Source organism: Larus michahellis, chromosome 4 (assembly GCF_964199755.1).
Source record: "Larus michahellis chromosome 4, bLarMic1.1, whole genome shotgun sequence".
NCBI lineage: Eukaryota > Metazoa > Chordata > Aves > Charadriiformes > Laridae > Larus > Larus michahellis.
Window position 1 is genome coordinate 73,204,490 of NC_133899.1, and position 232,047 is coordinate 73,436,536.

The window sequence follows — 232,047 nt, forward strand, 5'->3', positions numbered from 1 at the left end:
AAGTAGCTGAATGGGCAGCCTCGTGTGCCCCACAACTGGCAAAAAAACCCCATCTTCTATGCGGTGTTTTGCGCCCTGTGTCTTAGAGGCACAAACACGTTCTGCCCAGCCAGGACGCCCGCGGCCTTCCCTCACAAAGCCTCCCCAATTACCTTCACGCAAAATGGCCGTCGCCCCTCCAGGCAGCCCTCAGGGCTTCAAAATGTCACTGTGGCCAACAGCCTGGGGTCAGCAGAGCTTGTCTGGCTTCAACAGGTTGTGTCTGGTTTGGGTGGGTTTTTGCCCAGTTTCAATGGGGTTTCGTCTGGTTTCAATGTGGTTTTGACTGCTTTCAACTAGTTTCCTCTGCACGTGGCCCTTGGAGAGCTGGGGGGGAGGAATGCTGACTGAAGCTGTCATCACAAGGCAGGGGGTGCCAAAAATGTCTAGTTGCATCCCAGGACAGCAGTACTGGCCTGGTCCCAAACTACAACTATTTTTGGTCCCGCAGACCCACCTCAGTTTTCCTGGAAGGGAAAGTGCGGGTGAAGGAGGTGCTGCGGGGCCTGAGCCTCATCCAGCGCGGCAGTTCTTCCCTTTACGTTTTGTGTGTTTGGGCGGGGGGTTTTAAAAAGTTAAGGGTTGGCGATGATGTTTATGTCTATAAAATATCTGCCTATCTGTGAATGGAGGGGCCGCCTTGTGGAGGGGAGAGTCACCTCCGAGAGCAAAGGGAGAAGCCATCTGTGAGTCCTAGCTCTCACACCTCCCATCTCCTCGACGTCTCTTCCCAATGTACTAACAGAGCCGGGGAAGCCTGTTGTCCTTATCAATTGACATCATGGACTTGTAAAACACTCCGTTTCTCAGAGGGCTTGCTCCACCAGGGCACGGTGGCACCACGACAGCATGGCGTTAGTGGGTCTTCATCAATGTGTGTGAGCAAGTAGCTGAAAGGGGTAAGGTGCAGTTCCGGCTCCCCAAAGCTCATTTTCCATCATGCTAGCATTTGCCTTGTCCATTATGAGGGTAGCGTGTGTTTTCTGTGAATGGTGGCAGAGAGGTCAGTTTTATAATGAGTAGGTGTGAATCACGCATGAGGTAATTTTTTTATATTCACATATATTCATTCTGATAGTTAGCGGCCATACTGTGTTTAAGAAGAGAAACAGGTATGTTACGGTTAAAGCGAGAACTGATTTATTTATTTACAATGAGGGAAGAAAAAACAGCTGAAAAGATAGTTTAGTGATAGGGTACTTCTTGCGGGCACCTCATAAAGCACATGAAAACTGAAGGGTAGCACAGGTTGCTGTGTTAATTTCATATACCAAAGGAAGGGGAAAACAATACATTTCTTTGAATTCATTATGACTCGGCAGTCTAGGATAAAGCAACTCAGCAACTCCACTTTGAATAATGTATCTTCACATCTTTCACACGCTCATCTGACATACAAAGTAAAGCTCAATACAGCTGTACTTACATCTTATTGCAAATCAATGACCAACTCGGCAGACCTGCTCCCATTAAAACAAAATTGGTATTACAAAGAGACATGAATATTGAGGGTGCTGCTGCAGAAAGCAGCATCTCTTTCAGGAGAGAAACAGTGAGGCAAGCTAGAAATGGGCTCAGATCTTGGGGTACAAGAGTAAGGTCTTAGTGGGAGCCTGTCTCTGCATAGAACATCTCCAAGTTGTTTGGACAAATGGGAAAATGTAGTAGGTAAAGCTATGTGCTTATCTTTCTGTGTGCCTCCTTTTTAGAGTAAGGACTGAATTTTGCCTGCAGATCAGAGGGAGTCCACATCTTTCACTTCATACTGGTATTGTGTTCAGGAACTTTAAAGTAGGATATAGGCTGCTTGAGGTTCCTCTGTTTTTTTTATTGCTTTAAATACAGAAAGATAGGCTAAAATGTTTGCTTCTGAAGAAAAAGTGGCCATCAGATTTAATAACTGCAAACAGGCTAACACATCCTGGCCTTTGTGCTTTGTCCAGGCACTCACACAGTAGAAACTTGCCAGCTGCTCAGGTGCTTGGTTTCATAATGCCCATTGCATAAAAGGCTCGACACAGTGTCAGCTTTCTTTTTGTTCCTATGTCTTTCCTACCAGTTGACCAAGCTTTGGCTCCTGTGCTTTCTGTAGGCATTACTGGTTCTCCCAAAGACTGAGTCACAGCATGCTTTACACTAAGAGCCATCCTTGCTCACGTTACCCTTCAGTATATGATGGCACATCCTTATTTCACAAAACCTCTGTGAACAGAAGCCCTCCCCAAGCTGTGGGCCCAGTGGGTTGCTTCCATTAGAAGGAGATTGTTGGCTGCCAGCTCAGACACATGACCATCGCCTTCTGCCTGAATAAGTTAGTAGAGCTGCAGCAATTATGATGCACGTGATCTTAATGTGTCGCAAACACATGGTAAAAACACAGCAGCATGAAATGTCTTTGCTGGTCCACAGAGTTCTGCAGTTAGGTCTCTGAGTGTAGAGCCTGGTTTTGTTTTCTTTTTCATGCAACCAGATTTATTTAGTAAAATGTACAAAAAATGTTTATCCTCAAAACTATCAACATGAAATGGAACATTGTTTCTTTTTTTCATTATTTCAGCTGGTGCTGAGTCCAGAAAGATCGCTAGACTGTATTTGTTCCACATTTATTTTAGCTGTCTCCTTTTTCTTTCACTGTATCTGTTTTTTGTTTTGTTTTGTTTTGTTTGTCATACCACTTGCATGTTCTAGCAGTGAGTACCTGCAATGACTACAGCAAATGGAGATTTCACAATATAAAGTGTATGTAGATGCAGTTCTCATTGTATTGTCCATTGTCAATGACATTCTGTAGGAAAGACATTGCGCTGGAAACTCTGAGCAGGGAGATAATAGAAAAGAATGGTCTTCCCTATAATGGATAAGTGAGAGCATAATGTTAAATGGCATTCTCAGGACAAGCAACTAGGTTGTTAAAGGGATGATGGTGCTATAATCTTTAGGAAGCACCAGAGGCAGTATCTGGAGAGGGTATTAATAGTTTGAGCGTAGACCAGCTACTACAATAAAATAGTTAACTACCTATGCTTACTTTCTGTAAGCGTAAAGCTTGTCTTCACAACAAAGTAGTGTTAAACTGTGCTGCTGTTGACACATCCTATATCCTGAGCAAATGTGCGCTGGATGTAAGGGATAGATCTCAACTCAGAAGGGCCAGGATTATGTTTGCACTGTCACACATCTGATTTTCAAGGGCTTTATGACCGCTATCTCAATTCTGGAAAGGTTTGGGACATCACAGGCACTGTTTTTGTCTTACAGAGTTCCTGTCAATATATTTCTAAATCTTGATTTTGTGTAATTATTTTTTAAAACTACAACTGTCCAGGTGATACTACCTTTACCATATAAGTTGGTAATGCTAGGGTGCTACTACCTCAAAGTAGAAACATTTCATGCCTAGAAGGAGGATCTCAATGCACTACTGAACAGTTAGGGGAAATGAGGAGGTCGTGTGGCTTGCCCGATGTCACACAGTATACTGAACCAGGGGCAAAACACTGAAATCCCAGTCCTTTGTCCCTGGGACTTGTGTGCAAATCTGAAGACCTCCGTACCATTTTTATACCTGTGATTACAGGCAAATCAGAAAAAAACCCTAGCCTGCTTTGGGTGGCAGTAGTCAATTGCTGGCAGGGAAACTCTGAGAAATTTTAGGCATGGATTGTGACCTGAAGCTTGATAGTGTTTTACTAAGTGGGTTGTTGCTAGTGTTGCAAATGTCAGTATCTTAACTTTGTGATGGCTGCTGCCTGGGGCACTTCCAGAGGCAGCCACTTCTGATGGATTCCTCTTATCATTCGAGTCAGCCACTTCCTCAACATAAAGGGGTATGCAAATAAAAAGAAAAAAAATCAGCCTGCTCAGTCACCATCACTCGCTCAACCAATGCTGAGCATGTTTCCTCCCTGTGCACCACTAACTCCTCAGGCATAGCTGCTACCACCTCCTGAAGGTGGTGGGGACTGGTGGACGCCACTGCGCAGGTGCCAGGGGGAGCATTTGCTAGCCTTTGCTGTGACTCAGCAGCTCTGCCACACCTTGGAGAACAAGCTTGACTTCCCAAGCTGTTGTATAGCCTGCCAAGCCAGCTCATCCCGTGGCTCTACAATTGCTAGATGTGACACTGGAGGAGGGGAGGCAAGACTCTACCCTTCCAGCAGCATTTCACCACTAGCTGCTTCTGCTCCATAGCCATAATGTCATACCATTGAAGCATGTGGAGCATGTGGGGTGTGCTTCTGCTTCCTGTCCCTACCAATGTGTTGTCTTCCCTTTGCCCCTCCAGGACAGGGGGGGACCTAGCTGAGGGACCCTATGAAGAGTTATTTGTTTCCAGTTTGCCCAGCTTGCAGACTTGAAGCAGAGAAGAACCAGTGCCCGCAAGGCAGTAGGAGAACCTTCTTACTGGTCTGGAGCTGAACCTCCCCCCTGGGACATCTGGCTGTTTGATCACCTCAAGCATAAAATGAAGCCATAGTCTAAACCGGTTTTAATCTGATTGTAGTTAACTCTTCTGAGCACTGACAAGTTACACTTAGGAAACAGACCTAGAAAGAGTGGGGCAATTGGGTGCCTTGCACCAAAGGGTTAACATCTGTGTTAACACTAAATGAATATTTGCAGAGTAAGGTCAGCCGAGACACAAACACCTCTGATTTAACCATAGCCCTTACAACATCCTTTATCCCCCTCATAGTTCAGGAGAGAATAAAGCCCTTTAAAGAATTTTAATGACTTAATGTTTAGCCCAACATCTTATTAAAATTGTGAAAACTAAGTAGCTTTAAGAAGAGGGAAGGCGCATTTCTGAACAATGACTTCATGGTTATGCTCCTGAGGGCAAACGTGGATGTTTGGCTGTACCAAACCCACAAATTAATCCATTTAGTTGAAACAAAATGTTCAAATTCAGTTTTATAATCTCATTCCCAGCACTGAGCCTATTAGTATTTCTAAGGCAAAGCTGCTGGGGAGTAGGATGGGACCTCCATACCTACCGTGGCCCTGCTAGATAGAGCATAGACATGGGAGGAAACTTTGGCACCAACCCATTTGATTTTCACCTGATCCTTGAGTGCTTGTGGGAGCGCTTATACTGGTTGTCCTCCTCTGTCCTCACATATTTTCTCCCACCTGCCCAGCACTAGCAATCATGACATGTCACCTGGGAGCAAAAAGCAAACAGAATTTGTTAGCTCTGGTGATCTGCCAGCGAGGCGCACAGTGTAGGCACAACGTACGGATTGATGGGCTGTGTGAGCCTGCTGGGTGACCAGAGGAGTGGGGTGGCCCCACAGGACAGTCTGGGCTAACCAGCCCCATCCCTCTAGCCAGGATGGTTCTCACATTTTTTCAGAGGATGCTGGAGGCTGGCAAAGTGTGCCGGTGGTATGGGTAAAGCACTGAGCAAATCCCTAATAAGCTTAACTGGGCTCACTAGCATGAGCTCTGTGCTGCTCCTGCTGGAGGAGGTACTGGTGGGAGGGTAGGAAAGGGCAGTTTTGGGGAGCGAGGGAGCAGCAGTAATACCTAATTGTAAAAAGGTTGGTAAGGTGTGTGGAGGGAAGGTAAAAAGGAAATAACCTACAGGGGTTCTACATTCCTTAGGTCTGGGGTGTGACTGGACAAGATTGTTGCTTGCATGAGGTTAGTGGGAATGTACGCCCTCTCTCTGGGAGGTTTTGCAAATGGAAAAGTTGGACATTGCTGAAGGACCAGTGAAGTTGGCAGCTGAGATTTATCGAGAGGATAAGTGAGTTCGAGGCAGATTCTGGTTAACAGTCCAAGTGCCATGAAGCCATCAAGAGGAATTTATTGCACATGGTGGTAGGGAAATTTGAACTTTCTCATAGATGAGCAGCACATGGGGAAGTAGAAGGTGCTGGCCTTCTCTTCCAAAAAAGCATTGCAGTAATCAAGAGGGATGCTTTGACAGGAAAGAGTGAAGAGATTCACAAGTGCATCAGGAGAAACATATCCCTGTTTTAGCATCGAATTCTTACAGTGAGCCCTGTAGGAGAGGAAAGTCTGCCTTGCAAGGAAGCAAATAAAAAGTTTGTTAACTGTGAAGAATACAGGAAAAACTACTGAGCTCTACAAAAGGACTGTGTCTCCATAGAGGCAAGAAACCTCCATAGTGGGAGCTAAAGGGCTGCTCAAACTTGTGTTTGCCCCGCTTCTCCAACTGCATTCAGATGGACAGCAATTATGTTGCCATTGATAAAGGCACGCATGTATAAGCGTGCCTTATTCACCTGTAGAAAATCCTCAGAGGACCAGAGACCGTGATGTCCTTTATCTGATAAGTTTAAGGGATGCATGATGTGTTAGGAACAGCGAATTTGACTGTAGTAGAGAGCTGTGAGGAATCTTCGGTCAGGTTTGACTCTGTCCTATTGCTACATGTGTAGCATATGGTCCTTTTAAATGGTTTGAAGCTCTTTGAGGTGTCTTTGTGTTTCCATGATGTTATATGCACATATGTATATGTGGTCCTTCTTGCGTGGTTATTTAGCTGAGTACCTCTTATGACTTCTTCCTATCCGTTTTCTAAAAGAGCAGAGGAAACAGTGATGGGCAGAGCATGGTCAAAAGCTGTTTGTGCAGCACAAGACAACTTGACATAGTTTGCTGGAGGCTTCTTGTACTTTATTACGTTGTAAAATGGGTACAGAAATGGAAGCCTGATGATCCCGTACATTGCTCCCTGGTGCTGCCACTGACTCCATGTGTGTGTTATAGAGTGGTTTCCCTTGAGCAATGACCTGTGGTTTTTTTTGTCCAGATAAAAGGGTTGGATGTTTACAGTTTATCTTCCCTTGAAACATAACACTGTTAATTAGAAATCATGGTGAACAGGCGAAGACCTGGTTACATCCCTTATTAACATCAGAACTAAATTATACTCTAATAATAAAACAGGTTTTACTGTAAGCAGAAGAAATAATGAAGTATAGTTTCCAACAAACATTTGAGGCTGAGCCCTAAGTCTAGGGATAAAGGTGAGCAGAACTTAATTAACTATCCATTAAACACTCACCAGACAAAACACACTTGCAGCACCCAGAGCAGACACAGAGAAGTTGCCTTCCATGACTGGACTACAGCAGCGCTCATCTTTCTCTAGTCCTACTGGCCTGACAGGAGGTTGGCAGCACATTCCCACCCCAGGAGAGCTTGTAATCTGGTGGTTATAGGTACAGTTGAGAGGTGCAGGTTGAAATTCCCATGGGCAAAGAAGGGAATGGGGGCTTGATATCCTGCAGCCTCATTATATGGGCTAAGCCCTAGACTGTTGTATATAAGGAGTACCCATCTCTATTTCTTTTTCCCACTGCTGTGCTTCAAAAGAAAACATGGCTAAAGACTGTGCGCTGTGAAGAGTCCAGTATCCTGGAAGCATGTCTAGGACTGGGGATGCTGACCAAACTGAACTCCTGGGGACCCAGGCCAAGCAATACAGAGTTTCTGCATCGTGATTTGGATGTGAGCTGCTTGACCCTCTCAGAGCCCTCCCAGGGATTTTTGATACCTTAAAGATTACAGAGCAGCTGAGCAGGAGGATTGCAGGATTGCAACTTTAGACTGGAGTGTTTTAATCCCATTTCAAGTAGTTAAATGCTTTGGATGTAAGTATCACGGAAGAGAAAAAGGGGAAGAAATCTGCTAAACAAATAATTGAATACAGATTCAGGGAGTGTTCATTTTTCTTTTGCTTCTTTAGATGTGCAGTGGGTACTGGTTTTGTTATGTAGTTACCTATTAAAAAAAAAGTAACACTGAGTTCAGCAGCAGTGCTAATTACCAGCACAACCACATGACTACTCTGGGCTAATGATAGTCCTAAACCCATGTTATCTTTTAATAGCTAAGCTGATTAAACTAGCACAGAGGAAAAACAAGTTAGAGAAATTACCTTCATGGTACTTCTCCAAGGAAAATTAAGGTGGTTTCCAAGCGTGCAAAGTGCATATATCATGTGTCATTTCCCAACCAGCCAAGATATAGCTGCCTAGTAACTACTGAGTTCACATTTCTGTGAAACTGTAGCGCAGGACTGAAAGATGACGGAAATAGGCTGGATCAGCCAGGCAAACTTGTGAACACAGGGACTAGTTATCTAATCAGGTGCATGTCATAAGCAGCAGTTGCAATTTATTTTTGCTTTAAGCCTTCCTCTCCCTTCTCTTTCTTGCTCTTCAATTCCATCATGGAAGAGGACGTGTCATCCCCCAAATTGGTCAAGGTGGAAACTTGCATGGAGTTTGAGTGCCGCAACCTTGAAACACAGAGCCAAACTCTGGGTTTACCCCCTTGTTCCACTGGGTTGGAAGGAACAGAAGAAAGAGACGTTTCCTTCTTTGGAGGCCAGAAAGGACTGCTATGATCAGCCAGCCCATCTTTTGGTAGCTCGGGTGATTAAATGAGCACAGGAAAAATAAGGTGGAGAAATTACCTTCATGATACTTCTAGGAAAATGAAGATGCTCTGTTTATCTCAGCCCCCTTCTCTTCCTCTCCCTCCTAACGTGCTGCCCACATAGTATGGTACATGTATGCAAACATGAGGAGTGCCAGTCAAAGGGATTAGGCTCATAAAAAGTGCAAGTGATTGCCATTAACTGCACAGGTAGTTCCCACCTCTGAATAGGAAATGTCTGGCAGAGACCTCATGACCCGTTCGGGCAATGCTATTTAACGCCTTTTAAGTTAGGAAAGAGGCACAGGCACACAAAGGATGCCATATTCTGGTTGAATAGAGCTTTAGCTAACCTTTGGATGGATTAGGACAGGTACCAGAATGCGAGGGGTAGTTTTCCAGCCAGACCCTTCATTTGAAATATTTCCAAAGTTTCTCATTAATACCTAGACTGCTTTTAAAAATCTGTGGAAGTTAAGAAATATTCTGTTTTCTGAGGAAATTATACAAAGTAATCACAGTCCATTATTTTTTTTTTTTTTTACTTGAAAGATCTTTTGTGTTGCAATGAGTCAAGTATCTCTCATCCTTTGGTAACAATGTGGTGTCAGGAGCAATTAGTATGTGCTGGAGGGTGCTTTTATGTCAATCAGAATTTGTCTTCAAATTTATTATTGTTTCTGAGTAAATTGGAGACTATAAATATTTACTGAATGACCTTGACCTGGCCAGAGAAACCCACCTAACAGTCTATCTTATCTCGCTCTCTTCTCATCTCTCCTGACCTCTGCCCCCACAGCATGGTACACGTACGCAAACATGAGGAATGCCAGTTAAAGGGATTAGGTTCCTAAAAAGTGTACGTGATTGCAATTAACTGTTCATGTAGTTCCAACATCTGAGATAGGTAATGCCTTGCAGTGACCTCATGACCTGCTTGGGTGATGCTATTTAAACCTTTTTATATAAAGAGAGACACAGGCACACCAAGGGCCACAACCTCACAAGTATTTGCAAGTGTCTCTGCAAGTCCTTCCAAGTCTTCCAAGGACTCACAAAGGCATCAACAGGAGTTAGTACTTAGCCTTGAGAATCTAGGCCTAAATAATGTGCTTAAGGCTGCTGAGAAAAGCCTGGAGTGAAGTTCATATCTGTCCAAGCCTTGCACATGGGTAATAAGAGAATTTCTGCTTATCTTGGGTTTGTAGGTTTTTTTAATTTCACTGTTTTTTTTCCATTAGCCTCTCCTCTTATGTGACTGATTGTATGTATATGCAGGTAAAAACACATTTTTATTTTTTTTTAATTAGACAATTGTAATTAGTAGCGGTATATGGTGTGTTAGAGGAGCCATGTGTACTTGAAGGATTTCTGTCAGGCTTCCAAGGCTCAGTTTCATTCCTTGCTGTATTACTTGGCTTTGTTTGTGCATTGATGTAGTGTCGATTTTCAGATCCTCCCCCCCCCAGGCAGAAAGAGGTGACCTACTTTTCATCCCTGGACATCTGCTAACTGTAGCCTGTCCCTCCCTCTGTCCTTTAACCCTTTCTTCCCTCCCCCCTTCTCTACAGAGCATCTGCCAGTCATCCAGCCCTCCAGGGAGCTGTGGCTGTCCTGCAGACTGCTTTAGGGTGGGGGGGGAGGCCCTCCGCAGAAATGGGTAGATAATCCAGGAGGCACTGCTGAAGTGGGGGTGTGCACAACATCAAAGAAGGTTGCGGTTCTGCCTCTTTGTCACCCCAGTAGCATCCCCAAAGCTGGTCGGTCCCAGGTACCAGCTGGAAAGTCCCAGAGGCACATAGCCTGCCCCTCACATGCGGGTGACCCAGCCAGGCCACTGTACAAGTTTCCCGGGGGATCTGGATCCAGCCTGTCAGCAGCCATGGGTTCCTCCCAGGCCCGGCTCAGCAGGGAGCAGTGGTGGGGCCAGGGTGATGAAGTGGGAGTCCCGGGGCATGTCTGGCTTCCCACTGCGTTTCGAGACCACCACAGGGAGCCCCTTGCTGCTTCCTCCTTCCCTCATCAGGGCTGCTGCCTGTTCGGAGAGGTGGTGGGGGAGCAGGAGGGGGCCACAGGGCTGGCTGCAGGCTAGGAATGAGGGATGGACTCTCTTTCCCTGGTTCAGATAAGCCCCCAGACCCTGAGACAGTCTCCGCCCGAACGGAGGTTCCTGGGCTCAGCGTTGAGAGAGACTTTTGCTTCCCCACGAACTTCTTAGGCACCCTTTCCCCATGCTGAACAGGGATGCTGTGTTTGCTCAGCAGCAGCCTGCTCAGCAGCACCCATGAGGTAAAAATTAAATATTCATCCTGCTTCTCAAGAATAGAATAGAATAGTTCAGCTGGATGAGACCTACAGTGATCATCTAGTCCAACTGCCTGACCGCTTCAGGGCTGACCAAAAGTTAAACCATGTTATGAAGTCGCTCCATTCAGAATTTTCCCTTTTACGGAAGCACTGCTTCCTCCCAGAGGCCCCTTCTGCTATCACCGCTCTTATGAAGCAGCCCTTGAGTGTCTGCCTTGCAATCCGCATCAACACCAGTTTGCCCTGCCCCTGCTAGCCCTCTCTGCCCTGTGTTAGAAACCCGCAGCAGGAGGCAGCAGAGGTATTTGCTCGTGTTGCAGCTTTTTCAGGCAGTGCCAATTATGTGCCTTGGCTCTGGATGTGGTGGTAGTCTGTAAGGTTGTCCAGGCTCTGGTCTTGCTGCTCCACGGCGTTTGCAGTTTTGCAGGTCAAGAGCGTAGTGTCGCATGGTGATTCATGGTGGTGGAGAGCAGACTCTAACCTGTGGTACCCAGGTCCTTTGTCTGGTTTTGCAATGCAAATATTCTATTTTGGTTCATTTATGCACTGGCTTTATTGACTATACAATGTCTTCCTTCTGACAAACAGCAGGTGGCATGTTCGGATCAAGAATGTAAATGCTCTGTCAGACTCTGGGGGACAGGGGAAGGTGCACAGAGTTTGGGAAAGAAATAATGCAGTAGAGATGCCCTTTCACTAATTTTTTCATCATAACTTCAAGCTGCCACTGAAAAGGTCAATTCTGTCAGGGCAGTCCTGCCTCCTCTTGCTCCTCTTGTTGCCTCCCCTCCAACAGGAGGGGAAGGGTAGCGTTTCCCCTTGCAGCAGTGGGAATTTGCCTGTGCAGTGCGGATGCACTGCTGTTGCTTTCTAGAGCTTTAGTGGGGTTTGATGGTGAAAGCCCACACAAAGTACAGAAGGAAATAACAATAGGGGTCAGGAGTAGACACTGGGCTCTCATTAGTTATGTGTTCTCATTTAAGCAATCAATTGGATTCTGCATCCCCATATGTCTTGTGTAGGGTGTGAGTTCACAGACATTTCAAGCTCCTGATTTCCCATGCAAGGAGAAGGAAGTCTCCAGTTATTTCATCAATTAGAAAAAGAAAGGCAACTCAAAGGAAACCCCTGGACAGCAGAAGCAAAGCAGCTCCAGAAATTTGATCTCATTTTTGTTGAGATAAACTCTGGGCTTACTCAACTGCATAATAAACAGCACAGTCTAGAACAGGCTTTGCTTAGACAGACTGTTTGCAAGCACCCAGCCCTGAGTCTGGCTCTCTCCAGCTCTGCCAGCTCTGGCAGCAGCCTTTGGTCCCCACAGAATCATACTCCTGTCCCTCAGGCCTGATCTGCCCCGTGCATGAAGACTTCACAAAGGACAGGAGGCTCAGCACAGACATTTAAGCCTGTGGCATGGAGCAAAACTCAAAAAAGGGATAGTAGAATAAAAGTACCATTTCTTCCTAGGAGTCTGGCTTGGGGTATATGCAGGAGTTGATTTCAGTTGAACAGTGTCAAGCAGAGTTAGTTAAGTCCCTAGGACTTCCAAGCACTCACATCTAAGCATAGGTAGAAATTATAAATAAATACCCAGAAAGATACCATATATGTAGAGATATTAGATATATAACCTCAAAAAAGGGCCAGTATAGAAGTGAGGGACAAGGAACCAAAACGGATAGATATGTGTATAGACAGATAGATATCTATTTTCAATAACACTGAAGGATCAGATGTCAGAACTGTTTAAACACCAAGCCCTAGTCAAGAGACACACCATTGCCGGGTGTCTTTCTGTTAGAAGTGAATGGCAAAACATGGGCTGTTCCAGGCCAAAGGACCAGGCTGAGCATGGGCAGGTCGGGCGCTGGCATATTTCCTGTTAGAGACAAGCAAAACCAACTGTCTACACGAGACATTATTTCCACCTGCTGTCAAACAGCACACAGTCTGCAAACAAAAGTAGCTCCAAGTGTTTGCACTTACCCTGTGGTTGGTGAGAAGACTAGAGGAAAAGACAGACATGCTGATGATTCCCTTTCCTGTGTTGCTTCTTCCTGGCCATGCTAACTCCTCCCCACGCCCCTGCCCCATGCAGGTGTCTCTGCAAACAAGGGATATAAGGACAGACCCTTTTTTTCCCAAATATCTTTTAATCCTTCTGGGCATTTGCCTTTTCCTGATTCTCATCTCTGGATTTCCATACCTTCTATGTTTCCCTCCGAAGAAGGAAATGCAGGAAATAGATGATAAACTTAGTTCTAAAAACCTGCGTCAGTCTCATGGTATTAAAGCCAAAGTCAGGCACCAAATAAACTGCTGCCATACCTACACTGATAAAGCTGCCTAGCAGAGATGCTGCTTCCACCGGCAAAAAAGGGGGTTTTACTGTTAAAGATTTTTCAGCAACGACAGCAAAATGTTTATTTCCATGTAATTATTTCCATGGTAAGGCTTTATTCTATAATAAAAATCTCACTTTGAGAAAAGCTACTCCCACCATCAGTGTTTATCAAACCTAGTGCAAGGGGAGGGGATACACGGGGTAATTCCCTCTCGAAAAGGGCAGCTCTGGAGATGTGTTTCCTTTGGGAAATGAAGTTCGGTGAGCAACTCTTCACAGCAGATGACTGTGCCACCTTGTGGCTTTGGTTAGTGCTAAACTCTAAAGTATTTATATATTTTGACATGGACGACTCCCTGCAAATGCCAGATCTAGTGAAATAGCAAGAAAAAATGCCCAGCGGTACTGCGAGAAAGGCAGTAGGAGTCAAGAGTCAGCTCTAATAAGTTAACATCTGTTGTTCCTACCATCCCATATTAGTCTGTCCATATGCCCAACCCAACCCACCAGCCTAAAGGGAGGGGCAAAGACTTTAAATCAGTAGTTGTCTGCTACACTGGAGGCAGGGCAGTTTATTCTTGGTACTCCTTAACCTGAAATCTTCAAGGTCAGATAATCTTTGACCGCTGCAGTTGTTTTTTAATAGAAGTTGCCTGAAACTCTTGCACCTTAACAATGGAGGCACCATCACAAATCATCTCTGTGCTGCTTTTGCTAAAGCAGGTGCATCCTTGGTGCCCAACCTGCCTGCACCAGCTGGATCCTGCTGCATCTGGGGAGGGCACAGATGGAGACCTCTGTAAGGAAAAGGCCAGCATCTGTTTTCAGTGGCCTTGAGCTTAAAGTGGAGGGTCCCTGGGACCAGACTCGGGGCATGGATAGAGGCAGCCTGCCCTATCTCCATGTCAGTTGAAGGGAGGAAAGGCCAGCAGAAACACAGAAGTGATGCAACCTGTGAAGTAAGGTCACAGATCCAGATCAATCACAAAATGAAGGAAAGCCACCAGGTCTCCTGGTTTGCAGTGCTACCAAATTGTACTGAACGCTCAAAGACCAATCTCTTCTCTCTGAAATGTGGCACTGGCTTGTCCTAAGTTGTGTTGACACACATAAGACTGGCAGGAGGAATTAACCTGCCATTAATTCCTTTTGTTGTTGTTTTTTAGGTAACTAAGCAGCCAGACAGTGAGCCAGAGGGCTTTGCTGCCCTTTGCAACTTTGATTGCAGAGAGTAAGAGCAGCAAAAAGGAAAAGCTGAAATGAAAACAACAAAAAAAACCCCTACTCCTACACTTCCCTAAGAGGAGGAGGAAATTCTTCATCTTAATTAGCTAACTGTAGGGAGAAAAAAACCCCATAACATCAACAGATGCCACCAGGTGTCACAGCCAGTCAAAAGAGCAGCTGTGCACTGACCTATGAATGTATCTATCCCACTGCAGCTGAGGCTTTAAAGGGTGATATATTTCGAACAAGACCTGTCTTGTGATGTTTAAAGATTTACAGAATTTACTGATAAAATTTCCACTTTCAAGTAAGACTCCCACTGACACACGTTGATGTCTAGGAGCTTCACGCAATTAGTTTCCTCCCACTGTCCTTCTCCAGACTGAAAGCCACACTGGAAGTTTTATCGAAGATCACTTGGAACCACTTGTGGGGTTTAAATCCCACTAGTGGACAGCCTCTGTGGTGATCACAAGTTTACCCCTGCTGCTTGTGCCAATACGAAATGGTCCTTCTAACAAGGCTGATGCAGCCTTTAAGCAAAAGGAGAAATTATCTTTTTTCTGCATCAGGACCCACCCTGGAGATTGGATTCTGTTCCTGGTATTCCTCTTTTACCTGATCTTGGGTAAATCACCGAACCTCTGTATACCTGTACGTGGCACAGACCAGCCCTACACCTGCTGAACTACCACATTTGGTCCATGGGAGGTTGGTTGTAGATTTCTGGCCTAGATAGGTTTTGCCCTTTTGGCCCCTGTAACTCGATTTTTGTTAAAAAAAAAATTGTTCTTTCCCACTCACATATTTCATCCCCCTCCACAGCCTTTTAAGTAACTTTTATATCTCTGAACATGGCTACGATGCTAGAGATTTTTGAAATCCAAATACAGATTCTCAGCTCTGTAACTCCAAATATTGCTGACACCCAGAGACTTTACAAACATGTCATTTGTTGTTAGAACTATTAACTTGTGAGAGGATAAAAGCTATTTTTACTGTAGAATAATGTTAATTTGTGAGTGTTCTTTCAAAGATGAAGAAGAAATCACTCTCCTGAGAAGCTCACTATCTAAATACATGCAACTTGCTGACGCTATTATCTAAAATGTCAAATGCTTGTAAGCAGATTTAAGTATTTTTGCTGCATGATTCCAGTCCTTGAAATGGGAGAAGTTATATCTGTTTTAGAAGAACAATTCTGCTATAACTGCAGGCTTTGATCTCAGATGGATGTTATTTGTGTGTCTTGGGAGATTGTCTGCTCTCTCCAGCCTGTTAACTTAGCTGACTGGTCTTTGAGGAACCTAGCTTATGGGCACCCAGGAACTGGTTTGGACTGGAAAGGACCTTAAAGATCATCTAGTTCCAACTCCCGTGCCATGGCCAGGGACACCTACCACTCGACTAGGTTACTCAAAGCTCCGTCCAACCTGACCTTGAACACTTTGAGGGATGGGGCTTCCACAGCTTCTCTGGGCAACCACTTCCAGTGTCTCACCACCCCCAGAGTAAAGAATTTCTTCCTAATACCTAATCTAAACCTACCCTCTTGCAATTTAAAGCTATCATTACACTCTCTGATAAAGAGTCCCTCCCCTTCTTTCCTGTAGGCCCCCTTTAGGTACTGGAAGGCTGATATAAGGTCTCCCTGGAGTCTTCTGTTCTCCAAACTGAACAATCCCAACTCTCTCAGCCTGTCTTCATAGGAGAGGTGCTCCAGCCCTCTGATCATCTTTGTAGCCCTCAGAGCAGAGCAGAGGGGGAGAATCACCTCCCTTGACCTGCTGGCGATGCTTCTTTTGATGCAGCCCAAGATGCAGTTGGCTTTCTGGGCTGCGAGCACACATTGCTGGGTCATGTTGAACTTCTCATCAACCAACATCTCCAAATCCTTCTCCTCAGGGCTTCTCTCAATCCATTCTCCATCCAGCCTGTATTTGTGCTTGGAATTGCCCTGACCCATGTGCAGGACATTGCACTTGGCTTTGTTGAACTTCATGAGGTTCACACAGGCCCATGTCTTAAGCCTGTCCAGGTCCCTCTGGATGGCATCTCTTCCTTCCAGTGTGTTGACTGCACCACACAGCATGGTGTTGTCAGAAAACTTGCTGAGGGTGCACTCAATCCCACTGTCCATGTCACTGACAAAGACGTTAAGCAGCACTGGTCCCAGTACCAACCCCTGAGGAACGCCACTCATCACTAGTCACCACTTGGACATTGAGCTGTTGACTGCAACTCTTTGAGTGCAATTATCCAGCCGATTCCTTATCCATCGAGTGGTCCATCTGTTAAACCCATGTCTCTCCAATTTAGAGACAAGGATGTCATGCAGGGCAGCATCAAAGGCCTTGCACAAGTGCCTTAGCATGGTTTACAGAGGGATCTGCTCCATGATCTTGCTAGACACAGAGGTAAGACTGACTGGCTCATCCTTTTTTCCTTTTTTAAAAATAGGGTTATGTTTCCCCTTTTCCAGTCAGTGGGAACTTAACCAGACGGCCGAGACTTCTTAAATATGATGGATAGTGGCTTAGCAGCTTCATCTGCCAGTTCCCTCAGGACCTGTGGATGTATCTCATCAGGTCCCATGGACTTGCACACCTTCAGGTTTCTCAGATGGTCTTGAACCTGATCCTCTCCTACAGTGGGCAGTTCCTCATTCTCCTGGTCCCTGCCTTTGCCTTCTGCAACTTGGGTGGTGTGGCTAGAGCCGTTGCTGGTGAAGACTGAGACAAAAAAGTCATTGAGTAACTCAACTCTCTCTATATCCCAGGTAACCAGGTCTCCCATTTTCTTCTGGAGAGGGCCTGCATTTTCCCTAGTGGAAAACAAAATTTTCCCTTTATCACTGACATACCTGTAGAAGCCTTTCGTGTTGCCCTTGGCGTCCCTGGCTAGATTTAATTCTATCAGGGCTTTAGCTTTCCTAACCTGATCCCTGTCTGCTTGGACAATTTCTCTGTGTTCCTCCCAGGCTACCTGTCCTTACTTCCACCCTCTGCAGGCTTCCTTTTTGTGTTTGAGATTGTCCAGGAGCTCCTTGTTCATCCATGCAGGCCTCCTGGCACTTTTGCCTGACTTCCTCTTTGTTGGGATGCATCGCTCCTGAGCTTGGAGGAGGTGATCCTTGAATATTAACCAGCTTTCTTCGGCCCCTCTTCTCTCCAGGGCTTCATCCCATGGTACTCTACCAAGCAGATCCCTGAAGCGGCCAAAGTCTGTTCTCCTGAAGTCCAGGGTCGTGAGCTTGCCACACACCCTTCTTGCTTCCCTGAGGATCTCAAGCTCCACCATTTCTTTGTCACTGCAGCCAAGGCTGCCCTTGAGCGTAACATTCCCCACCAGCCCCTCCCTGTTGGTGAGAGCAAGGTCCAGCATAGCACCTCTCCTCGTTGGCTCCTCTATCACTTGGAGAAGGAAGTTATCATTGATGCATTCCAGGAACCTCTGGGATTGCTTATGCCCTGCTGTGTTGTCCCTCCAACAGATATCAGGGTGGTTGAAGTCCACCATGGGGACCAGGGCTTGTGACTGTGAGGCTGCTCCTACTGTCTGTCTATAGAGGGCCTCATCTGCTCAGTCTTCCTTTTTGATTGATGTCTTTTCCCTAGGCTTTGTTCTACAGTCAGTTCTCCCTTACTCCACAGTTTAAAACTATCAACCAGAACTAAGTATTCTCATAAATACTTGATCTATTTTCCATGAAATCAGAGACACGCTGAGGCCTTTGGAAAACAGGTGATGTTATTACTGAGATCTCAGTGTTACCCTGTCAAAGCTTACCAGCCGCACTGAGTTTCAGTGCCACTTCACTTACATTTATGTAGACATCACAGATAGACACTGGCTTTGTAACAAAGACAGAAAGGGGACCAATAAGGCAAGAGGCCAGTTGTTATATACAATTTAAGCTGACTGTAACTAAACTGCTTTGCTTAAATGAGACAAATAGTTGGTAACACTGAGGATTTCAGTTTTTCTAGACAAGCAAGGTACTGATTTTTTGGAAGGTGGATGTTTCGGTGTTTCTGTTCATGCATGTGGAAGGGAAGTATGAATTGTCTGATCTCTTACATGGCAGAATATCAGCACTGCAGAGAAAATACCACAGAATAATCCTGTTCTCGTTATAAATCTTAAGAAATAGAATTCAACAGAGTTCAAAGTGGTTGACATAAAAATGTGGGAGAAAACATACGGCTCCAATTAAAAAATATTAAAAAATCACTAATCCGTATTCAAAAGAAGTAATTCAAAGTGTTTGAAACAACTTTGAATGACACAGAACATATGAAGGCAGTGAAAATTCCTTTTAGAATGACTGTCACTTATTTTTCTTTAGCCAGAGGAAAAATAACCTTTTAGCAAAATTGTAAGAAAAGATGCTGGCCCTTTGACACCTGCCCTCTCCCTTGTTTTGTGAGCAAGCTGGAAAGCTATCCTATGCCTCTTCAAGTCTTTTTTTCCCAACCTTAACTGCAATCATAATTGTTACTGAAGTTACGGCGATGAAATCCAATCTTCTGTTGTGAGACTGAGAAGCTTTTGTCCTTACACCTGTTGCTGTCTTTACAATGCCTGACCTCTGAGAAGCAATTCTGGAGCAAGACTGAAGATAGTGGTCCCAGTGATTCTAAGCATTTCCTCGTTGGCTGCATCTCTAGAAATCCAGCAGGAACAGGAAATAAACTGGACCCTTCAAGTGCTTAATTCACAAAACCCAGCCTTAGTTGTAGGTGGAAAAAAGATATCATCTTATAAAAAAGACAAAATGCTTGTGCCAGTGAACACTATCTCTCACAAAGCCCAAGTTAGGACAGCGGGCTCCAGAACGCATATATTCCTCAATCTCTTTCATCACCAATTCCTGATTTTTCAGGTCTGATCCCCCAAGCAGGTCTATAAGTAAAGAGAAGTGGGTTCCATTCTGTCTAGCTTTCATTTGAAGAGTGCTGCCTGATCCTGTACAGATACAGCAGGACGCTCTCTACATTTTGGATTCCCAAACTTTGAACTTTCCCTAACTCTGTTTAATTCTAGCTGGGGGGTTAATGCTGTATGGGAACAAACATGGAAAACATTGTTGTCCACGAACTGGGTAAAAGTATGTGACAAACAGGTCCTCTGAACTCTCCCTTAACTTTATATTTCAGTATTTCCTGTATACACCTGCCAGAATGGCAGAGAAGAGGGGTAAGAATGAGGGCTAGAGCCCATGAGATGCTCACCTCTCTGCCAGGATCTCCTGTCAGTCTTCCAGGAAGGGACAGGACCAGAGTTCAGTTTGAGAAACGTAAAACACCTGGGCTTCAGTTTATTACTGGCTCCTGTAGCATATCAGGAATTAAAAAGAATGTTTGAACTGAATGTGAGCTGTTTTCTTCAGTTCTCAACATCTAGATTAGGTTAGCGTAGGGCTAGGGAACCTAAAGCTGGGAGAGACCAGTTGCTTGCCACTATCATTCAGCACAATTCCTGGCCCCAGGATCCTGCTGAATCAAACAGTAGGTTCATTATTTTAATCCCTAAACTTGCTCCCTCCCCTGTAATTATAGGCAAAGGATAGACACCTGCTGTGCAAGAGAAGCTGAGGGCACAGTGTCGCCTATATGAGCATTTCTCCCAACTCTAGCTCCAGGGAATCTAGCAACTGAACTCTTGTCGCACTATTGTTCCTAATACATGGGCTTTTTGAACTATAACCCACAATAGAAAAGAGAAACTAAGGATACCAACCCTTCCTAATGTTAGCTGCAGGCTATGTATAATGTGGGAACTGACCGTAACTTCTGGAGCCCAAGATTTTGAAATTCTGTGTTGAATGCTTCTTAGTTTTAGTGACTGCCTACAGTAAAATGAATGTAAGCACTAAGTCTATTTCCCTACGACATAGGAGGAATTCAGATCTCTATGAGAGAGAGATAGTATCTAAGAATTAAGCCCTAACCAAACCTGTAACGATAGCCTAATGAACTAAATTAAAACACAAGAGAAAGCATTGGCCCTGTTTGCATGAGCCCTTCTCATACCCTTCTAGGCCATACAAAGTTCAATAACAAACCTCACTCCCTAAGTAATAGATTGTTAAAGCTGTTGCTGTCCTTTAAATCAGATTTATTGCCAAAGTAGTTCTCCCTTCAGGAAATTGTAACAGAAGGCATTAGCCTCAATTCGGGCAAGCCCAGATCCTGTCTTTGGGGGCTGTCCAGAATGTATGTAAGCTGTTGGTGTCTTCCCATCCCAAAAGCCAACTCTAGCCTCAAGCCTATTATTCATGTTAATTATGGACAGGAGACCAATCACTAATTGTAAGAGGAAATTCAAGATCTTATCCTGCCCCTGCCATTCCTCTTCCACTCTCGCGTTCCATGAGAAATCCATCAAAAACCTAATCTGGGCAGACTCAAGTAAATTGCTTGTCCTAACCTTCACTGTGGTTATGATTTTAGCCAGCTGAGCTGGCAGTACCCCTCGCAGTCACTATCCTCATCTCATTTCTGCAATATATTCAGAGTCCAGCAATTATCCTGGCTCATCAAGCCTTCATTTCCCAAACGATAGCTTTGTCTCCAGTCTAAATTATAGGCAGGGGCCCTTTCATACTGCCTGAAACCACAACAGCATTGGGTCCTGTGCACTCTAACCCTCTTCCTATCTGTGCTTTCTGGGCAGATTCCAGCAGCCACCTGGACTCTTTGGAGAAACGTTGTGGTACGTAGTGCTCTGTGCTGTGGGCAGCCTGCTGGGGTCAGTTGCTCTTGTGGAAGGCATAGAGCATGTACGCTTGATCACCTTCCCTCCACCCTGCTCTCCACAGCAGTGTGCACCACCATTCCTTGGCCTCTCACTTACAGGACAACCCAGAGCATTGGTGAGTGAAAGGCAAACATACCTGGGGAATGCCTGTCCTAAAAAGCGTTAGTTTCGCATGAAGCGCTTTCCTCTCCCCATAACTCTACTTGGGCTTTTTGGCAGCATGTGGCCACAGCTACCTCATGCTTAATTACCTTCCACACTGCTCTGTTTAGCAGCATTTCACTCCTAGTGTCTTGGGGGCTGGCATAAAGCAGGGAAGGAGATCCAGATAGCTGCATAGTTTGGGATCAGGCTTTTCTTCAGCACAGCTGCGGGTCACCCACGCTCTGGCAGAATGCATTTTGACCACTTTAGCCACTTCCTAGCGTCTCCAGATGCAATTTGTTATCCACTTGAATCGACAGTGATGCACTGAATCAGCCAAACACCTTGATCTGCCTTGCCATGGACAGTAACAGCTGGGGCAATTTCATGAAAGATCAGGACCAGTAGATTTAGAATTAAGCATCCTTCCCTGTGAGTGCAGGTTTGGTCCTGGGAACACAAACAGATTCCATTGGGACAAATGATGCAACAGAGCTGTATTTCCCAATTAATGCATTAAGGAATCTGTCGGCTGTGGGAGTGTAAGGCTACAAAGATCCAGTCAGACAGCTGAGCAAGCTTTTCTGGAGCAAAAAGAAAATACTGTCTCCTCCAGTTTCAAGAGAGACCCTGAAACACCTGGGATTAAGGCATCAGAGGAGCAGGAATGATAGGTATGATGCAGAAATCTGTATTCCTTGTGTGTGATACATGTATCAAACACCTCCCTGCAACCAGCTTCTGTGTCGTCAGGGTCCGCTCTGAGAGATGAAGACCTCGTGCATCTTCTCAGGCAAAAAGTGCAGCTACAGCCAGGAGTTCTGGAAAGAAGAGTGGGGTCACTCTGCTTCATGGCATACGAAATCCTAAAAAGCTTTCTGTTCTTCTGGGTAATTTGGTCCAACTTTTCTAACTCAATAGGATGGTGGATGGCCTGGCTCAATAGGATGGCCTGTTCCAAGCTGTGCGCAGCACCAGAAGTCCAGATCCTTTAGTATTTTTCCTCGAACTACAAATGTATCTTAATCATAGTGATGGAAAAAAATCAATAGGGTTACACAGTCATCACATGCCTGGTCCAGGATCCATTTATATGAAATATTATTGGCAAGGGTAATGTGGCGAAGAGGAAAATTTTGTCGACATTTTCTGGTTCAGGACAATACAAAACCTGAAAGAACTTTGCAGGAAATAGAAGCATGTCTCTGAGTGTGTATGCCACATTCTTTTCTACCCTGGAAAAATCCAAAGAAATGGAATTGGACATCACCAGGACTGCTGATGACTGCTCAGAAAGACTTCCTTCATTCTGAGTCCCATCTAACCAGCACGCAGGAGCAAGGGTATGTCGATTAAAGATTATTTTGACTTTTAGGCTAAGATGGTACATTTCAGAAATCTGAGACCACTCTTGTTGCCTGCAGAAATCAAGACCAAACTAGGCTCAATGGAACTAGTTTTCAAGTATGTTCACCATAAAAAAAAGAAGCCATTAGTTAAAAAATATACTTTAACATCCTACAGTGTCAATTTAAAAGATACCACACAATTAAAAAAAAATAAATACAGATCTGCTCTAGTCTAGTCAAAACAGAGATTACTCCTATGGAGCGTAACATTTTTGATAAGGTCATGATGCTAACAAGCTTTTGGTAAGTTTTATAGCTAGCTAACAATTGCAATTCTAAAGGCAATCAGTTTTCCAATGAACCTCTTCACCTCCTTGCTCTTCCTGTTATTGTACATTTTAAAATTAAAAAGGAGACAGCAACACTATCTTAAACAGTATCTAAACCAATTGTGATACTGGCTGGTTGTTTCTACTGTAGATGATGAAACAGCTTCGTTCATAAAAAGGGCTGCTAATAAAATCTTTTAAAAGTATTTATTATAAAACAAAATCCACATAATCTATAGTACAAATGCAGAGTCTGTTATCTGTACAGATATTTATATAAAATACCAGTTACTTCAAACAAGACTTTGGTTTTGTTAACATAAAGAAACATTGCAGTTTCATGACCAGAAAATTGTCATAATGGTCTGAAGTGACGAAAGACTCAAAGAATTTTTTCTTAAGACAGTTTTAACCAAGTTCATTTGTATGCTAGAAGGCCATGCTTGGAAAAATAATTGGTAAAGTCTTTCTGTAACACAACAATGATTTTATGGCTCTTATGAAAAGTACTGTAGTGACAATCTGAAAATAGCGTCAATTTAATCCCCAAATACGTAAGTGCCAGTTACTGGCTTTTTTTTTCAAATGCTATGTATTTTTGACAGGTATCAATATTTCTGTTGAAAAAATATATGAATCTGTAAATCAAAGTTCACGTGAAATAATGCATTTGAGAGAAATTCCAATATATTACAAATTCAAGACATGCATACTCCAAAAAATTAAGTTGTCACCTTTCAGTTAGTTCCACAACTTAGGATGTATGTATTTTAACTGGTGAGAACCCTAACAATGATACAAAGCTTTGTTAAAACCAGTGGAGTACGATCTACATATGATTCTGGGGGCACTTGTGATTTAAGGCTTTACTTTCTTCCCCAGTTAATATGCTGAACTGTTAAAATACGCAAGGCACTGCAGTATTGCGTTTGGTTGTCTTTTGTAGTAACAAATGCTACGAAATGATACACATATAAAGCTGTAATTATTAGGCTGTTTGCAGAATACACATTTTAATATAAATATAAAAAAGATTGTGTGGGGGTTTTATCATAAAAATTCTTGGTACTCTTTGTATATTCATGTACATTTACAATAGCAGCAATTGCGATACAATTAGGTGTAAGGAAGAAAGTGGTCTGGGTTAAGAGTTTTGTTTATGATGCCTTCCAAATTTCATGTACAACAGCAAAGCAGTCCTCCCATTTTCAACAGCTTTTGTTTTACCTCCGTAGGCTGATGAATTCCAATTACAACTATCGTGTTTGTAGTTGCAACCAAAATACTTTCGTACTTATTTACACACTGCGGGATCTTCGTACAAATCGAACTGGAACATCGCTCCCTTCGTCAAACAAAGCTACCCTGGGCATGTTGCCACAGGAGTAGCGTCATTCTTATGTAGAGAAAGGTGCATCAGTGGGAGTACTTGTTTTTCAAAGATGTGAATGTCGGTGAATTAGTCTGTCACTCGCTGTAGCTGTCAAACTCGCTTTTCTCCTCTGGCAAGTCCTTCTAAGCACATTCTCTGCACGTATTTTGTCAATATGAAATGACCCATTTAGGAATTGCCATTGTGGTCTTCCATCCACCAGGATTCTGCGTTGGCTGGAGAGACCCCAGCCCCCGACTCCAGAGGTGGGCTGCGAGGGCCGTGGCTCATGCTGGGAACAGCCAGGATGTGGCAGCTTGCTGTCACGGGGGGCTGGGAGCACTCTCAGTATGTCAGGACATGGCATTCTGAAGGATTTTGTTGTGGAATGTAGAAGCCATTTGTATCAGGCTGGTTTCCATCATTCCTATCAGCAGGCTTAACATTGATTTAAAAACAATTTTTCCTTTTTTCCCTCCAGGGAGTATGATCTTATGGGAGAAGGCCCACAACACAGTTGGCCAACCTCAAAATAAACAAATTAAAGAAAAACACCCTTTAAAAAAACTGGAGTAAGTGTTCTCAGCAAGGCGAGCTACAGGACATGACAGGATTGAAAACATCTACGTATATTAATATTTAACATGTGGTAAATACCTTAAGCTGTTTAGCTAAACTTACAATAGCTGAAGAAAGGGGTTTTTAAATTTAATGAACAGAAAGTGTTGCAATACCTAAGGGAATAGCAGCAGAACCAGCAGATACCGCTCAGAATTTAGGATTCAGCCTTCCCTGAATCTCCTACAGACAAGCCAAATTTACGGTGAGGACTGCACTCATAATTCATAAAGGACTCATAATAAAAACATAGAAACAAATGGATCTGATCCGTAAACGACTATCACCTTTGACTGCGGCTTATTTAAGGCTCTGTCCAAACATGGACGTTTATAAAATGTCCTTCAGCACTGTCACAGCAAATACGTTACTTCTAATTCAGGGCTCCATGCCAGGCACTCTTGTGTGTTATTAATTATTGGGAACACGCTTGCCTTCTGTTTTCATTTCCTGACATTAATGGATATCACTTGTAGTACAATTATAAGCACAGCTACTCATTTGGACTGACTCAACATATACCCCAATGAAATAACTGACATCAGAAAAGATCTGCTTCCGAAAATGCTTGAAGCAAACGGGACACACAACTTTTGTGAAGTTTGACTGGCCCCACTTGTAAAGCAGTACAACGTGCTCGAGACGTTCTGGTGAAGGGTAGCAGCACAGGAGCTCTCCCGAGAAAAGGCATCTGACCCTACAGGCAATGGAGCAATGTCCTCGTGACTGGCACATCAGCCCAGCGTGACCAGCCCTTACGGAGTGCTCCTGCTTCCAAACCCTTTTTCACTGCTGAGCGCAGAGCTTCAGAATTTCAAGAGCCCCAGAATCCAAGAGGCACCAGTTGGCATAAAAATGGGGAGAACACGACGAGTCCTAGATCTAGCGTATGACCTGGATATCAGACGGAAAATAGATCTAGGATAAATGGGCCTGGAGATTTCCAGAAGGTCCATCCTAGGTGTGTAGAACAGGTGTTGAGGGAAGACATCATTTTATTGTTACTTTGAAAAGAATCAGAACTTTTATGGAAGTGCTTGTACCCTTTGCAAACCAGAGAGATCAAGGTTTATTACTGAAAATCAAACCCATTATTTGAAAAGAAAAACAAATTGTTTCCGCTCATTTTCACCTTCCTCTTTAGAATATGCTGATAACAGCACAGTCTCATTTTTAGACATGGGGTATTTTGTACTATGACACTACCCTAAAGAAAACATTATCTGTCATACATACAGATTTACCTTAATCTTAGGCTAAATGCAATCTGTCCAGACAGAGAAAAACTGAACCAGTAAGACAGCTGGGATAATGCTAGCGAAATTTCCTCAAAATCAGCCAGCAATAATTACCTCCGCTGCAAATTTCAGGGTGCAGTGGGTTTTGACCAGTCTAGCTGAAGTAAAGTCAATCTGTAATTTACACAAAACTTTTGCTTGAAATTAAATACTTCACTGTCAAAGATCATGACTTGTCCATTTACCTTCCAGCCTCAACCTGTCCTGCAGATAGGACAAATCCTACAAAAGAGAAGACAACCCAAGTAGCTGCTTTCATGACGGCACTGGAAGGCAGGTAAGCTGCTCTCTGCTAGGACATCTGTGCTTTAAATGTAACGAAGAATCGATCAAATCATTTGCCCATTACGAGCTGCTCTCCAGGCACAGTTCTACATCACACCCTGAGCTGTTTCAAGTGCTAATATGCAGTCACAACGGGCTTGGAAAATAGTGGTTGAAAACACCGATTCAAGTACTCACAAGCTCACACAGGCAGTCCAGTCACATGCATCTCCCTCGGGTTCTCAGGGGAGAACTCTTATTACATTTCAGTCAGCTTTCTCACAGAAAACTTTTGCACTATTAAAACTATGCCTAAACCTCACCAAAACACAACTTTCCCCCCCCATATTTCCTACTCCACCCTGAACTGCCACAGCTTGTCATATGCGCTCACCAACTCCCTGCAACACTTTCTCTCATCCTGATCTAGAAGAAAATAGCACCTGTTTTCTATGGTTTAGCCTGAAAGTTCACAGGAGGGAAACAACTAAGAGCACACTGAGGATATTTCTGGAGACAAGTAGCTCCTGTCACTCATATTTTCTTTCTGGTCTTTTCTAGCACCGGGAGTGCAGTAATCCTTTTAAAGTATATAGCCTACAGCAATCAAAAGTAGTATTTAGTATTTAAATGTTAAGACGCTAAATTTGTATACAAATACTTTTTAGAAGAGGCTTTTAAAGTCAGTATTATGGAGCAGTGTGGGGCTTAGATTCTGATCACCAAACTTCAAGTGCCTCAGAGGAGGCAGTTTCTCAGCAACATCAGCAGCAAGAGGCTATGAATGGCCAACCGAAATCAAAATGTACATGCTTAATTCACCCCATTCAGCAAGTGCTTCCTTCCTCCTGAATACCCAGGCTCCAAAAGAATTTGACTCTTAAGACAGTTTAGCTCTCAGCAAGAATGCTAATTTTCTTGGACCCAACTCCAAACTTTGTAATAGGATACAAGTCTTCAGATGAAGTGGTTAGGATTGTTTTAGTTGCGGCTCTTTAAAAAGATCAGTGGTTTAATGAAAAAAAAAAAAATCAATGTAATTTTGCATCCAGTGTCATCACAGGAATACAGGTAAATAACGTAGTATGTCTCCAAGCTAGAACTGTAACAAAACTAAACTAATGAATTCATTATAAATGGTGAATAGTTATCATGCACAAAATTACATATGATACGAAATGGACTACCAACTGCTGTAATGCGGAACAAGTACTCCTTTATATGATCGACGCGGTACATAAAATATCCTGCGGATCTATATTCCTAATTTAGTTCACTGAAACTTGATCACATGAGAATTGCTTTGTTTCACCAAATCATTAACACTTGTTCAGAGATCTGCCAAGTCACTCTAAGAGTAACAAACTATGACCTTGTCATACCTCTCGGCATACTGCAGAATTACTAATGTTGATAGGGGATGGGGAAAGAACCCATTCTTAAACTCCAATGCTGTATTCTCCAATTTTGTATTTTTCTCCATGAAAAATGGTGGGCATCTTCTTTGTGCTCAATCTCTCAAGTGAAAATTTAGACACGAAGGTAGTAAAAGCTCCTTTAGGAGTTTTAGTAACACACTAGGGACAGCACAAATCCTACCCTTGAACTATAGAGACAGGAAGAACAGATCTGGACTAATAAATCTGAAAACACAAAGTGGATGAGAACACTGGTCCCAGTCCCTCCACCAGCACAACAAAGACCTCTGTCCTGGAGTTGTAGGGTTCCTCTGATGTGCTCTCAAATAACTTGATAAAAAGACCCCAAAGCAAGTACAATTTAAGTTCAAACAAGAAAAAAGTTTTCATTATTGCCAACAATATTAAGGCTGTCAAAGACCCAAAACATCTGTTATTCAGCAGCTGCAGAAACAGGTGCGAGTATGCATATTCAGAACTTCCCTCAGACGTCCCAAGTAGGCACTCACATTATCATCACCAGAGCTGAATTTATAAAGTGCCATACAATACCCAGTCCCTTTTGTCACAGCAAAAGAGCAATCAAAGCAAAAATTTATCTTCTGCATTTTGAAAGGAACTGATCCTAGCCCCCCACTCCCAAAGGGGTTTTCTTGGTAGGAGTTTGGAATATGAGCACTTTGCTGATCATAACATCCTCAGGTTACAGCAGTTTGTGTAAGAGTTTATCTCTTTTATTTCAACATGATTAGAAAGATTTGTTTCCTCTCCTTCCTCCCCTGTGCTTTTTCTGTCTATTTCTAAACCTGAACTGATTTTGTGGCAAATTTTAATGAGATATGACTAAACTGTTCCAATGGCAGATGTTTTTGTTTTGAGCTATGCAGATACCATTTTCTACAAACACCGCTTAAAAACCAAACAACTTTCCTCATTTAAATGAATACAAGTGACCATATCATTCCCCTTTGGAAAATTAACATTAGAGATGAAGCAATTCTCTGATCAAGTCAACACAGGCAAACATCTCAGACACCTGGCACAGTGAATTAATGAACTTTTGGGAAAAAGAGAAGCAGCACTGCATTTTGAGAAGCAGCCGACTACTACAGCCTCTTCTCAGGCAGTCATGAAAGTCTCACAAGGAAGGATGAAGTAGCTTGATTTCATCACAATTAAAATGGTGAGTCTGACCAAATCTGCAGTTTGTCAGGCGTTTCTCTTAGCTTAAATACCACTTTAAACCTGCCCCTTGCTCTCACCCACAGGTCAATACATCTGCTTCTGCTACCATTCAGCCAGTCAAGGGTGGAACTGATTGGAGCTAAAGCAAGTTTTTTAGGGCTGGGTATCTTTTTTAGCTTGAATCAGTTCCAGAGTTGGCCATGTGCAGAGTGGCACTGACATGAGGCAGGGCATGATGCCTGTGGGCCTAGTTAAGGTGGAAGGTTTGGCCAAAAGAAGTGTTCTTCCAGTTCGATGCTAAGGATTGAAATCCAGGCCTCAGCACACGAGTTCTGCTGTGAAGCATTCAGCTCACTTGCAAAAAGGAGCGTTTGAGGGTTGTGATCTCTGCATGGTTTCTCCCAGTGGTGGTGAAGGGATGAGATACTGACAATTTTATTGAAATGTTTTTCTTCTCTGCGAATAAACTTACGTCTTTCTTTAGACTCCTCCTCCCACAAGCCACTTCTCTTTCTTGTCTCACATTAAGCATTACATACACTTTCCATGTAAAAAGTGACTCAAAAATGCAAAAAGGCTCAACATTCCCTCCCCAAATCCTTTGGAGATTGAGTCATTTTCATGACTTCAAAAAGGCAAATATGGCACAAAAGAATGGAAATTAAGTTAAAAAAATCGATTTTATAAATATTTTTCCTCTGTACAATTTTTCACAGCCCCATCCCTCCAACCCATTTTTATTCACATTTCTTTTTTTTTTAATTCCCACCCCGGTTTATTTTTAAATCATAAAATATATATTTTAAATCTGTTCATATTTTAAAATATTTACAGGAAAAGTTCCTTCTGTTGAGGTCATGAGGAGTCTGTACAAGGAGAGGGTGGAGGGGGATAGAGGTGAAAATAGCTTCGTTCCGTGGCAGGAGATGGAGGGCAGCTTTCTTCTGCCGACATGTACTGACTGCGAGGTGTGGGCGGAGGGGGATAAGGGTCTGAGTCTGAATTTAAATCTATATAGTATTTGTTGGCCTTCCATCGACTAGTAGTATAGTCACTGTCACAAACATCTGTGCTGCATGGGGTTGTGGGTGGAGCTATCCCTCGTATAAGGTATGGCCTAAAAAAACAAAAACAAACAAGCACAGGCATTAGTTGCAATCTGGGGAAAAAAGAAAGAAAAAGAGATTGAAAATGAACAAGTTTTCATAGGAACCCAGCAAGAAGTACCCGAACTGTGTTAAATTTGAAGGGCACAACTACCCTCAGCCATTAGTGCATTCTTCCAGGCCCTGACCAGCCAGGAGACCACCGTGACTGTTTAGCCCAGTTCCTAACAAATAGGTTGGTTCATCAAAGAGTTTTAAGATAAGCTTGAGGAACTGAACAGAAAACACCAACCTTCTCTATACAGGATGCTAAGTGACTGTTACGTAGCAGTATAACCTATATATATTGCATTACTACTCAGCAACACTGCATTGAAAGGTGCTAAATCAATGTTTAACATCAAAACTGGCATCCCCTCCATTTCAACGGTCATTTATTAAGACAGGGAAAGGTTTTCCAACAAGGTAAAGCCTGAACAAGAACATTTTGCTTAAGATTCAAAACTAAAGGACAGTTAAACAGAAGATTTATCAAACTTTTTTATTTGAGCTGTACCTGTAAGATCTTGTCGTTGAAGGAATGTTTGAGGAATAAAACATCTCTGCATTATACAGGGAGCGATCGGTAGCTGGGGAAGGAGGTGGGTTCAAGATCTAGGAAGAGGAGGAAAAAACAGCACGAAAGTTTGGGTTAATTATACAACTCTACTTGTTTTGAAAATATTATTTATACCTTCACCCTGTCACTCATCCTTATTTTAGTTTCCTCTCCTTGCTGCTTGGGTGGGTTTAAGCATTTTTTAAGATCACCGAAGTTCATTAGGAGACTTTACTCTGGGCTTCAAAGTTCTCAAAGCACAGAACTTTTCTTCCTTGCCACATCCGTTGTTATGCTGGAAGGCTCGGGTAAAGCTGGAAATTAGACCCAGTTTTGCTGAATGTCAGTGCGCTTCCTTGGACACAAGGACTGATACGATCCTCAACAGATGCTAATGGGAAATACAAGTCTATTCCACTCCCAGACCCTAAACATAGTCCCAGTCAATAGTAGGGTCAGGAGACCAACTTCCTTTACTATAACTAATACAATTCCTCCTTCCCTGAATACTTCCTTTTTACTGCCATTCTGTAAACATAACATTTTGGCACAGTTCACAATGCGAAGGGCCTAAGAGCTAACAAATAGTTATAGTCTGCACTAGCCTCTGCATGCTTAGACACAGTTGCTGGCAACCCTCACACTAGGAAAACAGTTTATTATGCTTCATAATTCTTTCGGATTCCCTAGCAGGAAGCCGAACCCCTGATATGGCCAGCAGGACTTTGGCCTAAAAATGAGGAGAGCGCTTCATCCCTTCCAAGGTGGAAAATTACAGCATTGCTGTTGATGGTAGGGCCTTGCTACTGATGTGAGCATCTGGTACACGGCCTGTCCTGGGCATTCTGCCAAGCCATGGCCTGCCACAGTGACCATGATAGCATCCTGCCTCTGCTCTTCTCTCATAATAATACTGTGAAATCACTGGAGTGGAGATCATTGTTTTGGTCTTCACTGTGCAGCGTCTAGCAAAACGATTCCCTGGCCATTGAGTTGAGCTTGTTGTTACTAATATTGACAAGCCCTGTATCCAGATTCACGTGAGGGCAGACAAGCTTGAACACCACGCATTGCCAGCTGTGGGGAATGATGAGTAATTGCCCCAAGAGTATCTCCCAGAAATCCTCTTCCTTTGAGGAGCACTCCGTACTACTTCTGGATTCTCCCCTACTGGCACCCTGAGCTGCGACACCACCACTTCACATTCAGATTAAATACAGCAGAGTGTCAGCCAGGCTCTCAGACGTATAAACTGACATAACTCCAGTGACATCAATTCTTTCCTAGTCTCTATTCACTGTACCATCTCTTAGTACCCCTAAGATGTGTTAAACAAAACAAAACAAAAAAGCCAAGACAACTAGATGCCCAGATCTCTTCTTTTTATTATTTACCTAAAGCTGGGTAATTAGCTACTAGGTAGAATTGACCAAAATATTTGGATTAAGCAGTAACTTCAGTTACTTTCAGTTCCTTCTAAGAATTCCGCATGCCTTTCCTGAAGGAAAAGCTGGTATCATCCCTGCAGGCCCTGCTGACATAGCCTGGAGTGGAAAGTGTGAAAGAAGAATTCCCAGTAACAGCCAGATTAGATTAAACCAGGAGTCCAACAGAAGAGTTGATCTTCAGGCCAACATAGATCCCATAGAATGGCACAGGCAGATCAGCTTTTGGGCTTCTTTCCTCTTTCCAGATTTATTTAAGTAACATTTTTTTTAATATAAATTCAGCTAAGTTTTTTCTGTTCATCCCTTTCTAGTTTGGCACTGACACATCAATCATCAATCAGGTACTAGCATGAAATTGTTCAGCATGTTACAGAGACACCGGTGAAGCATGAGACAAGCAAAATTAGGAGGGCTGCCAAGTTCCAAGTATCTGCTATCTGTGACTAGCTGCTTGATGGCTTCATTGAGAAGGTAACGCAAGCTTGCGTGAACAGAAGACTGAATGTATGTATTGCTCAGAAGCACTAAGGAAAAAAACCATCATATGACAAAATACTGGCAAACTGTAACCTCTGTATGTCTCTCTTACATATTCTTAGAGAAACATACTATACATATTTGAATTCATGAAACACTGATACGGGGACTAAAAACCTGTCACTTCCAACAGCTGAAAGCCAGAAATGGAGCTAAAATACAGCTGAAAAAAACCAAGCAAGGAAAGCTCTGCTGGTACCAATGTTTTCTCCCAGTGCATGCAGTTGGTTTTCTGAATCAACAATCGACGCTTTATCTGAACAGCAAGCCAAGCTTGTTCCTTATGGGTTTGCATTCCAGTCCTGTCAGATCTTGTTTGTCTTTTTATTCCCTGTGTGCCTGCAGCATTACGCAGTGCAAAATGTCACTGGGCCACTGACATCAGAGTTTACAAAGAACAAAGAGCTACCATCTCCAAGGGAGTGAAGAAAGAAGAAGTGCCAAGGAACAACCCCGTTGAGTATTATTCTAATAACAAAACATTTTGGACACTATATAGCATTGTGTAATCCTGATGGACTACAACAAAGCCTTTTCGTGAACTTCAGTGGGTGTCAGACTGTAACACCCAAGAAAAGATGTTATTAACATTCTACTTAGTAGCACCAGTTTTCATCTTCCTTTTCTTCAGAAGTGGGAGATACCTAACTCACAGGTATATTTTCAAGACATACCTGTGGGTAGAAAGTGGCTTTAGTGCTTGATGAGCTACTCGAAGAGGCTCCAGTAACATGGTTTCTGTCATATAAGGGGGCACCACTGCTTCCTCCCATGAGACTCATGGAGCTAATCATGGACTTTCCACAAGAGATGCCTGCAGTGAGACAGAGAGGAAAACAACATTAAGTAAACCACAATTTTATCTACCAATGCAAAACAGGAAACAAATCCACAGCTTGGCAAACCCATGCAATGCTACTGGTTGTCACTTTGGGAACAGTGTTTTATGTAAAAACTTCAGGATCACAAGGAACAACACATTTTGTGAAGAAAACATCTCACCCCCAGACCACCTATAGTCTTACTGCAGCACTGAACTCCTCACAACCTGCTCCCACACTCTGCTGAGAAAGGAATCTCTAGAACAGCTGACCGAAACTTTTCACCCAAATCATCAACTAAGAAATTTTCCAATTAACCAAACTCAGGCATTTGCAAAAAAACCCATTATACATTGCCCACGAAAAACAAGCTAGAGACCTCCAAAGTTTTCATTTCCATCCAAAGAAATTCAATTGTAAGTACATGAACAACAGCAAAAATTAATTTACTGAATAAATTTGCTGAAAAAAATCACTGCTTAAACTGAAAATCAGCAGAGGCAAAAGGAAGGAAACCTGAGTGACCGGAAAAGGGAAGACAACATTCTCCAATCTGTTTTACTTCAATGTACACTTAAATCAGACAATACATTTCCAGCTTTTTCCTGTCAGACTATTCAGTGCTGATGCAAGAGTTTAGTTTGGGAAGTTTCAGAAATTTTTCGGACGCAGGAAATATTTATTATAAGCAGAGTGACTCTATTTATGATCATCATTCATGACTATTTATCTTTTTTGGAAATGCCACGACACTAGGAATCTATGTCTTTTCTTTAGAATTAAAATCAATGGTAATATTTTCAGCTGTTGTAACTTGTCACGGCAATATGGATTAGAAAAAACTAACAAATACGAATGAGAATCAAAATGAAATCTTAAGTTTAGCACCTAAAGACATACAGACAAAAAACACTGATACTTGCTTTAATTAAAAAAGTCCAATTTAAAACACCACTGCAAAGATTTCACCTGCAATGATTTAATCCTCAAATTTTATTTCCTACCACAAAAATCTCTTGATAACCATAAAAACATAATTTAAGCAGGAACAGCTGACCATAGTCACTGAAGTGCGAGAAAGGCTAAACCTAACTTGCATCTAGCTATCTTCAAAGCCATGGCTAGAAGAAAACAACAATTAGCTCATCTCAAAAACTTATTTAATATGAAGAAGTGCTACATCTTTTCATTTGTTTTACCATCTATCTGATTTTCATCTGGAATGAAAAGCAGACTCCAAGCACTCCAAACTATGGATTTCTTGTATTCTGACCCTGCCTGGCAGGTTATCAGGTGAACATTTACTTTCCAGCTTCCTGAATAACATGAAGAGATATTCTTTCTTCTCAGGGCTTTGTAGTTAAGAATTTGTTACTTCCTCTATGAAAAGTATATTTTACATTTGTAAAATAATTTGAGGTACATCATTTAAGTGTTTACTTTGATGTGTATATGAGGTTTCTGGGTTCTTATCTATTAGCTGAATGTCTGAAGCTTTTATGTATACTTCAAGTCCTCCTTCGATCTCAGCATCATAGCTGCGTGCACTTCTCTGAATGGATGCTTTGAGTCCTTTGCGACGTAGAGAAGCTTTGCTGTTTTACAGATGAACGACTGAGACACAGAGAGAATAAATACTTGTCCAAAAGCGAACAGGAAAGCTGTCTCAGAGACGGGCTAAACCAACGGGGATGTCTTCATTACACTTGAGGCAACGAGCAGCCATTCTACAAAAACACACCCAAACTGCTTGTGTTCCTCCACGTTTGCTGGTGTAACTTTGGGGAGGGACATTTATCTCCTGCTTTTTTGTATTATAGTAACCTAATCTGCTTCACCTTCTTTCCTCTGCATCTTTCCACTGTGGAATAACCCAATCTATCCGCAGCAGACAGGACAAAACCGTGTAAAGACCTTTAATGGGCAGGACAGAAACAAGGATATCTGAGTACAAGAAACAAAGAACAACTCAACAGGGCTCTCACCAGAACACTGAACGGCACATGCTTTTTTAGTTTTCAATATTGCACATGGTTCACGACTCTTCATAGTGTTTTGCAGGCCTTAGGTGAGAAGTACTATGCAAAACCCAGGCTCTATTACATACACCAGAATGAACTATTTAAAGAGGATATTTCACTGGCAAAATACTGTAGATTTTCTATCAAAAAGATAGATACCTATGCAGATGCAGCCTAGCACGAAAATTGCATTTGAAAATCTGGCAAGATGCCTAATGAAATGCATCTAATAGTTTTTGCATATCTAATCCAAATGACAGATTCGTACCAAAACCACCGAGCAGATCAACAACATCCAATTTCTGCTCTTTGAGAACTCCGCATCTAGCACTCTTAATAACCTTTAAAACCCCAAATCCAGACAATGTAATGGTACTGATTAGATGCAAGGTCCTTACCATCCTTACCAGTAAAAGTGCCATGTTGAGAACTTCCTGGAGCAATAAAATTAAGAGGGACGTGAGGGGTGCCACTGACATACTCGTGTGGAAAAGGACTGTTGGGCCCAGCGTAGCGCTGACACACCACTCGTTGGCAAACAAAGTACATTCCTCCCATGACAAAAAGTGACAGTATTATACCAATGACAGGACCGATGGCACTACTGTGTGGCTGTGACTCATCTGAGGCTGGCTTTGTTTTTTCTGGAAAAAGAGGAGGAAAAAAAAAAAAGAGGTCATTAGAGACAGGGCAATATATGTTTTGCTGGCCTGGAGCTTGTGCAGCAAATCAGTCAGCTCACAGTCATTCAGGCAGTGTCTTTCAAATTATCTGCATCAAACCCAGGCATCTGCAACTCCATATATTCTGATTCAACACACAAGACTTCGTGCCTCCTCTTCCCCTCCATGTATTTAAGGCAGTATTAGCAAGGTACTCTCCTTTCTGTCTAGCATTTCATCTCGTAACAGGTTTACTTATATACATGAAGTCCTTAATCAGAGAGGAATCTGCTCTCTCAAAAGCCAATTGAGCTGGCCAATAACATAAAAAAATTAAAAGATTTTACCAGTAGGAAAACTACCATATGTATTAAGCAGTGAATGTCTTCCTAGCTAATATGGGCCTTAAAACAGAACACTTTTCCATCCTAAAATATGACTTGCTCTCCAAAAAAACCCTTACAAATTGGAAAGAAAACACAATCCAGAATACCTCAAGTACTTTCTACTTATTTCTTTTTCTCCTATATAAGCCCAATGTTAAATAATAAAAACTACTGCAAAATTTGAGAGGAGCTCAATGGCATCTCCCTCTGACTATGGGTAACACATTCAAAATTCTTGCCAAATAAACCTGGGACCTCTATGTTTTTTGCATATGTGACTTGCTTCAGTGAAAATGATTTTGCCACGTGATTCACACAACATTTATAATCTTATTTTTTTACGTACACAAATATATTTATTCATAAAGCAAAAAATCAAAAAAACTGGTCCAAAATCTATCAATTTTACATGTTCAGATCAAACTACAGACCCCTTCCCCCCTTAATAAAGTTGTAAGAAGCGAAATGGTTCATGTAAGATTCACGCCTTCACTTCATAAAATTTTTCCCCAGTGGTTCTGGGGAAAAACAACTGAAATTTGAGAAGGAACATAAAGGAAATACAAAGATCTACCAAAAAACTCTTAACAGCTCAGCATCAAGAATTAATTTCTGTCTTAAAGTCTTTATCTACTTTTCACACTTATTAGTGCATGACAGCTTTTATGTCAGCTACAGCCCTAACTTTCAAAGAGTCAGATTATTTCAGGTATGATATCAGAAAAAAAAGTAAAGCCAAAATTAAAACATATTCTAGCTAATTTAAAACACACAATTCTCATTTTTGTTAAACCTAGCTTCTTTTGAATGCAAGATCCTTATCTAGAAAGCAGCAATCATTTTTATTCCCTACTTGAGTTCTTTCCCTCAGTCAAGCAAGAAACCACCTTTGTTCCACAAAGAGACTCCAGAGAAGACAGTCTTCTGTCTACGTAAAGACACATTTAAATCAGTTAAGACCTAATTGCAGGACTGGACCCAAAGTGCAAACAGGAAACAACTGCATTAACTTAGCAGCACAAATGTTTGTGAAAATAAACTAAAAAAAAAAAAAAAAAAAAAAGAAAAGGAAGAAGTGGCTTTACATTATTTACATTATCCAGGGAACTGGGGGAACTGGATGAGAGCTGAAAGATAAATGGAAATTGTGGGAGAAGCATGAGAAGTGTCTTCAGTCTGAAATGTCCAACAGGAGAGATAAACATATTTTTTTTGCCATTCTTTTAGCCTTTTCTTCTATTCACCATTTGGAATTCTTTCACCACTCTTGCTCATGAAATACACTTTTCTTTGCTGTACCCACTGTGAGGATGGAAGGAAGGAACGAGGATACCCTGACCAGACGTGGTGATCCTTCCTCTCATCCCAGCAGCGGCACAGCTTCTGACAAATGGGGCTTCAAAACCTGACAAAACTCTAAGATATTAAAAACTTTGCAATTAGCAAGGTCCTATAGGCAACATAACAAAGTGCAGCATTTCTTTACACAAACCCAACACAAGGCATTTGTTCAGAACAAATTACTGACAGATCAGCACATTTATTTGCTTTTGTTCTAAAAGGCTATGTTCCAACTATTTTGCTTAACCACTCGTGAGCTACTAAATCATAGAATGGTTAGAGTTGGAAGGGATCTTAAAGATCATCTAGTTACAACCCCCCCTGCCATGGGCAGGGACACCTCCCACTAGACCAGGCTGCTCAGAGCCCCATCCAGCCTGGCCTTGAACACTTCCAGTGATGGGGCTTCCACAACTTCCCTGGGCAACCTGTTCCAGTGTCTCACCACCCTCACAGTAAAGAATTTCTTCCTAATATCTCATCTAAATCTACGCTCTTGCTGTTTAAAACCATTAACCCCCATCATATCACTACACTCCCTGATAAAGAGTCCCTCCTTATCTTTCCTGTAGGCGCCATTTAGGTACTGAAAGGCTGCTATAAGGTCTCCCAAGAGCCTTCTCTTCTCCAGGCTGAACAACCCCAACTCTCTCAGCCTGTCCCCATAGGAGAGGTGCTCCAGCCCCCTGATCATCTTTGTGGCCCTCCTCGGGATGCACTCCAACAGGTCCATGTCCTTCTTATGTTGGGGGTCCCAGAGCTGGACACAATACTTCAGGTGGGGTCTCATGAGAGCACAGCAGAGGGTCAGAAATGCTCCCTTTATCTGCCCCATTCCCTGAAAACTTCATGCACTAGTCACCCCAATGGTGCAAGAAGAGGGAAGTTGCGAGCAAAGCATAAGTGAGCAAATTTTACTGTCCGCTTCAGACTACAACATAACAGACTCAGCTACGGACTAATACAGCAACTGCTGTTAGCATGCCTGTAACTTGTATGTACCTACTGCCGTGACAATTCAAAGTAACATTTTCTCCAGCAAAGGGAAAGGTCTCTCCTTATATTCTTTTCCTACCTGCACCGTAAGAGACCAGCTTGTAGTCACATGTAGACACTTGCTTACTGCATGCTAGTTCCTCCACATAATTAGCCTTCAGCTTGACCCTGTACTTGCAGTGGATAGGGCTGCACATTTTTAAAAGCCACCCCAAGAACGGCAGCAGCTCTGCAAGCTATCTCTGCAGGTAGAGCAGCTCTGCTCTACTATCCGAGGAGAGCAGAATCAGGTCCCCCTGTGTATAGATCTGAAGGCCTGTTTAAACAAGGCCGTGTTGTATCCCACACAACATTTTAGAACTAGCTTGCAGTAACGTTGGGATTTCAGTTCATCTTCATTACTGCTGTTCCTGCATTACTTAGAATAACAGCATTACAGACTTGCTACACCATGCTGCAAGCTCACACTCTTTTGCTGCCCAGTCCAAAGGAAAAGCAGCCAAATACAGCTGTGAGAGTATCTGGCCAAGATTCACTGGGCTTCCCTGAAAGAATCTTGCTATGCAAAGACCGGGGCTCTGCATAGGGATGTAGGACATTACGCCTGAATACAGCGCTTGAATCTCAAGGAAAGACATCTCACCACACATCAGCTCATCAGAACCGTCAAGGCAATCTGGAAAGGAGTCACACTGTTGCTTCAGGAGGATGCACTGGCCGCTTGCACATCGAAACTGATTGGGTAGACAAATTGCTGCACAGAAAGAAAGAAAAGATTAAGTACTACTTGTATGGGAGCATTTGAGCATCTTAAGAAAACCAAAAGAAGTAAGACATGAAGATGCGTTGCATTTTATATTATGACCAGGTAGGCACTAGAACACCTGCTTTGCTGCTGTGGGTAAAATGCAAGTCTGCACATCTCTGATTCTTCCTTCTTGTTGTTATACATCCTACTCAGTGGGGCTAAAATGAAATTCGGATCCCAGTAACTCCCCATCCTTTGTCGAATTGGTCCTGCTAGGGCAAAACTAGGATCAGATCAGCAAGAATCTCCTACAATAACTAACAAAGTGAAGCCGATCATCTGACATGTTAACAAAAATGTAGTAACTTGGCATATTATAAAGCCTTATATAGTCTATGCTATCCTATGTAGCCCTGTACAATATAACCTTGCTAAATAACTACTAAATTTCTTACCTATATGCAGAAGCCTGTTTCAGCAAAAAGAACTTAATTATCTTTGGAATCTCTGTCGAGTCAAAGCATTTTAAATCATCAGTAAAGATACTGTTTTACGAGGGCTAGTAACCAGCAATCCTGCTAGGTTCACAGTATAGGTTGTTTAATGTAAAAAGAGGAAAGATTCTTTCCTTCTGGAGGAGAAGATCCACGTTCATGTTTTGTATCACAGCACTGGTGGTGCTGTGAAATGGACCTCCTGAACAGCCATACATACTTTGCCACGGTCCAGTTTGCAGAGCAGTTCTTGTCTAAGAGAACTAAATTATTATTAGCTAGAAGCTCCAAATGCATCAGCTCCCGATTTGGATTGTTACGACCCTAGTAAGCTGGATGCGGTTCCACAAGGTCCTACAGTGCATATAACACACACACATGTTTATAGTAGGCTCTAAAAGCATCTAGAGCTCCCACCACACCACTTAGGTTCTTGCATTACGAGAAGGGCCAAGTGAGCACTTTCCTATTTGGCAATGACTGCCAGCCCTCTACTTATTCTTGCAACTGTCTGCTGCTCCTTTGTTTTTCATCAAGACTTCTGTCTTAATATCCTTTCCCTTCTTAGATGCCTTGTTTTCTCTTGCTGTCCTGCCTTGTTGGACTCCTTATTTCTTCTTGATCCAACAATGGACAACTTGGCACACTGAACCTGTGTTGTCCAGGAGATGAAGGTTCTTCAGTGGCATGGTAATCCAGTTGCAGTATCAAAAGATTGTTAACCTTCTGACTTCCACTGGGTATGAGAGGACGAGCTAGCAGTGCCACGGTAAATTCAAGAAGATGAAAGTCATAGTCTTGAAGATGTGGAATAAGAACCACGAACGTATCCAGGGATGTTTATTTGTCCACTTCCAGTCATAGTCTGCAACCCCAGAGCCAATGCTTCGGATTCAACTCTTCAAAAGCATGCCTTGGGAAACCAGGGGACAGGAGAAGCAGCTTCTGACAGAATCAAGGCATTGAACTTAGATCTATGGAAAGACAGTGATTGCCACTGCTCTGACCAGAAGGCAATTCCTCTGATGCGTAAGGCATAGTAGAAAAGTTCTGTTAAGCCCAGTTAGCGTCACCACCTTAATAAACCTCACCTAAAGAACAAGAACGTACTATATACCACCTTCCCTTCCCCCAACACAGTGGGTTATAGGCTGACACATGCTAAGGGATGAGAAAGGCCTAGGGGTTTTATTTTTCTTAGGAACACACTCAGGCCTTGGCCTGTAAAGATTCCTGAGGACTATAGAGGCCATGTTTGCCACATCTCCCTCCCTCCTCCTGGACACTGCGTACGTTCATAGCCCTTCTAGGGAAGAGTCAGACAGCATCCTGGACAGAAGTCTAACCATGGGTGGCCCAAGTGCTCGCAGAAGACTAGGGATACAACCACTCAGTATTCAACTGCTGAAGAAACATGTCTTCAACTATTCTAGACTAGATGTTAAAGCTCATCTGTGCCCTCAAAGGGGCTGTGCAGGGCAAGGCAGGTGCCTACAGTTCACACAGTACTAGGAACATTGGCATTAAGTTTGCTTAGCAGTGCCCACCATTTCACAGGGAGATGACCAAATGCACATTGCACTTTGACCGTGTGTGGGTAACGGCAGTGTTACACTGCATATGGGCTCCATGGTAGACAAAGCAGAGCCTCTTGATGAAGCAGTACAGGTAGTAAGCATCACCTCCCACAAGAAAGACAGGAACCTGTTTGCAAAGAAGGTACTGATGTTCTGGTGTCCGGTATCAGAGTTACAGAAGACATTGCAAATCCAAAAAAATCCACTCTGCTGGCCCAGCGTCCTGGTTTGGGGCAATGACTGACGTCGGAGGAAGACCCTGTCTGCTTTTGATCCCGATCAGTGTGTTCTGGAATCCAGTTCCCATCCATCCTGTCTGGAACTTCCCCAGTGCCTGCCGGTGACATCTTCCTGGGAACTTGGTACGGTTTTGTATGCATATATAGTATCTATTTCAGTATTTTCCTTTTTATTATATTATTAATATTTCATTAAAGTAGTTCAGTTTTTTCTAAACTCATAAATCTCTCTATCTCTCTTCTTCCTCTCCTTGGAGCGAGAGGTGGGGGAAAGCATCTGTCATCTTGTCATTGGCGAGTCCAGCCCAAATCATGACACTCAGAGGCAATGGTTAGCCACTGAGTGGGTAGAGCCAAGGGTCCTGAGGCTTCATAGGGCAAGAGCGATGCTACTGTATAGGCTCCTGAAATTTTGTATAATAATAAGATGCCATGGTGCCAGCTCATAGTCAAGTGTCTGTTTCAGCTATCCCTGGGTCCTAAAGACAGAACATGCACGTTGTCCCATCAACCAAGGGATGATACAAATGCACCCGTCCATGTTTCTCTCTTGGACCCAGACCCTACAACTGACTGCATACAAAGCAGCTCTAGCTGCAAGAGTTCCTTGGATGTTGTTCCACAGATTTCTCATAGAAAGATACATCCAGGATTACAAGCATCAGCTTGCTAAAACCGAACTCTCAGAACAGCCAATTCAGCCACAGGTTTAAGTCCACCTCTTCCTCCCTGTGGCACCTTGCAGTGACCACTGTCTGAAGGTGAAGTAGACGCAGTGGAAACAGTGGAAGTCAAAATGGTATTTATGCAGCAAAAAAAAGTATGCTCCACCAGTTTCTTTCCTGTTTTCATTCTTAATATGGATTAAAGATACTCTCCTCCCCAACCTCCCCCATATCTATAGTTACATGGTCAACAATTTATGTAGCTACAGAGAAGTTTAATTTGAACAACAGAGTAAGAAAGAGGGAAATAAAGACAGAATCAGTGGATAGCTTAGTTAGGCTTATGGTTAAGGCTGTTTTTCACCATTTGAAACTAAAATTCATATATATATATAAAAAGAACTGTTAGAATCCCAAATGGATGCTTATGTTAGACCCATGAGTTTGGGAAAATTAATCTTACTATCACAATCTGCTTCATCTGATTTATCTTGGCAGTCAATTTCTCCATTACACCGCAAGTGTGCATCAATACACTGTCCTTTCTCACACTGGAACTGGGATGCAGAGCATATGGGGCAACTATCTTCATCACTCTGGTCATCACACTCTGGAAATCCATCACACCGCCATGCCATTGGGATACAGTCGATCTCTCCAGTTGCACAGGTAAACTGGTCTGGGGAACAAGTTGGAGGTTCTGGAGAAAGAGAAAACAAATCCCATTTGTATACTCAATTTTAGCCCTCGCAACAGAGTAAAAATGTGACGGACTGAAGTTCTTCTGTGACAATATTAAGATTCCAGCAAAGACGAAAACATGATTTTGCATAGGGAATGAGATTTTGCCAACTTCATAACAAAAACTGGATGCATGCTGATTGAAGAAACTTGCTCTAGCATGTGAGCACTGAACTAAGGACAGGAACTACAAATACTTACTTTGGCTCTAACAGCCACCTTTTGGAAGACACTGTCATACACATAAATTCAAATGAATACTCAATTTCTGACTGCAAAGCACATTCTACACAATTCTAATCCCTGCAATTATATCAGCCTGGAACAATTCTTCATAAAAAAACCTGGCCCATTGGGTTAATTGGCAATGCATACCCCTAAAACATAGAACATCTGCTTTCACAATATCTGTTTCTCTATTTTTCCTGTGGTTTCTCCACAAACAAATTTCCAAGTCAAATACGGATTGAAAAATATGAATGGGGAAAAAATATCTGTAAAGGCCTGTTAAACATTAAGCTAAATCCTCTTGCTAGAAAGTCTCTGGGCTGCAGGTCAGTGGAGGTTCAGAGAGTAGTCTGAGGAGCACTGTAGGCCTGCCCTGATCTTACGTTCTTTCACTATGGTCGGAGACAGAACCCTGGACCTTGTGCGCAGACATTTTTATGTTTGCTGGACCTAACAAAGCTAGGACTTCCTTCAAATTTGACTTTTCGTGGACCCCAAGATCCTGGCATCGATCCATTCCACTTCCATACTGCTGCTCAGGTTGCAATCACACATTGATAGCATGAAGCAGCAGCAACCTCATGTAGAGGTGCAACAATTATGCTGTAATAAGGCATTCGTAGTTGCTTTCTTCAGAATGTCAAAAGACAATCCAGATAAAGAATGTATTGCAAAAAAATGCTTCTAATTCTTACATACAGCAAATCACACACTTTTTCACCATCAGTATCGATGAAAGAAACAGTCGATGTCTAAGTCCCTTCAGTTAGTAGCATCCCCATCAGTAGCAGTTAGTTATGTTCAAAATGAGGGGGCCATCTCAAAACACCGCTGCAGCAAACAGATACCTTTCCACTGATTTCCAAAGCTGCTGGGTCAAATCCCTGTGACGTAATTAAATCAGTTAACAGAGGCAGTAACTAGCCCCCACAGCAGGTGTGGCCAGCTAATGCTCTAAGTAGACGTTTTACCACTTGGATTAACAGAGTACCACGTCGTACCCTGTCTGTGAACAACATCGAGCAAGCCGGAGGGGTGCTCTGACACTGGATGGTAACACTCCTCTGGAAACCCAATCAGCTTTTATTAACATTCAGGCTCAGGAATGGACTTCACAAAGAACCCAGCATAAGGAAAGCTTCTCAGTTGTAACCAACGACAAGACTTTTGGATGAGTATTTTTCTCCTGAGGGTGGTGTTACAGATCCTAGATCCATGCAATTACATTCTTAATTTCTTCATTAGGGAGAAATGTTCGAGAACGAGACTCAAGTATAGTCAAGAGCTTGAAAAACAAAATGCAAATAAAAATCCAAATGCATTTGATTTTTTGAAAATTTTATGATTTTTAAGTTTCTGATTTATGAGTATTTGGTGTAGCAATCTGAGAATTACAAATGTAGCCAGTGACCTGACAGCTGTAGGTAAGATAAAGATGCCAGATGCACATATTAAGATAATTCTTGAATTAAGTTTTGATATAAGTGCGCTGTTTAGATAATTCAACAGATTACTACTCCTGCATTTAGAGCCATATTTAATGTTGCATTACGGTTGCACTCGGCTGACACAAGCTCGCATTTAAAAACTCGTCAAAAGCATTCATAAGGGTACATGGGCAAATGTTCTCCAGACAAAATAGCTATTAATCTATTTTGAAATACTGGCTATTGGCTGCTGCTACAGCAGACAAGATAGGTTAAAAAGTTGTTGCAGGCTTAGGTGAGGATTAGAATAAAAAAACAAGATGCTGAAATAGAGGCCCCTTAATTTTTAGATTTAAAGCTGAAGACAACAAAGGAGTGGGATGGCAGAATCTCTCATTGCCTACGTTGCGCAACAACAGTACAGCAAGAAATGGAAGTAGATTGATTCCACCCCCTCCGCAGATGTAATCACCACTGCTCTAAAACCACATAGCGTGTTGTGGTCATGGAAAAGAAAACCGTTTATAATGGAAAAGACTGTCCCATGGGAGGTCAGAGTTCAGCCAGAAAATGAAATCCACTGCAAAATGAATACATAAAAAGAAGTCACAAGGACCAAGAGAGCCGAATGATTTAAGACATGATGACTCCCAAAAAGAAACAATGTTTTTTTGTTGTTTTGTTTTTAATCCCTGCTGCAAGTGTAACGTTACCATTTTCAAAAATCCTGGGATTGTGAAAGGGAAGTCTAAATGAAGCCTGCCACGTGGAAAGAGGAGAGCAACCTTAATAAAAAGGACTGGAATGGAGCTTTTGGCCTACATTTCATAACTCGACAGTACAGTGTTTCGTGTTACGAGGCCAAATTCATTTGAAAGACTGGAGTATCACACTGTGGGAATCATACGCTGCTAGGTAATCACGGGTTGACGCAACATCATCTTACAAGCATTTATTTAAAGCACAAACCTGTCACATCATAAAATTATAAAAATCTCAGTAGAGGGTGTATGTATTTTAAGGTCAAACAGGAATATTCCGCTTACAACGAAGTGTCACACGTGTCCCAAAACTGAAGCAGAAAGCAGTTGGTAGGAGAATCAAAGGCCAATTTAACACGATGCAACACACCATGTGTAGGAAAACACTGTGTGTAAATCCACATTTTGGACTGGAATGCAACCTCAACCCTTATCTTTTCTGATATAAAATGTTGCTCATGACTGTTAAACATGACTCACCTCCACATGTTAAGAGATTCTGTAGGAGCACAAGGTGCTCAGGGCACGAACATCGTGGAGTCCCATCCCCTTTGGCGATGCAGATGTGTGAACACCCACCGTTGTCACGGGAGCATGGATGTGCAGCTGGAGAAACACACAGGAAAGAGTATTAGATAGCATAAAAGAAATTGTAACTACTCCTAGCTAGGGCAAACTCGCAAAAACACTTGCAGACCACTTCTGTTTAAGTAACCAAGATTTCGCTACAAATTAACAGGAAGATAAATGCACGATTTTTCAGTTCAGTGCTCAAAAGCTGATTTACTACTTCGTAAGGACTGTGTGTCTCACAGTCACGGTGATGTGGAAACCTTTAAAGGACTTCTGAAAAGAACTCGGGCGCTCAGGTGAAGAGGAATGAGAAGGCAGGTTTGAGAAGGCTGCATTTACAGCATATCTAGACGTCCCACCTGCATTTCTAAGGTAGCCATATTAACATACGTTGCTACAGAATACCAACCCCCAAACCCCTCGGGAATTCTCCTCTAATCTTAAAGAGCTCTTAATATCTAGCCCCTCCGCTTCCCTGTTACTCACAAAACTGCAATATAAGCACACACAGGTGGTTTTTTTTAATTATTTTTAAAGACAGGAAGCTACACGGTTTTATTCCCAAATCAGTTACCCAGAAGCACTGAGTACCTGAGAGCTCCTAATAGAATCACTGTAAATGAGCATTAGGTGGGTAAGAAACAGGCACGGAGAAGTAAGGTCACTGTCTGAGGACCCCAGCCCAACAGAGTCAGCAGAGACCCGGTCTCCTGCCTGCTCATTCGAGCTGATGGCTGAGCATCTGCTGGAGCGATCTGTGGGGCTACAGCCTGTGTTATTTGTGACGCTGCTGAGCAATGCGTTCTTTACTGCTAGTAAGGACCAAAAACTTCCACGGGGAAGAAATGGTATAGATATCATAACTTCTGTGACGAAGTTGTTTTCTATCTGTTCAGGCTTCTCAGCAACCTGCTTTCGCCTTTAACAAATCCATTAATTTAATCCAGTGTTGGAGACATTACTGTTCGAGGCATGGGTTGCTAGCAGAGAAAGTGCGTGCGTATATACTTGTGTATATGTATTTTTACTCCCCTGTTGTAACAGAAGTCACCTATGTAGGACAGTTTTCAGCTGCAAAAAGTGATTCTTTTTAGCGTGACTTAGAAGAAACAGTACAGAAGAAACAGTACTCTTGCCATAAAAAATAAACATTTTAAAAAAACCCACGTGGGATGTAAAGTAATCTTTTAACAGTGCTGAGAATTAAAGAAAAATTTCTTTCTGCATCATTATTACCTTTGAAGTACACTAAGAATATGAGAAATGGCACAGAAGGAAAACTTGAGTATTGTAAAAGGAAAAAGGACATCTGGATGAGGATTAGCACAAAGAATCTACTACGGTTTAAATACTGATGCTACCGTGTTTGTTACAGCTTACCCACATAGGCAAGTGTCTTGGTTTGAGCAACACAGGACTAATTTCTCTTCTAATGCTTGGGAAACTGCACTTTTAGAAGATCCTAGTGTCTGAATTCCTGAAAATATTTACTTTCTAGCCAGCTAGGCTATGTGGGATTCAAGGTCTCGGTGTTTTCGAGCTTTGTCAGGTGCAGGGATGAGGAGGAGCGAGGTCTGGGCACTTGACCCAGGCCGCCTAACAGGATTATTTTATGCTATTAACATCACATTCAATATAAATTAGAAAGTTTGCTGCATAGTTTGCTCTCTCCCTTGATGGCCGCAATCCAGAGAACTTCTTGCCCCAGTGCTAGACCCCTGAGCCCTTCCCTTCCTCCTGAAGCTGTTGCACTCGCAGTGTCCAACATTTGTTGTCCCTGCCGGCAGCGCACAGCTTCCTGCTGATAGAATTGGCTGGGTATAATTACCGTACATCTTATATTAGTATTGGGATCAACACTGCTTCTTTAGTATTATTGTTAAATACTGAGTCTTATCCTATTAAATTTATCTATATTTCAACCCTCGTGTTTCCTTGCTTTCCCCAATTCCCCGTCCTGGGTGGGGAGAGGTCATCAGGTGATAGAATAATTAATGACAATAAATTGTTATGGGTTTTCAAACCGTAACAGCAAGTTTGAAAATACTTTCAGCTATCACAGAAATCAATGTATGTGGCACAGAGGGTTGTGGAGTAATTTATTCTGAAAATTAAAGCATTATATGCAAACGTACCCTCCCTATGTAAGAGAACCCATCACAGGCAACAAAGTTTAAAGAGGCCATTGGCATTAGTCCTCTGTTTCCCACATCTTGTTTCTGCCTTTATATTCTCTTTTATATTCCTATTAAGCAGTAGCAGCTGGAAGTTGTCATTCTGAGGAGTGACTACTTTAAGAGGTTTCTGCACTCTCCCTCAGACCACAGGAACTTGGACCACCAGTCCAGAAAAAGAAGGTCCTGCATGCATGACCCCTTTCAGAAGAGTGCACCTAAAATGGCTCCACCTCTGATGGAAGAGAAATTCCATATCCACAATAATTCATTACAGGAGCTTCCTGCCCATTCTCCCTCCCTCACTGGAGGATTTTAAATCATCATTCGTGCTGAGTCAAACCAGTCGTGCTTTACACAGACGTCAGAAACCACTGGAGAAAAGGCAAGTACAATCCTTTTCTTTCTTTTAAAAGATTTTTCCAATTCTTATTATTTGGTTGTACTTAAAAAATTAACGGCCATAATTATAAGTAGCTTTTAGAGTAAACTCAGTATCATATGAGCTTGCATAAAGCAGTAACTAAGCGTCATGAAATCACATATTCTAGTTGTGCAGAAATACTCCTCTGGAGAAGAACAAGGAACTTGTTTCTCCTCCTTTTCTAGGATCCCGACTGGCCAAGTCGAAAGCACTCCATGGCTTACTTGAAGACCACTGGCCAACTTTATTACAATATTCATCTGGATAAGGACTTGAGAGACAGTGACCAAGACTGAGAGACATCAGATATTGAAACAAACTTACAGAATTCCTCCATATCAAGCTCTTCCACAGCATGAATGCCTGTCAGGTGAGCAATTCGGCCTTGAATTCTAGTCCTTTTGTACCCGTTCACTTTCTCCACCCTCTCAATCATCTGCTGCTGACGATCGATCCAATATAAGTGATTCCCCAGCACAGTGAGTCCCATTGGCTGAAGGATGTTGGAGTCCTCCAGGGTCACACGGTTAGCACCTGAGATCAACAAAAACAAAGACTAGTTTTACACCAGTTGACTTTTAACTCATATCTTAAAAAAAAACAAACCCAACTAAAACCGAAGCAAAGCAAAGCAAAGCAAAACAAACCAAACGCTGAAAATAGTTATCTATACAGACATTGTCTTTACCTGCCTATGCAGACCAAGGCTCTGCTTGTTCAGCCTCACCTCAGGTAAATGCGACCAGTTGTCATATTATGAGGGCAAGCAGATACAACATGAAACACAGCTCATCCTTTCATACGCTGGCTGGTCAGCCAGCCATGATCAGCCTCACGTTGACGTGCTTTGTTATATGTGTACAGTCCCTAAAAGCCTGTGTCACCGATACAGACTCGGCTCTTGGGCCAAAATTTTTACAATACATTCACACACCAAGCTGTACCCTTTGTTGCAATCTACAAGCAAGAGTGAAATACAACCAATTAGCTTCACTGCCGTTACTCAAATAAAACACGTTCATCATGCAAAGGCAGAAGCAAGTACACAAACCCTGTCATATGCTGTATCACAACCACAGAGATATGGTCATGAAAGAGAAGCTCATATTCTAACAGCCATGCTTCTTCCTTCATCTTCTCTTTTTAGTTCAGTAACCAACCAGAAAACCCAAGCTCCAAGTATCTCAATATGCTCTTAAACAGGAACACTGTCAAATGCTCAGGTTTTCTGCTCTACAGAAACGTGTAAAAATCTGCTCTCAGCCAACGTGTGAAAACCAGTGTAAGTACAAATGCACTTATGACCGCTTTTAACTTTAATTGCTTGCAGTCTTCTACTGTGTGCTGCCCTACACTTAGTGGCATTTAAGTGTTGCTTTTGTTTTGCTTGTCTAGGGTGAACAAGAGATTCCAAATTATTCTGTTAATTCACAGAAACCATTTTCAGGCTGTGTATGCCTATGTATACTGGATATATTTGATTTTAAAGATAAGGAATCAAAAGAGAATCACAACTTGGTGCTTCTTCTGCTCTTTTATTTCATTTTGGAATACAGACCTTATGTCTGCTTGCATGTAAAAAATAGACATTTTTAATATCTACACAAAAAGAGATTAGAGAATCTGGATACATAATAAAAATGCTATGACCACTGGATTCAACTAATTTGCTGCATAAATTACACAGAGCTCAGCCAAGCATAAGAATGTAACGTTTATTTCAATTACAGATTCTACTAGTTTTGCACATAAAATTATTGCCTGCAATGACTCTTACTTGACTGTCACTGAGAAACAGTGTGCATTCAAATCAAATTTAGTTGTAGAGACATCAGAAATTCTTGGACTTGGAATTGGGGAGGGGGTTTAGTTCTTTAGCCCTGAATTTCTTTTGTTTCCAAACCCATGAGGAAGACGTCTTTGTTTCATTTCATTTTCCGAAAAAACCTGCACGAACTGTATGTGACAGTACAGTCCTGGTTGGAGGCTGACGTGTCTATTATTGTACACATTTCCAACATACCACCGGGTTTTACTCTTCAAAAGAGTACAAGAACAGAAGAGATGCACCTGCACTAATTTCACTAAATGGGCACTAAACCTGACCCTTAGTACTACTCTCAAGCAATGCAGTTCCTGAGATGTTCTTTTAGAACCTTAGAAAGAAAATTTAGAAATACTAGGAAACATTTTGACAGAAGAAGGTTCTCGGTGAACAAAGCACAGGGCACTTTGTTCATCTGCCCTCCATCCTGCTGAGCACCCTTAGCTCCTATGAACTTCAGTGTCACCGGATTTTCAAAGACGGCTGTCCTTCTGCCAGACTAAGTCTCACATTTTGACCCAAAAGCACACTTGTCAGCTGCATTCAAGATACCACAAGAATAGGAAAGCCTCATTTCAGTTTGATATAAAGCAAACTCCTTCAACATTCTTGACTTTTTGAAGTGTTAAATTGCTCATCCATTTAGATGTAAAAGGCAAGCTGGTTTCCTGAAGGATATCCTGAAGGCATCCTTCATGAGGTGTCAGGTGACGCTTGCAAGACAGCAGTCCTGCTAGAATCCTAGACTGTTTGAACAGTCTCCCAAATCCAGGCCTAAAACAGGATACAGTTTTTGGGGGTGTACATCAAGCATCATCTTTTTTCTCCCTCATCTGCAAAAAGCTGAACATGGGTGGTTTGGGAAGGTGCTGGAGATAGCACTCGTAAGGTGATTAATCTATACTATAATTAAGTTGGATTTGATCTTAAGTAAACAACTGTCCAAATTACTAATGAATACTTTTAAAAGGAGAGGCAAAGGGCACCTATAGCATTGGATGACACCATTAAATTGTTGTTTAGAAGAATGATCAAAACGAAAAACTCTATCTGAACAAATAAAAGGATATTTTCAACAGATATTGTTAGAAAAAAGAAGAGAAAACATGTTACAAGTAAAGAAGTGTCCAATTTCCATAGTAATTAAATACTTTGATTCCTAGAATGAAACAGATATGTAGTCTTTTCAAGATGGAAATCAATAGTTAAACGTAAAGAACAGCAAGCTGGAAGGACACAATTCCGCTATTTGAAGTCTAATTGAAAACAAAGTATGTTTTCACTGCAACCATTTCATAGCTTTTCCTGTCACTTCAACAATAATGTAAAACACTACTTTTTAGTTGACTGGTGTGGCAGACAAGTTATTTGCAAATAGTTTATGAACGTCTAAAAAGCATCAACAACTCCAAAGAAAAAAATTCAAGAATCTCATAGAGAAAACTGTTAGACAGGTTTATAGCTCTTTCGTCCCTCTCCGGAAGCTGGGCATTGGACACCTGAAGTTATTCCTTGATTTAGCAGGATGCTGTAATCAGGGTGTACTGCAAGCTTCAGAAACCCCCATAATCACGTCATCTCTCCAAGCCTAAAAGGGAATAAGGTTGTCTAGACTAGACTAATTGCCATGAAGGATGCTATACACAATTTGGGTCCAATTTATTCAGCAGCCTCAGTTTACGCTAAAATCCTTTTGCTAATATGTGCCCATTTTAAAATATTTTGCTCAGAAAATACTTTTTAGAGGAACTAATTCAAGCAATGTAACTTCGGCTGTCATATTTTTTCTAAAGTTGTGCTGCAAGACTGCAAAATATTTTAAAATAAAAACACGCGGTTAACTCATTTAAAAAATCAACAGTTCAGTGAATCAAATGACAGTGAGCTCAGCTAGATCAAATACAATCAATAGTCTTCTGGCTACATGATACATATCTTCTAGCTAATAAACATTGTTTTCTTTTAATCCTGTATCTTTCCCCTGCTTTTATCTTAGTTATAGGGTTTGATTCTTTAGCTGTGAATCAAATAAATGTGCACTAAAAGCTTTGGTTCAATATTAACCGGAGAAAGTTTAGTCTTCCCTGTAAAAAAGACACAAAGAATTGGATTAAAACATGCATCAAGTATGGAAATATAACCTTACATGGAGTTTTAATGTCACGAAAAGGAAGAATGCATACAAAGGAGACTGCAATCACAGGATACAACTACCAGCATGTGATGGCCTAGCTGCTGATTTGTTCACGTATCGGTTTACTTAAATCCTATTGTCAGGTCTTATTCATTCAAGGTTTAGATCTAAAACAATATTAAACAGACTCCTCAGCATTTTGCTCTGTATTATGCAAGGACACAGTCTGTCTTCCAACCTGCAACGTGACAAGCAAGAAGCACTTGCCCCCTGCCCGCTCCCATCTGCCAGCTGTGACTCAACCTTGCATGCCTGTTAAATCCAAGGGGAAAAAAGGATGCTTATGAACGTACAAGTAGAAGACATATGCATAGCTAGGTCCACTGTATGCTACAGCCTCATTAAGTAATATGGCTTCCTATTACATGGGGGTCACCTTTTTATCAGTAGCAGCACTAGTTATTGATCCCCTCCTCCCTCCTCAATTCAGTAACTTCTCCCTGGTATGTTCCCGCTCTCCCAAACCGTATGATTTCCACACAATCTTCTTTAGTGCCTCGTCTCTCTTTCTTGCGTTTGTGGATACCACTTCAGCTACAATACCTGCATGATGTGCTGCTTTTCTGTCTTGTCCTTTTACTTCTGGATTTCCTCCTACAGCACTTCTCCTTTCATCATGAGACAAACCCCTCTCAGTATCTCTGATGCATTTTGTGTTACGTGTCCCACTCTGTCAACCTCTCCTTCTCACACATGGGTTGTTTGTCAAGCCTCGTCTCCCTCCTGTCTTCTTTTCACCTACAAATTTTTGTAGCTTCTCTGATGCCTATCCTGGATTGGACATTTTGTGGCTACACAGGCCGTTTGCCAGTACCCCCCTATCCAGCTTGATAACTGAGGAAAGACATGGGCTGCTTTACCTTCCCAGCTCCAGTTTCATGTTTTTATGCCCTGTCTGGCAGAAGTGACCCAAGTCCGACCTTGAGTCAGTTTTAGGTGCTCAAAAGTGAACTGTCCTTGAAAAAAGTGAACAATTTTCTCCTGTTTTAGTTCATTGTCTCACTACAAGGGAAGGATGTGACTCCATGGCAAGAAGAGAAGAGCTGCAAAAAATTGGAGAATCAGCATTTTATGGCAGATGCCAATCACTAAAACAGCCCAGCTTCTACTCCCTCATAATTGCTCACTTCTCTCTGCACTTCCTTTAGGAGTTTCATTTCTTGATAAACAGATGCTGATGAGAGAAGAAATCACGAGTCAGAAAGTAGGGCCATTGGATCCTCTGTGCTGTACTGCTCACCAGATGAGCGATCCCATTTCTCCACTTCTTCAGCACTATCAAGTGCTTTTAAAAGTCAACGATGAACAGTGATCTCTAAGATCTTTTGCTATGGACATTGAGTAATGCTTTATTTTACTAATATGGAAAAACTGCAATGAGTTGACCTCTCTCCACTGTTCTGCAACACTGGTATTCCAGATGAGCTGCCTTATCATCCATCTTGGAAGAAAGCCATTCCCCTTCTTTCTGTTTGTTTTTCAAGCTACCTTGATTTACTAAGCTATAAACTCCAGAGAAAGAAAAATTGAAGAGTTATGCAAACTTTTCAAACCATAAGGAAAACCAAAAAGGCATGGTGTGGGTGATTTAGGGGTTCCATGACTGGCAACACCTATTTAAATCTGATCTTGCAAGAATTGCCTTCAAGAACACATCAAAAGTCAAATGGCTCTCTTGGAGGGTGGTGATCATTACAGACATGTTTATTCCAATCACATCAAAGACAGGAGCCCACCAGGAACTGTTATCTGTGACTGCCTACACAGAACTGGCAACAGTGGGGACAGAAATTACTGGGGTCAGCATCAAAGAGGGAACGATGTCCTAAACACACACACACACTCCGCTCCAAATGTTTAACTGCATACCACATACCTGACAAGTCACAGCTTTCGATGCGCTTCAGATCTGCATCCACCCAGAAAAGCTTTCCAAGTTTGTTGTCAATCACCAGTGCTACCGGTCGGATCAACCCAGTTGTAAAAAGCACTTCTCTCTCTGTGCCATCAAGGGCTGCACGCTCAATCTTGGGAGCTCGCTCTTGCATGTTGGTGAAGTACATGTACCTGAGAACAGAGACACCCGCTGCTGAACTGAGAGCTTCGCAAGGGAGGCAACTCACCTTTGCACACAGGTTCTACATTGTAAGTGGGAATAGTTTAGGCAGGGATGACTGCAGTGACTGCTGCTCCCAGCTCCAAAGATCCAGATCTGTCAGCTGCAGAACCCCAAACATTTGCTAACCGGTATACTGAGACAGCCTGAAATGAATAGCATTTGTCCTTAAAAGACCAGGCCATAAAATGCCTCAGCAGCCAGCACCGCTGCACCGGCAGCACTGTACCTGCAGTGGAGGAGGCGGTTATAAGAGACTAGCACAGGCTTTCTGCAACTGTCCTTGGATAAATCTGTCCCCACCTGCGATTCAAAGCCCAGCAGCTCTTTCTGACAAAAAAACATTAACCGTCACCTCCTCTCCTTCTGGGTTGCCTTTCTTCTCAGTAAGCAAAAGTTCCTACCAAACTCGAGAGGAGCAAAGATCACAGAAGGAAGAACAACTGAGGATGGCATGTTCCTGATGTCCAAGTTCCAAGAATTCTCTCTATCTGCCTAAGCCAGTTCAGCTGCAAACAGAAGCAGTCTCTGCGCTCCCCCTGCATAGTAAAAAAGGGGTTGCGCACCCACATGATGAACTGAGAACTCCCTCAGGGAAAAGTCCACCATTTTTTCAGTGGTGCATAACTTGGGTGAACTCCCTAATACAGTGGGCTACACTGCTGCATGGCCTTCAGTGATGAAACAAGGAGGAGAGGCAGCAGTCAGAACCTGTAGCCAAGGAAGAGGTGGAGGGAAGGATTTCTGGAATTAAGGCAGAAGTTCAGTACGCAGATCGCTCATTCAGCTCTCACAGGTAGTCACAGTGTTCAGAACAGTCTCTCCTCCATCTTTTCCTCCTTTAATTTGAAAAGAACCACGGAATGGTTCGGGTCGGAAGGGACCTTAAAGATCATGTAGTTCCAACCCCCCTGCCCTGGGCAGGGACACCTCCCACTAGACCAGGCTGCTCAAAGCCCCATCCAGCCTGGCCTTGAACAACTTCCAGGGATGGGGCAGTCACAACTTCCCTGGGCAACATGTTCCAGTGCCTCACCACCCTCACAGTAAAGAATTTCTTCCTGAGTAAAGAATTTCTTAAAGATAAAGAGATTTATCTTGAAATCATTTGAAAACCTGACTAGAAGATTTGAGAGTTTTAGAGATCAACAAACCCAAACACCCATTTTAATGGAGAAAGCAGATAAGCTTTTATAAATACAAACTATGTCCAAGTGACTTAGTCCCAATAAGATTAGAATCTTTCCTCTAATCCCCCTCTCCCCACACCAGCTTTTGAACTGTGCAGAGTACACTGGGTATTGTATAAAACACCAATCTTCTAAATGCTCCAGACAGAGTCTCTGAGTACTACTGTATCCACACAGTTACTAAATATTGTCATTCAACATCTGGCAAGCACACGGTAAGCCATTTAGTAGCAAATTGGGATTTAAGCATCTAACATTAAAAAGAACAGTAAAGGACCATCTTTGACCTCTAAGAATGAAGCTACCAACCACCTGAAGTGGAGGTGGGGTCTGCTGCCTTGCAGCAAAACAACCTATTTTCATCCAGTGGGAAATCACGCTAGTGCATCCTATCTGTTGTAATTCATTTCAGAAGTTTTTGAGATACACATCAAGACAGAACTAACATTAAAATGTATAGAACACAAGGGGTTTGTTTGTGTGTTTAACTTCATACTGTTACATTAGCAGGAATAGTTGTATCATATGAGAGATCCCTTTTTTTTCCCGGAAACATGTTTTATGAAGACCAAACATTTATGAGCCAGATCCCCAGCTGATACAAACACAGTGTAAACTCTCCTGATTTTCCTATTAGGTGGTGGGGCTGTGCACTCACGCAGCAAACGGGATAAGGTGGTTTGGCCCCGCTTCCCCACCGGGGTTAGTTCTTCACTGTAACCAGCCACGTGGCTGTGTGAACTTCTAAGTCGGCACACTAGAGCAGGCAGCAAAGGAGAGAACAGGAAGAGAAAGCTGGATACCTCTAAAAGCCAGAACGGGACAAGCAGTCACCTACATCCTGAATAAAAAAACATGCAAAAATTCTCCCTTTTAAAATACACAGATGCAACACAAGATTCACACGCGCAGCTGACATACATCCCAAGAGTGCTCTGTACAAGGTACAGAAAGCAATCTCACCCTCGCTCTGCGTTCACTACAATGGCTCTGGGCTTGTCGTGATCCCCTCGCAGCACCATCCCAATTGACTCGCCGTTCAGCCTGTGGACATTGACTGAATTTGTGGCCTCACAGGTCCAGTACAAGGTATGGCTGTATATATCGATGCTGAGGTCATGGGGCTGCTTCTCTGGGTTCTGGCTTTGGTTTGGAGTACTCATAACAGTGAAAGGCTGCAAGAAAACATACAGGGAACAATTTCCAGTAATTATTCTTATTATTTATTGAAGAAGACCCACTTGATGGTCCAGGAACACCTAAAACCACCCACAAGGAAACAACAAATACAAGAAATGCAATAAAGCTTAACAAAAAAGGATTTGACTCAAACTGTGGATTAGAGGAAAAATATCTGGACAATATTTGTACCATTATGCAAAACTCCCCAGAAAGCAGTTGTGGGGCCTCCTATAAGTAGAACTAACTAGCAGGAGACGGAAGAAAACTATAGTGAATGTTTATGCATGGAACGATCTTGAATGAAACAATGCAAGAAACAAGGCAGCCTTCTGGCCAGACCTGCAGTGTTATACAGTCAGATGAACAAATCTCTATCTCTTGCCAAAGCCTCCTGAACTTTATTATTTGTAGTGTAGTAAATATTGATTTTCTTTAAGTCCTGACTTCTCTTAAAAACTAAAATCTTTATTGAAACTTGGTTCTGTTCGTTTAAATGTCAAACAGCTACCTCTCTGCCTCACACCCATACTAACAACATTACCTTGCTTTGCCCCTCGTGTCTTTATGATGGAACTTACAAAACTCGACATTATTGCCAAGTTCCTGGAATCGTTACCCTCAACCCCTCCCAATCTAACTAACATACTGTTTACTACACTTTTTAACTCTACGTTGAATACTAACATAGACTTCAACACCTTATTTCTGTGAAGAGCGCTAGAGTGTATAAAAAAATCCCTAAAGGAAAATAATCTTTCTGTTTAATGTTACACAGGCTCCACTAGCTTAACAGTCAATCCCAGTGCCATTGGGATAGCAATACTGCCGGCAGGACTCCCAACACCAAAGTAGCCTTGAGAAGTGAAATGCTTCTGGTGACATGATAACGGTGAGGGGAAAGCAGTGGCTTCCTTAAGTGTCCTCATGCAGCACTCCCAATCCAAACACAAGAACAGTACCAGAAAAAGTTCATATGGCTCAAGAAAGCTAAAGACACCATTCTGTGCTCAGCTTAAGCCAAATGAATTACCCAACACAGCATTATTTGGGAAAGTTATATTTCCACAATTTGGTTTTTAAGCCTTCAAATTCTACGTAGTGATATACAGGCTTTTTTCTTTTTATATAAAGCTTTACCCCTATTTTTTCTTGACAGTGTGCCTAGAAATAAAAAGAAATAATTATTTTCCTGAAATCAAAGGTAACATTACCCAGGTATGAAATTCATATGCATCACCTGCAAGCAGCACGATTTAACAAAATTAAGTAAATATAGTTGGTGAAAATTGGAAACTCAAAATTTGCAGGGGATCTGCATCTTCAAAGCTGTGCGACCAAGGCAGAGGAAAGCACAGAGCAAATGAGCCTCCATTGCAATTTGCACCTAGCAAGTACCAAAGAGAAGCTAGACTACAACAATTAGCACCTACCATAATCCCAAAAAGCAAGAGCTTCTTCAAAATTCATCCACAACCCAGGTGGCTGCTCATCCCAACATACCTCCTCCCAATCTTAAAAGTAATGGCCAAAAAATAAAATTGTCATCTCTTCCTTTAAAGGAAACCGTAAAACCGCTGATGCATGAAGAGACCAGTCCACTTCCACTGATATCATGCCATATTGTTTAGATAGGACTGCCCAAGAACTAAGAAAATATAACTTGTCCATTCTCCATTTCGTTTTTCTTACTCAAACCATAGTTTGTAAAGAGTCTGTTATCTTGACCTGGGAGTTAAGCTCTGTTAACACATAACGCTGCCTGGAAGAACAGGACATTTCTTTCCACTGTTGTGTGAATAACTAGTGCAAAAGAATAATGCCCCCACCTCAGTAAAACAATTAAGCATGCGGCTATGCCTATCCCTACCTGGCACAGCACTCAACTCTACATTCACTCAGGGTTTAACTACAGCTTGGACAGCTGAGAGTTTCATTCTGAGAGCCTTTTACAACGATGACAATGTTACCAGACAGTTGGCATGCACAATATTGATTTCAGAATATAATTTATCTGTCATCAGTATGAACAGTCGGTCTGGCTTACTTCAGTGCCCATCCTTAAATAAAGATCGCGATTCAAGCCTTAGAGTTTCAGATACATATGACGTGCTGTTATTCCATTACACTTCTTTGTGTATAAATTAAAATCACGATCCTAAAAGCCTTCAGTAGTTTTCACATATAAATAGAATATACATGAATACGTGCTGGCAAGAGTAAAGTTTAAATCAATGAATCCTTGGTGCACAGGACAGAAAGGGAAAGTTGAGCATAAAGTGCAAAGCACACAAAAAGACCGATGCAGAACTACATACACCATGTAAACTTGCCTGAGTGCCATCATCTTTGGCTCTTTTTATAATATTCTGACGTCCATCCACCCAGTAGATCAATTTATCTAAGGGATCATAATCAATAGCCTTGACATTCCTGAGACCGTGCACGGGCAGGATGATATCTGGACTTTGCTGATCATCTGGTATCATTCGGCTGATTGCAGATTTCTGGCTGAATAACAGGAAGCTGGCAGGGGCTGAAACAAGCCAAAACGGAATGCGTAAGAAAATGCAGCTCACACAGTCAAAAATACACCCGCACAAAAGACAAAGAATATTTAGGACAAAATCCCAGAGAGACAATTATATCCACAATGAAAATTAAGGTAATTAATAATTGGAGATTTTTGCTGTTAAGTTGAAAATGTTTCTTTGTGTACTGCTGGAGGTAAACGTGCATACCCTCACACAGAAAGTATTTCCTTTTCATATTATAAAATAACTATGTCTCTCATGTGGAATTTAAGTAACATGAGTGACTGTGGGCAATGCACAGTCACAGGTTCTCCTATATTATCATAGAATCATTTAGGTTGCAAAAAGACCTTTAAGATCATCAAGTCCAAGCATTAACCTAGCACTGCCATGCCCAGCACTAGACCATGTCCCTGAGCACCACATCTACACGTCTTTTAAATACCTCCAGGGATGGCGACTCAACCACTTCCCAGGGCAGCCTGTTCCAATGCTTGACACCCCCTTCAGTGAAGATGTTTTCCTAATATCCAATCTAAACCTCCCCTGGCGCAACTTGAGGCCACTTCCTATTACCCTATTGCTTGATACTTGCGACAAGAGACCGACCCCCACCTCACTACAACCTCCTTTCAGGTAGTTGTAGAGAGCGATAAGGTCTCCCCTCAGACGCTCCTCATAAGACTTGTGCTCTACACCCTTTACCAGCTTCATTGCTCTTCTTTGGACACGCTCCATCACCTCAATGTCTTTCTTGTAATGAGGGGCCTCAAACTGAACACAGTACTTGAGGTGTGGCATCACCAGTGCTGAGCACAGGGGGACGATCACTTCCCTAGTCCTGTTGGCCACACTATTTCTGACACAAGCCAGAATGCTGTTGGCCGCCTTGGCCACCTGGGCACACTGCTGGCTCACATTCAGCCGGCCATCAACCAACACCCCCAGGTCCTTTTCTGCCAGACAGCTTTCCAGCCACTCTTCCCCAAGCCTGTAGTGTTGCATGGGGTTGTTGTGGCCCAAGTGCAGGACCTGGCACTTGGCCTTGTTGAATCTCAAACAGATGGCCTCATCCCATCGATCCAGCCTGTCCAGATAGATCCCTTTGATAGAACCTTTCTACCCTCAAGCAGATCAACACTCCCGCCTAACTTGGTGTCATCTGCAAACTTACCAAGGGTGCACTTGATCCCCTCATCCAGGTCACTGATAAAAACATTAAACTGAACTGGCCCCAGTACTGAGCCCTGGGGAACACCACTTGTGACTGGTCCCCACCTGTATTTAACTCCATTCACCACCACTCTTTGGGCTTGGCAAGCCAGCCAGTTTTTTACCCAGTGAAGAGTACACCTCTCCAAGCCCTCAGCAGTCAATTTCTCCAGAAGAACGCTGTGGGAGACGGTGTGAAAGGCTTTACTAAAGTCTAGGTAGACAACATCCACAGCCCTTTCCTCATCGACTAAGCAGGTCATTTTGTCATAGAAGGAGATCTAATTAGTCAAGCAGGACCTACCTTTCATAACCCCGTCCTTTCTTCCAGTTAAAATTTCCTTATACGCTACTGTGCGAGGATGCCTGAATCTTTGTTGTTTTGTTTTTCTTTTTTTTTAAAGTCAACAGTCCATTTTCTATTAATCTGTTGTTTTTACTAGAAACTTAAATTCTTATTGGACAATCAGTGAACTGTCAGGCTCAAAATATCACACACAGGGGGGAAAAGAAACTTATATGAATTTCAAGTGCATGTTCACATTGTGCAGCCTGCTTAGGAGGCTGTCATACTGGATGTTATTTTTGCCAATTTTATTAAACACTTAAGAGAAAAAGACATTTTTTGTTTAGAACTTCTAATCCACCCACCTACACACTTAAGTAAGGACTGGGAAAGCTTCAATCACACAGCTGAATCACCTAGAAAGCACTTCTAGTAAAACAAGAAAGCCCAGACTTGACAGCACTGTTATTTCTAAGATTTGAAATAAAAATCTTCAGCCCCAATTCACGTCACAAAGATGGATATAAAACTCAATACTCTGTCCTCATATTTAAAGATCACCTTTAAAGCCAGAAGCTTTGAAATGGACTTGTGATACCCCTTCCCTTTCTAAACTGAAAGGGATCACAAACACCTGGGAGCCACAAGCACCGAAGAATATAGAAGCACACAAAAAGGCTTACAACTACAGTTCCTGCTGTTGGGATCCAAGGTATAATGAGCAGCACAGCCGCACCTAAATCCATTTGGTATGGCAAGGCACAAGTGCCCACAATGGCCATTATTTTGCACACAATCATTCAAGCCATCCTGACGTGAAGAATGGAAGACCAATATATCCATCACAAAATCCAAATGGCCCTGAATAAGTGTCCTGTTCTTCCCATTGGTCTTGTCCGCTCTTTCTATGCTGTGAAGATTCCAGTCTGTCCAGTAGATGTAGTCACTGTATTGGGTTAATCCAAATGGATGAGGTAGATCATCTGCTATGATTTCTCGTTCTTGTCCTGCAAAAATAAGGATAATCAACTGAAGGACAATTCCCAGTTCATGAAATGAAGAGCGTGACTGGCATCAAGAAGTTTTTTCTTCCTTTTTTAAAGTAGTACCTCATTTCCCAAGTCAGCATCATGGAAGTCATTATTAAGCAGTATCTGCTGAAGAGGTAACCTAAACGCTTGCATTCAAAAACCTTATCCTGACACCCTCTTGCCTGTAGAGCAATTTGAAACTGTGCCAGCGTATTGCCATTTAAATAAATACTACTGTATATGTCTCATGCTTATCGTCCCAAATAGATATTGGAAAACGTATTCAAGAATACTATCAGCTCCAGGAATTCCTCAGGCCAACACAAAACCCAATTAATATGCATGAAAGCAACAACATACATAAACCAAACTTCAGATTCACAGAGAAACAGCTATGAGAAATTACAGTGTTTCACTCAAGAAACACAAATCTCTTGCAATGCAATTTAACATACAGCTACACCAAGAGATTAGGAAACCATTTGTTTGGCAGAAATCCCAATACCCCCGCACTCAGTGGCTCAGTTAGCAACATTCACAACAGATTTAACACCTTGTAGAGCATTAGAGGGCCTCTGACAGAGATGCACTACTAAAGTAGATAAAGACTTACTGGAAGTAAGTCCTTCCTAATCCTAAGTAACACCTTCCTAATAATTTTCAAGCGTAAACCTCTATGAATCTCTGCCACTTTACATCAAATGAACACGTAGCACCACCAGCATCATCTCTTGCCTCAAACATCCAAGGCTAGATTCTACAGAACACCTAATTTTTCTTCCCCTGCCCTAGTGTCCATCATACCCTCTCCCATTTGGCCAAAACTGGAGAAGGAATGAAAAACCTCAAAACTAGAACATGAAGCCATTTCCCTACAAACCGCCAGAACTAAATATAGAGGCAACCTTCCCAACTACTTTAAGGCATCTAAAGTATCCAAGTTAGGGTACAGGCATCCTGCACATATCTTAGAGCATTTGTGGTACACAGTGATGAATTCAGGGGATAGGCTCTTTCAAAGGAAGCAGATAAGCTGTCTAGTTGAATTGTGATGGAGGAAAATCTCCCAAAAGAGCGTTTTTTTTCCTGCTGGGTAACGTTTATAATGCCCAAGATTGAGCTGGGACGGCATTCATTCATCCACTTAAGAGTGCTTTATTCATTGCTGGTGGGGCAGACGTTCCTATCAGCAACGCTCGTTCAGATCACTCCTGGCAAGGAGACTGGCGCTACATAACGTAGGCCAAGCCTAATAACATTTCCTTAACCGATGGGCCCACTTGCTAGAAGTCTACCTGAGTCTTTATAATCTGCTAACTAAAGAGACATCATACAACATTGCTAGCTTCAGCACTCATCCTTCTACCTTCTCACCACACATAAATGTTAACAGCAGGTTCAGCTTTAGAACCAGTTTAATTTACCCCAGGTGATTTCAATATTGTGTTTCTTTTCAATGCCACAATCAGTTCCTAGTTCAAGCTTCCCTCTGGCTATTTCGTTTCTCTAAGTATAACACAGAAGCTTAGTGAGAGCTTTGATAGATCATGCACTCTGGATGGAAAGAACACTACTCTAGATAAAGAAACAATCTTACTGCAATTTCTAAACAGTAACAACCATTCACTAGTTGTCATCCCAAAGCAATAAATACCAGAAATGCAAAATCAGTAATAGCCTCAGAATCCAAAACTGCATTGCCCTGTTTAGAGAAAGCTTGTTAGATTCTCCATACTCTGAAGATATGCACACACAATAACACCTTAAAAAACCAAATCTCACTGTAATGATAGCTTTTCACAGATTAAAAGAAAGAAAAAAAAAAAAAGAGTTGCAGGGAAATCATATATGTCATCAATCAGAGCATTGCTGCAACAATCCTGTATGAGTTTGCTTAAATACTGTATATTCTGCCACACAAACTTTGATTTTTACATTGGAATCCCAGAGGCATTAATTCCCACGTCACAAAGGCCTCTCCTTGGAAATGGAACAGGGACAGAATGTCAGGTCTGGAACTTCTGTATTCCATTTCTGATCCTATCATTGATTCACTGTGTGGCATTTGGAAATGTATAGAAACTGCGTTTTCTCAAAAAGGAATCATATCTGCTTCAGCTAAAACCTTGAGGACCGCTTTATATTTACAAAACACCTGGACCATAAACCAGCTCTATGTCAGCTGCAGAAAACAAAACTCCCTTCTTGTATCCAGTTGGTTATCATGCCAATATCAATGTGAAAGCTTCGTAAATCTTAGCACGCTCCTTGAATGTATAAACGAAATTCCAATGGAAGATCTGAAAATGTGTAAAGTTGTTTTACTTTACGCATGATAGAGTTTTACTCACATGTTACGATACACTGCAGAAGCAGCTGCAGAAGCTCTCAGACTGCAGGAAATGCAAGCAGTATTTTGGTTTTGATTTTGAACTAATACAACTAGTCTGGAGCTGGAAACAGCGATAATACTTCAACAGAAAGTTAGCGTACAGACTGAAAAGTCTGAGGTGGTTTAGGTCAACTTATGAGTTGTCCTCACTTGGAGAAACTCAGAGGTTATCTCTGCTTCGGTAAAACACAGGCAGTTTCACATCAATACAGAGAAATGACATCATATCTCACCATCATTATAAATCATCATATGGTTATTAATTTAGGAAGCTTTTTTTATCTCCTTAAACGTTTAACGCTCCATTTCCTCCGATTTAATATTATTCAATTGCTTTACTACGGTCAGGGCATATTTCTGTACTGGATGGAGTAATATAACACTAGATTACCTAGCATATTTGATGACTCAATCATGCTTGTGTCTAAGTCAGTCCAATATAGCCTTTGGTCTGCGTAATCAATAGTGAGGTCATTGGCACGACCCACTTTATCCACCAAAGTGATGCTGTTTGTTCCGTCCATATATGCTCGAACAATCCTAGGTTTTCCTCCCCACTCCGTCCAGTACATGTATCTGCAAGGAGAAGTGGAACAAAGAGTACATCAGCTAAGTAAGGTTGTATTTACCTGCATGCTTTGACTTTCCTAAATTTATTTTCAGTTCCTTAATAAAAAAAAGGAATAACCCACGTGGTTAAGCGCAGTATTACAGTACTCCTGTTTTAGACAAAAGCAGAAAAATATGACTGAACTGTCATAATTTTTCATTGTAACCCCTAGGGTTGTGGAGTGTTTACCATCTTTTCAAAGACCTTGAATAAACGGAGCTGTATAAACTGACAATTAACTTGTCACGTACAAGAATATGCGCACAAAGCTTCGAAAAACAACGCTGTCCCTTACCCCTTGGTAGGATCAAGAGCCAGAGACCTCGGGTTGTCCAAGTCCTTCCACACAAGGACCTGCCTATACTGTCCATCCAGGCGGGCTACTTCAATGCGATTGGTTCCAGTATCTGCCCAGTAGAGGTTCTTTCCCATCCAGTCTACAGCCATTCCCTCAGGATAATCTAGCCCAAACTCAATCACATGTTCAACAGAGCTCCCATTCATGAAAGCTCGGCTTATGGTCTGGAAAACAAGTGTGTGAAAATATTACAGCGTTTATGGATACCCCACTGAAATAAAAAGGAGAAATTACTATGGAGTTTAGTGTACAAAAAGAAATTAGTAAAAAAAAATATCAGCCAATGTTACATTTTTTAAAATAAATTTGTTGTCAAAAAAGATACAGCAATTCACAGTATGAAAAGACATGAATTTTCAGGAACGCTAGTGATTTCTGATGATGAGTCCAAGACATCTTAAAAGGATATGATTTTCAGAAAGCACTACGTGTCTGCAGATTCTTCCTTGCCCCTTCTTGCTCTCTTCTATTTGCACACAAAAGTTGTTTGTTTTTTTTTTAAACTTACTTAATTTGCTGTAATGTTTTAAGTCTCAGCAACACATCTCAATTCAGAGAAATCGGAATTAAATTGTTTCTCATGATCAGTCACTTGGAGCAAGTTTGCTGATCCGATCTACGTTTCAGTTATGCACACTCAACAAAACAAGTCACAGGGCAAGGACTGTGTACATGCAGATAAGCCACTTCTAACAGGGAGCACTGAAACAACCCCCAGGTAAATCGCTGGTAATTTCCAGGACCAACGTACAATTACCCACCCTTGTTATCGACACTAAGCAAACATTCTACATGCCTGCTAATATTTCAGCTATTATTTTCTTAGTAATTTGATAAATGAGAGTATCAGGGTAAGAGATATTTTATATTTTTAAAGGCAAATGTCAAAACCAGAAATCATGTAGTATATTGTTACAGATATAACCCACACCTCAGAAAAAGTATAACCCCTTTTTGAAAATGAGTCCTCATATAACCAGAGGCAGGAGGAGATCAGGGCAGTGGTGGTCACCACAGGGAAGGGAGATGTCTACGGGCTCTGAAGTTACGCTACCTGCTGCTGAGGCGCAGGAAGGAGGTGGGGGGACAGGGGAAATGAAAACCCAGACATGCTGAAACATACGTCGATAGGTATGTGAAAAGACAGTATGCTGGATAATTCAGGAGGCCACAAACAAGTAAAAGGTTTCTGCACAGAGTGAGACTGGGATCTACGCACTGACGCAGTTGAAGTAATGTATTTTCCACTACAAATGGTTAAGGCGACCATAGCTCCAGCTCTCCATGTGCTTGCGTGAGATTTATTTAGTAACCGTGTCTGCAGTACGGTAATTTATTACCTTGGCACTGTTCCTGAAGGAAAAGCATCCACACCACAAGCAGCACTGTTAATGCTGAAGCACAGCCCTCGTTACTCTTCACAGAGAGGCTATGGAAACTGCACATGCCCTGTAGTCACTACCACTGAGCTTTTCCCTATTACGGCTTAGGCACGTTGGCAAGGACGCTTTCATTGCTCTTGGAAAACCTATTTAAGAGGCTAAACAGAGGGATTCAGTTCCAGTGAAGTGAATCTGTCATTTTCTACCGTTACTTAATTCACTTCAAAAAGCAAAGTAACGCTGATGAACAGCACAGCGCTCACTTCAGCGTGTACCTGGACGTGAACCAAACATGTCACAGGAAACGTCAAACTCCCGGGGAACAGACTGAGATAGAAATGGGGGCAGGCGGGGGCTTAACATAGTGTGGAGGGGACTGGACAAGTTCCCTGGCCTTTCCTGTGCCAAGCTGGAGCCACAGACTAACAGCAACCCATCCAAAGTTCACTTGCCAAATATTATTATTGAGTAAGATTGTCTTCCAAGTCAAAACTGGAAGAGGATGGAAAGCTCGGGGGGTTGCCAAGGTTGATGTTTAAATTACTCTACTATGTGACATGAAAACAGCTTTTCTACAATAGATACATATATGGATGGAACACGTGCAACATCCAAGACTTAAGCATTCGGTATGAGCAGACACCAATTTGGATTTTTATTTGAAGCAGGAAGATGCCTGTCACCCAACTGTGCATTCAACAATGCAACTGTCTTCATCTCCAAGAGTCTCCTTGGATGCAATTCAATGACAACATTAGCAACTGCAGGACAGATCATGTAACAGAGACCTTTGCTAGATCAAAGTAACTGCTCTGTGGCTCTATATTCAGGGAATTCACGCGTCAGTAATACCTTCAAACTAACATCAGTCCAATAGATTCTGTTATCAGAGACATCAAAATCCAGAGCAGATGCTTCCTTGACTCCAGTTAGAGGAATAGCAACATCATTATTATTGGTTTCAAGGGAAATCCTATGAATTGCTGCTCTGCTTGTGAAAACTAAGAAGGCTTCAGGAATGATGCAAGTCTTCATGTCACTCAAAAGCTCAAGGCCAATGGGACAGGCACACCTGGCCTCCTGGGGTGTAAAGAAACACAGGTGGCTGCAGCCTCCGTTGTTGTCTGCACATGAATTAGTTCCTTTAAGAAAAAAACAAAACAAAACAAAACAGATATTGGTGCATTGTGGAGGCAGGGGGGAAAGGGGAGGCTGAGCAAAAATGCAGTGTAATTATAATTTTTCAAAATAAGTTAGCACTATGGGTTGTCAACAGTAAATTCTATAAAAAAAAACATTCAAAACTGTTTCTTTCCTTCTACACAAGGATTAGGAAGCTGGTCCTATCCCTCCTATAGTACAGATAACAGCTACAAACATATCCTTCTAGTTTCCTCAAAGATTAAATTCCTTCACTGAAGGCAGGTAATTACATACATGTTCAGCTTGATTATTTCTCGCCAAGTATCCCATCTTTGTATCTCTTTGAAACCAAGTTTTACAAATGTTCAACCATACAAAATGGCGAGAAAACAGCTGGATAATGCAGCTCTTTCCCAGCCGTTTAATTTAAAGCTGAGAAGATTCATTAGCAGAAGCAGTTCCAACAAGATCACCACAACCTCACACTTATTTTTTCGTGTGAATAACCATGACTAGATGGGGACCCAATGTGGAGGGGCAGGTGAGGACCAAAAGAGTGACTTTCTCCACCTGCTGGAACCAAGGATTTAGGTATTTAGAGACTGTTACCACAAAAAAACCCTCAAAGATCAGCCTCAGCCAGGTTTCTTTTAATTTTCCCTTTTTAGGGCATACATATTTCAGGCTGATGCCGTAACATGCAGCTTGAGGACTTGATTATCCTTCAAATAAAGCTTCCTGAAAGGCTGGAAATCCACATACCGGGCAAGGTGTAATTTGACAACCTACTTTCTGTGATTCTGTTGCAACTATTCTCAGTGATTTTAACAGCTGAACAACAAATCTGTTCACTGCTATGCCCAGATCCAGGTAGTAGACAGCTCTGTGGTGAACACACGCATCTCATGAGTTACTCCTGAAGCCAGGAGGTCCTGCAACATACACCTCTGCAGAATGCTATCTGAGGACATAAAAGACTGGCTGCACCTTTCAGGAGATGCAGTGGAAGAACACGGAGCTCCAGCTGCTGATCCCATGCTATGGGCAAGACTTAATTGTTAAGATTTAAGTACGTTTTAGGTATTAAAGTCAATATTTAAGTGTGACATGCTTTGAGCCACTGTTGTAATGGCCACTAACTGCCTAGCCCACCTGACACAGTTAAAAGCATTCTGCTAACTGCACATCACTGGGACTTTGTACTGGAAGGGAAGAGGCAACAGAAAATGGAGCAATTCTGTGAGCACCAGAAGTAATGATTCTTATAGAGTGGAGGAAGGAATAAAATTCTCCTCACAAATATTCAAAATGTGTAGTGGAAACCGTGGAAGCCTTATGTCAAATGTCACTTAAAACTGGAAGCCCATACTTCTTTTGCAACACCGTATTTTGCCAACTTAATAAACAATAGGTGCAGTTCTTTAAAATGATTCAAACATATGAGACCACAGTTTTTCTCATTACAAGTAATCAACAGTTGCTTAACGAAAGCAAGCCCATCTAGAAACTACTATAGATCCATCCTATGATTGCTCATGCTTACCAAACACTTTGGTAACACTTGTTGCTTTAAGGCCCATTAAATCTGGCAGCTGATCAATAATGATGTCTCTGCTAGCCTTTATCTTGTGAACTCTTTCAATGCTTCGTCTCTGCCAGTCAGTCCAGTAGATGTAATCTCCCAGCAGTGTGAAACCAAATATATGTGGAAGCTTATCCTCTAGGAGGGTTTTCCTCATTGTTCCATCAACATTTATGACCTGTGGGATGCACGAGAAAAAAGGACAAAAATTATCTTCTCTAAGACAGGTACAATTAAAATGGCAATATCAATCCTATTTTGACAACTCCTCTGTTTTTCCACAATAATCTCCTGAAATTCATAGCATGCTTCTTTCAAAAGAACATACCGCTAGGTTTGTTGAACGAGAAACACATTGGAATGACAAGACTGAAAGTGCCTTGTCTCACCCCTTCTCTACTGAAAAAGCTAAGCAACATGAATTTAACTTGCCTCAGTTCAAACGTGCAAAGACCACCACAAAGAGAATGTTTTTTGGGATGTGAGTGAGGTTCAGGAGATATTTAATCTCAGTTCATGTCTTGGTCTTATTAGTGATCTCTCTCCCCAGAAACTAGGGATTGCTGAAGTGACCTTTGGCACTCAATCACAAGGAACAGAAGCCATCAGAATTTGTTCAGGGCACAAGACAACCATGTAGAATCTGCACTTTTTGAAATTTTATATTTTTACAAAAAAACGAATTATGTTTTTCTCACTCTTCTGATAAGCAAGATCTTTAAGATGTGGAATATGTATTGACTTACATAAATTTGTATTCCTAAAACTGCAGAGAAGGCAAAGTAGTACTGGAGAAGGGAAAAGCCCCACAGATATATGTGTGTATATATATGCTATTGGTTAATTATTTCATAACAATTACTACAACGATAGAATCATAGAATAGAATCACAGAATCATTTAGGTTGGAAAAGATGTTTAAGATCATCAAGTCCAACCATTAACCTAGCACTGCCATGCCCAGCACTAAACCACGTCCCTGAGCACCACATCTACATGCCTTTTAAATACCTCCAGGGATGGGGACTCAACCACTTCCCAGGGCAGCCTGTTCCAATGCTTGACAACACTTTCAGTAAAGACATTTTCCTAATATCCATCCTAAACCTCCCTTGGTGCAACTTGAGGCTGTTTCCTATCATCCCATTGCGTGGTATTTAGGAGAAGAGACCAACCCCCACCTGGCTACAACCTCCTTTCAGGTAGTCGTAGAGAGCAATAAGGTCTCCCCTCAGCCTCCTTTCGCCCAGGTTAAACAACCCCAGTTCCCTCAGCCGCTCCTCATAAGACTTGTGCTGAAAGGAGCTGTGGACCCATGGAGAGAGGAGCCCACGCTGGAGCAGGTTTGCTGGCAGGACTTGTAAGTTCCCTCAGCTGCTCCTCATAAGACTTGTGCTGGAAGGAGCTGTGGACCCATGGAGAGAGGAGCCCACGCTGGAGCAGGTTTGCTGGCAGGACTTGTAATTTCATGGGGGACCCACACTGGAGCAGTTTGTGAAGAACTGCAGCCCATGGGAAGGACTCACGTTGGAGAAGTTCATGGAAGACTGTCTCACATGGGAGGGCCCCCATGCTGGAGCAGGGCAAGTGTAAGGAGTCCTCCCCCTGAGGAGGAAGGAGCGGCAGAGACAACGTGTGATGAACTGACCACAACCCCCATTCCCTGACCCCCACCGCCGCTCCAGGGGAGGAAGTAGAGAAAAATCACGAGTGAAGTTAAGCCCGGGAGAAAGAAGGGGTGGGGGGAGCGTGTTTTAAGATTTGGTTTTATTTATTTATTACCCTACTCTGATTTGATTGCCAATAAACTTAATTTCTCCAAGTCGAGTCTGTTTTGCTGAACGATCTCCCCCGTCCTTATCTCGAACCTTTCGCTATATTTTCTCCCCTGTCCAGCTGAGAAGGGGGAGTGACAGAGCAGCTTGGTGAGCACCTGGCTTCCAGCTAAGGTCACCCCACCACACACACCCAGAACACGCACTAGACCTTCCAGCCACCAGCAGCCAAACAGCAGAGGCGAGCCATCAACTACTGCATCCTACATTTGCCTACGCTATACACAAAAATCATCATTGGGACATAGTCTGTCTTGCAATGCCAGAGCGCAGATGTCTTCAACTGCAGAGGAAAACAACTTCAGGAGAACTTTAAGACTATCTAGCAGCTTACATGAATTTGAACACATGCTACACTGTAAACCTCTGGATTCCTTCCAGACAAAAAGCCTCCTGCTGGAGACAGTTAAAAATTACACCGGCACTTCTGAAAACTACGTTTCAGGGGAGTTTTGTGTCAGCCCAGCAACCTACAATTCTACTACTAGTTGAAGAAGTAGCAGAGACTGAAGATTAATGTCTTTTCATTTTTTTAAACTAAATAGAGTACATTAAAAAAAAAGGCTGTATCTGCGGTTAGAAGCCAAATGGTTCTGCAATTATCTCATTACATCATGTCCAGGCAAACCCCAAATGCTCACTTATTTGAAACAGTATCAATCCCACAGGCAATATTGCAGGTTCGAAAGTTCATCATGCATTCTCAGGTGCTGGAGCCAAACTGGTGCCACACTAAGTAAACAAGACACCAGGATGATCAAACTACCACATTTCCAACTACTTACAGCTATGGACAGTAAAAGTATAATTCAAATACTAGAGCTGTTGACTAAAATACACCAGATGAAGAGTGGATCCAAGGATGCAGAAACACACATTATTTAAATCCATGTGCATCTGCGGATGTTGCAGATGACACCAAGCTGTTGAACTTCATGAAATTCATGAAGCTCAACAAGGCCAAATGCAAGGTCCTGCACCTGGGTCAGGGCAACCTCCATTATCGATAGACTGGGGGAGGAATGGATTGAGCAGCCCTCCTCAATCTCAGGACCGGGGGATACTGGTGGAAGAAATATCGGACGTGAACTGGCAAAGTGCACTTGCAGCCCAGAAAGCCAATCATGTCCCGGGCTGCACAAGAAGCAGCGTGGCCAGCAGTCAAGGGAAGTGATTCTCCCCCTCTACACTGCTCTGCTGAGACCCCACCTGGAGTACTCCATCCAGCTCTGGGGTCCCCAGTACAAGACAGACATGGACCTATTGGAGTGGGTCCATAGAAGGAAGGGCCACAAAAACGATCAGAGGGCTGGACGACTTCTGCAATGAAGAAAGGATGGGAGTTGGGGTTGTTCAGCCTGGAGAAGAGAAGGCTCCAGGGAAACTTTATTGTGGCATTCCTACATTATATGGCTGTTCAAGCATAGTGGGAATGGAGATAACAAATGTGGAATCAGACAGCAATAAAATGCTTAATGGCTTATATTTTGGCTAAGGCAGCGATGGATTAAGTGTTTGCTCTCTCTCTCCCAAACATACGTCCCCCGAGCCGTGCGGGCTGAACACCTATGAATCCAAGCAGGCAAAGGGCAGCTGTGACTGGGGAGTATTTTTCTGTGCCGTAGGTAATCGAGCCCTCTTAGTGGTAGCTAATTCTTGGCAACAAGGCGGGAAATGCTAACTAACCATTACGCGATCTTCGAGTAGCAGCCAGGGCAAAGCCTCAACAGTGAGCTGCCACGTGCAGTTCAGTATAGGTACATATACATCGTCTTTCCTTCAAATTTTGCTGCCATCCATCTTCCCAGAGATTCACCTCTACTCTAGCATATTAACCGAAAACATGAGGATGCAAAAACCCTACAAGCAGGCCTCACAATATGGCTGAAAGCACAACTCCTTTCACTAAAACAGCGCAGCTAATAAAATACTATATTAACTCATCATTTAGTATCTGAAATGGTGTGTAGCCTGCCAACCGCAGCCAAAGGGAAGCCATAAAGGTGCACTCCTTATCATTTAGGACAAAGAGACTCGAATAGGCTTTTTTCTACTCATGGTTTTCATCCTCTTTCTATAACTGATAAATGAATCTCAACTTGCGTCAAAGGACAAACGCAACATTAAATCTGCAGTGCTTTCCATACGAAACACCGAAAGCCTCCCTTGAACAGAGGCACACACTAAAAGCCCCTGATTAGTCTTAAGACTTCAATGACAAATCTCTTAATGAAGCATCGTCAAGCTCAGCTAAAATCTGTTGTGGGCAAAAGGAAATCAACATCAAATGCCTTAATGAACTGAATTACACAAAACCCACGATAAGGTGATAAAGTGTGATTTTTTTTTTTTTAGATGCTGCTGCAGTGTATGCAAAATGATTTAACAAGTATTTCCATATATAACACTCAAAAGCTCTTGGCTCTTTGAAGAAGATTAAAGTAAAACAATGCAATTAAATTCTACATATCAGTGTGATTCGTGTAGTCAAATTATATTTCAGGCGCAGCTGTGAAAAAAACAACTATTCAGCATATATATAGGATGTCTTTTGACAGAACAATAAAGAGAACCACCTTGATCCTATATTTAATTCATTAAGATAAAACAAAATCTATTCAATTGCTACAGACAAAGCTGTAGTCAAATGGAAATCAATTCTTGGGCTGAGCTAAATCACTATGTGAACAGTAAGCAGACACAGCAGATTGGCGATGGTAAAATGACATGACTGCCACATGATTAGAAGACCCACGTGGTGGACTTGTGGGTCTACGACTCTTCTCTTGGGGATCTATTCCTCTTCCCCCATGAAAGTGGAGAGATACATTTTCTTTTGCCGTGAGGGGGACTGAGAACTAGAACAGGTTGCCCAGGGAGGTTGTGGAGTCTCCATCCTTGGAGATATTCAAAAACCATCTGGGTCATTGTCCTGGGTAACTGTCTCTAGGTGGCCCTGCTTGAGCAGGGGGGTCGGACCAGACGACCTCCAGACGTCCCTTCCAAGATCAACCATTCTGTGATTCTGTGAATGGCTTCTAACGATTCTCACCAGAAGACTCTAAAAAGGCATCTCAAGTGAACAATGCTCAGTCTTATTTGGCTGGAGAAAGAACTTGTGAGACAAATCATGTGGGTGGCAGTCAACAGGGAAAGAAAGAGACAGAGAAAAATGGAGAGAAGTGGAAAACTCTGGAGGGTAAAGAAGCCTGCCCCCAAAAGAGAACAGCAAAGCAGCTGTGAGCAGTCTGTACCACAGTCTATATTCAGCTGAGTATAAGCCATTTGTCAACACTTCCAACAGCTGATGCACAACCACCTTTCACCAATGCTTCAGGATAAAAGTGAACTCCTTTTTTTTCCTCTGCTCTGAAGGGGCTTAATGCCAGGCATGTACTGGCAGACACTAGCAAGCAGAAAAGAGAATAACATTAAAACAAAGAGTACCAGAACCCATATATCAAAAAAAGGGTGGGGATGGACAGACAACAGACATATCTGGCCATTTTCCACAAAAAAAGAATACTTGAGTCTCTTGGCAATCTGTGGCCTCAAACACTTGAGTAAGACATGAGAATTTAGAAAGCAGTTCCTCCCTGTTGTCAATAATTTCTGTCCACCTTGACAATACCTGGCTACTTGGTAAAAGCTGACTCATAAATAAAATTCTTCAGGTTTCTAGTCTCATTATACTTCATGGATTAATCCTACATGTACTATTGCGGCTCTTCTTTCAGATCATTCTCATTTCAGGTAAGTTTTGATGTCGGCGTACATTTTTATTTTCTGAACTCTCACATTGCGTAGGTGTTAGCGCTGGTTGCCAATTGCAAACTATCAAAAGCAAATTTATCAATTGCAAACTAGGGAATGGATTAAAACTAGAGATGGGACGATTCAGACTGGATGTTAGGAAGAAGTTCTTCACCATGAGGGCTGTGAGACACTGGAACAGGTTGCTCAGAGAGGTGGTGGACGTCCCATCCCTGGAAGTTTTTAAGGCCAGGCTGGATGGGGCTCTGAGGAACCTGGTCTAGTGGGAGGTGTCCCTGCCCATGGCAGGGGGGTTGGAACTAGATGATCTTTGAGGTCCCTTCCAACCCTAACAATTCTACGATTCTATGATCAGCACCCACCTACGTTTAGAATAAGCTATGAACCAAGAGAGCACAGAGGATGAATCTATACAACATTGTGAGCGAAACACTCCTACTGAACTGTGGATAACAATTTGCAATTTGCAAATGCATGTAATGACACACCACCACCTTCTTCCTAGATATTCTTTTCCTTTCTCTAAAAAACATTTCCTCATTTCTCATTGTAGAACATGTCATTTTAGCTTGTTGAGGACAGAGCATGACAAGATACTTCTCTATGGTTACGCATGTGGGCCATATTTTCACTCGTAATGCAAAAGCCACTTTGAGATGCTCAGTAAAGAGAATTCCGAGGAGGATTATTGAACGTCAGTACTCTCTTTTTGGCAGCCTTCCCTCACAAGTACCTCTACAGCCTCCTAGAGCCAAAACCCAGCAGTAATGGCAAACCATCCCCTGCTGCTCGGCTCTATCGTGCAGCTGTGGTGGTACGCCATGGCTGGTAGAGCAGCCATGCCTGTGCTACAGGTAGGCAAAGCAAAGTAGCTGGTGTGTAATACCAAATCAAAGCCACTGGTAAGAGCCTATACTCAAAACTTTTTCTGATAGTCTTACACACACACAAAATTCTCAACAATCGAATGAATGTAAGACAGTTAAGTAGTGACCTGTTAAAAAAACCAACAATACAACACCTACAAAGATGCCAAATTCAACAGAGTATAAATTTAAATTATGGAAAATAATATGTATAATGATCTCCCATTTTCTCTGGGAATAATATAAACAAAATATATTCTTATTTTCGTTAGGTGAAGTGGTTATTTATTTGCAGTGTTGATCTGTTCATATTTTTCCATATCAAATCACCACCACACCTGATATTCTCCTAGGACTTCACAAAATCTTATTAGTTCCAGAGAGAGTATTGCATTTTCAGACAGACTTTCAAAACACGAGCACATGTAGTTAAGTTCTAACAGATACTGATAGATAGATAAATTTCTTCTTGTTGGAAAGGTTGTGTTAACACGATTGTGATTTTTAACCCACTTATATTTTACAAACCTCATCTAGGAGGAGCTAATGTTCTCCATATGAGTTACATCAGCCTGACATTTCCAAAACTTTGTTCTGCTTACAGGATATCAAAGGATTAAGGGTGCAGCTGGTCGATTCTGCAACTTATCTTTCATAAGCAGGAACACAATGGCATGCTTCGAAACTCCTTAAAAGGGGAAAAAGTTAAACACAAACATTCTCAAAATAATTTATGGAAACTGCTGGCTAGACCCTAGAGGATCTACTGTATTACGATTTCAGTTTTATTTTTAGGTAGAATTTGCTTATTTAATACACTTCAGGGAAATTTTACCTCCTGTAAACACTTTTTCACTCTGAAATGTTGACCACCATCAGTGAAGTTTACATAGGCATGGGACAACTCTGAAATTTAGCTAACATCCATTATGAAAACAATATGCCTTTCCAACTTCTAGTTTACTAGTCTGGGAAAGGTGAAGAACTTAAACTTTTTACAATAATATTTTTAAAATGCACATATCTTAATTTTTCTCAGTTCTTTCCTGATTTATCTTTTCTTCAAAGGGATTTCAATAGTCCTGTAAGATCTTTACCCTCTTCTTTCCAAATCCAAACATCTTCCCAACTCTAAAAACAGCTAAAAGTCTGTGGAAATAACACATCATATAAATATGTACTATGTTGTACTCCTGCTGATGAAATTGGGACTGCAAGCACATTTATAACCTATATGTACAACATGAAATAAAGACCAAAAAATAAAATAATTAGCTTGATGTGAGAAAAAATTTGTGGTAAACAAGCAAAAACCAAACCTGCAATTTCAGCAGCCAACTAGAATTCCTTAAAAAGTCAAAAGGATGTCAAGAATAACAGCTACACTTGATCTTGAAGCAGGAAGTGGCACCAGTGCCGGTCAACCCTTCCAAAGAAAAGATTTGCCTCCTGCCCAGTCTTACCAAGCTAACATTAACTTGCAATGAAATAAAAATTAAGCTGAACGTGGCATTTACTACTCCTGTTTTCCTCCTTTTTGTTTGCTTACCCAAATATACATGGATTTAAATTTTTTTTTTTAAATAATTTTTGATCTTATGGATAATGAGAGGTGCATGCACAACTGATTGAGAAACACTGGTCTAGTCATGACTCCCACTTGTGGTCTTTCTACCTATGTTTTGCATACAATGCTAGGTCTCATGCAGTCAACCTCTGTCCACAGTAAACTAAGATTAAGCTAGAAGTGTTTTGACCAGCACAGTGGGACCTCTTGCTCAGAACTCAGCTTCTTCGTCTTGCCTTGGAGAATCATTAACATTCTCATTTTCTTAACCTCACCACAGTGCAATTATCAGAAGCCACTTGTAGCTCTTCACATCCTCTTCATACTGTGATACCTACGTACAGTGCTTCAGAGAGCCAAACGATGAATCCCTTATGCTCCAAGTGTCAATTGGAAATTCCATTGGAAGTCAAAGGTAAAAGAATAGATCCTAGATTATTTGATGTGTCCATCTATTCATGGCACCACACCTTGAAGAACGGATGCTTTTATTCTCATTTAGTAATCCATTAGCCAAGTCTCATGTACCTCCCTTAGTTCTTCCTCAGAAATTGAATGAATCAAAGTTGTCTCATCAAACAAATATTTCTATCGGAGGAAGACAGACGAAATACTAATCCAATACAAATACAACCAAAGGCAGTGGACACACAATGCCTTCTTGGAGGGAGGCAAAGAAAGTCCAAGGACTCCTGTATGCATCTACAAATATTCATTCAGTTCGTCAAATCATGAAGCTTCCTGGCCCAAGTAAACAGCAATTTCTGATCATGATTCTCTTGTTTTGTACCATTTAAAGAAGCACTGCATTAGAATAATCCTATAAATCCAGTCTTACATACCACCATGTAGGGCACATGTCAACAAAACACAAGTAACAGCCACGCACAGAAACCTGAACTAGGCTGTCCACAGTTAGCTGGAGTATCAGCAGCCGTACAGAGCCCAGGCTAAGATACTGTGCTAACACAACTGCATCGCTGGCTCCTGCAGAACTAAGCCGGGTACTTCAGCACAGCACGATCTGAGACATGCAAGCCCTCTCAGAGCTCAAATGCATCTGCTGAAAGAACCAATCACAGCAAAATTTCTCCTGCCTTGATAAGATGCCTGCACTCCACTGTCACTTCAGGTAAGCACTACTATAAATCGTATTTATTTGAGACACAATTAATATTACGAAGTTAGGCAAGGTATCATTCAGCGAGTCATCAACAAAATGTGGTTACCAGATGGTCTCCATTCCTTCAAGCGGTTTAAAAGGCAAAACACACTAAAACTTTTGGCCAGCACAGTCTTGATCTGTTTTCAAATAAAGCTACTTTTCCTTCTCAGGCCAAAGTCTGGCAGGATGGAGACACCCTTAGAGGATGTTCTGAAGCTCAGCCCGTTAGGTTCACCACAGGAAACCAAGTCCTGCTGAAGGCCCTGTCTGATAACTGTGGTACAAAATGTGTTTTGTGGTGCTGCGCAGGGAGGGTGCCACTACTTCTGCAACCAAAACTCAAACTCTCTTGTGTGGTAAACGTAACACAGGAAGACGCTCCATTACATTGCTCTCTCTTCAGCAGCCCTCTCTGGAGGTCAGACCATCAGCGGAATTGCTCAGAATGTTACATTTTTGATGTAGATGTCACAGTTGTATGAGCTAACTGTCCCAGGCTAGTTCTTAAACAGCGTTTTCACCAGATGAGCTCAGTATACTTTAACAAAAAGGAAAATAACGCCGTCCTCTTCTCTTGACAGGACAACGGAGGCATAGGAAAGAAGCTGCCTTGAATCATCAAGCAACACTGAGAAGTCAAGACTCAAGGGCCAATCTAACATTGGATTCACCACAACATACCACAGTGCCTCCCTTCCCATGCTCAGCTAAGTGAGAGCATTTGCCAGGTGGAATAACCTTTCAAAGTGAGGTTAATGTGCAATATTTTCCACTTACTGGAAGAAAAATAAATAAATAAATAGCCTCCCCATGGTCCGTATATAGGTCTGGTTTCACTCAAGAAAATAAAAATTCTTCAGTCCACATCATACAGCTTATTTTCAATCCAAGGCCCTAGGCCTAATCAGCAGAGAGTCAGAGATATGTAGAAGGCTACTGAGAGTAGATCTAAGTAAGGTTGTTCATCAAGAGCTTCCTAGATCAAACCAATATGAAATCGTGGAGTCAAGAGATTAGCTGAAATTTAGGATGTCCCTTTACCTTACAAGGCAGATTTTTTAGGGCATGATTCCCTGAACCCCGACATAAGTAAATAAAAGAGGTATATTTAGCATCTAGGAGAAGACAGAAGAGCAGACATACACAATGTCTTCAGGAAGTTAGCTACAGTCAACTCCAGCTTGCAAGAGTCTTCTCTGCCTTTATCAGGCTGGTCTGAGATCATAATTAAGAACTCCACTCCAAAAGTACTTAACAGTCCCTTCTATTCAAAGTTGAGCAGTTAACTCAGGTATTGGGAGGTTGGTTTGGTTTTACAGCTCAAATATCAGACAAAAATGGATCCTAGTCGGAAATCACATTCTACTGCAAAATGAATCTAAAAGTAAATCACCAAATCTCTCCAAACACTATTTCTCCATGTGCACAGCATGGGTAAAATTTCCTCCTCTTTTCCAAACCCTGCCTTGTCTGTTCAAACTACTTCTCAACACCAAAGAAAGAAGCCAAACGAATATATCTTTCAGAGCACAGCTTAAAATTTGGCAGGCAGTGCCAGACCAGTCCGAGCAGATGCCACCTTCCCTCCTGCCCCTTAGTCACACTGACACCTTCTTGCCATGTCAGCACAACTACTTGTGTGGCAGAAAACGTATCAGACTGAAAAATATAAACCATTCTGGCTGGTTATTTTTCAGCTGGATCAGATCCCTGCTCTGGTTTTCCACATGGCGGCACAAACTGCTGTGCCAGCCAGAACAGAGCGGGAACAGGCTATGAGAGAGGGAGGGCAGGGACCGCTTGCAGGCACTGATGCAAAGAACTTGTATCACACCATCTTCAGCCATGTAACAGACCCACGGGACAAGGATGTCTTTACAGTGTGCCTCACTGGGTAACAAGACGAGTTCTTTCCTTTTGAAACAGTAGCAGTGCTTTTATACTTAAAATTAATTGGTGGATGTATTCTAAAATAATAAATACATTAAATAATTGAAGACTTATATGTTATACAGTTGATAATTGTACCTTAGAGGGCTGACAGTTAATTAGAAACAAATCATAATGCTTGTGCTCTCTTATTCCTATGCAAATGTCCCAAAAGCTCTTATTTAATGTGAAACCAGCATGACTTGAAGACACTCAGTCCCAGGTGACATGGGCAAAATAGAATCTGCGCACGTGACTCAGTCACCCACAGGGCAAGTCTGCAAAGCCAAGCAATAAAAACTGACCCAACACCACCTCGCACCTGTGATCTGCTCACCAATGACTCTCTCCTGCAATAACGCCTTCTACGATGGGGTTACAGGTTTGGTGGATAAGGGGAGAGCAACAGACATCATCTACCCAGACTTGTGCAAGGCATTCGACAGGCTAGAACAACAGTGACAGGGTAGTAGATAAAAAAATAAAGCATTTAATGTGAGCCACAAATACACTCTTCTAACAGTACATCAGCAGCACCCAAACTGTATGGATCAATTGTTTCCCTCCTCTGTCAAGGGAAAAATCCTGCACTTAAAAATATCTGAAAGATGAGAGAGTAGTTGAGGTAAATAGCGTGTGCATATCCAGCTTTTCCTCTTCTGCAGATACCTGTTTTAGTTCACTGTCAGAGTCAGATACTAGGAGTACATGGACTTTGGTCTGACCCCAGATGCCCTTTTTTAAGTTCTAACTCAACAATGTAATAGGAAGTCCTGAAAGGAACAAGAAGTAAAAGTTGCCTTAGAAAGACTGGGAATGATCATCTGAGCAAAGTGTTTCCTACCTTCCGAACCTAATTAGGAGGGGAAGAGTCTCCAAATTAGAATCCTCTCAGCCCCTGAGCTCAAGTATGATTTTAGCAGTACTCACGCTCTCAAATAAAAGGGAAGAATCACAGGAGATAATCAGCTGCACCCACTTCTTGCTGAGATCTTATTAATGTGTCTTCAAACAACGCAAATCTCAAGAACAAGCAGAGATATAGATAGTTGGAACTGATTAATTCAAACCGAAAGCTGTGTCTCTCATTAGTAGTAGGCAGAGTCTGCATCTAGACCGGACGTGACATTTCTGGTTCGTAATACTTTCAACAGACAGAGAAATAAGAGGTGGAAAGGAAGGGAGAACCGGAGAAAAATGCAAATACTGTACATTATTAAAGGTTTTGGAGGAACTCTGCCAAATATAATATGCATGTACAGCAGCGAGCACAACAGCATTCAACTTGGATGCAACTTCTATCTGCTGCTGCAACATAAATGCATAACCCCACTACAGCACTTCTTTGCGTGAGTGTCTTTAAGAATACACAGCATTACACTGCTTTGGTTTTGTTTTTTTGAAAGCAGCATGAAAGCATGTATTCTAAATGAAACAAAAATATTTGTAGTCATATTATCGGTCTACTTTCCAATATTCCTACAGAAAGCTTACAAATTAATCGGAAACATATGCTTAAGCTTTATTTAAACCTGCTGGAAGTTCTGACAACAATAAAGAAAGCTTAAAGGAATTACCAGTAAGCTGCCTACAAAAACACACAAAAAAAATCTAAAATTCTGCATTAAATTCCTGCAATAAGCATTTATTTTGAAACAAAAAAGAAGTGAACAATCACCAAAAAAGGGTTACTTGAACAAGGATTTGGGCCACAAATACTTAGATTTGCAAACAAAATATGCTCATTTAATTTAATCCTAAAGGCAATTTATTCAACATACATTACAGATAATTATCTTAACCTTGTTAAAATAGTCAAATTTCACATACTCAAAATTATAAACCGTAACAAAGCAAAAAAGCATGAGGTCATTTTAAACTCAGCCTCTTTCACTGGCCTCATCCATTAACACAAATGCCTTAAGGATTTAGCTTTAATTGCAAATGACAGCCTTTACCAACATTTCACAGAAATCCCCAGCTAACTTAACTGCCAGGCTGGTTCCTTGAATACTAAAACATTAATCTGGTCCTGAGGGATGGACACTACAATTTAAGTTATTCTATGAGGAGCGCTGATCTTGCTTGACTAACACAGAAGTATTCACCTCTTCTGAGTTTGGTTCCAACCTACCTGTGTCAGCCTTGCCTGAATTAAGGCTTCAAAAAGAAAGCAGCAGTTCATCTCAGTACAGAGAATGAAGGCAATACAATTTTCTTCTCATTTTTTAAACAAGGAACTAGAGAGGAGCCTATTCTTAGCTCAGAAGAGGTCAATGGCATAACTGAAAGATGTCGCAGGGGTCCATTTACGAATCAGAGGTCTAATATTAGAAAAGAAATCACATTCTACTGGAAAATGAACCTAAAAGCTTGTTCTGTGAAACCAGTTAAATAATCAAAGAATGTTTTCTGAAAATATTTTTGTGAAAAAAGGAAAAAAAAAAAAAATCTTCCCATTTTCCAGCCAAGAAAAACTGAAGTACAGTATTCAAACAGTATTGTTTCTTCTAAAGTTAGTACCTCTAGAAACGTGTATTAAGATTCCCAATTCCCTTTGCCTGCTTCTTTCAGAGGTACGTGAAGGCAAGAAAAAGAAAACTGTTTCTCCTGGCTCTTGTTGCTACCAGTGCAAAACTATTTGATATGCTTCCTAGGAAAAAGTTCTTCAATTTGATGTTCCTTTTGCTTTGGATTAAGAGCTACAAAAGCCGGTGCCGTTTGACAGGTATCCATGAGAAGGTTAAAGTCTTTTTTTTTTCCCCAGGTGAATGCTTCGCTTCACATACTTGAGAAAATTGAAGCCAGAGGTTTAAGCTGCTCATTCACCTCTCACAACATTAGATGAGGTTAAAATTTTATTAACACAGTAGCCCCACAACTTGATGAGAATTTTAAGCCACTGGAAGAGATGGTCCAAGAACCTTTCCTACACATCAGCCTTTGCTGCTCATCCACATTTCCTCCTGAGCCAGCATGTGCATTTCTGTGGCTGTACTGTCAGCTAGACCACGGATTTGATTCAGGGTAAAACTAACGTCTTTTCCTGTTCTCTCTCAGCTATAGTGCTGACTTAAACCAATCTCAACACTTTGGGGTCAATCTGGTTTGAAGGCTTTGGTCTCCAAATCAGGAATGCCACGGTCACCTGAAGCAAAGCGCTCCTATGAATTTTTTTCCACCGATTTTACTCAGAAAGCGCTGAGTTTGTATCAGCGAGTTTCATACCACACCACGTGCCGTCCTCCCAGAGCTGCCATAGTAAGGAATTTCCACCCGTGTTGTGTACTCTGGGTAACGCATCCGAAACACAGCACTCCTGCCTGACGCAGGATGTATGCTACCAGCTGCCCTGGGGCCCGTGTCACTAAAGTCCCACTGAAGAAACACTTGAAAGCTGTAGGTAGGAAGGAAACCCAAGAGTGAGCTGCTCTGAGACGCAGGAAAGGCACACTTTTCTCCTGCATTCCAGTTTCAGCCTTTCAAAACAACTGGATGTCGTCAACTGCTTAAAATGACAGAAATACAGTAACGAACTATATATATTGACCACTAGCTTATTTTCGTGGGTGTAATGCACTCTACAACATGTAAATATATTTTTCTTGATTATCCTTGGACAAAAGTCATGTAGAACTTGAAGCACACATAATGCTACTTTTTCATTTAGCCTGTTCGACATTAAGGTCAATGACACCGTCACCCCTGTGTTAAAATAAACACAGTTCTACACAGTATGTACCAACATATGTCAGCAGTTTCTTCAACCCCTTCTGCCAATCCTGTGATCCCTTAGCTGAAATTAAATTGTGTTTGGATGTTCATTCAAAGGTTGTACACGAAGGCTGGAGAATCAGGCTGACAGGAACCTTGTAAAGTTCAACAAGGAGAACTGCAAAGTCCTGCACTTGGGAAGGAACAACTCCATGACACCTATATATGCTGGGGGCCACCTAGCTGGAAAGCAGCTTGGCAGAAAAGAACCTGGGGGTCTGGTGGACACCACGTTGAACAGGAGCCAGCAACATGCCCTTGCTGCAAAGAAGGGCTAATGGTACTCTGGAGGAGTGTTGCCAGCAGGTCGAGGGAGGTGATGCTTTTCCTCTACTCAGCACTGGTGAGGCTACCCCTGGAGTACTGTGTCCAGTTCTTGTCTCTTCATCACTAAAGAGATGTGGACATGTTCGTTTGACTCTAGCAAAGAGCTATGAAGATGATTAAGGAACGGGAGCATCTTTCATACAAGAAAAGGCCAAGAGAGCTGGGCCTCTTTAGCCTGGAGAAAGGATGGCTCAGGGGGAAATCTCATGAACGTATGTAAATATCTGCAGGAAGGCTGTAAAAAAGATGGAGCCAGGCTCTTTTTAGTGGTACTCAGTGACAGGACCAGAGGCAATGGGGACAGATTGAAACACAGGAGGTTCCCTCTGAACATCAAGAAATACTTTTCACTGTGAAGGTGACCAAGCACTGGCACAGGTTGCCCAAGGAGGCTGTGAAGTCTCCATTCTTGGAGATATTAAAAAGCTCTCTGGTCCTGAACAACCGAAAACTCATGGTTCTGGGCAACCAGCTCGAAGTGGCCCTGCTTGAGCACAGGGGCTGGACATGATGACATCCAGTGGTCCCCTCCCACCTCAACCATTCTGTGATTCTGTGTGACTGCTCTTTTGTGAAGCCTTTCTATTGTAAAAAATAAGCAGAAATGAGTGCTTCCCACCTCCATTATTTGCACTCCATCTTGTACCCTGTAAATCACTCCATGTTGTGGTCTCCAGCACATATGGAATGCATTGCGAACAGACAATCCGCCAGCTGCGGTGGCGACTGAGAACCGCAACACTATTATAAAACAAGAAACTTCAATCCCAGTTTTGGTGCAATTATGTTAATAAGCCGCAAACATAACCATAACAACAACAAAAAAATTCTCCGCGTTTTCTTTTTCTTTAGATTGATTTAATTAGATTAAGAAAAAAAAAATCTCCACCTTGGTAAGTCTAGTTACAGAACTTTTTATTTTTCTTCTAGATTAAAAAAAAGTACCTTTTAAAACCTAGTTTTGTTAAGGTAAACGTAGATTTCAGATGTTTTTCTGGGCATTGTTTAAAATATACGTATCATTAACAATATATCATTTCTGTTTGGTTTTGCTATCTAGGGGTTAATACCATCCCATAGGTGTAAAGCCTCCCATATGTAGCCAGAAGCTGCGTCTTCCTAGATAGTGTTTGTAAGCATATTTTGAAGTAATAATCCCATAACAGATGACACACCCACTCCTGAAATCTTATTTCCCTTCATGGTCCCCCATCTTTTCATACACTCCACGAACCATATTGTAGTAGAAGAGGAAGAACCTCTGCACTATTATCACAGATTTAATCAAGACTTCCTTTTTGTCACATCTATGTGGCTCCAGTCAATTAAAAACCTCACCTCATTAGAAAAAAGATGAGGAACTGTTGATGTAGTTGGGCAAATCTGCATGCCATATGGTAAACTGGCAGGATACTTCACACCAAGTGTGTCCTGGGTCTAAAACTCATTTTGCCATTGTAATGAAAAAACCCTTGACAGCAACAGAGTGGTACCAAAGAGAAAAACAAACATATTTCTCTCCCTCGGTACTGCGCGGGCTCAGGACACTCTTGTGATCTTAGTTTGAGACATGGGTATCAGATCCAGCTTTTGAAAGGTCAGAGAACAGCCTGCTAGTTAACAAATATTTCTCAGATACATCACTACCCCCCTCTTAGCACGTATTTTAGATTAATTTTAGGAAACCACTTGCATATTCTAAGTTTGCTTTTCCTAGAGTTTCTGGTTAATGAAATCAAGTGAATTAGCAGCCCTGGGATCCAAATTACAGAAAAAGCACATGATGGGGGGCAGGGGCGAGCTTCCTAACACAAGACCATGGTTTCACTGGCTCCCAGTGCCCTGTTCATTGCACTACAGGACTTATTTCCCCCAGTCTCTGCAGGGTTACGCACCCTCTTTATGCGTACACTTGTTGACAACAAAAATGTATCTCCTTTAAGAAGAGGTCTATTTTTATCAGGAAACAAACATACTTAAAAAAATAAAGTGTAACATCTGATTTTGGTGTTGCACTTGCCTTATTCTCTTCATAAACTGTACCGAGGAGTCAAGCTCCTTTTTTTTGGGTTGTTCAGTCACCACGCAGTCTTCCTCAACATATCACAGCTAATATTCCACTCATTCCTTCAGCCAACTTTAAAACAAAGCAGCTCATAAAAAGGCTAGACAGGCTGTTTTAGCTACCTTCTGCCTTTTCATTTAAGAAGTCTGCAGCAAAAGCATACCAGCTATTCAGAATAAGACGCTGTGCTACATTCATATTTCACGCGTATAAATCGTTCCCTCCGGCCTCTCACTCAAGGGTCAAGTCCAGCTCCAGAGAACGCTGGCTGAGGTCCACCTCTGAGGAGACGTGCCACCTGCGAGGCTCTAGGTATAAGGTCCCAACTACCAGCTGAAATAGATTAACAGGCTGTGGAGACACCCCCTCTATCCTTTACCAGGGATCTCTGCCAACCCCACATGGTAGCAATTGCTCATTTAGCAACCTCAGTAATTGCCAATGTTTTGGGTTTGGGTTTGTTTTTTTTTTTTTCACATGATAATCTCCATCATGTTTGCAGGCCTGTAAAAAAAAACTGGTTTCAGTTTTCATGGACACAAACATTCAGCTTCTTTCCGAAGGTTAGATTTAAACTTTGGCTCCAAGCACTTGTGAAGCATTCTACTCCTGTTCCAAAAAGGGCTCGGCATTCCTGCTTTAGCTCCAGCTATCCTTTTGATCTCGTACCTTGCGCGGCACTTCTGGCTTGAAGGTGGATGTGCCATTCAGTGGAAAGAGCACTGAATGAAAGGATGTAAGAGTTTCAGGGATGAGACCAGCCTCATCAAAAAGCTAGGTCCTCAGATGTCCACCTGCACGTCTGTTTTTCATGGGTTTATTTATTTATTATTTGTTTATAATTAGCTGAAAGGGATTAATTTCTGTACACATTTCCCCAGCAGTGGTTTACAACTCCATTGTAAAACACTCTGAAATAGCTACAAAAACAAATATCTGCAAAACCAAAAACCACACACTCTTTATTGCAATAAGGTGGCCAGGAAGGCATTCTCCCATCAGACAAACCGTTCAGAAGGCTCTCTGGGGACCCAAAAAAAAAGACGACTTGTCTAAATAGCTACAGATAAAACACAATTTTTAAGGCCTCCATTATCCTATGGGAAGGAGAAACCTACAGCCAGATGCATCCTGATATAGTTCTGCTTAGCACTGTTTATAGAGAGAAAACAAGTATCAGTAATTAATCAGTGATGTGAGCTTCAACAGTGATACACATCAACATTAGAATTCCTTCTCAAAAAAGAAGAAAGTCATCGCATCATGTAGCCTTCCAGCGATTAAGTTCACCAACATAAAAAGGACACGGACCTGTTGGAGCAGGTCCAGAGGAGGGCCACAAAGATGATCAGGGGGCTGGAGCACTTCTCCTGTGGGGACAGGCTGAGACAGTTGGGGTTGTTCAGCCTGGAGAAGAGGAGGCTCCGGGGAGACCTTATTACGGCCTTCTAGTACTTAAAGGGGGTCTACAAGAAAGCTGGAGAGGGACTTTTTACAAGGGCATGTAGTGATAGGACAAGGGGTAATGGTTTTCAACTAAAAGAGGCTATATTTAGATTAGATATCAGGAAGAAATTTTTCACTATGAGGGAGGTGAGCCACTGGAACAGGTTGCCCAGAGAAGCTGTGGATGCCCCATCCCTGGCAGTGTTCAAGGCCAGGCTGGATGGGGCTTTGGTCAGCCTGGTCTAGTGGGAGGTGTCCCTGCCCTGGCAGGGGGTTGGAATTAGATGATCTTTAAGGTCCCTTCCAACATAAACCATTCTATGATCCTATGGTAAGTTGCGGTCACTGGTCAGGAAGAGCTCAAGATGGGACCTGGTTAGTTTGTAGTCCCTCAGAGGGGCCAGCAGATATGTGCCTCTTGTTTAGGGGAGAAGGGAAGAAGGGTTGTTTTGCCAGTTTACTGCAAGCAACACCCAGTCAGAACTGTGGAATCTAACTGTGCTCAGCTTGACTTCTGAGAGCTGCAAGATCTTTCTCCTCTTCAGCAAGTCACTTCTGGTATGACCAGGATCCACATTACCTCCTCAACCAGAGTAAAAGGAGGAGTCTGTCCCAGCAGAGCTTAAGGAGGGAAGCAAAGCAGAACCAGAGTGACAGCTGCCCAGGTGGCCAACCAAAATGAGCCTACCAGTCTGGCTGGGGCAGAGAAGATAAAGACATGAAGACAGTCAGCCACATGCTAAGCAGCTGCAGTCTGTCTAGTTTGGGGACCAGCTCCACCTACTGGAGCTGCCTTTCAGAAGATGACATCTCCTGAAAAACAGGCTGCGTAACAGGACAAAAAGCTGCTTCTACGAAAATAGTTTATTGACCTGATGGGAAAGGTAAGGCCATCTTTAACTGACAAGGATGAGGATCAATATAACACAGAGGCTCTACGTACTCTCTAATGTTGAAGGCTGTGGAAACTGGGGAAGTTTCTCATCTCTTCTTCACTTACCAAAGAGAGAAGAAAAATCCCAATTTCCCAGTGCACTGGTACGTCAGCCCCAGAATGATGTTTGTTTTTTGAAGCAGGGTAGGTAGAAATAAAGGACAAAAGGAGAAGCATGTAAGACACCTCCAAATCCCCCATATTTAAGAGATGCATTGGAAAGCCAAGAAAGCAAACAAGGAAAAAGCATGACCTCTGCTTTGTTTCGATAAATAAGAACTTGACTAGGTCAACATAGGTTTTAACATCCGAATTAAAGAATGGGAACGACTTCTTCAAGAATGGGATTAAACAAATGATCTTGTCAGCATGGAAAAGTGGGGGAAAGGGCAGAACAGAATGTGGTTGTAACATACCCAAAATTAAATATTTATTAAAGAACCCTGCAAACAAGAACGAAATCGCTAATTGCACCTGCAGTGATAACACCCATCGCTTCCCCCAGATCTCATCCCTTCTTCTGATTCTGCAAACTTCTGGAGACTCACAAACCTTATGTTTCACCCCATGCGTGGAAGAAATGGGATGATAAAGTGGGAAGAAGTCCTTTTTTGCGTGCTACTGGTCACCTGCAAAACTGAAGTAGTCTCTTCATTTCAACACCTTTGTCTCTCCCTCTCTCCTTTTGTTTTGTCTATTTAGCTTCGGGGCTTGGTGGGTGGCTGCTTGGGTGTTGTGGGTTGGTTTGTTTGTTGTGGTTTTTTTTGTTTGTTTGGGGTTTTTTGTAACTTATATTTGGTATTTTACTTAAATCTTCCGCTTTTGAGAGACGCTGACTGGGTGGGAATCTTGGCTTACATTCTAATATAAATGTTTTAAGAGTTCTGGGTTTCAGAGAAATTTTAAAAATGTAACGTGAATCCCTGAAAGGCTTAAAAGAAAAGGGCAAAAGGCAAGTTATATAAACTCATTTTAAATCCCCATTTTTAAGCAGATCTTCTTTAGGGAGAAGAACCGTTTCATGCATGAGCTGCACCGCCTGGGGCAGTGGGACAAACCCATCGTCTGGGTTCAGTAAGACTGGAACAGCCACACAGTGTGTTTTCAGGCTGTTAGCAAGATTCACAGTCTGTCTCCATGAGGAATCAAAAAAATAATCTTCGCTTTGTCCCTATCAAGAACTTTCTCATGCAAGCAGGTCTTGAGTAAGGGCTGCGAAAGAGTTTCAGGATCTAGCTACATGTGTGTGTGTGCATGTGTATGAGTATAAAACCAGATATACACATAGATATATAGATATATTTGCATGCGTGTGCATGCAAGTGCGTATGTGTGTGTTTCGAATATGTTTTCAGAAATCCTGTTTCCTGTTGGAAGATGCAAAGACACGACTAACCCACCCATGGACAAATCAGTTACATATTCTTTACTTCTCAAGCCAAATTTTCCTGGTGATATATAATGAGATTTTACATACTTTGTGCCTCATTGACTAATTAGATCAATGCAGGCTACTCCCCCCTGTCCCTCCCTTTTTGTAGTAGGGACTTTCATCGCCTGTAGCTACACAAGTGTGGTTGCTTTTGCCAAATACTTGGAGATACTGCTAATGGCTTCATTTGAACTCTGCATTGCTGCATATTAGTATGGAGGGTGGGGGGGTTGTGTATTTTAATCCATATTGCGATTTGCTTTGATGTTGTTTGTAACGAGGAATACGTTTTTATTTATACATATCAGAGTTGTTACAGGAATTTGTGCTTCCCAAAGGATTAGATTTCCACTATCAAACAAACACAGTGTATACTTAGAAGAAGGGGGAGGCTAACCAGAGGTCAATTTTCCACTCACAAGCTACAGCGCTCAGCCTCTTTCACAGTTCTTTCCATCCACGGATCCAAACACTTTGTACAGAAAGCTATCAGTTATCCCCACCTTGCCTGCAAGGAAACCGAGTCAGGACGTTGCCACACACTGCTGTAGGTCACAGGGATGGTTAATGCAGCATTAGAAGAGTCACAGGACCCACTGCGGCCTCCGGATTGACACTGCCACCCACACATTTTGAAAAAACACACAGGAACTACCAGAAATAAGGATCCATAATTTTCACATCCCTGACAGGCAGTGCATAAGAGGCCAGAAAGAACAAAGTTGAGGGGAAGGCTTGGCTGAAGACGTTCTTTAAAAGGAATACAAAAAATTTAAGCAGGGGAGTATGTATGGCTCCTGTTACTCCTCCGGCTTCCAAACGCTGAGACCACAAACTACTGCACTACTTTTTTCTCCCTTCAGAAGCTCGAAGTCCATGTACAAATTACTACAGACTCTTGAAATTAGGCATTTATGCCAGAGGCAAGACTGAAAGTACACGTCTACAATACAGAAAAATGATATCTCAATGCTAATTTCCAAGGTCAAGTACTTAGTACCCAAGATGGAGATGACTGTTCTGGGGAACAAAAAAAAGCATCATTAAATGGAGTTTCTGGCAGAGCTCACTTCCATGTAAATTAAAGCCTAACTGAGTACTAGGTCTTACTGGACTTACGGAAGCCTGGAAAACAAATCTGACATGCCAAAGTGAGTTTTGCCTCCCAGTGGTCATTTTGTGAGTGCTGAAGGGGCTTTTATCATTTCAGTTTCACAAATTCCTCTTAGCCTCTTTTCAACATTTAATTTTAGCATGAGGATCTTTTAAAATTACAAAATCTGACCACTTGCAACGGGAGAGCTTTTCAGAGTACTTTGTGGGCTCTCCGGAGCTTCTTTTTCAGAATGAAACTTCTGCTTGGGGTACCTCTTTGTCTCTTCCTATTTATTGAATGCTTTGTTTTGACTGATTTAATGGTTTATGATCATTATAGTACTCTGGTGGAAAGAAATTACGAGGGTGAAAGTGGAGGGGGAAGGAGAGTGACAGTGTTACAACACTCCAGATCTCGTAGAAAAGGCTCTTTTGCAGACCTTTCAGCATCTTCTGGAAACAGATTCACTGCAGAACTACAGAAGGAAGAGGGCTTACAGTTAATATATGGAGAACCTGGATGGTTCTGGCTGCCAGAACTGCACTTGTCACTCACGGGTATGTGAGAAATCTAGAGTTTTTCTCTGACCCAGCAAGGGGCCCATATTCTAAGCGCTCTTTACACACTAAGAAAGCTGCTGCAATTGCTCAATTTATTTAAGGAATGCAAACTCCATCTGAATAAAAGCTCCCAGTACTGCTGCTGGACAGGACTAAACCGTATCATTCTCCTATGACTCAGATGACCAAGATGAGGTGGCACTGCGCCTCACCGGAGGGGATAAGGACAAACAGACACCTACCCAGCCTGGCGTGCCTGCCACTGGGATACCCCCAGCTGACCACATAGGGTCTTACCTGCTACAGAGAATGAATTAAAGCCATGTCTGAGCCTTAGTTCCCATTCACAGCCAGAAAGGATGACAAACCGGCTCACAAGGATGCTGCAGAGAACCCTGTGTGTCAGCAGAGGTAAAGACTCATGGAGGACCTCTCCCCTGATTTTATTAAACGAGGTTGAAAACCAGAGAGAGTAATCTAAACAGACCAAAAAAATTAATTTTCTACTCCTAGTTACTGGGTTGACATAGAAGAACAACATTTATAACAACCATTCTGTGTGTCTATTGGAAATGTATGCTTTTTTTAAGCCTGAGGACATGGGAGGAGGCAGCCAGTGTAACTACAAAAATATCAGTTTCCTGTTTAAATTTGGGACCGTATTTAGACTTGATGCCTTATCGTTCGAGAGGTTTCTCTGGATAGAGGGAAGGTTGGTTTGTTTGTTTGTATTAGGGATAAGGCGTTCTCCTGACTGGGGTCACAGTGTTTATAGTTGTCGATTCTATGCTGATTGTGAGTAAAAAGATCAATTAATTTAATCAAACACTGCCTGTGGTGAATTTATTCAGTACATCAAATCCCAATTCCTTTTTTAAAAAGAATTGGTCGTTTCCACACAAAAAGTATTTCAAAATTTGGGAACGCCTGGACTATGCAGCTGTTACATAGTAAACTATTAGACACTCAAAGGAAGTTCCTCTCAAAAAGGAAGCTGAAGATGGTTGGATCAGAAATAGGAGACTTCCCATGACCTTCCACTGCCTGTATCTTAATGATGATGTGTGAGTTCCAACTGTACATTCAACACAAGAGACTTTTACCTACCCCTTGACCGTGAACAGTTGGCACTGCCCACTCAGTTCTCTAAGGAACTGCCAAAACCAGTTGTAACAGGGTGAAAAAAACACTTGCAAAAATCTAGGGTGAAAACATTCACCCACTTATGTGGAAAGGTGAGAAGGTGACAAGCGACATGCCTTTGGCTTGCCTAGTACCCACCTCTCCAAACCAGAAGAAATGGGACAACTTAGTGAAATGAATTTAATTTCACTCTTTGCTGGGGTGTCTAATGGAGAAGCTGAAGTCTATTTACTTTAAAGCACCAAGGCTGAAAAAGACAGTGGTTCTCAAGTTGATTCACCAATGCATTAGTTGCTCAAGGACTCAAAGAAGGGCAAACACCTGGATGGTATCAGAATAAATCGTTTGAGCCTCATGTGCTGACATAAACTTGTCAGATGTTAACACAGTATAGAGATGCATAGGACCTCTTCACTCTATCTATGCATCTCCTCCAAATGCTTGTTTCAGTATGGAAAAAGTGGAAAAAAAAGCACATTCATAAGAAGTTTAATTTGGAGAAAAAGAAATGATCTCAACTCTTCCAGCATTCATTCATAGCATAAGGTATCCCACTCCACTTTGGAGGCTGACATGTTTAAGAACTCAGTCTGTTACTCCAAAACCAAATTTTTTTGTGTTTTATTATCAGTCTGTGGCAGCAAATTATCTTTGATCTCAGCCCATCTTCCCCCTCCCAAACCTCATTGGCAATCTTTTCTCTTTTGAGAATAATTTGCTATTTGTTTTCAACTTCTTTCACAAAATCTAAGCAAGCTGAGATATTCACCAACAAAATCAACTTTAACTGTCCTGAGCTACTGGGTGCCCTATTACAATCACAAATTCAAACTTTCAAAATCCAGGAAATGAATAATGAAGGCACAAACCGATGCAACCTTCACTTTGTTCTTAAAAATGTCCAGTAACAGCTGTCATTGATTTCCATACATTGTATCATGATCAACAGGTTACTGATAACTACGAAAATGAAAGAAAACAAGGCCAATTATCTTGTAGATCCTTCCCATCTCAGAAGTAGAAGACAACAAAAAACACAGATGAGAAGTTCTTGACTACACAAGGGTGGCATCAAGTGCTGTGGAACCAATGCGATTCCTCCTTCCTGTGAACTATCTCCATAGCAAGAACAACCAGGTGACAGACAAGGTAGAACTGTCATGAGGGTGTTAGGCTCACACCAAAAGGAGATCCTGTTAATCTGTAAGCACTATACAAAGTCTCCAGACCTACATTCCATAATGCCATGAATGTGAAATGTCAAAGACCAGGAGGAGAAGATGTTCCTCTTGGTGCCTGTATGACCATGCCAGAAGCCTGTTGATAAATCAAGACAAAAGGCAAATGCTTGTACCAAGAACAATTTTGACATTTGGTCTACTACTGAATCCTTAAAGGCAGATGCACAAGATCAGAACATTAAAACCATAAGACAAACCACAGGGAGGAAAGAGGAGAGGCCAAAGGAGAGGCAGTGGCACTCCACAAAGATGCCTTGAATCTCCCCATTTCCTGGCATCAGTAAGTTTGCATTTATGCATCATTTCACAAACCTTAAATTACTAAGGGTTCAACAAGCTGGAGAACACTAACCTTCCTCCACTGCAGGGGCACATGATACTGAAACATCCAACCCCAGGTCTTGCAGCAAGTCAGTACAAGTGCAACCTACTTTTGTCCCCTGGGGATTTACTTTATGCTGGAAGATTTCCCCAGTACAGCTCTGCCAGAAACACCCACTAGCAGAGGAACATCTCATACCGAAGGAAGGAGTGCTGGTGCCCTCTGGGTGATGTAAGCATTCTGAGCAAATGGCCTTCCCAGCTCTAGCACAGGCTGAAGGGCAAGAACTCCTTCCGCACTCCTAACCCCCCCAACTCTTAGACCTGGCCTGAGTCCCAAACCTAACTGCCTCCAGGCAGCTCACTTAACTGAAACATGTCTCAGCTTAATCATCTGTAACATGAAGGGCAACGATGCTCCCCTCTTCATGCTCTTCAACTTTCTAGAAGTGGGTGGCGCAAAGTTCAATCCTCCTATCCTGAGATTGTAGGGGTTTGGGCTTTTTTTGTGTGTGTATGGTTGGACTCATTGATCTCAAAGGTCCTTTCCAACCATGAAGATTCTATGATTCCTCTAAAAGGACAGTACTCATGCTTCACTGCCTCACAGGATGCTCTTGAAAAGTCGCTGCAAAACACAGTATCTCCCTAGGGGAGTAAACCCAAGGCTGGACCTTATGAAACCTCTGCTGGGCCATCAGAACGCAACCAGCCTTTAAAAACAAAAACAAACAACCCAGGAGTTTTGTAATTACGGCTCTGGAAGAATCTTCAGAACATCCTGATTCTGACCTCTGTCACCTCCCAGATTCCCCATGGAACCTGGCATTAGTTGCTCATTCTTCTTGTGCCCAATCTTTCTGAATGACCTTAGGCTGGGCCTTGCCATTTTAGCGTAGGAGTTCAGCAGGGCAAAGTACATCTCTTGTATCGGTTTGGACTAGAAAAATGGTATCTCCGAAGCACAGCACAGTCTTCAGGAGTAGCTTTCAATCTAAGCATAAATTCACAGACAAGAGATTTCCCAGCTGCAGTCATTTCTACACCAGCTGTCACAGGTCGTGACAAGTCAGGTGTCGAAAATTTGCTTAAGTTGACATTATTTTTGTGGGTGCTGCGCAAACAAACCCAAGCTATTCTCTTTTTAATGCTCATGACAAATATTTCACTTACACTTTAACAAAGACACGCATTTCTGTGCTTTCAGTCCAGGTCCCGCTTCATGTTGCTACATGCAGGTAGTACCGGCTCTACATTCAGCTGCTGGCTGCAGCTTCTCTTTTAAGCATTTTTATTAATTTGATTTAATAATATGCTGCCCATTAATATTCTGTTCTGACAACAGACTTGGGTTATTGGATTATTTCCAGTGAGTATGAATGTGCACCAGCAAATCTAGTATTCAGAAACAGTTACAAATAAGAACAGGTAATATGTAGATTATTCTGTGCTGCTATATGACGGCACCATTAATCAGTGAGAAGCAGAGAACTATTTCTGCCAAAAAGAAACATAACTGCTTTGCCTTCCAAAGAAAACAACAGCAGCACCCCCCCCCCCTTAAAATTACCAACTCATTAAATGGTTCATAGACTTCTATCTCAAAGCCATTTAAGAAAACAGGGTCCACTTAAATACACATTTCTCCATACTGAGCTCCCTCTCGTTGCACTGAAGAGGACTAATCAGCATGGCACAGGCAAAGTGCACAATACCAATATTGCCCCAAAGACACGTGGATCCCACTTCTATACAATGCTAAGACTACAAGGATCACATCTCAGGCTGGACAGCACGTTCCAGAGAATATTCTAGAGAATATTCCTTCCTAACTCCAGATCCTTATGACTCTGTGCATATACAGAAGGCACACCAAGTACCTATTAAGAAAGGATTTTCTGCATCATCACCTCAGCCCCACTGATGCAGTGTCATACCTCCAGATGTGGCCAAGCTGAATAGGTCTTCTCAGTTATACAAGAGAGACAGATATCTTCGGACTCCTACAGGCTGGAAACAGCTGGAGTCCTAAGCCATGAGAGTTAATAACAATTCTACCTCATGAGGTTAGACTGAAGAACAGTAAAGCAAAGAGGAAAAAAAAGCAACATACAGAAGAATCCAGTAAAAGCAGTATTAAAGTAAAAGCAATTTTATTTATATCTTACTTCACCAGAAAAGGTAATTACGTAGCTATTATTGTTCACACATAGCACAGAATTTGGAAGAGACTTAAGCAGCCATTACTTCTGGGTTAGGAAAAACTCACATGACAAAAGCACAGAGAAACCTGAGGATGTGAAGTAGAAGACTGACTGTTTTTTCCTTCCTGGAAAGTTTCTTCTTGCCTTAAATCTACCAAAAACGCTTGATATTTTAACAAGAAAGACCCATAGCTAGAAGAAAAGTGCACTCTGTGCTCAGCACCCATTTTGCAAATTGTCGTATTTTCCTTTTCAACAGGATATACATCTATAATTTTTAAATATACATTTTTACATATATATATAAAAACACTATATATAAGAAGATCTTACTGATAAGTTAAAAAAGCACATGATCCAAAATTGCATATCATCATGAACTAGTGGGCAACATAATTAAAAATAAGCCAGTACGATATTCGATCTAAGAAAAATTGCACGTGTTTTTTTTAGCTAAAAAGTAACTTTAAGTCAAGTGAAGAACTCGAAGGCAACTCAGATGAAAAACTGGCAAAATATAATCCGAGCAATTGCCTGTCTTTCTAAGCTAAGAGCTCTGCTCATGGAGATTTAAAGGTAAAACATCCCATGAAGCAAAGTCACTTCAAATTAAGAGGCAGGAAAAAATTTATTGCAAAAATATGAGCTAAGATGGGAATCGTAGCAGCCACGTTTTAAAACTGTGAGTGGACAGTAGGTGACATCTACAAAGTGGCTTTAAATGTTGGACAAAAGTCACTGGAGGCATGACAAGACGAAAAGGAGCCCGATGTGTTCACACAATGGCTCACAAGAGGCTCCCGAGGGAAAGGGAAAAGGCAACAGCAATACCTACGCTAGCTGCAAAGGCAAAAGGACGGCAGGGGCCCATCGTAGGTGAAGTCCGTCACACAATAAAAGGTGACAAGGAAAACATACGGCGCCCCAGACAGAAACCAGCATGCAGCCAAAATATAAAATGACAAGGATAATCAAGATGTCCCAATAGTCGGGATCAAGAGAAGGAAATGACCAACTTGAATACATTTCTCTATAAAATTTGTTACTCGTGTCCAGCTATGAAAAATCCTGTTAAGAGTGACACTGACTGTCAGCTTTAAGTGAAGAAAATTACAATTTAGAAAACTACAAAGAAATTAAATATTATAGAATCTCTTCTCTCCTTAGCCTGCTTGGCAACCTCTTAAAATCTGCATTCCTGGGCTTGCTGCTGAAGAGTACCTTTCTTTTTCTGCTTTCCCCCCCTTTTATTAGAAATATGAACAGCAACTTCACATTACTCCCCTATTTCCTGTCTGTTCGCCGCTGCTCTCATTTTTACATTAGCACTAATGCAAAAAACACTGCAAACCGTGCACAGGCTAAGCTTTAAAAAATTAAGGTGGGTATTTGTCAGCCTTTTAATTCCTCTGTTAAACAAACAAAAAACCACAACCCACACAACGAGGAATCCATCAGTAACGGAAAGAGCAATGCAAGGAATCTATAGACCCATTCTTTAAAAACTATGAACAGGGAAAAGAAGACTTGATGAAGAAGGCTGCCCTTGCTAGTTTTTTGAAGGCAGAAAGAAATGTGAAACAAAAGGTCTGAGGAGAAAATTGGAAGCAGCTTTCAAAATAACACCACACAAAACACCACTGTGTTAGGAGGGAAAAAGGGGAAGGGCGGGGGGGGGAGAAAAAGGGAGAGAGAAAAAAAGAAAAAAAGGGGAAAATAAAAAGAAAAAAAAAGGGAAAAAAGCTAATCCAACAGTTTGAGTGCTAGGATCTTTAACATTACCAACTCACAAATCCATCAAACATTTTCCTCCCATCTACTATGCTTCTTTCTTTAATACCACAGTCCTCCTGAAAAGGGGAGGCAGAAGAAAAATGACTGCACTAAATTTGCATAACTGCACAACACGGGAGATTTATGAGCATTTTTTAACAGCCAAATCAGCCAAACAAATTGTCTGCAGAACTGCAACAGTAAGCTATTGGGGTTCTTACCGCCGGCAACATCACAAGTGTATTGAGAGAATCAAATCTTTTATTATAAAAATCAATCACAATTCCCATTCTCTTCCTCAATCCCTAAATAAAAACCCCAAAACCTGAGTGCTGCTAATTTAGCCTTCTCACTGAAGAATGACTGCCAGATAAAAAGGGAGCCGACAGCTGGCCCCGAGCCAGAAAGAAAGCTTTCAGGCACAAAAATTGCCGAGAACAATGTTTGTTCTTCGCTCAGAAATATTTTTACATGCAACTCTGTACAGACAAGACAGGCATATCTGGCGACACGGCTACGAATACGCATTTATGATGGAGGATACTGCCTCTTAAAAGGAGAAATAAATTAGAGAGTAACGCCTTTTTATGCAAGCTGCAAGGAGAAGAATTCCTAGAGCAATTCAATTCAGCACAAGGAACAAGGTTTCTTTCAAAAAGTCACCCTTTAACTGGGAAGGGCGCTTCTTTGCAGGGAGCCTGAACTGAGAAATACGCAGCTCCTTGCTTTCTATTTATAGTCATTCAGGCAGTGAATAGTCTCATTCCAAATGCCACAAGGCATACTCACAACCTTTTATTCCAGAGACCTGATTTGTGTTTCATTTCAAAAAGTTCAGCCCTATGAAAAAAAAAAAAAAAAAGAAAAAAAAAAAAGGCGGGGGAGGGAGGGAGAGAGAGAAACGGCAACGTAACACGCAACAGAAACACTTTTTTTTTTCCCAACTTTTCCTTTATGAAGCTGGTGCTGGAGAGTGTGGAAAAGAAGGGGATTTTTTAGAAACCTCCCTATGGGAAGGAGAAAAGCGTGAAGCTTTGGAAGCGCATGCATTTTTATTCATTAACGTTGAATACCAGTTGCCCTGCAATTTAAGCAAGTCTGGGGGACAGAGGAAAAGGAGCGAGGGGTGAGAGCATTTCAATTACTTGGCTTTGAAGGACCCTTCTGAATGAGAAAGAGACAGAAAACACTTGTCAAATGCAAGTTCAAGTGAAAGCCACTTCTGCCAATGAAGTGTGCAGATGGCTGTGGGGGTTCCACTGAACCCTAACTGGGCCTCTATTATGTCTTTATTGCTCACAAAAAGGCAAGGGTCACCTTCAGTTTAGAATAAGTTAGCATCCTTTCCCACAGAATGACTCTGGTCAATCAAGCCAAGCAAAGGAAGTCTTCCTTTGAGTGACTGCTATCCCATCAGCGCACTGAAGAATTTTTAGAAAGGCTAAATAGACACAAAAACCTTTGGTCTCATCTACACTACTGACATTTACCAGAAAAAATTCCCACCGTTGCAGGCAATCTTGGGAGAAGTCGGGTAGGCTGGTGGTGGCTGTCATGTATGTCTGTTAGATTTCTTTCTCGTTAGGGCCACATGACACGAGTCTAAAAATGGTACTGACAGCTTTCAAAATTTCACTAATAAGACGTGGCACGAAAAGCAAGTTCTACACCTCTATTTTTAGGGTGTGTTCTTCAGAATCACAGGAACCCCACCAGATCAGCCCATCACATAATGTCTTCTGTTTCTAACAGCATCCAGGTCAGCATGTTTCACAACCAAAGGTTGCAGAAATTTCTGCCGATGGGCATGTGTGGTACCACCACCTGAACCTCCTGGCGTTGCCCAAGATAATCCAGCTGATGCTTTCCAACTTTCTCTTCTTGTGGTGCTGTGAAATGCCATCACTGATGCAGAAGCCTTAAAAAAGCCAGCAAAGTTGAAATAGAAGGCCGCTAGAATTTGTGTTTGTGGCACAAAACTCTGTATTCTTCATTTGAAAAGCTCACACCTAAGGTCACTAAACACCAAGAAGGGTGTGGTGTCCTCCCCAGTGGGTTCAAAGGATTTCATAAAAGGAGGAGAGTTCCAGAACTGAAAGGTCAAGTACCTCCAATACTTTCCTTCCCAAACAGCAATAGGAAAATAAGAGCAGGGGAAGGGCTTTCCCAGAGAAAAGTTAGTTCCCAAACTATGGCGACAAATCAGCCTACCTGATAGGGTACACTGTGCATGTTGACATCAGAGAAACAAGTCTCTCTCAACACTTCTATAAGACAATATTCCTGGGATCACAACTTGGCAGCACAAATCACCTTCCCCCTAGGTCAGAGGTAAGCTGTACGGCAAAGCTCAGGTTTATTTTGGAAGAGAACAGGAGAAAGTAGGAAAACAAAAGCAAAAAGGGGAACAGCATTTAAAGAAAATCCCTTATAGCTATTGGCAAACAATATAGCAAGTAACTTCGAGAAGGTTACTAAGTTAAAAACTCTCTTAACTATCCTACCCGCTAGTCTGACAAAGCTACGCCAATTTCCATAGAAGCCACCTTTTTCCCAGCAACTGGGAAAAGACATACATATTCTGCACCAGAAAAGACATCAGGTTCTCATAAAGGGGAGCCTGTTTCCACACTTCATAGGTACAGAAGCCTTCGTACCGCTAAACACAAAATCATCCTTTAAATGCAGGAAGTTGATCCCAGCAAGGGAAGTGAAGCAGAATTCTCTCCCTAGCAAGAGGAAAAGGGTGATTTGGTATCAGATAGCCTAAAATAATTCTTCGGGGAGAAAGGAGAGCCTCAAGCATGTAAAACTCAAATAATTCTTCAACTTTGTAGTTTAATACATCCTCAGGATTTCCTCTTGATAAATATAGCAAAAGCTGCACATACAGAAGTAATTCCTGAGCACTCCACAAAGACCAAATTTAGAAGTTGTCTGTCAGTTGCTCGTTTTTTAAGCCGTCCCTTTAAAAAAAGTAGTAGAAAACAATATAGTCCCTGGAAAATCAACAAGATTTAAAGGTCTTTATGACTATACAGCAACCCTAATACATCATACATGCTTGCAGATGAAATTTAAGTTCATACTGGTACAGATTCCACTGTGGAAAGACTCGAAGGAGTATCTGAACTGGCAGGTGCCAGTATTTGTAGATTTTTCACTTTGAAGTTAACGGATACAGTTATCAAGCTGGGCAATAAAAGTTTTGGAGAATCTCCGATGAAGAGCGTCCTATGGAGGGTCATTCAATCAAATCATTATTCTGGGGCTTTGAACAATGTGGTCTAGTGGGAGGTGTCCCTGCCCAGGGCAGGGGGGTTGGAACTAGATGATCTTTAAGGTCTCTTCCAACTCTAACCATTGTATGATTATTTGAGATTTTTCTACTAGTGCATTAAGTGGCATGACTATCACAGGCTGCATCATCTCCTGTATCCTCTACTTGGGACAAGAAGCCCACGCTGCAACTGCTTCCACACAATGGGGTTTTGCTGCAAGGCTGGTTTTGCTCTGCTCCTTGACAGATGATCATTTTTGGTTATTTATGATGCTGAAGGCACGGTCAGCTAATATGAACCTTGCACTTGGAACCTTGCACTCAGTACTGAACTTTTTGCTCTTTTTTAATTCCTGGAAATTGGGAAAAGGGGGGAGAAGGGGAGGTTAATCTAGTACCTCAGCACAACCCTTAAGAAAAAAAATTCTCTTTACTACAGAAAACATTCACCTTTATTGTGGAAAATCCATTTATGCTCCACAGTACCCCAGACAGCAGTCTTCACTTCAGACGCGTAGCTGCCTTTTCCACATGCATGGCCCAGACCATAAAGAAAAGAACTGAAGTCTTGAATTTGATTTGAAGTTATCTGGGAAATCTTAGCTTAGAGAACTAAGAATGTGCTCACGGCACCACATGCTGCTGAGGAGACACAGTACAATGTTTTCGGTCCAGGACACTGGACCTCAAAATGGACCTCATGGCAAAGCCTTGAGGACTGAAGCCTCCACACCCCTGTCTACTGGGTTGCTGCATTTCAGCCAAAAGGTGAGGAAGACAAGACTAACTGAAGCTAGGTCACCATCCACCTGCAGAGGCAGCCCCTATCCCATCCCATCCCAACCCATCCCATCCCATCCCGAACAACCGAAAAAGTTTTAAGACTGCTGAAGAATGGAAAATTTTATGTATCTCCAAGAGCACTACTGAAGTGATGGAACTGGCAAAAGTTTGGATGTGTCCTTTATACCTAACACTTTCCTTTTCAACACTGTCATACCTTCCTCTTGGTCAGGGCAAATACACAAGTTCACCTGGTAGCTAACTCAGAAAAGGGACAGGAGTGAATCCACCTTGATAAGTTAATCTTCTTCCATTTGGTCAATGAGTCCCTCTGCTCTGTGAACACCTCCTTACTACGTAGCTTAGAGCAGAAAGGTGTGACACTTGCATTCTGATCAGCAAAAGCAAAATTTTGTTAACCAGGACCTGACTTCCTTCAGCAGCTCCCACGCTTGGTAACAGTCCTCTTAAAAGTAAACAAAGCTCATGTAGTGGAAGGTATAAAATAACAAAATTCCTAATTAAATAGTAAGCAGAATACGGAAAACTTGTGTAATCAGAAGTGTGGAGCTAGAAGGTGCTATGCTCCTAAACAGGATACGGACATTGTGTTAGCAGGTAGAGGCTGGCTATATTTCTGTGTTCCAGAAAGAAGTAGTCTCACACCAGGAAATCCTGAACCAGGGTTCAGGATTTAGAAACATGTAACACAGCCAGAAGGGTTTAAATTCATAAGAAACCATTAGGATGTGAAATCAGTCAGCGGTCTGACCTGCCGAACATTACAGATCATTGCATTTCATCTCAGCAGGCTCTGTTCCCCACTACAGGCTGGTGTGTATGAGGCTGCACCAACTGCAACATCATTTCTACAGTAGCAAAATAATTACGAAAGATCATTACAAATATGCCTGACCACAAAACACCAGATTCTTTCAGCAGAGGAAGCTGAGACTCCACTAACGTCCCTGCCAGTCTGAACTAAGGTGCTTATTCTTGACTCCAAATCTGGTGCTGAGTCTGATGGCGCAAACAAAACACACCCAACAAGAAGATGAGAGAGTGTGGATTCCTGAAGAGGAGAGAATAAAAGACCCTCTTCCCCTAGCTGCCAGGTTTCCTTCTGCTTCTTCCTAAAGGTGCACGCTCCCTTTTCACTGAAGGAGCGCCAATAGGCTTTATATAATTTCGTAGAATTAGTGAGAATCTGGTTTATTTTTTATGCAACTCTCCACAGATATTTCTAATTGTCATCGTTAAAGCACTGCAGTCAAAGATACATCTCTCTTCCCACCCAGAAAGCCTATGTTATGTTCCATCCCAGCAATGTCCCTCTGGGAAAAGCAATCATAACTGATTTGTCATCACTTTTAACAAAGTCCAAGAACTGCCAGAACCCTGCGACAACATTTTAAGATAGTCCTTCCTCCAAATGACTCCTCCTATCTATTCTACAATGACTATCTGGCTGCTGGTAAAAATTTGGTCCCAAGCTCACTTGTATAGATTATTCTCCTTCAGAATCTTAAAACATGGTTAGCTATACACCAGGTCTTTGGACGCTGCTACAAATATAGCTCTGATGCAATAATGTTTGCTGAGCAGCTCCCTTCAAGTAAAACGAAAAAACCCATCCACCTACAACAGCGTTCGTACTTGCCGGTTCTTCAAGTAAAACACATAGCAACACAGAGACCTGACAGCTATTTAAAACTAATAAAACCATCATATTTAATGCTCCCAAGCCACATAATACAGCCTCCAACAAAAAAAAAAAAACATACCCAATGGCCACAAACACACACACATGTCACTCTCCCAACAACACAGCTTAATCCCAGGCAGGAGAGTACTACGTTGCAAAAAGAAAAAACCAGAAGTGGCACAACAGCAGCACTCGAAGGAGCAGCCCAGGTTGCAGGAATACCCTGCTGAACAGAGCTATAGGAACAGCTGGGACGTATACACGGTTTGCTAGCCCAATTCTGACATGTGCTATTCAACACTAATACATACGTCAATATAATATGATCTGTATCACTTTAAATATGCAGCACTTGCATCTAGAAAGGATGCAATTTATAAATGTATCTGAAGCAAAAAGTATAGGATATAGTGTACATACACTTCATCTAGGGAACATAGTATAAGCTTCAATTAATAACTTATTTGTAACAATTACATTAGCTGGCATTTCTCTGCCACAGTTCTAAGTCAAATCAGATGTCACTGAGAAGTTTCAAAAAAAATCACTTTAATTCAGGCTCCCTCACTATCATCAGTTTACGTGATTTTAGTACTACAGCCGTGTACTTAGACTGGTATCTATTCTTTAGACCAAGGAGATCCTGGATTTCGTATTTCTATATCCATTTCACTTTTCTGTTCTCACTCATTAACACAAATATGCAGTGTAGGGATTGTTTACATTAACATAAATAAAGTAGGTCTTCTGTAATAGACTCATATTTATAGAAAAATGATGCTTTGAGTTTTTTGTATCTAATTAGCATGTGGTGATAAGTTTAAATTAGTTGTGCTCTCTATGAGATTTGTCTGCTTCAATAAATCAGTCCAGAATATCTCCCAAGCAGTTTATTATACTACATAGTCTTTTTCACCCTTCCCTGCAAAATGCCAATGCAAAGAAAAACACACACACAAAAGTATCGGTTATGAGAAAATTTATAAATTAAATGTTGCATTTTTTACGTCAAATGACTGGAAAACAAAGTGTAATATGTGAAGTACACTTGCACTTCTTTAGAAAAAGCAGCCTTAAATCAGTTTAGTTGTTAATTTTTCTTCCCAGTACAACTGACTTCTGCAAAGCCTACTCCCATTTAACTAGCAAATTGTTCCAAATGTCATTTTACACTATTTATGCAGAATGCAATCAACAACAAACTCATTATAAAGATTGTTCCCTTAAATTTCAAGGACAGCCCACTTAACTGCATCTTGGAAAAATTTTTCGGCGAAATCCAGGATTGTCATCTGGCGCTGACTTACGCTTTAGACTTAAAGACCCTACAAACTTGCAAAGAATTACTGTACGTAATTATGAGTCTTCTGTAAAGACAAATGAAGGACATTTGTCAATAGAGGGGACGGGGGTGGGAATGAGGGGAAGCTGCCAGAAGGGATAGTCTGCATAACATTTATTCCAAGAATATTGCACAAACTTAAGTAAAATGCATACATAATAACAGCCACCTGAGAATTCAGTAATTGCTCATTATGCAATTATACCCTAGGCACTTTAAGCAAATGCTGAAGAAATAATACATGGCAAAACCTGGCTAACCACAAAATTGTTTTTAAGGAGAATTAGGAAACTCTACACGTGGATGCCATTGGGTCTTTACTTCTCTCTCTGCTGGAACCCTGTAATCCTTATTAATCTGCTGTTTGCTCCTGGAAGGTACCTTTTCACCGTCAGTAAAATCCAGAGTTCAGTTGGATTAATCCATGCCCCTCACTCGTAGCTGAAGCCGGGCAGACAAACACATGATTTCAACGGACACGACTCAAAATTTGCTATATATTTTTCCTGGCTGTACACTTTGACAAACTAATTTAAAAAAAAAAAAAAAAGAAAGTAAAATTTAAAAGCTGGGAACAATGTTACCACAGGGTGCCAAATTTGCAGCGAAAGCCCCATAGGCTCCTGTCACACAAAATTTTGACAAGCCTTGCCAAATGGTTTCTTCAGGATGCAAACTGCCTGCAAAGTGACTGGGCCCTTTGTGTTGCAGCTGAATGCTGCAGATGGGGAGGTTAGGAAAGGGGGTTTGGGCCAGGAAAGGGGAACTGCTGTTTTCACCCCGTGAAGTTTTACAGGCACAAGTAAGAACACACTCTCCTGGTACAGGGCGCTGCTTGGGACCCTTAACAGCTTTGCAGCGTTTCTTTTCTAAACTGTGGAAGAGCGCACCCAAAAGTAATGTCAAAATGTGTTACCAAAACCAAACAAAACCACCCCCAAAACAAACAAACAAACAAGAAACAAACCAGAGACTTTTATCGTACATTTCAAACCCGAGGTCCAGCAAAAATAGGACAGATGTCTTCAGCTTATCAAATTTCCAAGCTGTACAAAGTTCAGTCACTGTTTAAAAACTTTGTATACGAACAGGCCTTCCCAGGGAGAGTAAGATCCCTGCAGATCTAAAATACCAGAAACCAGAACAGAATACCAAGCAGAGATAGGCACAAATATGCACAAGCTATATTCACTCATTTTTTGCTACATGAAAAGCAGCTGAAGGCATGCTATGTGACGAAAGCAATTCTCATCTACAAGCAGTTTCTCAGAAAGCTACAGAAAAGCCTACAGAGTGCACTTTTTACATTATTGGGCATCAGTCTTAATACTACTTCTTTCCCGACAGCCTTTAAGTCCAACCATGCTCTGCAGAGTAGTAGAGATAATGGTTTCTGTTTATTCTATTTTGCAACTTCTGCACAGTGAGCTGGGACATTCTGCGGCAGGTGAAACCAGATGGATAGTGGAAAACAGTGGAGATGGGAACTTTCTCCTTTACCTTACACCTTTCACAGATCTTTGGTCTCTGGAAAATTCCCAGTTGCTCCAGCAAATCTGGGACCGCAGTTTTTAGATGAGAAAACTGCCAAGTGACAGCACTGCAAAAGCCCGGGAGAAACTAATTGCTCTGAAAAGAAGGCGATGGAATTAGAGGATGCGCCTTAACGGTCAGCTACTCCAACGAAGAGCAACATACTGGCCCAGCCATCGTCCCTCTCCATTACTGTCTAACAGCTCTTTGGCCTCCCATCTTCAGCACGTACAAGGCAGCACGCTGTGATCCACCTGCCACCTTCTTTGCCTTCTGCAGCGGAGCACAGCTGCAGAGTGCCACTTTCTGAAACGCGTAGGGGCCCTCCAGTTGGCTGAAGTCTTCCTCCTTCAGGAGCACTCAACATAAATCCGAATGTCATTTTAGATTAAGCAAGAACTCTCTCCTTGCCATGTAGCCACAGAGCAAACCACTCAAACCTTCATCAACTTTCTTTTTTTTTTTTTCCCTAATGAGTTACAAAATAGAGTTACAGCTTACTATCTACTATCCCATATATGCCGGTTTTAGGTGTTAAAATAAACTACATTTATCTAGTAACGTGCTTAAGGTAGTTTTAAGTGTTTCCTGGGAAAAAGAAAAATCCTAATACCCAACTAGATCACAGAATCACAGAGTGGTAGGGGTTGGAAGGCACCTCTGGAGATCATCTAGTCCAACCCCCCTGCCAGAGCAGGGTCACCCAGAGCAGGCTGCACAGGAACGCGTCCAGGCGGGTTTTGAATGTCTCCAGAGTTGGAGACTCCACCACCTCTCTGGGCAGCCTGTGCCAGTGCTCTGCCACCCTCAAAGTAAAGAAGTTCCTCCTCATGTTTAGGTGGAACTTCCTATGCTCAAGTTTGTGCCCATTCCCTCTTGTCCTGTCCCCAGACACCACTGAAAAGAGCCTGGCCCCATCCTCCTGACACCCACCCTTTAAGTATTTATAAGCGTTGATAAGATCCCCCCTCAGCCGTCTTTTTTCCAGACTGAAGAGACCCAAATCCCTCAGCCTTTCTTCATAAGAGAGGTGTTCCAGTCCCCTAATCATCTCTGTAGCCCTTCCATGTATCCCAGTATAAAATATAAATGCGTATCCTCAACTTGCAGTCAGCTGGGTTTTGTTTCTGACAAGCTGCGGATGCAGCAGCCATACACAGACACAGAACACACCACTGAGACACCAGCTGCACTGGCAAGCCACTTAAATGGCACGCTCTTGGCAACGGAACATATGCATGAGAGAATGAGTTTATGCTGAATAACTTCGAGAACAAGTAAAAGTGGAAATGCCCCACCACATACACCACAGAGAGAGGCTTCAGGTGGGCTGGAGCCAGCAGAGTAGCACAAACTATTGCTCACTGGGAAAATCTAGAGTATCGACAGAACCTCTCAAACACCGAAATCTTGCAGGAAAGCGCTGTTAGGTTACAAATATAGCAAGATGAACAATAAATGTGGAATACAATCCCTTGGATCAATTTGCTTCTATTCTAAAATATTTCCTTAGTGCACTTTCTTCATCTTGTAGAGGAGCATTAATGAAAAGAAGCTCTATTAGAGACCAATCTCAAACTGGCCAGTATCTGAGCTGTGTCAGTGACTGGTTAAGTTACACAACTCTTTCCCAAATGAGCAGAATACACAAAGTGCCTGGCACGTATTCCAAAATGGAAATTGAAAATTTTTTTCTAATGAAAGTTCTGCAACAGACATCTAATGTCTACTGACAACATGCCAGTGCCGTTTTAACTCCTGCCAGTCCAGAAAAAAGGGGTGGGGGAGGGGGGAAGACTTAAAATGAGAATATTTACACCTGTTTTATTTAATCTAAGAAAATGTGGAATCCATTGCTAGGAGGATTGAGATTTCACTCTCTGTGCTAACAATTAAAACGGGGTTGCACAATATATAGGAATCAATGTATCTACCAATGTCACAATCCACTTCACGTAAAGAGTATCTTCTGTTTGCAAGACCAAGTGAACCACCCTCTTCTCTCTATTTTTGCAAATAGAAGAGAACCACAAAAAGCAAGTATAATAAGCAAAAGAAAAACTGAGGGAATAAAAAGCCCTTACTTTGGCTTCTCCGATTTTCCTAAACTTTGATGCCAAACCAAACAGTTTCCCTGGCTTTGCTGCCTTACAATGAAGTGAGACAGACCAAATAGAGCGCTTAAACCCATGAAACACATTGCACAACTACAGTCCCTGCTATAAAAGGTGGCATCTGGAACATTCCTTGTCGTGAAGGCTGAAAGGTAAGGGGGAGACAGGACCCCTCTGATAGTCATCGAGCCCAGTACTTAACTACCACCAAACACTGAAGTTACCCTTCTGGAGCTAGCAGACTGTCTGGCTCCCCCTCTTCCTGAGGGCAAAACCTTTAGAGGGCACAGTCATTCCTCAAAATTTGTTTATCTAAAAATGCTGCATATGCTACTCCCCCAAAAAACATGAAATCTCAATTGACTTTAGAGGCCATGAGCAAGGGAAAAATTTCTATATTGCTTTTCTTGGGCATTGGTACAGAAATAGACTGTTGTAACAGTGTAGCCAAAACATGACTTCAGCAAACTAGCTTATACCATAGTAAGAAAATGTTTAATTATTGCTTTAAAGAGAAAAAACTTTTTTTTTTTTTTTGAGTGTTTACTCTTACATTCCGGTTTGATAACTACTTTTATGAATTGATTTCAATTAGCTAGTTATTCCCCTGTCTTACTTTGAAGCCAATTCAAATTCCCTGCAGAAATCCCTTTTCAAATTAAAATACTCAGAGCTAATTATTCAGCACCTTTAATTTTCAAACTGTTCTTCTGGCATCTTTGTGGAAGATAAACAACTATGTCATACTAACAACGTACCACAACCGGGTCAAGGGACCTATGGCCACCAGTTACCTGATTTGTCTGGCTGACAAATCTAATGTTCTAACGATAACAGAGTAGGCATTTTTGAATTTGCCTGATCTCAGGTCACATCTCATGCTGTCATCCAAACCCTTGTGTTAATCATAACCTACTATAACAACTTTAGATTGAGGTTCAAAATCCAATTTTTCCTTCTTAGAAATATGAGCACAAGTGGTCAGTAACCAGACACGCTTCTTAAACAACTATTTTATTTAGAAACTAAGCATTGAGGGTGGTGGGGAACACAACAGGATCCTAAGCAACTGTTTGAGACTTCTTCACAACGTCTGGCTATATCCATATTATCTATCCATATCCTCATCTGTCTCAAATTAAATGAACACACTCGTGCAAGTTAGCCCACTACTACATACAGGTCTTCAGCAACTCCGTGAGCACACCCACAACAAAAATGTTCATCAGTATTTCTAGATTACACAAAAGCCATGTGCCCTTCTACATCACAATATTATCAAGCTCTACCAATTTGCTCAGTTTCCTCTCAGTCGAATACTGTTGTTAATAATTCACTGAAACCTCAGAATCTCACGAACGCACACCCAGAAGCCCAAAAAGACCTTGCCCCAAACCTTCATTCTAACTCTTTCAGTAATTTCATTTATCACCTTCTGCTCTGAGTGAAACTACTTTAAGACTCAGTTCTCTGCAGTGATACCTAAGACTCATTTCTCTTCTGTGGCAGCACAAATATTCGTTTAGATTAAGATTTAATCATGGGATTATAATGCAAAAACAATGGGGGAAAAGGCATCTCCTTTAGGAGAATGTCTCTTGAAACATCTCGGGCCTCCCCAGTGCAACTGTCAGTGTCCACGACTAGACCAGTACAGACGCCTGCTTTGACTGTATTTTAAATTTAAAGCAGTGAATCTCCAGAGACACTTCACTACCTTACTCCTGGGAGCACATCATAACAAATGAGCAGATAATTTGTCCAATTTTGTCTAGCATTTGAGCAATAGATAGACAGGATGGTTTTTCTGCATTTTTAAGAAAATTCTTTCCAAAGAAAGGCAGGGCATAAGGGAATCACACTGTGTTCTATCAGACATTCTTTCAACAATTAAGAAATACTAAATATTGTCATAAATGTTTATACATCATTGCGAAGAGGATTTCCCCTCCTCAGATCCAGAGGTAGAACACGCCTATGCTGTTTTCAAAGCAGGCAGTACATTAAAAATTACTTCTTGTCCATACATCTGGACACCACGTAATCATTAAGGTCCTGAAATATGGCGCTCTAGGGCCCCCACATCCACCTTCTCCTGTAGACGAACGTTGCATGAAGTCTTTCACATGCAGCAATTTTAGATACTACTAGCATCCAAGCACCACAGGCAAGTCAAAACATCTTTTAAAGAGGTTGTACCTGAGTGTCCCAATTTGTTGCAAAAGCCTCAGGTAAAACCTGAGATTTCAAGCAATTAAATTGCACTTGTAGCAATGTAGACATAACAAACACAACAGTTCTTGCAAAACTTTTCTGAACCACATGAATGTGTTTCCTTTCTTCTCAAATATGTATTGTTATGCTAAATATCATGTTAATATTAATGAAACAACAGACTCCTCAAAAAATGGATAAATGTATGCAGGACATAAAGTGGCACATGAGAACAGCACTTGTTTTCTAAGAATGCACCCAAGTATGGCTCTATAACTCACCTCAATTTTATCTGTTTTTGCATCTCCCCAGTAAAGCTTGTCTTTTTCAAGATCCAGTGCCAAGCCATTAGGCCAACCTAGGGACGTATTCACCAGAACTCGCCTTTCTGAGCCATCCAAATAAGCACATTCTATCTTCGGGCTTTCACCCCAGTCCGTCCAATACATGTAGCTGTAAAAAATAGAGGGGAAACAGTCAATGCACATAAAACGCAAAACAAAAAAGTGTCAAGATCTGTCCTGCTTTTGAAGGAATAGAATCACAGAATCACAGAATGTGTTGGGTTGGAAGGGACCTTTAAAGATCATCTAGTCCAACCCCCCTGCAGTAAGCAGGGACATCTGTAACTAGATCAGGTTGCTCAGAGCCTCACCAAGCCTGGCCTTGAATGGAACCTACTAACTTTCTGCTTTCCCAACTGTAGCAAACAAGCCAACTTGAACTGTAATCAGCAATGACTATATGAAGTTTGAGCATTAAGTAAATTAAACGATTGAAAACGTGCAGTGGCCCAATTCTTTCACACCTCTAATACTGAAGATGCAGAGAAAAGAAAATTCAACCAAACACACAATGTATATAGGTTTACTGAAGAACACTACACAGTATTAAAAAGAGTTATTTTGAGAACATTTGACAAATAACACACGCATCATCTCGCAATTTGCAGATTTTCATTTTCGGGAGACCATAAACTGGACCCAAAGACCTATCACAGGACTATGAATAAACACAAAACTTACCCCATTACAGGATTGAGCACTATTGCTCGAGGTTCATCTAGGTTTTCTGAGATAAGGATCTTTCTTGATGTCCCATTCAACCGGGTCACTTCAATGCGGTCTGTTCCAGTATCAGTCCAGTACAGGTTCCTCGCCACCCAATCCACAGCAATACCATCTGGATGGTTGATTTCTGTGGTAACCAGAGTCTGTGCTCCAGAGCCATCAAGATAGGCCCGACGAATTGCCCGGACATCATCATCAGTCCAGTAGATGTAGCCCTCCACAGGATCGTAGTCGATGGCAATTGCATGTCTGATATTGTCTATCTGCAGAATAATGTCAGTGAAATCTGGCATGTCCAGGGAAATCCTCCTCAAGTCAGTCCTTCTAGCGAGCAGCAAGACTTCTTCAGCACCTGGGGAGAAAACCATTCATGGTATTATTTCCTTTGCTATTGATGTGAACAAGTCAATACAGCACAGCAGGCTGTGAACTACCACTATCCTTATAATAAGAAGAGATTTCCTTAAAGAAGGACATAAAACTTCCATTGAAATACAAACTTGTCTGAGCAGGGAGTTATTCCTAATCAGTTCTCAACTACCTACTTGTGCTGGCACTCTTATTTCACAATGACAGCGTCTTTCTCACTGCCTCCTAAACTAAAACGGAACACAGCAATCTCTATCTAGAATCTAAAAAAAAAAAAAAAAAAAAGTAATTTGGTGGGAGTAGGTCTAAATATTTCATCACATTACACAGAATTCCTCACCTCAGCCAAACTTCCCACTAGCTGTATCAGTCCATTAGACATGGTTTTCACACACAAGCCGTACACAATAAATGACAAGGGCTAACAGGAAACTGGAGCATTTTGTAAACAAATTACACTAACGATTTGCTTGGGACAACCCAACAAGAAAGCAAGTCGCAACTACAGCAAGGATTTCTCATCTGGACAAAAGTTGATGCAAAAATAATTTTAAGGCAAAAGGACTGTTGTTCTTTTTTCTCCTCTCTTCTTCCTCGCCACTGCAAAGTTTCACTGCTTGTGGAAAGGGTGACAAACAACAACCTGGAGCGCATTTCAAAGACAAATGGCATCTTCAGTGTCGTCTTTTTGGCAACTTCCCTCATCAGTACAAAAACAGGACAGACAGTAAAACATCCAGCGGCTTAACACATTTTCCCTGCATTCACCCATGCACGCTTCAGCACAAAAAGAGTGTCTTTTTCCTACTCTGTTAATAAAACAATGCTCTGTAGTCTGGAAACTGACAAGGAGTTTTTAGTCGTTTAGCAAAATTCCAGAGAACTGGAAACCAGAACAAAAATCACTTGTCGCATTTCATCCAGACCAGCAAACACCAGCAGGAGGTGGTAACCAACAGCCCAGACTGAATGAAAACAGCCAACATGGGACACGTATCTTTCGAGCCTGCTAAGAAGAACAGAAATTCAAATCCTCATGAGAATATTCTTTCAGAAGTAATTCTCACCTAGGCATGCACATGGAGTTCTGGAGACTCAGAAGTTTAATCTATTGCACATCAGAACAAAATTCACATTCACTTTGGGAGCTGGATTGTGCTGCTGTTTGCTTTTGCGTTTGGAAATCAGAGCTTAGTCTCAAAATAGTTTCTCAGAAGCTCTGAAAAGAAACAGTGCTCAGGCTGCAAGCGTATAATAAAAGGAAAGCATCTAGAAAAGCAGTGTTGCAACATCACCCAAACAGGTTTGCTACACAGCACAGAGGCCACAGTTCGATATGCACTCTGAATCACCTCAAGTCACCACAGTTCCTGAATGAAGTGGTGGTGTCCTTCTCCTTGCCATGGGCTGCTTGTTCTCACTTCTGTATCATCCCTTCTCACATGCAAGCACAGAATGGCTGTGTGTTGCAAACCACTTTAAAGAGCTGACCCAAACGAAAACTAACTCAACAGAAATAAAGCCATCAGCCTCAGTTAACAACCAGACCGGTTCACTGCACAGCTCCACAAGCACTTGTGCTGGCATGGGGAGCGACTCCAGCAAGAATGCTTCTTCCAGTCAGCATATGCTGACAAGGTTTGATAACTACAGAATCAGTGGCACCGACAAACTTTGAAGGAAGGCTTGGGTAGAAGGAAAGCAACAATAACTCGAAGCTCAAAAACCACATGGAGAAAAAGGGAGGGAAAGCCCATACATTCGTGACAGCAAAGCAAGAGAGATGACTACCATCAAATTTCCTTAATAGAGATTCTCTAACTTCAAAGGTTGCAAAATGAAAACAGCTTTTCAGTAAGAGTGTTTGTTATGCTTGAAGCTTCTGCTCCCTTCTCTGGACAGAGCAAAACTAGTAACCTGTTGCCCAAGTTCAGATGGGAACTGCCCCAGGTGACCACACAACTTATAAGACTTCCTTCCTCCATTGCCTCCTTAGGTAAGCCCGTGTCCTGGTTTGAGGTAAAACAGAAACAATTTTCTGTTTGGTATTTTTACTTTGCAGCTAAGCCTCTTCTAACTAACTGAACTCTCTGAAATTAACAGCATGTTTTTTCCGACAGCGTCCGCTCTCAGAGTAATAAGATCTGATTGTTTCTAATTTATTCCAAGGGGTGGTACGCAGAGAGGCTCTTACTTATATTTATTGCTATAACAACCAAGGTCAGCCCACTTTGGTATATGGAGGGTCAAAAGCAGAAAAACGTAGAGGGGCCACACCTGTGGGGAGGAGCCGACAGGACGGGTGACCCAAAACTGACCAACAGGGTATTCCATTCCATCCCATCTGCATCGTGCTCAGTATAAAAGCTGAGGGATCAAAGGGTCAGCTTTCTCTTTCTGCAGTGGCCGGCGTCCAAGAAGGACTCTCTCTGTTCGCCTGCCTTTGACCCTGATCCCGGCATTACTGAATCCAGATCTGGAATCCAGTTCCCACCCATCACTGAGTCCAGTCTGGACCTTCCCAGTGCCTACTGGTGATGTGGTCATCATCCTGGGAACTTGATACAGTTTTGTATATATTATATATTTTTTCATTATTTTCTTTTTATTATTTTATTAATATTTTCATTAAAGTAATATAGTTTCTTTTCTAAACTCCTAAGTCTCTTTCTCTCTCTTCCTCCTCTCCCTCCTCTGAAGGGAGAGAGGTGAAAGAGCATCTGCCATTCGTTTCAGTGGCCATTCCGGCTCAAACCATTCTGTTTTTTCAAGTTTCCTTCTGTTAAGGGAACAACATGCATCACCAATCCTTAGAAGGCACTGCTAGCAAGAGTATTCATTTTCAAAAGCTTTATGAATCTCCTAGATTTTAGCACCTTTACTAAACAAAAATAATGGGATACCTAAACCAGTATTTGATATTTTACATTATGCTTAAACATTTTGGTTTACTTCCTGATTAGTGAAAAATACATCAATCGACTGTTTTCTTAAAAAAGACCATGGTGGACAGAAGTCCAATAGATAGCTTATACCTCCTCTTCCAGCGTGCCTCTTTGCTAGATATATATTCCAACAAATCATCTTTGAGAGATTAACTGCATATAATGGCAAACAGCATGAACTAAAGGTGACACTGTCAACTACTTCACTGTAACTGCTTCAGAGTACATCAAATGTGAGACAGTTCCCGGATAGCTATTTTAAAAAGCTATCTGTGAACAAATATCCTTGTCTCTAAATTGGAGAGACATGGATTTGACAGATGGGCCACTCGGTATATAAGGAACCGGCTGGATGGCTGCACTCAAAGGCTTGCGGTCAATGCCTCTCCAAGTGGAGACCAGTGATCAGTGGCGTTCCTCAGAGGTCGGTACTCAGACCAGCACTATTTAACATCTTTGTCTGCAACATGGACAGTGGGATTGAGTGCACCCTCAGCAAGTTCACTAACAACACCAAGCTGTGTGGAGTGGTCAACACACTGGAGGGCAGCGATGACATCCAGAGGGAACTGGACGGGCTTGAGAGGTGGGCCCGTGCTAACCTCATGAAGTTCAACAAGGCCAAGGTGCACCTGGGGTGAGGCAATCCCAAGTATAAATACAGGCTGGGTGGAGAATACATTGAGAGCAGCCCTGAGGAGAAGAACTTGGGGGTGTTGGTTGATGAGAAGTTCAACAGGAGCTGGCAATGTGCATTTGCAGCCCAGAAAACCAACTGCATCTTGGGCCGCATCAAAAGAAGCATGGGCAGCAGGTCGAGGGAGGTGATTCTCCCCCTCTACTCCACTCTGGTGAGACTCCACCTGGAGTACTGCGTCCAGCTTTGGAGTCCTCATCACAAGAAGGACATGGACTTGTTGGAGTGAGTCCAGAGGAGGGCCACAAAGATGATCAGAGGAATGGAGCACCTCTCCTGTGAGGACAGGCTGAGAGTTGGGGGTGTTCAGCCTGGAGAAGAGAAGGCTCCGGGGAGACCTTATAGCTGCCTTCCAGTACCTAAAGGGGGCCTACAGGAAAGCTGGAGAGAGGGTCTCTATCAGGGAGTGTAGTGATAGGACAAGGAGTAATGGTTTTAAACTGAAAGAGGGTAGATTACATATTAGGAAGAAATCTTTCACTATGAGGGTGGTGAGACACTGGAACAGGCTGCTGAGGGAAGTTGTGGATGTCCCATTCCTGGCGGTGTTCAAGGCCAGGTTGGATGGGGATTTGAGCAACCTGGTCTAGTTGAAAGTGTCCCTGGACATGCCAGGGACTTTGATCTTTAGGTCCCTTCGAACCCAAACCAGTGTATGATTCTAACAAAAGCCATCCAGAATCTGTGATGCTGTTCTTGCTCTCTACATCAATGATTACCCCAGGAACAGCAGTCTAAAGGCTACACTGACATCTCCGGATTAGAAAACGGGTAAAACCAACATAATATGGAAAGAATCAACTTTAAGCAGAAACAGAGGATCTCAAAAATAGTAAAAGGGCTGTATTCAAAACTGATCCATGCAGTGTTAAAAATGATATTTTTATGGAGCCTGTTCAAACAGAAAGGCTTTTAGATCTCTTGTTTCATTAACTTATTTTTGTTGACATTTTGTTAGAAGTACTTAACTGGTATCAAGTCTCATGGTGCTAAGTATTAAACATACTTGTTTTTTTCTGACATTACCGTCTCCAAAGAACTTACAGTGTCACCAGACACTGGTTTGTCCAGCGCTTTGCTCAACAGCAGCAAAAATTAAAAGGAACCTGGGTCATATTATATATGGATTAATATTACCTCCATATTACCTCCAACAGCACAGATTGTCCACCACCACAGAGTCTCTTTACAGGAAAAATTTTCCAAAAGGTCCTATTTTTTAATACATTTAAACACACAGAATTAATTTTATTTTCTAATGCAAATTAAAATTACACCATAGTAGCCAAAGGAAAAAAACACTGTTAGAGAGAGCATCTGCAAACCAGGACACCGATCTGTAACTGCAGAGGTCAGAGCGCAAGCTACAACAGCATACTAACTACAGTAGAAACAAATACCTCATGTAACAAAGTTCCATGTCTTGCTTCTATATTTCTGAAACATGTCACTTGTGGGAGTCAAAATAAAACCTCCTGTTTAGTGCAAATTAAGTAAAAATTCAGGCCTTAAAGCTCAACATGGGAAGGGGGATGTATCTGGTCATCCAAGTGCTCTACGGACACATAAAGAGTTTAAATTATAAATTAATTTTGAATTATTTTAGCTCAACTGTCTCAAAAATTGAGCAGCGCTGCAGCTGTTTAGTCACCCACAGCACTCCGAGTTTCATGTCCTTCTGAATTTCTACTATATTAATGTGCCTGCAATGATAATACTAAAGTGCGAGTAGCGTGAAGCAGAGGCGCACCAAATACATGCCTAGCAACTGATAACACGGCAATTACCGATATTACATGTATTTCTAAGACGACCAACATTACAAGCATCATTGCATGGAAACAGACAGATAAGAATCAAACGCGTATGTTTGCCTCTTTACACAACTGGCTGCAGCTTCACCTTGGTTCACTATGAACGTGGTCAGAGTTGAACGTACCAGAGAGAGGAAGTGGGCTAAGGCCCAAATTATGCCTAGAGATGCTGAAAGACACTGCTAATACCCACTCTAAAATTCACAATACCAAAACAGTCCTCCATTCCTCACAGCAGCAATGATCGGACTCAATTTTATCTCATGCAGCTCTGTCGTATGTTCACCCGTGCATATGATCATTCACTCGCATACAAAATAATATTTTGACCTAGAACAGGAGAGCCAGGACCCCTTGAATAAGCAGCTACATGATCACTACAACCTTCTTGCAAAGGTAAGAAAACCAGTCCTGTTTCTGACATATTCAAGCTGCTCTGGCTTTTTCTGCAGGCAAACACTACTGTAGAGACATTCCCCACCTCAGTTCTGTCCCACGGACGTACACGGCTGAAAACAAACAGGGAGAAGAAAATTTTACTCCAGCGACCTAGCAGACCAGAAAAAAAACCTTCAGTTGACAACTGGGACAGTTTATTGGTAGTTGAACCGGATACTTCTTGGGAAATTCTTCTAATTTCTAACATATGTCTATCTGAGACTTATGGGAAAAAGTAAGGGGAACGAGCTACCTGGCCAATTTAAAGTTCTGGCTGCTTGGCAATTTCTACTGTAACGATGCTTAAAATTAAGTCAAATTATTACACAACAAGACTATTGACAGACACACATCTACATCCTTGGACATTACAAAACATGTGAATAGAGAAAATGTTATCACAGCTTATCTCACTGCATTCTGTCCCCCACTAGAAAGTTGTTAAAAGATTGTTATCATGGGTAATTTTTGATAGGTGCAAAACTCCTGGCTTTTATTACAACGCAGTCTAAAATCACGGTGTTGGTTATAACCCTATTTGACTCTATTAACAAATTTCTGTTAGAGAAAAAAGAATTGGCAGCAGGCTCTGAGCACATCACTAAGAGATGAGTACTTGACGTTGGTTCTCTCTAAAAACCTGGACAAACACGCTTGTCTGGCTCATTAGTTTTATCTGTATCATGGAGGTATTTTGATTATTAATGTTGGTAGGAATGTTTTCAAGGCTACAGAAGTGTTATGCTGTGACTTGCCTAGTGTTATCCTAGATACCCTAGAAGCTGCCTTATACATTAAAGCTAGCTATTTACCTAGTGCTAAAGTGCTGCTGCATTTATTTAATTAAATTCATCTTCAAAACCCTCTCTCACCACAGTCACTTCTGTAACCACATGATTAAGAGATTCCCAGCAGAATTGCTAACTGTTATAACATGGTCGTATATAACACCATACAATGAACAAAAGCCTTTTTTAGGGGGAGTGGGGAATGCAAGCTATTCCAACATCACAATTGCAGCAACCAAGCACTCTAGCAGAAGTTTATGTAAAGTCCTCTATGCAAATCATAGATCAGAAAAACAGAAGGAATTAGGTCCCTCTAAAGTTTCCATTTAGAAAGCATTTTAAAAAATCCAAGTTCAAATGGTTGGTTTATTTTTCCAACTAGTTTAAACTTTGAACTGCTTATTTTTCTCTAGTCTTTTTTTATTCAGCAAAAGCTTTCTGCAGACCTTCCACTAAACTTTTCGGTAGGTCTAAAAACATAAAAGCCTACAACTCTTCTGGTTAACATGCAGAGCAATATCTGAATTTGAAAAAACCAAACAGAACAGAAAACAAAATAATACCATCCAAGGCAGTTATTCTCACTCCCTGAAGACTATATTCTCTCTTTGCAATCAAGAAATCCTACAGAAGCAGGTTAAGAGACTTTTTTTTGCTCGTACACGTGATGCTTTCCTTGCATATCCAGTAATCAGTTATTTTTAATATCCATGCTAGGTATAGTGTTTGCTTTGATTTGGTTGGTGTGTGCTCTCGTTATCAAAAATTCATGCTTCAGTGCTGGAAATGGCAACTGTATTCCATTTGCAAAATTAACTGCAATCAGAGCTGACAGCAGCGAAGCAGGCCATCTCACCAGCCTGACAAGAGCCTTTTTTATTCTTCCCTTGGCCCACTTCACATTTGACAAGTGACAAGACATCTATAATACAGTAACAAATGCTCCAATTTATTCACCCAACCTAAACAAATGTAGACTGCAGTGGCTGCCTCTGCTAATCTATGCCAGAAAACGCCGTGCTATTCCTTTCCCATTTGTCTGTCTGCTAATTAGGCTAGAACAATGCTCCATTGTGGGACTCTTCCCCCAGTTTTATGTATGTGCATGTGCATGCATCTGCACGTAGAGACTCAGTCTATTTACAGGCAACTTTGGAAATCTCTGTATTTGGCGGGGGGGGGGAAATAAATCAGATAAACTGTAAAAAATGAGAAAGCTTTCAGCTCTTCTCCAAAGAACAAAATAGTAAGCGCTTTTTGAAAAGAGTGCGTTAGAAGTACTTTGACTGCAGGCAACTCTTTTACGAGCTGTTTGAGTACAGCTATCTCAGCACTGTTGATAAACTAAAAAGATTTATCAGAAAAGCAAGGGATTTTTTTTTTTTTTTTGCTAGTTGCTGTAATACAGTGAATTACCTGGCAAAGTTTCAGTGTATGGCAAAAAGTTGGGGGTGGGGAAGAAAACTTCATTATTCTGTATGGAGTGTATGAAAATAGGCAGTGTTGCCGTGCTGTTTAATAAGCTTGCCAACATTCAAAACAATTACATCTTGCACAAGGGTTTAGCATTACCCACTCTTCACACCACAGGAAAAATGATGTAATTTTTCTTTAATTTTCATTAATTTCTTTGTAATTTTTTTTAACTCACTATGAGAGGATTACATCAACAACACTGTGTAAAACCCCATGCCTGCTATTCAATTTCCACAGAAAATAAAACTATTTAAAGAGTTGAAACAAACTTTGGTAACACCTAGAAATAAATGGAAATTCTTGTTATACATTCTCCTTGGGTATCTGAACAGAGCCAGCTGCAACATGAACGGCACTATGAATCCCAGTTCAAGTCTTTATTTTTTATTTACCTTCCAGTCTGAGAGGAAGAGAGCACTGCTTCATACTGTGTGATGGCGACGGGTTGGGAAAAGCTGGCGACGTACCCTCCTACATGACACTGCGGACCGGGGAGAGGATGCAACGCACATCGGGTTTACCAATTTAAAACCCAGAGTGGTGTGCGGTGGGAGTACGCAACGCACCAAAAACAAACAGGAAAGGTTTCTTTGAAAGAATATTTTGAGTGCCCACATTCAGACAGGACTTGGTTTAATTGAAAGGTAAGTAGGCATAAGGAAAACTAACACTTGTGACAAAGAAAGGAAATACCAGAGCACTCACGTAACTCATAAATTACATCATATCTGTCTGCGCGTTACAGTGAAAAGCTATTGTCTACTGTTTCTTCCATTATCTCAGTAGCAGACTTTTAACAGCTACTTTGCCTGAACCAGAAAAGAACCCCTAACATTTAGAGTTTTGACAAATTCATACAGCCACTAAAAAAACCCCACAAGGAGAATATTAATTAATATTAATTAAACTGTGCGGCTGATAAGATCATTAGCACAGAACAGCTGACTAAGACAAAAGTAACATTTCTTCCAGAGGAAGCTGTTGCAACGCAGAAGTCATAGTTACCCTACTCTAATTTAGGACTGAGCTTCTGTGAGACACATTAAGTTTGTACATACCCAGTACTACGCTTGCAAGCCCAAAGCTTTGTAAAGTTACCAATGACAGAGGAGTAGGTAACTCTTATGAAGACTTTCTCAAAATAGCATTACGATAACAGTCGTAACTGCATTTGTAGTAACCAGAATCAAAGATCAGCACAATTGTCTGGCTATCGCTGCATCAAGCAAAGAATCTGCCCTTATACAGAAGTTTCATCCAAAGACCTCAAAGCATTGAACAACTAAGTCTTACTCCCCCATCCCCAACGTCTGTCTATGTGCTTTGAAGGAAGAGAAAAAAAAGTTGGAAATGTTTAGTGTTAAATCTGAATGTTAGCTTACAGAAATCCTAGTCCCAGCTTCTACTTTTTATTAACAACAACAACAAAAAAAAAGAACACCCCTTTGCACAGAATTCTTAATAACAGCTCATCGTAAGCCATAGGAAAAAGAATGGGCCAAGAAAAAGTCTGTTAGACATCCCCACCACTAGAAAAAGGGTACAGTCCTTGGATTACGGTATTTCCTTGCAAAGCATGGCTTTAAAGTTTGAATTCACCTATTCTCTGCTGGAGATATACAACCCCGCGGGCTCAGAGTAAGGAATCACTGACTTTAGAAGCGACAGCCATTCTACCACCTAGTTTCTGTTAAACAAAGTTTTGGCTGTGACACCTTCAAATACACCCAGACGATCATCAAAAACTCATTACAACCCAACAAGATACGTAATTAATATATTTTTTTTAAAAAATAACAGAAAATCACTTACAACAGTTCTTCTACAATCCCACTTCTGTTGACTTCTAATTGCAGGCGTTTACCGCTCACCAAGAGCCCTTGAACATATTAGTTCCTCTGCACTGCTGTCCTCCTTTACACAAACAGAAATAAATACTCTACATCCCACAGGCCGCCTCTGAGGCTGATAGCTGTATAATGCTTTGAAGTTTAAGCATTATTTATTGTGTTCCAAGTACGATGGAGCCACAGAAAATTCAATTCCGAGCTAACACAATCAGCTGTCAAAGGGTAAACATCACGGAAAAAAGTTATAAACAACTGTAAGTTAGGGTTTGCAAATCTAGGGAGCGTCTCAACCTCACTGTTGCTGCATTGGTGCAGTAAAATAGAGCTTGGTCACCCAATGTTCAAAGAGGCAGTCAAGTTACAGCAGCTTAACAAGTCATCACTGGGTCTTGGTAACTTTCCATGTGTATGTACCTAGCCCATGGTGAATGCAAGATAACAAAGTTTACACATAAACCTTTTCAGTGCAGACCCGGGGCGTGGTTCTCCTGCATAAAACCGGAATCAATCCAGACTCGATACTGCTGAAACAGGAGAGCGTGGCTTTTTCTTTTATACACATGCATACACACAAAAAAACCCAACCCTAACCACACACAAAGGGAGCTAGTTACCATCTCTAACTAAACAGTGTTTCAGAGTCCTGGGAAGCAGTCATCAATCTGAAACACGCATCGACGCCCGAAAAGAGGGTTTCATTCACTAGCCCGGCAAAAAAACTGACAACAGAGCTAGAAGATGAAGGCAGACCTTCCAGAGTGCTCCTCACTCCCTCCAGGTTTCTTCCTTGCAGCATGTTTCTAATGGCTTTTATCCAATGAAATTATAAACAAGGCCATTTCCACATGAGGGCTATTTCATTTTGTCGCTACGCAAAGTACTCCCCATTCAGGAGGGCAGAAGTTGCTATGAATAGAAACTAATATAATCTTTTCATACAGATCAAATAAAATCATAAGCACAACATACTAACAAAAGCAAAGGGAGAACAGACTCAAAATAAACAAGATCTACACATGAATGAATGAAAGGAAAAAACCACTCATGAAATTTTTATGAAATGGAGTAGAAATAGAAGAGGTAGCCTCTAGATTTCCTAGACTGTCAGGTACCCATGGCTGGACGCTTTTTACAACACTTTCTGGCGTACTGCAAAGGTATCGCAGTGAAATATAGGTCCACATAGTACTATTTCTTACTGAGTAAATAACCCCCCAGCCCATTGCTTTAGTGCTAAAGAATCAATAGGATGTGTTTGGAGTAGGCAGTATAACACGGGTCCAGGTGTAGCAAGTGAAATGCCATTTCCTCATTCAACCCACTGCATCTCATTTTCATAGCCTGGGATCCGGAAAATTCTCCACCTTACAGGAAACACTGTAGACTACTTGTACGTTTGATCTGTCATCCAAACTTCCTCTCTCATCTGGTGCAAAGCACCCACAAGTCCTTTCAGTAGATCATCTGCTGGCTGGAGGGAAGACACTGCTATGGTTAGGGAACTAAGGGGGCTGCAGGCATCGAGGGAGGTGCCCATTACACAAATCCTTTCTTCAGAGAAGGATCACAGTAATCTTTAAAAAGTCCCATCTCAGCCTAACAAAGGAAAAACATGAGAATGACAATTCCTTGATAAGCAAAGGAAGCATGATACACCTTCGGGAGTGGAGTAGGGAGAGGGGAAACGAGGAAAAAGTCCTCCAGAACTTCTGGATAACATTTCCCTATGGCAGTCAGACACCAGGCACAGGACAGAAGACACTTATGAAGTCAAAGCATCTCGCAACCAAAAGATCGTGGTTTTCCACAGTCGCATTTCAATCACAGAGTGGGCAAGGGCAAGAGACAGGCATCTAGGCAGCTGTCAAGGTTTTAGGAAATAAGGGAAAATAAAGTTTTCCTTCTGTTTATTTTTATTTCCCTCATGACAAACAGATTAGGACATGAGTGTTCCTTCACAAAAGAGCCCCAAATCAATGCTGGAATATAATCAGTTTATCTACTGATATGCAAGATTTCTCTTCCAGCATCTTCCAAGCGCTAAAAGACTCCCGACTGTTATTTTAGGTCATTCACACAATGCCAGCAGAAGTTTTTTCAGGTACTTGAAAGAGCTGATTACAGCAATTATCCCAAATAACAAATGTCTCCTTTTGCAAATAGGCTGTTAATCTCTAATTAGCAGTTCATCTACTTAACTGGAAACTCTGGATTAGTCTATACTGATTCTCTTTATCAATTAATTTATTTAATCTTTATTAAATAGAAACAACACTTTAAGGTTATTAAAGGGAATCAAAAAATATCCAGAGAGGATCTTGGATGCAATCCCTGGTCCCCTGGAAATTTACAGGGACTTACTTTCCTGTGCTCTCAGTAGGGCCAGTTTTTCGCTACTATCATGAAATGGACAAACCACATTTCAGTGTACTTCACTCAACCTATCAGCTCACCTCAAGATTATCTCTGGTTTAAGAATGAGAAATTTAAACTTGAAAGGGTCCTTTAAAAATCTCACTTGTTTCTGTATAAATATATATAAAAGCACCCGAGAAGAGGAAACCAGAAAGAACCAAAAGTCACAGAAGAAAAAAGATGTGTCAACAACCAAAACAGTATCATTTATCCATGTAGGGGACCAAGCAGACGCTTGCCATTGTACCAGAGGATTTTCTGTATCTGAATTCAGCTGCACTATCTAATAGGTCCTGCTCTTTAGAGGGATGCAAATGCCCAAATTTCCTTTATTTCTGCTCTATACTTTCCCCTCTATCAAATCTTAAAGCAAGTCACTAGTAGGAGTAAATGTAATCTCGGACATTTGTTCTTAACATATTAACCAGCTGAATTTTTTTAGGCAGCCTTTAGGAAGAGAGCCCTGATAGAAGTAATCTGTTACCGAGGATTGCAAGTATAGAATCAAGCTCACAAAGCTGTCCACAGAGTATAGGCGTTTACTTTTTCCCAGTTCAGTAATAATACCGAGGTAAACAGAAGCTAATGTACCATTACTATATTGTTGCTTTTGCAGCCAAATTACTTGTTTTCAGTTATTGCGGAAAATCATTTACGTTTTTATAGCCCTTGCTAGAGGTGGTGGTGCTCAGTCTACTTAGAATCACAGAGTACCTCAAGGTGCAAGGGACCCGTAAGGATGATCAAGTCGAACTCCCTGTTCCTTGCAGGACTACCTAAAACGAAACCATATGACTAAGAGCGTCATCCAGATGCTCCTTGACTCAGACCTCTACTGAGCAACACTCCGCATATTAAGGGAACGTACTTTAGCTGGCACTGTCCTTATTTCCAGGCATCACTCCTTTGTGCAAGTTTCAAAATACCAAGAACATTTCTCTGAGACTATGGCAAACTTGGAGGTCATGGACAGAGAAGGGATATCTCATATAGGCGGGCGTCAAGCTCTTACTGGTGTTAAAGACCAGAGCCTGGATTTAGCACTAGAAGACAAGAGTAGCGTAGCTATGACGAAAGACTGCTGGTGCAGTTTGCCACCAAATGCTTCCCCCTGCCAAATACTTACTTAAGCTGCACTTGATCTCACATTTGTCATCTACTGGCATGCAAATACACCTATACCTCAACCAGCCACATCCTTCTTACCAAGAGGTCTCTAGTCTTGCTTTCAAGTACAAGAAAGGAAACAGGCTCATCATCTTTCCCAACACAAAGGAAATAAATCAGCGTAAAATAAATCTACAAGAGATTTCAGTGTCAACAATTGCCTAGAGAAATGCACAGAAAGGTTTGGTGTTTTTTTTGTGGAAGCAAGTATGAAAATTACTTTAATTTAATTTATTGCCAATCAAATCAGAGTAGGAAAATGAGAAATAAAAACTAAATCTTAAAACACCTTCAACCCCACCCCTCCCCTTCTCCTCAGGCTTAACTTTACCTCGTCCCCTGGAGCAGTGGAGGGGGTCAGGGAATGGGGGTTGTGGTCAGTTCATCAAACATTGTCTCTGCCGCTCCTTCCTCCTCAGGGGGAGGACTCCTTACACTTGCCCTGCTCCAGCATGGGGGCTCTCCCATGGGAGACAGTCTTCCATGAACTTCTCCGATGTGAGTCCTTCCCAGGGGCTGCAGTTCTTCACAAACTGCTCCAGCGTGGGTCCTTTCCACCGGGTACAGTCCTTCAGGAACAGACTCCAGTGTGGGTTACCTGCAGGACCACAAGTTCTGCCAGCAAACCTGCTCCAGCGTGGACTTCCCACGGGGTCACAGTCTCCATCGGGCATCCACCTGCTCCGGCGTGGGGTCCTCCACGGGCAGCAGGTGGATATTTGCTCCATCCTTAACTTCCATGGGCTGCAGGGGGACAGCCTGCCTCACACCATGATCTTCACCACAGGCTGCAGGGGAATCTCTGCTCTGGTACCTGGAGCTCCTCCTCCCCCTCCTTCACTGACCTTGGTGTCTGCAGAGCTGTTGCTCTCACATATTCTCACTCCTCTCTCCGGCTGCTGCTGCCCAGAAGGTTTTTTCCCCACGTTCTTAAATATGTTATCACAGAGGCACTACCGCTATCGCTGACGGGCTCAGCCTTGGCCAGTGGGTCCTGGCTGGCAGGACACGGGGGATGCTTCTAGCAGCTTCTCATGGAAGCCACCTCTGTAGCCCCCCCACTACCAAAACCTTGCCATGCAAACCCACTACAACAGGTTATAAAATTCTGTCAAATTAATTTTAGTTCATATACAATTGACTTGCATGGTACCACGACATCAGAAAACTACGTGTAATGAAGAGTTAGATTCTTTGGGAATCACAGAATCACAGAGCCGTAGGGGTTGGAAGGCACCTCTGGAGATCATCTAGTCCAACCCCCCTGCCAGAGCAGGGTCACCCAGAGCAGGCTGCACAGGAACGCGTCCAGGTGGGTTTTGAATGTCTCCAGAGCTGGAGACTCCACCACCTCTCTGGGCAGCCTGTGCCAGTGCTCTGCCACCCTCAAAGGAAAGGAGTGTCTTCTCATGAATGCAACACTAACAGGCAGAGGAAATTTAGGAAGTCAGAGTGACCACTTACAGGGAAATATATCCACTTTAAAAAAAAAAAAAGGCTTTTGACATCCTTGTAGAAGGCCTGCAGCAATAGCTGTGTGCCAGCAATACTGAATACAGCAACAAGAAATTACATATTTCCCAGAAACATAAGAGAAATAGGCTGCTGAACGGTATTTACAGAAACCGGATCAATCTTGGAAGGATACATACAGATAGCTGTTGTTTGAGAGACTGGGACCAGGGTTTAATCAGAATTAGCTGACAAGATAAACAACAAACCTTTAGACTTGCCTGAATGTGATTAAACTGAACCATATGGTGCAGTCAAAGAGGGAAGGAAAAAGCATGGGGGAGTCATCCAACATTTTGAGACTGCACCTCCACCTAGCAGAGCAAAGCAAACCTGCTCCATGGAAAGATCCTGGCTCTGTTTTGCCTGGAAACATTCACATTAAGTGGTGCAAATTATACCAAAGGTGCATCAGAGCTGTAGTCAGAAACAGATAAATTCATGTCGTTCACCGTGCACCGAAGAAACAAGAATGAGAAGCATGAGGATGGTGAAGCTGCTCGAAGGAGATGACGTGCAGTTATGACGTGAAGAGTCTGTCCTTCGAGGTAAGAAAGGTTCAAACAGTTTACTGTTGGAGACATGACACTAGCTATTAATGCATTTGTCTTTCTCACAACACTTCAAACTACTACTAGCCCAACAACACAACTCACTAAATCCTAGGAAGGGAACCTCAGGACAGAAGAAGGAACAGCTTCCTGAAAGGAGCCCTCGCAGCAAAACAAAAGACTCATGAATCACAATAATTCTGTTCATAAAGAAGATAAATGTGATCCTTAAACAAAGAAAGAAAGAAAAAACTCATGATAGCCCTAAGTCAGCAACATGACTGAAAGAAGGTCCCCAAGCTTTCAAAATTTTCACACTTCTGCTCTGCTTTCTAAACTGGCCTATTTGCTTGTCCATTGCTGATCAAACCAAGCTTTGCTTCCCTGAAAACATACATAGAAAACACATAATTTTTACTTTGGTGTTAAGACTTTGATTATTTGCATCAAAAAGCATCTAAAGCAAGAAACTGAAGATAACTAAGGCAGGCTTACAAACTTTATGACTGCATGAATAAAATGAATAAAGAGAGAATAATTAGGCAGAATTACACACCCCTTTTAAATGACTGCAACCAAACCTTTCTTTCTTTCTCAAACATTCATGCCATTGCTTAAGGACCTTTAGAGAAGACTTTCAAACAAAAAAAAGCAAATTAAAAAAAAACACACATCACACACACACACAAATCAAGAAAGCCACCTGGTCTAAGACTGAAGCTCTGTTTTGAAACACGAAATTACAGAGGTCACTCATTCCTGGAATTTACGAGGTACTAAGAGTTACTACTGCCTACGCCAGCCTCCGCTGGCACTTCAGACTAGAGCCATCAGGCCCTGATGGCCATTACAAACTGTGACTTCATTATCTTCAACGCAGGCGAGATTGGGTTCAGATGCCTAAAATCGTGTGTTTGGACACATCCGCCAAGACAGCAGTGGTCCAACACAACTTCTCGAGTAATTCCAAAGATCACAGCTTGAATGCTGACTTTGCTAAGAGTACATAGTCACGTGCAGCTGATTTATTTCCCAAACTTATGACCCCTCTCTGCTTGTTGAGATGGGAACTTCAAGCAAGTCCAAAGGATTTGCATAGCCAACAGAGGAAAACAGACTCAATGTTACATGTCTGGAGGGAAGCAACACAAAATATCTACCTGCACAAAACACGTACCTATTCCCTGAGAGTATTTTATACTTGATGCCAGTTGCAATCTATCCATATATTTAATATCCATTATTAGCGATGGATATCTACTGATTTTTTTTTTATTTATGCGACTGCTTAGAACCAGAGAGAAAGCAAGAATGATTCAACAGTGAAAGCCAAAACTGCAGAATAACGAACTATTCCTTTAACACAGACAGAACACTTACGGCTTCAGCATATCAACAGTTAAATGTTTAGAAAATGTGTAAAAATCCAGAGTTTTGGAGCTTCAGTGCATACAGACATAACCCACAGCAAAGCAAACACAGCCTGTCCTTGAATTCATGTTTTCTTAATTACCTAGGCCCATTACTATTCAACACTCTTTGCAGAGCGCTACAGAGCTCTCATACCTCTACACTACCAATATATGTATTCTTCAGTATCCAAAAGAACTGAAACAGCCTAAGAGCCTCAGGGCTTTTCTGCACAAGAATTCTTTCTGACAGAGATATACGATAACATTATATAGTTATATTTGCCCTAGTAAACTCCCCATGTGGACACCAATTTTGCGAACAGAATGCTTTTTCCTCTTGCAAACAAATTCCCAGCAGCGTTCACTTAAATAACGTATCATTCACTTAATAATTGTATAATTCACTTAAACGCCTAATGTCAATGAGGCCAATATGTCCAATTGACTTTGTACATTTGCACTGTTGCTCAAGCCAACAAGGAACAAAATGGAGAGGTGGTCAACACGGTTGCATCCGTAGTTCCTGATGCAACTTTACTACAAAGGACTCGTGCAGAGAACAAGAAGTTAGTTCCTCGCAACCAAGGAGTTAATTAAAAGAGGGGAAAGAGAAGCACATGGATGTTGGCATAAGGCAGACAGGACAACAAAAGATGTGGAGCTTGGGAAAGAAATAATCCATAAAACTGAACCGAAAGGCCACATTCTTATGCAAAACCAGATTTCCTGTTCCCATCCCACTTTTTTGCCCTCCTTTGACAGAACACCCTTGACAGATTGTCTGGCCCGACAATGGAAAGGTGAAAGCACAGTATCAGCAGTCACTCCTGCTTGTGCTATCCACCAAAATGCCAAAAGCAGGCTGACCTTCACTCCCACTGCCAGAAACATGAGGTCAATATGAGCATCTAAAAATGTTGTCCCGAGCATTGAGCAATGTTTTTTTAAAAGCTGTGAAAGGGAAACTTTCCAAAGCTGGAAGGAGGAAAGGGAAAGGTCTTTCTGCAGCTGCAAGAACTACCTTATAAGACTTTCAATTGCAGCAGGATGAGCTATTAAAGCTGGCCATTAAACCCTGGAGGTTCAGTGTTCAAATTCTGCTTCAAGTTCACAAATGAAAAGAATCTATTATGCTTGCTTTAGTAGTCAGAGGAATCATGCCACATCAGAAAATAACTATACTCTTTGACGAGACTTGTTGAAAACACATCGGAGACAGGCAGCAGAGTGGCTTGTAGTGTCTTGGCAGAACATTCTCCAAAACCTTGCCTCTCAGTGTCCTACCACCGCATCAGTGTTAAGGCACGCTTTCCAAAGATGCATTTTTAAAAGAGGCTTCATGATAAAACAAAGCTTTCGAAGTATACCACTAGACTCATTCATCTTATGGATACAAAATATGCATCTAGTTATACTTTTCAATTAAAGCATATACTCCACCTATTATTCTCTAAACAGCTTTCTAGCGATAATACACAAGCCTCTCCTACTTCTCAGTCACATGGAACAGACACCTAGAACATTATTTTCTCTAGCTCAATTATCTCAAGCAGCAAACGTTATAAGCCTTTTCGCACAAAGCCTTGCCTCACATTTTAAAATTAAATATAATGTCCAAAAACCATAAACTAGACCCAGGAAGAAAAAGTTCTTGTTGCAATTTTCTCATAAATCTTTCCCACAGAGCAGCCCAAAGGGAAACAGAGGGATGATTACTCTTCAGAAGCAGAAAAGGGGTATTTTTAGTTTAAATCTTAATTTTGAAATTTTCCATAGAGATTATAAAGCTAATTGATTTCAATTAGTTATAAAACTAATTGAAGCAGGGGCAACTCACTATGTTACCTCTAAGATACATGGGCTCATGGACATGGCCTTGAACAAATTTTTGGCACATCCATGTGCAGAACTTGTCTCAAGCATATCGCTGACTTTGAGACGCAACTGGAAGGCAACAGCTCGGACACCACTACTGCATCATTGACCACTACTGGACAACGAATGGGAGGGAGAAGAAGTCTGTCCACGGTCCATTGTCCCAATGCAAAGATGTCCTACAATAGCTTACTTCTAATAAAATTACTCTGCTGTGGACTCCACATTCCTACACAGAACTGGCAACACAAACTACAGTCAAAAGACACAAAATGCAGTCAAAATTCTCTGATTTCTGATGCAAGAGATTACTTTAATTCATAAAAATCACCATCTTTGGCAGAAGATTTGGGGGCAAAATTTCTGCCACCTTCATGAGAACAAGAGTGACATTTCAGTGTGTCAGGCAGTTCTTCTCACCTCACTTCTTCACAGCTTAACTTTTAAGACGCAAACCCAAACCGAGTCAAGACTGTCACTGTAGGAAAGGAAAGCTCCTACCTGATTTGCACGTCCTGCCATCGTCTTCTAGCTGCACACCAGTGGGACAGGCACAGCTGTAGAAGGGATCTCTTGGAGACAGCAGGCACAGATGGGAGCAACCACCGTTGTTTTCTTCACATGGAGTGTGAACTTCAAGAAACCAAACAAATTGATTATCATTTTTTGAGAACCCCTAAAGCCCTCTTTTCTCCATGAGGAAGAAATTATATATCTCAAATGACTGGCACAAGCTTTAGTGATAAAAGACCCACATCATTAAGTGTTTGATTCCTCCCTCCCCAGCATCTTACTTCTTGGGGCACCTAAATTGTGATGCATTCAAAAGCTGATTTTGAAAGAGCTGACAGCTCAGCCCATTCTCACTATACAGTTCTTTCAATGTTCTAAAGCTGAACACAGCTAAGAGCTTTGGACATCAGTTACTTTGTGGATGCCAGGTCTGCTAAGCATCATGAAAATAGAAGACAGGGTTTGGAGCGTGGTGATGGTGGGGGGGAGCGGCCAGTTCTATGAAAGAAAGGAAAACAACAATTTGTACAATTGCTACATTACAGTAGTGTTGAGTGTCGGAAACATCTTTTCCTACTGCAAAGCTTTCATAGCAAGATGTAGCCCTGAATTACCAGGAAATACAGAGAAGCAACATGTAAAGTCAGCAAGTTTGCAAACACTAAAAAAAAAAAAAATTGGGGGCTGGGGGGAACAGGACAGGGATGGACACACAACAACTGCATGCATCTATCTCACTTGCATGGGAAAAAAATGGCAGCAGGAGATGAAACTGTAACCATAAATAATTATGGAAAATATTGCCAGTTATTAAAAAAAAAACCCCAAAGGCAAGTTGTGCAAGATCTCCCCAAAATCAATCATAGTTTGAATCTGAACTGCTTTAATACAAAACCACAAGATTTCTGGCTAATTTGGCTTGTGTTACTTCCACTGACAGTCACAAAGAGAGAAAAAAAAAGGGAGAGGAAGGAATCCAAGTTTGATCTTAATGAAGTCAATGGCATCTGAGCTATTTTCAGCATATGCCATTTCCCTCTGCGCTGTATTTTCTTTGTGACTGACCCAGAAATACTGTGACCCACGGGTGGGACATTCCCTGAGCTAAAAGTCAATGACAAGAATTCAGCATAGACAAACTCTTATCTGGAGCTCCAAGATAAACCAGGGTGCTGCGCACACCCAACAACCTCAGTGAAAACTCGCACGTGTTCCATCACCAAGACGATCTCCAAACTCCTTCTGCTTGCTTTCAAGCCTATTTACTGACATCTTCCAAACTTTACTGGAATAACAAACGTTACCTTTAGGGAAGCAGACTTTACAGTTGGCATAAATAAAGAAGTCAACCCAAACGGCAAGAGTATCTGCCCCAGGCAGGACACGATTCTTCCCATAGCTACTCAATTACACACCATTGCTTTGAAGTCCCATTCTCACAATACTAAAAAAAAGCCCTAGACCAACTGCCACATGGAATCACATGCATACACAAAATATATACAGCTTCATTTAACTTCAATTCTGTACACCTTCCTTTGAAGCAGCATCATACATAAAGAAGGAATAGAGGCACGTCTACGCTTCATATAAATGCTGAGGACTAAATCCCTTCCATACTGAAACATCTATAAACTATTTGTTAGATATTGAAGATAAACATGATTAAGTCTGGACTGCAAAAACAGCACTTACAATTACAACATGAACTTTACATATTTTATGGTAATTCTATTTATTTTTAAAAAAAATACGATAAGCAGTTTTTCAGTTGTCTTTAAAATAATGGTGTTAAAAAGACGCCGGGTGAGTCTTTATGATTCTCATTCAGATATTCCAAATGAAAAGATGTCACTGAAGTAGTGCACTGGATTTTGGATTTTGTTACCAACTGGGATGATGAGTGAGCACATACCAATTCAGGCTGGAATTTTCAAAGAAAAGTACAGGACTCGAGTACTTGTACCTTTAGCAACTAATCCCCTGACATGTGTTCAAAACCTTACACCTTCACACTAACCATTTTTATGATTAATGGTTTTCCTGACAGGTAAGTAACAGTTACATAAAAAGTTTCAGGGAAAAGTAAAACATACAGTATGGCTGCCGGTCTGGACTTAAGACCTGGATGTCCATCGGCGAATATAGGGCAGACAATATTTCTCTCCTTTTCTCTCCCGTCCTTTTGTTACAGGCATGAATGGAGCGCGTTTGCCAGTCTGTCCAATACAAAGTGTCCCCAGATAACGTCAGTGCAAAGGGATGAGTAAGACTACCTTCAACAACTTTTTGCCTAGACGAAAGAAAAAGCAAGGATTAAAAATGAATTGCTTCCACTTGTTACCACGCAGAAAAAAATCTGTCTTTGTCAAAACTCATTTAGGAATCATCGTCTTTTAAGAAATTCTTCTTTTAAGAAATTCACTGGATCAACAGATTAACCTGGTGATAAAAGTGATAATCAGACTGAAAAATGTAAAACAAGACTTTGCCCCTTCATAGCAATAAGGACACAAATATACCGGGTTTCATAGAGACATGGTATCTGATTCAGCTCCACACTGATCTCCGAAAGGCCTCACCGAAGTTCCTTAACAGGGCTGTGCAAATACTCAAACACAATTGCCTTTTGCAGAAAACACGGGTCCAAAGAGCGCTCCTCCAATTAAAGCGCTACTTTTTCTGTCTCCCTATGCAACATATGACATCTTTGCCCGGGACTTCAGTTGCACTCAGTCCTTTCTTGTAGCAAGAAAAGGAAGAAAGGACCCAAGAGTCTCTTTAAATTACCCCTCTTGACTTGGTCAGCAGCAGAAACAAATATTTTTCAGATTATCTTTTTAAATGCAGAGCAATTTAATGCAGTTATGTTTTTTCTAAGACTCAATATTTATAATCAATAGAAATCAGAACCATTTCAAATGTTTTTCAATAACCTCATTCAGCCACACTTCTCTTCTGGCGCTGCATGTATTTTCGCACTGGTTATCAGCTGAACAGAAAGCTACAAAACACATGACATTTCCACCATGTTTTCTAAACTTGCAGGATCCCCAAATGTATACATATTGCAATAAATTTGTGTAATTTATATTCAGTAGTTTTGGAAACATTTACTTGTGTACTTGACAATTCCTCAGTCAAAACAATATGAACTCAGTTTTCACAAAATTCATGCATTTTATGTACACACAAAGGCATACACACACCTTCCAAGCCAGTGTTCTGACAGTATTCAAAATTTCTCCTCATACAATTTTGAGAGAGCTGAAATCTCAGCATCATCCTGAAGGAAAGTGAGGAGCGTATATTTAAGCAACCTGGTCTAGTGGGAGGTGTCCCGGGCCATGGCAGGGGGTTGAAACTAGATGATTGTTACTGTCCCTTCCAACCTAAACTATTCTATGATTCTATGATTTTTCTTATATCCATATTGAGACCTGCATTTAAATTATTTCCATTGAAGAGATTAAAAAAAAAACCAAAAAAAAAACCAGTTAACATTTGGCAGGGAAATTATTCTGTTTCATTTTGAGCAGCATAGGCACCATTTGCATTTTCCAGAGTGGGGGGAATATAAAAAGTACCCCAAAATTTCTTCATATGTATTCAGACATGGACAAGTTTGAAACAGACTGACACATGCTAACAAGTATTTGCACATACGTGTACAAAGCAAGTAATGAGGAAAAAAGAAAACAAAATTATTATTACTCTCCTTTCTGTGCTAGAGATAAAATCAAAACTGCTCTAAAATTTCTGTCCTTCAAATTATTACTACTTCTCTCACCATAAAATATGACAGAATAAATAGAGATTTCTCTTCCTCTTTCCACTCTCACCTTTCTTGTTACTTCTTTACTAGTAACAGCAGTAGCTGTATTCTAGTATTGTAGCAGCTGTTTTCCACTATATATTGCCCCTATTTCCATCATTCTTAGATATCAAGTCTCCCCTTCTCCTGTAATTACATCCCTTGAAACAGTTCCAACCAATGTGCTTGCAAACTGAAGCTTGCTAAGATGTAACTGGCAGGTTGCTCCAGTAAGATTAATCCACGATGCAGAATGCAAATTTCCTTTTTCTTTGACTTCTGAAGTGATTCTGGGACAGGAGGAGGGGTAGAAGCATTTGAAACAGCGTAAGATTTCTTTATTGACAAGTCGGTGTGAAACTTATTTTGCTCTTTTTTTAAGGAACAGAAGCAACCTCCAAAGTGATCATTTAGTTTGAACCACTATTGAAGTCTACCTTGACACCAGAATTACAAGTCCCAACTTCACAGACTTCTGTTTCAACATGAATCAGAGTGTGTGTGTGTGTGTGTCAGAATAAATAAAAATTTCATTTTAAATGAGTTAAAATTGAGATCAATATTCATGAAATTTTATTAATATGCATAACATTTTAAGAAGGAAGTTTACCTTATGGCAACAATATAAAATATACACAGCTAATCGACATCAAGCTATTCTATTGGGCAACGCGTAAAAGTCCACGTACAGTCAGACACAAGGAATTTCCAGAATGCATCCTGCACAGGAATACCCTGACATCAAGTGTGCATTTACACCCTCCAGCAGTTGAGTCAAATATGTAAGAAGTGTACACCAGTGAGCTAATTTTTTTTTAAAATGCAAAATACATTCATTTTTTCCTTAAATACTGTTTCATTTATGGCTCGATAGAAAACTGCTTGGGAGGTGGTGGACATGCACTAATCTATCACAAAGTAATTCGGACAGATTGCTGGTTTTAGTGCATTCAAAGGCTTGCTGCCTTTCAGGTGGCCTTTCTCTACTTTAAAATGAGCAAAATAAATTTTACTCACATTACAACTTCAAGTTTTCACACACGCATGCAGGTAAAGTTTATATAATTTGTATGTGCATGATAACTGCAGAATCAGCCTGGAAACCTTACCCTCTGCGACTCGCACCCAAATCAGAGAAATATATTCATGTTGTATCGTATGAAAAATCTCACTTAGATTTCTGAATCTTGAGACAGCATTTTCTTTCTGTCTGTGAACCTGCACCCAGGCTTTGAGCAACCATTCCCGCCTGCAAAGGCCTTTTCCCTTGTCTGTGCTCCCGACTGTCAGTCAGTACTTGTCACTTACTACAATGCTACCATTATCTAGCTCTTACGCAGTGCTCTCAAAGGAACTTAAGAGTGTTTTATAAAGGAAGTCAATATTGTTATTCCTCTTTTATGAGTGTGAAAATCAGGCACAGAATGCACCTCGGTAAAACAAATTGAAAAACACCATGGAGAATGCAGTGTTTGGCGGGGGGGGGGGGCATATTATTCTATTACACAGATATGCGTAAAATAAAACTCATCCAACTTTTTACCAAAGCAAAATGATCTCGTAACACAGACATTTAAAATGTTATGAAATCAGGAAAATTAAAATGTCACTTTAAACTCCCTTAAGACCAAAGCCAGACCAGAATGCAGAGGCTTGCCATCCTCGGCAGGACGTTTCACTGGTAGATGACACTCACCCTCAAGGACCAACACAACCTGCCCATCGAACACCGTGCAGAATTGAAGGTGCAATCTCAAACACCTAGGTCTGCGCTGTCTGAAGGGTCACCTCTCTGTGTCTACAAAACCCCAAACTCAACAGCACACTTGGACAAACTTCCAAGTGTGCTTTCCCACCAACCAAAACTTCCATACTGTGCTTTCTATCAAGCCTTAGGAAAATCTGCTTCCTTCTCCCTTGCAGTCTGAAATAAGCTGAATTTGGTTAATTTATAGGAATGCCACAAAGGACATCTTCGGATGGGGCCAAGGACAAGTGCATCTCCATGTATGTTTCCTATTGAAAAAAAAATGCAGTAACAATACCGTAAAATCCCAGTCACTAGTTAAACGTTAGCTTGCCTAGGGCCAAGGATAAACATCTCCAGCTATCTTCAAGACAAATATTAGCCTAAAAATGAAAAATTCTGCTGTACAAAAAGGCTATAAACCGTTCATAGCGAAATACTGATAAAAAGAATCTTAGTTTTAAAACCGATTTTATAGGATGTGAGGCTATTTTACTTTTGGCAAGGCTATTAACAATTATATTTTAAAAGAACAATATGATATTAGCATTATTCTAGATTACTGAAAAAAATGCCTTAGTTCAAAATGAATGCAGGAAGTGCATAAATTACACCATATTATAAATAAATTACACCATATTATTGACTAAAGGAAACTTACCTAAAGGAACCATCCAGATTTGCCCTGTGAATGAAACTCAGTTTTGCATCAGCCCAGTAAAGTTTCTGCTCATCCAGATCTATCGTGAGTCCATTTGGCCAATAAATATCGGAATCGACAATTATTTTTCGGGTGCTGCTGTCCATTCCTGCCCGTTCTATTCTGGGTGTTTCACCCCAGTCAGTCCAATACATGTATCTGAAAAAGAAAGCAAGAGATGCACACAAATTAAATGACAATACATGCTGGTTAGCTTTCGGAACAGAAGGGATAGCAGCTTTTAGCAAAGCCCGTAAGTGTGTACACAGAGTGGTGTATACACACAAATGTATATCCCCAAAACTTTAACAAACTTATTAACTCACTAATATACTTATTAACGAAAATCAAACCACAGTTCTAGAGGGCGCAAAAAAGTCCTTCCTGACAGCATCTTTCACAAACATTGACTCTGCATAATGTATTAGCGTTCTCTTTCAACGTTGGGCAGCACCTGATTGTCATAAGCATTTACAACTGAGATCACCCCTGCATGGCCAGTTACTACAAGTTAATATCCTAAATCACATTCTGAAGCAACTAATTATTTATCCAAGCAGGCAATGACCACAGCTGAACTTCCTTTTGCAAGTCTATACACAAAAAAGAATAAAATCAAGTGCCCTGAAATTTCTCTCCGTTGACCTCTATGTCAATGACCAGCTGGAGTGCATGGAGCTTCACCTGGGGATGGATGAAGAGCCGACCGAGATCTTACGGGTCAGGATTAAAGGGAACGCAGATATTACAGTGGGGTTCTGCTACAGGCCATCTGACCAGGATGACGGAACAGATGAGGCCCTCTATAGACAGATAGGAGAGGCACCGTGTTCACAAGCCCTGGTCCTCACGGGGGACTTCAACCACCCCGGTATTTGTTGGAAGGACAACACAGCAGGGAATAAGCAATCCATGAGGTTTCTGGAATGCGTCAATGATAACCTCCTTCTCCAAGTGGTAGAGGAGACAATGAGGAGAGGAACTATTCTGGACCTTGTCCTTACCAACTAGTAAGTGGGGAATGTCAAGCTCAAGGGAAGCCTTGGCTGCAGTGACCAAGAAATGGTAAAATTCAAGATCCTTAGGGGAGCGAGGAGGGTGCACAGCAAGCTCACTACCCTGGACTTCAGGAGAGCAAACTTGGGCCTCTTGAGGGATCTGCTTCATAGGGTTCCATGGGATAAAGCACTGGAGGGGAGAGGGGCCCAAGGAAGCTGGTTAGCATTCCAGGATTACCTCCTCCAAGTTCAGGAGCGATGCATCCCAACAAAAAGGAAGCCAGGCACAAAATCCAGGGGCCTGCATGAATGGACAAGGAGCTCCTGGACACTCTCAATAGCAAAAAGGAAGCCTACAGAGGGTGGAAGCCAGGGCAGGTAGCCTGAGAGGAATACAGAGAAACTGCCTGAACAGCCAGGGACCAGGTTAGGCAAGTTAAAGCCCAGACAGAGCTAAATCTGGCCAGGGACATCAAGGGCAACAAGAACAACTTCTATAAGTATCTTAGCAATAAAAGGAAGACCAGGGAAGACGTGGGCCCTCTCTGGAAGGAAACAGGAGACCTGGTCACCTGAGATATGGAAAAGACTGAGGTACTCAATGACTTTTTGCCCTCAGTCTTCACCAGCAAGGGCTCTAGCCACACTGCCCAAGTTGCAGAAGGCAATGGCAGGGACTGGGAGAATGAGGAACCGCCCACTGTAGGAGAAGATCAAGTACAAGACCCTCTAAGGAACCTGAAAGTACACAAGTCCATGGGACCTGATGAAATCCATCCTCAGGTCCTGAGGGAACTGGCAGATGAAGTTGCCAAGTCACTATCCATTATATTTGAAAAGTCCTAGCAGTCCGCTGAAGTTCCCACTGACTGGAAAAAGGGAAACTTAACCCCCATTTTTAAAATGGGGAAAAAAGGAAGACATGATGAACTACAGGCCAGTCAGTCTCACCTCTGTGCCTCACAAAATCATGGAGCAGATCCTCCTGGAAACTCTGCTAAGGCAACGTGGAAGATAAGGAGGTGATGGGTGACAGCCAACATGGCTTCACTTTGGCTGCAGTGAGAGGTGCAGCCAGAAGCTGCACAGAGCTGCAGCCAAGGAGGAACGGGCAGCAGTACAGTTACCCCTAGCACATGTCCCTCACAACTCACTTCAGCTTAAAATGCTGTGATCTCCATGTACATACTGCACCCTGATTCAGCCGTACCTTCAGTTCCAGCACAGTCACAGCACTATTTAGAGCATTCTGATCATAGCAGCATATATGATCATTAGCATGTCTATCCCACTGAAGAGGGGAGTATAGATAAAAATATAGATAGACAGACAGAAATGTGTCACTTGTAACACAATACACATACGCTTGTGCGTGGGAGGGTTAAACAAGGAATTTTCTAGTTGAAATAGTAAAGCTTCCACGCAGATGAGTCCTAAGACAGCTCACCTCAGAGTGGCTGCAGGAGACTCGTGTCCCCAGATGCCTTCCCCAAAACTACTCAGCTTGAGCGGCCAGGACAGACTGACTGCTCCTGAAGAAGTGGCAGCAGTAGCTGAGCTGCCCCAGTTCACATGAATGTAAATTGCCACTCATTTTGGTTTTCCTTAACAAGTCAGGCTGTAATTTGTGGCAGCTCAAACCGTGTGGGGAAGCAGCTATTGACAAACAACGGAAGCCAGAGAAAAGCAGACATGAAAGAAACTGTGCAACCAGCTGGTGAATCAGGCTGTGGAACTGATGCGGCCAAATACTCATTTTTGGTCAGGTCAAATCAGTTCTGTGATCTGTCTCACCTGCACTAGCCTCAAGTATTCAAAGGACACCTTGAGCCACCTCTATAGAAACGAAGATGGACAAAAGATGGACAGTCGAATTAAGAAAAACCTGGCTACTAAAGGTGACTTTGGGCTATATCATATGGCTATGGCACTTATTCATACATTGAAATGTATAAATGCAGACTAAAAAGGAGCTTAGACCAAAATCTGAAATCCCATGACAGTTACTCAAAAGCAAAAACAAAAAACAAAGGAGACAAAACTAGGTAAGTCCAATTTATTTCAAAACAGGTTAAAATAAAAAGGATGAAAAAACACCCCCAAAATTACCTTTGAGCAAAATTGCTCTCCTCAAGCCTCCCATTAAAACTGCAGCCTGCCCTGAAACTTGGTGCATTCTCATGAAAGGAAAAAAAAAAGTCTGTAAGCAAAAGCTCATGTGTAAGCTCGTGAGCTTCTCATGATATTAAAGGAGCTGCAGCTCAAGAGCCTCTTCCCTGTTGCCTAATTTCATAGATGATGTGTGTTTATCCTTGGCCACACAGAGACTGCTGGACAAAGGTAGTACTTTCAACTTCGCACATTAAGTTGCCGCAGGAAAACGGCATCCCTACATTTTAGCTCATTAACAGGTACCAAGCTCAATCCTCAGCAATGCCTGTGTCATTAAAAGGTCTAAAACTATGCAATATTAGCAAAGTAACTGTACCACAAAGGAAGGCTGGCAGGATGAAGATGCACTTAGACAACATGTAGAACAATCTGAACGCAGGCAGCGTTCTCCCAAAGCACTTCTCTCCCAATTGGACTTTTTTAACACAACATATAAAAGATTATTATTACCCTCTCCTGATTGCAGGGTGTCTCTGCAATCCCGTAAGTATCATAAAGCTGATCTTCCTGGTGACCTTTTCAGAATACATCAAGTCTCTGCAGCAACCAAGCACCTACTGAAGTAATGGTTTCGTTTCCCTTCACGTGCTACAAAGCACCCCTGTGGTCCATCACAGGAAAGCACGCCAAGCAATCGAATGGAAAAAGCAATTCTTGTCTCCATGTAACCTCCTCCCCTTTTCCAACAGGTTTCCACCCTTTTCGGCAGGCAGCAGGTGCTTTGGCAGCGTTAGGTTAATGGTTGGACTCAGTGATCTTAAAGGTCTCTTCCATCCTAGACGATTCTATGGTTCATCCAGTACCCAGAAGTACTGGACTCCACAGAGTTTGTAAGATTCAGTCACTGCTCTATTAGTAAGCACAGTAGCTGCAAGCTTCGCTACCAAGCTTTCTAGTCAAAAGGCAATTAAACAAACGTAGTTCAACCACAGTCAGCAAGTTACTGGGTTTTGGCACATACTTAATTACCACATTGAATCAGGGCTTAAATGGTGCTTCAGTGCTATCAGGAGAATGGGACTGAAAGCCACCTTGCAAAAATAAAACAGATTTTAAAGTTGCTAAACTGCACCCCAGTGGTCTTTTATTTTTTTTGTCTGCCTAACTCATTTTAAAATTCCAGGTGCAGGAGGAAAAACAGGATGAAGACCATATTTCCCCTCAGTTTTAAAGCTGCAGGGCATTTCTTATTTCCTGGCGCTTCATCTCTCTTGTCATCATTTTTGCAAACATTAGAAATCCCGGCCATGCCCTCAAAGACCAGCCGATCAGCCATCTGAGCTGGAAGGTATCACGGACATAATAAAAAGCGGCCAACATTGCCCAAACGCTTTTTCCACCTCCCGAAATGCAGTACAGTTGCCAAACCTTACATAACCTGCTTACACAAAAGGGGCCAGTTGTACAGATGATGTAAATCAGCACAAACTTCTCCAATTTCAACAATGTTCTCGAACTTATACAAGCCCAGGGCACAAAACAGGAGTTTACAGGAAATTACTACGAAGTTTAGATTCCTGCACATTTAAAGCTTACTTCCCCCGGTCCCACCTTTAAAGTTACAAAATCTCAACTGCGAAATGAAACAGCACCAATGGTTTACAGGAGGGAAAAGAATGGCTATCTTGCATAGCATTAAGCTGAAAATTACTTGCTCAAATTACCTCTTTTTTGTTTTTCAAGCACTGAACTTTGAGACCTGGATGTTCTTGACAAAAAAAAGCATTACATCAAACCCAAAAATATGCACCAGCAGGTAAACATCACAACTCATCACACTGTATTCAAAGACATGTATTTAAAGCAAAGCAAACAAAACCCCCAAGAACCACCCTTCTCCACTATAGTTTTCCTACATCTTTTATTCTGACAGGTTTATTCTTTTGAAATACATACATTACATATATATAGTATACTATTTGGCAACTGAGAACAAAGAGGAAAAACATAATTGCCTGTCAACTGATGGATGCTCAAATATTATTGCAACGAAGTGCCTGCAAGGAAAAAGCACGTCTTTCCCTGCTCAGCCATATGGAAAGGAGTAAGACACCCTCGTGATTTCTCAAAGGTAAACACACAAGTATTCAATACAGCTTCAACAGCCTGTTAAACAGTCAGGTTACGTGACACCGTGAAGCTGAAGAATCCTCGCAGAAAAGGACGCAAGATTTGCAAACACATTAAGCTACAGACGGAGGGCAGCAGTAAGGAGATGCTTGCAGCACTACTCATTGGGGTTAGGAAGAGGATTTTTAACTTGGAATGCAATATTACTGCAAATACCTCTGATGTGTTGAGAAAAAGAACCTACGCCGGTAGGATTTCCTGGGGAAAAAAAGGAGTTGCACACGCTTTGTGTGTTATGCGCTTTCCCCTCTAAAAGAATGTCTGGCACATTCGCATGCAAAAACTCTACAGAAAACAGAAAAACAACTATAAGAAGGTAAAATGAGTCCTCATAACTGCTCCTTATGGTCACTAGGTAAGGCAGAAGAGACAAGGCGATATAACTTTTTCTTCCCAGACATTTCAGAGGAGATATGAAGAAATACTATATACAAATAAATGATTTCATATTGAAAGCACTTCACAAGCAACTCAGCATTATACCACCACTCCAAGGTGGTCAGGGATGTTGCAGAAAACAAGATAGAGAAAGGACCTCATGAGGTCACGACCCAGGCACCAAAAAAGGTTGCTTTTTCACAGAATCATTAAATTCCTGAGGTTGGAAGGGACCTCTGGAGATTGTGTACTGCAAACCCCCCACTGAAAGCAAGGTCAACCAGAACAGGTTACCCAGGACCTCGTCCAGTCAGGTTCTGAGTATCTCTAAGGTTGGACACTCCACAATCTCTCTGGGCAACCTGTTCCAGTGCTTCATCACCCTATCAAGTAGAGAAGTATTTTCGTTCATTTAAGTTGAACTTCCTCTATTTCAGTTTGCGCCTATTGTCTCTATTTTCACTGGATACCACTGAGAAGAGTATCACCTTTGCTCCTTTCACGTCACATATTTATACACATTGATAAGATCCTGAGCCTTCTCTTTTCCAGGGTAAACAGTCCCGACTCAATCCCCCCTGTCTTCTGTGGTGGATGCTCCAATCCCTTAATCGTCTTTGTGGCCCTTTGTTAGGCTCACACCAGCATGTTCACATCTCTCTTGTGCTGAGGAACCCGGAAGTGGACACGGTTCTCCAGAGGTAGCCTCACCAGCACTGAGTAGAGGGGATCTGCTGGCAATGCTCCTTCTAATGAAGGAGTGCTCTTGATTTTCTTTGCAGCAAGGGCATATTGCTGGCTCATATTCAGTTCATTGACCCCAGGTCCTCCTCCTCTTTCAAAAAATATGATTTATTTTAGGAAAAGGAAAAATAGTCCAAATCTCACTACATTCAACCCATTTTACGACATGCTCCAGCAATTCAGAAGTCAGGGGATCCTCCTATCAAAAGGTGCAAAATTAACTGTCAAACTCTCTCCACCAGTTTATGAGATGCCTCCCACCTTCTGCTGCTTATAGGTAGACCCAGTCATGATTTAACCTCTGACTTAACTACTCCACCTAAAGTTAAACCTAGATTTCTTCCTCTCTCCATAAGAAACATTGGATTAATGCATGTCAGGACAGTCCAAGAAATTATGTCTACGCATTGTACTGAATTAATGGAGGACAGGGATCCTGCCAACATATTCAACAAGGGTAATTCAATTGTGCAAGTAAGGTGTTGGTTGTTGTCTTACCGACAGATTGCACAACTGCCCTTAAACATTTAGCTCAAGCCAATGCATTTTATCTATTTCAGTGTGCTGATGCAGTTTAACTCAATGTTTGGGAAAACAATACACTGGAACGACAGCCACTAATTTGTCAAGCCATGCAATCTAAGCATGCTCACTTGCATGTTTATAATTTTGAAGACAATTTAACAAACAAAAGAAACCCTGTTTAAGTACACATTCAACAGGTTATGTGGAAAAAAATAAATCTTACTTCAGCTTATAATATCGCTTAATTTTACGTGAAAAAATTAGAAACGTGTTTTGAGTTAAACCAAAGCCACCCAATTCATGACAAACACAATGGTCCCAGTCCAGCCAGACCAACATGTTGTATATGCCATGATTTCCACACTGCCTCTGTGCAACTATAAACTGACCCATCAAGTCCTCTAATCAAAGAGAATCCCAGCTTCTACCATCTCTTTGGCCCCAGAGCCAAAGCTACAAGACCAAAGTTACATTCCCAACCACCTGAGAAACCAACACAACACACACTGGCACTGAGACAATCAAAGCCATCCTGTTGTTCCTTCGGTTCCCTTTAAAAATGGCGTAGAAATTAAAAAATTAAGAATACCATGATTCCCAAACTGCTTAAGACGACTAAATGTGTACAGGGCAATGGAGCCTCAGTCTCCAGGACTCAGGATATAAAGAATCACAGAATTTGTAGGGGAAAAAAAGAGTGCTAACAGGGGAGTGAGTTCAATGGGGTTATTAAGGAAGTCTACACATTTCCACCTCTTCCCCATGCAATCCCAGATGGGGGGGAAAAAAAGAGTAAACCACTTTTTTCTGCCATCTCTGAACAGGCAGCTCTGCTCTGAAATGAATCAAATGGTCTTTGAACAATTTATGCTCTTTAGTCACGTCTATGAGCAGGAAAAGGGAGAAATAAGCAAAAGAGACCGATGAAACATTTATGGAAAGGCTGTCACCATCAAGGGCATCCATCTGAAAATTAGAGTAAATAACACTTCCCACAAGAACTTCAAGTTTCTCATGCATGAGACTATTTGCAGCTATTTGGCCACAGAACATATCAAAAGCTTTCCAACTCCCAGAAATTACAGCCATACCAAGATACTGGATATGACTTGTAACCAATTTTACGGTTGAGTACTTTTCTTACATCCTAAGAAAACAACTGTGCTACTCCTATATTCATCCTCATTACAGTGTTTCAAATAATTAACCAAAAGCTTCAAAACAATTTTATACTTGAAATTAACTACCAGAGACACACGAGATATAAACTCATCTCTAGCTTTCAAGGCAGCAATAATCATGCTTCACTCAAAACTGGGGCATCTTCTGCATTTTAACTGAGTAGCCATGAGTGAAAGCAGAAGTTGGTATAATCCTTACCCATACCATGTTTGATGTTTTTCTTCTCCAGTACTCGCAACAGTTACAAGTTTTTATTCAGTATTCCCCCTCCTCTCAACTATTCCAAAGGAGGTAAGATCAGATGATACACCATTAAAAACATGTGACCATTCACAGTCATTTAAATCAAAATATTCAAAGCTTCAGCCTACTGCAGCTCATACAGATCGGGCTTCAGCATACAGAACCCAGTGATTTCAGCACAGAAAGCCAACATGCTTAACCTTAAGCACACGACATACTGTTGTGTGGGACCAAGGTCGGGGTGAATCAGCAGTAACCACCACTGCAGTTTTATTTAAGTGCTTCTGTGAATACGGTTCTGAGTCGTGTAAGAACAGCTATAGGTTTGGTTTGTGGTTTTGCTGTGACACTGAGGGAACGCTGTATATAACAACTAGGCACGTCTGATGCTTTTCATTTTAGGCTCTGAACCGAGCACCTTCTAATTTTGATAGCTGTCCCTTTTAAATCCATTTTTTAATATCCCACTTGTCATATTTACGCATCCAATCCTTTCCTTCCTTCAGTGCCAACTATACCTTACTTAGGTCAATGACAGTCATTGCTTGCAGATTTGGCTAATTTGCCTGAAGCAATGGTCAGGCTGGGCTATGGCACACACTTCCCTAACGCTGTTCAGAACCCAATTAGACTTGTTTTAACCTCTAAACTAAAGGCCATTCTGCAGAATGTCAAAACTTATGATCAATAGCTTTATCCTTTGTACTCAGTATGTCTTTTTAATGTTGTTTTCTAATTTGCATCTTATTTCCTTCCCTCAAAGCCTCTGCTATTCCAAAGGGGAAGACTGCTCCATACATGAAGTTGGCTTCTGCGCTAGTCCACTGGCGCTGCCACTGCCCAACAGACCCACACCACATCTCAAAAGACATTCTAAGAACTAAAATGGGCGAGGAAATGTAGGAAGAGGTTTGCAGCTTTCCTTCACCCAGTCAAAACAATTCAAAGGTCCTTCCTCTCCCTCCTCCCTGAATATAATTTCTACAAACCCCACCAGACTTAACATGCCAGCTCAGGTATGGCCAATTCAACAACCCCAGTGATGACTCCAAGCCCACAAGACAGTACGGGGTTTTTTTGGAGGCAATCCATTTTTACTTTTCTTTAAAATAACCATTTCATGGATGTTTGACTCAGCTCTTTGTACTTTGGCAAAAGAGGGGGAAGAAACTTCTCAAGCAGTACTGTCTGCTGAATAAGCCAAATTATAGAAAATATGGCTAAAACTTGAACAGTAGGCTTGCTCCAGAACATATCGCAGCAGCCATCACACAACCAGGAAGAAACTCAATACTTGTATTAGCCAAAGCAGATGTTTCTAACACATTGTATGCTTTAATAATGTGAACTAACTACTTCATTAGCACTTAGCAGTGAAAATCAGGTATAAGGATTAAGGATATGCTACAGCTCCTCCAAATCAGAGCCCTGTATTACAGGTTGAAAGTAACAAGCCTTGAGATTCAGATTTAGAGGTCCTACTTTAATGACCCTTGTCAACACACATTCTAGGCTGTTCAGATCTAAGACTTTCCCTACAGGACTGAGAATTAACTCATTTGTTTTGGCTATGCATTCATGCATTCTTTTGAAAATTTCTTTTCAGGAAACCAAAGTTTGCTTGTGATACGCGATAAGGACTTGCTTCTGAAATGCATTCCTGCTTCTTCACACAACGTTCATGATATTTAGGTTCTTTTCACTGTGTCGCACAGAATTTGAGCTATCTCTTTAGTTGGGCTCGAGTAAAATCTTTACATACACTAACTTCAGTTTTGTTGTCCCCAAAACACAGAAACACGCAAAAGCTGCGAACTCAAACTTAATAAAATACCAACACTACTGAATCCCCCACCAGTGGTCCACCTAGCAAGAACGTATATAAATGCTGATGTTCTCCAAAACAGCGCCAAGAATTTTAGCCTAATGTCTCCAATTAAATAAACTCAGTTTCACATAACCAACACCAGGTCTGGGATCTGGATGTTCAGAACAAAATGGCAGTGAATTTGCAGAAAAGTGTTTTGTACTTTCCTCTGTCTGTCTAGTTTATCCTTAATATCAAGGAAGCAGAATAATTGGTTTATCACATATTCCTTAATATCAAGGGAGCACACATATTGGTTTATCACAATCCTTTTATTCCTAGAATACACAGTGGATTCAGCAAGAAAGCTTTAAAGTGTATGGGAAAGAATGCCAGGTTACGTATTAAGCAGCTGCCTGTTAATTATGATACTGTCTCAGAGCATCAGAAAATCCAGAACAATTAATTATTTTCACTAGCTCTGGGAAGAGTAGAGACCCACAGATGATCTGCATTAGCCTTTCACAGCTTGCTTTAAAAGAAATAAACTTTAAAATGCTCTGAATGATTGTTAGGGGAGACAACAAGTGCATCTCTCTTTTGTGTTATAACCTTCATATAAGCATTGCTTTTAAAGAAGGAAGGTAGGTTGAGTGTGGAAACGATGAATCTCTCCGTAAAAATGTGATTATGTCAAATGCATCCAACTAACTATTAAGCAAGCCTGCCAAAAACTGCCAAAAAAAAAAATCATAGTTTTGAATGTCAGCCAGAAATCACAGAAAAACAGGCTTTGAAAGGAACCTCTAGAAGTCAGCTGGTCCATCTCCCATGCCCTAAGGCTTGGTCATTACACCTATACTGTTCCTGAGAGATGATCACTGTATCTTCAATACGTTCGTCTCTATTCTCTCGAACTAGTCTATGTATCGAAGAATTACACTCAAAACGGAATAAAACCTATTTATTAGGTAAACGCCATGCTGGGCATAATATCCCACTGCGAATACCACAACATGAAAGGGAGTCCTCCGTCCATCTCGGCAGAACAGCCTTACTAAAGCTAAAAGAGAAGAGAAGGTGTCACCAATGTGCACAAGGACACATTTTTTTGTCAACAGACAAAATAAATCAGATTTGTTTGACACCAAGCATTCCTGACAAGCCCATGTTTGGTTACTACTAGCATCGCTAAACATTTACAAACTGCTTACTTGTCCATTTTTCTTCTGGAAACTGAAGTTGACTGGTCTATACCTAATGAAGTTTTCTTCCTCATTTTCTAAGTTTTCCCCCACTTCTCTAGAAGAAACTGCTAAAAGGCAAAAATCACATCTGTGGAAATTCTTCCAGACTGAAAGCCAATGTTTAGCATCTTCAAGACCGCATCATCCAGTTTTAGGAATCCTAGTCTAAATTTCATCAGATTTCACGGTCTGGAAGAAAACCCACATACTTACTTAAATGCTGTAATCTGTTCTCTTCTATTTGAGCACAAATTCTTACTCTTCTGCCAATTGTAATAACTGCATTAGCACCTGATCACAAAAACGTCTTAACAAAAAGACAAATGAAAAGGTACTTAACGGTTCTTTTTTCCTACTGTCATCCACTTTCCTTCCCCAGAAAATACCAGTAAACAGGGAACAACTGGTTCTAGGCAAGTTCAAACCCAGAGCTTGCTGTGCCTAAATCAAATATAATGATCACTACTTCACAGACGCACCTAGGAAATATTTCAGAACTACCACGTGAAATGAAGTGGATGTAAAAGCAGATTAAATTTGAATGTTTTATTCCACAAATATACACAATGTGTGATTTTTTTTGTTTATTAAGTTTACTATATTAGATAGTTATTTGAGCAAACCTGCATTTAATTCAATAGGATCCTTGTGTAATACTGGATTTTGTCACTTTTACTCAAAAGAGCAGCTCTGTGGAGGCTGATTTTAATAGACCATAGTGGGGATGAACTGGTTAATTATAAGGATACATGTATTTTAATAATGCATTTTCACAGACCATTTATTTATGTTGCTTTGTTGCATTGGATTAATACACAAATCAAACAGGCTAACAATTAGAAACGTCTGCCACAAGCTAAAAGTGATAGAGGTGTTTCATATAAAGATCCTGCTCCCAATGGAAAAAAAACGAACAACCTGTAGACTGCAAATGAATCTTATTCCTTATATTAGTCCATTCCACAGTAACTGTTCATACTTGCACCCTTCCCTGGCGGATTAAATGCAAGATAGTTAGAAGCAGACAAGTCCTCCAGGAAAGAAAGAATAGGCTACCACAGACTTATGGAAAGGCAAAACCAAGGTAAAATACCTAACACCAAAAAGGTGTCTTATGTTGTTACACTTACTAGATTTTGTGCACGTTTCAGAAATGCTACACATCTGTTCTGCACAGTGTATTGCTGCAAAGAGCTGCCTTTCAATGTCACACAAAATAAACCATGCCTACACCCCTCCTTCTTCCAAACACAAACAAGGATTAGATTTCCAGAAACACTGCAACTTCACCATCACCACTGACGATTTTAAAAAACCTCTCCTTTTGACCTACACCAACGATGTTTTCTCCCCCAGTTGTTCTAATCCAGTTTTCATTAAAAATAATAATCTCACACTTCCTGACGCCAGATTTTTCTTACAGATGAGAAAACTACCTACGCAGACCACAGAGAAGAGGAAGTGATCCCTGAGAAAGAGTTGTGAGCAATTAGTGGCAAACCACCTCACTTGTGTGGATTTGTGCACACAAGGGAACTGCACCTCACTCCTCTTTTCCCCTTATCCTGGGGGTCCCTCTAGCACAGCAGATCTTCAGTCACCGCTGTAATGAATACAGGGCCCAAATGGCACAGCGCCAGCACTATTTGTGCACAGGGACAGCAAATGTGAAATGATGGGGAGTACTGAAGAGGGAGGGAGGAACCATACAGAGACACAGGCATTTTCAAGAGCACTCAAAGTGACAAACCCAGCCTGCTCCCTTATTACTTCCTAACCTGGCCACTGTACAGCATTGAGAGTCTCTGCTTTCACTTGGATTCTTTTACTTGCTGGCACAAACATGATTATCCAACATCACCACCTAAGAATATCCTGATTTTGTTTACCAGAGCATAGCAAGTGAGAATTCCTGTTTCAACTCATGCAGATCTACACACCTTGCTGACTAAGACATCACATTTCAAATGAAAGTTAAGTTACCAGACAAGATAACTGAGAAAATAACAATAAAAAAGGCTCGGAAAATTAATTACTTTTCAGAAGAGCAACGGAATAAGTTAGGCAATCATACTGGTAGAATATTTGGCTTGGCATTTAAGATCAGCTGTATTTTTCTTTCTGGCTCTATTTCTGGGCTGTCATTTCTTGCCACAAAATATTTAAGCTCAAACATATGTTCGGCTACAGATCTTGAGAAAAATACCTTGGGAAAATGTAAACTGAAAGAAAAGACAGTTTCTTTTTCAGAACAAAACACTGAACATAAAACACCACCGTATCCATTTAAGCATTTAAGTCAAATTAATATTTACCCATGAGCAGGATCCAAAGCTATTGCCCTGGGCTGATCAAGGTCTTGCCAGAAGAGGACTTTTCTAGATGTTCCATTGAGATTAGCTACTTCTATCCTATTGGTTTCTGAATCCGTCCAGTAAAGTTTTTTCCCAATCCAATCACATGCCAGGCCATCCGGGGAAACCAGACCAGAAATGATGACATTCTGCACCACACTCCCAGTTTGGTTAATGTAAGTTTGCTTGATGGCTTCTTCACTCACATCTGTCCAGAAAACGATGCCTTGTGAATACTGGAAGTCAACCGCAGCAGCATCCTCTAAACCACTGACCACCACAGTGGACTCCAGCTTTGTGCCTCCAGCATCCACGAGTCGAACATCCCGCCGGTTGGCAAAAAGCAGAAAGGGAGATGCTACAGAAGAAAAAAAAAAACAGAAACACGTTAGTGTTATTGTCATCTAGAGATGTTAAAGCACTGCGTATGAATATGGCAGAGGAGGATTTCTTTTCCTAGATCAGTGGGGCAGGCAGTAGAGCAGAAGGAACATCAAAGTTTCACGAGAGAAAAATGCATGCTACCCAAGAACCTCTTCCTTCCACATGTCAGAAAAAGCAGTAAACAACAGAGGGAAGAGCAGACCCAATTATGTATCTGAGGGATATGGACAGTGTCTTCAACATTAGTTAAGAGTTCAAACTGAGACCCTTCAACAATACCTTCTGTGAATCCATACACCCAGGTTAAGAAAAAATTAAGTCTTCACGGTCTGAAAGCCTGGTTCACCAAGTTGAAGTAGTAACAACACGCAGAAGGCAAGTTTTGATACCCTTTAGTAGCAGGCTGGAAGCTAACAGTACTAGACACCACACCCTGAAATGCTCCTACCAAGTACCCTCCTGGAGAGCAAAGACTGTGACAGAGGTTCAGAACTACCGTCTTCTCCTCTGCACCACAACAAGAGAGAAACTCGAGGAAGAGTTTGAAGGAAGACGATGATGTGGGTTGTGGAAGTTCCTGGGGACTGCTGTTAGCTGGTAGAGGCAGCCAGAGCAAAAGGACAAGAGTTCTTTCTATTTGAAGCTCTAAGTGGGTGGTGGAAGCTGGAGTGCTTGTACTGAATGACAGGGAACAGGCTTTCAAAGGGGACCTAACTTATGATTGATGCAAGAGGGATGGGAAGCTTAAAGACATGTCATAATGACAGGCGTAGAGATATTCCAGCAGTATCTGCATGAGTTCTACATCTCTTGTGTGTGAGGTTCAGTTGGTCAGTGACAGGACCTTGGCAGATGACACTGGTGTTCACAGACAGAATGGTGGGGAGAGCGACTCATGAGAGGCAAGGAAATTAACCTCGCTGAGCTGGATCTGACAGTAAGACAAATAGAAGCACTAATAACAGTGGCAGAGACTTTAGCACAGACGAGATGACTTTTCTGTCATACCAGATCTCATCTGCCATTGTACTCGGAGAGAAATAAATCTGTGCTTCCAATTGAGGCTGTCCCTCCACACCCTGCAACGGAGAGAAAGGTCTGAGTCCTACAATTCCCAACACAGAATATTACAAAACCCGAGCAGAGGGAGATTGTAAAGATCCTCTGAAGGACCCACTATCGGGTGAGAAGGCACAATTCAGACAGTGACGAAGTCATGATTTGGCTCAACTGCTTCTCCCAGAAGAGGACATTAAGTAGATATCTTGCAGAACATTCCTTCCCAACCATACCAGCCAGACTGACGGCAAGTTAACCACTTCATTTCTCCCCTAAAAGTGCAGGCTTGCTTCTTTATCCATCAGTAAACAAGAAAAATAGTTATCTACAGATATGGCTGGGAAGGCAGCAGCCAAGTACAATGAAGCCACCAGAACGGCCACAGCTGTGAACACCACTGGAAAATGCCAGTATTCCAGAAAAAGCCACAAATGCTGGAAGTAATGGAGCTCCCTCAGCTTCTCCTCTGATTGCCAAAGTCTGGCAGGGGTCTTATGTCATCAAGTGAAGAGCTATTTTCAGTTGCCCATTCTGTTTGCCACCTTGAACCCCACTACCCTTCCCACTCCTCCCCCCAGTTCCTCTAACTCATGCAGCAGCTGCTGGAGTTCTACACCAGTCAACTGCTGACTCCGAGCTTCATATACAATCATTCAACTCAATTCTGCTGCTTCCAGCGCGCACCCAGCAGAGGTCCAAACACTTGCCACTCAACTCAAGGAACAACACACAGAACAAAGCACCAACAACAGATATGTTATTTAATCTTCTATGGCTTCAAGCCTGTGATATAAATACCTTTACTGTATATAATATATGAGACTTAACTCTTGACACCGTCTTTCAGATGCAATTCCTCCAGCAGTTTTAAAAGAAGACAGTTTATACGAGGTCTGAGTTGCTGCTCTGCTATGTTGGCATGCTATTGCCTTTTTCATGAACTGTCTCCAGCTACACGCTCACTGGAGAGAGTATGCCAAAGTGAAGCACATCTCTGACAACAGCTTATGTATTTATGTGCCGGCCAAGGACCTCAGTTAGAACCTACAACTCAGCTTCAGATGAACTTAAAAACATGCATTAAAAAATCAGCCATTTTATTTCCCTCCCCCCCCCCAAGTCAGGAAAGAGATGGCTTTATTTTTCTCTTTGGAGGAAGTCTATGCTGATGAAAGTAATAAGGAAAATTTAAATCAGCTGGTGGTTTTAGTGAGGATCTTGGACAGTACAGACACAGACAATTGTTATCATGAATGTTTCACTGAAAATGTAATATCTTTGTTTTCTACAATACTTAACTCAAGAAAGTTTATACAGCTTGAGGAGAATTATTTGTTAAGAAATGAGGTCTCATTATCACTCCTATCTAATTTCCTAACTTGCCAAGTCCTGCTCTCTGTCATCTTTCAAAACACTAGGAATAGTCTCATGAAAGCCCAACAGGTTAGTTATTGAAAACAGAAGAAAAAATGTCTAGAATGCAAAGTGCTTGTTTTCTTCTCTGCAACTCATTGGTTCCCCATAGCCATGTCTATTTTAAGTGGCACTGTACCAAACCATTTGAACACTTGGAAAGTTTGATGTTAGCGGGCTCTGTTTAAGTCACACGTTTTCTGAGGCAGAAAACTTCTCAAGTTATGCACGTTGCCCCACGAAACCAGCCCCACATCCAGCCAAAGATCAAAGCCTAAGAAGTCTATATACAATTTTTAAAAAAATATCGTCCCAAAAACGTGTTTTGAGGAATATGAATAGACGGATTTTAATCTAGACATTTCCACGCTGAATCCATTATTAATGCTAGTACAAAGGAAAAAGAAACCTGAAATATCAAGTCCAATCAACAGCAGAGGAACTCAACAGCTTCTTAACTAAAGATCAGACACGAACAATGTCTAATCCAATCAGAATCAATATTATCCCAGTTCCCCATCCCTTTCAAGAGATTTCTTCCCCACTGATGCACACAGTAGGGCAACAGCGTACAGATAACACATTAACCACTGTGTTCTCTGTCACTTCTGTGCTTCGGAACCGTCCTGATTGAAGTGCAGCCGCATTGTGTTGGCTATAAACACCCAGCGGGGAAATCACACTGCCCTGCTTCCAACCGTGTTAAAATTTCACTGCATTTATACACTGATGTAAACTGATTGATTATTGAAAATGGCCAGAGTTCATCCCTTTTAAGCACAAATGAGTATTTGATTTCCTTTGGAAAAAATAAAAGAAATAAGACAGAAAACCTGATTTTGAAAACCTTATTCACTTCTCTGCTCCTCCCCACCAGCCTATTTTATTCAGTCCAAATTTTATAAAAAAAGTGCAGAGCCCTTTTAGAGCATTACTGGTATGAAGAAAAACAACAAACCCAACAAAAAAAACCAACAACCCACCAGCAAAAAACAGTGATCAAAACAAGTAACTCGTTCTCAACACTAATTCTTGCGTGGAATGCTGCTGAAGAAACACGTACTCTCGAACTTTAAAAATAATGCGTAAGTCAGAAGAGCAATTAAATGGTCTGTTTCCATGGCTTTGCATTTATCACGAGAGGTCAGAATGTGATGGCTAAACAGCAGGCAAAACTAGCTCTGGTAACTCTGCAGCTTCGACTAAATACAACCTCCAAGACATGGCAAGAAAAGGTCACAGAACTTTCCAGATTTCCAACACTCCCAATTAGTAAGCAGTAAATCTGAAAGGGGCAAAGAAGAAAGCAGATGCCTTTCTAGAAGGACAGATGCATAGGATTTAGTTTCATAGAATTACTAAACTCAACAGTTTAGCAATTCAAAAGACATAGTCATAGTCTATGTGATTATAATCAACAGCTTTTTTAAGCCGTTAGAATGAGAAACTAAGAAAGCCCAAATGGTATTGACCAAAAACTGATTTGCTGTGCCATCAACAAACCAACTTAGAGATTCAAGATCATCCCACCGATTAACGGTGCAAGTTTGTTTATTTTGAATCCCACCTGTACGCAGAACCAAAGGTTCAGTTCCAAGAACATGCAGGACCCATCTCCTTTCAAATCATGCTGTCTTCTCAATCCTGAACTGGGTGTGAAGGTCCAGAGAACACACTTATCCTTGGTGCATTTAATTCTTTACTGCACTGCTCTTAACAAGGAAAACTGGAAGACCAGTTCACAACAGTTTCTGAGGAGAGGGATGGAGGACATCCAAAAAATCTAGCAACAACTTTGATTACCATTGACGCGCAAATGAGCTTATCTGTTACACAAAAAGAGGCAATATCCTCTGCTTGAGAAGTTATTCCATGGTTAGAAAGTTAGGAGACTCTCAAAAGAACACTTTGTGTTATGCTCTGTTTTGATCAGCAATGCTCCCAACAACTGCAAATTGCTTGAAAAGGGAAACACCAGCTTCTATTTTAAAAAGAGAAACGAATAAACAGTAACAGGATGAATGATGAATGTAGAGGACAAACTGTCTATATCCAGTCTATTTACCACCCAATTGAAAGGACAACATTTTAATGTAGTTTAAAAAAAAAGAAAAAAAAAAAGAAAAAAAAAGCACTCTATTCTTTTTCAGTAAAATTAGAACAGTTCCTATTTTTCCATAATAGGCAGTATTTGAAACCTCTGTACATAGCTGGAGTTCACAATCCCTTGACAAAGCAAAAAAAAAAAGAACCTGAAATCCCACAAACTATCAAATGAACTCTAAACAGATAACAGCCTAAACTGTAGAAAGTTACAGACTCCTTGCCGCAATTCTACAATCTCATTTGGATCATGCAGTACTGTATCAACACTACTTCGTTCTAGAAACACATATTATTTCTATCCAGAAAAACACCAATTTTCCAGTGGTTTTCTGCTAACTGGAAAACACACCCTTGTCTCGACAATGAAGCTATCTACACAGAGGCTTATTGCACAACAGTGTGAAAATAGAGCTGTTCATCAGTTAATAAACTGGAGAAAAAGAAACACTCATGATCAAGCTGGTTTGGAATCAAACATGGGTTCAATTTCCAGCTTTGCTCTTGATCTCCTGAATGCTCTTAAGCACATCTTCTGGTCCTTGTCTGTGTTTAATTACTGAATATTAATTGTTTTACCTGCATCGGGAAAGCTGTCTTGTGCAGACACAAAATAAGCCTGGAGGATTTGTGCACTTTATGTATGATTCATTTGGTTGACCACTATGAATAGAATCAGTTTTAGCACATCTACCGTAGTTCCCTTACCACCACCTCTATCACATTCATAAGCAACACAAAAAAGCTTTTTGTTTAAATGCACTGAGGCTTAGACTCCTCTGCACTTCACCATACATAAAAATGCAGTAATAATCTTTCTTTTTCTCTGCTTTCCATCATCTCTGTTAAAAACATAAGCTCCATGAAGTACTGCAGGTCTGATGCCATTTGCCCAGCTGTAACTACCTTCCAAAAGAAGAGGCCAGTATGTTGCTTCTGAATTCAGCCATTAACTTTCACTTTTTGTTTAAATTGTACCAATCCCATCTACAGCACTTAAATTTTATGAAGTGCTTCAGGGGCACCCGTTAGCCCCAGGAAAGTGACATGGGACAAACAACTAAAAATTGCACTGTATGATCTTCGTTATTATCAGTTTCAGTAACAGTTCTGAAAACCAGTTTGACAGGGCCCAACTCATTTACATATTAAGACTAAGGTGATCACAAATTATGATCAACTGAGCATTTGTCATCAGTTGCTGGTTAGCTGCAAAGCTGCAACAGTTCTAAGACAAGCCGAGCAAGAGAGTTTTAAAGTTATATTTATACTACTGCTTCATACTTGTTGACACGCCTACATTTTGTCTCCTTCCCCTTAAAGCCAAAATAGAAAGACATGAGAATACTGGGGCACGTGCACGATTCCTACTCTTGAAAGCACCAGAAGGGCAGAACACACACAAATCCTATGTATAGCACAGGAGAAAAGCCATACTTAACAATTCTTAAACCAGTTAACTAGGCTGAAGGTCACGGAAAGGTTTAACTGAGCTTTTAAGAAAACTGACCAAGGATCTTGGGAGCCTGGTACACAACATAAAATGAAGATCTCATTTTAATAAGCATACAAGCTAAAATAGCCATCCAAAATTACAGTATGTGTAACAACTTATATTTTAAATATTATTTCAATTCTTAACAGAACAAATGCGTAGGGGACTTCTGTGGTTAAGCCATCTGTACTGCTGCACAGAGAGAAGAGCACAGAATTCTTGCAGCAGTCAATGTCCCAAACCACAAAAACATTCACTACCCAGGAACAAAAACAACCCCCACACCCCTGATGTAGGCACACAGGATGGTAAAAAATCAGCGTGTCAAAACTTTTGCACCCAAGGGTGTACAGTCTTCTGGAAACTCTAAGACAGGATACGGAGTAAGCACGCATCAGCTTTCTATTCTTAAAAATATCTGCTATGCAGAAACAAGACCACATAGGTAAGGGTCCTAGCAGCCATAAATTAATTGGAGAAACCAGTTCTACAGCACAAAGCCATCCCTCTTGTCCAGCTCTAACTCTTTTGGAGCATAAGGAGGCTTAGACCTTTGATGTGTAGCATGAGGCCCCTTCCAAACATTTAGGGAAGGAAGTTATTCCACATACTGTCACCCTGTGGGGCATTATCCCCATTTTTCATGGCTTGGCTCAAGCGGAGAGAGGCAGCAGCTGGTGGCAGCAGGAAGCTCACGTGCCAGGACACACAAACACTACTGGTGCCATAAAGACAGAGGAAATAAGGTAAAAAGGAAAGAGATTCAGGCATGGAAGAGAAAGCAAGGTAATCGAGAGTTTTGCCACACCTGTCTCCTAAAATCAAGCACAACTAAAAAACCCAGTCTTGCAAGACAAGAAGGAAATATGGCAGAGATGCACGTAAGTTCATTTTACTCTTCTAATGCAACTATTACATATTTAGCAGGGAAAAAAACATTTCTTTCTTAAATACTCTAAGCTCTGCATTCTGGACCCCAGTCCTTTTTACCGGCAGCTGCTGCTGCAGAGAACCTGAAACCACCAACTTCAAAAGACAGATTAAATGTTGATCTTCCTGTACTAACTGCACATACCCAACCCGAGTTTAAACTTGCCAGGTATGGTCCTCCAAAGAATAGAGAGATATTGCTTTCATCCTCAAAACACATTGTAGATAAGGTGAATTCCCAGTATAATTACTAAATTACAGAACATTCTTGCTGCAACACAGAGGTAGGTGGTAGCAGTTTGTAGAGCACAGGACTAAAAAAATCAGGGCTCCTCCGTTTCACTCCCACATATACCCCCTTAGTGAACTTGAGCAGGTGCTTCAGCCCAGTGATTTGTAAAAATCATTCCACCCGCCACCAACATACCCTTCCTTCTGCTGTTAATTATCTCAAAGGGCTGCCGTAAAGCCTACTGATGCTCGAGCAAGGCACTCGAAGATCTCCCAGCAGAAGGCTCCATGATGTACTCAGCTTTTCATTCCTGACAGGCTAAGACCTCTCCTCTCTGTGAATCGGGGAGTGAGTGTGGGTCAGTGAGCTGTGAAGGAACGGTTGTTGATAGTACTGCATCTGACAGAGAATGGAGATTCTCCTTAGCCCTCCTTTCGTTGCTAATGTATTTATAGAAACATTTTGTATTGGTTTTTTGCAGCAGTAGTCAGATTAAGTTCTAACTGGGCTTTGACCCTTTTAATTTTCTCTCTGCATAACCTCATGACTTCCTTGTAGTCCTCCTGAGTTGCCTGTCCCTTCTTCAAAAGGTCATAAACTCTCCTTTTTTCCCCCAAGTTCCAGACAAAGTTCTCTGTTCAGCCACGCAGGTCTTCTTCCCCACCGGCTCATCTTTCAGCCTGTAGGGTGGCCTGCTCCTGTGCCTTAAAGATTTCCTTCTTGAAGAATGTCCGGCTTTCCTGGACTCCTTTGTCCTTCAGGACTGCCTCCCAAGGGACTCTGTCAACTAGGCTCCTAAACAGGCCAAAGTCCGCCCTCCGGAAGTCCAAGGCAGCAGTTCTGCTTACCCACCTCCTTACTTCTCCAAGAACTGAAAACTCTTATCATTTCATGATCACTACGCCCAAGACGGCCTCCAACCATCACATCACCCACAAGTCCTTCCCTGTTCGTGAACAACAGGTCCAGCAGGGTGCCTCTCCTAGTTGGCTCCCTCACCAGCTGTGTCAGGAAGGTCTCTTCCACACACTCCAGGAACCTCCTAGACTGTTTCCTCTCTGCTGTATTGTATTTCCAGCAGATGTCTGGTAAACTGAAGTCCCAGACGAGAACAAGTGCTAGCAATTGTGAGACTTCTCCCAGCTGCTTATAAAATATTTGGTCTGCCTCTTCATCCTGGTTGGGTGGTCTATAACAAACTCCCACCATGATATCTGCCTTGCTGGCCTTGCTCCCTGATTCTTACCCATAAACACTCAACCCTATCATCACCATCATTAAGTTCCAGACAACCAAAACACTCCCTAACATACAGGGCTACCTAGCATACAGGGCCATCTGGTTTTTTTAAGGTATAGTGTTGCTTGTGTTTATGCTGGGTTTTACACAAAATAATTTTAAAAACTCTCCCAGTAACATAACACTCACATCACTGTTTCTGTTGCCTGCCTGAATCAGATGCATTTAATAGTTTTATCAAATACTAATGTTAAAATATTGTTAGATAAACCGCTAGCTACCTTTTATTGTATGTTTTTAAATAAACAAGCAGTAAGTTTTTTGAAAATATTGTTATATTTTCTGGATTGTGTAGGGTTCCCCCCTATAATGACAGGGTTTTACGAAGATGAGAGATTTACTTCAGACTGTTGGTTTTGTTTGGCAGCCTACAGTTTTTTTAATAATGTTAGCAGTAACAACAAAATATAGCACTGATTATATACCATTCCATCTCCATTGGCCTGAATTAGTTCATTTCCCTCAGTCAAGAGATGCCGAAGGATTTGTCTGAAGAGCATGCTCTGAACAAGTCCAGCAAAGGTGCTTTATACAAATTATGAAATTTAGGATTTGTTCAGATTGTCTGGGATGGCAATAAAAGGTTTCAAAACTCTCTACCTGCACACTCTTAACTTATTTATTATTATTTTGTCCTGTTTCTAGTTATATTACCTACTTCAAGGAAAAATCTTCACATACCGGAACAGTCAAATGATTGGATTCAGTGTGCATAGTTCAGTGCACTTCCATCTCTGTAGAGGCTGGAAGCAAGCTACGTGTGTTCAAGATCACTTTTCTAGGGACACCCCATTGAGGGTTCCTCAAACTTTTCTGCCTTTTCCCACAGACCACCCATTAAGCACGCCACATGAACTCCCCTCCTGGTGCACAAGGCAACAGCGCTCTCAGATTGTCCGTAATACCCCTGTAGCAAATACTGAAATTGGTTACATGGAACAGCATATTTCATCTTCTTTTAACACAGTTTAGCAGCTGGAAAGGAGGACAGCCAAGTCCATGCGAGCAGCCAACCCTACGCGGACCACCAAGCAGCATACAGAACATATTTAGAGATCCGCTGAAAAACTAAACAAAAACCAGTATCAGCCATGATTTGGGGACACTTGCATCAGTTTGCTGAGATACCCGTTAGATAAGACTCGCAAGCACTTTAACCGTTATGTTTAGAGGAGAACACAGATTCACTAGAGCATAAAGCAATTTTCATCTGGTCTGTTTTGTTAGAGGAAATTTCTAAACATTATTGCAAAACTGGCTCTTGGCAATCTCTCCCTGTGCAATGCACAACTGGTGTTCAGCCAAACAGTTGTGAGGACGGCAGTCTCATGCAATCCTGACTAGCTAATGCTAAACAGATAATATCTCTGCAGTCTGAACCCCCACCGCTTCCTGACCTCAGGTTCTCACCCCAGCATTTTACAGGGGTTAAAATATACATGGGATTTTCCCAAAAGCAGAAGTATACGTTCACAACAATTTGCTTATTCTTCTGAGGATCCCGCTGTAATTTGCTACTCAAGAATCACAATGCGTATAACAGCTTAAATGCAAATAAGCTATCCATTGGGGATTAGGGCATTTTAGCTCCAGAGAGACACCAACAACAAGCTTTGAAAACCTGCACGTTGAAAACAGCTGTTAACATCCTCCAATCTTAAAAGTCAACTTTTGAGTTTGGTGCTGGTTGGAAATTAGAACCTGCGCTAAACTCCAAGGAAGGTTAAACTGAACTTCCAAACTTCAGTGAAGCTTGCTAAAGCTCCCAAGGTCCACTGAAAATCCCAGTCTAAACGTAGAGCATAAACCCCACAAGGAAGGTGAAAACTTTCCCACACTTTAGTAGCAACTAGGCCGCAGCACCTCACAGGTTTGTGCTGGGATGTTTGAGTCCCACGCTGTGTCCAAACAGAGGAATTGGATAGCAGAGGGAGACCCATCACATACGCATGGGCGATCTACTGACTGGCACCACAGCCAGCCTCCAAACCTCCTCTATGTTAAATTAAGAACGGTATGATATAAGGAAGGCTGTCACAGGCTTCACACACCAGCTGCTGTCTCAAGACATAACGGGCAAACTTCTCCAGATCCCTCACAGACTGCCACACTGGATGCTCACCTCCTCCAGCTACATAAAGCTATGGTATTTTATGCTCTCATACGTAAGAGTGGAAGATGCTGTAAGCGCATAAAATTTGTAACCCTGGGTCCAAAAATCTAACTGTATGGGCAAACTTTAATGACAAATTACTTGCACTGATGGTAGAGTATTGCTTTACAGTTTATCTCACCCAAAAGCCTGCAGTGACCCTGGCTCAGCTAGAAGCTCAGTTCAGAAGTCTCCGAGGACCATGTTCCGAGGCAAGTTACTCAGCAAGTCACCGAGAAGATATCATCATAAAAACACAGTTGCTGATGATCAGTCCCCTTTTCCAGTCAGCGGGAACATCACTGGACTGCCAGGAGTTTTCAAATATAATGGAAAGCAGCTTAGCAACTTCATCTGCCGGTCCCCTTAGGACCTAGGTATGGATTTCATCAGGTCCCATGGACTTGTGTACTTTCAGGTTCCTTAGAGGATCTCACACTTGAACTTCTCCTACAGTGGGCAGTTCTTCATTTTCACAGCCCCTGACATTGCCTTCTGCAACCTGTGTGGTGTGGCTAGAGCCCTTGCCGGTGAAGACTGAGGCAAAAAAGTCACTGAATATTTCAGCCTTCTCCATATCCCGGGTGACCAGGTCTCCTGTTTCCTTCCAGAGAGGGTCCACATCTTCCCTAGTCTTACCTTTATGCCAACATACTTATAGAAGTTGTTCTTGTTGCCCTTGATGCTCAGACAGTTTCTCTGTCTTCCTCCCAGGCTACCTGCCCTGGCTTCCACCCTCTGTAGGTCTCCCTTTTGCTTTTGAGCATGTCCAGGAGCTCCTTGTTCATTCATGCAGGCCCCCTGGCTTTTGTGCCTGACTTCTTTTTTGTTGGGATGCATCGTTCCTGAGCTTGGAGGAGGTAATCCTTGAATACTAATTGACCTATTCTGGTGTGGAACTTAAGAAATGAATGGCTTAAACTTGGTATGAATAGTGGTGTTCGTGTGCACGGTGCTACAAAGAGAATTCAATTTGCATTCTACCAGACCACCCTCTTCAAATATCACTCCTCTTTGCATTGATTCTGTACTACCAAATACTTGCATTGTCTTGACCGTGATAAGCATTCATGTTATGATTAAGGTTTCTTTAAAGTACAAAACTGTATTTTGTCTAATAGCATGGGACACTAGTTTCAATTCCATAACAGTGTTTACCATATTCAAACCACACTGGAGCTATCTGTCAGCTGACTCATGACGGTTTTCTTTGTGAGAATTAATATGGCACTCTGCTTGTACCCACAAAAATTGAAAACAGCCTGTCCATTGACATTTCTGGTATTTTCTGATTTTAGAATAAGCAGAAGTGGCACTGAAGTAGTCTCTTACGTGGTATTGCTGTTGGGCTTTGCCAAAATGGGTGGGTAAGTGCAAAGGAAGTGCTTAAAAATAGGGATGGGGGATGTGGCAGGAAAAAGCCATACTTGGATGTTTCACATTCTGTGATGCAGAGCACATAGCAATAATTTTGCTGCTGTTATTGTAAATGCAGCAGGCATGGATTCCCCCCCACCCTCGTCTTATGAGTTTTAAAACTGCAGAGGAAACTGAAGATTTGTCCTATTTCTGCATAAGTTGGTTTAGAAGAATGCAGACAAAGAGGTGACTACCTTGAACATCTAAACACAACTTTTGTTGTAAGCAACAGTTCAGGTCAATCCATGAATGGAAAAAAACCCTGCAGTGTCCCCTTTTTAGATTCTGGATACCAATGGGAGCAAGGTTCTTTTCTGTTGGTTTTTTTTTTTCCGTTTTATTTTGTTCGTCTTTGGTTTGGCAGACAGCTGTCTGGCCAATAATAGTAGATTATGCAGTGATGATGGTTCCAAACTTTTAATGGATAAAGTAGTGGTTCTACATCATTTGGAAAATTTGGCTTGCAAGTTTTCTCCAGGACTTGAACAAATACAAGCTTGACAAAGGTATGCTTGTTTCTGATCTGAATTGTTTCCAATTTCTAGTTCCAGTTCCAGATGTTCCGTTAACTCCAAAAGACGCAAATCTTAAGAAAGCTGGAAAAAGACTTTTTACTTCTATCTCAACCAAACATACGATATGTACCCTCGAAAATGTAATATATTTGTAAAATGCAGAAAATGACTCAGAAATAGCATGTGCTGGATTCAGTTGCTGGCAAATGTTACTCGTTGGAACAAAAGCCTACTCAAATCAGATAGAAGAAAACCATGTCAGATTGTGGAACCTACGTTTGAGTCTTCCCTAACAGTTAAGAATCTTTCCATCGAAAACCGTCTTGTTAAAGGGAACCTGCCACATGATACTTCGCTTTAGAGGGTGTGAAGTTCAGAGAAGTTTATAGCGCCAAGTTGTGGACGGGACTTCTGATTTTTGTGCAAGTCTCGTGACTGTCTTCCATTCAAATAGTCAAGATTTGGGTTTTTGGAGAGTTCGTTAGGAAGGAGAGCAAAAAGATGATGAGGTGAAAAGGATTATTTAAGATAATGAAAACTGTAATATTGTGTTTGAATTTATATGTAGCAAATAAATACAGTAATCTGCTCCAAGCTTTGTAAATCTCTCCTTGCTGGAGATGATTCTGCTTTAGCCAGGAACATTGATTAAAGTAAATTCATTCCTTATGGCTCCTTTTGTCTCTCTAAGGTCAGCGTTTGTCCTGCAACTTATCTGGAGCATATGTCCTGCCGGAACTACATGAAGGAAGATGTTCTGCTCTCTTCTTTGTTATTTTTCTATAAATCTAAATGTTTTTCAATATTCTGGAGGCAAAGACACACGCTTCTGATAATTTAGCTTTTTCTCAAATATCTGTTCAAAAAGAGTAGATTTACCGGAAGAGAGAGCACGTTCAGAATTTCAATAACTTTTCTTCCATTTTTTGTCATAAAATTGGCCAAGGGTCAGAACAGAAATAATAATCTGACTTGCTTTGCTTTGGGGTTAAAATGATCATAGTATATTACATACTGAGTCGAAGATTCAGCTCTTCCAAGGTCTGAAGGGAAGTGTTAATTAAAAGAGGTGTCGCAATGCCACTGAATACAGCTGTTTTGATAAACTGATTTCATGTGTCTTTGGTGATCGGTGTATGATTTTTACGGACACAATGGAATAGGACCCTATGCTCTTTGGGGCATGCCTGCACTCTGCTGTTCATGCAAATTAACGCCAGCATTATCTTCAACGGCACTGCAGTTCACATACTTGCCAAGTGCGTGGTTAGCTTGAATTGATCTGTCTGAGTAAGGCAGGAAAGTGCATAATGCTCATTAACTGATTATATTTTCGTTTTAGAGGGTAGACCGCATTCTGTTATCATTTACCTGGCAGCCAGCATCTGCATCTGTGATACATTTTTATTCCTGGGTCCAAAAATTTTTGGCAAGGTGACTATATTTACTTCAGCACTGAGTCCCAAGGACTCTTAGTACCAAACTAAGATTTCGTAGTATGTCACTGTTGGACAGAAGACCTTGAGTGATGTTCTCCCCATTAAATTATTTTCCCTTTAAACTGGAGGTGCAGGTGGCTCGCTCATAATTCTGCTGTATCACAAATTAGTGAAGATCATAAACTGGCAAAAATTGTTCTTTACTTTATCTAAGTGTGCAAAGGGTCCCTAACAGAGGGCAATAAAGTACAAATGCCAACCTAACTGAAGAAACGGAAAATAATCGTCTGCGGTATTTGTTCCTCCAAAATGTGGAATTTAAGGACGTTTCCAGAAAAAACAGTCGTCACTTCCAAACCTGCAGAATAAAAGAGGCTCTCCACATTTGGACCCGTGTTGATAATATTCAAAAGAAAGCAGATTATATCAGTCTCCTTGTACCTATTTTTATAGGCTGGTAGTTTGTATGTACAAGAAGGGAAACGTGTGTTGGAATTCAGCCCCAGAATGCCTCATTTATCATAGAATCACAGAATGGTTCGGGTTGGAAGGGACCTCAAAGATCATCTAGTTCCAACCCTCCTGCCATGGGCAGGGGCACCTCCCACTAGATCAGGTTGCTCAGAGCCCCATCCAGCCTGGCCTTAAAAACTTCCAGGGATGGGGCTTCCACCACCTCTCTGGGCAAACTATTCCAGTGTCTCACCACCTTCATGGTGAAGAACTTCTTCCTAACATCCAGTCTGAATCGTCCCATCTCTAGTTTTAATCCATTCCCTCTAGTCCCACCATTATCCAACATCCTAAAAAGTCCCTCACCAGCTTTCTCGTAGGCCCCCTTAAGATACTGGTAGGCCACTATAAGGTCTCCTCGGAGCCTTCTTTTCTCCAGACTGAATAACCCCAATTCTCTCAGTCTATCTTCATAGGAGAAGTGCTCCAGCCCTCTGATCATCCTCGTGGCCCTTCTCTGGACACATTCCAGCACGTCAATATCTTTCTTGTAGTAGGGGCTCCAGAACTGGATGCAGTACTCCAGGTGGGGTCTCACAAGAGTAGAATCACCTCCCTCGACCTGCTGGCCACTTGCTTTCTTGGAAAAGGTTTGGAGTCCAGATAATTATTTAAAACTGAAAAAAATATGAGAGAATGGAAACTTGGGGCCTTGAAAGATGATCTACATAGGAGCTGTTTAACATTTTTGGTTCTGTTGTTTTTGGAGCTGACTAATTACCGCTCTGTACAACCTCACAGTCATTAGTTGGTGATTCTCCTCAGTGTCTGTTGAATTCTGGTGTTTGTGGAATTGCATATGTATGTATGTGACAGTGGGACATGTGATCAAGGATAAAGATCCCAAAAAGGCAAAAAGGAGACTAAAAACATCATTAAAGAAGTGGTGATGCTCTGCAGAAGGCAGAGGAGCCGGAGGGGTTCCCCCGCTCCCAGGGCAGTGCAGGGTGTAGCACATACCCCCCGACAAATGCAGCGTTCCAGGCCAAACCATAAACTCTGTGCAAATTGAGCTCCAGCTATGTTGCATTAGGAGGGATCTTGATTTAAATATGCCCTTTGTATTGGGTTGGGATAGATGTGTTTTGTTCTGCCTGAAGCTAAGTCTGGTTGAATTTTTTTTATTATTCCCCCCCCGGCTGCCCCATTCCTGCCCATCCCCAAGTCTCCTACAGACGTTTTGGTGCCCTGAAATCTGCCAGCATGACTGTACACATAGTTGCCTTCCTTAAGCCGATCCTGTCAAGGGATCTTGGTTTAAAAAGGCAAGCAGATTAAAAAAAAGAAAAAGTACTAAGGCAACTTATTCGCCCAGCTCAGCTGCAGCCAGAGTATTTTCCAGTTGCAGACTTGCAGAGCACTGTCTCTGTGCTGCTGTGTCTTGTACACACGATGTTCAGGGGAAGAAACTTTATAGATGGTTTCGTGCTTTAAAAAAAAAAAAAAAAAAATACGGTGGCACACACAGGTTTGCTTTACTTATATGCTTTAAGCATAGACCTGGCCATCCACAAAGTCACCAACTTAAGATTTCAAAAGACTTTCATGTAGAGCTACAACAAATTATTAGCCACCCTTTATTTTTCAAGTAAGGCTTTTTTACCTCTTGAAATTTTCATGTGAGTCTCAATAACATCCCACTGGCATAAGAAATTAACTGTCTGCAATGCATACCCAAAAGAAGCTGCCACAACAATGTCAAGTACTCTTGTATTGCAGAAACACAAATTAGGAGAGGTATTAGAAAAGTGTAGTGCACTTTAACTTCAGCAGAAGGTTGAAGAGAAAAAAAACCACAAACATATTATTCTTTCTTCCCAGTTCACTCTGAGACCTAATTCTTCAGTTTTCTTCTACCCATGGCTTCCCCACCTGTATAAACAGCCAAGCTTAATTATTGTTTTAACCCAACACATATCTGCCTTTCCCAAACAAGAAAGGAAATGAATGTCTAAAAAGCTTTGAGTTCATCATAAAAGGGGTCCAAAACCAGAAGGAAGTCAATCTATTCCCTACAAAGGAACTACGTGGGGGAATAAAAAAAAAAACCAAAAAACACCAAACCCACAACACAAGCTTTACACAACATGAACTGTCATCATCCATATTACGGTAACACCTAGAAGCCAGAATTGATTCGCACCCTGAAAGACACGATGCGGACACATTGTGAGGGACTGACACACCTGAAGAGCTTGCTGTCTAGATATACAAGGGAAAGGATGAAAGGAAGCCCACAGAAGATCAAGATGAAGGGCCTTGCTCATGGGCAAGACAGGCAGTCCATGGCAGAGCCAGGACGAGACCCCAGTGTGCTAAGCAGAACCATAACCAGCGTTTCTTACAAGACAGCCTAAACTTACTACCTTTTCATACCGTCAGGCTACCTTACAAACAAATTTTAATAGGAAAAAACAAAAAAAAAGGCATACATTTTACTGTGGCAAATGGTTTAGGAATGATCTCAGCCACCCCGGCCCTTTGCTATCCCTTTGGCAGCCTAGACAAGGTGTATTGCAAATAAGAAACTGAACTCCTGATATACAACGCATCTAGAGAGGTGCGACTGAATGTTTTTCCACCTTCTCTACGCTCCAATTTCAGTGAATTTAAATGCCAAAATAAATAAGTCCGGGGCTGTGCTACAGTGCAAATACTTGAAACACAGAAGAAAAAAAAAAAAAAAGACACAAAAAAAAGGACACAAACGCCACAGTGACAGTTCAAAGAAAACGAGAAATGTGATTTTTGGGGAGTCAAAAAGACACATAGCTGATCTCCAAAATCAGAGGGACACACAAAAAAAGCAGCACACTAGAAGGGTAGACAGAAAAACAGGAATACAGACACTTTTCCCCACATATAAATTAAAATATACAAATTCTAAAACTGCTTCTGGAACACAGGTGACAAAACACACTCATGGAGTTTTTTATTCATTTAATTTTGTCCAAAACTTACTCCTTATTTCTGCAGAATGAAGGATACGAGCTTATATTATTACACAAGGAAGCAGTATCACGGAGGGCAGAGCAAACTGCGCTTGTTTATACTAAAACAAAACTAACTCAAGCAATGTGTGGTCATCACTGATCTGATTATCTTGTTTTGTGCACTGTATCCCTTTCCCCCACCCTTCGTTTGCACTGTTTGGCTGTGTTTTCATTGCTAAAGAGAAAGATGTAATTATTACATGGGGATAGCTATTTCGACGTAAAAAATGCCAGCAGAGAAAAGGAAACTTTTACATCAAGTAAAAAGCCAGTGTCGTTATTTCACTCCTCACCTGAGATTTCATCAGCTGCACAGAGTTGCACTGACTCTATCAGGATTTTTACGTCAAGACTGCAATATCAGTGTAATATTACACCTACTTCAGCAATGAAGACATGACCCAGGACTTTCAGAGCAGGAAGCCTTCTCCCTTTCTGTCTGGAAAACATGCAGGGCATTTCGGATGAAATGATATTCCAAACAACTATTCCAACCCTATGCTATAGCTGAGAAAAAGAAATAAATACTGTCGTCCTGCAGGAGCCAGGCTGGGAGCCTGGCTAAGGCAGAATACACGTAATACGTACACCACTGCAATGCACCGGCTAGCATTTAACACACTCATACCTGGAGTAAATATTAGTGCTGCATGTCCTGTCTCTGGGGACACTGTGCCTTTTAAGCACAGTAAACTTATTACAACCAGTTTTCGCACCTATTCTATTTCCAGTTGTCACAGACTGCTTTGGAGTTTCAATGTCCTGGATTCTGCCCTCCCTATTATACATATACATATTTTTTTTACTTATTAGAACACCACAAACTGCAAATGTTAATACAAAAAGCTACCGCCCACAGCCCAAAATCACATTTCCAATCCAGAAACGTGACAAACACAGCACAGTCAATATGACATACACTAGCACGCCGTCAGCAATTAACAACTGCATTTTAACCTTTTATAAACGAGACCCTGCAGTGGATAGTTAATAAACATGAATTACATGCAAGAAATGACCACATGCACTTAAGTAACTCCCTCCAGGTATGAACAATCATGACTAAATACAGAAGCAGACATCCGCCCTCCTAAAATACAACAGGGGCTTAAGAACCCAATTTAACCCACATATGCAAAGGAGAAGGGCTGTTTTTCCTACATACTAAAGATGGAAGTCTTACTTAAAAAAAAAAATAAAATGTTATGCCCCAAATGTTAGCCTTATATGAATAATTTAAAAACAGAGAGAAGACACCTTAAATTTTGTTAGTGAATTGCAAGAAAAGTGAACATGGTGCCTGCATCCATCTAGCCTTTGGTGCAGCGTCTGAAAGAGAAGACGGAGCACAGTATTGTTAAAACAGAGGAACAACCTACCTTCTCTAAAAACTAGTTGTAAACTAAACCACAAAAGCACTTTCTCCTCAAAAACAACAACAAAAAAATAATCTCCAAACAACAACAAAAAACCCACCCTGAACCCACACCAAACAAGCACTAACTTGAAGCACAGCCGACTTCTATACTAAACTTTGTCACCTCATTCTGTAACTAGATACTTGCTCAGATACTACTAAATACTTGCTTTCTACTTATAGAAAGCTTGGTAACATTACCAATAAAAGTAGTACAAAGTAGAAACCGATAACTCCTTAATCAAGTTCATCTAGGGCAGATATTAATTAAAGACGATGCAAATAAAAACAAAGATTTCTTTCTCCTTTAAAAAGGGGACCTAAAATCACTGCTCACATCAGTCTTCTATTAATTACCACGTGCAATACCGGTCAACCTTGCCGCCAACAGATCTCACTTGGGTGACAGAAAGTAACTCACTTTTGAGAATAATTCAGATTTTTTTGTCTCCTTTGCTACGACTAATACTTGCAATGTAGAGCAGCACTGTGCGATATGCACTATTGACTAAGGAAGAATGAGATTCAAAATGACCGGCTCATTTTAGAAAAGGCACTGAGGAGCCAATAACTAGAATTCATTCTGATCCATCCACCACTTCTCAATGATCGCACCATGAAGCTCTGAAGTGAGAAGATGCACTTTATTTCCTCTACGTTATCAACATGTGAAAAACATCAACCTTCTTATGTTTTACTTGGAGGAAGTTAGGGCATCCAAAACCTCTCAAGAATGTGCTCCGCTGATTACAGCATTACGTTGCTTCCTTTATAAACCCCTAGAATGCAGAATATGTTTGTACATACATATATACACATACACACACGCTTAATAAGGTAACAAGACTTGACATCAAGTGACACCAAACATTTCTAAAGGCTACTTAAGTTGAAGCTTTCAAACGAAAAACTTCATCTCATGCAGTAATTGTCCAAGGACACCACAGAACTGCACAACATCAAAGCAGAAAACATCCGTCTACTCCTGCAGAACAGTTAATCCATACAATTAACCCTCTATCACATCACACTACAAATGCGAACACATGCTCAATTTCTGTGTTGCTCACAAGATTCTCCAAGATACTATTCTTGTCACTAATGAGGTACAGCACAAACATTAAAAGATTTACAAAAATAATATACTGAGTTTAGATTTTATTTATAAAAACAAAAGAGAACTCCGAGAAAAAAACATCATAGGCTGCGTAACATCTGAATTGCATGGAAACATGTGGCATTATCCTTCCTTCAAAGTTGAATATATCAGACCCAACCCTTGATCTTGCAGTTATCAGTTTTATTAGACTAGAGAGAAAATTATTTAAATCATATTTTACCCTATATCATAAAGCAGCCTCTCTCTCCCCCCTCACTGGTGCAGGTATTTTATTAATAACACATTTGATGAGAGAGGAGAGGACAGAGAAGAGAAAAAAAGAAAATAATTTAAAAAAAAAAATACTGAGCAAGGAAAACACATCCCACAAAACGGAAGGTAACTAAGGAGTTTACTTTCAGCCCAGTCCTCTAACCTAGTTTACTACACAACCACACATTTTTGTGCTCTCACTGGATGGGGCATGGTATGGAAGGTGGATGTGGCTTAAACTAAAACCACTGGACAAAACACTCCCTTTGAAACAGTCTCTTCCTAATCTATGCCAAGTGTTGCAAATAAACTCCTCTTCATTCACAGGATTAAAGCAACACCATTAGTTACAAAAAAGGTTCCTAGTAGAATCCATAACGTTTTAAATCAACAAATCTGCCGAATGGCATGATGCTGTTGCAACCTCCTTTGCAGTGACTTGTGCCTAAATATTGTTCAAATTGTTTTAAAAGAATCAAACCAAAACAAAGATAACTAAAAAAAGAAAAAGGTGAAAAGAAAAACAAAACAAACAAAAAACAAACAAACAAAAAACCAAAGAAAACCCCCACAATTTCTCCAGGACTTAGGAAGCAACAAGAGAACTATTTGTTGAGTTCAATTTAAGTATCAAATCAGCCTCCAGGGAAGAAAATAAAAATAATTAAAATCTAAGCAGTAAGCTGCAGATAAACCGAATTCAGGGCTATTTGGGGTTTGCATGTAAACTTTTGTGTACTATCCAAATAAAGCCCTTTTTGTTAGTGCCAATTTTACAACTGTACAGAAAGACATGCTTTGAGGTTGCTAATGGACAAGTTTCAGGAATTCTCGTTTTTTTAACATGAGTTTACAGCTGTCAGAACTAGAAAGTCTCATGCCATTTCAGACACTGGAAAGCTTTTTGAAATCACTAGTGCTTCGCCAGTGCATCGCTGAAGCCAGTGCAACAGGTGGAGCTGAAGTTGGAAGATCTGTGGTATCCAGCAAAGAGAGCCTGACCGTACATTTGGCACACTCTCAGCCAAACGTGGGAGCAAGACAGGCTCTGAGTGCTATCTGCTTCACACTGATCTATTTGTTAACATTTTGGGATCATCCGAGCAAAAATTATCCTCTTCGGAATAAGCAATATTTACGACAGGACTTTGAATAAACTACCATTCCATGTTTCAAAGCTTTTCTACATAAAGATAATAGAGCACACTCACTTCTGGCCATATATACAACAGTGATCTGATCACTGACATCATACACATTGATAACTGCAAAAACAACACTGATTTTTTTTTTTTCCAGCCATCTTACCTTCCCGATGAAGGCCAAAGTTTTGAAATAGACCTTGGATAGCTTAAAAAGTTAAACTTTCATTGAAAGAAATGTTGCCAAGCACACTAAGCAAACACAACTTACTCAAATACTCACAGTAATCTGTTCCCAGCGTCCTGCTGATGTTTAAATAGGAAAATAACCCTGCAAAGTCCATTCCTTTTTATAAACAGCCAACATTAGTTCAGACGTTATAATAACAAACTGGTGCTAAAGTTGCTTTTTGCAATCCTAAGTGTGTGCGCATAACGCTTACCCATCTCCCACTGTGCTCGACTGCTCTATTCTTGCACACAAACACAGAGCCCTGAGGAGAAGGGCTTGGGGGTATTGGTAGATAAGAAGCTCAACATGAGCTGTCCATGCACGCTTGGAGCCCAGAAGGCCAACTGTATGCTGGGCTGCATCAACAGAAGTGTGGCCAGCAGGTCGAGTCGGGTGGTTCTGCCCCTCTACTCTGCTCTGGTGAGACCCCACCTGGAGTACTGCATCCAGCTTTGGAGCCCTCAGCGCAGGAAGGACATGGACCTGTTGGAGCGGGTCCAGAGCAGGGCCACAAAGATGACCAGAGGGCTGGAGCACCTCTCCTGTGAAGACAGGCTGAGAGAGTTGGGGTTGTTTAGCCTGGAGAAGAGAAGGCTCCAGGGAGACCTTAAAGCGGCCTTCCAGTATCTAAAGGGGGTCTACAGGAAAGGTGGGGAGGGACTCTTTATCAGGGAGTGGAGCCATAGGACGAGGGGTAACAGTTTTAAACTGTGAGAGGGTAGATTTAGATGAGATATGAGGAAGAAATTCTTTACTGTGAGGGTGGTGAGACCCTGGAACAGGTTGCCCAGGGAAGCTGTGGCTGCCCCATCCCTGGAAGTGTTCAAGGCCAGGCTGGATGGGGCTTTGAGCAGCCTGGTCTAGTAGGAGGTGTCAGCGCCTATGGCGGCGGAGTTGAAACTAGATGATCTTTGAGGTCCCTTCTAACCCGAACCATTCTATGATTCTATTCGATGATTCTGTGACTCAGTTTAAAAAAGAAAAAAAAAGTTATCAAACCTCTAGTTCCTGGAGAAAAGCGGAAGGTTTTTGTAGAATTTGGTATGTTGCTTCTGCCTCACAATAAAGTGGCAGACAAGTTATACAAGGGAAAGCATTGCTTGCAGCTGTAATTCAGAGCACAGCAGCTGACAAGTTATATTTTTATCTCCACGTGCCTGTTGATGCCCAAGCCTCCAGAAACCAGGCAAAGGCTTTTCATTAGCACTGGTACATAGTCTCTCAATTGCTACAAAGCTTTACTGACCCAATGATGAGCTCCTGACAACACCCATTGGTTTGCAGCAGCAACGACAGTCACGCAGCAGGGAAGAGAGACCTGAAGTCATTTCAGTTTCCGACACAGACAAAGATTTTATTTACAAAAAGAAAAATAAACAATTTAAAAAAGAAATGCTGCTAGAGTCTCAAAAGAAAGGAAAGAATGTGTAAAGCAGCTTCTTCCCAATTAATGGCCAGGGAACTAAACACCTGGAGAATTCAGCAGTAATTTTGAAAGAACAGCAGAATTTACAATTGAAAGAACAAATTCCTACCCCATCCTAGTAGACTGGTTTGAGTGTACCTGTCCTGCAGTGCGAGCTCCCAAGCAAATCATTACTTTTCCTGTTGTCCATTCAAACAAGTCCTCGCACCTGCCTCTGGTTCATTGCCAACCAGGGGCCAAAAACATGTCTGGAAAACACTCTTGCCACACGATCTGAAACGTTCTCATAGGCTCTTGGCAATATGCTAAGAGACGGAATACCTAAAAGAAGGCATCCTCCCTCAGAAACTAGCATTTGTGGACAAGAAGGTCCTAAGGGTCTGTCAGCAAGCATATGGACAGGTGCCATGTTATAAACGACCATGATAATGAATCAGTTTATACCAAGACGTGACCAGCAGACGGTCCAATTAAGTAACACGCGCCTGTCACACAGTCCCAATCCCTACAGTACAAAACGAGCTCTAAGGCTAATACTGAAAAGGAACCATAATAAAGTACTCCAGAACAGATCTTCCCGGTGAAACCATTCTAAAACACATGCACCCTCAGGGAAGTAATTGTGGAATAGCTGCTAGGTTTTTCCAATTCATATTTTATCTCAAACAAAGCAAGTTTTGTTACCCTACAAAAGCTGTATACGGAAGGTGATACTAACAGGTCTCAAGAACATCCCTCAAAGTTGGGCACTGCGCTACATCTCCTTTAAAAAGAAAACTTTCTCCTGTGTCCCTGCAACATTGACTCCACAGAATTCCAGGAATCAGAAAAGCACAAAGAAAGCATGCCAGAATCTTTACCTGTATCTACCAAGTGCCTTCTGGATGGGCACAGCAGCTTTTACACATGCATTCTGCGTATGTAACAGCATCAGTGTCGAGGAACAAATATGGCTTGGAGGACTGAGTCAGCTGTATGGAGAACTTGCAGTACTCCACATCCTCCCTCACTGCACACAGATTTCCTCAGGAGAGAAAAAAAACCAACAACCAAACCAATAAAAAAAGCCAACTCGGAATAACCAGGCGAGAGGCCAATGCTTACAAAGATCCCATAGCCATTGTTCAGAGAAAACAAGTCACTTGCATCATTCCCCACATGCAATAATGAGCTTTGGGGTGGCTGAATTCTGCCTGTGAGAACCAGTGCCAGATGTGCTCTATCTCCAGATGCCAGGAGTCCCACACCCTGGGGATCAGCAACCAGAGTTATTTTCCATGAGCTGTAATTACTGTAGCGCGACGGAGAAGGGCTGGATGTGTCAAGGTGGTAATCCCCAAGGTAAAATGAATCCTAGATCACTTAAATCTTTTGCAGATAACAATGACGACCTTAATTTGGACCATACAAGCTGAGCTGTAATATGGGACAGAGGTCACAAGCATAAAGTACTTCTACCTGCTCATCTTCTTTCCATAGCGCACTAGGCTGAATGCCAAGCAGCAATCCTCAAACACAGGTTAAGCTGCAGCTTCTCCACTTTTACCAATTCTGCCATGGGCGGACAACGTTAGCGGAGCCACATGCTGAGGGGACAGCAGGCAGCCTCTTCAAACTCCCAGGAACAGGAGGGCGGTTTGGGGGTGGTTTTTTTTTGGTTTGGGTTTGGTGTTTTTTTTCCTTCCATTCAATGATGCTGCCTCATCATCCTACTTAAAGAAGTAACCCAACGAGTTTCCAACAGCTCTCTTGACCACTGTTTTTAATTACCCACCTACAGACATTCCAGCCTTTAGCAATCTTGGTTCTTCGGGGTGGTGGGAGGGGGACGACACAGCACCACAACACAAAGCAAGCAGGTAAAAGGAAAAAAAATACACAAGATCCCTGCCTAGAAGAGCTTTCAAGCTGAGAAGAAATACTGCCAACACAGGAGAAGGATACAAATTGCAGGAACTAAAATAAAGACTGCAAAATGTATGGAAAGTGGTTATGCAAGATCAAAGATTCAGGTGCACAAAATTGATCAGGCATAAAATTTTCATTAATAAAATACACATTGCCCTACCTTTTCAGGTACCTACCGTTTGCAGCTTCATTTCTCTCTAATGAAACACCAGTCATTGAGAGAGTAACACAACAGAGTCAAACAAAGCAGGTTTATTTAAAAAGCACATGTATAGTAAAAGATTACTCTGAGGTGCTTCTTGTGTAAAACACTCCAAGATGCATTCAGAGGAAAGACTGTTTATGTATCGCTGTCACCTTTTCTCAGATGAAAAACTGGAGTTCACAGACTTAAGGGCATGCTTCAGCAACACCACCAAAACCAAATCCAGGTATACTGAACTCCAGTCCCATACCTAGTGACTGTGAAACTTTCCTCCTTAAAATTATGTATCAAGATCTAACATCAGGAGTTAAAGTCTACATAAGACGCAGCGGGCTTTTTTTACCAGAAAGAGCAGGTTATTCAATAACACAACCACTAGAAAGAAAGGAAAAAAATCACTCACACATACACGTATGTTGAATACCCTCCCTCCCTCCAAATATCTGATACCCTTCCACATGTACATACTTCAGCATAAACTAGCCAGGACTTTGTAAGAGATTACTTCTGTCTGGGTCAGCACTTCTGTGCACTACGAGCAAATCCCTCCCTGCTCCAGGGAAATGAGTGGTCCTGGTAGCACATTTAAAGTCCGAGTAACTACCAGTCACTAAGTTAAATCGAGGCATTTTCCACTTCTCTGGCTCACGCAAAGCGGCTTCACTTTCCACAAATGTCTTGAAGGCTCTTTAAAACACTAAAATTTGCAAATAGCAGAATCACCTCAGCATCAACAGGCATTTTGCCACAACCACCCAGGTTTCCTTCACGTAGAAGAATTACTACCCCCCAACACTGACAAACATCATGTTTGCTGTTGCTTTGATAGAGGAAGGCAAGCTCAAAAGTAGCCAGGATAACTCCATGGCCAACTCTCCGCCCCTTAAATTTAAATTGAAAATCTTCCTAGCTGAGCATTCAATTTTTCAGTTGCAGTCAGATGCGATGATAACAATGAGTGGAATGACCACGGCCATGAAAACATTTCAGAAAGAAAATTAATCAAAACGTGTACCACGGTTTTGGCCACAAACTGGCTGTGAACAGACAGCAATTCCTCTGAAAATATTAACCATCTGCAGAACTTGTTTGTCAAAGTTTATTAGGCGAATAAGATCTAGCGGCAGTAAGTGTATTAACAGTCTAAGTGTCAAGCATGCCATTCGAAGCTCAAATGGTATGGATTAGTTCTGCACGCAAGCTACAGAGCTCGCTTCGGTTATTCGCCTGCAACTCTTATGGAACACCTGCAGGTAATGGTTTATTTACAGCAAATATCACCCCATACTCACTTAAATTTTTGCTGGTGTGTCTGCATTTCTCCCAACTTTACCGTTAGCTACAATGCTCACATAAACTAAGTTTTGAGCTCCCTTAAGAGTTGATTTACTCTGTTCGAAAAAAGTCTCCAGGAATATTCCCTGACTCTTTATGGGGTGCATGGTTCCTTCTAGTAGTCACCACATCTGACTTTTGCAGATTGCATTGAAAAATGCACCTTTTTAACAGCATCACAGAAAACCTTCTCCTCCTCCTGTGCGTGGATTACAAAGTCACAGCTGACATGGAGCGTAGTGCGGTTTTGTGGCTCAGGATCGGGTGGGTGTTGAAGAAAGATTAGATGAGATTAAAAGCCAGATTCATCCAGGTTTTAGGGGCAGGTAAAAGGGAAAGACTGGCAAATGATTCGAGTTCAATTTATCGAGGCTTCACTATAGTTTTGCCTGCATTAGCCACACCCTACCTAACTCTCACAATGCAGCTTGTCTAAGTAAGTCCAGATGTGTAACTCTTCCTGGGTATACACTTTCTAGCACTCGAACACCTGCAAACTTGAGTTTTAGAACATGGGTAAGTAATAGTCAACTTGATCCAGACAGTAAAAAACATGCTGTTAAAACTCAGACAGACAAAAATTCTCCGTAACTACAAATTTCTTTTACTCCGCTATGGAAAACGAAGATAATGTATAGACTTTTTTTTTTTTTTTTAAATCATCCACAGCTGGGCAGACCTCCTAAGCGGAATTTTCATCCTCTTGCTCTGACTTGAGAACATGAATACTAACACAGAAGTTTAATTTGCTTTCACATCTTTTGCGAAAGACACATCCAGGTAAGTCACCAATACAGACTTCTGAGCCTTTCTGTGTACAAAGACAACTTTTATTACTGTTTAAAGGAAACCAACTTAAACTGGGGAAGCTCAATTTCCTTGTGCATAAAAGATAAATAATAGATGCTATGTTAGCAGAATATTCAGAATTAGCTAATACTCATACAGCACAGAAAGCCAAAGTGCCAAACAGTATTCAACAATTATTATGTTATTAAGCAAGGCCATTTTTAAATACACATGCCAACATTTGAGGTTCTCAGATGACTGACAATCACACCACGAACTTCCTATTGCATCTGGTGTCAGTGCTGTTTATTGCAATAGCAATAAACCTTCATACTGTAAAGTGAAGACAATTCTGTAGCCTGTTCACAGTTGAGAAATTCCTTCTCCCAGCAGACTGTCCCCATTAAGCTAATCTAACACAATACACTCATATAAAGTATTTATTGGTTTCAAAGTGGTTTCAGTTGCTTTAACTCTTTTATCATCCAGAGCAAACAAATCAATTTAAAGCAAACATGTCAATTCACTTAAGTCCTTGCAAAAGTCGCCCGTGGATTTAACATCAATACAAAATGACACCTTATATCTGCCTATGCTGGCAGGCAATGTGCCAGTCAAGCAAGAGAAAAGGAAACAACAGCTGAATTAAAAATCCTGTTTATTACACGAACCCTCAACACCCTAACCAACTTATCACCCATTCCTCACACTCTGGCAATTCTCAGTAGAATTTTGTGGCTTAACAGGTATTTTCAATCTTTAGGAAACAGAAACCACAAAGACGAAGTGCTGGCGAGCTCCACGTTCTGATTTTTCCAAGAGAGAAGGAACCGAAAGAATTGTTGGCCCATAAATTCCTAACAAATTGTACTGAACAATACTTTGTGGGACATACTTCCCATTTCCTCTCCTCCTCTCACAACTGTCTAATCACTCAATATCTCAAAAACTCCTCAAAATATCCTTTGACTCTATTGTGAGACTTTCCGTGGCCTAACTTAATAGGGGTGGGATTCTCCAGAAGTATTTTTTCCAGTTCAGAAATCCCAGCTGTGGGCTGTCAGGACATGGCATGTCTTTGACTTCTTCCGAAAGTCTCAAGTATCCAAACAGCACGTGGCTTTGGCCAGCCAGCGTCACCAGCCAATACCCTAATTATTTGCTTCTGCCCTAAGTGAACTTGCAATGTTGTCGGACACATCCTGTTGGAAAGCAATATAGCAAAAAAGGAAAACAATCCACATGCCTTGAAATCTCTAAACAAAATGCTGACTCCATTGCGCATAGCAGAATTGCATCGTTGCTGGCCTGCGCCATAAACTGGGGGGGATACTTATTCTACCACCATTCTTCCCTCGAGGCTCAGGTTGATACCTATTTCAGTTCTTCACAAAGGTCATTGAGCAGAAAATTACAACTATTTTCTTCAAGTGTTCTCAGTGCTTTTTCTCAGCCATATCGACTCCCATGAGAAACTCTGAACATACAAAAGTCAAACATTTTGAATGTTTAATAGCCCCTGGGTTAAAGACATATGGAAAAATTAAGAGGATTTCTTAGAATGAAGAGCAATAAAGTTACCTACAATAGCTTCTTTCTAACAAGGAATTTAAACCTAGTTATTGTTCTCGACCTCAAGATGGCAGGTTGCTTTCATACAATACAGTATGTTCACAAAAAATACTGATCTAACATGAAACTAAACCTTGCCATTAAAGCTATTTACGAGCACCACAATTTCTGCTTTGACAAAAAGAGAGAAAACTACTTTTCACTCTACATTCCGGGCTAAGTTTTAACTAGATGGAAAGTTACATTAGGCACTCTCTGTAAGTCACATGCGTCTATATTCTAGGAGAGGTTTTGTAACCTTTATTTGTTGTTATGCTGCCAGACCTTACCATAACAACAACTGATAACAAGTTCCCAAAAACAATCTCTGTGTTTGCTAAAAAGTTACCTTGGCTTGCCTTATTCAAGAAACATGCAGGACAGAGAAAATTTACAGCTGGAACAAAACCCATGGCCTATTTTACTAACAACTACATTACAAAGAAGTAAAACAATTCTTCAGATAAAAGTTAAAGCAGCTGAGATTGGAAAAAAGGTTCAAAAATAGCAAGAGGCAGTAATGGAATTTATACCGGGCTATTGATGAAATACATTCATACCCTTCTAAGTATGACTTTGTGTGTCATGCATGTAATACATGTATGTATTACAGACACATAGAATCACAGAATGGTTTAGGTTGGAAGGGACCTTAAAGATCATCTTATTCCAACCCCCCTGCCATGTGCAGGGACACCTCCCACTAGACCAGGCTGCTCAAAGCCCCATCCAGCCCGGCCTTGAACACTTCCAGGGATGGGGCAGCCACAGCTTCTCTGGGAAACCTGTTTCAGCCGCTCACCACCCTCACAGTAAAGAATTTCTTTCTCATATCTCATCTAAATCTACCCTCTCACAGTTTGAATCCATCCCCCTCATCCTATCACTTCATGTTCTTGCAAGAAGTCCCTTTCCAGCTTTCTTGCAGGCCCCCTTAAGATACTGGAAGGACGCTATAAGTTGTCCCCAGGGCCTTCTCTTCTCCAGGCTGAACAACCCCAACTCTCTCAGCCTGTCTTCACAGGAGAGGTGCTCCAGCCCTCTGGTCATCTTTGTGGCCCTGCTCTGGACCCGCTCCAACAGGTCCATGTCCTTCCTGCGCTGAGGGCTCCAAAGCTGGATGCAGTACTCCAGGTGGGGTCTCACAAGAGCAGAGTAGAGGGGCAGAACCACCCCACCCGACCTGCTGGCCACACTCCTGTTGATGCAGCCCAGCACACAGTTGGCCTTCTGGGCTCCAAGCGTGCATGGACAGCTCATGTTGAGCTTCTTATCTACCGATACCCCCAAGCCCTTCTCCTCAGGGCTGCTCTCAAGCAATTCTCCACCCAGCCAGTATTTGCGCTTAGGATTGCCATGACTCAGGTGCAGGACCTTGCACTTGGCCTGGCTGAACTTCATGGGGTTGGCATGGGCCCACCTCTCAAGCCTCTCCAGGTTCCTCTGGATGGCATCCCTTCCCTCCAGCACATCAACCACACATCTACAGTATGAGTCATTTTAAAGCATCTCTGGATGCTTTAGAATGAATTTAAAATGAAATCAATTTAATTTAAAATGAAATAGTAACAAATTAATTCATACAGCATGCCTAAAAGACAGTTAAAGCCATTATCCTTTGTCCGGAGAGAGAAGATTCAGTGCTTTAAAAGTATCAACTTAAACTTCAGAGTCAGTCTGGACTTTCAATATTTCCTCACTATTTCACGAGGATTTACGACCATAATTTGTGACAGGCCCTCACATCATGCTACTAGTAGTTACTAGGAAAACAGCCCCCTAAATCAATGACGGACTGACTGAAATGGCACCCAAATGCAGTTAAGGACTCCTACAGAGCACATTTCTCTGTCATGAAATTAGCAAGTGTTCTTTCCGGTTACATTCTACATTTGAACATAGTGATAGGCTTCATTAGCTTCAGGTTATCTCAGGAATAAACAGCATTTTAGGGTTGTGCTCAAATGCATTTTTTATTTCATGCTGCATCCCTAGTTTCAAACTTTTGTAACCATCTTGTCACACTTCTCTGCTGACCTTCTTTATCTTGTGTTTCTTAACATCAGGCAAATAGTCATTCTATTAAAGAAAACTAAGATACAGTACCACAATTTTGGGAAACAATCTAGTACGCAACAAGCAATAGCTAACCAACCTTTTGTGAGTTTAAGTAAGAATAATTCTTGCTTGAGATTAATTCTTAAACAAGAACTTAAACAAAAATTATCTCATCTACTTCCAGGTTTTGAGAACCCCACATAAAACACCCACTGTGCAGTATTAAACATTCAGAACGTACAATATTTTCAGACAAAAACATGCCATTGTCATAACCATCTTGTTCCGGAATACTTTGCACAGGTAGAGATTCCTCCCTTCAAGAAACTACCAAGTGCAACAATCATTTTGTCTTATCTCAGCGAAAGGAGAGTCGAGTATAGTCCATATCTGAAACAGGTTTATCATTATTTCAAGCCGCGTAAATAAAACTGCGCCTGACACCCCCACATACAGAGCAAGGACTTAGCTCCACAGCAAAATTATTTCACAGCCAAAGTATTCTGGGTCTATCATAACATGCCAAACTTTGCGGAAGCTTTAACACTGCAGAAGTTCCAGCACATCCCAAATCTTGCAGAGATGTATTTACATATTTGTAAGATAAGCACATCAAAATAATTTTAAGAGGTAAAAGTCCCTTAAAGTCATGTGTCTGCTTACAGAGGGGGGGTTCTCAGGAAATAACATCACGCAGAGCCTCTCATAGTACATCCATGCTCCTTCTAAAAGGACAGATGAGCTGTCCTTAAAAGTACAGTCCAAATCAACCCAACAAAAGAATCACATACCTTCCCACTAAGTAGGCAGAACAAAAGCAATGTCATTAAGATTTACAACCAAGACTCTTTAGCTAATTCCTAAAAAAAACGTTACATTTGTAGAGAAGTTTTTCCATACACGTTAAGGAAGGTGACTATTGGTACAGAACACAGGCTGTATTAAAAGAATCACGGTCCCTAAAATGAAGTGAACGAAAACCAAACTCCAAGTTACAAATTATTTCTTAGTTTTATTGCAAACTCTTATTTTCCTAAAAGTTCCAAATGTGAAGTGTTATGGTTTGAAGAACCCACAACAATTTGTTGTGGTTTAGACAATTAAGTCTATCACCTGATGACCCCTCCCCACCTGGGAAGGGGAATCAGGAAGAAACAAGGGAACCTGAGGGTTGAAATGCAAACAGATTTAATAGAATAAGACTAAATAGTTAACATTAATAATACTAAAGAGCCAATATTGATCCCAATATCAATATAAAAGATACGAGGATTATACTCAGCCAATTCTATCCGTAGGAAGCTGTGCGCTCCCAGCAGTGGACAGCAAGTGTCGGACACTGCAAGTGCTACAGCTTCAGGAGGAAGGGAAGGGCTCAGGGGTCCGGCACCGGGGCAAGAAGTTCTCAGGACTGCAGACATCACGCAAGAGAGAAAACTCCTCAGCAAACTTTCTAATTTATATTGAATGTGACGTTCATGGCAGGAAATAATCCTGTTGGGTGGCCTGGGTCAAGCGCCCAGGCCTTGCTCCTCCTCATCCCCACACCTGGCAAGGCCTGAAAACACTGAGACCTTGAAACTCACATACCTTAGCCGGCTATAAAGTAAGTATTCTCACTAATTCAGACATTAGAGTCTTCTAAAAATGCAGTTTTCCCAAGCATTAGAAAAGACCTTACTGAAAAGTAAAATTACTGAAAGAGAAACTAATCCTGTGTCACTCCAACCAGGACACAAAGTTATCCCATTTTTAAAATATTCCTTTCTATTCGAATCTGTTAAGAAAAACATAAGGAAACCCCCAAGGAACACTATCAGTCTGTTGTCTCTTCATTTTAGACTCCTGTAAGTTGATTTCCGCCCCCCCGCCCCAAAGCTACACAGCTTCATTCAGTCAAGCAGGAATGTGAACATCTTGACACAAACATAAGTGTTCAGAAAGGAACAAGCCACACTTAAGGTTTTCTGAAACATTTTTAAAGGATCGAGGCAATGTGTATGGAGAAGGTGCATCCTGAGGTGCGAAGGGCATCTTTTTCATGCAATCCTGACCGAATAAGCAACACGTAATACACACCTACATAGAGCTCCAGCTAAAAATATAGAACGATGATGCCAGCAGAAAATGATCACTTCTCCTGCCCTAAATGACAGTTCTAATAATTACAGACAGTTTGAAAAGGTGGGTGGCCTAATAAAAGAGGCCCTGAGGTGATGTTCTGACAGCCTTGGTCACACTGCCGCGTTTTCTAAACTACCTAGGAAATTGCAACAGCTAGGCTTCGGCTTGTTTAAGCACCGGGGTGATGTTTTCGGGCAGACCAGAGGCAGCAGCAACAAACCAGAAGTCTTACACACGCGCAGCCCTAACTCCCCATCTTGGGTGACACGAAGTCGGGACAAGAAGCAGCATGCAGGGAGAAAAGGATGGGGAGAGGGACGCCGGCTCTCTCCCCACGGATGCTGCGGGCATCCCCTCCGTTTGTTTGTGCTTTTAAAGGATTAAAAGCAGTAATTGCGAAGGGAAAGCAAAGGGCAGGCTCCGTGTCCGGGACGGAGCGCGGGTTAATGAGGGGCCCAGCGCGCCGCCGGCCCGGGGCAGACGGGCTCCGGCAGCGCCGGTGGGGCCGGGCCTGGCCTGAACCGGGCACCCGCACCCCGGGCCGGGACGGGCCGACCCTCGCCCGGACGCCCGCGGACCGGCCCGGGGCGACCCCGACCCCTGCATCCCGGGCCGGGCCGGGCCGACCCCGACCTGGGCACCCACACCCTGAGCCGACCCCGACCTCGGCACCCTGGGCCGGGCCGACCCCCGCCCGCCGCTGCCTCCAGCCGGGCCGGCCGGTTCCTCCCGCCGCAGCGCCACCCACACACAGCCCCCCCCCCCCCCCCCCCCCCCCGTCGCCCGCCTACAGCCTTTAAACAGAGCTGGGGGGAACACGACGACGACAACAACCCTCGCCTTCCCCCCGTCCCCTCGCCAGCCCTGCCAAGAGTTTGATGAGCGACACCCAACACCCGCCTCTCCAAACCTCAGAGAAAGCCCTGCCCGGGACCGCGGAAGGACGGGAGTGGGAACGGGAGGAGGGAGGGGGGGCGACTTTTGTCTCTCATTTTGCAACTGTACGGGTTTACCTGAGCCACCCCCGGGGGGAAACCGCTTCACCACCCCCCGGCGGGACACGTCCCGAGGGAAGCGGGAGGAGAGGCCTCCTCTTCCTGCGCTCCCCTTTTGGAGAGAAGAGGGTCGAGGAGGAATGGGGAGGGGGGGGAGAGACGACGCACCCAGCCTCCCGTCCTCCTCCCGCCCCGTCCCGTCTCCGTCTCCTCCATGTGCGCGTCCTTTCCCCCCGCGGGAGCCTGCCCCGCGCCCTCCGCCCCGCAGGCTCCCGCTCCCGCCCCGCTCCCCGCCGCCCTCCCGGCGCAGCGCGGGGGAAAAGTTTGCCCAAGTCCGACAACAAAAGGGACAGCGGCGCTCGCCTCCCCGCCGACCCGGGCGAGCGACGGCGAACGACGACCCGGCGAGCTTACCCCCGGCCGAGTCCGGCTCGCACCGCAGCACCGAAGCGGCCAGGAGCCGCAGCAGAAGCAGCAGCGGGAGCGGCGGGGCCGCCGCCGCCTCCATGTTGTGCGGCCGCAGCAGCTGCCGGAGCCCACGGAGCGTCTCAGGCAGGCTCCATGCTCGGGGCGCTGCGCTCGGCGGGGAGGGAAGGGAGGCGGGGAAGGGGGGAGGTGCTGGAGCCGACCCTCCTCCTCCTCCTCCTCCTCCCGCCGCCGCCAGGGAGGGGGCTGGGCTCCTCCGCTGGCACCCGCAGCCCGGGGAGGAGCCGAGGGCGCAGCGCCGTCCCGCACCCCACGCGTGGGTACACCTGGCCGGGCGGGGGTGGGGTGTAAGGTGGGATTTCAGGGGGTTTATGTGTTTTTTTTTGTTGTGGGGTTGTTTTTTTTTTCCCTCTCTCGTTCCATCTGGAGCTGTTACTCCAAAACCAGGCGGGAAGGTTGGGAGAAGATGGCTCGCTGCCTGTCCCAAAAGCAACCTTTCCCTGGTGGATTGAGAAGTTACGCGTGGGGGTGCCCGCCCCTTTTTCTGTCTCCGGGAAAAAAGGGTGGTTGTTTTCTTCCCAGGCGGAGGTTCGCTTTTCCCTTCCTCCTCCCACCAAAACAAAGGCTTTATAAAGCCGCTCTTCTACAAAACATTACTTTTCAAAGAAAGGCACGTTCAACAACAATCTTTTGTTGCCTTCCCCCTCCCTCCCTTAAACGTGCCACCTGCTCATATAAACACATTACTACTAGGAGAGGGGCAGAAACTCTTGCCCCGTGACATGAGGCCTTTGCAGCGCTGGGGACGGGCAGCCGGGAGCTGAGCAGCACCCAGCTCACCCTGAAACACCCTGCACCTTTTGCACGTCAGGTGCTGCCCCCACCTCCCTAGCAGGGATAAAAAGAAATAGCACAAGTCGAGAATTTCCATTTGAGTCTCCATTTTCCCTTGTGCTGACACCAGTTCTACAATAGGAAAAAAAGTTGCTAGATGGCCTTGTATGGAGACGGAGGCAACAAGGGTCTGTCTGCCTGGCATCCCCTTAGACCATTTTTGTGAGTCTCAGAGCAGGAGCTGTAAATCACAAGCAAGTACTTCCCAAATGGATGTTAAGCTTAATAGTTTCATTTCACTTTAGAGATGAGTAAGCTCCAGGTTTCCCAGTTGCCATGTACTACTGTATCTGCTACAGCGGCAGCGGAGATTTCTTCTTGGTGTCCCATGTATCCCTGCCCATCTCAAATACCAGGATCAAATATTCAGGAATTTGTTTTAGGCCCTGGTGGTTACTCCATTGCAGACTTCCCCTCAGACTTCCCTCAGAAGGGAAAAAGGTGTAGTGGTTTGTTTTGATTTTAAAGTCAGTGGTATTCAACTTAGCTAAGAAAGCAGTTTAAAATTTAGAGTTACAAAAGGCTTATAGTGCTGACCTTAAAATTGACCTGCAAAGGAAAATAAAGTTTTCTTCTCTATCTTGCTGCAGCTTTAATGTAGAAAGAACATGTATTTTAAAGAGGGGCTCATTTTAGGTGGCATTTAAAACCTAAAAAAATCTCAACTTTCTTGAAGACAGGAAAACCAGAAGTTGGTCTTTCTGGCTAGCAGGTCTGTAATAAACTGGAGCCCAAATCTGGGCTGCTGTAAATCATTAATGGCAAAACTTCGTGTGAACACCAGCTGAATAAGGGTTTTGTTTTGGACCTGTTTAAAAAATCTGCCCAACACCAGACAAATAACTGGAAGAAAGATTTCTTTGTTGAAGACAGTGATTGGACTTTACTTTTGATAGGTCCTACCTCCTGCATGGTGGAAATTACCCAGTAGTCCTGGCATCGCAGTAACTGGGGATAATTAGAGTCAGAGACAGAGAAAGGGCACGTGAAATAGTTGCACTTGCAGCAGGCAGTGGGGAATGGCGGTGCATGGAGACCGATATCCCAGACCCCCATCAGCTTGGGAGAAGAGCAGCACCCATATACAAAACTGGTTTGTGTGCCTTCACGGAGAGCCAGGCTATCCTGTGATGGCATCAATGGCATCACCCGAGTTCCTGGTGGCAACAAGGCAATTGCGCTCCCTACACTGTCCTCCCCCTCACCCTAACAGGACCAGGGAGCGGTTACTGAGATGACTTACCCATAGCACCAAAGCCAGCATCAAGCCCCGTGGGGTGGGTGAGCCTGCCCATAAGGCTGCTCGAGGGCAGCAGCAACTTCTCTTTCGGCTGGCAGCTGCTTCCAGCGCTTGGTATCTTTGGGCCCGAGGTCCCACACTAGGATGTAACATGGCTGCTGCTATCCCTGATCCATCCAGGTGTTGCTTGTTTCTCTCCCTATCTGACCCTGTCAGACTGCACGGGCAATTTAGGATTGGCAGCATTTTATACCAACAGGGAGAAATAGCAGCATGTGGGTGGCCACACCCGAGAAAGCAGCAGTACTTTATACAGGAGGCTAAATGAAGTAAAAATGACGCTGACTGACAAAGGGATTTGCACTGAGAAATTTCAGAACAGAACATTTTTCAAAGGAAGGTACCCACCATAAAAGGAGATGTTGAGACTGGCGACTGATCAGAGCCACACGCTGACCTTGCTGTGATGGATGGCTGTTCATAGGCGTAAACTGCGGAGTTTCATACCATGTTGAAGTTCGTTCTTTGCCATAGCACAGATTTAGTGTAAAAGTTCATTTTCAGAGTGGAGTATTCTTGCCTGGTACCCCCTTTCCTTCCTGACTAGGTCTACCACAATTAGCAGACTGGGTGATAGGCTCAAAGCTAAAACAAAATGAGGAGAGAGACCAGCCCATGGAGGTAGGCAACTAGGGAAGAGAGTCTTACCAGTGTGCATCTTTGGGGCTTTGACCATAACGCCTCTGCTAAATAGCCATTAATCATGATCTAAAGCGATGGCAAATCTAGTACCAGCCAGGAACGCAGTATTCCTCCAACCCAGAAGATGCCATCTTAAACTAAGTTGGTATGTCATAGGAAATTTGGAGGAAATTTAAAGTTGGGCAACTCTGAAAAGAAGTCTCACCCATGTGCTGAGAAAACCACCTTCCACCTGTTTTCCAGCCCTGCAAAAATTCCTCCAGCAAAACCAGGGGGGGCAAAGCTATGGCATTCCTGAAACATCTGATATATACATTTCTGTAAGAAAGTCAAAAACAGTTTAAAAAAAAAAAAACAAAACAAACAAAACAACCAAACCCACAACTTACCAGGATAGCAAAAGCATGATCCTATCATTCCTCTTAGCGGAAGAAAGAGGAATCCTTTTCCATACCATTGTATGCTCACAGAGCCCAAGTAGGACTCCAAAAACACAGCCAATACCCCATTTCACCTAAAATTTCTTGTGTAATCCTGGGCAAGTTACAGTCTAGCATTTCCTCAGTTTCTCCTACAATATAAGGAGAGGGGGAAATAATTTTCCTGACTTTCATCTTTTCTGTGTACAGTGTGAAGGAAGCTGCAGCAAGTTTGGGGCCTGGCTATAGGAAGCAGGAAGAGGAGAAATCCGGCCTGGGAGCCCAGCACTCCCCTGCTAAGCTGTAAGCAGGCCAGTTCTTGCATTCTGCCATTGCCGTCACCGATGGAGAAAGGAGGGACATGCAGAGACACATGTGGAAAACACGAGACACAGGAGGGAAAACAAAGAGCCCAGCTGTATCGGAGCACCTAGAGATGTCCTCCAGGATAACCTAGCCATCCCACCACAGCTGGGAAACTTGGCTTGACTGAAAGGCTCCAAATGCTTTCTGCACGTTTACTCCTCCTGGATTTCTCCTTCCTACTCCAGTTTACAGCATCCTTCTCTCCCAGCTGCAGCCTGAGCTCCTGTAGAGCTAACATTTAATGACAACTGCAGAAGCTCCTAAAGTGAATTTACTGCCTTATAAATGACACCCAGGTTTATTTTATGATGAATATCAGTACCAAGACATGCATCTTTATTCCTCTGGGATGGCAATGTTTAGTCAAGATGAAGTCACTAGACCTGGATGGGCTGAGGATGTTCTTTGGTGTTTTGCAAAGGGAAGGTGAAGTGAACAGTGAGAAACAAAGACAGCATCAAAACATCTTCCTTCTCTACTTCTAAGGCCATAGGACAAAATAATTGTCCTTTCCCCATGTCTCAAATCCACCTCTTCACACTTCCTCTCTCAGCTTTCATCTAGGAAGCAGTCTCAAACTAAAGACATATAGGGACCCCTATTCCTTCTCACCCTGTATCACAAGAGAAAATGTTTACAGGTAATCTAGAATGAGTCAGAAATTATAGAAGACAACATCATCTGGACACAGGTTCCCTCACCTCCTCCAAAAACTAGACACACTAAGGAAAACATATACACACAACAGCCATAATTAAGGTTACACCTCCTGAAGTAATCTTAGCAAGGGATGGGTTTGGTCATGGACTCACCAGGACAAGCTTCAGAAAACGTGGGTTTAGTCTCCAGGTCCATCCATCACAGACTCTATAGACACCACCTGGCTTCTCCTCCAACATCAGGTGGTCATGTTTGTCCCATTCGGGTAGCATTTTCACTCTTCTTTTATCTGCCTTGCCTATTCAGAACACTCCTCTCGGCACAAACTAGTCCAATAGTGGCCTGAGGCTGCTTGGGGCTTTTAGGAATTGTTTTGAGAAAGGTGGCTTCTTAAGTGCTGAATAATACCTAATGTTTAAAAATAAATCACTGCACTGCCACTCATTAAGCTGCCTGACATGGTGGGAAAGTGTTACCATCACTACCTCCTTATCCACCGAGAAGGTGACAGTAAGACAAATAATACCTTTATTTATATTATGCAGCTTCCCCGGTGTTGCACAAGGATAATAGCAGATTTTGTTCAAAGTAGTTATTCCCCAAAATACCTTGGCAACCCAAATACATGGCAGTTTTCTTTCTCTTCTTTCTCTGCCTTCCCCAGATAAACTCTAATATGAACTGAATAGTTAAACCAGCACAATCTGCCACGCAGGCACAAAAAGGAGAGGCTTTTTCAGTTTAGACAAAAATCGGTGATCTTTCAGCCCGTGGTTTCTATGCTACTTTTAAGACACTCCTAAAAGCAACAGGCAAGCCAAACTTTGGTGCATTTAAATTTGCTATACAGGACTCTTTATGCTTATCGGGAAAGCTTTAAGGGTTGAAAAAGGTTGAAAGGCTTAGGATGCTCAGGGAAAGGTTAAGGTTAAATATCAAAGCAAGCTCCTCTTCCAGAGCCTAAGCAGCCATGCGAAAGAGCACAGGTGTGTTATAGGTATTACTGGAGACCAAAATGCATTATATTATATTATATTAATATATAAGCTGGAGAATTTCCCTGCGTAGACAGGGCTTCAGTGCCGCACCTGGAATTACCACCTCAGCATTTCTAGTGTAGCCATTTCCAGTGTCACGACCCCAGTGAGGCTGGTTACGGCAATCACAAACGGGCTGGGAGCTTGCAAAAAAAACCCATCCTGCTTTTGTCAAATAGTTATGGTGGGTTTTAACACTATTTTAAGGGATGGAAGTGCTGCAAGTGATCTAGGTGGGACTACAGAAGGAAAAAGTCAGAGAATGGCAATCTTTCAGTATTTCCCAGTGCTTGAGATTTTCCATAATACCCAGGGCCAATCTGCGAAGTGCTTCTTCTCCAACAGGGACAAGTAGGACACACATGCCAGGAACTCAAATACAGTGAAATCTGGAGACGTTACAAGCCAAGGGATCAGAGTGCTACAGGACAGAGACTTCCTGGCAGAAGTGAGTTTAAGGAGAGATGTGGTTCACATAGGTTTGCAAGAGGAAAACGAATATTGAAAAAAGCGTGAAAAATGTCCCTCTGCTACCATTTGAAACAATGTTTAAGTTAGTGAGACGGTGAGGTTAAAGAGCCTGTTCCCAAAGCCTCCTGCTGGCTAGCCACCTTGGGAACAGAGAGGCTGACACTGCTTGAGAAATATCTCATCATAAAAAGTTCTGAAAACATAAAAATAGTTCAGTGGGGTTTTTTTGGTGGTGATTTTTGGACTCTGAATGCTTTTCTGGTTACAACTAAACTCCCTGCTACAGCTACAAGAACCGCAGTCATCGCATTTCCCTGCACTGTACGAGCAAGAGTTTCTCTTTAAAACCGCCATGATAGCCATCCTTGCAAAGCTGCTGGTAAAATTAACAGTTCTTGGCATTGGAGATGTACCTTATGCCTACTTATTAGTCACCGAAATTGTGTATCAAATAAAGGAAATATTGGGGCTTGGAAATTCGGTTGCGGAGGAGGGAGTGTCTCAAAGTAGGAGTCCTCTCCTCAGAGCTCCTTTGCCCTATGTTCCTCGTGAAGGACCAGCTTTTATTACAAGTAAGGCCAATATTTCTGTGGCAATCTAAAGCAATAGAAAAAATTAAGAAGTCAGCACGGAAGTAACACTGCAAAAAAAATCCCTAAGTGAACCACAGAATCATATAATGGTTTGGGTCGGAAGGGACCCTTAAAGGTCATCTAGTCCAATCTCCCTGCAATGAGCAGGGACATCTTCAACTAGATCAAGTTGCTCAGAGCCCCGTCCAGCCTGACCTTGAATATTTCCAGGGATGAGGCATCTACCACCTCTCTGGGCAACCTGTTACAGTGTTTCTCCACCCTCATCGTAAAAAATTTCTTCCTTATATCTAGTCTGAATCCATCTATTTTTTCATCCACCAGTACCCCCAAGTCCTTCTTCACAGGACTGATCTCATTCCCTTCAGCCCCCAGCCTGTATTGATACCAGGAGTTTCCCCAACCCAGGTGCAGGACCCTGCACTTGGCCTTGCTCAACCTCACGAGGTTCACATGGGCCCACTTCTTGAGCTTGTCCCAGTCCCTCTGGATGGCATCCCATCCCTCAGGTGTGTCAACCACACCACTCAGTTTGGTGTTATCGGCAAAATTGTTGAGGGTGCACTCAATCCCACCATCTATGTCATTGATGAAGGTATATTAAACAGTATTGGTCCCACTACAGACTCCTGAGGGACACCACTTGTCACCGACCTCCATCTGGACATTGAGCCATTGACCCCTACTCTCTGGATGTGACCATCCAACCAATTCTTCATCCATTGAACAGTCCATCCATCAAATCCTTACCTCTCAATTTAGAAAGACATTGTGCAATACTTTTCTTATAGAGAAATTAAAATAAAAGGTTGAACACAGCAAGAAAACATGTTCTCTCTCCTCCTCCTCCTTTCCACAGACTGTGAGGTCATTGTCTAGCCTTAGCTGCATCTGTGTAACCAACAAAGCAAGCCTATTTGTAAAGTGAGGCACTCCCCTTTCTCCATAGCTTGCAGGGACCTAAACAACATGGAAAAAAGGGTAACAGGAGAAGCCTTCTCCAAATGCAGTAGTAATCAGACAGAGCTGCCCTTGACATAGTGAGGATGCAAGAACAGATGGTGAATGGGTCATGGAGAAGTGATGTGGTTTAGGGTAGCATCTTTACATGCTGCTACACTGCTCCAAGCATCTCTGCACTGCGCAGGAGTCCAGGTACCGAGCAGAGCAAGAAAAGGTTTTTTTGAAAGAAGTATAAACACAACGTTTATTCATAGAGCAGCCAATTCCCGCCTCACTATACACCCCAACCAACTGCGGTCAACACGCACATGTAAAATAATAGCACCTTGTTGCAATCTGGGCGGGAAGCCACGGGGCATGCAACCTCCATAGTAGGATTACCCTTCAAGTGAGCACTTGGGTGTATGGAAGAAACATTGCAAAACACCGTGATCTGTTAGCACTAGTACATGCCTGTCATATTCATTCATACCTTAAATGACAAAGCTCACTTCCACCATTAAAAGCATCACCAAGTCAAGTACTGTAGGATTGGAAGATGTAGAAATATTATCAGAACAGCCTGGTGGCAAGGTGCTCCCTTAACTAGATTACACACAAGGTAATTACAGATTGAGGTAATTTCTGTGGCGTTTTCAGCATTAAAAAAGAAGGTTCTTTTACCTTTGAAAGCTGCTCAAGATAAAGAATGTTGTAAGCAGGGGTGAAGCCATGCTTGACTAGTTACCATCTGACTAATTTTTGTGGGTGGTGAAGATGCCAGGTAAGACTTGCTCTGTCGCGGCAAGATGGGAATCTTTCTCGTACACGGTGCAAAATGCCCCGTGATATGGCTCAGTGCCATGACTATTTAGATATTAAAATGGTGGATGTCGAAATCCATCCTGAATGAAATCTATTACGTGAACTTTGCCTGCCGTCTGCTTGCTGACAGCACTGGGAGTGGTTCTTGCTGGGATCACGCTGTGTGCTCCTCTTGGCTGCCAAAGAAAGTCGAAGAAAATTAAGGGAGGAAAAAAAGGAAGGTTACCTGTGGGGGAAAGTTACAGACAGGTGTAACTGGGGAAAAAAAAAAAAAAAGAGTCCTGATAAAGTTTCCTACAGGATTTATGTATTACTAGACATTGACACACACACAAATTTATTGCATTTAACATTCTCTTGAAAAGTATCTGGTAATATATAAGAATATATAAATATGCCTGTACCGAGTTTGCTATGTGGCAAATCAGATGACTGAAACTCTGCCTGTACAGACAAATTAAGTTATTTCTATGGTGGTGCAACAGCGTGAAGTGTGCCTGAAGGTCCGGAACAGAGAATGACAACCTGTAGATGGCAGCATTGGTGAGCATCACTAGTGAAACCGCAGTTCATGTACCCGAGCTAACACCGCGATTTTATAGGGAGTTTTTGTAGCATCTTCCATTGTGGCAAACACGGGTTTTTTCATCATTAATTTACTTTTCACAATTCGTCCTTTTTAAAAAGTTAGTATTTTCTCTCTCATCCCTATTGGACAAAGCACATTGGCCTGGCAGCAATAGCTCTCCGAACAGTCAAGGCTCTTTGAGCAGCTCATGGGAACTCTGGTCAGTGAGAAGGGACTCTCTGCCATGGGCACTATCTAGCTATAATAAGGATTGCTGCTATTCCTGGAGGAGTCATAGTTCACAAGAAGTCTAGTGAAGGCAAAAACCTCAGGTCCTTTTTGTCTGTCCACACTATTTAAAGAGTGTACATTTTCTTTTGCAGGGAGTCCAAGATTAATTACGAAATGAACAAACTTTTGGTCATACAGAACTACAAAACCTGTTCTCACTTTGGAGTCAATTTCAGTTTCAAACTCCCCTGCGCCAGCAGATGGCTGTTGAATTTGTGTTGCAAACAGCATGGGGAACTGATCAGGTTGGACTGTATCTACAGTGGTAAACAAACATGACAACACTATTTCTGTGAGCTTCTCTACCCTCTAACCATTCATTCTTACAAACTGGTTTTGGGGCCAGATTTTCCGCTTCTAGCATTTGTTCAGGTGTTCACATGGTTTGCACCTTACAAACTCCTAGTGTCCAGAAGAGAAGCTGAAAGCCTTGATTAGGGCTCTCATCCTGCTGGGGGACTTCAACCACCCTGACTTCTGCTGGAAAAGTAGCATGGCAAGCTGTAGGCAATCCAGGAGACTCCTTGAGTGGATCAAAGAGAACTTCTTAAGCCAGGTAACAGACAGCCCCACCAGAGGACATGAAATACTGGACCTGTTGGTCACCAACACAAGTGAGCTGATTGGTGATGTCAAGATTGGAGGCAGCCTGGGCTGCAGTGATCATGTACTGGTGGAGTTTGCAGTCCTGAGGGATATGGGTCAGGTGAAGACTAAAGTCAGGACCCTGAATTTGAGGAAAGCAAACTTCCAGCTCTTCAAGGAGTTAGTCAAGGGGACCCCTGGGAAACTGCCCTCAGGGACAAGGGAGCAGAATAGAGCTGGCAGATCTTTAAGGACGCCTTCCATAGAGCACAAGAGCTCTCCATCCCCAGGGGTAAGAAATCAGGAAAGGAGGGCAAGAGACCAACACGGCTGAGTCAAGACCTGCTGGTCAAACTACAGGCCAAGAAGGAAATGCACAGGCAGTGGGAGCAGGCACAGGTATCCTGGGAAGAATATAGGGATGTTGCCCAGTTGTGTAGGGATGGGGTCAGGAAGGCCGAGGCACAGCTGCAGCTGAACTTGGCAAGGGATGCAAAGAATAATACAAAGGGCTTCTACCGGTATATGTCAGCCAGAAAAGGAAGGTCAAAGAAAGTGTACTCCCGTGATGAACGCAACTGGCAAACTGGTAACAACGAATGAGGAGAAGGCTGAGGTACTCAACAATATTTTTGCCTCAGTCTTCACTGGCAACCTTTCTCCCCACACCTCTTGAGTGGACAGACTACAAGGCAGAGACTGGGTGAGCAAAATACCTCCCACTGTAAGAGAAGATCAGGTTTGTGACCACCTGAGGAATCTGAACATACAGAAGTCTATGGAACCGTATGAGATGCATCCCAGAGTCCTGAGGAAATTGGCTGATGTAGTTGCCAAGCCACTCTCCGTGATATTTGAAAAGTCACGGCAGTCAGGTGAAGTCTCTGGTGACTAGAAAAAGGGAAACATTGCACTGATTTTTAAAAAGGGTAGAAAGTAGGACCCTGGGAACTACTGACCTATTAGCCTCACCTCTGTGCCTGGGAAGATCATGAAACAGATCCTCCTAGAAGCTATGCTAAGGCACATGGAGGTCAGGGAGGTGATTTGAGACAGCCAACAAGTCCTGCCTGACCAACTTAGTGGCCTTCTATGATGGAGTGACTACATCAGTGGACAAGGGAAGAACTATGGATGTCATCTATCTGGGTTTATGTAGGGCCTTTGACACGGTCCTCAAAACCATCCTTCTCTCTAAATTGGAGAGATATGGATTTGATGGGTGGATGGTTTGGTGGATGAGAAACTGGTTGGATGGTGGCATACAGATGGTAGTGGTCAGCGGCTCAATGTCCGCATGGAGATGAGTGATGAGTGGTGTCCCTCAGGGGTCCATGTTAGGACCAGTACTGTTTAATATACCTTCATCAATGATGTAGATAGTGGATTGAGTGCACCCTCAAAAAGTTTGCAGATGACACCAAACTGAGTGGTGCGCTTGACACACCTGAGGGATGGGATGCCATCCAGAGGGACTGGGACAAGCTCAAGAAGTGGGCCCATGTGAACCTCGTGAGGTTGAGCAAGGCCAAGTGTAGGGTCCTGCACCTGGGTCGGGGCAACTCCTGGTGTCAATACAGGCTGGGGGCTGAAGGGACTGAGAGCAGCCCTGTGGAGAAGGACTTGGGGGTACTGGTGGATGGAGCTGGACATGAGCCAACAATGTGCACTTGCAAGACAAAAGACCAACCACATCCTGGGCTGCATCAAAAGAAGCGTGGCCAGCAGGCCGAGGGAGGTGATTCCCTCCTTCTACTCTGCTCTGGAGTATTCTGTCCAGCTCTGGAGCCCTCAGTACAAGACAGACATGGACCTGTTGGATAGGGTCCAGAGGAGGGCCACAAAAATTATCAGAGGGCTGGAGCACCTGTGCTGTGAGGGCAGGCTGAGACAGTTGGGGTTGTTCAGCCTGGAGAAGAGAAGGCTCTGGGCAGACCTTATTGCAGCCTTTTGATACTTGAAGGGGGCTTATAAGAAAGGTGGGGGACAGACTTTTTCATAGGGCCTGCAGTGATAGGACAAGGGGTAATGGTTTTTAACTAAAAAAGCGTGGATTTAGACTAGATAGAAGGAAGAACTTTTTTTACGCTGAGGGTGGTGAGACACTGGCCCAGGTTGCCCAGAGAGGTGGTAGATGCCCCATCCCTGGAAACATTCAAGGTCAGGTTGGATGGGGCTTTGAGCAACCTGATCTAGTTGAAGATGTCCCTGCTTATTACAGGGGGCTTGGACTAGATGACCTTTAAGGGTCCTTTCCAACCCAAATGATTCTATGATCAGATACTTGGCATATTCTGGACTCCACAGTTTCCTTCACCCATCTTTCTCCGATACTAAGTGTATGCATCAAACATACAATATTTGCACAACACATACACATAATAGATATGAATTTTGACAGAATGATACAGCAGGCACATACACAGGCACAGCAACGTGGTGCTGAAGCACCATTCAGGCGTTCAGAATTCATGCACAAGAATTTATGTAAGGCTACTAGTTGTACTAATGAAGTACCAGCGTAACATCAATCCAATTAAAATAGAGAACACATGATATTCTGCTTAGGAAACAGAAGGGTTAACGTTTCATTACTTTGATGGTTGGACTACATGATCTGAAAGGACCCTTCGAACCTAGGCAATTCTATGATTCTACTTCTTGGACATCAATAAGATCAGAACCATTGTTTCAGCCAACACAGTAGAGCACTCTGCCGAAGAGGAGGACAAGGACATGCCCAAATCTTCGTCCTCTTCAGTCTGATCTAGTTAAAGATGTCCCGGCTTACTGCAAGGGGGTTGGACTAGATGAACTTTAAAGGTCCCTTCCAACCCAACACGTTCTATGATTCTATTTACAATGAGGGTGGTGAGACACGGGAACAGGTTGCCCAGAGAGGTGGTAGAGGCCCCATCCCTGGAGACATTCAAGGCCAGGCTTGATGAGGCTCTGAGCAACCTGATCTAGTTAAAGATGTCCCTGTTTACTGCAGGAGGGTTGGACTAGATGACCTTTAAAGGTCCCTTCCAACCCAACACATTCTATGATTCTATGATTCGCTCCAGGGGAAAATGGGGTCTTTACAAGAAACTTCTATTAGCTCTATCTTCAGTTTAGTGACTTCACTTCAGAAACAGGCCAGCCTTGAATTTAGCTTTGGTATACCAGTTTCCACTGTTATCAGCCACACACACATCCAGCATTCCTGAGTTTTCCTTGCTGCTATCTTCCCCGAGGGATTTTGTAAAACAAGCATTTACACTCTGTGTGGCTATTAAGTTGGAATAAGATCTGACAGACAGTGCAGAGATGGATGGGGTAAACTCAGGCCATAATAAAACAGTTTAGAAAACAAATTACAAAACTTTAGCCAAACTGAAACATGAAAATGGTTACCTGTAATTGCCAAGGGAAGTAAGGGACTGCAGAGACAGGAATGCCACAGAAGGGATTGCCACAGGCTGCTCCGCAGGTTGTTCAGCCATGTGTGAGGAGCAATGCTGCAAATCCAAAATTCTGAGAAATCACCCAGAGGAGTGAAGGCCTCCCTATTTGATGCTGAAAGCATTGAAACACGCTGAAACAGCAAAGCAGAAAAGGAAGCTCATCGAGAAGGAGCAAATGATAAAGTCTCAGAGTCTTAGGAGAGGAAAGAGTGAGAACAGCAAAATAAGCTGTTGTAAAGAACATGGAATTAAATGAACAGAATTCAGATCTCTGGAAAAGAAATTCATAGGAGTTTCCAGTCCTTAAACAAAGCATATCTAAGACACAAACTGGCCTAATGCAGAAGTGGCAGGGAGAAAAAGACTAGATCATGACGTTCTTCAGCAACCTCCCCCGTAGAGAAGCAGCATGTAGATTGTGGGAAAAGAGATAAAAATTACAAACAACGATAGTACAGACATATAGAGATAAAAATCAGAGAGGCCATGGCAAAAAGTAAAATCCAACTAGCACAGAGAAAAAAGATGATAAATCTTGCATTGGTACAATATTAGTAAAAGGGAAACAAGTGAGGAACAAATCCATTAAGAGGCAGTGAAAGCTCTTATTAGACAACGCCAAGCAGGCAGTGTTTAATGAATTTTTTCCTGCAGTGTCTATTAAAAATCACTGCAGCTCAGGCAGTCAACAGAATTAACATCAGCAATATCAGGGAGAACCTCAGGCTAGAATTCAGAAAGAACAGAATAGATGAGCTACATAGTTCTTAGTTGCATGAAATTAACCCAGGGAAATTTAGAGGAACCCTCCAAGCCATCAGCAGTGGTATCCGACAACTTGTGCAGGACTAACATGTTTCTAGAAGAGTTGTAAAGACAGTGTCTATCTTTGAAAAGGGGAAAGGGAGGAGTCAGAATTATGACTTGCTTCATTTAACTTCAATTCCAAGAAAAAACAAAACTAACAAACTGTTTGGGAGCACCTACCAGGTAGGTGGGAGGTAGGTAACATCCAAACCACATCTGTCCAATGAAGCACGCTTAATTTTCTTTTTATGACAAAGACCTTGTACAGAGACAAGGCAAACACAAGGAACTACATACACGGATTCTGCTGAGGGCTTTAACACTATTTCACGTGACTTTGGCAAAAACAAACTAGGAAAGACATGGTCTCGATGAAAATATTACAGAGTAACTGCGATATTCATCATAAAACTGCAGCAGTAGCTGCAATATTCATCAGAATCGGCAGTCTCAAGGACGGAGGGCTGAGAGGAGAGGTGAGAACAGTATTAGCTTCTGTGAAGAGAAAAGGAATAACCTGCCTTCCATGCCCTTGGCAAACAGCACAAGAAGTACAGGGATCAAATCATGGCAAGAAGGGTGTCCAGATTAGATATAAGGAAAAATATTACAATGACACAGATAGCTGGAATAGATACTGAAGGAGTCCGAGGAATCAGCCCTGCCAGAGATTTTAGGAGGTCAGGGAAGACAAAACCCTCTCAGATTTACTGTACACACTCAGTTCTGTCCTGAGGCTGGGGCATGGGGCAGCTGACCTCTGGGGGTCCCTTTTGTCCCTTAATCTTAAAACTTCCATACCAAAGAATTACATTAGTTTTCTAGGATGTCCAGTAGTACAGAGAGGTAGACCAGTGCTAATGAAGAGAAGTACAAATTGACCAGCTTCTCTTTCTTGTCCAGGCTGAAAATATTCAAATATTCACCAAAAAAAAAAAAAAATTAAGATAAAACTGAAAAAGAAAGCCAAACATTTTTAAAGAGGGCAATATTAACTACTAATACAATCTCTTAAAAATCCTGTTAGAAAAAGAGTTTTCAGTGTTTTCAGAAACTCTCTCTTTCATTTAGAGGACAGTGGAGGTTCAAGGCAGGGAGCGATAAGAAAAAACAAGACTCCCTAACCTTACCTTCCCATAATTTCTTTCCTCCATTTCTGTGGATGATCTGGAAGTCCAACACATCCTTCTTTCTTGTAAGCACCCCAGAATGGCCACACACGGGTACCCAACCCAGTGACCAGCAAGCCTCCCTTCTCCTCTCCCAAGTGACCCAGGACTTGCCAGAAGTGACCTGGTGCTGCTTTTTCCCCGTCCGACTCTCAAGGCTCCTCTCACCTGATGGGTCCAGGACTCTGTGAGAGAATGAGATTTGTAGTGCCTGACCTAGGATTCCCTGTGCCCCACAGATCTCCCCAGCATCTCTTCTTTTTCTACGACGGATTTTCTACCCCCTGCAAGTAATCCCATGCCTTTACATGCAACCTCTTGAAGGATTCATCGTGCTCCTCCATCTGAGCAGTTCTTAAGCCTTTTTTCCCCTTCAAAAAGATTTCTGCTTATATTACCATGTTGCCCTGATCCGTCATCACTGCTATAACTTTGCAAACATATTCCAGTCCTTTCTATAGTTTGGGATTTTTCTCCCCATTTGCTATGTAAGCCTTGGAAAAAAATCAGCAGATGTCAACATTGGCTGCCATGAAGGCAATAACCTAGACAAGGCATAGTTTTTTGGTGTTTTTAATCATCCTTGTGCATAAACCCTCTCCACACAGGGGTGGGAGAAGCCGCAGGGTTAGAAAGGGCTCTGTTATGCTCCAAAGGGCTGGTGTTGCTCATCCTGAGAGGATGTCCATCCAGGATTAGGCACACACTCTTCCCTTTGATTTTGGGCTTCCCATCTCCCATAGCTGTTTGTTGCCTATACGCTGTCTTCTCCCCCTTGCTCCACGGCTGCTCTTTAAACCCTATCCAACCAGCAGCACGGCCTCAGCAGGAGGCCAGGATTCCAGCGCTGCCCTGGAATCACACATGTCTAATCATGGATTTGTACCCAGCTTCGACAGGGGGCAAGTTTGGGCCAATGCCTAAACCAGTGAGACCTCCCAGAGGGCTTTGCAGACGGGATGTTCTGGGAAATGCCAGGGAGGTCCTGCCATCCCACATAATGCTTGTGTAATGGGAGACCTGACACCAGCAGGCAGATTTCAATAGGGATGGAATGAAAATAGAGGCAATAGAGGCAGCACTGCCTAATGAGTAGGGCTTGGTCTGAGAGGCTGGAGACTTGTATTCTGGTGATATTCTCAGTTCAGCAGCTAATCTGCTGAATAATTTTTCCACATGCTTTGGTTTTCCCACCTATAAACGGGTGGGAATTAATCTTGCTTTCCTCTGAAAAGCTTTCAAGTCCACCATTAAAGCCCACTACATAACAGCTACATGCCAGTTCCATCAGTTCATCAGTGAGGCAGGCAAAAGCTTCCTCACATTAAAATCACAGTCTATCTTTACCTTCTTTTATGCGCTAAAGGACTTTTAGGATGTACTGCCAGCTCATATGGGTGGGCACAGTGGACAATTCATATGAATGGGGCACAGCGGGCAATACTGTTTTGCTTCATCCAGTCTGTGACATGAGAGAAGCTGTGCTGACATCTGTTATTATTGTGAGAAGACACCAATAACTCAGGAACTACCCAAAACCAAATGGAAAACAAAGGGAAAACACAACAGGAATGAAGGATTCTTAGCAATTGAGCAATAACAAGCCAAAGTGGAAAGTTTAAACTGGCTACTCACAAACAAAGAGCTTGCATGTTATCTGCCAACACTGAAAAAATCACCCTCAAGAAGGCATGCCAGGGAAAAAAAACATCTCTAAAGGGGCAACAGCTCTGTCTGAGAGCATTAGTAGGTGTAGGCTGTAACAGGTTATTAAGCAGCTTGGTTTTGAGAAAAAACAAATATTTACTTCCAAGCCTCTAAAAACTGCAGGCTGAAATAGGACCGTGAGCCTACTTAGTATAAAATATCAGGACTCCTCATTTTTGAACTAACAGATATGTCTTAGTCTGTGAATAACTTGAAATTGAAAGAAGGCAAGTGATAGCTAAATCTATTGCAATTAACTTTAGCAAGAAGCTGTGGAAAGGACTCGGTGTACTGCTGCTTGGTCAAAGGGAGACCATGCAAGTCACTTGGCTCAGAGAGGCGGGCGTGGGGAAATCTGCCCGTGCCTCCTCTCTGAAGTGGCTGTATTTGGAATATGAAGGTCTTGTCCCCAGAGGACTAGAGAGGAAAAACAGAAAAGCCACATCCTGTGGCATTTCAGCTGACTGGGAAGCAGGAGCCAGACCTGCTCCTGTTCTCAAGTATTGCAACCTGTTTGGGGAGCCAAAAGGAAGGGAGACCTAGAGAAACAACAGCCAGGCTCTCTAGCTATGTTCCTGCAATTCAGCAATGCCTTATCACCACCCTCTCCTTTGGCAACATCACTGGCACATCCTATCTGCGCTGCCTTTGCCAGGAGCAAGGACATGAAGCCCTTCTGCTCCAGCCCATACTATCTGGATATGAGGAGTACATCTCTCCCCTTTATTTTTAGTCTTTGTAAGTGATTAATAATGGTGATTTGGGACCTTGGGGCGGGGGGGGGGGGAAGTTGGAAGAGGAAGGATGGGGGAAAAGAGGGAGGGAAGAAGGAGGTCGTCTGAGCAGTTGACTTTGTTGTTATAGCAGAGACGAAAAAAGCTCAGGTTCTTGGCACTCAAATTTCCAAGAAACCCACGATGTTACAGAGGTGCTCATCAGCCTTTGCTTAAACATTTACTTTGGCTCTATGACTGCCCCTGGCCCAGGCTCTTGGTGCTGTGATGTCACCGTAAAAAGCCAACACCAGACCCCTGGTAGGAGCAGTGGTCATCAGGCTGGCTTTCTGGCACTACCATGGGTTAGTCATCAGCTACCCTGCGCCCCATTATCACACCAGCGTCCAGAGGAAGCAGGCCAGCTTTTGGCTCTAACCTTCTTATTTCCCTGCTGCCTGCGCTACAACTCTCCTTTATTTGCTCTGTAACTGTAAAGAACCATCCAAAAGCACTTTGAAAGAGTTTACAAATTGTGGGCACAATCCACTCTGGAAGAGGTGAGAACAAATACCTTTGAATTCAAAGACCAAGCTCATCGGTAACTTGGTATTCCTGTATGGTGGGATATTATCAGTACTAACTGAGAGTCTTGGAGAAGAAGCAAAAATCATTCACCCCCTCCCTTAAAATAGCAGGGCAATTAAGAAGAGTAAAGTGAAACATCCTGATATCTTATACGCACAATTGCAGGAGCATCATGGCCCTCTTAAAGAGCCATAAGTGCTCAGAAACAGAACTGTATTTTCATTTTATGTGACAATGCTCTACCTGTGCCTGTCTGCTACTCATCATTTTTCCTTTCCTCCTCAAATCTTTTAAATCTGTTTGCCCGTCTTGGTAGAATAGGGCTCAAAGATACCAAATTTGCACAAGCTTCATAAAAATAGATGGCTCATGGAGGAGAGAAACCTTACTAATATTCCTATAAAAAGGAAGGGAGAGGCAGGACCTGAACTCTTCTTAGACACCGGAGAATCCATACAGGACCAGATCCAGTCTGGGAGTCCCATGTCTATGTAATTTTTCAAAACAGAGCTTCTCTCTTACTAGGCACTGCAGATTCCACTTGTAAAAGACAGATCCAGCAGGCCAGCAGGGCGAGGGAGCTCATCCTCCCCCTCTACTCTGCCTTGGTGAGGCCGCACCTGGAGTCCTGTGTCCAGTTCCGGGCTCCCCGGTTCAAGAAGGACAGGGAACTGCTGGAGAGGGAGCAGCAGAGAGCTACCAAGATGATTAGGGGACTGGAACACCTGTTTTATGAGGAAAGGCTGAGGGATTTGGATCTTTTCAGTCTGGAAAAAAGATGGCTGAGGGGGAACATTATCAACACTTATAAATGCTTAAAGGGTGGGTGTCAGGAGGATGGGGACAGGCTCTTTTCAGCAATGCGCAGTGACAGGACAAGAGGGAATGGGCACAAACTTGAGCATAGGAAGTTCCACCTGAACATGAGGAGGAACTTCTTTACTTTGAGGGTGGCAGAGCCCTGGCACAGGCTGCCCAGAGAGGTGGTGGAGTCTCCAACTCTGGAGACATCCAAAACCCGCCTGGACGCGTTCCTGTGCAGCCTGCTCTGGGTGACCCTGCTCTGGTAGGGGCGTTGGACTAGATAATCTCCAGAGGTCCCTTCCAACCCTATGATTCTATGATTCCATGATCCATAAGAAAACAGCGTCATTCTCACCTCTGCCCAGGTAACTATGAGCTAGATCTCTTATAAACCACAGTCTGAGAGCCACACTAAAACAGCAATCCAAGAATGACTTGTTGAAAGAGGACCTTTCAGAAATGCTTCAGCATTCACTTCTTGAGACCAGGCGGTGAAATTAGACTGGCAGTCAGACAAGCATCGAAATAAAGGGCCGGGTTTCTTAAACATCTCAGTGCGCTAAGCATGGAAAGACTGGTCCTGGGGGTGATGCTTGAGAAACACAAGCCCAGCTGCTGGGTATTCCTAGCATTAGGATACCTGGCCCCATTCCACTAACATGCGCACTATCTGGAAATGTCCCATTTTCCCTTGGGGAAGGTCCTTCCAAAGGCCCAAGCCAGCCCAAGCCTGCTGAGGCGAGGATGGCTCACAGACAGGTCACAGACTGAACTCCGGTGAAGCAGCTGCAGAGAAGCTGGCAAACAGGGGTCCCGTCCAGAGGACACTGTACAGCACACTGTTACGGAGTGTCTCAGTGTCAGCCCTGTTGGAAAACTTTGTTCCAACACTAGGACAATGCACTGAGAGTTTGCCTCAAAGTTGAGACCAGAACATCCTTTGACTGCAGTACTGTCATTTCTGGTGCCCCAGATCCACCCTTGGCCAAATACATCTCTGGTGGCATTACCAGTACAGCATCAAACCTTCTTGGTAGCCTGGTTGGGAGGAAAAGGGTGAAGGTGTATCTCTCTCCTATTTTCATTCCACATTGCATTCAGTTTACATGGACACATTCTGCTGAAAAAGGAGGTGATACTCCACATGGAGGAATAGGGGATGGCTAGGACAGCTTAGCCAGAGAAGTGCCGAGTCCAAGAGGAAGGGCTGAGACATGGCTGTACTGCTTGTGCTTTGACAGCAGCCGGTTGCGTGGCCCTGGACACATTATTTCACCTTTCTTTCTCCTGTGAACGGCTGGTGATAGCGCATGCCTGCGTGCTGGCACATTTCTAGATTGGACCTGCAAAGATGTTCTGCACATCCCTCACCTCCCCTTCACCTTCCGCTCCCTCTGGCAGAAATCTTTGCAGAAACTCAGCAGAGCAGCCATAAATGCTAGCACTTCTTCCACAGTACGAGTTCAAGCTGGCCTGAGAGCAGAATTTAAAATATAATTTAAAAAGCAAGCAACATATTCTTAAATACAGACCATAAAGAGACAAGCGCCCGGCCCCTGGCACAGCTGGGAACTGCACTGCAGTTACTGCCAGGTGAGGTCAGCAATTTGTTGTTTCATTGAAGATGCGGAGGAAAGGGCAACCCTATGCCAAATTCATTCAGGTACCACCTGGGCTGTTTAAGTCATTTCTAGTGTCCTCCAGGATCTATCCCGTCTCCCTCCGTGCTCATCCACGCCTGCCTTCCTGCATCTTTTACACCAGCTCTGCCACAGTATGCAAGGGTTCCTTGTCACTGAGTCCTCCTCCTTGCTCTCTTATAATGAAAAACAGCTGTGGCAGGCATGTCCCAAACAAAGCCTTACACATTCCTGGTGGAACTGCCTCCTCACCGCCAAAACCCCCAGACTTTATATTTACTACAGAAAATTCAAAACACAGCCACTTTTCCTCCTCCAAGCTGTAATTTCCTCCCTGACAGGCCCATCAAATTTAAGATTTCACGTACTATTCTTATCTCGAGTCCCTGCTTCCCCCCTGCCCCACCACTTAGCGAAGCTGACAGCCCTCCAGCACCGTGAACATTGCTATAAGTAGCTTCTGTGGAGCAGAGTAGAACATTATTCCTTCTCCAAAAAAGACCACAGAGGGTGGCTTGAAGCAGAGATAGGAAAATCACTGTGGCGCAATGAGAATCCGTCTGAACTGTACCAGACCTTCTCACCAGGTGGACCCCTCTTTAAAAACAGGCAGGTGGTGAACACCTCTCCTCTCTTACTCGTGTTTTACTTTGCATCCTATTTGCTGTCAGTTTTGCCCAGAAACTACTATGGCAAATTCAGAGGGAAAGACTGGGGTTGGGATATTTCAGGTCCAGTTCTGCAAACTGAAGAAGTCTGGGTGATTCAGTTGAGGTTTCAGTACAAAGAAAAGTGACATGTGCACACCGAGAACAAAAGGCCAATGAGCATTTCACCCCCTCAGTTTGGCTGTGAAAGCCAAGTCGTGAACGGTCTGTGCTAGCACAAAAGCAATTAAATTGATTTTTGTAGATTGCACTCTGAGAAACCTGGGGACAACACGCATTGATCTGAACCACTCCATGAACCCTAGTGAGTTATCATCCATAATTTTTGCTACTCACAAGAGGAAAAAATAACTATACACAAGCCATTGACATAGCCAAGACTTAACAAGATGAATTCAGGCACCAGCAGTACGTGTCAATGTATTCTCTTGTAATGTGGTGACTTTTAAGTAGTAGAATAATCTCGGAACTAACTAGCCTGAGTCCCATGCAGCCCCCAGCTGCCATTCAGGGGCTTCAGATAGGTTTTAGGGTTCCCAACAGCGTGCTTGGCACCTCCTTTCTTCTCATAGCTGATAACTGGCACCCACCACTACCATGCTGCTCCTCTTCCTCACCCCCAGCAGCAACTGGCACCATCAGAGGTGTAAGGCTCTTCTCAGCCACTGCTGAGGACGAGGTAGGTGATGGAGCTCAGCAGAAGCCTCCCATGAGCAGGATTCCACTCCAGCAGCCACAGACTGCAGCCTGGAAATGGTAAGGGGAGGACAGGGCTGTATATTTGGCAAGATTTGTGCAGCTTTTTGCAAAGAGGGTTTCCTATGCAGGCCGTGTCCACCCCCCTAGTCTAGACCAAGCCTTAAAACATGCTCCTGCAAAGCTGAGGTCTTCTCTGCCTTTTTGCTGCCCAATTCTTCTCCTGTCCAGCAGTCTTTGTAACAAGAACAAGGACAACTTAAGCTACCAACAGCCTCAGTGATGGGGAGAAGGAGTGGTCACCAGCCAGGGGAAAGCAGTAGCACTGTACTTTCTTTCCTGACCATTTTGCACCAGTTGTCTGAGCTCCAAGCCAGCAATTTAAGTTATCAAATTTTCTTCTATCATTATACAAGCAAGTGAGGGAGACTCTGAAAGCAAAGCCAAGCAAAGGAAGGTCAAAAAGCAGCTTCTTCCCCCATAAGACCCTTATTGAGGAATTACTTCTTGAATAGCCAGGGTGTATTAAGACTACCTCAAGGCCTGCTCTCCTGCAAGCTATCTTCAGGCACTGATTTCCATAGCACCAGAATTCTTGAGGCTTAGAAAGGCAAGTCTTCTCTCAGCCTGACAGCCAAAGAACAAGCTTTCCTGCCTTTTAACTCCTACCTGGTTCTCCTTCTCAGCCCAGCAGCTTTGCGACGTAGGCAACATACTAGATCATGCACCACCGAGCCGTCATTCCCCTGCTGCATCCTCCCTACCCCAGACAATCAGCAAATCACTCAGATATCCCAGGAAGGTCGGTCTCACCAGGATACCTAGAGGCCATAAGTAGCAAACACCGGCCTTCATGGGATGCGCTAGAGCTTGTACCGGCAGCTATATTTTTCTTAAGTATGGCAATCCCAGCCCCATCCACAAGTATCTCAAAGTTCATTTCCCCACCAGGGTTCTTGGCCAATTTACTGCAGTGAGTTGATGAGCCTGTTAGAAGTCCCTCGAGGGATGGTTTGGAAATAATTCCTCCTACCCGCCCTCCCAGCAGATTTTCACAAACTACTGTCAAACCGGGATATCTGCACTCTTCCAGTAGAAGGGAGTGTATAAATAAATATATTTTAGTACCACAGCTCATGAAGGTTCCCTAATTTCTTGCCTAATACAAACCTACCAATAAGACAGGATCAGGACAGCCCGTCTGCGTTGGCAGGAGATGCTCACTTGACCTCTGGCTGGAGCATTGCTGTGGCCACAAGCAATCTGCCTACTCCAGTGCCTCTGAGCCACCAGGTGGGTGGCCTTAGGGAATGACTGAGTCAGAGAGAGTTTCTGGCCACCGGTTGGTAATCAAAGCCAATCTCAGCAAAATCTACATAGGATGCGGTGGTCAATATTTGTCCTATGATTTCCTGTGTTACACACAGCTATATTACCCTTTAATATAGAGGCAGGGCCTCTATATTATTATGTTTTTTAAGTCTCCCTGCACATATCATCTCCATCACCCAGCTGTGCTCTCTGGAAGATTCCTGGTAACTTTTCTAAGATCAGATATGTAGAAAAAGTAGGAAGAGGAGCAAAACCTTTTCATTATATTTCTAGAGACATCTGTATAGCAATTCTTTTTTACTGAACCAGACCCATAACATTACTGAAACAGAATTATCAGGGAATGTAACCACCTCAGAATAAAGGTTTAATACAGAAGCACCTTCAGTAAACGATGGAGGTGAAAGAAGTGGTGTGTGAGCAGGCCTGGATAAGGATGATGTGAACACACGGAGGCTACAGAATGCAGGTGCAGCCGTATTCCCCAGCCCTCCTGAGTTCCCAGCACCAGGCAGGTTTCTACTACACACAGTAGGAGAGGCAAAATCCTTTCTCAAATTACATGCAGTCCCTTCCCACAGGCAATTGCTTCAGCAGCTCAAATGTCTGCAATTAATTTGTGCAGGAAACTCCTGCATCTCACCTCCTATTTCAGCAGGAGATTTGTGGGGCTGCAGAAAGGCAGGAGCGGCTGCTGCTCTATTTTGGGAGGAAAGCATGCGGGACACTTTTCTGTAGGAAAGAAGTTTTAGAATGGGTCAAGGAACAGTCAAGAAAAAAAAATTACAAAGGTTTGGTGACTTCAAACTGTAATCATAGTAGCCTTCTTGATCTTTTATTGCTCTCATTAAGTTAACCAATGTGCAACCTCTTCCCTAAAACCTTGTAAAATCCCATAAAATATATTTATCATGTTCTTCCAATAACAGCCTACAAAGCAGGACTTGTCCTGGCACAGAATACTAGTACTTCAGTCCTCCAGAGCAGTGTTAAGCCTGCAGGTCACTTCAGTCCAGCCACAACCCTGCAGGGCCATCCCTGCTGACATTTGGGCCAGATTCTGCAGTTCTGCCGTTTTTGAAAAATATATATATTAAATACGTGCAAGTAAGGGTGAATGATAAAACACACTGAAGGAATAGGAAAGACCCACCATTTCCAGGAAGGAAAGGGGAAAAAAAGAAGAGGCCGTTATGTTTCTTTAAATTACTGCTACACTTTGTTCAGCCACAAGAACTCCCTTCTACCAAGTGCTAGAGGTTACTTGGTCACAACCAATGCCATTAAATCAGGTAATGTTTGGAAGAATGGTAAGACATCATGACAGCCTGTGTTGGGGATCTCTTGCAGCTGTAATAGTTTTAGGTCACCTTGTTTTATAATTCAACGTGCACAGGCGCAAACCCACGTGTAATACCTGCAGCAGAACCTGTCCATCCTTGGGGCAGCACACAGGGGCAGTCCTCAGCGTAGAGCAGCGCCCTGGAAAGCTTACAGAGAAGCTGGAGAACCCAAACCAAGTCCACTGAGAAGTTTGCCCTCCATCTTCCTCTGGTGGCACAGCGTAGCATGGGGACATCAAGGCTGAGGCTGGCACCAGAAGGCAGATTATCAAACTGTCCAAACCCCACAGCCAACTGCTGGGACCCAACAGCTCAAGTGCCGAGGTGGCAGCCACAGGCTCCTGGTAGTGAGTCCTTGCAAACAAGGATTTAAGCGATTTACATGCAATTTACTCAAATTTCTGCATTACCTCCTCCCTAAGCTTTCAAGAAATCATGAATTTCCATTGAGGTTTGTTTTTTTTTTCCAATTGTTGTTAGGGGTCACATTTCCCAGCATGCTACTCATCCTTAAACTTTCAGATGAAAGCTTTGATCCTTAAGTGACCATCTTATTTGTTTAGCTGGACGGAACTGCTAAGGTGAAACACAAGAATTGGCAGACCAATTTGGCCAGGGCCCAGCATTTAGTGTTTACTTTCTCTTGAGGAACCAGCAATCAAAGTGCACGAAAGAGGTTCTTGGTCTAGTTGTAGAGCCAATAACCCTGAATTCTCAAAGTTCATGGCCCTTGTGCCACCTAACCTGCGGTAACTGTCCATAAGCATGCTCTCACTCCCTGGCACAGACGAAATGATTCAGTTTAGATTCTTTGTGAAGACAAGCTTCTGCTTCTGTTCCTGCAAACAAAGATGTTTTAGAAGTAGACAACTCCAAAGTTGGTCACACATATCTTGTGAGACATAGAGTTTTGGTGCTGGGGCACAGGCCTCTGCCGTTGATGAAGGCACACAGTACTGCTTCCAGTGGTCTCCACCCGCAGGACAAATGCCTGCATTGGGAAAAACAAAGTTCAGTGAAGAAAAGTGTGAGGGGCTACCCTAAAGAGGGAGAGGGAAAATAATAAATCAAAAACAAGCCTATTGAAAAACGGGAGTAACTGCCTAGGCCAGGCACTGAAGAAAAAGACCTGAACTAAACCACAAACTAAACAAGAGCCAGGAGTGCAGACCAATTGCCATAATTTGTCTAGAGAAGGTCCATTTTATTCTAGGACCCCAGAAGTAATATAAATTTGGTACTAGGAAAAAAAGCCAAACATGCTGCCACTGGTCTGTGCAAACATGAATGATATGGAGAACACTTGCTATTTCTCACAATGCAAGAGCTAATGGGGGATAAAGGGGGTGGGAGCAGTAGTTAAATTGCCAGGCAAACACATCTGAGACAAGCTGCGGGAAATATGTTTTTTGTGTGGATAGCACGTAAATTGAGGAACTCAATGTCACCAGATGCTTTGAAGATTAACCATAAAATTTGTCTAACCTCTTTTTCAGCCAATTGAATTAGTGCATCAGGGTCTATTAAATGTGGTGATAGAGATGCAACCTCCAGTTCAGGAAGTTTTTAAACCACTGATTGCTGAAAGCTGAGAGCGTCTTATGGAGTAAGCATACCCCGATTTTTATGTTTTCCCTATTAATTACTGGCCATATGAGACACCTGACACTGGACTGAACTGGTTTGTATGAGTTGGTATTAAAGTGTTTTTCTAACAATTACAGATCTCTACTCTAGCAGAATTTTAATCTCTTACAATTCTCTCTCACCCAAAATGTGATCTAGTTAACGGAAAATGAGTAATATTGATAGTTTAGGAATTATAATAAAGAAAAAATTAGAATGCACTTGTTTTGCCTCCCAGTAACAAAATTAGGAAGATACAGCAGAAACAACTTAAATATGTAACCTTTTTAAACTAAAGAACGTTGTTCAAATTGTTATCCGCCTGCAAAAGAATATGAAAAACTAAATTTATAATAAGTAAGATTTCAGTTAACCATTGCAATAAAACTTCATAGTTATGAAGTTAGTTAAGCATTACTCAACTGAGATTGTAGAATCCTCTTCATGTAGGATCTTCAGGAACAGGAATAGACAAATCATTGTCAAGATGTCTAGGTATGGTCTACCGGATGGTCTAGGTATGCTTGATGCTACCCCTGTTCACAGGAAGAATTTCATGATTTTATCAGGTCTTTTCCAGCCTGCATGTCTAGGACTCCCATGGATTCAAGATGCCAAGAACAAAATCAGTGAAGACTAAAGAACACAAAGTGCAGACCAGGCAATGGACAAGGGGAGTCACAGTTGCCCCTAGAAAATTATTAATTTGACCAAGTTGGCATTTCTACAACCTTGTGAGAACATTCAAAACAATTGTTACAGCCCATTTTAGAAAGACTCAGCAGCAAGAGAGGATGGAAAGCTGTATTTGATGATAATAAGTTGCTCTGGAAAAAAAAGAATTCATACAACTCTCTTTCCAGCAACGTATATCCTGTGTTCACTGTGAGACCTCCACGGTTAAAAACCTTGCAGCTCCCCCGTTTCGTGACCACCAGCCAAAAAATAATGCTTTGCTGCTAGTCTACGCGTAGGCTGACCAGCTGCCTAGCACATGTAGCTGGCCAGCCCACAGCGGGTTGTTTTGGCAAAACAGATACTGGGACAGTGTCGCAGCTGAGCTCCACTGGTCTCTTCCCCAGTTAGGGCACCAACTGGGATGATCTGACAAGAGTTTAGACGCACCTACATTTCAAAATAGAGGGCCTTCCACTACCACTCACAAAGATACAATAAGCTCAAGCGGTCACATACTGAAATCCTGACTAGCCACAGAGTACGTATTTTTAACCCTATCCCGGGACATCTTAGGCTATTTCTGCCCTTGCTCTCACTGCAAATCACCTTCAAAGAAGAGTGCACCAGACTCAGCTGAGCATTCTCCCTGTCCTCCAGCAGCCCCCAGTTCCCCAGCATGAGGAATGGCTCATTTCTGGCACAGGTTTCTTCCCCATGATGGCAACCACGGTGCTTGTAGTTAACGATCTATTAGCTATAATTTAACAGCAGGTGCTGCCTTGGAAATCAGCTGCTATAATCTGTTGTACTGAAATGATGAAAACATCATTTGAGTCAGATGGTGCAGCGACCATGGGTTACAGGACAACAGATTAAATTATGGAATCATCTTCGGTAGGTGCAATAACATAGCTGGGTTAAGTTTAAGGGCTTGATCCAGAGCGCAAAACATTGAATTAAGTCTAAATTACCTTCAGCAGCACTGGGCCAGACCAGTAGCATTTCCTCTATTTAGGAGTACGGATTAGAGTATGGATGCCCTCACTAAAATCAGCGTGTGGCACTGCCTGAGGCTGTGGCAAGGGACAGTCCCCCAAAACTGACATGACAGGCAAAGTACAGGGGGAAAACAGACAAACAAGTAAGAGAGAAAGATCGTCATGTCCCTTCTCTCTGCAAAGTTTGTCTGCTCCACTTGAGACTAAGCTCCACACGGATTCCTTTTCATTCAGAAAGGAAGATCTCAGGAATTGCCAGCATGCACCCCGGGAAATAATGCTCTAACCTCTCACAACAAAGCCAAACGATAGGCAGCTTTAGTCACCAACGGCTGCAAACACGGCCCCTCTCACCACTGCTGCGCTTGCTTCAAAACTGTGTCATCCTCTGCCTCCTCACTGAGCACGGGAAGGATGTGGTTCACCAAGAATCATTTTCCAAATTCATCCCAATTGCTCAATTAATTATCCTTTAGCTTCCACATGAGGAACCAGTTTCTACCTTCTGCAGCAGCTCTATTTTTAGTGAAGCATCAATTTTCTCTGTTTTGTTATCCCTTACTCACTGTTAGTCCTGCCCACACAACAAATCTGGCATTGATCGCTTGCGGTAGACAAATATTTTTGGCTTAGGCTATGAAAGAGGCAAGAGGAAGGGTGTAGAGAAAAGGAGACTTAATAACCAGAAAGCGCATCACTGTAAATCAGAATTCCCATGGAGAAAGCAAACCTAACAGAAAGAAGAAAAAGGAAAGGAAAAAAAAGTATTATTAGTATGTAGAAGTGAATGTGTTTTTGTGAATATAAATCTACGTAAGTGATGAGCATCCCTCAGCTTCTGCCAGTGCAAATTCAGATCGTCAAATTCAAACCCATACAAAGGGAGGCTTCAGTTTTAGCTACTGTTCTTCGTGTGCCAGAGATACCTCTGCCTGCTGCCCAGGACTATCCCTTCCTACCAAACCATGGACATAGATCAACAAGGGAGGCAAGACTGATACATCATTTCACAGGCACTTTATATCCTCGCAACAATTTCTGGCTCTGAACAGCTGTCAGACAAGGGACTGATCCTATCTGAGATCTCACCTCTGCGTTAACTGCTTTCCTGCCTTGCTGAAATGAAAATAGGTACTAGGGGTACTAATGTGACCCAGATACAGCATACTCAAGAAAATACTTCTCTGAGTGACTGTCCTGCTACTTGAATGGGAGAAAGGGAGAAGTCAAAAGGAAACATCCTCCTTGTTTACATTAATCCACCTATAAAGATGCTGACACCTGGAGTGATTTGAAGTGAAAGGCTTTAAGGCACAGTCCAGCTCTGCGTGTTACATGCAAGCTCTGTCACCCTAAATGGGTGACACCCGGCACCACATGGCTCCAGCTGCAGCCACCCAAAGTCTTTCAGAAACTGTTATGCATAGTCTTAGCCTCTAATTCCAGGTCTTGTTCCTCACCCAGCTCATCTGACCACACCTGCTTTCCTCACAGAAGGTCTGAAGGTGAATCCAGAGCTGGACTTGATGCAAATGGTGAAGCAGCATAAATTGCTCGACACCACAGTGCCTCGGCTCCATCATCGGAATTTAATCTCATAACTCATCTCGTAACCTAGATCTTTTTTGAGACTGACTGAGCTGGGCAAAGCAAAACAAAGCAGCATGACCAGCCCCCTTTGACCTGCATGCTCTACAACGCTAAAGGGCAAAAGATACTGAAAATGATAAAACTAACTGGAAACTTGGTCTAAAGTCCTATGTTTCTGAGCTTCAGCCTGTGTCTCTGATGAGCTGTTAAGAGTTTAAGAGCCTTCGAGCACCTTGAGCTTACTGCCTTCCTTAAGCCCCAACCTGTGAGAAGCAAGGGACCTCTCAAAATTATGTATGCCAAAGAAAGCCTGAAACTTGATGACAGCAGTTTATTGGACTCAGGACAACAAGGAGAAGACACGGCTCTGGCTGAAAAGGTCATTAATGCTATTGATCCTGTTATAGGCTGAGGAACCCATAGCAGAATGGGAGGCAAAGACAGAGGCCCAAGGAAAGGCGGAAGGGACAAAACAGGAGTGCAAGCTATTCCTAAACTGCTAATCACTGTGTACATACACGCCTACGACTTTCATCCCTCAGTCATGATTTTGGTCCACGCTAGCCCTGGATGTGATCTCCAGTCACAGTGTGTGCGTGAAAGGAAAATAATCCTCATTTGATCTGGAAACCTCATATTCCTGATTCTGACTGCTGCTCTGGGACTGCTGAAAGAAACAACTCCTTCCAGCCAGGCCAGGTGTTTAAATAGCTCTAACCGGAATTCACTGCCCTGAGTCACAGTTGCTAAACTTGGACATCAGCCAGCGCCCCAGACTATTAACCATTCCAATAACTCCATCAGCATTTTTGTCATCTTCTGGAAAACAGAGGAACTCGAACCGTACAGATAAACAATAGAAACAAAATATGAGAGATGCCTATGATCAGTCCAAATACACAAGCTGTCTGTAGCTATGAGTGCGTCCATCCTTCCCAATAAAAAAGGAGCGAGGGAAGGTAAACCCTGTGGCAAGACATTTATCTTAGCGATAGGCTCCAAAGGAGTTTTCAGGAAAGCAGCACAGTTTGGGAGGCAAATTAACAACCCAGCACAGCTTCCAGGGCTGCTGTCAGTAGCTAGGAGGAGCAGGAACAGAAGGTTATTAGTCTCCACCTAGAAGTCTGCCCCAGAGCCCCGGGCCAAACGCTTCTGCCTACCATCCACTCCCTTAGGTGCGGCCAAACCCACCGGTATCGTCGTGCCCTCGCCAGCTCTGTGCAAGGTTCATGGGCACCGGTGGAGCCCTCTCCCATCATCCTGCTCTCTGCATCGTCAAATAAAGAAAAAACCCCAAGATAAGATAATACTGGCACGTTTTTCTTCTGGATTCTCATGTTCCCAAGTAATATCAATTCAGCAGGGCTTTTTTTTGTCATTGTTCACTTTAAGCAAAGAAAAACTGACCCCTTAGGGATTCTGCAAACAAGAGCTGAAGCTAATGGAAAGTAAGAGAGGAAAACTGTTTTGAGGAGCCCAAAGTGTCCCGTATAGAGGACAAGCCAGCCTTCACAGTATAGAGGGAAGATACTGTTTGAGGGAGGTTGCTCAGAGGCCTTGAATGGATTTTTCAGTTACGGTCTCCCTACGTCATCTTAGGTATGTCATCAGCTCCTCTTAGGTCCTGTTTTTCCCCATCTGTTAAACAGGGGTAGCAAAATATCTCATTTCTCCACATCCGTTTTGTCCGGCCAGATCGTTTGCCTGCAGTTCAGGTCTGCTTGCAGTCTTAGTTAAGACTTGAACAGGCCATGGCTTCACAGGAGAGCTGAGTTTAACCCAAGCTGCTTAAGACACCAAGGGAGGCAAACAGAGGTCCCTTCCCATGTTCAGATTCACATTTCTCTTGTTCCCGAGGAGCAGCACCTATGCTAAGCTCCAGCTGTGGTACCATCCAATCCCACTGTGCGATCATTCCCAGGAGAGTGAGGATAGCTTTCTGGAAGCGCTCTCCCTCCACCTCATCGGGGCAGAGGTTTTGGTCTTTGCTTGCTCCACAGGCACCACACCTAAAATATAAATGATATTCCAGAAGGTGGGGGATTTTAGGGTTTTTTTCCCCCCCCATTTTAACCTTTTGCTAGGGTGTGGAAAGTGAATAATCCCAACTGAGCATTCCTTACCCAACAAACTTACAGTTGGCTGCTTAATTAGGTATTTAATAAATGAGACTTAATTATCTCTTAACGAGATTGCTTTATTAATGCCCACGGCCATAGCCCTTTAGGGCTCTTGATCTTGTCAGATCTCAAAAGCTAGGCTGAGTCAACACTTGAATAAACAGCTGCCAATAAAATACCTTGTGCTGCCAGAGGTGGCATTTGAATTTTACTAGATGGTTGCCTTCCCAGGTTAAGCTCTGTACCTTCGCGCAGTGCCAGCTTTGCTCTCACAGGTTCCTTTTCTGCGTGAGATGCAAAGTGGAGAACCAACCACTTTTGACACAGCTCACAGGAGGCAAAGTTTTAGAAGTCTTACTGGCCAGGCCATACTCCAGCTGGAGTAATTACAGTTCCCTTTACTTCAGTTTTCTCCAAGAACCAGTTTTCTCCACTTCTGAAGAGCTGTTGTGCAATGCTGCCATATACTGTTAAGACCTGTCAACATGACAGACTTTTGGCATCTTCTCAGGTACCTGAAGTACCTATAAAACACTCCTTGGCCATCTAGCACTCTTATTACTATTAATATTAGAAAAGAAGCACGTATGGACAGCTCTCATTTCTATTCTCAAATGTCTGTTTTCAGTTGTAAGCAACTTCATTAAACTTTAACCTTTTCTGGTGGAATTTTGCCCTTCTGGTTTCTGCCTAATATTTTTGGAAAGTTCGGTTCAGCTGTTTTTTTAGTTTTAAGGCAGTGAGTAGGCAGGGAAAAATACAAGTGTTGCCATGATTTAAAAGTTTAAATATTCTGTCACCTTGTCTTGAGCAATCCCGCACTCCACCAAGAGAAGAGAACTTTTAAAGTTGGCTCAGACACGCACTTCTTAGTTTTCCAGTGAAAACACATCTCAAACTAGCTGCATCACATTAATGCCTACTGAGCTAACCTACCCAGAATCTGCTACTTAAAATCCAGGAACAAATCCAGAGATGAGTCTCTTAGGCAATAACCACTCAATAGGAGCAACGGTGATAGAGGTCATGGCCCTTGAATGCCAGAAAAGACATTCTGCAGAGCCTGTTCTTCAGGTCAAAGGAAGGTGGTTTAAAGGAAACGTTGCATCCAACATCCGAAGAGACTAAGATGGTGCCAGAGAGCAGCCTGTTCCTGATTTTTTTTTTTTTGTTGAAAAAGTAAAAAAGCAAGCGACACCCTCCTACCCCCAACAAGTCATGCTGTGAATTATGTACAGAGCACAGAAGTGGAAATAGCTGAATCGGTACCACAGAAGATGCAGCAGCCCCTGGGGAACAAATGCCTGATGAAGTGACCCCTCAAACCGGGTCTGTAGCTGACAGAACAGCAATGGGAATCCACAGGTTCATCACAAGACTCTTATCTGGCCAGCAGAAGGAGAGTAGATATTAGAACAAAAAAAGTCTTTTTTTTTTTTTTTTTTTTTTTTGCTATGGCTACCCACATCCCAGACAAGGCTAGAAATAGATTTTTACGAAAATTCATGTATTTTAGGACCTTGTACTCAGCAGACCACCTCTGGCCCTTTCCAGGCATGCTGAGCCTTGGTATCATGTTCTCTCTCCTGCGACTTGAAATACCCAGTGTTTCTGACATGCAAAACAACTGCAGCCCTGTACACATTTTCTCCTGGTCTGCCACAAAATGAAGGCGTGTTTCCTGGCATGCAGTTTGTTGCCCTTCCAAACCGCCCCAAGCGGTCTGCTCAGCGTTACAGCCAATGCAGGCTGCTGTGGTGCAGCACGCTGAGGAAATGTCCTGGAACAGTTTTATTTGGAGCTGACATCTCTGACGGGGAGCCGATGCCTCATGGAAAGCTTCAAAGCAGAACTGACACTACCTCTAGAGACGGGCAGCTTCTGTTTCTTCCCCCCGGCCTTACCACGGATCCTTCTTCTTGTATAAAAACAGCAGAAGCTGTATTGTCAGAGATGGGGCAGGAAGCAGTAAACTGTAAACCAGAGGCCCAGCCACTTCTCTTGACTTCACCACTCTTCTCCCCTGCCTCCCTAAGTTAGTCGCCACTTCTCTGCATTCACTCTCTTTTCTACCCCAAAGATGTCGAGTCACAGCTCACAAGCTCTTCAAACCATGGGCAGCATCTCCATATATGTATGCTACCAGCCTAATGCAATGGGGAGCACGACTAAAATATTTTAAACAATTAAATATCAACTAATAAAAGCCATACTGTGTAGGAGGGGCTGGTCAGCTTCTCTTCTTTTTATGCACTTGAAGGGTAAGTGCTTTGTCGCGCAGTCCTGTGTCAGCTACTCCTGAGAGTGCAACATTAAGGAAGCATCTCTTGCTCTTCTGTCCCGAGATCTAAAAGTACCTACGGCCTTTGGGTCACAGCCACGGATGGATGGAGAATGGACCTCACCAGAAAAATGTTCCAGAGTATGAGCAGCAAGGCTGGCTCTTGTAACTTGAATTCACTTGTCGCCCATTCCCAAGCACCCACTCCAGGAAACTATCAGTGCCACTAACACAACGTGTTAGAAGAGTAGAGATCCTAAGTGGCCCTCTGGCCCTGGCTCCAAACCCACCAAGCCAATGGGGTCATCTCCTCTGTCTCCAAGTGGCCAGCGTTCTCTACAGCAGTCGTGTCATGATACACGGCACAGCTTACTAGTGACATTTTCAGGCACACCTAAATCTCCTGGGCTGGCAACAATGTCAAGCACCACACATAAGGCAGACGTGCCATCAGGAAATGAGGTTCACCAGTGTGTTTGATTACACTGCGCTGTATCTGGGATGAACAAGGTGCAGCCATTCTCCCCTCAATGCTCTCACCCACCCCACAGCCACTGCTTTGCCAGCTGTCCGGGCCCATATCTCCAGCCAGTCTTACAAGAGGAGAAACTGGTGCTCTTCATCAGCCTGCCCATGCGAGGCTTCCTGAGTGAGTAAACCAAAGTTCAACAGACAGGGTGCTCGATAAGAAACTTCAAGGACTTGTCTCCCCTCCCTCCTGCTCTCTGCTTTTACTGTAGCTTGATCAGCCTGGTCTAGTGGGAGGTGTCCCTGGCCATGGCAGGGGGGTTGGAGCTAGATGATCTTTAAGGTCCCTTCCAACCCGAACCATTCTATGATTCTATGATTTTCTGCCCTTCCCTGACTGGTGAATGCAGCTGTGATAGCCACAGAGCAAGACCAGCTGGCCCAAAAGCAAGCAGCAGCAGCCCCCTCAGCTCACTTTCAGTTCTGCTATCCCGGTCTCTTCTGAACCAAAGGAGAAGCCCTGCCCTGACGCCAGAGCTAGAAAATCGGCATTTCGCCCTCCCTTACACTGCCTGCACACACAGATCACCTGGAGAGCAGCACCAAGGGCGAGCAGCAGCGATGGCCCCACAAGCACTACGCCACCAGCACACACACAGGGAAGAGGAAGTTGTTATCGGGCCCCAGTAACACAAAACAGCTGCTGCCGGGCTAAGGCAGCCACGGCTCACCCCTCCTCGGGGCTGAGCCGGCAGCTGTGCTCGGGAAACCTTCTGCTATGGCTTGTGTGAAAAAGGAGGCACGTCAGGAGGTCCCAGTGAAATCAGCACTTGAAGCCTTCGTTTGCCCAAGCTGTTTCAGCAAATCAGCCCAGAGACCTCATTAGCACGGCTCTTCTCTTAAGACACTCCTTTTTCCCTAGGCTCTGCCGGCTCAAATAGGGGATGCTGCAGCACATCCCCAACACGTGACAGCTGTAGCTAAAACGTATTGGCCAGGTGCTTTGGGAACCTTGGAGATTAAAAAAAAAAAAAAAAAAGAAAAGAAAAAAACAAAGGAAAAAACCACGCAGTCAGCCTTCCAGTGACCTGCCTTGGCAGCTCAGCCCCAACACAACTTGCAGCACAGGTTGCTCCATCTGTGCCACACCTTTGCCCAGCTCCACCAGTGCAATTCAAAGCCAGCTGTTACAGGCAAGGGTCTCTTGTGAAGCCTACACAAGCACAAAATAAGATGGATCTGTACTGGAAAAAGCCTTCGGGAAGGAATAACCCCATACACCAGTACAGGTTAGAGGCTGACCTGCTGGAAAGCAGCTCTGTAGAGAGAGACCTTGGAGTCCGGGTGGACAACAAGTTGACCATGAGCCAGCAATGTGCCCTTGTGGCCAAGAAGGCCAATGGTCTCCTGGGGTGCATTAAAAAGAGTATGGCCAGCAGGTCAAGGGAGGTCATCCTGCCCCTCTGCCCTGGTGAGGACACATCTGGAGTACTGTGTCCCATTCTGGGCCCCCGAGTTCAAGAAGGACAGGGAACTACTGGATAAAGTCCAGCGGAGGGCTACAAAGACAATCAAGGGAATAGAACACCTCTCCATTATGAGGAAAGGATGAGAGACCTGTGTCTGTTTAACCTGCAGAAGAGAAGACTGAGAGGGGCTCTCATCAATGCTTATCGATAGCTAAAGGGTGGGTGGCAAGAGGATGGGGTCAGGCTCTTCTCAGTAGTGACAGGACAAGGGACAAAAGACACAAGCTGGAACACAGGAAGTTCCGTCTCAACGTGAGGAGAAACTTCTTTACTTTAAGGGTGCCAGAACACTGGAACAGGCTGCCCAGAGAGGTGGTGGAGTCTCCTTCTCTGGAGATATTCAAAACCCATCTGGATGCGTTCCTCTCCAGCCTGCTCTAGGTGAACCTGCTTTGGCAGGGGGTTGGACTTGATGATCTCTGAAAGTCCCTTCCAACCCCTAAAATTCTGTGATTCTGTGATTCAGCAAAGCTGCTTTAAGTAGAGGATGAACAAAAGATAAGGTGAGGTGATTCAAAATCCACCTTCCCTGGCGGTACTCCTGTCTCCGTGGCCCTGTGACTGTTTACCTGCCAGGAGCTCGAGAACCTCGCGGAAGGACCGATGCCAGCCCTCCTGCAACCTCCTCTCTCCCATGGCACGTTGGTGGCCCAAGCCAAAAGGTTGGACAGAAACTAATTTTCCTGCTGTCAGAGGCTAAAAGCCTCTGTCTAAATATTATAGCAGCAGGTTAACAATGCAGACCGTATCCCCACCCAACCCACGCAGGATCACCAGGCAGGCAGGTCAGCTCCAGCCCAGGTTTCAAGTAAAGAGCACATTGTGGTTAAAACTGTCCCGTCCGCTTTTCTTTTGGGTTTAAAGCTCCTCCACAACGCAGCTGCTTTTAGTGCAGGTTTGTTATTAGTCTCATCTACATTACAACCTCCTCAACTCACTGGAATGACCAAGAAACCCAGGGAAAGAGAACAAACAGCACATGGCAGCCCTGCAAAAGGTACATGGTCATTTGGTAAGTGGAGTTTACTTTTAATTAGCTGTGGTAAAGGGGGATTTGTGGCGTAATAAATCTCAGAATAAGGATTAACCACCCTGTGCCACCTTGCTGGTCATTTTTGGCAGGAAAATGGCAAGACATGAACTAATATTAAACCTCACGCTTCCGGGCCGGAGCCAAACAGATCCAGGGATGTGGAGGAGACATCTCACATATGCCTTTTTTTACAGGAGAGGTCCTGCATTTTCCTTTGAAAAGAGCAGTGACATCTGTGTTGGCAATAGGTGAAGTACATATACTTCAAAGCTGTTGCGGGAACTGTTGTCCCGCACAGACCAACACACGCACACACAAACGCACACAGACTGCGGGGTGGGAAGGAGCAGCCACAGTGGGCACTAGGGGATGAGGCAGTCTCACCTTGCCGCTGCAGTGCTCTCTCCCCTAGCAAGAGGCAATTGGAAAGAGCTTTAAAGCTGAGCTAGGAAAAGGACAAGGTAACGAAGCAAACCTTTACACAGTCCCGCGGCCAGAAACTGGCTCCATGACCCTGCTACGTGGATCAGCAGAACCCAGTATTTTCAGCTAGTAACTCAAGTCAACGGGGTAACAACATCTCTGCAGCACTAACATCAGGCATCTGTTCTGGCTTTTAATTCCCTCTGCAGACAGTTCTGTACAAATGCATGTAGAGGTGTACTTCTCTTTCATCTGGCCAGCAATCACGTATACCCAGAAGCATGAAGACTAATAGCTCAGTCCAGTTAAGAAAGGACTATTCTTCATTGGAATGCCTGGTCTTTCTTTTCCTTTGGGATGCACACAGTTTTCTCCAGCTGTGTGATTCCTTCCATTGTTCATCACCTCTTCACAGAAGAGTTCTCAGGTCATCCCATTCAGCCTCAGGATTTTTCCTGTGCTACATTAGCCTGCGATGTTTTGAACTCCTGTAGGGCTGCTACTCCTTCCCTTGGGAGATCATCGCACAGTCTGACAGCTCTCACTAACATTTTCCAGAATTCCCCGCTGGCTAATGAAACTGCAAACATTCAAAGAAAAGGACAGTCTACCAAGTGTGCCGTGCACTCTGATGGCAGAACCAAGAACCAAGGTTCGCAGATGGAAAAAACCACATGGTTTGTCCCAGTGCAAGCCATGTGCATCTGCTGCCCATGTGGAGCCCTCCATCCCTTTCAGCCACTGCTCCCCTTCCTGCTTTGGTTCACATGCATGTGGTTTTCAACTGGTGAGATCATCTTTTGAAAAAGATTTATGTTTGGCTACAAACAGACCCCAGGGCTGCATGCGATCCAGGAGAGGCACGGAGACCATGTTAATGAGGCTCACCATTTCCTTCAAAATGGGATACTCGCTGCATGTCACAAACTGCTGGAGGACCAGATTGCTCTCTCCTGCAGAAGAGTCTCTCCACTTCTCCTTGCAGACTGAAGTAGAAACGGAAGTGCAAAACTTTCCATAGAAATTCCCAAGGCAGTTCTGGACCACAGGAACCTGCCTGACCCTCTGTGAGATGCTGGGGACTTCAACGCCAGCTGGGGGCCGGGCCTTGGGGAAAACTCCAGTGAAAACTGATCCACGCCAGGGTGCCATTTCCAGAGAAGCTAATTTTTTCCTGAAGGTCTTTAGCCCAATACTAAGCACAGTCTAAATACTGAAGACAAGTAGGAGTACGTAAAAAACAATAAATCAGCAAAAAGAAAAAAAAAATTGTCTTCAGCTCTTACAACATCCTTGCAATACACTTCGACCCAGCAAACTGGAGAATGAAATAGAAGAGCCGGCTTTTATCCTACAGGTCAGACGGCCTTTCTGCCTGGAACCTGTAGACATTGGCTTGTAGTGCACGGTGGTGCTGCTGATCTCCCACTGTTGGGAATATTCACTGGGATACGTGCCAGAGGAATCAGGTTAGGTCCATCTTCTACCAGCAACAAGTCCCCATAACTGAGCTGGTCACAAGTAGACAGCACGTGCAGACAGAGCACACATCTCTTCCATTTACCCCATGCACCTCGAATAGCTGTATTAGCACATACCTACTGTCATGGTTTCAGCTGGGATGGGGTTGAATTTCTTGCTGGCAGCTGGTGTAGTGCTGTGTTTTGGATTTGGGATGAGAATAGTGTTGATAGTGCATTGGTGGTTTTAGTTGTTGCTTAGCTCTCAAGGCCTCTTCTGCTCCTCGCACCACCCTGCCAGTGAGTAGGCTGGGACTGCACAAGAATTTGGGAGGAGACACAGCCGAGATAGCTGACGCCAACTCACCAAAGGAATATTCCAAACCATATGATGTTATGCTCAACATATAAAGCTGGGGGAAGAAGGAGGAAGGGGGAGGATGTTTGGAGTTATGGCGTTTGCCTTCCCAAGTAACCATTACATGTGATGGAGCTCTGCTTTCCTGGAGATGGCTGAACACCTGCCTGCCAGGGAAGTGGTGAATAAATTCCTTGGGGTTTTTTTGTGTGTGTGTTGCTTGTGTGTGCAGCTTTTTCTTTTTAGTGATTGCAGATCCCTGCCCACCTGGCCAACCCCCCTTTATATACTGAGCATGACATCTGTGATACGGACTGTTCCATTGGCCAGCTTGTTCTGTCTACACTCCCTCTCAGCTTCTATGGGAAGCTAAAAGAAGTCCTTGACTAATATAAACGTCACCTGGCAACAACTAAAACAATATGCATTATCAACATTCCTTTCACACCAAATCTGAAACACAGCAGCCACTAGAAAGAAAATTAACTCTATCCCAGCTGAAACCAGGACACCTACATAATAGGCTTTACCTAGTTCTGATTAAAGTCATCAGCAAGGATTTCAGCTGCTCTCCAACAATACTGCCCTGTGCACTGACATCAGCAAAGCTTCCTCCCTGAGCAAACTCCTTTCTGGCACTTTACAGGCTTATCTGCTTGCTGGCAACACCTGGATCACACAAGGTACCATACCAAGGATATTCTTGTTATTGCCTGATGCCATGGGGATGCAGGACCAGCTGGCAGGTAAAAGGTTATTTCAGTTTCCAAAGAGCATGGGGAACTTCTGCCCCATGGTACAGCTTACATGAATCATCGTTCAGCTGCTAACTTCAGCTTAGCTACATTGGCCAAGGATGAGCAAAGTTGCTCAGAAACACGCCTACAGCACGGGGCTGGGGGGGGGTGGGGGTGGGCCACATGTGAGAAATCACACAGAATGGTTCAGATTAGAAGCGACCTTAAAGATCATCTAGTTCCAACCCCCCTGCCATGGGCAGGGACACCTCCCACTAGATCAGGTTGCTCAAAGCCCCATCCAGCCTGGCCTTGAACACTTCCAGGGATGGGGCAGCCACAGCTTCCCTGGGCAACCTGTTCCAGTGCCTCACCACACTCACAGCAAAGAATTTCTTCCTGATATCCAATCTAAACCTACCCTCTTGCAGTTTGAGGCCGTTACCCTGCGTCCTATCATTACACTTCCTGATAAAGAGTCCCTCCCCATCTTTCCTGTAGGCCCCCTTCAGGTACTGGAAGGCTGCTATAAGGTCTCCCCAGAGCCTTCTCTTCTCCAGGCTGAACAACCCCAACTCTCTCAGCCTGTCCTCATAGCAGAGGTGCTCCAGCCCTCGGATCATCTTTGTGGTTCTCACATAACTCTGCGATTTTATGTCCCTGCTTAGAGACTTTGAAAATTCTCACCTTCTAATCTGCAGCAGTGGCTGAAATTTCAGGACCTTAGAGCAGAGTTTATGATTAATTTAACTCTAGAATTTGGTTAAATCTTGACTTTGCTTTTTACCTTTTTTTTTTTTAAACTAGCCATGAATAGTCACTTCTAAATGTGAGCATTTTCAAGCTGAATAAATCCCTCCTCCTCTCTTCTCCATTCTTTAGTGTTATAAGAGTTATGCGGGAAGATTTAACAGCTCACAAGGTTGTGCTCTACAATTTCATCTGCACACAGTAAAGAACAGGAACCACTTGGATAAGTCTACGACCCTCAAACCAGTGTAATTGGTTTCACCTGTCCCAGCTTGAAGGGGTTAAAATATATAGGCACTTTTCATGAAGACAAGTTATTTGTTTGCTTTTTCAAACAGATGGTACAATCCCGTCCAAACAGCTTTAGGCTTTTTAATTGGGACCGGCAGGATGTTGGGCAAGTTCTGCATGCTAGGAAAGGACCTCTCCTTCAAACATACTTCGTAATTCAAACATAACTCCAGCCAAGGCACAAGTTGAATATCACCCAGGGCTAACCAGGAAGCCCCAGATCAGGCAGAGACTTTTTTTTCCCTCAGACCCTTTGGGGTTTCCCTGCCAGAGGGAGGATGAACAGACAAGCTCCAGAAGAGCTGCCCCGCAGCACAACCTGCTGGCATCTCTCAGCCAAGGCAGGACTGCTCTAAATACGTTACCCAGCCTAGCAGCAGCAGCACAGAAAGAGAAGGTCCAAGGACATGAAATTACAAGGAAGACGACCCAAAATGCTGTAGAGCAAAGACCAGCTTTGCCCACAATAACTAGCTACCCAGCAAGACCAAAAAGTCAAAGCAGACTCCTAACCCTGAACTACGTAGGCCTTCTAGCAGATAGGAATCATTACAGCTCTAAGGCTTCGCTGTTGTTTATCCTGGTTTGTTTGAGAAAAGCACAACCTTACGAGCCCATACTTTGTGCAAGATGAAAGCATTTGCTTTTGAACCCATGGGCCAACTTCAGCCAAGCGCAACAAAGGTAATTAAGTTTTATGAGACTTAGAGGCCGTGGAAAGGAGACAACTAGAGTTGCCCTGGTCAGGGAGATGCTGCAATATGAACTTGCCTTTACTACATACCAGAGAACCCACAGTGGAAAATGCTCTTAGAAATGCTTCAGCAGGGCAGGGCTCAGGTTTCCTTTTTTGATGCCAGAAACGAGCAGCCACTGGACAAATCTAGAGAAACCATCTCCACGATACCTCTGCTTTCAGAGCTCCCTGGGTGTTTTCCGACTACACGCATTTGCTGTTTTAAAGGTCACGCTTAAGACTTCTGTATATGCTCCACAATTCTCCGGACACCACATGGCATATTGCAAACAAATTGGCGGTCAAAAAGTTCTCCATTCCTATTATTCCTTTAAATATTCTAACATTCCATTATTCCCTTTCTTCTCTGCTGTCTAGAACAACATACTTCTAAGACAGGCAATTAAATAAGAGGGAGGTGGCATTTAGAATTAATCTAATCTAAGTTTAATTCCAGGATGTTCCTGTGTTTTATTGAGAAAGAGGCCATGCAACAGGTTGAAACCCAATGTGCGTCAGATATGCTATGCTTCACAGCAGCGGAATGTTGTTTTTGGCAGCCCCTTGGCAGATGTCTTCTAGATAACTTGGTAGGACCCCGTCTATTGTTACATTGTGAGTGCTGCAAGCAAACTTTCAAAGGTGTTGCATTTCCTCACCTAAGGTACTCACTATTAACTATTGCAGCACTACACCATGAAATGGAATGGATTTGCCTCCATTTGAGGCCTCAAAAGCAAAAAAAAAAAAAAAAAAAAAAAAAAAAGCAAAGCCATTGATTGCAGGAGGCTGGCTGTAGCCCAAGCAGGAACAATGGGTTGGAGGTAGAAACAACCAAGTGAATGTTTGCTGCTGGTGACCTTCAACACAAAAAGAGCCAGAAGGGAAGAAATCCTAATTGCTTCAGATTTGCACATCAAGCCACCACTACAGAAGAGCCCTTTAGAGGACTGCATGTGCAATCCATTTTCCACAGTCCCACTGCCCTCCTTCAATGCTCACAAGTAGCTAGATGCAAAACAGAACCAGCAAAGCTGCCAAATCTTTACAATTAGGTTTCAATGTGCAAGCCAGAAAACACACCTTGACTTTCAGAGGCCAGGCTCCAGCTCAGTATATTTATTTTTTAATGCCCAAACTGAGCTAGTATGAGACAAAACCATTGTGGTGCAAAGAAAAACCTACTTGATGTTTCTGCAGCTGGCACTGCACTTTGAGTGCCATTGCAATAGAAGAGGTAATGGTTTTGAACTAAAAGAGGGTAGATCCAGACTAGACAAGGAAGAATTTTTTTTTTAATGCTGAGGATGCTGAACCACTGGAAGAGGTTGCCCAGAGAGGTGGTAGATGCCCCATCCCTGGAAACATTCAAGGTCAGGTTGGATGGGGCTCTGAGCAACCTGATGTAGTTGAAGATGTCCCTGCTCTTTGCAGGGGGGTTGGACTAGACAACCTTTAAAGGTCCCTTCAGACCCAAACCATTCTGTGATTCTATGGTAAGCATGAAGGTCTCTGCCTCGTGTGCAGAAATGCACTGAGGCAAGACTCGCTCTGGTGCTCAACCTTACACTAAAAAGCTCAGTTTCTGCTGAGAAAGTAATTCACAGCTGGAAGTGCAGTAACTCAAGAAGAAAAAAGACAGGCTGTGCCAGTACCTGAAGAGGAGACCTGGATGTAAACACACCAGGGCTGTGGGAACTGCAACAAGCTTCTGATGAATACTCGCCTTCCTGTAAGAACCTGTTAAGAAGCCACAAAGATTTTTATGGTGGTAGTTTCTCTTAGCCATGATGTAGTTGTAATATTCTCACTGTATCCATGAGAAACTCCCTAAGACTCTTGTAAATAGAGTTGTAACCCAATTCCAACTCCTGTAATTATATCATAGCCATTTAAATTATCCCCGAAGGGTTGTATTTGTTTTTAATAAACCAATCTTAGAAAGTATCTGTTTTTAGAAAAGAAAACTCTTTTAGAGTTTTAAGTAATGCCCCCTTTCTCTCACTTCCGTTCCTACTCCCTCCAAGAAATCGGTAGAGG

At 42.6% G+C, this 232,047-nt stretch overlaps 1 protein-coding gene across 2 annotated transcripts; it reads right to left on the reverse strand.

Annotated features, from left to right (window-relative positions):
• Window positions 1-29,738: 29,738 nt before the first annotated feature.
• LRP5 (LDL receptor related protein 5) lies at window positions 29,739-189,031 on the reverse strand. 2 transcript variants are annotated; one of them, XM_074585551.1, is made up of 23 exons: window positions 188,409-189,031; window positions 153,396-153,792; window positions 139,616-139,813; window positions 135,490-135,686; window positions 133,382-133,513; window positions 113,527-113,923; window positions 112,783-112,954; window positions 70,040-70,256; window positions 68,206-68,495; window positions 65,909-66,135; window positions 65,395-65,579; window positions 62,264-62,587; window positions 59,882-60,084; window positions 57,333-57,544; window positions 54,940-55,130; window positions 49,369-49,578; window positions 46,354-46,479; window positions 43,180-43,416; window positions 39,637-39,747; window positions 36,007-36,252; window positions 33,441-33,580; window positions 30,740-30,837; window positions 29,739-30,194 (listed from the first exon to the last, which is right to left on the reverse strand). In XM_074585551.1, exons 1-23 carry the CDS (start codon window positions 188,500-188,502, stop codon window positions 29,933-29,935), a joined length of 4,866 nt encoding a protein of 1,621 aa, XP_074441652.1. In that variant the 5' UTR covers window positions 188,503-189,031; the 3' UTR covers window positions 29,739-29,932. The 2 variants fall into 2 exon arrangements, with proteins under 2 accessions (XP_074441652.1, XP_074441651.1); XM_074585550.1 differs by having other exon boundaries at window positions 36,016-36,252; window positions 188,409-188,647.
• Between the last annotated feature and the right edge of the window lie 43,016 nt (window positions 189,032-232,047).

What these genes read in the sequence shown, in the direction of transcription:
- LRP5 (XM_074585551.1), bottom strand. Translation starts at nt 188,502, where the DNA reads ATGGAGGCGGCGGCGGCCCCGCCGCTCCCGCTGCTGCTTCTGCTGCGG. An exon ending in GCTTTGGATCCTGCTCATGG is followed by an intron (nt 139,814 to 153,395) that starts GTAAATATTAAT and finishes TTTCTTTTTCAG; the next exon opens with ATACATGTATTGGACTGACT. An exon ending in GTAGTGAACGCAGAGCGAGG is followed by an intron (nt 55,131 to 57,332) that starts GTGAGATTGCTT and finishes CTCTGTTCTCAG; the next exon opens with GTACATGTACTTCACCAACA.